Source organism: Schistocerca cancellata, chromosome 3 (genome assembly GCF_023864275.1).
Source record: "Schistocerca cancellata isolate TAMUIC-IGC-003103 chromosome 3, iqSchCanc2.1, whole genome shotgun sequence".
NCBI lineage: Eukaryota > Metazoa > Arthropoda > Insecta > Orthoptera > Acrididae > Schistocerca > Schistocerca cancellata.
This window is the reverse complement of record NC_064628.1, coordinates 294756758-295045115: the sequence shown is the minus strand read 5'-3', so window position 1 is coordinate 295045115 and position 288358 is coordinate 294756758. Positions and strand designations below refer to the sequence as shown.

The window sequence follows — 288358 nt, the reverse complement described above, 5'->3', positions numbered from 1 at the left end:
TGTTTGTTGTCCTTCTTTTTTTGTGAAATATGAATGGGAGGAAGCAGGATATGGGTTGACTCTCAGAATTTCAACAGCAAATCACATTATGGTGCAGGTGCCTCTCTTGTAGTGTCTGTCACTGGACCTGGCTGAGCATCTCCATCGCATATCCGCATTTACTAAATAAACCTCTAACAATGTGTACTGCTCTGCTTTGAATCTTATCTATTTCCTGTGCCAATTCGAGCTGATACTGATCCCACACTGACAAGCAATGTTAAAGTATTTGATAAACCAAGATTTTGTAAGCAACCTCTTTTTGTGGAAGGATTACAGTTTCTGGGGTTTCTTCCAGGTAATTTGTGTGGCATCTGCATTACTTGCAATTTGTTCTATGTTGGTCATTCCACTTTAAATTTTTCTGTACACATACTCATAGATATTTTATGGATGTGACTGCTTCCAGTGAGGGTTTTGCAATAGCGTAATAGTAGGGTGTAGGTACCAACATGACGTCACATAACAATCTGCTCTGAAGGTCACGCTGTAACATGATACCCAGCCTTGTAGTCAAATGCATGTGGTATGTTCAAGGCCATGATGTAAACTGACACCTATCATGGGTCAAGACAGGACTCTTTTCCACTGCTTATGCTTGTGGGTCAGTTGTATGACACAAAAATGATGGGAAAATGAAGATCACCCACCCACTGTGCCGGTTCTTAGACCAAAATTGAGATCAATCTCCCCTCATTGATTCAGCCCAATAGGAAGACTTAAAAAGGGCAGAGAAATAGATTACCCCCTCTTCTCCTTCTCTCTCTAGGCCAATTACGTGAGTCTTGTCAGTTGATGTCTGTACGGCCATGAAAGGATCATAACACGAAGAATGAGCAGCAAACTTAGACTGCTTAAAAATGGCAGTAAATATTATTGTAATTCATGAAGATAAGTTACCTATGACTTTTTGACATTACGGTGTGTGCCTAAAAGTTGTGGGAAATTCAAATGGGTGTGTTGTCCTGTTGGCCAAATTCCTATAGTTTAATGATGTCCTGGCATTTTGTGTAAGCACTTCAATATATGGCCATCTTCCACTACTATTCACTATTTTGTGGTAATACGTTACATTTTTGACTGATTGCAGCCCCCCCCCCCCCCCCCCCCCACTCCCAGTATTACAGATAAACATTTTTCAAAATTGTCAACCAAAGACCACATGTAAAACTTGTAATTTTAACAATTACCACACTGCATTATTTAAACAAATAAACTATTGATAGATACCAAGACTGAGTTTTACTGTAAGAATCTTACCCCCTACATTACTAGTGTGTTAAAAACAATGACATCACTAATGGGATGTCTTAGAGCAGGTAGAAACTGTAAGAGTACAGTAGACTTGTAAATAACGGCAGGAAAATCCGAGTGGTAGTATTATTTCTACAGACAAGTATTTTGTGTTAAATATTACACCTTAAACAGTGTCCCCCGTTTATGCAGTTACCACCACCACCACTGGCATTGGATAAGAATGGTAGAGGAATGCACATTATTTAAAACGAACAATAAATATCTTCCATTATCCATTCAGTAAGTGCACGCAGCCTGTGCACTGTCTGTGTGCATCATTCTGAGCCACCTCAGAATTGCTGCTGAGGTCACTTCCCCCTGCTAAAATGCTAGTTATGCTACTGGAGTGCAAATAAGATGGAGAATGGCCATTCTTTGGCACACTGGCAAAGTGAATGTGAGACTTCCAACTGCTGAACACCCACCCATCTGATACATAACACCACTGGGGGGATAAGTCCTCTGGGGTGCCCTCTGTCACAGTAGCCATCAGCCTTCAAAAATCACCTACACATGATAGGTAACACCCAGCAAGCTGTAACCTGCAGAGCCACAGTGTTCACATGTCATCACCCACAGGTTGTGTGGTATATATCCACAATTTTGTATTTTGCAGGTTGTTGTTGGAGTCGACCAAAACAGTTACTGCTCACACATCTTAAATATGATACCAGGTGTTAACAGAAAGCATTGATTTGTGTTCAGTCATGCAAAAGTATTTTATGTGGTCATTCAGTATTCATTTAATTGGTGTATGTTAACAGGAACATTAAAAATGTGAAGACTAACCAGCTCTCCTACATAGCAAAGCACTAATCTGTTCATCTCAGCTTCCCAATTGGATCTTCCTTACACAGTGCCTCCTTACATGTATTCATCATATATAACCTTCGCATTTCTTATTATAACATCTTACAATGCTCCACTCTTTTTAATAGAATACTTTCTTGTAGTTACTTGGTTGTCACACATGTCAACATCCTGTATGAAATTTTGATGCATTCTTGGTTATTGGTGAGTTGAGGTGTACCAAATACAGAAAGAGAAGTGCTGTATATCTCAGAGACAATAGTTTCTTAATGGCAAGAACATTTGTGGGAGGCACAGCAATATTTATCCAGAGCAATGATCAAATAAGCCTTCCTGCAGCACCTTTGATAATAAATGCTAGTTTTCTCTTTCTATCGCTTGTTGTCATACTCGTATAGAATAACTGCTATTATTACCATGACATATTTTGCAGAGGCTAGTCATACAATTTCACATGACTCTAGGAATGGACATCCAACTACTTAGCAGTGTAATGAGACAAAAGGCACTTGTAGATCACCATACATAAGAGCCTTTTTAGGGCTTTTTTTCTTTTGAAAAGGTAGCAATAAGAAGGCAAATATGTGGTTACAAAAACTTTATTAATTTTTGTACATGTATTTACACACAGAAAACAACTCTTTTTATGTTTGCTTGGTGTAGTTTTAATAATGCTTACCTTCATTTTTTTTGCTTATAATTTAAAAGTACATCCTTATCATCTTTCTCCAACAACTAAATTGACAGATAAAAAGCAGATATATTGTTGAATTCTAATATGTATCTAACTTTTTTCCTGCAGAATCTCTTTCATACCTTCACCAATTATCTGTATTCCTTCTTGCAATTCTTCTAGCCAAGAGCATTCACACGATGTTGATTTTTGCCACTTATTTCCTGTATAGTACTATTTTGAAAACATTCATTGTCTTCATTGGCTTATGTTGGCAGCTCTTCTGTTCCACGAACTTGTCAAATTTCTGCATAAAACTTTAAGTTTGCAACTTTCCCTAATGAATCCCAAAATGTAGTTATTCCATCAGTTCTTAACTTTGCAAAAGGTTTTCGGGTGCAAGATGCACAGTGTCCAGGCACAGTGTCCAGTCTGACACATTTAGAAACAATGTAAACATTCTTCTTAAGCTCATTCAAATAGGAGCGCATGTTTATAGAGAAATTTTTCATATATCCTTTAATATAATAAACGTCCACTGATTTCTGTGAGCACTTCAACATATGATTATATTCCATTGTCATTTACTGTAAATGTTGATATTTTGTAAAGCCCACATACATCCAGAAACACACAGTGTTTGTAGTGAACCTTGCCTGCACATTTGCTATCAGTAGCATCTTATTTTTACAATAACAGTTTGTGCTTCTCCATTGGAGCAAGTGCCTCTGCCACTCTCTCTCTCTCTCTCTCTCTCTCTCTCTCACACACACACATACACAGAACTGTCGCAGACATGACTGCTGTCTCTCAGCAGCCGACACACACAGTGGTTTTTTGTGTGTGTGTGTGTGTGTGTGTGTGTGTGTGTGTGTGGTTTTTTTTTTTATATAATTCAGAGGGAGGCCAAAAGCTTCCTTGTTTAATGACCTTTTTGTTGTACCTATCTGTGACTCAACATTTCTACTGCATGGTGAGTAGCAATCTACCCTTTTCATAATATTTAATATAACACTTATTTATAATACTTATGTCATCTTTGTTGGGGTCTGTATTAAAAACCTCCACATAGTTTACAGGCAAATAATTAGAACTTTAGTCACACAGAACAGAGTTGATAAACTTTTCTCTGTCTTGATTATCTGGATAATGTACATCTACATTAGTCAAATTTTTTTGTGTTCTTGTTAACCAGTAGCCTAATTGCAGAATGACAATAGTGCTACATATATACTTGAAAGGAGCCAGTCCTAATTCAGCAGTATCCATGTTTTCGATGGTATTGTGGACAACAAAGTCATGGATTAGAAAAATATATGTTGCTCCAGTTTTAATAATAAGGCACGTACATATAATACTTGTCATCTAAGGTGAAAGTCATTTACATGAAGCTTTCACAATAGTCCAGGTGTATGACTCATTGAACCATGGACCTTGCCGTTGGTGGGGAGCCTTGCGTGCCTCAGCGATACAGATGGCTGTACCGTAGGTGCAACCACAATGGAGGGGTATCTGTTGAGAGGCCAGACAAACGTGTGGTTTCTGAAGAGGGGCAGCAGCCTTTTCAGTAGTTGCAGAGGCAACAGTCTAGATGATTGACTGATCTGGCCTTGCAACACTAACCAAAACGGCCTTGCTCTGCTGGTACTGCGAACGGCTGAAAGCAAGGGAAAACTACAGCCGTAATTTTTCCTAAGGGCATGCAGCTTTACTGTATGGTTAAATGATGATGGCGTCCTCTTGGGTAAAATATTCCGTAGGTAAAATAGTCCCCCATTTGGATCTCCGGGTGGGGACTACTCAAGAGGATGTCGTTATCAGGAGAAAGAAAACTGGCGTTCTACGGATCAGAGTGTGGAATGTCAGATCCCTTAATCGGGCAGGTAGGTTAGAAAATTTAAAAAGGGAAATGGATAGGTTAAAATTAGATACAGTGGGAATTAGTGAAGTTCGGTGGCAGGAGGAACAAGGCTTTTGGTTAGGTGAATACAGGGTTATAAATACAAAATCAAATAGTGGTTATGCCGGAGTAGGTTTAATAATGAATAAAAAATAGGAGTGTGGGTACGCTACTACAAACAGCATAGTGAACGTATTATAGTGGCCAAGATAGACACGAAGCCCATGCCTACTACAATAGTACAAGTTAATATGCCAACTAGCTCTGCAGATGATGAAGAAATTGATGAAATGTATGATGAGATAAAAGAAATTATTCAGGTAGTGAAGGGAGATGAAAATTTAATAGTCATGGGTGACTGGAATTCGAGAGTAGGAAAAGGGAGAGAAGGGAACATAGTAGGTGAATCTGGATTGGGGGGGAGGGGGGGGGGGGGGGGTGGGAGGGGAGAAGAGAAAGAGGAAGCCGCCTGCTAGAATTTTGTACAGAGCATAACTTATAGCTAACACTTGGTTCAAGAATCATGAAAGAAGGTTATATACATGTAAGAACCCTGGAGATACTAAAAGGTTTCAGATAGATTATACACTCCTGGAAATTGAAATAAGAACACCGTGAATTCATTGTCCCAGGAAGGGGAAACTTTATTGACACATTCCTGGGGTCAGATACATCACATGATCACACTGACAGAACCACAGGCACATAGACACAGGCAACAGAGCATGCACAATGTCGGCACTAGTACAGTGTATATCCACCTTTCGCAGCAATGCAGGCTGCTATTCTCCCATGGAGACGATCGTAGAGATGCTGGATGTAGTCCTGTGGAATGGCTTGCCATGCCATTTCCACCTGGTGCCTCAGTTGGACCAGCGTTCGTGCTGGACGTGCAGACCGCGTGAGACGACGCTTCATCCAGTCCCAAACATGCTCAATGGGGGACAGATCCGGAGATCTTGCTGGCCAGGGTAGTTGACTTACACCTTCTTGAGCACGTTGGGTGGCACGGGATACATGCGGACGTGCATTGTCCTGTTGGAACAGCAAGTTCCCTTGCCAGTCTAGGAATGGTAGAACGATGGGTTCGATGACAGTTTGGATGTACCGTGCACTATTCAGTGTCCCCTCGACGATCACCAGTGGTGTACGGCCAGTGTAGGAGATCGCTCCCCACACCATGATGCCGGGTGTTGGCCCTGTGTGCCTCGGTCGTATGCAGTCCTGATTGTGGCGCTCACCTGCACGGCGCCAAACACGCATACGACCATCATTGGCACCAAGGCAGAAGCGACTCTCATCGCTGAAGACGACACGTCTCCATTCGTCCCTCCATTCACGCCTGTCGCGACACCACTGGAGGCGGGCTGCACAATGTTGGGGCGTGAGCGGAAGACGGGCTAACGGTGTGCGGGACCGTAGCCCAGCTTCATGGAGACGGTTGCGAATGGTCCTGGAGGCGGGCTGCACAATGTTGGGGCGTGAGCGGAAGACGGGCTAACGGTGTGCGGGACCGTAGCCCAGCTTCATGGAGACGGTTGCGAATGGTCCTCGCCGATACCCCAGGAGCAACAGCGTCCCTAATTTGCTGGGAAGTGGCGGTGCGGTCCCCTACGGCACTGCATAGGATCCTACGGTCTTGGCGTGCATCCATGCGTCGCTGCGGTCCGGTCCCAGGTCGACGGGCACGTGCACCTTCCGCCGACCACTGGCGACAACATCGATGTACTGTGGAGACCTCATGCCCCACGTGTTGAGCAATTCGCCGGTACGTCCACCCGGCCTCCCGCATGCCCACTATACGCCCTCGCTCAAAGTCCGTCAACTGCACATACGGTTCACGTCCACGCTGTCGCGGCATGCTACCAGTGTTACAGACTGCGATGGAGCTCCGTATGCCACGGCAAACTGGCTGACACTGACGGCGGCGGTGCACAAATGCTGCGCAGCTAGCGCCATTCGACGGCCCACACCACAGTTCCTGGTGTGTCCGCTGTGCCGTGCGTGTGATCATTGCTTGTACAGCCCTCTCGCAGTGTCCGGAGCAAGTATGGTGGGTCTGACACACCGGTGTCAATGTGTTCTTTTTTCCATTTCCAGGAGTGTATAATGGTAAGACACAGATTTAGGAACCAGGTTTTTAATTGTAAGACATTTCCAGGGGCAGATGTGGACTCTGACCACAATCTATTGGTTATGAACTGTAGATTAAAACTGAAGAAACTACAAAAAGGCGGGAATTTAAGGAGATGGGACCTGGATAAACTGAAAGAACCAGAGGTTGTACAGAGTTTCAGGGACAGCATAAGGGAACAAGTGACAGGAATGGGGGAAAGAAATACAGTATAAGAAGAATGGGTAGCTCTGAGGGATGAAGTAGTGAAGGCAGCAGAGGATCAAGATGGTAAAAAGACGAGGGCTAGTAGAAATCCCTGGGTAACAGAAGAAATATTGAATTTAATTGATGAAAGGAGAAAATATAAAAATGCAGTAAGGGAAACAGGCAAAAAGGAATACAAACGCCTCAAAAATGAGTTCGACAGGAAGTGCAAAATGGCTAAGCAGGGATGGCTAGAGGACAAATGTAAGGATGTAGAGGCTTACCTCACTAGGGGCAAGATAGATACTGCCTACAGGAAAATTAAAAAGACCTTTGGAGAAAAGAGGGCCACTTGTATGAATATCAAGAGCTCAGATGGAAACCCAGTTCTAAGCAAAGAAGGGAAAGCAGAAAGGTGGAAGGAGTATATAGAGGGTCTATACAAGGGCGATGTACTTGAGGACAATATTATGGAAATGGAAGAGGATGTAGATAAAGATGAAATGAGAGATACAATACTGCGTGAAGAGTTTGACAGAGCACTGATAGACCTGAGTCAAAACAAGGCTCCGGGAGTAGACAACATTCCGTTGGAACTACTGATGGCCTTGGGAGAGCCAGTCCTGACAAAACTCTACCATCTGGTGAGCAAGATGTATGAGACAGGCGAAATACCCTCAGACTTCAAGAAGAATATAATAATTCCAATCCCAAAAAAAGCGGGTGTTGACAGATCAAAAATTACCGAACTATCAGTTTAATAAGTCACAGCTGCAAAATACTAACGCGAATTCTTTACAGACGAATGGAAAAACTGGTAGAAGCCGACCTCGGCGAAGATCAGTTTGGATTCCGCAGAAATGTTGGAACACGTGAGGCAATACTGACCCTACAACTTATCTTCGAAAATAGATTAAGGATAGGCAAACCTACATTTCTAGCATTTGTAGACTTAGAGAAAGCTTTAGACAATTTTGACTGGAATACTATCTTTCAAATTCTAAACATGGCAAGAGTAAAATACAGGGAGCGAAAGGCTATTTACAATTTGTGCAGAGACCAGATGGAAGTTATAAGAGTCGAGAGGCATGAAAGGGAAGCAGTGGTTGGGAAGGGAGTGAGATAGGGTTGTAGCCTCTCCCCAATGTTATTCAATCTGTATATTGAGCAAGCAGTAAAGGAAACAAAAGAAAAATTCGGAGTAGGTATTAAAGTCCATGTAGAAGAAATAAAAACATTGAGGTTCGCCGATGACATTGTAATTCTGTCAGAGACAGCAAAGGACTTGGAAGAGCAGTTGAACGGAATGGACAGTGTCTTGAAAGGAGGATATAAGATGAACATCAACAAAAGCAAAACGAGGATAATGGAATGTAGTCAAATTAGGTCAGGTGATACTGAGGGAATTAGATTAGGAAATGAGACACTTAAAGTAGTAAAGGAGTTTTGCTATTTGGGGAGCAAAATAACTGATGATGGTTCAAAGTAGAGAGGATATCAAATGTAGACTGGCAATGGCAAGGAAAGCATTTCTGAAGAAAAGAAATTTGTTAACATCGGGTATAGATTTGAGTGTCAGGAAGTCGTTTCTGAAAGTATTTATACGGAGTGTAGCCATGTATGGAAGTGAAACATGGAAACATAATGAGGAGGTATTGAATAGAATTGGGAAGAAGAGGAGTTTGTGGCACAACTTGACAAGAAGAAGGGACCAGTTGGTAGGACATGTTCTGAGGCATCAAGGGATCACAATTTAGCATTGGAGGGCAGCGTGGAGGGTAAAAATCGTAGAGGGAGACCAAGAGATGAATACACTAAGCAGCTTCAGAAGGATGTAGGTTGCAGATGAAGAAGCTTGCACAGGATAGAGTAGCATGGAGAGCTGCATCAAACCAGTCTCAGGACTGAAGACAACAACAACAACAACAACAACAACAACAACAACAGAGCACCTATTCAATGTTGAGCAGTTCCGCTCTGTACCAAGAGTGTATATGTTTGTTAAATAAAGCACTGCAATTATTGTTAAACATTAAATCGTGGTATCCTGACTGGTGCTCATCATTTCAACATGGGTGGCTGGGGCAAGTTAGGGGCAGCATCAAGACCCACTGCATAGCAGTGTGCTTTTGTGGGTGCAAGTACGAGTGATCTGTTATGTTGGTATTTGTGCCGACCATGTTGGAGACATCTCCACATTACCGTATTTACTCGAATCTAAGCCGCACTTTTTTCCGGTTTTCGTAATCCAAAAAACAGCCTGCGGCTTAGAATCGAGTGCAAAGCAAGCGGAAGTTATGAAAAATGTTGGTACATGCCGCCACAAGTAACTTCTGTCGTCGAATATATGTAGCGCTACGCAGCATGCTCTGTAGGCACAAAGATAAATACTGGCGCCAAAACCTCTGCGTCAGTAAATAAATTAAAAAAAAAGTTGAAGACGAGCTTTTTTCCTCCGCCGCGAGTTTCGACCACTGCATTTTCATACATTATCCAACGAAGTAAATACAAATTCCGTATTGTTCATCTTCGAATGTAGCACAATTTCAGTGTACTACGAAAATCTGACTGGCAAGACTGTTTGGGATGTTTGTCAATATGGCCAACTCTACGTTCTGAATTTTTTCCTATGTGTGAGAAGAGATGGTTGCTAATAGGAACCTGATGAAATTTGAATCACATACAGTATTCTCTTCACCATAAGAATAATACGAATATAATCATTTTGCCATGTATTCTTTCGTGTTTGCTGCTATCTCATTTAAATCCTGTCTGCCAAATAAACTACGAAACTAGAGTGAGACAACAGCAAACGCGGAAGAATATACGTATCGTGTCATGTTTATATTCGTATTATTCTTATGCCTAATAGTGATACAGTCAGAAATGAAGCACAGCAAGTGACTAGATTTTTAAATCTAAGATGACTCTAATTTCTGTGCAGAATTTGATGTAATAAAGAAGCGGCCGCAAAGCTTTTCAAACGGAGAAAAATTTTCGCCCAACTCTCGTTCAGAACATGTTCTATCATACGCAATCTATTATTTGATTCTTGTTGATCATTATCAAAGAAAGCAGCAGTGTAAGTAACAACAAATAGCAGTCTCTTGCCATTGTTTCGCTAATGAGACGATTCCTCTCTTTTTTTTTAATTGTACGCGGCGGTAGCGCGCACAAAAGCAAGCCATGCCGCGAGCCGCGACAGGCCATAAACACGCACTATCAGAATGCGACAAACAATGCATGACACAGTGCAGTAATGCATTTTCAGCTTAAGAGTGACGCAAACACCTATAACAAAGAAAACGGCACTTATCAGATCAATCAGATCAAAGCAAAATAAGCAATCGATTCAAACCAGACGAAGCACGTGAAAAAGGAAGGGCACCCGTATAAATACGGACGGAGCGCCTGACGCATAGCAATAGCTACGTGGTAAAGCTTAACTGCTAAGCTTACGACTCGAACCAAACTACTGTAGCTGTATCGTCATTCATTCGACCTAAATTGTGTCTCATATTACAATGGACCAACTTTGTTTCGATTTGAAGGTGCGGCCTACAACTTTTCTCTCCCCTTGAATTTCGAGTCTCAAATTTCAGGTGCGGCTTAGATTCGGGAATTTTTTTTTCCTTTATTTCGAGTCTCATTTTTCAGGTGCGGCTTAGATTCGAGTGCGGCTTAGATTTGAGTGCGGCTTAGATTCGAGTAAATACGGTATTTGCTATCTCTGAGGAACTGACCTCAGAATCTGTGAATGTGTATCTCTCATGCAATATAAACCATGCAAAATACCCAAAATACTAACTCATATTATAAGTCACTCATGTCCAAAGTACCATGTAAAGTGATCTGTGTACAGTAAACACCATCAATTCCATTATTTCTGTTTAAACACAAAAGTGCAATAACTCTACTCAAAAATCAGTCAATTTTATGTTGAACTGTGTCATTTTAATGTCAAAAGCAGTGGATTTTCCACCACTGGTTTACTGCCAGAGAGAACAACAATAAAAAAAGCCTATAATCATTATAACTGACTTAAAATTAGGAAAGTACTGAGCAATAATATTAATTCTAATTGAAGCCATGGAGATTAATGTAAACAAAATGTGTACAGTCATCACAATGTAGCTATTTAGGGAGATGGTAATCTGTTATTTGTACACATTAATTTGAATCTGTTGCAGTATTTCAATTGAGGTAAGCTAATTTTTGCTTTATAATCTAGGACTTTGCCACCTGAACTATAACTTCTGCACATCTTTATAGCTCGTAAGGATGTGTTTTATCTCTCCACTGGCTGGTAGTAGCCTAAGAGGAAAGTGATTCCATTGTGTTTATCAGTACCAAGGTTTGTTTTTCACTCATCAACCACATTGTCCATATTTTTTGTAATTTCAGTATTTTTCCTGGGTTCTGCATGTACATGTTGAAGAATATTTGTGGTGGACCGGCCTCCAAATTTTACCCTGGACATAACATGGGTAGATACACCTCTGAACACTATTCTGGATGTAACAGATTCTGGATGTAATGCATCCACATCCACCTCTGCACTGTATCTGGACTTAACACTGATGGAACCACATCCAACACTATTCAGGTTGTAATGAGTGGATCCACCTCTGGACACTATCCTGGACATTACATGAGTGGATCCACCCATTCTTCTCATGTAGCCATTGGAGAATTCAACACATTCAGTTGTGCTAGGTGTTTACAGTAGGATGAAGTCAGTTCCATCAGCGTATATAATAAACATTAGGTAGATGATCTATAATAAACTGTTGGTAGCTGTGGTTGATCACTGTTCTGAACTGTATTTTCATCAGTTAGATACACCTTAAGCTACATTTTTACAACACCTAACATCAGCACTCAATCATAGTCCATGTGTGCTTTAGTGTATATAAGGGTTGACTTTGGCAGTCAGCATTGCGCATTGATGGATGGAAGGCTTTTTTTTTTTTGGGCGGAAATTTGGAAGAACAGGAAGAAGTGATCTTGTGTAGAGACTTTGTAGAATCTCCGGCTTGGTGCGGAAATCTGAATCACTGTTGGATGGTGAAAAAACCTTTTAGGGTAAGCAATGAGAGCATAAAGATTCCTGCACAGTTACGCATAGAATATGGAAAAAATGTGCAAATTATTTACAAATATGTAATGTATGGAAAAATATGGTTGATGAGTGAATAATGAAACTTGATATTGATTACTGCGCTGTAGTCGCTTTCCTCTTAGGCCACTACCCACCTGTGGAGAGGTAAAATGCAGTTGTAAGGAATATAAAGATGTATGACCATTATAGCTCAGCTGATACTGTGCTAGATTATAAAGCAAAAAGTAGGTTACCTCCATTACAATATCACAATGGAGATTCAAATGAATTCATACAAAAAATAACCCCCACCCCTCCCCCCATTAGCTAGGTTGTAATACCAAATGACCAGATGACCAGACATATTTTAATAAATTCATCTCCATGACTTAGACTAGCAACAAATACTACACTGCTCAGTGTTTGTGTGATTTTAAGTCAGTTATCATAAATTTAGAAATTTGTTTCCTTTGTTCTCAGTGGTTGAAAATTCACTGCTTCCAACATGAAAATGTGAGATTTGGGAGGAGAGTGGCATACATGCATAAAAGTCATTTATTTGATGCTGTTTACTATATGCATATTAGTTTACATGATACTTGGGGCATGATGGACATAGAAGATAAGTTGGTGCTTTGGATATTCTGCATAGTTTACACTGTATTAGAGACACACACACTTTCAGGTGCTAAGGTGAGTTCATCAGAGATGGCCAACAACGCAGGGGTATCTACACCATGGTCCACGGGAATCCTGCCAAGGTACATCACACTTAACTGGGCGCACCCAACTTTGCCACCTTGCAGTGGGTTATGCTGCTGCGACTGACTTGCCGGTGACACTATCTAACAGCCAGTGATCACCTGTCAGCATCCCATGGTTTAATGGTTAACAATCACTACAGTGGATTATTTAAAGAAACAAGTACACTCATGTTACAAAGTGGAACTGGCTGACATTAAGATGGGTTATTAAATGGAGTGACTGCTGGGACTGTTGCAATGGCTTCACATACATGTCTATAGTCTTAGACAACCCAAGTATTATGATGTATAAGTCTCATATAATAGCTGAAGAAACACATTTGTTTCACAATCTAGTATGTTGTTCTCCACAATACCATCAAAATTATGAATATTTCCAAATTAGAATTGGCTCCTTTTGAATATAAAACATATATATACAGCACTACTGGCATTCTGCAGTTAGTCAACTGGTGTAATAAGAACACACACAAGTTTGACTGGTCTAAATGTGCACCTTCCAGATAATCAAGAAAGAGAAAAGATTATGAACTGGGCTCTGTCTGCCTATAGTTTTAATTATTTGACTGTAAACAATGGGGAAATATATGTTATGCATCTGATTCCATTGCTATGATTGAATACTATCTAATCTTTAGAAGCAAATTGCATTTCACATCATGAGGATGGAAGACAGGAGTATATATGCCTTAGACGACTCTAGTTTTAACAGAACATTTGGTATTGCAGGAGGCAGTGCCACACAGCAGCACACTACCAAAATGGGACTGGTAGCCCTGAATAATTCAACTTGTAGGATATTATATCAAAAAAGAAAGTGGTCTTACCAGCAAAGTGTAGACGATGTTTGTTAACATGAATGGCATAGATATACAAAGGACAACTAACTTTTGAATGTGATTTTAAGGGAGACAGCCAATGCTGACCATGATTTTAAGGGTGTTTTCAGGGAGATTTAGCCACAATAAATTTCAACAGCATAATTACGCCTCATTGGAATACATAACAATGAGGATATAAATGTAGTATGAAGTGTATATACTTTGCTTACTTTTACTCTGTTATGTCATATGGTATCGTATTGTGAAGTAACTCCACAAAATGAGGAAAGTTTTTAGAGTACAAAAGTATGTAATAAGACTCATTTCTGGTACAAATTCAAGAACAGCATGCTGAAACCTATTCAAATAATAACTACACCTTCTCAATATATTTATTCCTTAATGAAACAATATTATGAAAAGGAGAATTGCTACTAACCATATAGCAGAGATGCTAAGTTGCAGATTGGCACAACAAAAAGACTGTCAAAATATGGTCTTTCGACCATGGGATGGGAGATGCAACCAGGTGGGGGTTAAGGAGGAGGCTGGGATGGGGAGGGGAGGGATAGCAGGGTAGGAGTGGAGGACAATAAAGTGCTGCTAGTGGGAGCATACAAGGATGAGGTGGATAGAGGGTACAGCAACTAGGTGCAGTCAGGAGGTTAGATGGAGGACACTGGAGGGTTAGCGGGAAAGGAGAGAGATAAAAAGACTGTTGATGTGTTGGTGGAATAGAGGACTGTGTAGTACTGGAATGGGAACAGAGAAGGGGCTAGAGGCTAAGGACATAGACTAATGAAGGTTGAGGCCAGGAGGGTTACGGTAATGTAGGATATACTGCAGGGAGAGTTCCCACCTGCACATTTCAGAAAAAGTGCTATCAGTGGAAAGGATACAGATGGCACAGGCTATAGAGCAGTCCTTGAAATGAAAAATGTTGTGTTGGCCACAGTGCTCAACAATGGGATGGTCCAGCTGTTCCTTGGTCACAGTTTGTTGGTGGCTATTCATGTGGACAGACAGCTTATTGGTTATCATGCCCACATAGAATGCAGCACAGTGGTTGCAGCTTAGCTTGTACATCACACAACTGGTTTCACAGGTGGCCCTGTCTTTGACAGGATAGGTGATGCTTGTGACCAGACCAGAATAGATGGTTGTGATGGGAGGATGTGTGAGACAAGTCTTGCATCTAGGTCTATTACAGAGATATGAGCCATGAGGCAAGGGGTTGGGAGCAGGAGTCATGGATGGAACTGAGTCATGAGGGGATGGTCGGACATTGGGAGGTGGTGATTGGAGAGATAAAGCATGGGAGATCTGTTTTTGTACAAGTTTGAGAGGGTAATTTCAGTCTGTAAAGGCCTCAGTGAGACCCTTGGTCATCACTACAGGTGTGATGGCATGGATGACTAGGCTGTATGGAAGTGACTTCTCTGTGTGGAATGGCTGGCAGCTGTTGAAGTAGAGGAATTGCTGGTGGTTGGTAGGTCTGATGTGGATGAGGTACTGATGTGGCCATCTTTGAAGTGGAGATCAGCATCGAGGAAGGTGACTTGTTGGGTTGAATAGGACCAGGTGAAGCAAATGGGAGATACAGTGTTGAGGATCTAGAGGAATGTGGATAGAGTACCATCTCTCTAGGTTCAGATCATGAAGATGCAACCAGGTGAAGGGTTTGGGATTCCGGAGTTCAGGAAGGATTCATCTAGAGGGCCCATGAATAGGTTGGCATAGGATGGCAGTATGCAGGTGCCCATAGCTCTACCCCAGATTTGTTATATGTGATGCCTTCAAAGGAGAAGTAATTGTGGGTGAGAACATAGTTGGTCATGGCGATTAGTAAGAAGGTTGTAGGTTTGGAATCCACCAGGCATTGGGAAACATAGTGTTCAATAGCAGTATGGCCTTGGGCATTAGGGATGTTGTGTAAAGGGAGGTGGCATCAATAGTGATTAGCAGGGCACCATGTGGTAAAGGAACAGGAACTGTGGAGAGTCGGTGGAGGAAATGGTTGGTATCTTTTGTATAGGAGTGTAGGTTGTGGGTAATAGGCTAAAGGTGTCAGTCTATGAGAGCAGAGATTCTCTCAGTGAGGGTACAGTAACTGGCCTCAATGGGGCAGCCTGGGTGATTGGGTTTATGGTTTTTAGGAAGCATGTAGAAGGTACGAGTGCGGAGAGTTGTAGAAGTGAGGGGGGGGGGGGGGGGGGAGAGAGAGAGGGATAGGGAGAGGGAGACTTTTGGGAGAGGTCCTGAGATGGGCCCATGGATTTGAAGAGAGATTGGAGAGTCTGCTGGATTTATGGAATGGGGTCACTATGGCAGGGTTTGTAGGTGGATGGATCCGACAGCTGGAAGAGTCCTCGCATCAGGTAGTCCTTTTGATTCAAAACAGCAGTGTTGGAACCTTTATCAGCAGGTAGGATTATAAGGTTAGGGTCAGTTTTTAAGTGGTGGATTGCGGTTCTTTCCTTGGATGTAAGGTTAGTTTGCATGTTAAAGGATTTGGGGAATGATGGTGAGGCAAGGTACGGGGTTTTAGAAGTTCTGGAACGTTAGCAGTGGGGGATTTTAGGGCATTGGGGTGGCATATTTCATCAAAATATAAGAGATATTCAAGATAAAGTTAGTGAACTGCTTATACATGTTGAGTCTGAAATTATTGGTATATCAGAGCACCACTTAAATAATTTGACACTTCAGAGACTTCCTTTACCAGGATATAGATTAGCTGGCTGTTTTTCAAGGTGTTCCTTGCGGGCTGGGGGATTGGCCATATATGTAAAAAAACAGTATTTGATTTGAGTCCATAGACACATAATGGCACTGCAATGAACAGATATTTGAATGTTGTGCAGGGACAGATCAATTTAGTGAAATTAAACTTCTAATTGATGTTGTTTATAGGTCCTCTAACTCTGACTTCAAAGCATTTCTGCTCAGGCTAGAGAGGGTTCTTGATTCACTTTATAGGAAGTACCAGAAATTAGTTATATGTGACTTCAATATAAGTTTTGTATATGATGGTGCAAGAAAAAGGATGTTGGCAGAGCTAAATTCATATGATCTGATGCAGACTGTATTTTTTCCAACTAGGTAGGGAGCAGGGGAACAGTAGCTTAGCCATAGACAATATTTTTATTCATTTTTCATTACTAGATGGGCATTCTGTTAGTAAAGGGGTGAATGGCCTTTCAGACCATGATGCACAAATTTTAACACTAAAAGGCTTTTGTACTCAAATAGTTTTCACATATAATTACAAACTATATAGGAAAGTTAATCCAACAGCAATAGAGAGTTCTTTTAAACATCATCAAGGAACAAGAGTGGTAGGATGTTTATAGTGCCGATAACATAGATGACAAATATAATGCTTTCTTTAACACATTTCTCATGCTCTTTGAGAGTTGCTGCCCATTAGAACGTTCTAAATGGGGTACTAGAAGTAAAAGGCAGCCTAGGTGGCTGACTACTGGGATAAAGATATCATGTAGAACAAAGTGGGAATTCTATCAAAATGTTAGAAGTAGTCACAATCAAGCTACAGTAGCCCATTATAAACAGTACTGTAAGGTGCTTAAAAATGTTATTAGGGAGGCAGAGGATATGTAGTATGCAAACAGAATAGCTAATGCACATGATGAAATTAAAACCATATCGTCAGTTGTGAAGGAAGTGTCTGGTCAGCAGCACAAGGTTGACGACATAAGGTCAGCTCATAGTAAAAATATTTCTGTTCCTGATAAATCAAATATATGTACAATATTTAACAATCATTTTCTGGCCATTGCTGGTGAATTAAATAAAAATTTAGTTTCTATAGGGAATCATTAACTCTCTTGGTAAATGCCTTTCTGAGATTGATGTCTGAAATACTCCTCTGTGATACAGACAAGGGGGAGATTGAGTCAATAATTAAATCACTGAAGACTAAGGAATCTCACAGATATGATGGAGTGCCTAGCAGAATATTAAAATACTGTGCTGCACATGTTACCCCTGTATTTATCCATATTTGTTATTTTTCCTTTACGAATGGTCAGTTTCCTGGACGATTAAAGCACTCAGTAGTCAAGCTGCATTACAAAAATGGAGAAAGGGAAAATGTAGACAATTTTAGATGTATTTCTGTGCCATCAGTGTCTGCTAAAGTTATTGAAAAGGCTATGTATGTAAGGATAGTTCATCATTTTATATCACACAATTTGCTATCAAATGTACAGCTTGGCTTTAGAAGTCATTTAACAACCGAAAATGCTATATTCTCTTTTCTCTGTCAGGTACAGGATGGATTAAACAAAAGGTTTCAAATGCTAGGCATATATTTTGATTTAACTAAGATGTTTGATTGTGTTGATCACGAAATATTGCACCAGATGTTGGACCATTACAGAACTGGTTCACCTCTTACTTTAGCAACAGACAGCAAAACGTCATTATTCACAATGTTGAGAATGGCTGTGATGTGGAGTCTGAATGGGGTTCAGTCAAGTGGAGGGTGTCCCAGAGATCAGTGTTGGGGCCACTCCTGTTCCTTATTTATATAAATGATATGCCCTCTAGTTTACGGGCTGCTCTAAAATATTTCTGTTTGTTGATGCCACTCCCTTGGTAGTAAGGGAAGTCATGTGCAACATTGGCTCAGCTTCAAATACTGCAGTACGTGATATAAGTTCATGGCTTGTAGAAAATAAACTAACACTATATCACAGTAAGACTCAGGTTTTACAGTTCCTACACACAATTCAACAAAACCTTATATTTTAATTTCACAGAATGGACTAGCGAAACTGAGCAGTTCAAATTTCTAGGTGTTCAGATAGATAGTAAACTGGCATGGAAAGCTCACATTCAGCATCTTGTTCAAAGACTTAATACTGCCATTTTTACTATTCGAACGGTATCTGAAGTGAGTGATCATTCGACGTGAAAATTAGTCTGCTTTGCTTATTTTTGTTCACTTATACCATATGGTATTATATTTTGGGGTAACTCTTCCCATTCTAAAATGATATTTTTGGCTCAGAAATGGGCAGTTTGGACAATAAGTGGTGTAAATTCACGAACCTCTTGTCGACCCCTGTTCACAAGTCTGGGTATTTTGACATTGGCCTCTCAATATATATATTCCTTACTGTCATTTCTTGTTAACAGTATTAGCTTACTCCCAAGAATAAGCAGCTTTCACTCAGTTAATACTCGGCAGAAATCAAAACAGCATTTAGATCGAACTTCCTTAACTCTTGTGCAGAAATATGTGCAGTACACCGCTGCATCCATTTTCAATAAGCTGCCACTAGAATTCAAAAATCTTAGTAGTAATCCATATGCTTTCAAATCGGAACTGAAGACTTTGTTGTATTAGTGATTGCATTTACTTAAACTTATGGCTTGACTTTTTTCAGATTCATAAACATTTTATTTTTATCTGTTATTACTTTGATGTTGTAATTTCATGTACTGACACGTTCCATAACCTTGGAGATTTGCTTCTCAGTTTGGTCCTACGGAACTTGTTGTGTAAATAAAATAAATAAAAAAATCACAGTCGGATGGAGGAGGCAGGCAGGCTTCAGCATTGGTCTTTGGTTGAATCTAATTGGTAGAGTTGGTAGCAGAAAAGTTTTTCCACTGTAGGGACTGTGAGAAGGAGGAAGGTCTTTAACAAGTCCTGCATGACTGAATTTGGGAGTGGGGCAAAATACAAGGCCTCTGCAAAGGACTGATACTTCTGCAGGGCTAAGGATCTTGGGGGAAAGATTCATGACTGTGTTTCGGGTCTATTTAGGTTCTAGACTATGTATGGTGGTGGGAGGGAGTTGGGGTGAATGGAAGGTTGGGGTAAACGTAGGTCTGCAAGGCAGGGTTTGTCAGCTATGAGGGGCTGTGAGGGAGGTTTAGAGGTTGTTGTAGAGTTGGTGGATAGTGGTAGTCCAAGGTGGGAGTAGGAAGTGAACAGGGTTCACAGTTTTTTTGAGGTGGCATTGTGCATTTTACTCTATTTCCTGGAGGGAAAGGCTTTCAATGTGTGATATGAGATCCATGAATTTGAGATTGCATAGCAGGAGAATTTTATGGATGGAAGGAGGTATGGTGACGAGGTTTGGGCCTGAATGATATATGTGGTTTTGCAGGTACAGTAAATGGGACTGTGTTCTGGCAAGGCATAAGGAAAATTTTCTGTGTTGACACAGATAGAAGGAGTAAGGATCCATGGTGGAGGATAAAAACATATCAAAATACATAAGTAACATAGAAATACATCCGAAAAAATGTGTAAAAGTACATCCAAACACGTGGAAAAAATCACAGAAGGATGAAATAGATGGAGTAAGGGCAAACAAGATGAAATCTAAGGGAGTAGGCCGATAGTGAAAGGCGAAACCAACTGAAATTGGCATGAAGTCACAATGAGATCAAAGAAAAAAATAAATAAAAAGACTGTAATGAGAGAGTGTTGTTGGTGGATAAGTGTCAAGAAAGGAGACAGCAAATGTGACTAGTTAGGTGAAGTTAGTATGTGCGAACTGGAATAGAGAACAGGAAGAGTGAGGTTAGCGGTTGGTAGGATGAGATACTAGTTCATGTGGCACAGGAACATACTCACGAAAATACGGAAGAGTGAGGCAGGAAGAGTAATCAGTTTGAAGATATTGGATTAATGACATTGGTGGGAGTAATGAGGGATGTGAGATCCTTCACAAACATTCAGCATGGTCTTGTTGCAGTCTGTTGAGCACAGCTGAGGTGGTTGATACTGTGTGGCACATAAGTAGGGCATGCAGTGCAGTTTGTAATGTGACAAGAGAAACACAGAAAAGAAGAGAAAGAAGGATGGACACTGGGGAATAGGTGTGCCTTCATCATTGGTGCTGACGTTTTTCAGTATCGGCTTCTGGCACACTGCTCAGTATTTATAGCAGAGTTCTTCACCTGTATCAGGCCACAGAGTACTTCTTGGGACACAAGGTTTTCAATTGCATCATCTGCTCAGATTCTCTCAGAGCCCTTCAAAGCCACTTTGCACTTTACACAGTCCATTGCTCAGTGCAACAGGTCCAGGAAACACAGCTTGATCTTGATGGAGCCACTGTGATGTTTATGTGGATTGCTGGTCATATCGGTTTGACAGGAAATGAGTTTGCTAGCCCACGAGTTCTTATATTCCCTCCAATGATCTCTGTTTCACTGTCTGTGAGGAGGTGGAGTCACATTGGCATCACCACTGGTCCTCCCTTCATGAGTGTAGGCTCTGGGTTATTAAGCTTCTCCCAGCAGCTCAGACGACCCCCTCTCAGCCCTCCCACAATGAAGAGGTGATTTTAACTAGGTTGCATATTGGGCACTGCCTTTTTAGCCATCGCCATTTGTTAAGTGGTGCTCCCCCACCACTTTGCGCGCATTGTGCCCAACTTTCAACTGTCCACCATTTCCTGACGGAATGCCCTTTCTTCAACCATTTACATTCCCATTTGGGTTTGCCACCTGAGCTACTGGCCATTTTAGCGGCCGACACATAGGCTGTCAACTGCGTTTCACTTTTTACCTGTTGTGCCAATATGGTGAAGGCCATTTTATTTTTAATTCAGGACCTCTGTTTCTGTATGGCGTATTTTACAGACCTTTCTCCATGTCTCTGTTTTTAGCTTTATCTTTGATTGATTGGGATTGATGTTAGTTGTTTTTAACTCCTCTCTTTGTCTTCATGTTTCACCTTTTTTACATGGTCGCATATGACCCAAGTTGTTCTTGCGCCCTAAAACAAAACAAAACAAAACAGATAAACAAACTGGGAAATAGTAATGCATTAGAAAATAGTAACGAAGAAAAACAGCAATGGGTTATGGTGAAAGGACAAATTTATCTTCCCTTCTATACACCTAAGGGGTGCATGTGCCTCAGCAGTGTGCAAGTTAAGAAAATGGCAATACATGACGGGACATGCTGGAAGAGCTGTGCGGGCTGGTTCTAACATATTAGCCCGAAAGCTAATGACTTTGGTAACATTCAAAACAAGCTAATACGTCTTAATCAAGGAGAATGTGAATTGGGTGGACCATGGGTGGCTTGCAACCTTTGTTGGGTGTCATCCAGCGGGATGGGAAAACCATTTCAATTGCGTGTTTCATGGCAAAGGGGTGCCCAAACGGCTGTGGATAGAATAGTAATAAATCAGCCTGATAATCCTGGTGCATATTGCACTTCACTGCACTATTTGCACTACACAGCATGTGGTATTCTAATTGCCGATACCGGGAGGACAAACTGGGCATCTGGCATCAGGCTTTACACGTCTGTCGTCAGTAGAAGCACCTCGAGGAGAATCAGACCAGGAAGGCAGCATGGAGAAAAAGTGGCAGCCCTCCTGTTCTAAAGCAGACCATGACAGGACAATGACAACGAGCGTGGGGTAAGAATACTGTGGTTTGCTCAAACCTCATCAAAATGCAGCTGGCAACAATGCGGGCCATGTGCCGCTGTGCGGGTGAGCTGCTGAGAGCATGGCCGGGGATGTTGCCTCGTCAGAGAGAAACAAGAGACTAGTCAAGTGATGGTTTTGCATGCCTAGCATCTGGAAAGCTTGGTCATCTAAGTTCTTCCTCTTGCAGAAGTGACCAGTGAGGGCGTTAGGGGGGCTGGTTCCCAGTCTACACAGACTGTTGTCTGCTGCTACAAGTGGAGGTGATGGAAGAAGTCACCACACAGTTCCCCCCTTTTGAGAGGAAAACATCAGTGTCAATTGCACAGTGAGGTGTTTGAAGCTGACTGCTGATGCTTGTCGCTATTGCGCTTATGCTGTGGTTTCCAGTGAGAGGAGGGGCATAGGCATGTCCTGTGCACAGCATTGGGAGTATCTTAAGTAGGATCACTGCTCCAATGGTGCAGGTGCTGGTGGTGGTGTTGGTGATGGCACACTGTTGAGAGTGATGGGCACCTGTGGAGTTGGGGCACTGTCTATGTTGGCTGGAGGATATGAAAATGGTAGTGCAGGGGCGACATCAGAGTCCCAGGCACTGGGAGGTGTGTCACTCACGTAGTTGGTTGGTGGTGGACCAAGGCAGCATTGGCTGGTGATATGTCAGACATGGCGTCAGGGGTGGCATCAGCTCGTGACACATCTGGGACAGCAGAGGGGATGGTGCTGGCCTGCGTCATATCAGGTGTGATGTTGTTGGTGCTGTGACTGGTTCCAGTGGTAGGTGGGGCAACTCTACCTTAATGGTGCTGTGTTTGATGGATGGAGGAGGTTCTAGGACATAGGCCGACTTTAACCTGCTTATAGAGACAGTTGTTGTGACCCTGTTCAGATGAATGAAGAATGTCTTGTCCCTGCATTGCAACACCAAGTGTGGGCCCAAATACTGAGGGCATAGGGGTGGTTGGTATGCATCCACCTGAATATGCCATGTGTGCATGCTGTGCGGTTACAGTGGATGAAAGTATGATGCACACCATGCCGTTGTGGAGGTGTTGGTCATAGATGGGCCATGTAGCCCTGGAGCTGCTGCACAAAACCTGGGATAGTGATGTCAGGAGGGAGTGGGGGTCATTTCTAAAAATTGCCAGGAATGGCGAGTGGCTGTCCATATACCACCTCAGCAGCTGAAGTTACCAAGCCAGTTGTGTGTGTTTTGCAGGCCTAGAAGTACCAAGGGTAGGGCAGCAGATCATTCAGAAAAATAACATGTGAGGGTGGCTTTAAGTGTGCTGTGGAACTGCTCCACCATACCGTTAGCTGCAGGATGTTAGCTGGTGGCAATGTGGAAATTGGAGCCACAGGTGGCTGCCAGAGATCGGAAAAGGACCAAGGTGAAGTGGCACCTGTGATCTGTAGTGATGTCATGTGGACAACTGAAGCAGGACAACCATATGTGAACAAAAGCTGCAGCCACAGTTTCGGCGGAAATGGTTGGGATAGGGGTGGCTTCTGGCCAGCAAGTAAATCTGTCAATAATTGTCAGAGATATCAATACCCATTGGAGGAGGATAGTGCTGACAATGTTGAGGTGAACATGCATGAACCAAAGTTTTGTGGTTTTTTTTTTTTTTGTTTTTTTTTTTGGGGGGGTGGTTTAATGGCGCTCAACTACTGAGGTCATTAGCGCCCAGTCACAATTGTTTGAGCACATAGAATCTAGTAAAACTCAAATGGGGGGGGGGGGGGGGGGGGGGGACACCAGAAAGTTCTTACAAAGAGGCAGATAAAATAAGTGAAAGAGTTAGATGTCTTTGGACAATCCAGTCAAAGTAATGAAAAGAAGAACACGAGCAGCTGCTCGAGCGTCATACATTAAAATATCCTGTAAAGTAGATGGCAGAGACAGGACAACACGAGATTGACTAAAACGGGGACACGACAATAAAACATTGCGCACTGTTAATGCATGACCACAAGGGCACTGCGGGGCTGGGTCACCAGAGAGCAGGTAGCGGTGGCTAAACCGGCAATGCCCAATCCGCAACCTGGTCAGAAGGACCTCTTCTCGCCGAGATGGTCGGGAGGAGGTTGTCCAAGCAGTTGGGAACGGTTTTACTGCCTGGAGCTTGTTTCCTTGAAGTGAGGACCAAGTATCCCACCACAAGGGCACAAGCCTCTTACAAACAACCCCACTAACATCAGATGACGGGACACAATGGGAGGCTGGCCGAGGCAGGAGGACTGCAGCCTTGGCTGCAGCATCAGCAGCCTCATTCCCAGGCACACCTACATCGCCGGGAACGCACAGAAAGCTGACAGGAGATCCACCCTCAGCGAAAGAATGGGGGGACCGCTGGATCCGTTGCACCAAGGGATGGACTGGATATGGAGCTCCAAGGCTCTGAAGAGCACTGAGTGAATCAGAGCAGAGTACATACAATGAATGGCGGTGGCGGCGGGCATGCTGAACGGCCTGATGGAGAGCAAAAAGCTCGGCTGTAAAGCTGGAACATTGATCGAGGAGCCGGTATTTAAAGGTGACGGCCCCGACGACAAAGGCACAGCCGACACAATCGTCAGTTTTGGAGCCACCAGTGTAAATAAAGGTGTGACTGCCAAGTCGTGCACGAAGTTCGACAAACCATGAGCAATACACTGCAGCCGGAGTACCCTCCTTTGGGAGCGAGCTGAGGTCAAGATAAACACGAACCGGAGCCTGGAGCCAAGGTGGTGTCGGGCTCTCACCCTCTCTGAAGGTGGTAGGGAGGAAAAAATCCAATTGTCAAAGCAGGCGACGAAAGCGGACTCCAGGGGGCAGCAGGGCAGACACATACAACCCATACTGACGGTCGAGAGAATCAGCGAAGAAGGACTGATAAGAGGGGTGGTCGGGCATTGACAACAGCCGGCAGGCATACCGACAAAGCAGTACGTCGCGCCAGTAGGTCAATGGTAATTCGGCAGCTTCAGCATAAAGACTCTCAACGGGACTAGTGTAGAAAGCTCCGGTCGCAAGACGTAACCCCCTATGGTGGATGGAGTTGAGACAGCATAAAAGGGATGGCCGAGCAGACGAGTAGACAAGGCTCCCATAATCCAGCTTTGATCGGACTATGGACTGATACAAGCAAAGAAGGACAGTGCGATCCGCTCCCCAAGATGAACCACTAAGAACTCTGAGGACATTAAGGGAACGTGTACAACGAGCAGCCAAATAAGAGACATGCGGAGACCAACAAAGTTTCCTGTCTAGTGTGAGCCCTAGAAACTTAATTGTTTCCACGAATGGGAGAACAACGGGACCGACATGTAAGGATGGCAGAAGGAACGCTTTATATCGCCAAAAGTTGATGCAAACCGTCTTCTCTTCAGAGAACCGGAAGCCATTTGCCACACTCCATGAGTATAGGCTGTCTAGACAACTCTGAAGGCAGCGCTCCAGGAGGCATGTTCGCTGGGCACTGCAGTAGATCGCGAAGTCATCGACAAAGAGAGAGCCTGAGACATTAGGTGGAATGCAATCAATAATTGGATTGATCGCTATGGCAAAAAGGGCTACGCTCAAGACGGAGCCCTAAGGCATTCCGTTCTCCTGGAGGAAGACGTCTGACAATACGGAACCCACACGTACCCTAAACTGTCGATCTGTTAAAAAGGAATCAATAAAAAGGGGCAGGCAACCGCGTAGACCCCACCTGTGCATAGTGCGGAGGATACCTCCTCTCCAACAGGTATCATAAGCCTTCTCCAAATCGAAGAACACGGCGACAGTTTAGCGCTTTCACAAAAAGTTGTTCATGATGAATGTCGACAAGGTCACAAGGTGGTCAACAGCGGAGCGGCGGTGACGAAAGCCGCATTGAACATTGGTAAGTAGCCGTCGAGATTCAAGAATCCAAACTAACCGAGCGTTAACCACGCGCTCCATCACCTTACAGACACAGCTTGTAAGAGAAATGGGGCGGTAACTAGAAGGAAGGTGTCTATCCTTCCCAGGTTTGGGTATAGGAACAATGACGGTGTCACGCCTTCAGTCCAGAAGCGATTGTAGGTACAGAGAAGGAAGCTTTTGCCTGCCAGAGAAAGGTGTGCCAGCATCTGAACGTGAATGGCATCTGGCCCCGGAGCAGAGGACCGGGACAGTGCAAGTGCACGTTCGAGTTCCCGCATAGTAAAGGGGGCATTATAATTTTCCAGATTCAGCGAGTGGAAGGAAGGTTGCCGAGCCTCTTCTGCCTCTTTCCTGGGAAGGAAGGCAGGGTGGTAATGGGCAGAGCTTGAAACCTCTGTGAAAAAGCGGCCGAAGGCGTTGGAGATAGCCACAGGATCAACAAGGACCTCATCACCTGAAGTTAGGCCAGGTACTGAGGAGTGGGCCTTAATGCCCGACAGCCGGCGCAGGCCACCCCAGACGACAGAAGAGGGAGTAAAACTGTTAAAGGAGCTGGTGAAAGAGGCCCAACAAGCTTTTTTGCTGTCTTTGATGACTCTACGGCATTGCGCTCAGAGTCGTTTGTATCCAATACAATTCGCCAACGTAGGATGGCAGCGAAAGGTGCGTAAAGCACGTCGTCAAGCATGGATAGCGTCTTGACAAGCCTCATTCCACCAGGGGACGGAAACGCGACGTGAAGAAGAGGCAGTACGAGGAATGGAACGTTCAGCAGCATTGATGATAACAGCCGTGAGGTATTCGACCTGACTGTCACAACTGAGAAAATTGTGGTCTGGAAAGGTCGCCAGGGAGGAGTAAAGTCCCCAGTCAGCTTTCGGTATGTTCCAGCTCGAAGGACGTGGGGATGGGGTGTGGTGCAGGAAACGAACGACACAGGGGAAGTGGTCGCTCGAATAGATGTCGGAAAGGACATACAACTCGAACCGACAGGCAAGAGTGGTAGAACAGATCAAGAGGTCCAAGTGGGAGTAGGTATGAGTAGAGTCCAAGAGGAAAGCCGGGGCGCCAGTATTGAGGCAGACAAGATTGAGATGGTTGAAGACATCCGCCAAGAGGGAGCCTCTCTGACAGGATGCAGGAGAGCCCCAAAGGGGATGATGGGCATTTAAGTCGCCAAACAATAAAAACGGCAGAGGAAGCTGAACAATCAGGTGCATCATGTCAGCCCGACTAACTGCGGATGACGATGGAGCGTAGACGGTACAAACAGAAAAAGTAAAGGCAGAAAGAGTAATACGGACAGCTATTGCTTGGAGTGGGGTGGTCAATGGGAGGGGATGGTAATAGACATCGTCCCAAACGAGCAACATGACCCCAGCATGAGCTGGAATACCGTCCACAGGAGGGAGGTCAGACCGCTCCAAGGTATAGCGGGTAAAAACAATACGGTCAGTTGGGCGCAACATGGTTTCCTGGAGACCAAGGACGAGCAGACAGTGCAGGCGGAGGAGCAGTTGTAATTCCTCCCGATTAGATCAAATACCTCTTATGTTCCAATGTAACAAAGCCATCGCTAGTCAGAAAAGAGGGGGAACGAAACGGGTGAAGAGCTGGTCACCTCGACGGCCGCAGAGGGCCAGGTGTCGAGGGAACAACGCTACAACCGGTGGGAGGCGGATCCTGTTCCATCGAGTCGTTGCCAGCGGCGGCCACTTTCCCAGGTTGCATAGGAGGGGCAGCATCATTCGCCAACGAGAGGCCAGCTGAGCACCTGGCAGCAGAGCATCCCGGCGAAACTGAGGACGGCCGGGAGCAGCGACTCACGGATGGAGCGTCAGACGAAACGCGCCGAGGTGGAGAGGGGGATAAAGATTTCTTCTTGGAGGCCTTCTTGGAAGGCCGATGAGGCATGGGGATGGTGGGCTGGACCTGAAGAAGGTCCTCACACGCGGGGTCCGTTTTGGAACGCCGGACCTCGGAAGCCGGGGTCCGGAACGTTTCCCCGATGAACGCCTGAGAAGAGGATCACTTCTTAGGTGGCGGAGGGGGAGGAGGAGGAAGGGTGGCCGCCGGGGCAGAGGGGGCAGGGGCTGTGAGGGAGGAGGATTTGGAAGGGAGGGATTTGGGAGGCGAAGGCGTAGACCCCGGATGGGGTGAGGAGGTGGAGGGGGGACAGGAAGGACAGGGGTGAGGATACTGTGGAAGGAGTGGACACGACTAAGGCAAACAAAGTTGTCAGTGTCATGGGATGGAGGTGGTCCTGGCCTCAGAATAAGAGAGACAATCCAAAGTTTTTAATTCTTGAATCTTCTTCTCCTTCTGATACGCGGGGCAGTCTAAAGATCTAGGCGAGTGGATGCCAGGACAATTGACGCACCGAGGTGGTGGGGTGCATGTATGTTCCTCACAAAGAGGACATCCACAATCGCCACAAAGGGGCTCAGCCTCACACCGTGACAACATGTGCCCAAAGCGCAAACACTGAAAGCAGCTCATAGGAGGCGGGACGTAAGGTTGCATGTCGCACCGGTAGCACATCACCTTTACCTTCTCCGGGAGAACGTCCCCCTCGAAGGCGAGGATAAAGGCTCTGGTGTTGATGCGATGGTCTTTGGGGCTGCGCTGAACTCGCCGGACAAAATGCACGCTTCGGCACTCCAGGTTGGCTCTGAGCTCCTCATCAGATTGCAGCAGGAGGTCCCGATGAAAAATAACCCCCTGCGTTCTATTCAGTGACAGATGCGGGACAATAGACACTGGGATGTCCCCTAGTCAGTCGCATGCCTGGAGTGCCACCGACTGTGTGGCGGAGGCGGTCTTTATAAGAACAGACCCCGAACACATTTTACTGAAAGCCTCGATTTCCCCGAAGATGTCCTCGATATGCTGGACAAAGGACATGGGCTTGGAGGTGACGAACGTCCCCCCATCGGTCTGAGAACAGACTAAATAGCGGGGGAAGTACTTCGCCAGAGAACCAGAACCAGAGACAGTACCTTTCTTTTTAAAAGACTTGGCCGCAGAGCGACCTGATACATGTTGACATTTCATCTGCGAAACGTCCGCCCCGATACCACCTACTCTGACCAGGGGCTCTCCCCACGGGCGCCACCCAGCCTCAGCAAGGGCCACCTGGCAGGATGACCGTTGCCGGGAGTCCCGATGCTCCAAGGAGACGGGCATCTACTCTTTGGCCGATGTGGGGAGGGTGCAGTTCAGGTATCGGCAGTACGATCCCTGTGTTGTCAGGGGGCTACAACCTAGAGGGTACATGACGACCCCACCACAACGGGCTGGCTACCGTGCTGGATTTCAGGTGCCATGGAAAGTCCATCATGATCGTAGGTGCAGATGGGGACGCACTATGGGTGTAACTTGTGCAACCCATCAGGCATTTAGGCCCAATTTGAGGAATAGTGGGTGTGGTTACAACGCCGTTACAATGCCGAGTGCCAAGGTCTTAGTGCACTGAGGACCAGTGATAAACCACGTAAGGCGTCCTTCCCCAAAAGGCTCGTACTTCTGTAGAATTTTGAAAAAAGGAGGTCAAACCCCAAGGGGGACCATCACATGGAAGGCCGAAACGGTTGAAACTCCTTTTAGTCGCCTCTTACGACAGGCAGGAATACCTCGGGCCTATTCTTACCCCGGACCCGCAGGGGGATTGTGTGGGGGTAAAGGTGGCTGCAGGGGAGGCAAACATACCATCTTGCCTTGGTGCACTGGCATGGGACACAGGACAGGGCCCAGTTTCTGCAGTCACTTTGGATGCCCAGCCAGATTGTGATGAAGCAAGCTGGGATATTTTGACTTTTATTTTGACTTCCCCTCTTGTTTGGCCATCTGCCTCCTTAAAATAATTTTTAAAAATTTTAACTAATTACCATTAACGTATGTGAATATAATCTGCATTTTCATAAAAGAGAAAGGTTAGCCCTCAGTTTTAAAGAATGTAACACCAGATCTAATTTTGTGCTTAGTTTTCTGTATGTAATTAATTTTCTAATTTATTTCGACTATTCATAGTTAGTATCTTTTGTTGTAGGGTGAAATCAGTAATTGTTTCTTAACTTAAATTCTATTATTGACGTATAAGGAAATATAAATTCTGTACTAATTATAAACATTTTGAAGACAAAATACTAGTAATATTAAAGTATCTGTTTAGCTCTATTCAAAAACATGTTAGCAAAGCCAGCCCTTAATTAATTCCAAAGTAATTAATAGTTTTGTCAAAGGTATTGTTTGCATAACTATATTTATTAATTTCATAATTTAAACAAATAATTCTCCCTTTCTCTTGTAGTAGAAGAAACTATTTAAAAGAACCAATTCTTCGATACGTTCAGTTAATTTAATGAGTTAAGTTTTAATTGTAATATCTGTAAATTTAACTTTGAACAGCTTGTAGTTTCAGTACCTATTATTCTAATGATATACAGGGTGTTACAAAAAGGTATGGCCAAACTTTCAGGAAACGTTCCTCACACACAAAGAAAGAAAATATGTTATGTGGACATGTGTCCGGAAATGCTTACTTTCCATGTTAGAGCTCATTTTATTACTTCTCTTCAAATCACATTAATCATGGAATGGAAACACACAGTAACAGAATGTACCAGCATGACTTCAAACACTTTGTTACAGGAAATGTTCAAAATGTCCTCCGTTAGTGAGGATACATGCATCCACCCTCCATCGCATGGAATCCCTGATGCGCTGATGCAGCCCTGGAGAATGGCGTATTGTATCACAGCCGTCCACAATACGAGCACGAAGAATCTCTACATTTGGTAGACAAGAGCTTTCAAATGCCTCCATAAATGAAAGTCAAGAGGGTTGAGGTCAGGAGAGCGTGGAGGCCTTGGAATTGGTCCGCCTCTACCAATCCATCGGTCACCGAATTTGTTGTTGAGAAGCGAACGAACACTTCGACTGAAATGTGCAGGAGCTCCATCGTGCATGAACCACATGTTGTGTTGTACTTGTAAAGGCACATGTTCTAGCAGCACAGGTAGAGTATCCCGTATGAAATCATGGCGGTGAATCGAAGAAGTACAGTACATACTGACAAAACTAAAATGAGCTCTAATGTGGAAATTAAGTGTTTCCGGACACATGTCCACATAACATCTTTTCTTTATTTGTGTGTGAGGAATGTTTCCTGAAAGTTTGGCTGTACCTTTTTGTGACACCCTGTATAAGGACCTGATTTTTGGTCATGAGACAGTCAGTCCACGGATGAATTTCAGACGAGGAACCTGTGTTGGTTAGAATGACGACAATGCATGAACTTAACAGTGAAATAAGTGTTACACAGTTAGGCCATGTGGTAAAACAGTGACAATCTCTGCTCCATACATACCTTTCTATTCTTCAAGAACTGTGAACTTTGTCACGAGGTTTTTACTGCTCATGGATATTCAATAGTAAACTATGGTAACAGTATGTGGATGTTTGCCTGAAAACTATTAATGAGGCTTACGGAAAGTTAAAACAATAGTGCACTGGTCATATTAAATGTGTATATGGGGGGTTGTGAAAAGTGAAAGTAAACATCTGTGAAACGCAAATGTGCATCTGTTGGCTACATCATTCAAAGTAGTCAGTCTTTACTTCCAAACCCCATTTTTCAGCCAGTGTAGCAATGCAGTACATCGACACTGAAGCCAACCAGTCAATGAAGAAACAAAGTAGGCAAACCCCTACATATGGTGCCCCAATATGAGGAATATTGTACTTAGCCACAATAAACAAGGCCTCACAAATTTTTGGCAGTGAACTCGACAGCAGTTTACAGTGTAGTGGTGCAACAACTAATCAACGCATGTGGCCACAGTATGACAGCAGCCAATCAGCAAGTGGGGTCTATTGAAGCAGCCACTGAGCACAGGAGCAGCCAGTCAACATGCAGGCGGACACAGCTGACTGCAGGTAAACAAGACGGCTCGCCGAGAGTCTTACAATTTGCCGCTGCCGTGCAGATGACAAACCGGATAACAACTGCAGCAGCAGCAGCAGAAGAAGAAGAGTGATTAAAGATAACGTAATTCATAGGAAAAGTCATTTCATATTAACTGATACATAGTGAGAGTCCTTAACGAAGAAGACAGTGTGACTGAGGACAAAGCTGTAGAGGTTAAGTTGTTAAATGAACAGAAGTGCATAAGTGCAACTGGTTCTATAGACGCTGTTAGTTATAAATCAGATATGAATGTACTGCTTGTTCACAAAAAGAAGAGCCAGGTCTCCCTAGTTCTGAGTCGTTAAAATTCGGTCCACTTTGGTTCAATCGTGTTTAGCGTCCGGCCGCTGCCAACCTCAGTGATGTGATACTTAACTGTACATAGCCATTGTAAAGTGACTGGTGAGCTTCACTATGTTCCTTAGTGAAGTTTTAGACTGCATTATGATTGACGAAGAGGTTCCTGGCCCATTGTGGGCAACGCCAAATACTCCATCCATTCCTCAGTAAACGGTAGCATACTATGGAGTTGAGAAAGAAAAATAATTAATAATGTCACTAAATGCTGCAAAGAAGAGAGCAAAAATAAAAAAATGCTCCACCCTCTTTCACAGCCAATAACACAAACATTTACTTATACAGGGGTGAGCGTCAGTTCTGTGAAAAGAATATGTAGATTTTCTAAAGACAACCCAGAAACTCCCAGCAAAAAAAAAAAAGGTAAATTTCAGTTCAAATTTTTCAGTTTGACATTGCTTTGAATCTGCCGTACTGTTTGTCTAAATTACTGTAGGCATTTTGTTTGTATGGTGTGAAAGAATTTCTTGTCCTCCAATAGGCATATAAAATTGAGTCTAAAGCTGTAAATTAGTCATATCTACGCAATTCGCTTTGTAGCATAGCAGTTATGGTGCTTGATTGCTGTACCAAAGGTGATGGGCACAAATCCTGTTACACCGCAATTTTTTAATATTAATAGCGAGGACTGTTATAATCATTTTAACTCAATTCAGTTAAATGTGACTGCATAGTACGACACCAGGGACCATAACCTAATACACTAACTAACACTACTCTATAAGTGTTTTAAAAAATTAGATTCTTCACCTGGAAACACTCGTTGTTACTTCTAACTACAAATTCTTACAGTCTTACTCTCTAACCCTTTTTTTAAATTCTCTTTTATTTAGGCCAAGATCTACTGGAAAAATACAGTTGGATAATTTTGACAGGACTGTTGTAAAACAAATACTCAAAGATTTTTATATGGTACAGAAGATTGCTCCCAGTCTGAGAACACTTCATCCTGTACTACAAGAAAAGATCGGCTGGATATGTAGTATTACTTCATTGCGGAATTTTTTGTTATCCATGAGATTCACATGGCAAAAAGTACAAAATAAGTGGTCTTTTCTGCTAGAGCATGGAGACGTTGTTGATTGGTGGTCACATTTCATTGTGCAAGTGAAACGTCTGAGGGAAGCAGCCACAGAAATATTCTATTTGGATGAAACATGGATCGACAGCAATATGACAGTAGGTAAATGTTGGCAGAAGAGTGATATTGTCGGCATTGTGGGTTGGGGAACGTCCTCCAAAAGACTGATTATTGGAAGCATTGGATCAAGGAAGGGATTTGTCAGGGAAGCCAAACTAAAATTGTGGGCTAAATCAACAAAAGGTGACTACCATGGTCAAGTGAATTCAGGAAATTTTGAAAGGTGGTTTTCAAGCATGGTGTTCCCAAAACTTCCTCCAAAGTCGGCAGTTGTGATGGACAATGCTCCGTACCATAACAGACATGTTGAGAAATCACCCACATGGTATGACACCAAAGTGAGGATGTTGGAATGGCTTCAAAATAGGCGTGTCATCTGTAATGAGAGCATGAGAAAGCAGGTTCTGTTTGCTTTAATACAAGAGCATAGACCTGCTAAAAAAAAAACATATGTTATTGACAAAATGGTGAAAGGGAAAGGCCACATGGTTGTATGCTTGCCTCCCTGCAATTGTGATTCGAGTGTCGTAGAACTGGCATCGGCGAAATTAAAACGGTTGCTTAGGGAGCACAACATTTCAGGGGACATGTCAAAAGTTAACCTTTTTGCGACAGCAAGTGAATCCCTTTTGTCTGTAACTGCCGATGACTGCAAAGGGTACTGCAGGAAGGTCCAACAACTAGAAGAAGAATATTGGAGGTGTGATGGTGTTGTTGAACTAGCAATAGACGATATCATTATTAACACTGCCGAAACAGACAGTAGCGATGAACATGAAGCACACACAGAGAAGAGGAGTACAATGAAAGTGATTCTGAGTGATGTATTTGAGGGTACAGTACAGCGTAACACTCACCAATAAATTTTCCAAATTTATTCCTTCTCTTTTTACTGCCACAATGTAAGTTTTTCTACTAGTTCTGTATACTGCCAAATTGTCCAAGAGAATTGTTATGAAATTAGTAGCAATAGTCAGTATCATTCAATACGAAACATTCGATTGCACTTCATAATGACCAACCATCAAAATTGCAATATTGGGTTTTACACAAATAATTTCACATATCCTGCAATCTTTTATTATGCTGCTGTCAGCTTTTGCGCTAGTATATGCGCAACATTATTGCCAGCACTGAGTAACATTAGCGCGACTTATTACACCGCCAATATGTTGTGTGCTGGTGGGTGGAGCTTACCTCCTCTATACCCTGCACCCCTCCCCCCCCCCTCCCCCTCCTCAGAATTAGCTCTTCTCTTTGTGAACAAGCAGTAACTTTGAAGGATGGGGGACATAAGTGCTATTGTAAAGAGTGAAATGAACAAAAACAGTACTGAAGTGGGTAAGATCCTTAAGGTTAAGGAGGAGGAATCTAGTAGCAAAAGTTTATGGCAAACAGAAAAGTGGAAATGATGCTAGGCATATTATAAGTAGTTTGAGTGTTTTTAATAATATAGCTATGAAAGAAGACGTTAGGAGGTTGGAAATTAGTATAAATAAAGTAGTACGTAATACTAATGAGAAATACTGAGTAGTAAATGTGTAGAGGAGAGTCAGAAACTTTGTGATTACAATAGTAGGAATGTGGAGGCTTCTGTAAACTGTGTAAAGGTGAAGGGAAAGCTGCGAGGAAATTTTGTGCTGAAAACAGGGTTAAATCTGAGAACCAAATTGATCACATTAAAAATGATTCAGAAACTGTTGTAGAAATCAAGTGTGCATTATTGGTAGAGGAAAAACTAGAGAAAGTAAATGAAAATGTAGATTCAAAATTGACTGAAATGGAGAAAAAGGTGGAAGAAGTACAAAATCTAAATCATAGTGAAAGTGAAAATGGGTCTGAATCTGACAGCAGTTGTAATGATGATAACAATGATGAATCCAGTAGTCATGAGGATGAGGTGTTTGAATTTATAATTCATAATGATGGCAACGTTTTAAGTAAAGAAAGAATAGACGAGGATAATGTTAGGCCTAATGAAGAGTTAGAGTTTGAGAATGGTACTGAGGAAAAGGACCAAGCTATCTGTCATTTGACTGTGTCTGATAATCATTTTGTTAAACAGGATGATAGTTTTTCCTGGGAGAGTAATACAAAGGATTCGTTGTATAAAGAAGATCATATGGTAAATAAAAAGGAAGTGTGGCACCCTGTAATAACAGAAAGTGTACAAGGTACACATGTTAAGTTTAAAGTGTAGTTTGACATCAGATTTTTAGTCATTACAAAGGTTTCTAGTTCCATTCATTATACAGTTGTTTTCTTTGTTTAATTCTCCCAATTACTGTTACTTCTTTTTCTCAACATTTGTCAATATTGTTTTCATGAAAATGAATAAAGACTAATTATAATAATAAGAAGACAGTTTTTACAGGTCATGTACATAAAACTGAACCTGTCGTGGTGTTTGTTGTTGTGGTCTTCAGTCCTGAGACTGGTTTGATGCAGCTCTCCATGCTACTCTATCCTGTGCAAGCTTCTTCATCTCCCAGTACCTACTGCAACCTACATCCTTCTGAATCTGTTTAGTGTCTTCATCTCTTGGTCTCCCTCTACGATTTTTACCCTCCATGCTGCCCTCCAATACTAAACTGGTGATCCCTTGATGCCTCAGAACATGTCCTACTAACCGATCCCTTCTTCTAGTCAAGTTGTGCCACAAACTTCTCTTCTCCCAAATCCTATTCAATACTTCCTCATTAGTTATGTGATCTACCCATCTAATCTTCAGCATTCTTCAGTAGCACCACATTTCGAAAGCTTCTATTCTCTTCTTGTCCAAACTATTTATCGTCCATGTTTCACTTCCGTACATGGCTACACTCCATACAAATACTTTCAGAAACGGCTTCCTGACACTTAAACCTATACTCGATGTTAACAAATTTCTCTTTTTCAGAAATGCTTTCCTTGCCATTGCCAGTCTACATTTTATATCCTCTCTACTTCGACCATCATCAGTTATTTTGCTCCCCAAATAGCAAAACTCCTTTACTACTTTAAGTGTCTCATTTCCTAATCTAATTCCCTCAGCATCACCCGACTTAATTCGGCTACATTCCATTATCCTTGTTTTGCTTTTGTTGATGTTCATCTTATATCCCCCCTTCAAGATACTATCCATTCCATTCAACTGCTCTTCCAAGTCCTTTGCTGTCTCTGACAGAATTATAATGTCATCGGCGAACACTTTGCAAAGCAAAATAATTAATTACAGTCAGGTTTAGTGATTTTAAAAGTGTCCTGTTCACGGGGGACAAAGAAGACTGCATGAAAAACAATAGGAAGTCTGTGAAACATATAATAACGAAATGGAGCAACGTTAAGCTCTAACATGATAGAACTAAGTACATACTTCAAAAGTTTTAAAACATTCCAAGAATTCAGTGACATTTGTAGTAAAGAACAGTGCGTGATCGTAGGACTTAAAAATGTTAACACTGTTACTGCAGACTTGCATTCCTTTAAGTATATTGCTCGTAATAAATCAAAAGATTTGTCTTCTGATGTTAAGGGCAGACGTCGACTATGAAGCACCAATGACTCTGGCCGAAATGTGAGCTTTGTAGAAAGGTCATTCAGCACAATGAATATGGTGATGACAAAATTAAGAAATAGACTAGTCAGGATACACTTCAAGCTTGTGTGAACGCATCAACAGAAGCGGAGGAGGAACCCAGAAAAACTTTCATTACACATTGATGGATTGAGTGATTGACTGACTGATAGATTTTTATTGTTGTAGAGACCTCAGAGGTCATCTGAGGCATTACAAAAGTCAACATTACACAGCATAAATGTTACACAAATAATTATAAAAACAAGAAAAATATTATGCAATATAAATATTACACAAATAATTACAGTACTTTCACACAAATACAAAACAGAGAAACTTCTGGTACAAATTGATATTGCATAGTAAATTTAGCCGATTACAGACTTACTCAGACATAGAAGCATATACAAACTGATCACAAAAAGTGTTGTCATACCATATTCTTTGCCTCTCTTAAAAATTCATCAGTTTCATAAATGTTGAGCCCAAGAAGAAATTCTTTTACTTTTACTTTAATTGAATATCAGAGATGAATGGAAGTTTTTCAATATTAATACCATCGCTATTTTTTTCCTATGTTGCCACCAAAATTTGAAACCTATAACATCCTCCCAGCCCCCCCCCCCTCCCGAAGCAATCAGCTGTATTCATCACTGTGTCGAAGCAAATCAAAATCCAGTTGGCCATTATCTGGTGAGAGGATAATATCACCCAAAAATATCAGAAATAAAGTATCTGTCGACATGAAATGAATGAATGAATTCCAAGAAAATTGATTTTTGGTGTTAAGTGTTCCAGTAGCACGTTATTACATCCTTTTGTACAGTCAGTACAGCTACACAATTTTATTGGTTTGCCATCTTCAACCAGATAACTAGCATGATTTTATCACAAACAGAAGTAGCTGAATGTCTAAAAAGAAGAGTTCACGTAAGCACACTGTGGATGATAAGAGAAAAAACTGCCTCATTGCTTTTAAACATATCGTAAAACTGTGTTTGTCTTCCAGCTATCTTATCTAAAGAAAGTGGGACGACTGAGTATTTGCATCGTAGATAATGCATCCATTGCACTCAGTCTTCTCATTTAAAAGATATGACTCCTCGTTTCTTTCAGCTTGGAGTTCCCAGAGCACGAACATATTGGTCACTAAATAAACTTCAGCAATGGCGAAACAGCCCCAAACTAACATTACTTACATATTCTTGTCTCATTGCACTCACTGGCATTGTAGCCTCTGTTCTTTTGTGTGTGTGTGTGTGTGTGTGTGTGTGTGTGTGTGTGTGTGTGAATACCAATGTACTTAATTCCAGTTTGTGATGATAATAATAATAATTAGAAATATCTTCATGTCAGTACTGGTGAAACGTTATGACCAGCTTTGACTATGGGGGTTTCAAGATGGTGGCTTCGAGGCAGTGCAGCAGGAGGAGGACAGTTAGCAAATTAGCAGCCTGCATGATTACGACCACCACTGCAATCTCATGTGCGCTCTTCTTTGGTTAGCACCCTGACCACAATAAGAAGCATTTCACGATATTCTTGCACTCACTCTCACTTTATGCCAAATGCCTTTAACAGTCTAGAAAGTTGTTTGTAGCGAATTCTCTGGCACAACATCAACAGCATTCTTATCTTTCGACAAAGTGTACCTTTTATTAACTCCCTATTTCTTTATAGCTGAGAGGGATTCTATTCTCGGATGCAGGCACCACGGATTACTTTCAGAAAACAGTACATGGAAGTCTGAAATTAGGAAATAATTACAAGCAACGTTCTGACATAATCTCCTTTCTGTTCAAGTTTTAAGTTAACAATCTTATCACACTTGTTATATTGTTTATTTCTTTGTAACTCTTTCAATGCACATTATCTCTAACGTGTTCCATAGTTAGAGAGATTAACTTATATACCATCAAATGGGGTACAATTGACCGGAAAGTTATAAAAGGATTTGATATTAAATAAATGCACATTGGTAATGAAAATTCTTTTATTTTAGTTATTTTATTTATTGTTAGAAAGTTCTGAATTCATGGCAATGGCTTAATGCACAGCTCCGATTGTTCCCAACCTCTATCTGAATACAAATCGTTTTCAGATGGACTGGTTTGATGCAGCTCTCCATGCTACTCTATCCTGTGCAAGCCTCTTCATCTCCCAGTACCTATTGCAACCAACCTCCATCTGAATCTGTTCAGTGTATTCATCTGTTGATCTCCCTCTATGATTTTTACCCTCCGAACTGCCCTCCAATATTAAATTTGTGATCCCTTGATGCCTCAAAATTTGTCCTTCCAACTGATCCCTTCTTCTAGTCAAATTGTGCCACAAATTTCTCTTCTCCCCAATTCTACTCAATACCTCCTCATTAGTTATGTGATCTTCCCAGCTGATCTTCAGCATCCTTCTGTAGTACCACATTTTGAAAGCTTCTATTCTCTTTTGTCTAAACTATTTATTGTCCACATTTCGCTTCCATACATGGCTACACTCCTCACAAATACTTTCAGAAAAGACTTCCTGACACTTAAATCTATACTTGATGTTAACAAATTTCTCTTCTTCAGAAACACTTTCCTTGCCATTGCCAGTCTACATTTTATATCCTCTCTACTCTGACCATCCTCAGTTATTTTGCTCCCCAAATAGCAAAACTTATTTACTACTTTAAGCGTCTCATTTCTTAATCCAATACCCTCAGCATCACCCGATTTAATTCGACTACATTCCATTATTCCATTAGAATGTATGTGTGCAAAGTATGTCATTCTCTGGCATGAACTATTGCACACACTGACTAATATTTCTAAGGCATAGCATGCTGTGCTAATTTTTTTCAAACATCCTAATATGTTCATCCCATTTTAATTGTTGATCAACATACATAACCAAAAATTTTGTGCTGGCTACACACACACTATGGTTTCATTTTGAAATTTAAGTTTTGTCATATTTGGTTTTTTCTTTATATAGAAGTTTATGATATTAGTCTTTTTCACATTAAGGGTTACTTTGTTGTTATTTGACCAGTTGTGAACTGCCCTAAGTGCCTCTTCAGCTTTTACATTTAACATTTCTGGTGTCCTGTCTGTAATTATTATATTGCTGTCATCAGCAAATAACACTGTTTCACCTTGTGTTACCCTCTGTGGGAAGTCATTAATATAAATAAGAAATAGTACTGGGCCTAACACACTCCCTTGAGGTACTCCAATGTTCAAATACTCTTCATCCGAAAGATCTTTCACTAAATAATTTGAGCTACTTGAAATGTGAGATATCTCCACCCTCTGCACTCTGCACTCTGTCCGCAAGGAAAGATCTAAACCATTTATTTACAACCCCCCTGATTCCTAGTACTTCAAGTTTACCTAGTAGTATTTCATGGTCAACTGTATCAAATGCTTTATTGAGATCTAGGAAAATGCCTCTTACTTGTTCTCCTTTATCTAGGGTTTCTAGAACTACTCTTGTAAATTTTTCTATAGCTGCTTCTGTTCCCTTTCCCGTCCTGAAACTAAACTAAACATATCTAAGACTCAAGTGATGCAGTTCAAAACCAAACAGTCAAAATGTCAGCAGATTACCATTAAGACTGTACACAACAGCCAAGATATAGAAGAAGCTGACTCAGTCAAATTCTTAGGTTTAAATATAGATAAATATTTGGGCTGGCAGGCACACATTGAATACCTGGCAAACAAAGTGAAAAGCTTTGCATTTGCAATGCTAATATTATCAACTGCAACGGACATGGACACATGAAAAGTAGCATATACAAGCTACTTTGAATCCATTATTAGGTATGGTAGTGTTTTTTGGGGTAACTCAACAAACATATTGCGGATACTAAAAATACAGAAAAAAATCATTTGAAATATGTGGACTGCAAATCACAAAGAACAATGTTGACCATTATTTAGAAAACTTAAAATATTAACTCTGTCTCCTTATACATATATGAGATTATTATATTTTTGTACACCAGACATGAATTATTTGAGGGAAACCATTTTGTCAATTCACGATACTAGAAATAAAGAATATTTTATGCTCCCCATCCACTGCCTCAGATTGTATGCCCAGGGACCTCAATACATGGGAATGAAAATTTGTAATAAATCAAAAGGGGACAAGTTGACGCAGATGAGTTTAGGTTCACTTAAAAGAAAGCTTTATGAGGTACTGACACAGAAGTGTTATTATTCAGTGGATGAATTCATGCAGGACCAACTGGAAATTTGAGCCGGAAACAATGTGTTACACATTCCAAGAAATATCCTTATAGTGTTATTATTTATTGTAGTGCTATTATTTATTAATGTAAAAATCATTGTAACTGTATTATAAATTTTTGACATGTCTCCTGTATGCAAACCAAATGGATTGCAAATGTACATCATGAGATGAATATAACACAATTCACAAGATTCAGCAACACATGACCATGGTGCTTCAAGTGATTCCACAAGAAGTGTTTGGTGACAGCTTTACAACCAATGTCAGAAGTGTGTTGTAGCTAATGGTGATTACTTTGAAGGCTGATAATGTATTTTGTTTGTAACTCTAATTTCATTTATTTCCTGAGCCCATTCACCAAACTTTTCAGATGCACCTTCTATATCTACTACTGAAGAATAAACATGGAATTTCTGGACTTTTTTAAATTGCACCTATATTATGGAGAAAATCAGTTGTGTGATTTAATGATGATAGCATTGTCTTGGACAAATATTCTGGAGGTAAAATTGTCCCTCATTTGAATGTCCGAATGAGGTATACTTGGGAGGATGGTGTCACTGGGAAAAATAAATCTGTCAGCCTTTCTGACAGAGCACAGAATGTTAGATCCATTTTTAAGGTAGACAGATTTGGGAAACTAATAGGAGAAGTGATAGGTTCAAATTGGATATAGTGTTGATCAGTGAAGTGCTTTGTCAGGAAGAGGAAGATGTCCAGTCATGTGAGTACAGGCCTACCAACATAAAATCAAAGGGGGTAATACAGAAGTAGGTCTATTAAAGGCTGAAAAATGAGAAATATGAGTGAATTACTATGAACAGCATAGTGAATGCATTATTATAGCCAAAATAGACACATTTACCTACTAGCTCTACAGGTGATGAAGGTACTGAAAAAATGTAGGATGAAGTTAGAGAAATTATTCAGTTTGTTATAGGAGATGAAACTCTAATTGTGATTTGGGGAGACGGGGGCTAGAATTTGATAAGGGGTGAACAAACACAGGGGAAAAGGAATGACAGAGGAGGCTGGGTAGTAGAATTTTGCACAGAGTAGCTATTTTGGTCTTCAGTCTGAAGACTGGTCTGATGCAGCTGTCCATGTTACTCTACCCTGTGCAATCCTCTTTGTCTTTGAATAACTACTGCAACATACATCCATTTGAACCTTGGTCTCCCTCTACAATGTCTTATAATGATTCCCCCCCCCCCCCCCCCTCCAATCTAACCTGCAGCATTCTTCTGTAGCACAACAGTCCAAAAGTTTCTGTTCTCTTGTGTGAATTGCTTATCATGCATGTTTCACTTCCATACAAAGCTACAGTCTAGGCAAATACCTTCATAAGGCTTCCTAACACTTAAAATTATATCAGATGTTAACAAATTCCTCTTCTTTAGAAATTCTTTTCTCACCATAGTATGTGCTTCAACCACCATCAGTTATTTTGCTGCCCAAATATTAAAACTTGTCTACTATTTATAGCGTCTAATTTCCTAATTTAATTCCCTCAGCATCACCTGATTTGAATCATCTTCAGTCCATGACCCTTATACAACTTTTGTTACTTCTCATCTTACACCTCTTATAACTGCACCATATTTTTATTTGGTTTCCTTTAGTACTTGTTCAATGTAAAAAAAAGGAATAGCAGTGGGAATAGTGTAAAAACATTTCTCATTCCTTCTCAACTACTGTTTTCCTTTTGTGTCCTACAACTCTTACAACTGCAGTCACATTTCTTTACAAGGCATAAATAACCTTTAGATAACTGTAAATGGGTACAATTTAATAATTGTTTAACACCTGGTTAAACGGTTTCTGACAAATTTGGCAACTCCTCCTTTCTCCAAATTTTCTCTACAGAAATAAGAAGCTAACTTGAATTCTGTAACATTTAACATATCTATACCAGTGGTCACATGATGTTCAGAGAGGCAGATTATATCAACTGCTTTGCTCAACTCTAATTCTTCAACACAAATAAGCAACTCATTAAGCTTATCCCTTAGTCCTCAGACATTCTGATGCAATAAAGATAAATAATTTTTGCACTGGCCGAATTACAACTGAAGAACCTAGTTTTCCTGTCAATTTTTGAGCATCTCTAGTTTCAATCAGAGGTTGTCTGCATAAATTGTGTATATTAAAATTTGCTTTCTGGCTGCTTGTTTTATTAATATGAATGTCATTTTAAACCTGTATCTCAACATCTTTTGTTTCTGCCTTCTCTACCCTAAAAAAACTGCTGCTCTGTCAATTGTAACCATTGGTACTTTACCACTTGTGATAGTGCCCCCCCCCCCCCCCCTTAAATTATTTGCTATTAGCCCAGACAGTTTTCCCTTCCCTTTCCCATTGAGGTGAAGGCCATGCCTAGCATAGTCCCACCTGCTAATAGAGTCAACAGGAGCCACACCGATGTGAGACCCTATATCTGATCTAAGCAGCCGTTCTATATCCCTAAATTAACTCTCCTAACAGAAGAGTTTAAATGAGGCTGTGAGGCTGGTCATGGTGCCTCAGAACAGACACAAGCCCAACACCAGTATGTCATGTTCCTGTAGCTGTCTTCACCAGGTCACTCTCAACTGAATAATTAGGGTTCTTGTATATGCTGTCGCTCACTCCACCCACTATTACCATGGTGTCTTCCTTTGTGAAGTCTTGCAAAGTGAACCTACATCCTCTATCACCTAACCCAGACTGGCACTAGGCTTAAAACAACTTGTGACCTGGTAACCTGAACCTAGTTTATCCTGCAACAGTTGGCCAACACCACTACCATGTGAAATACCTAACAACAAAACTTTCTTCTTCTTCACAACTTTTTCTGACTTCTTACTTTTCAAACACTTTCTGAAAGTTCGTTGTGTCCTGTCTACCACTATGTCTACTTGTGGCTCATCAGTTTCCAACTGTGACAACAGATCAAACCTGTTTTCCACATTCACAACAACACTGTCTGAGAAAGTACTATTTCTATTTCTTCTATAGTCTGTTGTCACTTCCCACCTCTCCCCCCCCCCCCCCCCTCCCTCCTCCCCTTGACCTTTACAGATCTTGTTTTGCTTTATCTAGGCCACCTGAAGGGCAGCAATCTTCTCCTCCTGTTTTACTATCTTCCTATCTCTACAGCAAATCCTACACAACCAATGTGGAGCAATATTGATTCTGTGACTTATCTTAGAAGACAGGTTAATGAAAGGTTAACATATGCTTATAGCACTGACTGGACTCTTTGAAACTCTGAAGGCAACAGGGATAAAATATAGGGGGCAAAAGCTTAGCTGCTACTTCTAAAGAAACCAGACAGCAGTTATAAGAATCAAAAAACATAAAGGAAAACAGTGGTTGAGATGGGAGGGAGACAAGGTTGTAGCCTATCCCAGATTTTAATCAGTCTGTGCTTTGAGCAAGCTGTGGTGGAAACCAAAGTGTAATTTGAAAAGGGCAATGAAGTCCAGGACGAAGATATACAGGGTGAATGACCAAAAACTTGCGCCATAAATACTGCAGAAATGGAAATTGCTATTGATGTGCAGTTTTCATTGAATGGGTTGGTAATGAGGGGCTCATATTGTTAACCAATAAACAGATTGTAATAATACTTAGCAAGTATATTTTTGTGCAAACATACACTTTTTTGAAAGGAACAAACCAAATTGACATTAACAAACTAAAAGTAGGATAAATTAGAATGTCAATAGAGTTTATTGCAGAATGCTAGGGCAAGTCATTTATGAGATATATTTTGAAAATATCTCACACTGGCAGTTGTTTGTGCCATTCAGCCTAGGTTGTTACTAGGTACGATGTTGTTATGTTTGCTTACAGCGAGTGTGCTTGTGCATTCCTGGACTGCATTGCAACTTGCTAGTCGGTCAGTGTGTGACAGTCCAATCAGTAGGTCATGAATGGGCAATGGGATACCAACACAGAAAAAGCTGATATGCTCATAGTGTATGGAGAGTGTAAGAAGACTGCAGTTCATTCTTGTATGATATATGGGGGCAAGCTATCCCAACAGATGTCAACCATCTTGGCAATTATTTAGGAATGTCTTCAACAAGTTATATGACAGTGGTACTGTAACACCTAAACAATGTAAGGGAAGGAAACAAGTGATGAGAGAAGAGGGGGAAATTAATATTCTTGCTGCTGTTGGAGTGGATCTGCATGTTAGCTCCCATGCAATTGCTTGAGGAAGTGGCATGGATCAGGCAATTGACCTTTGCATTCTCCATCGACATAGGTGCCATTCCTATCACATCTCTCTCCATCAAGAACTGCATAGAAATTATTTTGAGACTCATATTGAATCTTTACATGGGCATTAAGATAGGATACTCCAGGTGCATTATTTACCTTGTTTTGTGTGAAGTTACATTTACCATGGCCAGGTAAAATGCTGAAACATGCACTATTGGCCTCTTGACAATCCCCATTGGCTATGTCAGGTGGAATGTCAGCATCCATGGAGTGTAAATGTGTGGTGTGGGACAATGAACCCTCTGCTCATAGTCCTGTTTTTCCTAGTGGAACACTGAACACACACAAGTATCACAACCTCCTAGTAGACTGTCTTCCATGGATCTAGAAGACATTCCTCTGCAGACTAGGAAGCACCTGTGGTACCAACATGATTGCTTTCCAGCCCATAATGCATGAAGTACTACAGCATGTCTTCACAAATTGTTTCCAAATCATTGGATTGGAAGCAGACAACTTGCACCTTGACCAACCCATTCCCCAGATTTAATGCGTGTAGGCTTTTTTCTGCAGAGAAAGCTGAAAGACACTGTCTACAAGGACACACCAACTACACCCGATGATACGCAATGATGTATTACTGTAGTCTGCTTGAACATCTCTGAAATGCTCATAACAGATTGGAAGTGTGTATTGCCTTTGCCTGTGATCATTTTGACATAACCTGTAATGGTTATGTTACTGGTCATAATCCACATAACTAGTTTATGCACTTCAGTTGTTCTGTAGTGTGTGTTACCACAGGTATTGTACAAATGTCTTATGTGGGAACTTTTAAAAATATGATATCTTCTAAATCTAGAATCCTACAACAAACACCACTGACACTCTAATTTGCCCTACTTTTCATTTATTAATGTCAATAGGCATTGTTCCTTTTACTAAAAGTGTATGTTTGCACAAAAATGCACTTTCTAAGTATTATTATAATCTTTTTACTGGCTAATGATATAAGCCCCTGACTACCAATCCATTCTGTGAAAACCACACATCCATAGCCTTTCCATATTTGCAGTGCAAGATTTGGTGATTCACCCCGTATATTTGAGGTTCACTGATGACATTGTAATGTCAAAGATGTTAAGCATCTTCGAAGGTCAGTTGGATGAGGGCCAAAGTGGAGATGATATAAAATGCAGACTGGCAATAAAGAGAAAAGTGTTTCTGAAAATGTGAGTTTTTTTTAGTACAGAATGTGTTACGGAATATTTTTCTAAAGGTATCTGGAGTCCCTCACCCCATTTGTGAGCAGAACAGAAAAGGGAAAGGGAATGACTAATAGTGGTACAAGTTATCCTCCACCATGCACCGTATGATGGCTTGCGTACTGTGTGTGTTGTCCCTGTAGAGTGTAGCCTTGTACGGAAGTAAAATATGAATGAAATACAATTCAGATAAGAGAGAATTGAAGTTTTGCTAGGTAATGCTACACAAGAACACTGGAGATTAGATGGGTATATGGGATAACTAATGAAGTGATACCTAATCAAACTGGGGGCAAAATACATTCATCACATGAGTTGACTAAAAGAGGGAATCAATTGATAGAACACATCCTGCAGCATGGAATCACCACTTCAGCAGTGGATGGAAGAGTGGGAGGTACAATCTGTAGAGGAGAGCAAGGCCTGAGTGAGCTCAAATGGCTGCAGTTTGTAGTAGTTATGTAGAGATGAAGATGTTTGCACAGGTCTAGAATGTGGAGGAATGCATTAAACTTGTCTTTGGATTGACCAGAAGAGAAGTAAGCATCTTCAGCTTGGTATCAGTTTACCAGCCACTAATCTTGATGCAAAGACTCGGTGTAAAATGTGCAGTCATATTTGAAAAGATACAGAAAAGTACACCTGATACCCATCTTAAAGTGAGAGAGACTACAATGAAAGCAACTAAAGCATTGTGCTGCTGAAAAGTTAGTGAATATAAATGTTATCAGTTCTGAATTCTTGATTCATATGCAAATCTGGTAGCTACAGGAACATTAGAAGTAAAATATTTTGTTCGTGTTTGTGCATTTGTGGCTTACAGGTGCTTGGTGGTGAGGTTATCAGCACCCTTATGAAAATTAGTAGAACAAATATGCTTAAAATGCGTAAAATTTTGTAAAGCAAGAAAGAGTATTTCTTACATAATTATATTCCCAATCCCATACGTGGTCATCCATGCAGTTGCACTGTTTCACATTCTTTAAAATATCGCAAATATAGGCAGAGATCCTAAAACTGTCAATTAAAATGCAAGTAATACAAGAGGAAAGCTAAAATAAATATACAGGAATATGTGGCTGGCTGGTCATTTATATATTTAAAAAAAGAAAAAAAAGCATGGATGAGACAACTACCCCAACAAAACATTAAAATCTGCTCACAAAAATTTAGGGAACAAGTTGGACATTGCACAGGATCTTAAAAGTCATACCACATACATGTCCTAGGCAGATACAATAGAAGGCAAATTTGTCAGTAAATGATCTTCTGCTCTTTTTTCAGAATATAAAACACAGTATACTAAAAATTGGTGCATTGCAGTCTATATGCCACAATCACCACACATAGGATGTCTTCTCACTGGAAGAAGCAGCTATGCATCAAAGGCCTTTGTCCTATGCAAAGACACGTAAGAAGGACCTCATCTCATCTGTGTTGCTGAAATGAGGTACGCCATTGCCAAGTTGTCTACTTTGCTAAAGAACAGCTTACTGTCTGTCATTGCCATGCACACCTTTTCCCATTTACACTTGACTCTATACTTCAAGAGTAAGGTGGTTGTATGTAGGGGGATAGTACACTAAACTGTCTGATTATCACAACATGCCTCCTTGACTGCTACACCTGCCACTTCATTTCTCTTCTTTGTAGATGGAAAAAGCTATCCTTGATGTTCTGGACCACTTTCCCTGCTGCGTACAAGTGTTATACAGAGTGAAAGGCACTCAGGGAATCAGAACACATAACGAATTTAGAAATCACAACACATTTGATTTCATCCAGTGACCACAGGATCATTTATGACTCTGCATAAAACATAGTGAACTCTCAAGGTAACTGGATCTTGAGGACATGATCAGGGAAAACAAAAGATCAGTAAATGGAGTCCCCTTGTTTACCTCCCTCTGTGAATACTGCTATATGCACTCTAAGACAAAAAAATCAATGTACCATGAAGGAATTATCCAAATGGGATGGAAATTGGTAGATGTGGTGTACACGTACAGAAAAACAAACAATTACAATTTCAGAAAAATTAGATGATTTATTCAAGAGAAAGAGCTTCACAAATTAAGCAAGCCAGAACCCATTGGTCCACCTATGGCCCACCTGCAATCAGTTATTTGGCTTGGCATTGACTGATAGAGTTCCTGAATGTCTTCCTGAGAGATATTGTGGGAAATTCTGTCCAACTAAAATCTGAAGCTGGTTGGAGGGCTCTGTCCATAATGCTCCAAGTGTTCTCAATCGAGGAGAGATCTGGTGACTTTGCTGGCCCTGGCAAAAAAGGAAGACAAGCAGCAGAAACTCTTAACATGTGCAGGCAGGCATTGTCTTGCCGATATGTAAGCCCGAGATGGCTTGCCATGACAGGCAACAAAGTGGGGCATAAAATATTATTGAGGTACCACTGTGTTGTAAGGGTGCCACGGATGACAACCAAAAGCATCCTGCTATGAAAAGAAGTGGCAGCCGAGACTATCAACCCTGGTTGTCAGGTCATTGGTGGGTGACAGTCAGGTTGGAACCCCATCACTGTCCGGGGCATCTCCAGACACATCTTTGGCCTGGAATCTCATTGACTGGAGTAGAGTTGTCTTCATTGATGAGTCCAACTTCAAACTGAGCCCTGGTGGCCAGTGAAGACATGTCTGGAGATGCCTCTGACAGCAATGGGATACCAGCCTGACTGTCGCCCACAATACAGCCTAACAGCTATGAATGATGGTCAGGAGTGTCATTTCATTTCATAGCAGGAGCCTTTTGGTTGTCATCCATGGCACCATTCTTTGTTTAAATTCCAGCAAGATAATGCCCACTGTGCACAAGAAGAGTTTCTGCTGCTCGTCTTTGTGTTTGCCAAATGCTACCTTGGCCACCAAGGTCTCTCAGTAATTGAGAACACTTGAGAGTATTATGGGCAGGGCCCTCCAACCAGCTCAGGATTCTGACAGTTTAATGCACAATTGGACAGAATGTGGCACAATATCCCTCAGGAGAACATCCAACAATTCTCTCAATCAATGCCAAGCCCAGTAATTGCTTGCATACAGGTCAGAGGTGGACCAACGTGTTATTGGCCTGCCCAATTTGTGAAGGCCTTTCTCTTGAATAAATCACCCATTTTTTCTGTAACTGTAATCATTTGTATGTCTGTACTTGTGCATCACATCTACTGATTTCTGTCTCATTGGGATAATTCCTTCATGGTCCTTTTTTTGTCTTAAGAGTGTAGTGTGGTGCTCATTTAAAATGATGTAAAATATTATATTAAAAATTGATCCAGGAATGTAGCTTCTCCTGTAACACGCTAAATCTAAAATTACTTTGAGCATCTGCAGTAATCATTGCAGCTGTTGGAACCAACCCTGGATTTTGCTTGTACTTGCACCACTCCAAGTGAATCCACCAGTGTATGCACAGAGCCCAAATGGCATTATTCCTCATGGACAGATTGGGGAAGATGTTCCATACAGTATGGTACGCTGGTGAATTGGGAACAGTGAGGATCTTATTTGATTGACATACCTGAGAAGTTGCTGCCAGATGGTGAGTGGCAGTTTCCCAGCATCAGCACAGAGATTGGGTATGGTGCCAGGCCCGCCATGGCCAGCCTGATCCTCTCATTGTGAATAGCATCAATGATCTTCAGATAACGTCTCACAGACCCATATGTTGTGCATCCACAGTCTACCTGTGATCCCACAAAAGTCCTACAAAACTGGAGCAGATGCATCATGTTCACTACCCAAAGCCTGTTGCTAAGGCACATTAAGATATTAAATGTTTCTACAACTACATCTACATGATTACTCCACATTTCACAATTAAGTATCTGGTTCATCAAACCACCTTCAAGCCATTACTCTAGCATTTCACTCTCGAGCAGCATGGGAAAAAAAACAATACTTAAATCTTTCCATGTAATCTCTGGTTTCCATTATAATGATCATTTCTCCATAAAACAAAATATTTTTGCATTTGGAGGAGAAAGTTGGTGATTGAAATTTCATGAGGAAAAAACGCATTTCTTTTAATGATGGACATCCTGATTTATTTACAATAACCATGGCACACTCTCCCCCCTTTTGTGATAATACAAAACAAGCTGCCCATCTTCAAACTTTTTCAATGTCTTCAGTCAGTCCCCACACCTCGCAAAAATACTCCAGAAGAGTACACACAAGTGTAGAGTTGATATCTCTTTAGTAGATCTGTTGCTTTTTTTTCCCCCAATAAATCACAGTGTTTGGTTTGCTTTGTCCACAACACTATCTACGTTTTATGGCTATAGCAAAGAAGTTAACAACTACACAACTTCCCTGGAGAACACCATTCTCCTGCTCAAGAATATGTGACTGCACGCTGTCAACTCAGTACCTAAAATAGTGTTGTGGTAAGAAGAACTGAATGAAAATGGGTAGGTGGAAATGAAAGGCCAATTGGTAGAGCTGTCCTATAATATTGTGCCTCCAATTAGTGCTGTACACCTTGTTGTTGTTGTGGTCTTCAGTCCTGAGACTGGTTTGATGCAGCTCTCCATTTAAGCTTATCCTGTGCAAGCTTCTTAATCTCCCATTACCTACTGCAACCTACATCCTTCTGAATTTACTTAGTGTATTCACCTCTTGGTCTCCCTCTACGATTTTTACCCTCCATGCTGCCCTCCAATACTAAATTGGTGATCCCTTAATGCTTCAGAACATGTCCTACCAACTGATCCCTTCTTCTAGTCAAGTTGTGCCACAAACTTCTCTTTTCCCCAGTCCTATTCAATACCTCCTCATTAGTTATGTGATGTACCCATCTAATCTTCAGCAATCTTCTGTAGCACCACATTTCGAAAGCTTCTATTCTCTTCTTGTCCAAACTATTTATCGTCCATGTTTCACTTCCGTACGTGGCTACACTCCATACAAATACTTTCAGAAACGACTTCCTGACACTTAAATCTACACTTGATGTTAACAAATTTCTTTTCTTCAGAAACACTTTCCTTGCCGTTGCCAGTCTACATTTTATATCCTCTCTACTTCGACCATCATCAGTTATTTTGCTCCCCAAATAGCAAAACTCCTTTACTACTTTAAGTGTCTCATTTCCTAATCTAATTTCCTCAGCAACACCCGACTTAATTCAACTACATTCCATTACCCTTGTTTTGCTTTTGTTGATGTTCATCTTATATCCTCCTTTCAAGACACTACCCATTCCATTCAACTGGTCTTCCAAGTCCTTTGATGTCTCTGACAGAATTACAATGTCATCGTTGAACCTCAAAGTTTTTATTTCTTCTCCATGGATTTTAATACCTACACTGAATTTTTCTTTTGTTTCCTTCACTGCTTGCTCAATATACAGATTGAATAATATCGGGGAGAGGCTACAACCCTGTCTCACTCCCTTCCCAAACACTGCTTCCCTTTCATTTCCCTCAACTCCTATAACTGCCATCTGCTTTCTGTACAAATTGTAAATAGCCTTTCGCTCCCTGTATTTTACCCCTGCCACATTCAGAATTTGAAAGAGAGTATTCCAGTCAACATTGTCAAAAGCTTTCTCTAAGTCTACAAATGCTAGAAACATAGGTTTGCCTTTCCTTAATCTAGCTTTAAGATAAGTCGTAGGGTCAGTATTGCCTCACGTGATCGAATATTTCTACGGAATCCAAACTGATCTTCCCCGAGGTCGACTTCTACCATTTTTTCCATTCGTCTGTAAACAATTCGCATAGGTATTTTGCAGCCGTGACTTATTAAACTGATAGTTCGGTAATTTTCACATCTGTCAACACCTGCTTTCTTTGGGATTGGAATTATTATATTCTTCTTGAAGTCTGAGGGTATTTTGCCTGTCTCTTACATCTTGCTCACCAGATGGTAGATATTTGTCAGGACTGGCTCTCCCAAGGCTGTCAGTAGTTCTAATGGAATGTTGTTGTCTACTCCTGAGGCCTTGTTTCGACTTAGGACTTTCAGTGCTCTGTCAAACTCTTCACGCAGTATCATATCTCCCATTTCATCTTCATCTACATCCTCTTCCATTTCCATAATATTGTCCTCAAGTACATCGCCCTTGTATAGACCCTCTATATACTCCTTGCACCTTTCTGCTTTCCCTTCGTTGCTTAGAACTGGGTTTCCACCTGAGCTCTTGTATAAACACAAGTGGTTCTCTTTTCTCCAAAAGTCTCTTTAATTTTCCTGTAGGCAGTATCTATCTTACCCCTAGTGAGATAAGCCTCTACATCCTTACATTTGTCCTCTAGCCATCCCTGCTTAGCCATTTTGCACTTCCTGTCGATCTCATTTTTGTGACGTTTGTATTCCTTTTTGCCTGTTTCACTTACTGCATTTTTATATTTTCTCCTTTCATCAATTAAATTCAATATTTCTTCTGTTACCCAAGGATTTCTACTAGCCCTTGTCTCTTTACCTACTTGATCCTCTGCTGCCTTCACTACTTCATCCCCCCTTCTTATATTGTATTTCTTTCCCCCATTCCTGTCAGTTGTTCCCTTATGCTCTCCCTGAAACTCTGTACAACCTCTGATAAAGCCAGTATATCCAGGTCCCATCTCCTTAAATTCCCACCTTTTTGCAATTTCTTCAGTTTTAATCCACAGTTCATAACCAATAGATTGTGGTCAGAGTACACATCTGCCCCTGGAAATGTCTTACAATTTAAAACCTGGTTCCTAAATCTCTGTCTTACCATTATATAATATATCTGAAATCTGTCATTATCTCCAGGCTTCTTCCATGTATACAACCTTCTTTTATGATTCTTGAACCAACTGTTAGCTATGATTAAGTTGTGCTCTGTGCAAAATTCTACCAGGCGGCTTCCTGTCATTTCTTACCCTCAATCCATCTTCACCTACTACGTTTCCTTCTCTCCCTTTCCAGTCACCAATGACTATTAAATTTTCGTTTCCCTTCACTATCTAAATAATTTCTTTTATTTCATCATACATTTCTTCGATTTCTTCGTCATCTGCAGAGCTAGTTGGCATATAAACTTGGACTACTGTAGTAGGCATGGGCTTCGTGTCTATCTTGGCCACAATAATGCATTCACTATGCTGTTTGTTGTAGCTAACCCGTACTCTTATTTTTTTATTCATTATTAAACCTACTCCTGCATTACCACTATTTGATTTTGTATTTATAACCCTGTATTCACCTGACCAAAAGTCTTGTTCCTCCTGCCACCGAACTTCACTAATTCCCACTGTATCTAACTTTAACCTATCCATTTCAGTTTTTAAATTTTCTAACCTACCTGCCTGATTAAGGGATCTGACATTCCATGCTGCAATCTGTAGAACCCCAGTTTTCTTTCTCCTGATAACAATGTCCTCTTGAGTAGTCCCTGCCCGGAGATCCGAATGGGGAACTATTTTACCTCTGGAATATTTTACCCAAGAGGATGCCATCATCATTTAACCATACAGTAAAGCTGCATGCCCTCGGGAAAAATGACGGCTGTAGTTCCCCTTGCTTTCAGCCATTCACAGTACCAGCACAGCAAGGCCGTTTTGGTTAGTGTTGCAAGGCCAGACCAGTCAATCACCTAGACTGTTGCCTCTGCAACTACTGAAAAGGCTGCTGCCCTTCTTCAGGAACCACACGTTTGTCTGACCTCTCAACAGATACCCCTCCATTGTGGTTGTACCTATGGTACGGCTATCTGTATTGCTGAGGCACGCAAGCCTCCCCACCAACGGCAAGGTCCATGGCTCATGGGCTTGGACTGTACACCTTATTGATTTAAAAAAAAATACCCATATCTAATATTGCCCACATAGGAAAGCATGCTGAGTAGTTGCCTATAGTAGGGTGACATTGTCAACAGTGGATCGATATCTCTCAAATCCACAGTGAGAACAGCTAAAGAATTGCCTGGTCTCTAACGTCCAGACCAGATGACAGTTGACCTTGCTTTCTAAGGTTTCTTGTACACCTTGTTAATTCAACAGTCCTGTAACTATTGGGTCCTTTCCTTGTTTGAGGATAGGTATCAAAGTTGCCTCCCTCCGTAAGTTTGGAAATTGTCCTGTCTACCATATCGAATTAACACATTATAGGAGGAATTACTTTGATGCAGTTTGCAAGTTTCACAACATGCTGCATTCAATTTGGTCATCACCCAATGCAGTATCACTAGCCCCAGAAGGTGCCAAACCCAGGTAACACATGGGAGAGAACCATTGTATGACTCAGAATTGTTGGATCTGTAGTGTTACTCACCCCACTCCATGGTTGCACATTAGCAGTGGGATGCTGCATCCTGGCTGGCAGTAGCAGCAGTCATCAAAAAATTCTGCGCTATTCTCTGGCTATTGTCTGCAAGCATTACTTTCGCAGACGTGTTATAGGTATCCAATTGCACTTACCGGAAATCATCCTGATGGTTTCCTATGGAGTGGTTGTAATGGTTGCCATGAACTTTTTTTCTTGCTCACCTTGATTATGTGCTGTGGTTAGTCTATTGCTACTCTAAAGGCTGTGAGGTTTTCTGCTCACTTAAACCATTGCAAAGCTGCATGACTGACACTGTTTACTAAGCTGTGAAACAAATACTAACAAAGAGATAGAGGGGCTGGCCAGTACTTACCTCAGCTCAGTACAGCTGATAGATACACAAAAAACAGAACCGAAAATTTACGTTCCTAGCTTTTGGAATAAATGTTCCTTCATCAGGGGGAGAGAGGGGAAAGAAAGGGAAGACGGGAAAGTGGATTTAGTTACTCACAACCCAGGTTATGAAGCAACAGGGAAAGGAAAACAGGGAGGGTAGCGAGGATGGAGGCATGGTTGTCAGAGGGAAGCCAAAGATATTCTACTGTAAGTACTGTGCCAGCTTCAAACCAAAGAGGATGCATACAGAAGTAAAGAGGTATATAGTATAAAGATAAACACAGCTATGTAGGATGAAAAGATGCGTGAATGGCTAAAGAGGAAAGGGAAAGAGGAGGAGACTGAAGAGTAAGTGGGAGTGAGGTTGTTTAACGTAGGTTCAGTCCAGGGGGATGGCGGGATGAAAGGATGTGTTGGAGTGCAAGTTTCCATCTCCGCAGTTCAGAGGGACTGGTGTTGGGTGGGAGAAGCCAAATGGCACATACGGTGTAGCAGGTTCCTAGGTTCCTAGAATTATGCTGGAGGGCATGCTCCACTACTGGGTATTGGACATCTCCTAGGCGGACAGTTCGTCTGTGTCCGTTCATGCGCTCAGCCAGTTTAGTTGTTGTCATACCGATGTAAAAGGCTGTGCAGTGCAGGCATGTCAGCTGATAAATGACATGTGTAGTTTCACACGTGGCCCTGCCTTGAACTGTGTATGTTTTACCAGTAGCGGGGCTGGAGTAGGTGGTTGTGGGGGGATGCATGGGGCAGGTTTTGCAGCGGGGTCGGTTACAGGGGTAGGAACCGCTGGGTAGAGAAGGTAGTCTGGGAATATTGTAGGGTTTAACAAGGATGTTACGGAGGTTAGGGGGGCAATGAAAGGCAACTCTGGGTAGTGTGGGGAGAATTTTGTCAAGGGATGATCTCATTTCAGGGGTTGACTTGAGAAAGTCATATCCCTGGCGGAGTAATTTGTTGATGTATTCGAGGCCAGGATAATATTGGGTTACAAGGGGGATGCTTCTGTGTGGTCTGAGGGTAGGAACATTGTTGTTCGACACGGAGGAATGTATTGCTCGGGAGATCTGTTTGTGAACAAGGTCTGCAGGATAGTTGCGGGAGAGGAAAGCACTGGTCAGGTTATTGCTGTAGTTGTTGAGGGATTCGTCACTGGAGCAGATACGTTTGCCACGAATACCTAGGCTATAGGGAAGGGAGCGTTTTGATGTGGAATGGATGGCAGCTATCAAAGTGAAGGTACTGTTGTTTGTTTGTGGGTTTGATATGGACAGAGGTGTGGATGTGAGCTTCAACAAGATGAAGGTCAACATCCAGGTTTTGGAGAAGAACCAGGTGAAATTCAGATTCGAAAAGGAGTTGAGGTTATGGAGGAAATTAAGGAGTGTTTCTTCACCATGAGTCCAGACCACAAAGATGTCATCTATAAACCTATACCAGGCCAGGGGAAGCAGCTGTTGGGTCTTCAGGAAAGCCTCCTCCATGCGGCCCATTCCCACTCCTCTCCCACCTGAAACCTTTCTTGTCACCATAGATGCTACATCCCTTTACACAAACATCCCACATACCCATGGTCTCTCTGCCCTTGAGCACTACCTCTCCCAACGCCCACCCGAAGATCTTCCAAATACCTCGTTCCTTATCACACTTACCAACTTCATCCTCACCCATAATTACTTCACTTTTGAAGGCCAGACCTACAAACAAATCAGGGGAACAGCCATGGGAACCAGGATGGCTCCGTCCTATGCTAACCTCTTCATGGGCCACATGGAGGATGAAGGAACATTTATTCCGAAAGCAAGGAACGTAAATTTTCGGTTCTGTTTTTTGTGTATCTATCGGATGTACTGAGCTGAGGTAAGTACTGGCCAGCCCCTCTATCTCTTTGTTAGTATTTGTTTCACATCTTTATGTGAGATTTTCCATTAATCATTTAGATCACCTATATGGTGCACATACTTCATTGTTTTGTCCCTTTTTATTAGCTATCACTTACATCTGTCATCTAAACACTTTCTCTTCTTCAGTGTTTTATATAGGGGAAAGTGGGGGAATTACACGCATGTGGATAATCCCACGCAGGCTGATTTACGCAGTTTTCAAGCGCAAGCTGTTCTCAGTTGGTGCTACACCCTGCCGGCAGGAGTAACAACTACTATGTGGCTTATGCCAGCCATTTTCCAGTGGCATTGTTGGAGCAGTGAAGTATTGTTTATTTTTGGCGTGTCTCATGTAATTTTGGTCAGCTGTATTTTGCAAGGTAAGTGCTACTATAAGTTGCTTTAATGTAATTCTTGCATATCAACTACTACCCCTAGATGAAACCTTCAATTTAATTGTAGATTTGTCCCACTATTTGAATTAGGTGCTGAGTTATGCTTAGGTTAGTCATCGAACTTGCAGTGGGGTAATGCCACGCAGATGTTGAAGTGCGTGGTATTCCCCCTTGCAGGTTATATTTTCGATACTAACGAGTTTTTTTTTTTTTTTTTTAATTTCAAATGGGTAGATATTATAAAATAAAAACCCAGAAAGCAAAATGGACGCAAGAGGAACTTTGTAAGGCTCTTGATGCCATCAGATCTGGAAGAAAAATATGAGGAGTATCAAGAGCTTTCAGGATTCATGAAACTACTCTGCGAACGAGAATGAACGTTAAAAATACCGAGTGTCCAAAACTTGGAAGAAACCCAACATTTTCGACACAACAGGAAAATGAGATTAAGGATCATGTTATTACAATGGCCAAGCTGCTCTATGGCATTACGTGCATCCAGCTGCAAAAGATTGCATTTGAGTATGCAGAGGCTAACAACATTGCAAGCAATTTTGATAAGTCATCTAGATTATCTGGAAAGGATTGGCTAGCTCTATTTTTAAAATGAAACCCAAGTATTAGCATGGGAAAACCTGAAGCAACTAGCATTAACAGAATACAGGCATTTAATGAAGAAGAGGTTAATGCATATTTTAAAAACTTAGAACATGTCTTTGAAAAATATAAATTTAAAGAGGGGAGAGTGTTCAACGTCGATGAAACGGGCATAAATACTGTACAAAAGCCTGTGAGAATTTTGGCTCCTAAAGGCGTTAAACAAATAGGTGGGGCCACGTCTTGGGAAAGGGGGAAAAACGTGACTGTGATATGTTGTTTCAGTGCTGCTGGTACCAACATCACCCCTATGTTTATCTTCCCCACGAAGAGGATGTCATCTCTCTTAAGTAAAGGTGGACCAATTGGAGCAATATATGGTTGTTCCGTCAATGGCTGGTCCAATGAGTCATTATTTATCAAATGGATCGAACATTTTCAGAATAATGTAAAATCAACTACTGATAATCACAGCAGCCACATTTCACTTGAAATTTTTGAATTTTGTAAAAAACATTCTATTGTCATGGTAACCATACCTCCACACACTTCTCACAAGCTTCAACCACTAGATGTTACATTCATTTCTTCTTTGAAATCAGCCTTCAATCGTGAATGTGACATGTATATGAAGTCATAGGTGTATCAAAGAATTACACCATATGAGTTAGCAGAACTTTTTCATAAGGCACATATTAAGGTCACTACCATGGACAAAGGGCAGTCAGGGTTTAAGGCAGTTGGGATTTGCTCTTTCAATCCAAACAAATTTCAGCATGACAACTTACAACAATGTTAGATCTTAAGAGATGTTGTCCTTGAAGATGAAGAGGTTCCGAATGCAACAAATGGAAATGAAGTGGTTGCATCTACAAAAGAGCCACATATTCCAAAAAGGAGTCAAGAACAGATTCCTGGATCTCCAGCAGAAGATGTTCCACTTCTAGTAGGCCTAGAAGAGGTCACAACAACATCAACTAAAAGTGCATGTGTCAGGCACGTTAGCGTATTTGACATATCTCCTGTTCCAAAACAAATACAACTTCTTCCTAAGACGAAACAAGCCAAGGGAAAGCCTAAGGGAAAGTCAGTGATCCTTATAGCAACTCCAGAGAAGAATAAACTGCTAACAGAGTTATCAATAAAGAAACAGAAAGAAGCCATGAAAAAGAAAGCTGAAGGAAACAAGAAAAGAAATCTTAAGAATAAAGCAGATAAGTGGAGAAATCTGCAACTTAAAAAGGTCTCGAAGAAGAAACAGACGTTATATAAAAAGAAACACTACCAAGAAAGTGAAAGTAGCAGCGAGGATGACCTAAATCTGGACTTGCAGAACATTTGTGATGACGATGAAATGGATGATATTGATCCATTGGCGATTTCGGAAGATGTCTGTTTAGTTTGTGGAGAGTTTGGGAAAGATGGAGAACTATGGTATCGACGTATTTCTTGTAGCAGATGGAGTCATGAAGACTATAGTGGCTGGAACACTCCAAAAGTTACAAGTGCGATTTTTGCTGTATGAGAAAATGAACTCTTTTCACATCAATAAAAATGTAAAAAACAAAAATTATAAAAGATGTTTGTAGAATTACATTATTTCATTCTTAAATATACTGTTTACTATTTGTAGCAACTAATAAGCAAATAAAAATAGCAAGTATTGTACATTTTTATGGCTTGTTTGTTTTGCGTGCTATTACCCAGTACTTTGCATGTCATTACCCTCAGGGGTGGGGAATACCACGCATTTGCACTTTTTTTATTTTAATGTTCAAAATTAAGGTACTGTTTATAACTATTTACAGACGATTGGAATATGTGGAGAAATGTCCACTGTATGGTATGAACTTATTTTCGTAGGTTTTAATGACTTAACGAATGGTTCACATCGATTTTTCCTTAGGTGCATTTATTTTCCCCACTCTCGCCTACGCATAAATAAATATTTTTGTCACCAACTGTGCTAGTTTCATTTTCCACCTATTATCTTGTTCCATTTATAGTCCACTTCTTTTTTTTATTTATTGATTTATTTATTTAACATTCCATAGTTTTAACGTTCATTATTCGCTGTTTTCCAGCCAACAATCTCTTCCACACCTACCAGTATCATCCATTTCTGTCGATTTCGTGTTGCTGGTGATATTTTTGTGCCATTGGCTATCTTTCTCTGTCACAGAAAATTTTTTTTGGGACATTTCTGCGCCACCCGCGAACTTTTTTGCGGCACGCGCGATCTTTTTTTTGAGCAACGTGTGTTCTTTTCTCCTGATCTGGACATACTTGCTTGGTCTGGTCAACTTTTTCCGTTTTTTTTTAATTTTTTATTTTATTTAGTGGTCTTCCTTTGGTATTGAACATTACCAACACAATTTCTTTCTTTCTCGTCCTTCCTTCCGTGTTTTATTCCTTCTTATGATTACTATTTTAACTTTAGTTATTTAATTTCCCTACCCACCAGTTACCCACTATGTACCCTAATCCTATACCACATTATTTACATTCATTCCGGAAACATGCATTCACCGTAGCCAAACTGCAATCCCACATACTTTTCCTCCAGTCCTGCTTAACCGTTGGAATTGCCCCTAAAGGACTTACCTTAAAAGTTCCCATCTCTGGGTGCAATTCCTCCTTCCACCAGTCTCTCCTGGACTTCCAGAACCTTCAATCCTTAGCACTTACCCAACTTGTCCTGAATCTCTACACTACTTCATGTAACCACCACTCCCAACAGCTCCTATCTCTCTTCAAAGTCCTCCACCTCTCAAACCCTTGCTTGGAGAACACACTCAGGAACATCATCCTCGAAGCCAGCTGCAAACTTGAGTTCCATGCCACACACCACCTGAAAAAACTATCCACAGTGCTAGTGCAACCTAAGAAGTGGGGTCCCTCTCCCTACCCCTCACAAACACCAACCACAACAGAACCTTCAACAAACCCCACTCACAGCCAACAAACATAGCCTAGCCACCCTACTCAATCTCCCCATCCCAGCACATACCCCACACAGACCAAATCTCAACTATAACCACAGTCAAATACCACATATCACCAGTCCCAATTCAGTTCTAAACCTCTCATCCAGATCCCTCTCTCCTCCAGAGACATCTGTTCTATCAAAAGGCTTAACCTTTAGCCCCACGCCTAAATTCAACCACACTGCCCTGGTTAAAGATATACTCTCATTCACCCGGAACCTCAACTGGAAATATCCGTTCACTACCCAAACACAGCCCCCAAATACTAGACCCAGTGTTGAACCTTGTCTAGAACAGTTTCGACCGCCTTCTCAAAGGGATCCTCCTCCCCTCCCCCAAAACCATCTCTTGCAGACATTCCAGGAATTCCTCACATCCAGTGTTGCCTCCCAGTCCTTCTTGAAGAACATCCCGACAACCCCCAACATCACCCCAGCTGAATCCCGTGCCATTAAGGAGCTGAAAACACACCGCTCTATTGTCATCCTCCCGGTGGACAAAGGCTCCACAACTGTGGTACTTGACCGTGTGGAGTATGTGGCAGAAGGACTGCGTCAACTCTCCGACACCTCAACCTACAAAGCTGTTACCCAGGATCCCATTCCCTCCATCCAGACTGAGCTGCAGAAAATCCTATAAATCCAAGGACCCTCACAAGGTCTCACAACAGCTTCCATAGACTTACTCACTCCACCTGAGCCACGTATCCCTACCTTCTACCTATTACCCAAAATCCACAAAGAGAACCATCCTGGCCGTCCCATTGTAACAGGCTTCAAAGCCCCAACAGATCGTATCTCAGATCTGGTAGACCAACACCTCCAACCTATCACCCGCAGACTCCCATCCTACATCAAAGACACAAACCACTTCCTAGAACGCCTCAAATCCATTCCCTCTCCTCTCCCACCTGAAACCTTTCTTGTCACCATAGATGCTACATCCCTTTACACAAACATCCCACATGCCCATGGTCTCTCTGCCCTTGAGCACTACATCTCCCAAAGCCCATCCGAAGATCTTCCAAAAATCTCGTTCCTTATCACACTTACCAACTTCATCCTCACCCATAATTACTTCACTTTTGAAGGCCAGACCTACAAACAAATCAGGGGAACGGCCATGGGAACCAGGATGGCTCCGTCCTATGCCAACCTCTTCATGGGCCGCATGGAGGAGGCTTTCCTGAAGACCCAACAGCTGCTTCCCCTGGCCTGGTATAGGTTTATAGATGACATCTTTGTGGTCTGGACTCATGGTGAAGAAACACTCCTTAATTTCCTCCATAACCTCAACTCCTTTTCGAATCTGAATTTCACCTGGTTCTTCTCCAAAACCTGGATGTTGACCTTCATCTTGTTGAAGCTCACATCCACACCTCTGTCCATATCAAACCCACAAACAAACAACAGTACCTTCACTTTGATAGCTGCCATCCATTCCACATCAAAACGCTCCCTTCCCTATAGCCTAGGTATTCATGGCAAACGTATCTGCTCCAGTGACGAATCCCTCAACAACTACAGCAATAACCTGACCAGTGCTTTCCTCTCCCGCAACTATCCTGCAGACCTTGTCCACAAACAGATCTCCCGATCAATACATTCCTCCGTGTCCAACAACACTGTACCTACCCTCAGACCACACAGAAGCATCCCCCTTGTCACCCAATATTATCCTGGCCTCGAATACATCAACAAATTACTCCGCCAGGGATATGACTTTCTCAAGTCAACCCCTGAAATGAGATCATCCCTTGACAAAATTCTCCCCACACTACCCAGAGTTGCCTTTCGTTGCCCCCCTAACCTCCGTAACATCCTTGTTAAACCCTACAATATTCCCAGACTACCTTCTCTACCCAGCGGTTCCTACCCCTGTAACCGACCCCGCTGCAAAACCTGCCCCATGCATCCCCCCACAACCACCTACTCCAGCCCCGCTACTGGTAAAACATACACAATTCAAGGCAGGGCCACGTGTGAAACTACACACGTCATTTATCAGCTGACATGCCTGCACTGCACAGCCTTTTACATCGGTATGATAACAACTAAACTGGCTGAGCGCATGAACGGACACAGACGAACTGTCCGCCTAGGAGATGTCCAATACCCAGTAGTGGAGCATGCCCTCCAGCATAATTCTAGGAACCTGCTACACCGTATGTGCCATTTGGCTTCTCCCACCCAACACCAGTCCCTCTGAACTGCGGAGATGGAAACTTGCACTCCAACACATCCTTTCATCCCGCCATCCCCCTGGACTGAACCTATGTTAAACAACCTCACTCCCACTTACTCCTCAGTCTCCTCCTCTTTCCCTTTCCTCTTTAGCCATTCACGCATCTTTTCATCCTACATAGCTGTGTTTATCTTTATACTATATACCTCTTTACTTCTGTATGCATCCTCTTTGGTTTGAAGCTGGCACAGTACTTACAGTAGAATATCTTTGGCTTCCCTCTGACAACCATGCCTCCATCCTCGCTACCCTCCCTGTTTTCCTTTCCCTGTTGCTTCATAACCTGGGTTGTGAGTAACTAAATCCACTTTCCCGTCTTCCCTTTCTTTCCCCTCTCTCCTCCCTGATGAAGGAACATTTATTCCAAAAGCTAGGAACGTAAATTTTCGGTTCTGTTTTTTGTGTACCTATCGGCTGTATTAAGCTGAGGTAAGTACTGGCCAGCCCCTCTATCTCTTCGTTAGTATTTGTTTCACATCTTTATATGAGATTTTCCATTAGTCATTTAGATCACCTATATGGTCCACATCCTTCACATTGGCCCACCAAGATACAGGCCACCTTGTAAGAAGAGAAGTCGGTGGCACCCTGAATCACATGTGCAATGTGATCTACCTAGTTTTGGATGCCTTCCTCAGTATTCAGACACAGTCATATGGCTGAACAGCATCCAGTTTCCTCTGCTGATTATCCTTCTCAGCAGCTTCCTGTCAAGGACTCCTCCATCTGGTAAGTAGACCCAGAGTGGCATGTAGTCACTGAAATTAAGATCATCAGCTGCTTCCCAGTGAGCAGAATCTGTGAGGCCTGGAGAGCAGAAAGAGATGTCCTTGTCTGAGGATAACACAGTAGCAGTGTTGCAATGAGTGGGACTGGCTTTATTGAGGCTGCAAGCACCAGAGACATCATGTAGCTCCTTAAAACTCGGCACTAGAGTGTGGGCCCTGTAAACATTATCAGCTTGTATGTCTCCCAATAGGAGGAATGGTTGAGGAAGATGGTCTATAAATTGTACTGAATCCTTTCTCAGAAAATTATTTTGAACAACTAGTTCATGAGCCCATTCAAAGCTTAAATGGTTGCGAAAGCATACTTGATCTCTCCGAAACAAATAATACTGGACAAATAGGGAGTATCATGACAGACACAGGGATTGGCGACCACAAGGCAGTTGCTGCTAGGCTGAATACCTTAACACGCACAACCATCTAAAAGAAACGCAAAGTACATCTATTTAAAAAGCTTGAAAAAATGCTCGTAATGCCTTTTTAAGAGACTGGCTACACTCCTTCCAATCTGAACATGTAACTGTAAAAAAGATGTGGAATGATTTCAAAGAGATAGTATTGATGGCAATTGAGAGATATACACCACATAAACTAACAAGTGTTAGTACTGATCCCCCGTGGTACACAAAAAGGGTCAGATCATTGTTGCAGAAGCAACGAAAAAAGCATGCCAGATTTAAAAGAATGGAAAATGTCCAAGATTGGCAAAGTTTTGCAGGAGTTCAAAATACAGTGCATACTTCAAATCGAGATGCTTTTAATAATTTCCACAACAAAACTCTGTCTCAGAATCTAGCAGATAACACAAAAATATTCTGGTCGTACATAAAACACACCATGGCAAGTCGCAATCAATACCTTCACTGCATGATAACAATGTTGAAGTCACTGATGACAGTGCCACTAAGGCAGAGTTATGAAACACGATTTTCTGAAACTCTTTCACCAAAGAAGATGAAGTAAATATTCGTGAATTCCTATCAAGAACAACTGCCAAGATGAGAAACATAGTAGCAGATGTCCTTGGTGTAGCAAAGAAGCTTAAATCACTTAATAAAGACAAGGCTTCCGGTCTAGATAGTATACCAGGCAGGTTCCTTTCAGAGTGTGCTGATTCAATAGCTCCATATTTAGCAATCGTATACAACTGCTCACTCATAGAAACATCCATACCTAAAAGACTGAAAAATACCTTAAGTCACACCAATACCCAAAAAGGGAGATAGGAGTAATCTGCTGAATTACAGGCCCATATCATTAACATCAATTTGCAGTAGGGTTTTGGAACATATAGTGTGTTCGAACATTATAAATTACCTAGAAGAAAACTTTTTATTGACACATAATCAGCACGGATTCAGAAAATATCATTCTTGTGAAACACAACTATATCTTTATACTCAGGAAGAAATGAGTGTTACCAAAATGGGATGTCAAATTGATTCCATATTTTTAGATTTCCAGAAGGCTTTCGAAACCATTCCTCACAACTGTCTTCTAATCAAACTGTGTGCCTATGGAATATTGCCTCATTTGTGCGACTGGATTAGCGATTTCCTGTCAGAAAGGTCACAGCTCATAGTAACAGACGGGAAGTCATCAAGTAAAACACAATCAATATATCCGGCATTCCCCAAGAAAGTGTTATACGCCCTCTGTTGTTCCTGATCTATATTAATGACATAGGAGATAATCTGAGTAGCTCTGTTAGATTGGTTGCAGATGCTGCTGTCATTTACCATCTTGTAAAGTCATCAGATGACCAAAATGGACTGCAAAATGATTTAGATAAGATACCTGTATGGTGCAAAAAGTGGCAATTGACCCTGAATAAAGAAAAGTGTGAAGTTATTCACATGAGTACTAAAAGAAATCTGCTAAATTGCAATTATGGGATAAGTCACACCAATCTGAAGGTTGTAAGTTCGACTAAATGCTTAGGGATTACAATTACAAGTAACCTAAATTGGAACAATCACATAGATATTGTTGTGGGTAGAGCGACCAATTCATTGGCAGAACACTTGGAAGGTGCAACGGGTCCACTAAAGAGACTGCTTACACCACGCTTGTCCACCCTATGCTGGAGTACTGCTGTGTGGTGTGGGATTCGCATCAGATGGGACTGACAGATAACATTGAAAAAGTTCAGAGAAGGGCAGCTCATTTTGTATTATCGTGAAATAGGGGAGATAGTGCCACAGACATGATATGTGAATTGGAGTTGTAATCACTAAAACAAAGGCATTTTTCATAGCGACAGGATCTTCTCATGAAATTTCAATCACCAATTTTGTCCTCCAATTGCAACAACATTCTGTAGCACCAACCTACATAGGGAGAAATGATCATCACAATAAAATAAGAGGAATCAGGGCCACACAGAAAAATTTAAGTGCTCATTTTTCCCGCACACCATTCAAGAGTGGAATGGTAGAGTGACAGCTTTAAGGTGAGAATGAGATTTTCACACCGCAACAGATTGTGTGCTGATACGAAACTTCCTGGCAGATTAAAACTGTGTGCCAGACCGAGACTCAAACTCGGAACCATTGCCTTTCATGGGCAAGTGCTCTACCATCTGAGCTACACAAGCACGACTCATACCCCGTCCTCACAGCTTTACTTCTGCCAGTATCTCATCTCCTACCTTCCAAACTTTACAGAAGCTCTCCTGCAAACCTTGCAGAACTAGTACTCCTGGAAGAAAGGATATTGTAGAGCCATGGCTTAGCTACAGCCTGGGGGATGTTTCCAGAATGAGATTTTCACTCTGTAGTGAAGCTGTGAGGATGGGGCCCGAGTTGTGCTTCGGTAGCTCAGATGGTAGAGCACTACCCTGTGAAAGGCAAGGGTCCCGAGTTCGAGTCTCGGTCTAGCACACAGTTTTAATCAGCCAGGAAGTTTCATCTTTAAGGTGGTTCATTGAACCCTCTGCCAGGCACTTAATTGTGAATAGCAGAGTAATCGTGTAGATGTAGATGTATAAGATTTGTGAGATCATATAGAGCATATAGTGATCTTTCGACCAATGTTGGTTCAAACTGCAACTAGGGATACAGCAAAGGAGTGGCATGTGCTGTTTACAAATACAATATCCCGCCCTTGCCACTTTCTCCAGTCAGGTCGCCCTTCCAGTAGAGGGTATAGCCTCACAGCACAGAGGAGTCAGTGAAACATTTTGTCCTCAAGATTTATGTGAATATATTTTGCACAAATATTGAAGCTGATATATACAGTGTAGTCCATTGGTGTTGATTCATGCTTCTAAAATAAAAACAGGCAAATAAACAGAAAGCTAAAGTCAGGTAGTAAGGGTGGGGGGGGTGGGGTGGGGGGGTGGGGGGGGGGGGGGAGAGGGGAGGGGAGGGAGAGTGGGGGGGGGAGGGAGAGAGAGAGAGAGAGAGAGAGAGAGAGAGAGAGAGAGAGAGAGAGAGAGAGAGAGAGAGAGAGAGAGAGAGAGAGAACCTGTGCTGTGAGTTTTGTTTCCGAAATGGTGCTCATTTTCTTTTGGAAACCACTATCTTGGATACAACTCAATTTTCAAATGGAAAGTCATATGACTCACCAAACAGACAAACAAGAAAATCAATGGTGACTTTCATTTGAATATAGGTTTAGTGACTCTCAAGGTATGGCTCAAGTTTCTTCTTTACGGTTGGCCTGGAAGCAGGTGATATTAACACAAGCTGAACACACTGAGATGCTCCAACTATTAGGAGAGAGGAGTATCTTTGTTATCACAGATGGTTTCAACGACTGTAACCCAGACAAACCACTCATAACCCACACTGTGGTGGTGAAACTGCTTGCAAAATTCCGTAAATCTGGCTCTGTCACAGACGAACCAAAAAATGGATGATCAAAAATGACTGGATGAAGCAACATCAACCATTGTTCTGGCATCATTCAGTAAGGAGTCCAGAGTGCAGTACTCCTCACATCTTGCAGGAAAGTGAGTCAGTTATACAACAATAATGGTAATTTTGGCCTTACATAAATGGCACCCTTACAAAATGCAGATGTTACACTATCTCACCATGAACGATCCAGTCTGCAGGAAGGGTGACACACAAGCTGACAAAAAAATGTTGTTTCCCCTGTGACACACTATGTATGTAGCTAATTTCTATGTAAATGGAGACACAAATGAACACCATCACAGATGCTGGTCAGAAATCGAACCTCATTAGATGAATCCATTAAAAGGAGTTGGTACATCAAACGTGATGGTTTGGCATGGAATATGGGATTCTTCTCTTGTTAGGTCTTCTTCATTCAAGGTAACTTAACAGCAGTCTGTTGTCTGCAGCTATTAGATGAAAATGTGCTGCCGCCGCTGTTGTCTGAAGATGTGACATTTCCATTTTGCTTTTAGCACAATGGTGCCACAACTCATTATGAGCTAGCTGTCCAGGCTTACATGGATAACTAGTTTTCCTGGATGTAAGTCCATTAAATTTTTATCTGTGGGGTATGTTAAGACAACTGTGCATGCAGTGACATCAGAAACCTTATGCACCTCAGGGAGCACACTCTCGAAGCTTGTGCTCACATTCTGGTACTCACATTGTTTAAAGTGCATGAGTAATTATATAACAAGCACCTTACAATGTGCTAGGCAACACCCCAACATCCTGGTTCTGTACATAACTTGAGAATGATGTAAGGTACACTCAAATGAAAGACATTTATTTTGCTCATAAAATTCTCATCTGTTTGACACATAACATGACCTCCTTCAATAATAAAAAATAAAATAAAATAAAAAAGTGTCTCCATCACAATTTTTACTAATTTTTTGAAAATCACTTTCACCAAGTATAGGCTATTTTCATATCTAAAAACTCATTGCAGCAACTGTTGACAATGCACAATAATAGCTGCAATGAGTTTTTAGATCTAGAGATGGCCTATACTGGCTGAAACCAGTTATAAAAGAATAACAGAAGTTGTGACACAGATTGTATTATTCACATACTCAGAACATACAGATCACTGTGGTGTCTCCACAATAGTACAATGCAAACTTTTTCTAGTGATAATTACAAGTTGCATTTCAGATTCTAGCTTCCAGAATAGCCGCAATGTGGTAATATAGCACCACAGGCTCCATCACCCCTCACCATCCCACACTACTTGATTTTAAATTTCTGTTTAGCCATTTGTTTTTGTTTTAGAAGGGTAATCGAAGATGGAGGTAACTTATCGAAACAGTTAACAACTGCACAGGGAATTAGACAACATCTACCTACAAGACATCGTCACCTATGGCATACATATCAACAGACTAATAAAACTGAAGTTATGGCATTCAAGGGAAAATTACCTATCAGATCTAAAATTGTAGTAAATAATGTAGTAGTGGAACAGGTAACCTACTTTCACTATCTCAGCTGTAACAAGGAATTAAATTTCAACAATGAAATTGACAACAAGATCCTAAAATTTAATGCATTTTGTGAAGGGGCAAAAAACACACTATGTTGTATGGATCTGAAACCTGGGTTCACAGACAAAAGGATATAAGCAGGGATCCAGGCTGCAGAAATGAGATTTCTCTGCAGTATTAAAGAGTGCACTAGAGAAAATCAGTTCAGCAATGAAGACATTAGGAATGAATTACAAGTTGATGCAATGAACAAGAAATAGACCTATATAAAAACAGATGGTGGGAACATGCAGACAGAATACCTCAAAGTATACTTTCAAAATTAATTCTTGACTACAAACCATGAGGGAAAAGACAAAGGGGAGGCCATGGAAGAGATGGCTAGACCTTGTTGACCAGAACAGGTGAAATCACCTAATCCATGAAGGGAGAAGAAGATATATTGCATTCTTCAAGAACCCTTCCAGCAACTATTACCGCTAAGTGCTTATACAATATGATGTGCTCAAGAAGTTAATCACTAACCATTTATTCAGTTACTACAGGATCATTTCTCATTGTTACAGCATTATCTTACATTTATTCATATTTAAAGAGAACTTTTGGTCATTACAGCCAATCCCCTTAAGATTGTCCTGATGGTACTTTCCTGTACACAACAGTATCATCAGCAAGTGATCTTATAGTACTGCTAATCCAGTCTGATAAATCACTTATGGATACTGAACAATGGAAACTGCAGGTTGGAATATCAATAATGTTAGCAAAAAGGATAGATTGCTACTCATAGCAAAGACGACATGTAAAGTTGCAGGCACGCACAATGGACTGACTTTTACATATTTAGCTTATAGTCAAAGCCTTCTTCAGAAAAGAAAAAATAACACATGCACATTCACAAAAGCAAGCCCACATCATACACACATGATCACCATCACCGGCACCTCAGATCAGAATGCAATTGTCACACTGAGCGGCAATCTGGAGTGGGGCAGAAATGGAGGAGGGATAGTAGAGCATGGGTGGGGGAGGGGAAGGTGCTGTCTGGCAGAGGTGAGGGGACTAAAGGGAGGTATGACAAGACTGCCATGTGCAGTGTCAAGAGGCTGTGGGGAAGGTAAGTGTGGAACAGAAAAGGAGAGGAACAGCATAGAGGAAGATGGGTAACTGCATTGGCAGAGGGTGGCACACAATGACAGTGAGGGACATGATTAGGGAGAAAGTAATAGGACAGGAGGGATGGAAAGTGTTGGGTGGAGGGTGTGGGGTTAGTAGGTTACTGTAAACCAAGGTCAGATTTGGGAGCAGAGAACGGGTGTAAGCGTAACTCCCATCTGTGCAGTTCAGAAAAGTGCTGGTCGAGGAGAGAATCCAGATATCCCCTGTTGTGAAGCAGCCACCAAAATCAAGCAATTTATGTTCAGCTGCATGTTGAGCCACAGGGTGGGATACCATGCTCTCGGCCACAGTTTGTCAGTGACCACTCATTCTGGTAGACAGTAGTTGGTACCTGTACCAGCATAAAGAGCTCTGCAATGATTCCAGCAGAGCTGATATGTGACATGACTTCTTTCACAGGTGGCCTAGCCTCTGATGGGGTAAGATAAGCAGGTGACAGGACTGTAACAGGAAGTGCTGTTTGGTTAAATTGGGCAGGTCTTACACCTGGGTCTTCCATAAGGACATGATCCCTGTGACAGGGGTTGGGATTGGGAGTGGCATAGGGATGGACTAGGATGCTGTGGAGGTTGGGTGGGTGGCACTTCTTTGCAGCTGTTTCTTGGGGGTGGTGGGAGGATTGGGGGTGTATGGGGATATGGCACAGGAAATCTGTTTGCGGACTAGGTCTGGGGGGTAGTGCCTATCTGTGAAGGCCTTTGTGAGATCTTCAGTATACTGACCAAGGAAGTTCTTGTCAATGCAGATACACCATTCCCTGGTGGTCAAGCCATATGGGATGTTTTAGGTGTGTAAGGGATGGCAGCCATCAAAATGCAGGTACTGTTGGTGATTGGCGGGCTTAATGTGGACAGAGGTGTAGATGGATCCATCACAGGGGAGGTGGTCAATGCCCAGGAAGGTGGTACGCTGTGTTGACAAGGATCAGGTGAAATGAATGGCAGAGAAGGTGTTGAGGCTGTGAATGAAAGAGGATAGGATGTCTTGGCCCTGAATTCACATCACAAAGATATCATCAATGTACATGAACCAGACCAGGGGTTTGGAGTTCTGGGAGGCTAGAAAGGTTTAGCCTAAATTTCCCACAAGTTTGGCATAGAAGGGTGTTATGCAGGTTACCATGGCTGCACCACAGATTTGTTTGTTTATCTTTCCTTCAAAGGAGAACTAGTTATGGATATTGAGAACATTAGAGATCTTATTACACTTCCTTGTGCTACACCAGATGTTGCAATTGTTTCTGCGGAACATTTATCTTTCTATACAGAATACTGCATATTTGCGAAGATATTCCAGAAGATGACATCCTGGCTAATAGTGATGTAGTATGATGTCCAATATTGTTCTAAAATTGGAAATGGAGACTCTGCCTTTTCTTTTGCATCTGTTGTTTGAAAATTATCATGTATGAATAAAACAAATGTATCAGGTGGCTGCATTATTTCTTGATTTCTGAAAAGCATTTAACTCAGTACTACACCAACTTTTATAAAGAGAAATATGATTACATGAGGCATCCAACAAAATTTTTGACTGGATCGAGTGTTTCTTGAAGGTAAAGACTCGGCATGTTATCACAGATGGGAAGTCATCAGAAGAAGGTGAAGAAACTTCAGGAATTCCCCTAGGAAGTGCTGGGTAGCTAACTGTTCACTTTGTATATTACGGAGTGAGTGAACAATGATAACAGCAACATCAGACTTTTTGCAAAAAATGTAGTTCTCTATACAGGAAGAACTATATGGAAAAAAGCTGCACAGAAGAATGGCATATTATTGAAGTAGAGAACACTCTGAAGTGCTGGAGTTGCAATAACATATAAAGGTAGCAAACAATGCACATCAGATTATAAACTGCACAGATGTAAGTATACAAATCTGCTGGAGAAGAAACTGGCTTGTTTTGTGCATATTCCATTCACCATGAATGAAGATGGATAACTTTTTTTGGAATTTTAGGTATTATGAGGCAGAATTTGAAATTTAATTATAGGATATCAATGAAAATAATCAAATCTTGAAAATATAAAGTTACTGGATAGATGTAAAATCTACTCATCTAGCAGCAGCAGGAGGAAACACATAGAAAGGTATTCAAGTTTTCAAGATTTCGGAGACTGTGGCTCCTTCTGGCAGAAGGGTTGAAGAGAAAGGACTCGTGAAGTTTAGGGAAAGGGATAGAGTTTGGAAAGTCACCCAGAACCCTGGGTCATGGGAGTCTTACCAGACAGGAGGAGAAGGACAGTCTGATTGATGGGGACTGCACCAGATGAGATTTGAAAATCTGAGAGCTTAAAGCTGGAAGATTGGGTAATATGCAAGACAGAGATTACTGCCAAAACATCATACATGAGATAATAAGATTGGAAAGCTAATTGCATTGTATGTGATAGAAGTGTGAAGGGGGCGGGGGGGTTAATGGACAGTTCAGGAAATGAAAGATACAGAAAATTAAAAGGGAGTGAAGAAAGGAACAGTTACTGTGAAGAAATGCTATGTGCAAAGAAATTAATGAAAATTAAGGCCAGGTGGGTGGTGAGAATGAACGACATGTTGTAGTGCCTATTCCACCAAATGTGCCATCTAGATTCTTCCCCCAGACACCAGTTTTTCAGAACTCCGCAGGTGGAAAGTGGCACTATAACATGTCCTTGGTTCTTGCCACCCATATTACCTTAATTTACGTTAATTTCTCCAGTCTCAGCATTTCTTCACAGTAACTCTTTTCTTCACTCCCTTTTAGTTTTCTATATCTTTTATTTTATGACTTGGGTATCCCCCCCCCTCTCTCACATACAACACACTCAGCTTTCCTCTCTCATTAACTCATGCATGATATTTTGACAGTAATCTCTGTCTTGCGTATTACCATATCCTCCACCTCTAAACTCCCAGGTTTTCAAATCTCATCCAGTGCATTACCCACCAATCAGTTTTTCCTTCTCATCCCATCCAGTAAGTTTCCCCTGACCAGGGTTCTGGGCAACTCTTCTGAATTCTACCTACTGTCCTAAATCTCACCAGTCCTTTTCCTTTGCCCCTCTTCCTCCCCTTCAAACCCTCTGCCTGAAGATGGAGACAGTGGCTCCAAAAGCTGGCAGACTTAAATACCTCACCCATATGCGTGTGCATGCATGTGCGCACATGCAAACATTCTACTGTGAACAAGGAAATTAACATCTTGCCATGTCCAAGGAAGTCTACATTCTGGTGTCTGTGTGGTTGTGTGTGCTACTGCTAGAAAAACAGCTAGCACTTTTTGATAGCTAGTGAGAGTGCTATTTTCTGTTGTGTGTTTCCATGCTCCACGGATTGATTCACTACTATTGGTGAGTGAAAACAGAGAGAAAATAGTTGCATGAGAAACTTGCATTATATTTTACACAGGGTAGCCAAACAGTTTAAGTACACAGACAAGAAAGACGCATGGTGTAAACCTAAGATCCCACTTGGAAATCTAAATAGGTTTTAAGTGTTACTGAAATTGGGAAACTGCATGGATATGTTTGTAGATAAAAGCATAGAACAAAGCTGGGGGAACTTTTTGTGTAACTATAGCATGTCAGGAGATACACAATAAGCCAAGTACAATTTGGATGACGGCAGAAATTATGAAAGCCAGAGACAAAGTGAAAGGAAGATTTAATTACTGGAATGCTAAAAGTCACACTACAGATGGGTCTACAGAGGCATGACAAAAACTGTCAGGATATGTAGAGCAAAAGAGAACCATTATACACATTAAATTGCAATTTCTTTTACGGTTTCTGAAACCATTTACTCCCAGAGTAATACAAACAGAAAAAGTCAAATGTATCATAGAGTTTTAACACAGAGAGAACAGAATTAAGTGATCCATGGAAACAGTGTGAGAATTTAAATTAGTGATGTATAGTTTTTAGTGGAGTGATTGATCAAAGAAACTCTTCTAGTAGCAAATAAGAGGAATAGGTCCGTAAACGCACAATAATTTTTTTGCACTAATGGAAGTGGGTAGGGTTACACCAAGAAGTACTAATCCAGTATTTATCAATCATTGTGGAGTTGTTCATCACATAATTGATATTAAATGACTTAACTTTCAGTCCCTTGAGGACTGATGTCTGTCATCATCAGTAGGAGGTGTGACTGCTGCAGACACAATTACACTCTTGTATTCACTGTGATACGGAAGCAAACAGCCTCCAAATGTCATCCTGAGGAACTCATTGATATTCTTGAAATGGATACTGTATCAGTTCACACAGATTGCTGGCTGTAGGCCCTGATTTCCCCCCACCCCCACCCCCATACTTACTTGAAACAGGGCTTGACGGACCGAATATCTCTTGACAAATTAATACTTAAATAAATGGACTTTTTCCTTTTGTGCTAAACTACCTTTAAATATTACCTATTACATAAGGTGTGTACATTTTCTACTCCAACAGTTCACATAAAACTAAATGCCAGAATTAGTAATTGCATAAGAAGAAAGTACTCCAAGAAACAACAGTTGTTTTGTGGTGTACATCATTTTTCACCCTAAATAAAAATTTTTTCCCTCAAAAACTATCTGTTGCATTACACGAAGGTGTCACCATTGTTGCACACTTATGTTCTAAACTTATGGTATCATGTTTTAGTATATGAAGTGAAATCTTTAAAAGTCCGTTAACAGGCTAATTTCATTTTTGATGTGTGGTTGTTTTCTTATAAATGATATAAATTTAAATTTTCAGTAAACAGATGAAAATTTTAATATTATGCTGCCTTGTTCTATTTTACTGTTTTGTCAACTGATCCTTCTAGTGCATCATCATCTCTCCAACAGTGTCACTCTTGTAAACTGGAATACTGGCATGTGCACAAAAAGTTTCAATATAATTTATTTGGATGGCAATACTATAAGGAAAATAAAACATTAGCATAAAGACTTATTTTAAACAATACTTTAATACTTTAAATATCACTTCCAGTGAATTTCACATAAATATTTTAGCACCCAGATTATTTCTGGATCAACATTTTTCTTTTTTACATTTGATCAAATATTAAAACATTTCTTATTCAATAGTTACCGTACTCAAGGGAATAACTTACAGTGATACTTAAAACAGTAGACTGGTGTGATCTTGGCTTAAGGCAAAACTGTTTAGACAAAGAATGCTGCAAAATATATCACAGTTATCTATGCAAAATATGTCAAACAAGCCAGGAATCTAAAGATTTGAAATTTATATAAAAGCAATTTGATATAAAGACTATAGATCACAGCTGCCTTTGTGAGATATTTTTCCAGTCACCTGAACTAGAAAATTGTGAGCACAGGGCCAGAATTATTACAAAGAAATTGAGTATCATCATTACTCTGTCAAACCTCATGAAATTCATTTTGAAAACTTGTGCCTTCTTATTCTGTCAAACAACACAAATTTCATTATGGAACCTTGCACAAAAAACTAAATGGTGAGGTTTGAATTTCTGCAGTATAGACAAAGAGGCTTTCGCAGGTTTAAAGTTGCACATGATTAACAATTCACATCTATTTACTATAAATACAAAGTCTCTCTTCATAAAAAAATAATTGTAGTTTCACATTAAAATGATCACATAAATGTCTGTCCAGACTGATGAAAATCTTTGCAGTTTCAACATTTTACAAAACGAAAATGCTGCAGACACTGCCACTTTATGGAAACGAAAATGATTCTCATGGGAATGTCACAGTTCATTTCATCTGTGCTTTCTGTAGTGATATCACATGCCTTGACTTCTGAACCAGCAGCTTCAGCTCCATACATCTGAAGAGTATCTTTTCTGGTTCTCCATCTTCTTCACATAGGCCATAGCTTCTGACTCTGACATGTTTCCTTTTTCCATGACAACTTTCACAACAATGTCATGCACATCGCGTGCCATATTCTTTGCATCTCTGTAAATGACAAAAAGAAATGCCTGTAATCACTTTTTATAACAAATTTATACCCGTATTCTCAAAATATAATGTTCAGGATTACCTACCCACAAACATATAAGTGCCCATTGTTTTCTCCAATGATACTCCAGATTTCATCTTTGTTCTTCTGTAGTAGGTGGGTAACATAGACTTTCTCTGCTTGGTCTCTTGAGAATGCAACATACATCTGCGAACAGTTAATCAAAATTGAGCAACCTGACTGATTCAATTTGCTCAGCACTATACCCACAATTAATGCAGTATAAAACCCCCTGTGGTCAAACTATGATCCATACCTTAAGTGAACCATCATTGACATACTGTTCCAGTTCATCTTGATAGATAAAATCTTCAGATTTCTTACGACAGCCAAAATACAGTATAGTGTCACCAACTGGCTTCCCTGTAAAATAATCCAAATATCAATATTCTGTGTTAAAAAAAGTTAATATGAGTAATAGTAAGTTGCACATGGTGAACCTGAAGCACACATTCTGACAAATGGGAATCTGTTTCAATATCAAAATCAAATATTCTCTTTTGAAAAGCTGCAGGAGACAAGCACACAGGCGTACCAGGTGGGATGGCTGCAAAGCAAAGGTACTCTATGTCCTGTATTAGAACATGAAAGATAATGCAGCCACAATAATACCAATATTTTACATTCTCCATAGGTGTGGTTCTTAATGCCTAACGACTCCTTTTATCAATTTTTCTCATGCCAATATTACGAGAAGTTATCGTGCCCAGTTGCCGATTACCAGCCTGTGTGACAATGTGCTAGGGTGAATCCAAACCTCTCTATATTGCATCTTGAAGTATTGAAATGCAACACTTAAGGGTGAGTCAACCCATGATTTGCTCATCGATGCAAGTTTTGAAATTTTACTGGTAATCTTTCATGTAACCTCACACATCATGAAAGACTGGAATTCCCATTTTGGACACCTCAACTTCAGTATTCATAGTATCTGTGTGTGTACTGCTTTCCTGTCAGCACTATATGTGAACATCAATGCTTTTATTTATCACCATCTAGTTCAACTTCTATACCACATAAGCTACCATTCTAGCAAAAGCAACTTTCAGTAGTTATTAATTGCAGGTTAACCATAGCAGATAAACAAAAATATCAACAATAACAGGTAAGTGGCTCTACCTTCTTTTTTTGAAAGATGCCGTTCTTGAATAAACCCACGGAAAGGTGCCAGACCTGTCCCTGGACCAATCATTATAATGGGTGTCTGAGTTCTTGTTGGCAGCCTGCAAAGAAATACAGACATGAATAATTCTTTCAGATCAATACAGACATGAATGAAAAACTTAATGATTTCAGTAGCCAAGAGACTGAAAAGCTTCTGAGTTCTCTGGGGCTAAAGACCAATGAAACAACTCTACAGAATCCGTGACTGATAAACTGTTATGGTTTGTTCCATCAAATTTAAACTGTGAATGACAGAGCTCCATCTCACTAGGAAGCAACAGTTTTAGCAATAATTCCTGCAGACTCATTTTATAGTTAATATTCACTCAGTATGAGAAATGAGGGGCTGGTGGAAATTAGCACTTGACAAAATTTTATATTTTTTCCAAATAAATGGAAAAACTAGCTTTTAGAGAAGAATTTATAATCAGATTAATTGATTGCTTGCTTCATTCATTCATTCATTCATTCCATAAATCTCATCATCAAAGGAAGCCTTAAGGATCTGGAGTGACTGACAATATGCATTAAAATAATATTAAAATGTCCTGGGAGGAATACAGACAAGACGAGGATTAAAAGTAACTACTCACTGTACCCCTTAAGCATTGAGTTGACAATAGGGACATTATAAAATCATAACTAAGTTTTCAGAACACACAAAACAAGTTAATAACACACACACACACACACACACACACACACACACACACACGTATTTGCTTCATTTTATTGATTAGAAAGATGGAAAAGTTACAACTTTAATATGAACACATGTGTTAACCAGAAGAAGGGGGGGAAAAAAAAACCCACACGAGTCCAAATATTCTGATAAATTTCTGTATCTAAATCTATACACCATGTCCACCTTAGAGTGTGTGGTGTGGTGGATGGTGTTACTGGTACCATATCGTCCCCCCTCCTCCCCAACCTTCCTTTCCTTGTTTTATTTGTGAATGATAATGGGAAGAACAACTGCAAGTAAGATCTAATTTCTCAGATATTCTTTGTGGTTATTTCAGGAATGAAGCAAGTGGAAGTAATAGTTTCCTGATTCTTCTTGGAATGTACATTCACACAATTTCAACAGTAAATCTCTGTGATGCATGATGCCCCTCTTGCAGTGAAGTTTGTGGAGCACCTCCATAACACTCATCCAGATCAAAAGAGTATGTATTAAATGTCACTCATCGTTGATCTTCTCTATCTGTTCTATTAATTCAGCCTGGTAAGGGTCTCAGTCTGATGAGCAATACTCAAGAATTACCAGAGGTTTAAAGGTTCTTTTATTTAGAATATTACTGGTTTCAGGTTCCTATACGCCCATCTTCAGGTGGTGTAACTTCATGCTGTGACCCCGAGCATCACGGTGGATAAGTACAGGATGTGGTGAATTACCAGCGTGCGCAGAGCACGTTCACTGGCAATACACTATGTTCTGTACTTGTCCACCATGGCACCTGGGGTCACAGCACTAAGTTATAACACCTGAAGATGGACGTATAAGAGCCTGAAACTGGTCGTGTTCTAAATAATAGAACCTTACAACTGCAGCAGTATTTTCAACCTCTGGTACAATGCTCAGTTGTGGATATTCCTCCGACAGGGTTGTTTGTACTCAAGAATTAGTCTACAAATATTTTGTAAGTCACTTTCTCCACTGAACCTCAGCCTGACCCTCTGCTTTTCCTACAGCTAGGAGTTGTTCCACTCCAGGTCACTCGATCATTAGTCCTAGGTATTTTATGGCTGTTACTTTTCTCTCAGTGATTTATAGTTAATAGCATAATTGAAAAGCAATGGATCTCTTTGCTTATTTAACATTCAGTGCCAAAAAGCAAATCCTTGCTTTTGTTGTCTATCCTCTGCAGGTCATCCTGCATTTCTCTCTGCAATCTTCCATTATTTCAATGTTCTTTCCTGTCAAATTCTGTCTTCTAGGAAGTCATTAATTCAGTTACAAATTTCAGCCAGTAATGACTTAAACTTTTATTTTGTTCACTACATTGCAGTGTGTAATTGTACCGAGTGCATTCTGGAAGTTTAGGATGATGAAATTAACTTGGCTGTTGTTACACATCATCTTCTGGTGCTCATGGAGGAACAGAGTCAGCCGAGTTTCACATGATATCTATTTGTAGAATCCATAATTATTTTAATGGTGTCTTGTCCCACTCATCACTAATAGGGTGCCTATGGGATGCAGTGTTCTCGGAATGCTATACAACAATTCAGTCAAATAACATTAGGAGTTTTATTCCCAGAAAGCAAATTGACAATACTTAACTTGACTATAGCCAATGTTGCTAGAGAGCCGGCATCAAAACAATACAGTCTGATAGTGAAGCACTAAACACACTGCAGGCTTGGGCTGATCTAGGCAGCCGAGGCTAGCAGGAGCTGCGGATATATTCACTTGCTGCAGGGGGCGTGCCTGGTGCGGCACCATCCGATTATGCGCACCATTGGCTGTCCTTTTTTCATCACCTTCTCTGCTCTTGCATGCCACCTCTTCATTCCGGTGTTTGTGTCTACGCCGGAACAATTTTTATGGAGGTAAATGAAATGATCGTGTGGCATTGATGGCTGGGAGGCCCCAACTAGGGAAGTTTGGCCAACGAGTTGCAAGTCTTATTTCAGGTGATGCCACATTGGGTGACTTGCGTGTTGGTAACAATGAAGTGATGATGTGGACAACAACACCCAGTCCACAAGCAGAGAAAATCTCCAACCTGGCCAGGAATCAAACCCACTGCATGGCAGGCAGACCCATTACCACTCAGCTAAGCAGGCAGAATTTATAGAGGTGATTATTGTTTTCTATAAAGGTCAATGCCTTAGCATAAAAAAGTTCTAACAACTATTCTTGAAAGTTGAATTACCTTCAGTTTTTTTTCCAATCAGTTGGTACCCTTGATATTTGCCAGCAACCTGTTAATGGCTTTTGAACCAGAACATAAAACTCCATTCAAAGTAGTGGGCAGGAATGCGAAGTCTACAGAAGCATTCTTAATTTAAGCATGGTGGCTGTTAATTTTACAATTAATGTTAAATTCACTAGCTAACCATTAATTACAAATATCATTAGGAGGTAAATACAGTGTATCCATTTATGTGATGACCGTGTGCATGGGGTTGTGTTCATCATGCACCGGAACCACATAGCCTGGTCGAATGGGTTCCATGTCTCCCTCTCAATACTGCACTGCGAACCCCTTCAGCCTGCAGTAAAACAAACATCATGGGTGTAACAGTGAAGTCTATGAATGCAGCAATGGGAAGACCAAATTGTTCCATTCCACAATGAGTGTTCATTTACAATCTGTATGCATGTACGGAGTTCAGTCTTACTGTCCAGAGATTGTTTGAACAGAGATTGCCAGGTGTTTGAAATACGAGTTGTGATGCAATTCACAAATTAATGAATAAACTTTATGATATGGGAAGTTTTCATGACAAGAAGTGTAAATGACATCGTACAGTGGTCACAGAAGTTAATCTTTATGACATTGCATAATGCCTGGAAAATTGCATTATTAAGTCTCTCAGATGTCTTTCATAGCAAATCCAAATTTCTTACACATCTGTTCCAAGAACAACTAAGTTACTTGGGCTAAGGCCATATAAAGTAACATCAGTGCAAGTACTTAAACCTGGTGATTCTGTGCACAGGGTTATATCTTGCGAATGTGTGTTGAAACAAGTGCATGATGGTGAAATGGATCCTCACCTCTTCTGTTTTCAGACAAGGCTTGGTTCCATATACAAGAGTATGTCAATTTTCAAAACTCTCAGAATTGGAGCACTGACAGACCTATTCCACTGAAGCACTTCATGATCAAAAAATAGGATTGTGGTGTGCAGTTAGTGCTGACAGAATAATAGGTCCAGTTTTTTTAATAACACAGTTAAAAGTGAAAAATAAGTGCAAAAGATTTTGCAACAACTTTTAATTAAATAAGTGCAAGAGTATGAAGCTTTGCATTTTTTCCGTAGGTTTTGACAAGGGCTCATACAGCCAATTTGAACATAATTCACTATGTGTTCCATGCCAGAGTCATTAGCAACAATATCTGGCCCAAGCGTATTCCCAATTCAACTCTGTGTGTTTTCCATTTGAGGGGGCACTAAAGGATAAAGTGCACACAACAAATCCACAGACGTTACAGAAACTCAACAATAAGATCTGCAAGTCAATTAATTCTATTTCTCAAAGAGAATTACATTGTGTGATGAATAATTTCTTGAGTAGATATCAGAAATGTGATGAAAACTATGGCACGCAGTTCCAGGACCTCCTTGTATGACATGGGTGAGTACAAAATTTATTTGCATATATTTTTAATTTAGTACTGCAGTAGCAGTGAGGCAACACAGCGTCTCATTCACAGGGCAAAAGTGCCCTTCTGCCTGCTATCTACTGTGCTGTACATGCACTCAACACATAAATGGAACACCCTGTATACTGGCACATGATTGTAAGAACCCCAAAGTCCCTGAAATGCATCTGCCAGATCTTTATTTGATTTACATTGCACACGTACTGCAGACTACTGTATGGTAATAATTTTTGACCTCTGTTACACTGCCTCAAAATATAATGCCATTGGACATTTCCGAGTCAAAGTATGCAAAGTACAATAGCAATCCCATCCCCAAGTTAACACAATGTGAGATATTTGCAAGTACAAATCAGGTAGAATTGAGCTTTTTGACTAACTTATCCAGGCACTGGAATAATGTCAGTTCACTGTAGAAAAATATAATACGCACAATCTGCTTTCCTTAGATAGTCAGAAATATTTGTTTAGTTCAGTTACAAACAGGAGAGACTTCAAACAGAAGAACAAAATCACATACAAAGAGCCCAACCGCATAACAAATGAGGATTGATATGGCTGTAACATTAATACAAAATAAGCCAGAAAGTAATTAAGAAAGATTACAGTTTAACTTCCTACTGACAACAAGGTCATCAGAGACTGGGCACAATCTCTGATTGAATAAGGAAGAGGTTCTGAAATCGGCAGTGTCTTCTTCAAAGGACCTATCCCAAGGACCTATCCCTTCATCCAAATCAATTTATGAAAACTACAGAAAACCTTAATCTGGGTCAGTAGACAGTGATTTGAACCCCAATTTGAACACTATTCCCCCTGAAAGTGACCATCAGCTAAATCACTGTGTCACCTTGACTGGGTTTTCTGAATATATTTATTGTCTATGCCATCATTAACTAGTATAGCTTTTCTTTAAAAGAGGCAAAGTAATGAGCAAAATTGGAAAATAAAAACTAAGTGTATGTGAAAGGATCAACTGCTGCAGATGCATATTGCCAATAATAATAAGAACACTGAATCTAGACGCTACTTGGCGAAGTTTTATCTTTTGGCTACCAATTTGTAAATCGGTATTTTACCCCTTCCCCAGTTTATGTCTTACATCAGCTCTCCCTTTGTGTTCTATATATGGAGTACAGTGCAGTAAGATGGTTACCATGTAGCCAGAAAAACCAATACCATGTAGCCAGAAAAACCAATATACTTATCTCAAGTCGTCTCAGTTGTTGCTGAAGAATGTTCAGTCATAAGGTTAAAGGAGAATTTTGTTTTCTATGTCTGCGATTTCCTATGTAAACTTATCTCTTTGCTGCAGTTATAAAGTAACTATTTACATTCAAAAGAAGACTACAAGGTGAGATACTGAAGTGAAATGTGAATATTTTAGTTAATTGTGTGATTGCTTATTCCCACAGAACAATTTCAGCTGCCTTGACAATCAAGCAGCAGCAGTAACAGAAGTTAGTTGGAATGTTTTACAGATAAATTTAACCCAAATCACATTCAAGCACAAGTCCTCATGTTAATTTTTATTTAACCAGTTACGAGACCTAAAACAAGAGATGTAACTACATCATTAAGCAGTGAACAGGCATCCAGTTGCTTTGGAACAGATTAAAAAAGAACCATACAATGCTAATTTCACTAGAGCCAGATTAAGCATTTGCACTATTACCTGAACTGTGATCTTCTAATGTAGATTGGAGTAGTGGGCGTAAAATCTTCTTTTGGTTGCTTCTTCTTCAGCCAACTTGTTGCAACACCCTTGTTGTGGCGGCCAGTAGGTGTCGTATAATCCACCAACACTGCTGTCACATGCACTGAATTTGGATACACCTAGAAGAGCACACAGTAGTTATTAATATCATAATGAACTAGCAGGAATGTGATACAAATAAAGAATTAAATTATGATTACATGAAGCTGCAAGTGTATGAAATAAATGAAAAATAGTTTTATCCGTGGTCAGACTTGTTAACTTATTGGTAATTGGATACATACTTCCTGTGATGTACTTGCACATATTAATTTTTCAATTGTACAATGTATCTTTCTCTAGAAATCAGTTTTACTTTAACTCACATCTTCCTTCTTTTATCACTTTCATATGCTTCATTTGCCAGAGGATATTTTTATATTATTACACTCCTGGAAATGGAAAAAAGAACACATTGACACCAGTGTGTCAGAACCACCATACTTGCTCCGGACACTGCGAGAGGGCTGTACAAGCAATGATCACACGCACGGCACAGCGGACACACCAGGAACCGCGGTGTTGGCCGTCGAATGGCGCTAGCTGCGCAGCATTTGTGCACCGCCGCCGTCAGTGTCAGCCAGTTTGCCGTGGCATACGGAGCTCCATCGCAGTCTTTAACACTGGTAGCATGCCGCGACAGCGTGGACGTGAACCGTATGTGCAGTTGACGGACTTTGAGCGAGGGCGTATAGTGGGCATGCGGGAGGCCGGGTGGACGTACCACCGAATTGCTCAACACGTGGGGCGTGAGGTCTCCACAGTACATCGATGTTGTCGCCAGTGGTCGGCGGAAGGTGCACGTGCTCGTCGACCTGGAACCGGACCGCAGCGACGCACGGATGCACGCCAAGACCGTAGGATCCTACGCAGTACCGTAGGGGACCGCACCGCCACTTCCCAGCAAATTAGGGACACTGTTGCTCCTGGGGTATCGGCGAGGACCATTCACAACCGTCTCCATGAAGCTGGGCTACGGTCCCGCACACCGTTAGGCCGTCTTCCGCTCACGCCCCAACATCGTGCAGCCCGCCTCCAATGGTGTCGCGACAGGCGTGAATGGAGGGACGAATGGAGACGTGTCGTCTTCAGCGATGAGAGTCGCTTCTGCCTTGATGCCAATGATGGTCGTATGCGTGTTTGGCGCCGTGCAGGTGAGCGCCACAATCAGGACTGCATACGACCGAGGCACACAGGGCCAACACCCGGCATCATGGTGTGGGGAGCGATCTCCTACACTGGCCGTACACCACTGGTGATCGTCGAGGGGACACTGAATAGTGCACGGTACATCCAAACCGTCATCGAACCCATCGTTCTAGCATTCCTAGACCGGCAAGGGAACTTGCTGTTCCAACAGGACAATGCACGTCCGCATGTATCCCGTGCCACCCAACGTGCTCTAGAAGGTGTAAGTCAACTACCCTGGCCAGCAAGATCTCCAGATCTGTCCCCCATTGAGCATGTTTGGGACTGGATGAAGCGTCGTCTCACGCGGTCTGCATGTCCAGCACGAACGCTGGTCCAACTGATGCGCCAGGTGGAAATGGCATGGCAAGCCGTTCCACAGGACTACATCCAGCATCTCTACGATCGTCTCCATGGGAGAATAGCAGCCTGCATTGCTGCGAAAGGTGGATATACACTGTACTAGTGCCGACATTGTGCATGCTCTATTGCCTGTGTCTATGTGCCTGTGGTTCTGTCAGTGTGATCATGTGATGTATCTGACCCCAGGAATGTGTCAAAGTTTCCCCTTCCTGGGACAATGAATTCACGGTGTTCTTATTTCAATTTCCAGGGGTGTATCATACACATTAAATTCCTAATAAAACACACTGAACAACCAAGAAGTGTTACTGATTTTTGATTGTTGAGAACATAATTCATCAGCAATCAATGTTAATTCCAAGTGTTTCAGTTAACCTAAATAGTCTGCATAAATAGAAGGTCAAATATTTTACAAATTGCTTTTTCTAAAAGTAAGGAATAAAATATATTAGAGAAATATTTGATGTATCTTATTCGTTTTACACGATTCAAAGGCATTGTCAAGTTTGAAATAACTTTAGGCTCTGAAGACACCAAGGTAGCAAAGGGTTGCATCCCCAGATGTGTATTTGGAGGTCTGATAGATCCAGATCCTTGAGACAGTCAACAGCATGTATCCCAAATGGCTTGGTCACATGGGGCCGACTCCTGAACAGCCATTCAAAGGCAGGTTGGACCACTGCTCTAAATGACAATGACTGAGGTGATGCTGAGATTTTCAATGCCTGTTGAGCCAAAAGAATACAGTGCCAAATCCAGAGTGATGGTTCACAAGCCTCTGCACACAGACTCTAAACTGGGCTGGTCCGAAAGGCTCCAGCCGATATACGAATGCTCTCATGGTGGATAGCGTCTAACGTCTTGAGGTAGGAAATATGAGTTGACGTATAGACCACGTTGCCATAATCTAAATGTGATCGACCAAATGCCCTATAAAACTGTAGGAGGCGGGACCTGTCAGCTCCCCATGTTTTTCCGCTAAGCCCATTTCAAAATATTCAATTACTTTAAGCCCTTTGTATATAGGTCTTTCAGGTGTGGGAGCAGGGTTAACTGGGAGTCAAATAATAAACCCAAAAAGCACACAGTTTCTTAAAAACTTAAAATATTGTTCCCCACTGTGAGCACTGGTTGGTTAAAACTTCAACGAGCACAGTTAAAATTGACATATGTAGTCTTCTCTGGTGAGAACCTAAAACCAGTTGTCCTGGCCCAGGTTTCCAGCCTTCTAATGGTCAGCTGAAGCTGCCTCATCATCATTGTAAGATCAGAGGAAGAGTAGAAGATTGTAAAGTCATCTACAAACAAAGAGCATTTGACAGGGCTTCTGACTGCGGAGGAAATTCCATTGATAGTGATGGCAAACAATGTGACACCGAGTACACTGCCTCGGGGGATCCCATTGTCTGGAACATAGCAGTCAGACAAGGCATCGCCAAAGCAATATTGAAAACACCAGTCCTCAAGAAAGGATTGGATAAGAAGTGGCAGGCGACCATGTAGTCCCCTTTCACGAAGTTGGCAAAGGTTGTAGTACCTCCAGGTAGTGTCTTATACTTTTTCATGGTCAAAAAAAAACACAAACCAAATGGTTTCAGCATAAGTAGGAACCCTGTATCACAATCTCCAGTAGAACTAAGTTGTCAAGGGTGGAACAGTAGCGCCTGAAACCGTACTGGGAGCAGCTCAGGTGATTTCAGGATTCAAGCATCCAGATGAAGTGGCAGTCAACCATATGATCAAGGGCCACACTCTGGTAACTGTTTGGAGCAATTCAGTCCTTTCCCGATTTCCAGAATGGAATTAATATTGCCTCCTTCCAAGTTTTGGGGTACTGTCCATCAAACCTGATCTGATTGAAACAAGAGAGGAGCTGTCCTTTCACTTCAGAGCACAGATGACGAAGCATGGCATAATGAATCTCACCAGGTCCTGGAACAGTGTCTCTGGCTGCAGGCAGAGCTGATTCCAGTTCCCACATGGAAAATGGAAGCTTGTAGACTTCCTCATTGTGTGAGACGAAATGCGAGTTCCCTCATCTCTGCAGTCCTATGGAACACCTGAAAAGCAGGAGCTTGTATGGATGATGTAGTGCCAGCAAAAAAGTGTTCGGCTAAGATCTGAGCCATATCTTCTGGCACATCCACCAAGAAGGCTGTAAGGGGATGTGCACTGTCCTTGCCTGAAATCCACCTTATTGATTCTCAAACTTGCTCAGTGGAAGTGGATCGATTAATGGAAGTCCTTCTAGGAAGCCCTCTTCCATTCTCATACAGATTTGAAAACCTGAAGGTTTTTCTGAAGTTGGATGGAGTTTGAAGTTCCGCAGAGCTGTTTGTCTGGCTCTGATTGCCAATCGACAGTTATCATTCACAAAGGTACAGGCCATCATCTGAGATGGTTACTAGACTGGGGGTGGACTCTGTGGCAGCCCACTGGATCTCACAAGTGATATGGGTCACCATCTTCTCTGCACAATCCTTTTGTTCAAAAATAGCCACTTCCCACTGAACTGAGTCTGCAGTAGCTGGGAAACAAAAACAAAGGTCAATGGCTGAAAAAGACACTGTAGCTGTGGAAAAGTGTGTCATCTGACCCGAGGTCAGAAGGCACATATGAGTCGCTGTTTCAGCTAGAAGTGTTCCATTACAAAGTCGTCTGACACTTTTTAGGGACCCAGCAATACTTTCCAATGCTTTGTGAATATAGAAAGGGGAGACCATCTCAAAGATTTCCCCTGTTCTCTTCATTACAATGAAAGTGTTATGGCACACTAATGCTCTTTTATATAATTCTGCAACTTCTTTTTGGGAGGATTGAACAACTGAGCTCTCTTTGATGAGTGGGTGTAGGTACTACCTGAGAATACACCCATCCCATCAGTAGTAGTAGTAGTTTGATGGGACCATTCCATAGGGATCTCATGAGATGCTAGGAAAACAACCCTTGACCAAGGCAGAGCCCTGCATGACTGAGCAATCTTTATACAACTTGGGGGATGGCACGCACACCTTGATGCTGAGGGGTTTCTTATAGATGTGTGTACCTTCCTTGCGGTCCAGGCAGTGAAGCAAATCCACGTTCTCCAAAGCACACAACATTCCACCACTGCACCACACAGTGGTTGCTGAAGCATGCCTGGAGTTTATGGTAACAGAGGACTGATGGCGTTTACCAGTCCAGAGCTCAGGAACCTGGGGTCACCAAGCCCAAAACCAGCAACCAAATGCTGAGACCCTGGGGGGTACTGACACCTTGTTTGCTTTCCTAGCATCTTCTGTTCCCAAAAAGTCTTACATTTAATATATGATTGAAAGGAAGCCGTTTTGGCACTTTAATATCACAACAATGTATCATTTTATGTACAAAATAGCTAGGCCTTGAAGAGATGAACTTTTTGACACTTCATTTTCATAGCCAGCAGCAATTGTTTGTGAAATATTTAAATGTTCCCTAAAACCACCAAGTTTTTCTTAACTACCTGATTACTTTCAAGTAACTAAATATTTCTTTGCAAAACTAGACTGGTCAGTTTCATATCCTATTTGTTTATTTCCCACTCTTTGTTTGTAAATGAAAATTTGGACAAAAACCCATTGTGTAATTTATAGACTCATGTGTCTGCACTAAAACATTTGGTATTTTATCATTTATGAAATGTGACACTTTATATAGCCACACAGTTCTGGATGTGAAGGGATGGAATTTGGTGTGCCACAAATGACCTGTCCCCAAATTTTGTGCAGTTATTTATTTAGTTTCATGCAGCATAATTACTATGATGAATAATGAAAAGAGATTCAGCCCTCTGAGTAAAGATATCAATCTGTAAAATGTGAAAGTATCAAATTTTGTCAATGATCAGGCAGTAATATAATACCAAAACTACTTCAGTTTTTCCTTTTATGGCAGACTTACAGAAATGTCAGCGTGTGAGCATTTTGTCATTCTTATGTAGCCTTAGCCTTGAACATCTGAAGTTATGCACCCACAGTGTTGAATGCAACTGGGCATTGTTGACACATTCTTAGCTTTGTCACTGACTAAGCACTAGCAGTCCAGGTCAGAGTAAGCCAGGCAAGTCTACGTAAGTACCATGGTGTTACTATTAAGTACAAAGTATGGTTTAAATATTCTGATAACAGTGTAGAAACACGTGATGTATTTTAGGTAAGTGTATTCTAGTATGATTTGACGTATAGAAAGTGACTGATTGTAGGAGAAATATGCACTGAAGCACCAAAAAAACTGGTATAGGCATGCATATTCAAATACAGAGATATCCAAACAGGCAGAATATGGAGCTGCAGTCGGCAATCCCTATACAAGACAACGAGTGTATGGCACAGTTGTTAGATCAGTTACTGCAGCTACAATGGAAGGTTATCACGATTTAAGTGAGTTTCAATGTGGTGTTACAGTCGGCACACGAGTGATTGGACACAGCATCTCCGAGGTAGTGATGAAGTGGGGATCAACATGACAGAAGTGTAATCTTTCAGCACATTGCTGCAGATTTTAAAGCTGGGCCATCAACAAGTGTCAGCGTGCAAACCATTCAATGAAACGTCATCGATATGGGCTTTTGGAGCCAAAGGCCCACTCGTGTACCCTTGATAACTGCATGACGAAAAGCTTTATGCCTCGCCTGGGCCCATCAACACCGACATTGGACTGTTGATGACTGGAAACATGTTTCCTGGTTGGACGAGTCTCGTTTCAAATTGTATTGAGCAGATAGACACATACGGGTATGGAGACAATCTTATGAAGCCATGGACCCTGCATGTCAGCAGGGGATTTTTCAAGCTGGAGGAGGCTCTGTAATGGTCTCAGGCGTGTGCAGTTTGAGTGATATGGGACACATGACATGCCTAAATATGACTGACAGGTGACATGTATGTACGCATCCTTTCTGATCACCTGCAACCATTCATGCCCATTGTGCCTCCGACTGACTTGGGCAATTCCAGCAGAACAATACAAAACCCCATTGTCCACTGGCTACCAAACTTCCCAGACATGAACATTATTGAGCATATCTGGCATGCCTTGTAATGTGCTGTTCAGAAGAGATCTGCACCCCCTCATACTCCTACACATTTATGGACCGACTGCAGGATTCATGGGGTCAGTTCCCTCCAACATTACTTCAGACATTGGTTTAGTAGAGTCCACGCCACGTCATGTTGCAGCACCTCTGCGTGCTTATGGGGGCCCTACATCAATTAGGCAGGTGTACCAGTTTCTTTGGCTCTTCAGTGTATATGCACTCTTACTATACAGCCAGACCAACAATAGCATAAACTCTTAAATATTTTTGTAACATAAACAGACAAACAAACTAAAATTTATGTCTATTCAACCATGTCAGGACTGACTGAAATATAATAGGATTTCAATAATCGAACTTGGAACCTCACTCCAATAATGGTCTGCCAATGGTCACCACACTTCTAAATATATTGATGTACCAGCAGCCAAGCCAAAGTGTAGCTAAACAATTTGGGAGGAGCACTTTCAGAATATAATGCAAGTATGCCCATAAATTGCAGAATACTATTTAGCACACTTTCCATACAAGTAGTGTAGTGAAACTGCAGGTGTTGTGCAGAAGTGGAATGGCCCGTGGCTTAACTGTAAACTATTGCAAAGATGCACGACTTTGATGAACCAGTCTCATCCTCCAGAGACTGTGTACACCCATGCACTTTATTTATAATGCACCACACACAAGTTTTAGGTGCACAGTCCAGCTGCCAAATAATACTTTACTACCATACCAAAAAGGATAGGGAACTTAACACTCCATGTTCAGAAGCAGTTAATACAGTTACAAACATGACATGTTGGGTGAATGATACAGAGTGGTAAAAATGGATGAGAAGGAAGAAAACTAGATGTAGTACAATGTTCGATCAGGCAAAACCCAAAAGACAACTGCAGTGGAAGAACTGTGCTCGCAAATTTGATTTACCTACATTTTACAAGGAATGATTGAAGAATGAGTAAATCAAGAAATAGGAGAGAGTGGAATGAGAGTCTTGTTAACCACAATTGACAAAAAGATAGAAACAACATAAAGCTGAACACATAAGGAAAGTATGGAACGCATCATGTGACTGAATAAGAAACAGCTGCAATATTAGACTATCAGGATGAGCTGCCACAAGTTGTTTGAAACTTGTGATTGATTCCTTTGCATTTTGGCATTATTTCAACCACATCAGTACTTATATCAAAAGGAAGAGAGTGTTATTCTGGGGTTCTAAGGATGTCTCATGGACAATTCAGAATTTATCAATATTATGCAGGTATAATAAATAATCTCCTAGTCAAATGTTCATTCCACAGGATACAGTGTATTGAAATTAGTGATTAAGGAGCTAAAACTTTATCCAGATCAGGACTGTAACATGAATTTTTCTACTCTTCACTGCTAGTAGTGTTCTACCTGAATTTTGATCTTAACTAAAGATACAGTTTGAACACACCATTAAGATTCAACTGCATCTTTATTACAAGAGTATGTAAATATAGCTCATGTACCTTTGGAGATGATGAAATGGAGTAGTATCTCGCCTGCAGGCGGGGAAGCAGTTCACACAAGTGATCAAGAGCGGGTTTGCAAGAGGGCAGATCTTCCAGTATATGAACAATGTTACGGTTGTCTTTAATTATCCATTGATTGTACAATGACTTTCCTTCAGGAGATGTGCTTGACATTAGCTTCAGTTTCTCTTGTTCCTGAAAAAGAAGAAAATTTATTTTAAATATCTGATAATTAACTGAAAGACTTCCACTAGCAGTCAAAAGTAAACTTAATACAGTTAACAGGTTCTCTTACATGCAAGATAAAAGAGCACAGACACCATAAGACAATAAAGATGTTTACCTTTATGAAATATTGTTGAGTGTCATCGTTACAAGTGCCAGTTTAGAAGTGTATTGCACAATAGAACAACATATATAGATCTCACAGCATTTGTCTAATCTTAATGGTCACTCATTGTTCATTACGTTCCCTCATGATCATGACAGTACAGTTTTGAGAAGTGGAGTATTTCAAACAAAGACTGAGTTACAGTGCAGTTTGTAAATGAAGCATCAGACTCCTATCATTATACAGTGATACACCAATTTCACGCATTTGTATAGTTCATAAAGTAAATACAACAACCACATAATGTTCCTTCTGGTTAAATTCATTTCTGTCAACATCGATTGCATCAATAAAATCACCCAAGAATCTTAAAATTTTTTACCTCCTTAATTTATGAAAAAGTTATGTATACTCTGGACTTTTTTCTGGGATTTTTTTAAATTTGTTGTTGGGCTAGGAAGCACATCTTCAAATACAGATTTACTCTGATGAGTTTACTGCAAGAAACTAATATACTAAACAGTCAATGCAGAACTAGAAGGTATTGCGGTCAAGATAATGCATATTTATTCTGGAAGGGTGTTCAAATCCATGTCCTGTCTCCCTGATTTAGGTTTCTCATTGTTTCTACAAAATTCTGCCAGTGAATTCTGTGACGATTTCTTCAACAAGGTCACAAGAGATTTTCTTTCTCATTCTTGTCCCTTGTTGTACTTCACCTCTAATTTGGTATACTCCTCTGACAATTGTGAGCAAGATTTCCAGCAACCATCAGAGATGGAACTTTCAATTAGACAGTTATCTCCTCAGTAGCTACGACCTTTCACCAACAGTGGTGTCATCCAACACTATTGCCTTCATCCAGTTTCTCTAAAGGCAATGTAATAATCATTATTAGAGCATCCAATGACCTTGATGTTTAAGTCCATCTTGGGTTTCTTCCTTTTAAAAAATGCCAACAAACACTTTGATTATGATTTGTATTCATCCTACAACTCAGAATAACTTAGAGGGGATTTGCATTCCTCTTAATGTAACAGCAAACAGGAAGCATAATAGCTTCTCATTTTGAAACACAATATCGATCATGTTTAATTATTTAAAGACTGAAACTATCATATATTTGTGAGACTTTAAATAAATTCTTTTCCTTCAAATATATGGGCACTGCTGAAAATACACAACATTACAAGGGTATAAGATCATGAAAAGAATTGCAGAAGTCACATAAATATATGTAAACAAAAGAAATGTAGTCTCATAATCCAGGAGGAAGAGCAGAAGGGGCAAGGGGACAGCAGTAAAACAACTGCTATATGGTCCCATGTCCTTTGTCATTTCTGTGCAAAAGATGTTTCACAGTTCCATAGAGGAGTTTGGATGCGAATCAGTCGCTTCTGTCTTCTCAAAGAGGAAATTTCCGTTACATTGTAACACATTCATTCTGTTCTTCAGACTGTCTTATCAGCTGTCTACAATATCATTCACAAGAGTTTTCAGGTGGTTTTCATGTCTTCTAGTAATTGGACAACACTGACCAATAATAGAGCCAATGTTTTGAGACCTGTTATGTGTCTGACATGTTTACCAGTGATAACTGAAGATGAAAATTTTTCCAGTGCAATCCTATGATTTAGCAATACCAAAACACTTGAATCCAACAAATAACAGCTAATGCCCCAAAACTGTAATCAACCCATAAAAAAGCTAGATCTTTTTATAATGCTTGCTAAACAAAAGTGCTGACAGCAAGCACTGCAAAAAAAGTGTAAGAAACCACTTTCCTCCCAATTTCAGAGTGTGTTTGTTATTACGCATTTCCACCGCTCAGAATGTCAACTCAACAATTAAACAATGTTTGTGGTTTTTTCTGTACAGTATTTTGCAATGGACAAATTTTCGTCTTATCTATACTACTATTTAAAAGTAAGTGATTGTTTAATGTTGTTATCAAAAATCTTGAAAGGTTCTCTACTGATTTGTTGCAAAGTTTTTACATGATACTCAAATAGAAAGTTCTGACAGACACAGGCTACATATTTTTTAAACAACACTGTAGAGGTTCTCTGTTAAAACTAAAATGATGTGTTCTGAACATGTGAGGTATCATTTCTTTTCTCACAGTCAGTTCTAACTTCAATAGCTGGGCATTTAAACCATTAGACAAATAGTTTCTCCCATATATAGTCTTTCTTCTTATACATAACTTCAAACAAAAGTTGTATAAACAACTGAATGCTGTTTTTTCTCTTTCTTGCAGTTGGTTTTAACAGAAAACAGGAAAGTTGTTTTGTGGCATACTGGGTTATGATTAGACTGCTACTAAGGAATCTGTTCGTACAAAACTTGGAGTTACTATACATTCACATACTAAAATTATGTGAAAAACTGTTACTGAAGCTACTATTTTCACAGATCCAGCAGCATGAGAAGTCTCTCATATGCCATATACCCCTAACAACCCTAACCACTTTACCCAACTTCAATTCCCAATCAAGGTTTCATTAGCAATAATAAACAATGCTCAAGGTCAGAGAGAGGGGAGAAGGGGTGATGGATTGAGGGGGGAGGGAGAAGGAGATTAGGATGTATATGTAATTCCCATACATATTTAGCAATTGCAAAGCACAGTCAAGTTTGCTAGTAATGTATATTAATTGTAGTTGGAATTATTACATTGCATGTACCGTAAGCTGCTCGAGAGAGCTGGGGGAATAGCAAACCCACCTACTAGTGATAACCTGGACCACATAAGCTGCTGGGCACCTACACCATAAATGAGAGAATATCCCGCCTCTATCAGCAGAGGCTGTTACTATTATAATGACTGTAGTGAATTAGAAGACACTCCTTCCTCCACGGAAAATGGCCTACACAAGTTTTTATCAAATAAAGTTGTGACTAGAATTGGCAGATATATAAGGTAGTTTATGTTTATGCTAATAGGTGGGGAAATATTAAAAGGGGCATATTTTAATTCTCATCTCATATGTAGTGTCAGAGTGCAGGCGATTTAGTTCAGTGGCAACACCTAAAGAGGATTTTTGTTTTGCTTGTTTGAAAAAAATGGCAGTGCCAAATAGGCCTATACATAAATTTTGATTTAATTTTTCGTGATTAGTGAGATCAGTTTGGATATAGTGAGAAGTAATATGATAATTAGAAGCTTCAGCTCAACAAAGGTCCATTCACTGAACAAGACATCCTCTTCTGGATTACTGCTGGATGGTATGGGATCCTTACGAGATAGAACTGATGGAGGACACTGAAACATTTCAGAGAAGGATAGCACCTTTTGTATTATCGTGAAATAATAATGAGCTTATCACGAATATGGTACACTTGTTGGGATGGCAATCATTAAAACCAACGTGTTTTTCTTTGGGGTGAGATCTTTTCATGAAATTGCAATCACCAACTTTTGCCTATGAATGCTAACATATTTTGTTGGCGACCACCTACATAGGATGATACAATAACCATAATAAAATTACAGAAATTAAAGCTTTCACTGAAAGATTTAAGCTTTTGTTTTCCCCATGCTTTGTTTGAGAGTGGCTTTAAGTTCAATTAACTCTGCCAGTACTTTAGTGTGAATTGCAGAGTATTCACATAGATGTAGATGAAGTTAACTGTAGGGGACAAAAATTTAAAATCAAATAACTTCTTTAAAAACATATCTAAAAATGATGCAATGAGAGAAAAAAATTTATGATAAAAAATTGAAGGCTTTTTATATGTTTTTCTGGTGCAACAGGCTGTGCTGCAACATCTCAGTATCAAAGATAATATGAAGACAGACAGCCACACAATAAAAAAAATTATCACTACTCATCTGATAAGACATTTTCTGAAGGCATAAACAATCAAAATCTATTTGTCAGTTCATGTAAAAATCAGAATTGTTAAGAAAGTATTAATGAAGATGCATTGAAATTTGTGTACCTTGTAATAGCATCATAAAACAATTAATACATGAAGATTCTGTTGAAATAACAACACTGATCTGACTATGACTATAACTGTCCCACAGGGGTATCAGTTACCACTATGTTAAATTTGAACAGGGCTAAAATTATTTTTAGATCATGCAGAATTTTTGAAATTTGTCATCATGGCTAATTTGCACAGCCAGAAGTAAGAAAAGAAAATTAAGATTTCTGATATCTGCAAGTAGAATCAACATCCCAACCGAACTTTAAGTACCCCAGTAACCAGAGATTCAAATCTTTGAAAATGCCATACTAAGCTTTCCAATTAACTATGAGAATCACCTTCCAAAGATGTCATATGTAGAAAACACAGCAAGTAATAAGAAAATTCTAATCATAATTTCAAATTAATGTGTTACAGATATTTTAAAATAAAATTACCTCTGGATCCTTAGTATACTCTATGAGTTCCTTCAAAATGTGAGTGCGTGGATTAGAAGTGATGTCCAAGTAATGCCTCAGAGCTGTACGATATGAACAAGGACAAGGGAATGGGTGCTTCTTAGTCGATTCCTCTGTAACAGACATAAGGTACATTGTTACTATTAAATCAAGTTAGCAATAAGGAAAGACAAAAATTTGGAAAAGTTCCTTTAAGGCAATTTAAGAAGCCAGTTAAGTTTTAATAAGCTATTTTTATCATAAAGAAAGTAAGATGTCTGTAACAAGAGAGACCCTCAACTACACTGAGTAAAGATAATAAAGGGTTTCTATTCACTGGTGGGACCAGGAACAAGGATATAAAATTTTCTGACATGTAATTCATTATATTAGGCAAGCCATCAAGGTCCAAGTAAATATTGAAAAATATAATGAGAATAATAAATCTGAAACAAACAAGAAAAATTCTTTAACAATATGTAAGTTTACGTACCATCAGTATTTGTCAATGTGATCACAGTGTCCAAGTCAATATTCAACAGTTCACCTATCCTGTTCACAAGTGCTTCATCATTCATGGGATACACAGCCACATGGTCACCTGCAACAAGCACAACAAATGTCGCATAATGTTACAAAAAACATCTACTAGACACTTTAAAGAATTATTGTATATCAATTTTGAAACTGATTTTAATAACAAAGGATTGTATTACTTTTAGATAAATGAATGGGAAAATGGAGAGATGGGAGAACATAGCCAGGTTTAAAAAGAAGATCAACTAACCGATACCTTCCACATAAATTCTTTTTAAAGAAACCGAAGGATTAAGAAACATCCTGTTACCCCATTCCCACTACCTAAAATGCATTGGTGACTTGATGAATGACATTTTTCCACTTTAAGGGAGATCAGGATTTAGCTCTGCATCGACATTAAGGTCCTCAGAGACCATTTTCTCATTTAGTGGTAAATTTATCAATTAATCCTACCTTTCAAGACACTTTTGCAGTTTGTCCTGCATCTGCTTTCTTTGCTTACTGTATTATACATATCAATAGAAAATCATCATCCATAAATGCAGGTAATAAATTTGCACAGTACAGGATAAAAATGTGCAGTTTCATAATGAACCATACATAGCATGCATTTAAATGTCATCTTTAAAGGATGGAGAGACCCCAAGACTGTGTTATAATAATGTGCAACTAAGAAGTCAGCTGCGTGATGCATTCCATGTAGAATAGGCGGAGAATACCTTGCTCTGTCATGTTTACATAATGTCATACATAATTAACATTATAGTGGCTAAGTATCCTCACAATACCTAAACTAACATGAAAACCATTGCTAATAGTAGTATGTGCATCTTGCAATGCATGCTATATACAGACGTGATAGAATTTGCTATTGCCTGGAGTGTCATGCGGTACACTGCTCCTTTCTACATTGCAACATCCCACCATCTGCCTTCTCACATGCATACCATTACAGCATCATGCTGTCATCGGAAGTATAAGATAAATGTTTCTTGAAATTTGTGCATCAATACACCAGACTGCACTAGGAAAAAGTTTGAAACCTTAATAGGTATTCTGTTCATTACTAGGTATGTCCAATTGCAAGACTTCAGTTGATAATCCCATCCCAGTAAACTGCAACAATATTTTTATTAGCATCAAGTACTCTGAGTAATCTATTTGTCTGTAACAACAATTTAAAAATAAGTATAATATGAGTAATATTAAATTAAGTGCAATGAGCTTTTTTGTGTTTCCCAAATATCTTTATATCATTCAAGTGAACTGTATGAACATCACGAGTTGAGATGGTGGGCAGTAATAATCAATTAGGGGAAAGCTGGTAAGGTGGCAGACATATATAAAAGAAATCAAACTTGAAGATAACACCATGGAAAGGGAAGATGAGATTGGAGATTGATCACACTTTAAGAATCTGACAGAGCACTGAATTCTAAACAAGCCTAAACAACACCTCTAGAGTACACTACATTCACTCAGAATTACTGATATTCACAGAATAACATACCATGACAAAACTATTTCACCTGCTATCCAATATATATGGGACAGGTGAAATATCTTCAGATTTCAATAATAATAATAATAATAATAATAATAATAATAATAATAATAATTCTGGCCCGAGTGGTTGGAGTTGGCGGTCATGTGTGAATGTGGTGTGCTTGCTTATGTGAATGAATGGTGTGCGTTTCTCTTTTTTCGATGAATGCTGTGGCCAAAAGGTTATGCATAAGTGTCGTAATTATGCCTGTCTGTTACTTAGTGTGTCATCTTTGTGGTACATAAGTAGCAATCTATCTTCTTTTAGACTGCAATAATTCCTATTCCAAAGGAGACAGGTGTGAATATTATTATACCATCAGTTTAATAAGTCATCATTGCAAACTACTGTCAAATAATTTACAGAAGAATGGTAGAAGCTGACTTTGGTGAAGGTCAGTCCGGCTTCAGCAGAGATGCAGCTACATACAAGGCAATACTGACTCTACGACGTAGAAGAAAGGCAAACCTACATTTACAGCATTTGTAGAGTTAGAGAAAACTTTTGACACTGTTGACTGGAATACACTCTCTGAATTTCTGAAGGTAGCAGTGATAAAATACAAGGAGTGAAAGGTTATCTCCAACTTTTACAGCAACCAGACTGCAGTTATAAGAGTCAAAGGACATGAACTGGGAGCAATACTTGAAAAGAGAGTGAGACAGGGTTGTAGACTATCCCTGATGTTATTTAAACTGTAACCTGAGCAAGGAGAAACACAGGAAGGAAATTAATGTTCAGGGAGAAGAAATAAAACTCTCTGTGGTTTGGTGATAACATAGAGCAATTCCAGTAGTGCAAAGGATTTGGAAGAGTGGTTGAATGGGATGGATAGTGTCTTGAAATGAAATTATAAGATGAACGACAAAAGCTATACATGAGTATTGGTATGTAGTTGAAATAAATAAGGTAATGCTGAAGTAATTTAATTAAGGAATGAGACACAAAGTAGAACATGAGTTTTACTATTCAGGCAGCAAAATAACTGATGTCAGCCAATGAAGAGACGATATAAAATGCAAACAGGAAGCAGCAAGGAAAGTGTTTAAAAGAAGCTGACATTTAAAATAAATTTAAGTGTTTGGAGATCTTTCTGAAGCTATATGCCTGCAATGTAAGCTTATACATAAATGAAATGTGAACAATGGACAGTATATAGAAGAAGAAAATAGAAGTTTTTGAAAGCTTTTACTACAGAGGTACTGCTGAAGAATAGATGGCAGGATCACATAACAAGATATGCAGTTCTAAGTAGATAAATTTATAATAAAATATTCCAATTAAAGTAAATATAAATAAGAATACTGATTACGATTTTTTTTTTGTGTAACTTCAGCTGTCACATCTTCCTGCCCTGCTACAACCCAACTGTTTTTTCCTGGTATAAAGGTATTTATGAGGTTTTCCTTTCAGCTGAAGTGATTTGTTCCCCCCTCTTCCCACCCTTCCCATCCAGGTCCTGGTTACACCTTTGGCAAAATAAAAGAAGTATTCATAAAGTAATGCACATTTATCATTCAGGGAGATTTATTCGATGTAGTTAATAAAAGAAATGCCGAATGTTCACTGTACCTGAATCGTATCTCATTTTGGATCCCTCAATATCAAATTCTATATGCATGCAGGATCGATCACCAGCCTTATGAAGTTCTCTGTTGACTTTAACTGGTGCAAGAAACGGGTTCTTTGCATCATATGGGCTGAAAAATAAAAGTATTCATTTATCTCTTCATCTAATCTTAATATTTAAGTGTTGTTACTATTTTCTTACTGTCATGTACCCATTAAACATTAAAATTATTGTTCTTAACATGAAGAATCAATAATAACACTATTATTATATACGAGGGTTGGAACTTAACTATTTATTCACAACTGATACACAAAATTTACATGTTTGCATCTGTTACTGTACTTCAAAGTAGTCACCAGCATTGTGTAGAACCCATTGCCAGCAATGTGGAAGGCATAATATACCATTAGCAGAACCTGTTCTGTTGATGGTGTGAATGGAGCAGTCTACTGCCTGTTGAATCTCTGGAACAGTTCTGAAGCGAATGCCACAAAGTGCTTCCTTCATCTTCGGAATCAAATCAAAGTCACAAGGACTTGAGTCCAAAGAATATGGTGGATGGTACAGTACTTCCCAGTTCCATCAACCAAACAGAGCGGCCACAGCTTGCGCTGTATGTGCCCGCGCACTGTCTTGCAAAATGATGGGTGGGTTGTGCAGAAAGTGTCGCCACTTCTTTCGCAAAGCTGGTCGCAGGTGATGCTCCAAAAATTAACAGTAATACTGTGCACTGACGGTCTGCCGAGGAGGAACGTAATGCATTGGGATAACATCACAGTCATACATGAGAATCACCATAACTTTAGACCACTCCATTTGCACCATCAATAGAACAGGCTCTGCTAACGGTATACTATGCCTTCCACATCGCTGGCAACTGGTTCTACACAATGTTGGTGACTACTTTGAAGGACAATAACAGGTGCAAACATTTAACACTCTTGTATCAGTTGTGAATAAATAGTTGCCACTATTTAAGTTCCAACCCTTGTACTTCATTTTTAACATATTGCCATAAAAGAAGTAAAGAAGACTGATGCACCATAAAGTAAGAAAGATCACGAAAGAAACTCATCTGTGTTCATGTTATTACATGAATATGATATGCAGCTTACAGTTTGCATCAAAAGAAAGCTGAATTGTTGTTCAGACACAGGGAAAGGACAAGTCACAAAATTGCTGAGCTGGAAAGAGTGTCTTGTTTGTACATGTTCCTATTATTACCGTACAACCAAGGAAGCAATAAAGATTTTTAAAATAAAAAATTAATGTTTATGTCCTCAGAGGTTGCTCAAAATATAATTTAGCTTATAAACTGAAAGTATTGGAACATTAAGAAACCTGAAAATGAAAATCTTTTACTCACGGTCTCTGGTTTGCAAGTGAATGCAGCCGTGCTACTTCTCCTGTGTAGATCTTGTCAGGTGAAATGGAGTCGTGCTCAGTGAGTCGATATTGCCGCACACTAACATCTTCACCAGTGGACTCTATACCAAAGAATTCACAAACAGCTGGCCAAAACTGATCCTTCCATGTGATAAAATCGTCTTCAATACTGTGAGAATGAGAATAAGATAAGATGAGTAAAACAATGTTGGAAATACTTTACTTACCATAAAAATTACATGTTAAGTTGCAGACAGGCACAATTAAAAGTCACAGATGCTTGATAAATACACACTCACTCACTCACTCACTCACTCACTGACCCCCCCCCCCCCCTTTCCCTCCCTCCATGCATTTATCTCCCATGATGTACAGTAGCCACGACACCACTCAGAGAATAAAAAGACATTCCCACTCAGTTGTTGTTGTTGTGGTCTTCAGTCCTGAGACTGGTTTGATGCAGCTCTCCATGCTACTCTATCCTGTGCAAGCTTCTTCATCTCCCAGTATCTACTGCAACCTACATCCTTCTGAATCTGCTTAGTGTATTCATCTCTTGGTCTCCCTCTACGATTTTTACCCTCCACACTGCCCTCCAATGCTAAATTTGTGATCCCTTGATGCCTCAAAACATGTCCTACCAACCGATCCCTTCTTCTAGTCAAGTTGTGCCACAAACTTCTCTTCTCCCCAATCCTATTCAATACCTCCTCATTAGTTACGTGATCTACCCACCTTATCTTCAGCATTCTTCTGTAGCACCACATTTCGAAAGCTTCTATTCTCTTCTTGTCCAAACTAGTTATCGTCCATGTTTCACTTCCATACATGGCTACACTCCATACAAATACTTTCAGAAACGACTTCCTGACACTTAAATCTATACTCGATGTTAACAAAGTCCTCTTCTTGAGAAACGCTTTCCTTGCCATTGCCAGTCTACATTTTATATCCTCTCTACTTCGACCATCATCGGTTATTTTACTCCCTAAATAGCAAAACTCCTTTACTACTTTAAGTGTCTCATTTCCTAATCTAATTCCCTCAGCATCACCCGACTTAATTTGACTACATTCCATTATCCTCGTTTTGCTTTTGTTGATGTTCATCTTATATCCTCCTTTCAAGACACTGTCCATTCCGTTCAACTGCTCTTCCAAGTCCTTTGCTGTCTCTGACAGAATTACAATGTCATCGGCGAACCTCAAAGTTTTTACTTCTTCTCCATGAATTTTAATACTTAGCCATATCAATCAGACACACCTGTTTAAAGGTTCAACAGTAAAAGTATTGAAGCTCCAGGACTCATTGTTGGATGGTGATCACATTCACTACAGTATGAATAAAGGTGGCACAACACCTAAGCAACGTTCCCTTGATCTGTTGTTCTCCATAATTACATTTCAGGCAAGTCACACCAAATGGTTGTATGCAAATTACAGCAGTGAAATTTCAGGTACTGCCACTTCAGCATAATCAGGTACTAACAATGTCCACAAAATGAGGCAGCAAAGAGATAACGTCCAGTTTAAGTCAACATTATTTGTGTAAATTATTAGCTAGTCATCCTGCACCACCTCTTAAGCAAATAATGTGGAGGTTCTGCCACAGGTCCACACTCTCATGGCCACTACGTGCTTTAACAATTGCCACCAAAAGTTTGGTGCTCTGATTTGTGAGACTAAGCCTGTATTTTAACAAAGTGATTGTACTCACTTGGCATCATCGTCGCCAAGGCCCATTTCGTAGACACGTGTTGCGCCTAGGTCTTCCAGCCTCTTGTCAATGTACTTGGCCACCTCATTGTAGTGCTCGTATGTCTTATTGCCCAGCCCAAACACCTGCAACAGAAAAGCGAGTGATATAAACAACAAAAGTGCAGAAATCTCTAGGCCAGCTCAAAAAATGGTCACAGGAAGTTCACTCATACTAAATTAGAGGAAGGAAAAGTATTCAAATTTCATTGATGACAACGAGAAATGTATTTTGCATGTGTGCACAAGTGTGCAAGTGGTAGTATTTGTGCGCCTGGGCACGTGTAGCCTTGCAATAAAAAAAAAAAAAAGTTTGGTTTACATGCGGGGAAGCAATTAGTGGGGAAACTCATCAAGAAAGAAATCAGAAATGTGAAAAGAGTATGGCTCACAGGCACAAATAATTGCTTCCTTCGATTCTGACCATTAGCAATAAGCACAAAAGCAATAGTTCAACACCCTCCCCTAAGTAACAGAGCTTTTGTTTGATAAGATATGGACAATGATGTGTCAGAAAACTATGAGAGATCAGATTTCACAAGCTTTTGAGTACTAATTAATACAGAGTAACATAATATCATTCTATATACTGTAGGTATTGGACACATCTGTTGCTGTTCTCAACATGTGTATTCCATTAGGGTATGGCACCAGTTCCTTGGTCTTCTTGGCACAATATTTTGATGCATAAAACTTAGATGTCATCTAGTGTTCCCTACTGCACTAAATCACAGATAATTTGGCAATCTTTTTATATGTGCTGATTACTGATTACCACACACTGCCATTCCCTTTTGGCATTTCGAGATCCTGCAGTCACTGTTCCCAGGTGCTTCTGGACCATCCAAGGTTTTCTGCACCATGTCTAATCCCACAGGTGAAGGCTGGTGGCCAGATGAACTGTCAAGAGCTTACGCTACTATTGGAATTATGTGAGCTCACTTCTGCTCTTTCAACGATTTTATGGCATAATCCCAGCATTTGCTGAGTTCATACCCACTGTCTCACTCCTATGGATTTCTGCCAATTTGACAAACTGCAACTGGTTACACTAACCCAGAGTGCTGGCATCTGTGCCAGAGGTTTCGTTACATTTAAATATGATATGATGAAGCTCTATACCATGTTTACTGACATCTGAACTGCACGGTTGCTCCAGATGAGGGATGTGTTCATACACCATACATTGTACCTTCCTCATCCTAGTTGTTAGGTTGATGAATGATATGCTGAACTGTAATGGAATACTGTAAATTGCAACATTTCACAAGTTGAAGTGATTTTTAATATTTAAGGACATTGCTTGTTTTGTTCAATATCAAATCAACTTCCATGTCAGTTATCATTCACACAGAGGTAAGTTTGAACCTGATATTACTGAGGAGGTACTTCCTACAAGGTGCTTTCACTGCCAAAAGTGAGATGTGGAAAGCAATGGCCACCAATGCCAGCGAAAAGTAGAATGAAAAACTGTCATCAGGTCTCATAAACCAGCCCCCCGCCCCTCCCCAGTGGAGTATAGACACAACTAGAAGACCTCAAAGAGTAGCCTTATTTGGTGTCAGCTAACACCAGAAATGTTCTGTCATCAGCCCACAGAAAGAAAACAGAAAACAACCAGAATAATGGAGAAACAAGTATTACCAGCAACATCTGAAGGAACAGTCATGAGATTTAGTCCTCATCAAAACTCTAAGGTTCAGTACATGGCATTGGTTTTTCTCAGCAGTCGGTACCATTGAACAACCACCGGGTAGCACCTTATGACGGTGGTGAATTACGTTTGCAAAATATTGTGCCAAGAAACACTCAAGGAAATGGCTGCATACCAGGAAGACATCATCATTCGTAAGTGTCATGTCATGTGTCACACTTTGCAATTTAATCGGCAGGATTTTATAGCTCTCAAGGTCATCAATGACATCCTCCTGCTTTACCAGTCTTCTTCTGCAAGAATAATTCAACCATCAAGAATCAACAAAATAATTCCGTCATTTGACAGCGATTGTCTTCAGCTGCAGCTACAGTTCCTCAACAGAATATTCACACCGAGGAAGTTTCCTTGAAGTCTTGATTCAATTTCCCTCCTTTAGGAAAAGGGCCCCCACCCCTTCATCTGGTTCCATCAAATTGCCATTTTGTGAACAGTAGCGAGGGACAGTGCAACAGAAACAAAAGATTCGTGGGAAATCTGATGCACTCTCACAGAGCCGGTTCGAATAAATTTTCCACATAGCAATTTATCTTTTAGCACTAACCCCCCCCCCCCCCCTCTTTCTCGCTCGAGCGTCTCAGCTTGGCGCCCGAAGCGTCTGCTTGTTTCGATAGGACCTTAAACTGATTCGAACCCTGAACTCGCAACAAACAGAATCTTGTCCAGAATGTTTCTGGTAAAGAGGGAGTTGAAAATGTCATGGTACAAGTGTCAATCAAAGTTTTATCACGTTGAAAAACAAAAAAAATTACATTGTGTGTGGGTTTGCAGGAACATGCGTAAGGTCGTGATAAGCATAGAAATCCAAGCGCCACTGTTCCGCAGCATGGCGCTAGAGCCCAAACGAAACGGAGCACCCCATTTTGTTGAAGTGGAATATCGCGCCGTAATTCGCATCCTGAGTTTGAAGGTGAAAAACGCTGCAGAAATTCACGCCGAAATGCTGGAAGTGTATGGCAACAACGCGCCATCGTATGACACAGTGGTTAAAGTGCGTGATAAAGCCATGTAGCCAGAGTTACCAGAAGCTGCAGGTCCCGGGCTTGGGTGTAAAAAAAAACATGTCAAGATAGATATGAGTGGTATTCTACCTGCCGTCCAACGGAAATACAGCGGTGTCCAAATTTAATTAAAATGAGTACTAACAATTTTAGCTCATTTCAAAATCTGAGCGTTAGTCACATCATACATTGTGTGTCATAAGTCGACACACGACGATACTTAGAAGATGGTTCCATTGATTTCCAGTAAGAAAGTAACTAACGGACGCCGTAGTTATTTCTGTAAGTCGTTCATTACTACTAGGATATACCTGCTTTTCTTACATTACTTTTAATATGAGTCGTCTAGAGTGTTGGTTGCTTTCTTGCTGGACCTTTGTTGTACAACGTGTTGTTTAGCGGTTCCTGCGTTTCTTATGTTTTGTTGTTTCTTTCCAGATGATTGTGGAATAATAGAATATATACTACCGTTCACCAACAGTAGAAGGTATTAAGACTGTGCCGACGAAAACACGAGAAGCACTTAAGAATAAGGTGAACTTATTTGTTTTGTTTATATACGTTACAGAGTAAAAACACACAAGTAATTTCTACAGCTAACAGTGTTTGATCTGATAATAAAATGTTATCGTTGTAATTAATTTACTTCAGAATACGATAATAATGACTATCGCTTGGAATGAAACCCTAGAACGCTTCTAAGCAACTAGCGCTGCCTTTCGCTGCAGTAGTCTGATCAAGACCTCAACACGAGTTACAGCCTTTACGAACACAGATACGCCCAAGCAATGTGCTTCACATCTGAGACATTTAAGCGAAAGGCAAAGTGCTGACCATCTGTGAGATGGAATACCTCTTCAATTTAACCTTGATAGCAGAAGAGATATTGAAAAGCACTCAAATTATTGTCAGTGCTTACCCAGTCGATTTGGAAGAAAACTTAGCTGACAAACTGGGGCAGTTCGTTGAGATGCTCAAAACGGATGTGAGTGCTGCTGACAGTATGAAGCACGAGCCTCTGAAACTGCAATTTTGCAAACTTTTGATAGAAAATTCATTAGAATCTTGTTTCCCAAACGTACAAATAATCTTGCGCATTTACTTGTCTTTGATTATTGTTAAGGACAATGGAGAACGTTCTGTTTCAACAAAGCGCATTAAAAATGAGTTAACAGTCACCGTCGGACAAGAATGTCTGGACGATCTCACCTTAATGAACATGTAATGGGTTTTGCTTAGAGACATTGATTTGACTTGCGTAATCTCTAACTTTGCCCAAATCAAATCAGGAAAAGTCTTTTTTGTAAACTACTGTTTCATTTTATATCCTAAACTTTGAGTGTAAAGCAAATCAGTGGTTTCTTCGTAGCCTTTGCTACGGGCTTCCTGCTGGCTTAATTCGGCACTGAGTGGTCAAGCAAGTCCGAAGAACGACGCGGCAGTCCATCTCTCCGTGAAGAAACGGGAATCGCAAGGGAAGTGGATATCCTGGTGCTCGAAGACCGGCGTATCGTTATCCAGAAGAAGGGGGGAAAAGTGAAAAATCATTACGTTTTGAAATCTCTTACATTTTGAATATGAAAAAGGTCACAGTGTTCTGCACTGCTCACAGGAAATGCAACTGCCAGGTCAGTCCAAATGACATCTTTGGCCGCGTGATTATCATGGACAAGTAAAGAGCCTATCACGAGACGAAGGAGCACAGTAAGCGGCGATAATCCGTGGATTCGCCACTGACGAAAATGAAACAAGGCCCAAGCTCCGTCGAGAACGGAGATGCTGAGGGTTTTTTTTTTTTTTTTGTTTTTTGCGAGAAGTCAAGACAAAGCGTCAACAGAACCAGTGTTTTTGCTTCACGACACTGCCACAGTTCATTCTGCACAGAACACACATACTGCTTTCTTTGGGTTTTCAAATCCCCCCCCCCCTCCGCCCCCATCCCGGTATTATTCTGATATGGCACCTAGTGGCTTTTTCTTTCTTCATGTGAAGAAATCATTGCGTGGCAGGCATGTCCATAATGACAACGATATGCTTGTTGGGTGGAATGTTCCGTGAAAGGTCAAAATGCAGACTTCTATAACCAAGATCCCCGCCAGGTCATCCGTCGTCGGAAAATTGTGCCACACTGAATGATGGATATATAGAAATGCTCTAACACCATCACCAAGCTTCATGATCGCAGCTTAATTTTTTTTCAAAGCGATTGTTAAAACTTTATGAGTGCCCCTCGTAGAATCTGTAAACCCATCACTTTCGACTGACAGGGGTGTGCTGATACTGAAAAGAGTACGGGCGAGTCGTCAGAAGCTGTAGTCTAAGAAAAGGTAGAGAGAGATAAGCAGGTCGGGTCAGCTGCGGTCTCCGCGATGGTCAGATGTCTCCTCGGTGCGTTGCCCGAGCTGCCACCGGCTCGCGAGGTCAACGGCTGATGCTTCCTCAGATAGCACACCGGAGCGGCAGTGTGAAACTGTCTGTTTCAAAACTTCTGACGCTTATACTTTAAACGCCGCACTATTGCCTACAGTAATGTTAATGCGTGTCACGTTCATCAGTGCGCAGGTTATCTATGCCAAACGCTTAAGCGGGAAAACACCGGTAATCCCGAGGGTACACACTGCGGAGGTGAGGGGCGCCCATTATACGTTACTAACCTGAAGAAACCGTGGCGACCTTAACAACATGCACAATTTGTCATGTCTTTGCAACACTGCTTCCAAAATCGTGACGGCGACTTTTGACACTGAACGTTTTCGAAGGCTTCGCTTTTGGTTCGCACGCATGTAAGAATATGTGGAGAAGTACAATACATTCTAGCATTAGCGTTAGGATTTTAATTTGCTTCGTTTTACTAGAGCCTTTCAATAAATAAGACTTGTATAATAATATTATTCCTAATACTATTGTTAATACAGTCGTTAATGTACGTAGGAAACATCCTTTTAGGTGCTGATGTTTCTTCTGCAAGTGGGAGAAAGAAACAAGGAAAATTATATGAAAAATCTTTAAAACAGCATAGCAAGAGAGATGCTAGGGCACGCTGCAAGAAAAGGAAGAGCATCTAAAGGTTGTACAAGGAGTGAAAACTGAAAGCACCAGAATGTGATTATGTGATTGGAGAACTGATTTTTTCCTGAAAGTAGATTGGTTTTATTCAGGATTCTAAAACACCATATTACTCCCCCTTCCTTTGGCTACAAAGCACTACTTTTTAACACATCCGATCCGTTCAAGGCGACAGCCTTAAGCCATCCTACTGGGACAGCCTGTATGCCTGCACGTCGATCTCTGAGCCAACGGCTTGCTGCATCAATAACCTCCTCGTTATCCACGTAATGCTTCCCGGGGAGTGTATCCTTCCATGGGCCGAACAGATGGGAGTCGGAAGGCGCGATATCCGGGCTGCGCGGTGGACAAGGAACAACATTCCAATACAGGTTTTTGAGCTCGTCTCTATTGCGCAAACTTCTTTGAGGCCTTGCGTTGCCATGGAAAAGGATTAGTTCATTTGCGTTTATGTGGCGACGAACACGCTGAAGTACACTACTGGCCATTAAAATTGCTACACCACGAAGATGACGTGCTACAGACGCGAAATTTAACCGACAGGAAGAAGATGCTGTGATATGCAGATGATTAGCTTTTCGGATCATTCACACAAGGTTGGCGCCGGTGGCGACACCTACAAAGTGCTGACATGAGGAAAGTTTCCAACCGATCTCTCATACACAAACAGCAGTTGACCGGCGTTTCCTGGTGAAACGTTGTTGTGATGCCTCGTGTAAGGAGGAGAAATGCGTACCATCAAGTTTCCGACTTTGATAAAGGTCGGATTGTAACCTGTCGCGATTGCGGTTTATCGCGTTGCTCGAGATCCAATGACTGTCAGCAGAATATGGAATCGTTGGGTTAAGGAGGGTAATACGGAACGCCGTGCTGGATCCCAACGGCCTCGTCTAGCAGTCGGGATGACAGGCATCTTATCCGCATGGCTGTAACGGATCGTGCAGCCACGTCTCGATCCCTGAGTCAACAGATGGGGACATTTGCAAGACAACAACCATCTGCACCAACAGTTCGACGACGTTTGAAGCAGCATCAGCTCGGAGACCATGGCTGCGGTTACCCTTGACACTGCATCACAGACAGGAGCGCCTGCGATGGTGTCCTCAACGACGAACCTGGGTGCACGAATGGCAAAATGTCTCATTTTTTCGGATGAATCCAGGTTCTGTTTACAGCATCATGATGGTCGCATCCGTGTTTGGCGACATCGCGGTGAACGCACATTGGAAGTGTGTATTCGTCATCGCCATACTGGCGTATCACCCGGCGTGATGGTATGAGGTGCCCTTGGTTACAGGTCTCTGTCACCTCTTTTTCTAGCCGAGCGGTCTAAGGCGCTGCAGTCATGGACTGTGCGGCTGGTCCCGGCGGAGGTTCGAGTCCTCCCTCGGGCATGGGTGTGTATGTTTGTCCTTAGGATCATTTAGGTTAAGTAGTGTGTTAGCTTAGGGACTGATGACCTTAGCAGTTAAGTCCCATAAGATTTCACACACATTTGATTTTTTGAACCTCTAGTTCGCATTGACGGCACTTTGAACAGTGGACGTTACATTTCAGATGTGTTACGACCCGTGGCTCTACCCCTCATTCGATCCCTGCGAAACCCTACATTTCAGCAGGATAATGCACGACCGCATGTTGCAGGTCCTGTACGGGCCTTTCTGGATACAGAAAATGTTCGACTGCTGCCCTGGCCAGCACATTCTCCAGATCTCTCACCAACTGAAAACGTCTGGTCAATGGTGGCCGAGCAACTGGCTCGTCACAATACGCCAGTCACTGCTCTTGATGAACTGTGATATCGTGTTGAAGCTGCATGGGCAGCTGTAACTGTACACGCCATTCAAGCTCTGTTTGACTCAATGTCCAGGCGTATCAAGGCCGTTATTACGGCCAGAGGTGGTTGTTCTGGGTACTGATTTCTCAGGATCTATGCACCCAAATTGCGTGAAAATGTAATCACATGTCAGTTCTAGTATAATATATGTGTCCAATGAATACCCGTTTATCATCTGCATTTCCTCTTGGTGCAGGAATTTTAATGACCAGTCGTGTAATATGTTGTCAGATTCTTCCCGGAAAGTGCTCTCTCGAAATTTTAATAGCAAACCTCTTCATGATGAACGACGTCTGTTGTAACGTCTGCCACTGGAATGTATTGAGCGTCTCGATGAAGTTCTCGCGCCGACTAAACAAGCGCGCCGCTCTTCGTTGAGTCTTCTCTGTTTCTTGTATCAGTCTTACCTGTTAAGGATCCCATATTAATGAAAAAGTACTCAAGAACTGGTCGAACAAGCACCTTATACGCCACTTCCTTGGTGGATGAGTTACATTTCCTTAAGATTGCTCCTCTCTCGGTCTGGTATCTACTTTCCCTACTATTTTTTTGTGTAGTCATTCCAGAATGTTTCAAAAAGTGCCTCATAATCTCAGTAACAAAGAAAGTCCAAATGTGAAGGATATGACACCCTGTTTTAGCACATGCCGAAAATATGTTTAAGTAAATATACATAGTGTTCAAAACAGTGTCAGATATTCCTACAGGGGGCAGTACTGGTCAAAAATGGAAGGAAAATTCCTCAAATTCCTCCGGAAATAAATATCTGCGGAGATATGGGCCATAAAATTGTGACGAGTAATATGTTGTGTTCCGGAGTCACAAGAGGTGGCATACTAAATTACCACAATTCGCACATTGTGGCAGGCGCAAATCCTCGAGAAATAGCGTAAATGAAGCATTACGATCGCTTCGTTTCAGTGTATGGGCAGGAATTGTCAGTGATGGACTAAGTCCATACACTTTACCAAACGGATTAACAGATGCTGAGTATCACCGATTTCTGCGCGATGAATTACTTGACTTCCCTATGCATCAGACCTGAATCCGTAGGTTTTCTGGCTATGGAGACCTTTAAAGGCTTGGTGTATGCCCAGCCCATCGACAATGTGCAGGCGTTCCAAGAGCATGTGAGCAATGCATGTGAGGCAAACTGAATGGAGCCATGTGTATTTCAAAGAGAGCGTCATATGTTTTTGGCGAGTAGTGTTTAGTATTCAGGACTCATAAGATGGTATACTAAATTGCCGCAATACGCACGTATAGGCAGACGCAAATTCTCGAGTAATCATGGAAGTGAGGCACCGAGGCTGAAGGATATGTCAGGATGCAGCACTACCTGTGATGTATACTACTACGTAACAGACAGATAGGAGTGAGACAATAGATTGGCCCACATATCAACCAATATTTATCTCCGGGCATATCATTATACAAACTTTTCTTCTAGTTTTGATCAATTTGCCTTCTATAGGAATAAGTGGCACTTTATTTTTACGTAAAAAAAAGTACTCTTTATAATCGAATAGGCAATAAAACTGAACCAAATCCAGTTGAACAGCAGTTTGGATTTAGACGGAAAAGAGGCAAAAGTGAAGCTATCTTAATGTTACGAAAGGTTGCTGACAAAATACTGTACTTCCGAAAACCACAATTTATTGCATTCGTTGCGCTGTAGAAAGCCTTCGGTAACGTGAACTCGTGAACAAGATGTGCTAATAAAAATTATGTCTGATAATTCCAAGGCAGACAAATAGTGTAAGCAATGCATAAAAACAGAAGAAGCATCATACACACAAATGTTGAAGTACAAGAGGGTGACATACACAAAGAAGTATGTCAGCGATTTAACTTATCAGTTTTGTTCGGCCTGTGTACTGAGAAGTGCTCTAAGGAATTTAAAAGGGATATGGAAGGAATAAGTTTGATCGAGCCACAATCAAAATGGTAATATTTGCTGACGATATACCCGTCACTGAGGAGAACAAAAAGAAATTATAAATAAGTTAGCAAAACGATGTGCTAGTAAGAACTACATACGAACATTTAAAAAAGTCTAAATATGGTATGCCGCAGCAACATAGCGCAGCAGACGGAGTTAATGATACCACTCTGACAAATAAGTACCTTCAACTACTTAGTCAAACAATCTCAGTTGGCAAAAGTTCTGCGGACATAAAGTAAAGAATTGGAAACGTAATAAGTGAGTTGTGTGGAGTGTGCCGTTGTATGACCCGGAAACCCTGATTATTGATGCATGCGACAAGAGATGTCTGGAGGCACTTGAAAAGGGTGAAACACAGCTCTTAGGCAGTAAACTTACAAGTGAAGAAATTCTTAGGATAATCGGTGGAGAAAAGATCTCTACTATCAATGGCAAGAAAAAGATGAGTTCAGTTAACTGGGCACCTTGTAACGCCAGAAATGCACATCCTCCTATTTCCATCTATTGTACTATAATTTTTTCTCCTTGCTTTGTTACCTCAAGATATGACATTTCTGTCTCTTTATACATTGTAATTGTTTTACTGTTTATATATATATTTATGCATTTATGTTTGTTTGTTTTGTGAATATTATTTGTATTTTTACGCTGGGTCTTGCCTAGGGAAAACTGCTATCGAACGATTACATCGATAGGTCGTGCGAAGAATCAAAGTGTGTAGGATCTTTGGTAGTGTAAAGTCTGTCGCGTGGAGCGCGGGCAGAGGGAGAGTCTGGCTGGAGTAGCGAGTGGAGCAGGTGTGTTGTGTGGAGCTCCCGCGAGTTGCCGCGCTTTCGGGGTTTGGCAGCATGTAATTGCGCTCGACTTGCGATGATAGTTTCTGACATGGTGTCGCGGACGGGAAGCATTAGCTGGCGCACATCAAGAGCCCGTTTCGTCTGGTGACCATGTCGAGAAGGCGCGCCAACATCCAGCTTCTGCAACAGCGACGGCCGACAATGAGTGACTGTCGCCACCTCCTCGATCGACGGCTTTAAACCTTCAATCAACCAACAAGGAAGACTGGAAGCACCTAAAGTTTTAGAACTGTATGGCAGACCTCAGCTTTCCAAACTTTTAAAATTGTTGCATCACAAAATTACAGCAATTTAGCATGAACCTTTGTTGCTCATTGTCCCAATTGCATTACCAAGCAGGGTCCCTTCCTTTTCCGGAATGAACCCGAGTGTCGTTGAAATTCAAACGCCAGCATCATTATATTTCACTGCTTTAATTTCAAAGTTCAGTTAAGGTATCCATAGCTGGCTACAATACACTAGCACAAATTAAGAGTGCGAGTTTTGTTACCGTATTTTAGCTTACCTGTGACTGCAGCTCAGCTTGGTACGTACTAAATTTTACTATTGTTAATTCAAGTTCAAAGTTAAATCTCTTATTTCTAAATTGCGTAGATTCAAGTAGCTTTTGAAATGATTGTTGAGGTAGTCCAAGACTAACCGTATTTTACTGAATTTCGATGTGCTTCAGAAAGAAAACTCACTATTAACTTCAGTCACTAAATTAACTTTCGATTTTTCGGTTTTATTAATTCTTTTGCTAAATTAAGAAGAAATTTATTACTTCTGACAAACTTTCAGTTTTCACACTACACGTGTCAACCTTCAGTTGCCACGCTTCTAGTGCAAATTATATGTGTAATAACCTTTCTTTTTCAGTTACTATAGTACTTGTCCTTAGGACTGGCGACCGTAATTTCCCCCAAATCTCAAATATCTAATTACCGCTAGTTAATTGTTAACGTAACGGCCGCACATTTACTTTCTTTATTAACTTTACTGCTATTTCAAAATTAATTTCCACCAGTTTCATTAGCATTTTTCCTTTCATTTAGATGTAACCCTTTCCTCCCTCTTTACCGACAGATTAACTTCGGTGACGATTGCTTTTCCCAAATTTCCATTAGGTACACGCGGTTTAATTTTTCACTGTCATTAAGGTCGATAAGTGAGGGGGAGGTTACAACCTCTACCGACACAATGCAAGAAATGATTCAATGCAAGAGGGGGAAAAAGAAGATCTAGATTGCAGTATTCGACAAAGATCAGATACGATGATTAGTAAGTCCGTACGAGGTAATAAAGAGACAAAAAATGAACATGATGGAACGAAAAAGAACAACTGCTGTCTGGCAACCAGTCTTCGGATTGAGAATTAAGAGGAGCCGAGCGACGTGCAGGTTTCGTAACTATAGACAGAAGGCGCTGTTTCTGATGTCAAAGGCGTGAAGCCGCATGGATAACGACTCGTGCTCCGCTGCCCTATGGCTGCTGTGCGATTAACATCCAAAAAGATGCTCATCGACTTGTAAACGACAGTGTTATGCGCCAGGCCAAGAGCATGCAAGGGAGACCTGAATAGGCTATGAGCTTTCAGGGTACGGTTCGGTATTTAACGACTGCACGCGTTACCTGATGAGGGTACAGCTCTTGTTACTCATCAAGGGACACAAAAGTTCGAAAGATGTTTTTAAAAATTATTCTTAACAAAACATTGGCCTAATGGGTCTGTAACTGAGGACAAACTGTGGCTCTTTTTATCGGTGTCAAGCATTTTCGTTTGTGCGACACAGCAAGCGCACAGAACTTATTAAACTGGGTAGTGAACTTTTTTGTTTCTAGGGCCCGCAGTGAACAAAATATTTTGTAGTGACATAATTAGGATAATGACACACCGTTTAGACTGCTCTTTTGATGAGTTTTGTTTCGTAAATCACAATGAGATCATTTCGGCACATTGCCATCGGCAGGTGTCCTTTAAATACATTAATAGGTGATAGAATATCAAGACTAACCTGTAACTATGATCGTAAAGGCATTATATATCCGATTGACGTTTTTACCTTACGGGCAATATCGATGCCTCTACACGCCGTCTTTCTTGAAATTTGTATTTAGATCTTACTTGGACGTACGACGTAGACGTACTGTTCTATCTGATTTTCAGATATAGATTACTAAGTTTTTGTGCGTTACTTTCCTTCTTGCACCTTGGTTGATACGGCATCAGCGATATCACATGTTTACATAGTTACCGCTGTCCGCCCCAGTAGCTGAGTGGTCAGCGTGACGGATTGCCGTCCTCCGGGCCCGGGTTCGATTCCCGGCTGGGTCGGAGATTTTCTCCGCTCAGGGACTGGGTGTTGTGTTCATCATCATTTCATCCCCATCCGGCGTGCGGGTCGCCCAATGTGGCGCCGAATGTAATAAGACCTGCGCCAAGGCGGCCGGACCTGCCCCGCGAGGGGCCTCCCGGCCAATGACGCCAAACGCTCATTTCCATAGTTACCGCTCCAAGTAGGTGATGTTACGTTTTGATTATTTTCTTAAGTTTGTTTCGGATTACGTTTGATACCTGAAACTTCGTCTGGTCTGTGTTGAGATTATTATGTTATATTTTTACTTAATGAAACAAGGCCCCGGGAATAGACAACATTCCATTACAAATACTGACAGCCTTAGGAGAAATGGTTCAAATGGCTCTGAGCACTATGGGACTTAATATCTGTGGTCATCAGTCACCTAGAACTTAGAACTACTTAAACCTAACTAACCTAAGGACATCACACACATCCATGCCCGAGGCAGGATTCGAACCTGCGACCGCAGCGGTCACGCGGTTCCAGACTGTAGCGCCTAGAACCGCTCGGCCACACCGGCCGGCCCCTCTGGAGAGCCAGGCCTCACAAAACTCTACCATCTAGTGAGCAAGATGTATGAGACAGGCGAAATACCCTCAGACTTCAAGAAGAATACAATAATTCCAATCCCAAGGAAAACAGGTGTTGACAGATGTGAAAATTACTCAACTACCAGTTTAATAAGCCACGGCTACAAAATACACTACTGGCCATTAAAATTGCTACACCAAGAAGAAATGCAGATGATAAATGGGTATTCGTTGGACAAATATATTATACCAGAACTGACATGTGATTACATTTTCACGCAATCTGGGTGCATAGATCCTGTGAAATCAGTACCCAGAACAACCACCACTGGCCGTAATAACGGCCTTGATTCGCCTGGGCATTGAGTCAAACAGAACTTGGATGGCGTGTACAGGTACAGCTGCCCATGCAGCTTCAACACGATACCAAAGTTCATCAAGAGTAGTCACTGGCGTATTGTGGCGAGGCAGTTGCTCGGTCACCATTGACCAGACGATTTCAGTTGGTGAGAAATCTGGAGAATGTGCTGGCCAGGGCAGCAGTCGAACATTTTCTGTATCCAGAAAGGCCCGTACAGGACCTGCAACATGCGGTCGTTCATTATCCTGCTGAAATGTACGGTTTCGTAGGGATCGAATGAAGGGTAGAGCCACGGGTCGTAACACATCTGAAATGTAACGTCCACTGTTCAAAGTGCCGTCAGTGCGAACAAGCGGTGACCGAGACGTGTAACCAATGGCACCCCATACCATCACGCCGGGTGACACGCCAGTATGGCGATGACGGATACACGCTTCCAACGTGCGTTCACCGCGATGTCGCCAAACACGGATGCGACAATCATGATGCTGTAAACAGAACCTGAATGCATCCGAAAAAATGACGTTTTGCCATTCGTGCACCCAGGTTCGTCATTGAGTACACCATCGCAGGCGCTCGTGTCTGTGATGCAGCGTCAAGGGTAATCGCAGCCATGATCCCAGAGCTGATAGTCCATGCTGCTGCAAACGTCGTCGAACTGTTCGTGCAGGCTGTTGTTTTCTTCCAAATGTCCCCATCTGTTGACTCAGGGATCGAGACGTGGCTGGACGATCCGTTACAGCCGTGCGGATAAGATGCCTGTCATCTCGACTGCTAGTGATACGAGGCCGTTGGGATCCAGCACAGCGTTCCGTATTACCCTCCTGAACCCACCGATTCCATATTCTGCTAACAGTCATTGGATCTCGACCAATGCGAGCAGCAATGTCGCGATACGATAAACCGCAATCGCGACAGGCCACAATCAAACTTTATCAAAGTCGGAAACGTGATGGTACGCATTTCTCCTCCTTACACGAGGCATCACAACAACGTTTCACCAGACAACGCCGGTCAACTGCTGTTTGTGTAGGAGAAATCGGTTGGAAACTTTCCTCATGTCAGCACTTTGTAGGTGTCGCCACCGGCGCCAACCTTATGTGAATGCTCTGAAACACTAATAAATGCATATCACAGCATCTCCTTTCTGTCGGTTAAATTTCGCGTCTGTAGCACGTCATCTTCGTGGTGTAGCAATTTTAATGGCCAGTAGTGTAGTAACACAAATTCTTTACAGACGAATGGAAAAACTGGTAGAAGCCGACCTCAGGGAACATCAGTTTGATTCCGTAGAAATGTTGGAACACGTGAGGCAATACTGACCCTACAACTTATCTTAAAAGCTGCATTAAGGAAAGGCAAACCTACGTTTCTAGCATTTGTAGACGTAGAGAAAGCTTTTGACAATGTTGACTGGAATATTCTCTTTCAAATTCTGAAGGTGGCAGGGGTAAAATACAGGGAGCGAAAGACTATTTACAGTTTGTACAGAAACCAGATGACAGAGCCGAGGGGCATGAAAGGGAAGCAGTGGTTGGGAAGGGAGTGAGAGAGTTGTAGCCTATGCCCTATGTTATTCAATCTGTATATTGAGCAAGCAGTGAAGGAAACAAAAGAAAAATTTGGAGTAGGAATTAAAATCCATGGAGAAGGAATAAAAACCTTGAGGTTCGCCGATGACACTGTAATTCTGTTAGAGACAACAAAGGACCTGGAAGAGCAGCTGAACGGAATGGACAGTGTCTTGAAAGGAGGATATAAGATGAACATCAACAAAAGCAAAACGAGGATAATGGAGTGTAGTCGACTTAAATCGGGTGATGCTGCGGGAATTAGATTAGGAGATGAGACACTTAAAGTAGTAAAGGAGTTTTGCTATTTGGGGAGCAGAATAACTGATGATGGTCGAAGTAGTGAGGATATAAAATGTAGACTGGCAATGGCAAGGAAAGCGTTTCTGAAGAAGAGAAATTTGTAAACATCCAGTATTGATTTAAGTGTCAGGAAGTCGTTTCTGAAAGTATTTGTATGGAGTGTAGCATGTATGGAAGTGAAACATGGACGATAAATAGTTTGGACAAGAAGAGAATAGAAGCTTTCGAAATGTGGTGTTACAGAAGAATGCTGAAGATTAGATGGGTAGATCACATAACTAATGAGGAGGTATTGAATAGAATTCGAGAGGAGAGAGATTTGTGGCACAACTTGATTAGAAGAAGGAATCGGTTGGTAGGGCGTATTCTGAGACAACAAGGGATCACCAATTTAGTATTGGTGGAGGGTAAAAATCGTAGGAAGAGACCAAGAGATGAATACACTAAACAGATTCAGTAGGATGTAGGTTGCAGTAGGTACTGGGAGATGAAGCTTGCACAGGATAGAGTAGCATGGAGAGCTGCTTCAAACCAGTCTCTGGACTGAAGACGACGACAACAACAACAAAATTATTATTTGCTTTCTTTTCATCGTTGTCATATACTGATACATAGCACTACCGTCTAATGCGACACTACACACACACACACACACACACACACACACACACACACACACACACACACACACACACTTAGATTGAAAGCTACCAACAGTCGTGAAGAAAAAACGTATTTTCAACCAATATGTGCTTCTCCCGGCTGACAGCACAAACAATTTAATTTTTCTCACAGTGATATATTGGATTTTCATGAATCCTTGCAATATAGCCTGCTCGACTGTTGGCGGATATTGTTAAGGTTGGTTAATGGATTCTTCCATCGCTGCTCGGTGGGATAGTTTCATACTTATTCGCAGCACGACACAAATTTACGGAATGTTTACAGTACTGATTTATTTCGCTACTTGGTTTTCAGGTTACAATGCAGTCGTTAAGCGATGTCTAGCTGTCTATGGCCTTTTAAAACAAAAGCCAGTTCGCGAAGTAAATCTGTACTGTTTAATTTCCACAGTTTGTGTTTTTTATTGATAAAAAATAATGGTCGGAAGTTTGTACACACCCAAAGGTATGCAAAGCGCCCACTCGTTCAGAGCAATAAAGCAATATTACTTATCCAAAAACCGTACAAGGTGTCCCTTCCAAACCTTCCACAGTTCAGACGCCCTTGAAGAAAACAATAGATATGAGAATGAAACTGCACCATATGCCAGAGCATCTCAAGGGATTTATATTTCCATGCCAAACGTGCAACTCCTGTCGCCAGAATGCAGCACGATCACGTAAAATGAAAATGGCGATTCACAGTAGCGCCCGCAAGCAGTAGTACGGTTTGCAGGAACTAAATAGCCGATTATTGTGCAAAGAAACCGTCGCAGGTGATGTAGATGTGAGTTACCGGATCTGAAAACGACTAAGGAATTGTACTTTCTGGCAATTTGAACTGTTCTGAAATGTTACAGTGTTTCAGAAGACACAGTGGAGGACATCAGACAAGCTTTTCTCAGAAGCCCACCAAAGTCAATTCTGCAGGCATGTAGCCATCTTAACGTACCTCAAGTAACATCGCACTGTGTAGTATGTTAACACCAGCGTATGCTCACTAACTGCAAATTCTGGAGCATCTGATGCCGAACGACAAACCACGCCTACAACAGTTTGCTACGGATATACTGCGGCGTACTGACATGAGTGCCAGGTTTCTGCAAAGATGTTTATTCTCAGATGAGGCAACCTTTGGTGTTTCAGGAAAGGATAATGGGCATAATGTACGGATTTAGGGGGTCGCAACATCCGCACGCAGTTATTGACCATGTTCGTAATTGCTCTAGACTGGACATCTTGTGCGGGATACTGCACGACATGATTGCTGAACCGTTCTTTGAAGAAAACACAGTGAATGGGTCATTGTATTTGGGCATGTTGGAGCAGTTTGTATACCCTCAGATACAAGATTTGGCAACGCAACATCTCCTTTCAACAAAATGGGGCTCCGCCACATTGGTGAACGGCTCTTCGCAAGTTCCTGAATACAAAATTTCCCAATCGCCGGATCGCACGCGAAGGACTATTTGTCTGGCCACCACATTTCCCCCAACATAAGCCGCTGGATTTCTACTTGTGAGGGATTCGTGAAGTAACGTATGTATGCGACCAAAGTGGATGCTATTCCTATGTTAAGATGTAGTATTACTGATGCGATTGCAACAGTGACAGAGGACATGTTACGAATAACATGGCAAGAAATTGAATAGACTATATTCTTCGTGCTACAAATGGTTCACGTGCAGTGGTGTACTGATGATTATTTAATAAATTATTTGGAAAGCTCTAGCATATGGTGCCATTTCATTATCATACCTACCGTTTTTTTCCGGGCCTTTGAAATACGGAAGGGTTGAAAGGGTCCTCTGTTATTTGTTGGCTACATTCGAATCTCTGTCTTCCCCTACAGTTTCTTTTACCTCTACAATTCCCTCTAGTAACGTGAAAGCTATTTCTTGACGTCTTTACTGATGTCCTAATAGACTGCCCCTCCTCCCAGTCCGTGTTTACTACACATTCTTTTTCTCGCCGTTTCTGAGGAGAATCTCGTCATTTCTTATAAGCCCACATCTGAACCGATACCATTTTCTTCTGTTCTGCTTTTCCCCACAGTGCGCGATTCAGTTCTGTACAAAGCTGTACTCTCCAGGCCGTTCTCTCACAGAAATTTATTCCTACGTATGCTGCTAGTTGATTTCTTTGAGGGAGGGTCGACCTATTTGTCTCAGCTAGTTTGCTTCTCATATATGTGTTTACTCGTGTGTAAAGCCCAAAAACAAACAGAATAAAACAAGGGCTAAGTGAGGGTAGGGAAAAATGTGTCCAGTTATTAATCTATCAAGAGACATCCTGCTATACCATTTGACTTAAGTTCATGAAATCAGACTGCGCAGGGTGTAGTGAGTTATGTGCAATCGCTGGTGGGAAACAACTTTCCACTCCGGTAGCGAGAACTGTCAGTTGAGAATAGTGTGAACAATTGCGGCGCTGTCACATGGCGCTTTGTCATCCATAAAAATTTCATCGTTGTTTGCGAACACGAAGTCCATGAATTGTTGCAAATGATCTCCAAGTAGCCGAACACAACCATTTCCAGGCAATGATCGCATCAGTTGGATAAGAGGATCCATTCCATTCCATGTAAACACGGCCCACATCATTATGGAGCCAGTACCAGCTTGCACAGTGCCTTGTTGACAACTTGGGTCCATTACTTCGTGGAGTCTGCACCACACTAACCCATCATCAGCTCTTGCCAATCGAAATAGGGACTCATCTGACCTGGTCACGGTTTTCCAGTCGTCTAGAGTCCAACCAACATGGTCACGTGCCCAGGAGAGGCGCAGCAGGCAATGTCGTGCTGTTAGCAAAGGCACTCGCGTCGGTCGTCTGATGCCATAGTCCATTAACGCCAAATTTTGGCGTATTGTCATAACGGATACGCTCGTCGTAAGTCCCACATTGATATCTGCGGTTATTTCACGCAGTGTTGCGTGTCTGTTAACTGACAACTCTAAGCAAACGCCCCTCCTCTCAGTTGTTAAGTTAGGGCCGTCGGCCGCTGCGTTGCCTGTGGCGGGCGATAATGTTTGAAATTTTGTATTCTCGGTACACTGTTGTCACCGTGGATCTCAGAATACTGAATTCCCTAACGATTGGAATTACGTGAAGTCCTGTGGCGTTTGCTCTGTGGAGTGATTTCAGTTCCTTTTCTATCCCACGATCTCTAATTTAGACATGTGATTTTGACATTCGTGCGGCTATTAAAAAAAATCAAATGTGTGTGAACTCCAAAGCGACCAAACTGCAGAGGTCATCGGTCCCTAGACTTACACACTACTGAAACTAACTTATGCTAAGAACAACACACACACACCCATGCCCGAGGGAGGACTCTAAACTCCGGCGGGAGGGGCCACGCAGTCCGTGACATGGAGCCTCATACCGCGCGGCCACTCCGGACTATTTAAAGGAGAAACTACAGTATCATTTCGCTAAGCCAAACAGTTTTGGAAAAAACTGTTAGTATTTTGACCTTCTGTGTCATCCTCTGTTTCGATGCCATTACAGTCACTGAATGCCTAGACAGATTGCTTCGATCTGTTTACTGATATAACATAAGACCAATTATCGTTCAGTATTTTCCGAATACCGGTTCACTAAGTTTAGTCAACAGGGTTGAGCTATATGTAAACAAACAGAAATCTTCCGAATAATCTACATGAAACTGCAGTAAAAAATTTATTAAAAAAAAACTGTCTGATAAACTAGCGTCGTACGTAAGACCCACTACTTATCATATGACAGCTTGTCTCGGTTGTGCGTCATCACATTGACACATTTCATAACAGCGTGTTTACAAGAAATGTCATGCTACATTCGGCAAATGAACTGACCACAACTGTTGATATTACGTATTTCAGATTTCAACCGTGACGCAGAATACTACTTTTACATGAAATAATGATAATTTGCATGCAACCGGAGGTTTTACCCTGTCACTATAAATTCAATAACCAGTACCTTCTAGCAATGGTGAAGTGTTCAAATGTGTGAATTTCTGAGCGACCAAACTGCAGAGGTCATCGGTCTCTAGACTTACACACTACTTAAACTAACTTATGGTAAGAACAACACACGGCGCCTCAAACCACGCGGCCAAAACGTGCGGCAGCAATGTTGACCTGGAGGCTGTGCAGAGAATACTACGTTCTGCAGAGTGCGAGAAGTCCACAGAGTACGTTTTACCCCCTTAGAGGTTTTAGTTGCTGTGATTAAATTAAGTGAAGAGCCGATTACAGTTTCACTGCATACAAATACAGCACTGACTTGCATTCATGCGAACAGCTTTCACCGTGCACTATGATTCGTCTACAATGACGTCAGCCTCACACCTTCGCACGTGCGCTTTTCTAGCGAGCCAGCGGATGTGTTGGCGAGCCAGAGCAACAACACGTCATTAAGCACCTGAAGATGATGAGCAGCTGTCTCGTTGATATATTGTGCAGCTTTCACAACAGTATCCGATGTGACGCCCGTGAACCAATGAGGCAACAAATTTAAATGCAATCGGAAACTTACTGAAAGTAGGTATAAGAAGCGACGGTCTTGGTTCCCTCCTCCCAATTCCTAGACAAATCTACATCTTCGTTGGCACTCCACAAGCTACAGTGCGGTGTTTGGCCTCCTCAAAAAAGATAGCTTCAGAGTTTTCAAAGTATATCGTTGGGTTTGTGTCGCACCTCATGAACACAACACCTAGAGAGGCAGTCGCATCAATAGTTCTTGAAAATAACTATACGATACGTTAATTTTTTCACTATTCTCTCCACCGTTTTACAAGGAAAACTTTCTTTCTGGTTCGATAGCTAATAAGAAATAACGAAAGACTCATTAAGCGAGGAGAACACAAAATAAGACAGGAGCAGAGGAAAGGGCTTTCCTGGCCAAAAGATGTCTGTTGGCGTGAAACATCCGCCTTAATCTGAGAAATGCATTTCTGAGAATGTACGTTTAGAGAAGAGCACTCTACGGAAGTGAATGATGAACTGTGGAGAAAGCGGAGGAGAGGAGAATAGAAGAATTCGGGATGTAGTGCTACACAAGAATGTTGAAAATTGAGTGATCTGCCAAGATAATAAATGAAGATGTGTGCAGAATCGTTAAGGAGAGAAAAATATACAAAACGATGAGAAGAAGAAGGGACAGGATGGTAGGATAGTGTTAAGACTTCAGGAACAACTTCCACGGTACTTGTGGAAGCTGCAGAGGATAAAAACCGTAGGGGAATTCAGAGATTGGCATATATCCGACAAACAATTGAGGACGTAGGGTCCAAGTGCTACTGTGAGATGATGAGGTTGGCACAAGGAAGGAATTTGTGGCGGGCTGCTTCAACGAATCAGAAGACTGATACAAATACTACTGAACACGTATCTTCCCGGAAAGAGCAGTTGCTGAACTGCAATGTATTGTGTTTATTAATTTTTTTTATTTGCTATTACTTTAGCGGTCGTAGCTCTATTTTCAAGCGGTCATTTCTCTAATCAGTCACCCTCAAGCTGGATAGTGGCATCGACACTGACAACAGCAGGGCTAAAAACTGAGCTTTTGACAGGATGCTGATTACAAGAACGCCGGCTTGAGAATATGGCAACGACCGCTAGCAAAGAAATAAAAATAATGCACTGCAGCTACGGAACTGCTATTTTCGAAAAGATACGACGGTTGTTACGGTTACAGCGATTTTTTTTCGCATAAAAGGGATATATGCAGGGCACGTAGGAAAGGAAAGAAAAGAAAAGAAAAAAAACACTAAGAGGAGAAGAAATGAAGGTGGTGTGTGTGACGAGCACTTACCGCGTAGTTGAGGCCGCTGAGGTCGGGGTCTCCGTTCTGCAGCCACTCGTAGAACTCCATGGCGTTGTCCGTGGGGTCGCCCTCGCCGTACGTAGCCATGCAGAACACAGCCAGGGAGTTGGGGATGTCCTTGAGGCTCGTCAGCTCTTCCTGCAAGCAGGACGGGCTCATTTAGCCCAAGACTGGCTGACTGAACTAATTCGTTCAATTAGGAGACGCTTCGTGCGCAGACAATTGAGGAACACATGATTTGTAAATTGCCACGTATCAGCCATTAAGACTGTCAATCGCACTAATATTAAACGTCAGCCCCCTACATAGCACATCCCACTTACTAATGATTCATCTATATTAACTATCAATATACATAATTAAGTTTGTACGGAACCCTCAAAGCTCGAGTCCTACTCGCATTTGGCCAATTTTGTTGTAGTTAGAGCGACCAGTCTTAACGGAAACACTACCACAATACATTTATTTTATTAGGTAGTTAAGTTATAAATTAATTTAAAAAAACCTTCCCTCCCGATTTTCTGAGTGTCCCTGAGGTGAGAGAGAGACTGGAATTACATACCTCCATACGATCGGTATAGGTGTAAATTGTTAAATTAAAATCAACGCCTTTTCAAGTTTTAATTATTGGAGGTCACAAGATGGCAGTGACCGTTAGACACATTCGTTGGTCTGAAGAAAGGCGACAGGAGTGCAGGGATACCTTACTGGGAGGTTGTTGGCATTCAGGACCAACAACGTAATGGCAACCCACAGATCTGGGGCGTTCCCTCAGAACTCGCTGTTAAGACGAACACAGCTTCTTGAAGGAACGGCAGTTTAGGATGGCAACAGAAAATCCGCCGTTTCCTTGCTGCGACCGACTTTTTAAATGGGCTCCAGCAGGATCACTCTGCCACACTCGTGTTTGTATGCAGCAGCAGACAACACTCAGCGTCCGCGTAGCCGCGTGTCCATCACGGAGGACCTCGTACTGGCGCCATGTGGTTGTAACAGTCGTAGGAGAGCCTTTGAAACAGAGTATGAAGTTTAATATTCGCGAGACGTAAATGATGCACTTGACTCACGCGATCGGAACACAACATCCGGCCACCGTCTGAATAACACAGCGAGATGCTACGTCCTACAGACTATAATAAATCACCGTCCTCTTTACACTACCATTTTTTATATAGAGAGAGGCGATACCATGTATACTATCGATTCTTGCACAGGTTAAAATTATCTCAGCTGTTTCATTAAAAGAATTCGTATGATTTTGTATAAGATGTATTATATTTCAGACTAAAATGTATAAAAAGAAATTAATGTGTTACAGTCGATATGTATAAACCGTTAAAACTACTCTTCAAAAAATGTTTGAAATTACGAAATTTCTGGTATACTTAAAATTCATATTATTAATTCCACAATCTAAATCCAATTATTAAATTTATTTCTGAATTTATTTATAAAATAATGATATAATTTTATGATTCTTCTTTCGTAAACAAAATTTGTAAACTCTTTTGCTTTGTAAACACTCTGGAATAATGTGAGTAGCGCAGAATGTAAGAAGTGGTGGGCATGCCTGTGATGGTGGTACTAAGTTTGTCACTAACAATGTAATTGTTTTTTATTGAAATGTGGAAACTGTAAAAACGGTATGATGTTGAAAGATGTAACAAAGAATAAAATTCAAGAATAACACAGGCAAATTTTCATTAGTTATTTAGTCATCAAGAACCTACAAAATCGAAATTTCAGCTGCAAGAATGTACTGCTGGACAAGACTTTGACCCATCGGAAACAACAAACAGATAATGAAGATAAGTAAAAAATTATTCCTTTGTATGTCTTACGCCTCTCTAAGCTTCCAAAATTTGTGCACAGAATGAGAATTTTAATAGTAATGTATGGGAGAGTAAGGCCAATGTCGCTACTCATTGCTAGTATTTCTCTCCCCCTCGTCTCAGCCCTAAAATGGCTGCCTTTATATCGTTTTGTAGCTTTTAGTTCTAATTGATGCTTCATCACCTGATGTCTGATACCAGTGCACTCTTCCTTCTCTATTTCAGTGCTTAATTTTCGTTTTCCAGTATGTTTTCAAATCTTAAATGCACAATACATTTTCGATGATTAGGCAAATTTGGACTCCTCCCATTATTATGATTGTGGTGCGGCCCTTTCGGTTCACCTACTTCTGCATGATAACCTTTGGTTAGTCGATGTTCAAACTGACTGCTTGATTTACGCCTGGAAGTAGCATCGAGTCAGACGCTTTCAAGGCCACACATTACGTCATCACATCCTTTGGGTAGCAGGCGACGTGCACCGTAACAAGTGAAACTGGGAATGTTTCTGCAGAACACTGCTTACTCCAACTACAAGAATGATCTGAAGATAGCAACAATGTCCAAAACCAATAATTTTGAGATAATAAAACAGCAATCGACAGACTGAACATGACTGTATTTTGCAGAAGTAAGGATCACGAATCACTTCCTCCTGACAAATATGTCCTGTTTTTCTTATGTATTTCTTATTACGGTACGCCATGAGAGAAATTTGAGCCTAATTAGACGGAAACTTAATCAAATACGTTTCTACAAACCAGCACAATATTTCACACTGAAGTTGGTGTCGGCTCATCGTCACACATTCGCACTTATTTCTAAACGACTGCCGGGCGGTTCTAGGCGCTACGGTCTGGAACCGCGCGACCGCTACGGTCGCAGGTTCGAATCCTGCCTCGGGCATGGATGTGTGTGATGTCCTTAGGTTAGTTAGGTTTAAGTAGTTCTAAGTTCCACGGGACTGATGACCTCAGATGTTAAGTCCCATAGTGCTCAGAGCCATGTGAACTTTTCAACACGCCCTGATATAATGGTGGCAATAGATGGTTGTGCAGTCTGCAGGAAATACCCGTTCTCTAATCCTTCTCAATTGTGTTTTGTGCAATGAAAGCCTTCTTGCCGTAAGTGATTCATATTCTGAGTTCGCGTAGAACTTCCGAAATGTTCGCGTGCTGATGGAACCTACCGGGTACTAATCTACCAGCACACCTCTGAATTGTTTCGATGTCTTCCATTAACCTGGTCTCGCGTATATCTCGAACACTCGGGCAGCACTCGAAAATCGGTCCCACAGGTGTTCTGTGCGCGGTCTCCTTTATAGGTGGGGCACAACGTTTCCAAAACCGTTCCGGTAAACTGAAGACGACCATTCGCCTCCCCTGCAACGGATCTTACGTGCTCGTTCCATTTCATCTCGCTTTGCAACGTAACGCCTGGTATTTAATCGAGCCGAGTGTGCCAAGCTGCGCAGCACTAACGCCGCACGGTAGCATTAGATGCTTCTTTTTTCCTAGTAGTCAGCATTAACCTACATTTCTTAATTGTTCATTTGTATTTTATGCTATCGGTCACTTCTATTTGTTTTGTGTTTAACATAACGCAACGCGTTTCGAGCACGTTCTGCCCATCTTCAGGCGTTTATGCAGACAGAAAATTCTTACTTGAAAAGGAGTTGACAAAGTTAACATGGAACATTTTGTTTACTGTTCTTTGCTGGAGGGGCTGTTGTGGTATTTGGACGGAGGGCGGACATTGTCCGGCCAAAAATTGATATACACTGATGTCTTCTGCTTGAGTGGGTTGTGTCTTGTTGTTTATTATGATTGAAACAACACCGGTTTTGGCATCCAAAGCTTCCTTTTTTCATCCTTCGCACACTGGCGGAACTGTTGTGTAACAAACTTTGTACCATTTATTTTGCCACTTCTTTTGACGAAATTGCGTCAAAAAAACTGTGATAAAATAAATATTACAAAGGATAACGTAACACAATAGCGTAACTACGTAAAAAACAGTGAAAAAGTGAATTGTGCGAGTTTAATGTTACGTAATATTTCCGCCAGAGTACCAAGAATGAAAAACGAAGCTTTGGGACGCCAAAACGGCTGTGGTGTCAATCGTAACAAACCACCTAGCGAGGTGGCGCAGTGATGTGCACACTGGACTCTTATTGGGAAGGACGACGGTTCAATCCCGCGTCCGGCCATCCTGATTTAGGTTTTCCGCGATTTCCCTAAATCGCTCCAGGCAAATGCCGGGATGGTTCCTTTGAAAGGGGACGGCCGACTTCCTTCCCCGTCCTTCCCTAATCCGATGAGACCGATGACCTCGCTGTCTGGTCTCGTCCCCCAAAACAAACCAACTCTGTAAGAAACAACGAGAGACAGCCCACAAAAGCAGAACACATCACTGAACATCAATTTCTCCCCAACCACTGCGCCCCCCCCCCCCCCCCGCCCTTTCCTGCCAAAAACCGCAACAGCGCATTCAGCAACCAACAGTGAACAAAAAGTTCTATATTAACTCACAAGGGGAGGCCACGACGTTTGGAACGCGGATTTACTGCAAACTTCGTACAATCGCAGTACTCCACGAGGACAACAAAATGTGTAAGCAGTAGCGCGTTCTTCTCAAGCGCTATTGAGAAAATTGCAAGATAATTTCGGTCGTCAAACATATACCTGTGAGTGGCCATTTTTACCATGAAGCGCCGGCAGCCGAGTGGTTAGCGTTCAAGCCCTGTAACCCCTGGTCGCTGGATCTAGTCCCGCTCGTCAGTTTTTTTTATTTCTAACAAAGTCATTTTCTCTACTATTTATATTACAATTGATGTAATGGGAAAATATGTGTAATTGGAACTTTTATTAAATTTACAATGTTATTTGGCAGTCTACAAATTTTCATTATCACAAATAATATAATATTCATAACTACCGACTATTAAACGGCCAAACGCATGAAGTGATACTGAAAATGTATGCTTATGCGTGATTTGAGAAATCACTTATACCCGAAAGGACCCGAAACGACTTGTTACCTCCAAGTTTTGACCGGCACAGACGGCTTTCGAAAGATGTACAATTAATCGTCGCTTTCGACAATACGGGTACAAGTTGCGGGATGGTATTTTTCGTAAAAACATGAAAAACAAAGTTTAACGGCACCAGCTGCATTGAATAAATGCTTGTTTCCGCACACGCGAGGTCTTTTGAGGTTTTCCGTGGAAAAACAAACCTCTTAACATTTTCAAAAACCTCTCTTTCAGCCGATAATTTGGAAGTAAACCATGCATAACGCAGCAATTTCCTTAAATATAGGTGCTGATAGTTTGTCAAGCAGTATCGAGTGCATTTTAATAGCGTCTTCAAGAGAAGCAATTTCTCGTTCTCTTTCGATTAAATACGAACAATTTTGAAGACACTGACAAGCACACGTTTTCAGTATCACTTTATGCGTTTGGTCGTTTACTAGTCGGTAGTTATGAATATTATATTATTTGTGATAATAAAAATTTGTAGACTGCCAAATAACATTGTAAATTTAATGAAGTTCATTCGATTACACGTATTTTTCCCATTACATCAATTGTTCAAATGGTTCAAAATGGCTCTAAGCACTATGGGACTTAACATCTGAGGTCATCAGTCCACTAGACCTAGAACTACTTAAACCTAACTAACCTAAGGACATCATACACATCCATGCCCGAGGCAGAATTCGACCCTGCGACCGTAGTAGCAGCGCGGTTCCGGACTGAAGCACCTAGAACCGCTCGACCACAACGGCCGGCACATCAATTGCAATATAGATAGTAAAGAAAATGACTGTATTAGAAATAAAAAATAAAAAAACTGACGAGCGGGACTCGATCTAGCAACCCAGCGATCACAGAGCTTGAACACTAACCACTCGGCTGCCGGCGCTTCATGGTAAAAATGGCCACGCGCAGGTAAATACTTGACGAACGAAATTATCTTGCGATTTTCTAAATAAAGCTTGAGAAGTACGCGCTACTGGTTACACATTTTGTTGTCCTAATGAAGTACTAAGAGTGTACGAAGTTTGCAATAAATCCGCGTTCCAAACGTCGTTCCCTCCCCTTGTCCGGTTAAGTCAATTTACTTTTAAATAATAGTTTTCTGTATGCATAAGGGCCAGAAGACGGACAGAACATGCTCAAAATGCGTCGCGTTATGTTAAATTATACTTAATAAAAGTGATTGGTAGCAGAAAATACAATTAACTATGCCACACAATCACGGTTCGGAAACATAGCCACAATTAACTTACTTTTTTTCCTTTCAAATTTGGCGAAACTTGTCATTCGTGGCACCAAACCACCCTGTATCTTCTTACAGTCACCCATCGATGACAGCTTCCCACACACTTCCGGGTGTACTTCGAGTCTAGGGGAAACACAAAAACAGCTGTAAATTTCTTGGAATGTTTCAAATTCATGCCACTGCGCGTTATTTCCGTTGTCCGCGCTGCCGTTAGGTGGCATTTTCGTGCGTACTTTGTATTCGGTAGTCACAGGCGTTTAACGTGAGAGCCACGGCGCGGGCCGGGCTACGTCATTGTTGACGGCGCCCGTGTCCAGGTCGAATGGCGGGCGCTGTTGGCCACTGGAGAGGCGAGGCTATTCCGGGAGTGGAGGAAGGTCAGGCAGAGCCCCGTCGTACTGGCGCAACATCCTCTCCGCGCCGCGGTCCCACGCGCTGCGTCGGGTTAGCGCCGTCCTCGCCACGAGCCGCTAGCGTGTCCCTGGACGTGTTTGTGTCGACTCTACGCTGGGGGCGACATCATCATGACAGCGAATCTGCGAGGCGAGCTGACGCTGCTGATTGGGAGACATTATCTCATCACGCGCTGCCTGCAGCACGGGCTGGCACCTAATGGCCGTGAGTCCGCTTTTGCCGGCCTCTGTCTGCGGGCCACGACGCCACGTCTCCGCACAATGGCGGTTATCGCTGAAACAACTGGTTTTCGGTTAAATCTTTTTTTCAATGCCAGTTTAACCAAACTGTAGAAACCATCATATACACACACACACACACAATCATATATACACACACACACACAATCATATATACACACACACACAATCATATATACACACACACACACAATCATATATACACACACACACACACAATCATATACACACACACACACAATCATATATACACACACACACACACACACACACACACACACAAAATCATATACACACACACACACACACACAAAATCATATACACACACACACACAAAATCATATACACACACACACAAAATCATATACACACACACACAAAATCATATACACACACACACAAAATCATATACACACACACACACAATCATATACACACACACACACAATCATATACACACACACACACAATCATATACACACACACACACAATCATATACACACACACACACAATCATATACACACACACACACTATCATATACACACACACACACACACACTATCATATACACACACACACACACTATCATATACACACACACACACACTATCATATACACACACACACACACTATCATATACACACACACACACACACTATCATATACACACACACACACTATCATATACACACACACACACACACACTATCATATACACACACACACACACACACTATCATATACACACACACACACACACACTATCATATACACATACACACACACACACACACACACACACACACACACACTATCATATACACACACACACACACACACACACACACACACTATCATATACACACACACACACACACACACACACACACACACACACACACACACACACACACACACACTATCATATACACACACACACACACACACACACACACTATCATATACACACACACACACACACACACACACACACACACACACTATCATATACACACACACACACACACACACACACACACTATCATATACACACACACACACACACACACACACACACACACACACACACTATCATATATACACACACACACTATCATATATACACACACACACTATCATATACACACACACACACTATCATATACACACACACACACTATCATATACACACACACACACTATCATATATATACACACACACACACTATCATATATACACACACACACACACTATCATATATACACACACACACTATCATATATACACACACACACTATCATATATACACACACACACTATCATATATACACACACACACACTATCATATATACACACACACACACTATCATATATACACACACACACTATCATATATACACACACTAACATATACACACACACTAACATATACACACACACTAACATATACACACACACTAACATATACACACACACTAACATATACACACACACTAACATATACACACACACTAACATATACACACACACTAACATATACACACACACTAACATATACACACACACTAACATATACACACACACTAACATATACACACACTAACATATACACACACTAACATATACACACACTAACAACGACCGGCTTGCATGGCGTAACGCGCAGCGCGCTAACTTGCCGCCCAGCGACGTTAGCTACTACTGGTTCGAATCCACGCGGCAGGATAACAAGAGTAGGCTGGTACACAGAGTAGCAAAAGTGTGGTTTTTAGGCGGTTTCCCACATTCGTTTAGGCAAATGCTGCGCTGATCTACATCCATACTCCGCAAGCCACCTGACGCTGTGTGGCGGAGGGTACCTTGAGTACCTCTATCGGTTTTCCCTTCTATTCCAGTGTCGTATTGTTCGTGGAAAGGAAGATTGTCGGTATGCCTCTGTATGGGCTCTAATCTCTCTGATTTTATTCTCATGGGCTCTTCGCGAGATATATGTAGGAGGGAGCAATATACTGCTTGACTCCTCGGTGAAGGTATGTTCTCGAAACTTCAACAAAAGCCCGTACCGAGCTATTGAGCGTCTCTCCTGCAGAGTCTTCCACTGGAATTTATCTATCATCTTCGTAACGCTTTCGCGATTATTAAATGATCCTGTAACGAAGCGAGCTGCTCTCCGTTGGATCTCTTCTATCTCTTCTACCAACCCTATTTGGGGCGGATCCCACACTGTTTAGCAGTATTCAAGCAGTGGGCGAACAAGCGTACTGTAACCTACTTCCTTTGTTTTCGGATTGAATTTCCTTAGGATTCTTCCAATGAATCTCAGTCTGGCATCTGCTTTACCGACGATCAACTTTATATGATGATTCCATTTTAAATCACTCCTAATGCCTACTCCCAGATAATTTATGGAATTAACTGCTTCCAGTTGCTGACCTGCTATATTGTAGCTAAATGGTAAAGGATCTTTCTTTCTATGTATTCGCAGCACACACTTGTCTACATTGAGATTCAATTGCCATTCCCTGCACCATGCGTCAATTCGCTGCAGATCCTCCTGCATTTCAGTACAGTTTTCCATTGTTACAACCTCTCGATACACCACAGCATCATCTGCAAAAAGCCTCAGTGAACTTCCGATGGCATCCACAAGGTCATTTATGTATATTGTGAATAGCAACGGTCCTACGAGACACCCCTGCGGCACACCTGAAATCACTTACTTCGGAAGACTTCTCTCCATTGAGAATGACATGCTGCGTTCTGTTAACTAGGAACTCTTCAATCCAATCACACAATTGGTCTGATAGTCCATATGCTCTTACTTTGTTCATTAAATGACTGTGGGGAACTGTATCGAACGCCTTGCGGTAGTCAAGAAACACGGCATCTACCTGTGAACCCGTGTCTATGGCCACCTGAGTCTCGTGGACGAGCTGGGTTTCACACGATCGTCTTTTTCGAAACCCATGCTGATTCCTACAGAGTAGATTTCTAGTCTTCAGAAAAGTCATTATACTCGAACATAATACGTGTTCCAAAATTCTACAACTGATCGACGATAGAGATATAGGTCTATAGTTCTGCACATCTTTCCGACGTCCCTTCTTGAAAACGGGGATGACCTGTGCCCTTTTCCAATCCTTTGGAACGCTACGCTCTTCTAGAGACTTACGGCACACCGCTGCAAGAAGGGGGGCAAGTTCCCTCGCGTACTCTGTGTAAAATCGAACTGGTATCCCATCAGGTCCAGCGGCCTTTCCTCTTTTGAGCGATTTTAATTGTTTCTCTATCCCTCTGTCGTCCATTTCGATATCTACCATTTTGTCATCTGTGCGACAATCTAGAGAAGGAACTACAGTCCCCACATTACCATCCGCAAACAATTAAAATACACAGAACGAAGTTTCCACGATTCACAGAGTACCTTAATGACTGTGACGTAACGGAAAGCATCCAGCCACAAAATTAAAACATAAAATCCATTAAATCCCGAAAAAGCCGACTCCATACTAGACGGGATAAACTCTAGGGAAAGGAACCAAGAAAAAGACGCATTAGCGGTGTGGGTTTTTCTATTGCCTTACGTGAAATGATTGTCGGTCTTAGGGCTAGTTATTAGTTCTTTGAACAAGGTTGAGGGGTATTGTTCACCTATCTGTCAGAAGTTACGATTTCGTAGAACTGTGGAAGAGGGCACATTTCAAGCTCCACGCCGCGCGGAATTAGCCGAGCGGTCTCAGGCGCTGCAGTCATGGACTGTGCGGCTGGTCCCGGCGGATGTTCGAGTCCTCCCTCGGGCATGAGTGTGTGTGTTCGTACTTAGGATAGTTTAGGTTAAGTACTGTGTAAGCTTAGGGACTGAGGACCTTAGTAAGTCCCATAAGACTTCACACACATTTGAACTTTTTTTTGTTAAAACTGCTCAAAATAACCGGTTTATGAAATAACCTCCGTCTGCTAGGCCACGAGTAACCTACCGGGACCATCAGACCGCCGTGTCATTCTCAGGGGGCACGCGGATAGGAGGGACGTGGGGTCAGCTCACCGCTCTTCCAGTCGTTATGATGCTATTCTTGACCGAAGCCGCTACTATTCGGTCGAGTAGCTCCTCAATTGGCATCACGAGGCTGAGTGCACCCCGAAAAATGGCAACAGAGCATGGCGGCCTGGATGGTCACCCATCCAAGTAACGACCACGCCCGACAGCGCTGAACTTCGGTGATCTCACGGGAACCGGTGTATCCACTGCGGCAAGGCCGTTGTCACTTATGAAATAACCTATTTTCAGTTTTTACGTGCTGCTATTTGAAAGTAGAAATCTAAAAAAAGAACAAGGATTGAAAAATTTTGTCTCTCTCAGTTTCAAAACATAAGGAACGAAATTATTAAATTAAATAGGTAAATGAAAGAAAACTTAGTCCGTCCACTGTTCGCCACTCTTCTCGAAAGGTGATATGGGGACGACTACAATAAAAAAAAATTACCAGTGTTCTATTGATTCCAATTCTGCTCAAAAATCAAGTTGTAATCGCGGGTTGGACATTACGAATAGTCAGTGCTAAAGGGTAAAAACTGAGATTGAAGAACTATTTTTCATGTTAATTTGTCCGTTTTGAAAGGCTACAAGGAGATAAAAGGCGTGTTACGTAGACACAGGCACACGATCAGCTGTTTTCTGTTTTTATTGTAAACCACGAATGAACTGCTAAGTTTTTAAGTTTTCTCTTCATATTATGTCCAGTTTTTGTGACCCATCCCGTTCTCAATCGCGGAAAGCAAATGACCTGGTATCGCACTTCGTAAAATACTTCCCAACTAGGGTTGGTGCCATTCTGTAATACAACTGACGTCCGACGACAGTGAGCAACTACCACATGGACCAGATGGGGCAAGTTTGGCTCAATGCTTGCACGCGAGTACCGTTTAAGGGTATACGGAATGAGTTTTTCGATGAAAAAATAGATTTTTGGGTAAATGCATTTTCGAAAAATTTAGACTCTCCCGTTTAATACCATGTATAAAATATTTGGATGACGTGAATAGAACTATTTTAAATAATTTTTTAAAATAAATTCGACACACTATGTTCCGCACCTTGTATATGAGACGCGAAATATACCTGATGTAGACAGACTTGCCAGAGATATAATTGAGCACAAGAGAGTTAGCTTTTCTGTTGACTACACTGCTAGACAGTTGACAATAGATTCTGCACCATTTGTATTGTTTCCTTTGTGAGTACATGCATGTCATTGTTGTGAAAGTCGTATGTGGAGAAGTCATTGAGTTTTCTTTCCTTCAACATGCCAAGACCTAGTCTGAAGGTACTTCGAAAGCGTGTACATTGGCGCAAGAAAGTAAAGTGTACTAAAAATTCGTCTGATTCATCTTCATCAGTATCTGATGTCCCAGTAGCGACTAACCTCAACACTGGTAGGGATACATTGAGTGATGCTGCTGCCACTACACCGGAAAGTGCTTCAAGAAGAAAACTAGCTGGAATTGAAGAAGAATACAAGAAACTGAATGCTGGGACTACAAAATATGAGGCACTTAATGTCTCTTTATTATCACACATTTTGGAGAACGTGCTGCAAACAATGTGGAAAATGTGGTGTTTCATTGAAAACAAACTTACATGTAGGACTTGCTTGTGAATTAGAGTTGATGTGCAGTTATTGCAAACACAGTTTTCTTCAATTCCTCACATGTTACTGCAGATACAGGTAAACTATACGATATAAACATTAGACTGGTTTATGGATTACGGTGTATAGGAAAGGGCAGGGCTGCAGGTGCCATGTTGTGTGGTGTGATGAACCTCCGTCCTCCACCTTGAAAATTTAACAAACACATAATTGCAATAGGCTCTGCTGTAGAAGATGTGGCACAGGAAAACATGAAAGATGCTGTTGAGGATGCAGTTGTTGAAAATAATAATAGCAGAGACTTGTCCATAGCTTTTGATGGAAGCTGGCAGAAGAGGTGCCCCACATCTCTGAATGGTGTAGTAACAGCTACAAGTGTGGACACTGATAAGGTAGTTGATGTGGCAATACTTTCCAAGCATTGCAGACGTAAGGAGAAAATGAAAAATAAACATGAAGAGGAGTGCATGGCAAATTACTATGGGTCAAATGGTGGTATGGAAGTTGCTGGTGTAAGAAGTATTTATCAACGCTCAGTAAAATGGTACAACGTTAGATACATAAATTATCTTGGAGATGGTGACTCAAAGGCTTTCAAAGAAATTGAGGAACCGAGGCCCTATGGTAACGATGTGAAAATTTCCAAACTGGAGTTTGTTGGCCATGTTCAGAAATGGACGGGATCAAGACTTCGACGGCTCAAGGCTAGCATGAAAGGCAAGTAATTGAACGATGGAAAAACTTTAGATGGGAAAAATAGACTGACAGATGCTACAATTGATCATATTCAGAAGTGCTATGGTCTAGCAATAGGACAGAATACAGCAGATGCAGAATTAATGAGAAGAGCAGTCTGGGCTCTGTTTTTTCATACAGCTTCAAACAATGAGAATCCCCAACATGGGCTATGTCCAAAAGGAGACGATAGTTGGTGCAAGTACAACAGAGGCAAGGTAACTAAGAAACAATACAATCACCCTCATCACCTGCCACCTGCCATAATGGATGAAATAAAACCAATATTCCGAAACCTCGCAGATATTAGTCTACTAAAGAAATGTCTTCATGGCCGGACTCAAAATCCAAATGAGTGTGTGAACCATGTGATATGGAATAGACTACCTAAAACTGTGTTTGTGAGTATAAACACACTTTCACATTGGCGTTTATGATGCTGTTTCATCATTCAATCAGGGCAATATAAGAAAGTTCTGCAGAAGTTTGGGCTCTGTGTAGGACTACGAACTGCCGCAGCTATGCTTTGTTTGGACAAGGAACGGCTCAGCTCTTCAGATAATGCCATAAAAGTACAGGGCTATTACAAATGATTGAAGCGATTTGATAAATTCACTGTAGCTCCATTCATTGACATATGGTCACGACACACTACAGATACGTAGAAAAACTCAAAGTTTTGTTCGGCTGAAGCCGCACTTCAGGTTTCTGCCGTCAGAGCGCTCGAGAGCGCAGTGAGACAAAACGGCGACAGGAGCCGAGAAAGCGTATGTCGTGCTTGAAATGCACTCACATCAGTCAGTCATAACAGTGCAACGACACTTCAGGACGAAGTTCAACAAAGATCCACCAACTGCTAACTCCATTCGCCGATGGTATGCGCAGTTTAAAGCTTCTGGATGCCTCTGTAAGGGGAAATCAACGGGTCGGCCTGCAGTGAGCGAAGAAACGGTTGAACGCGTGCGGGCAAGTTTCACGCGTAGCCCGCGGAAAATTGGCTCATGCCAGAACTGGAGACCGACAGCGCCGACTTCATCTTTCAACAGGATGGTGCTCCACCGCACTTCCATCATGATGTTCGGCATTTCTTAAACAGGAGATTGGAAAACCGATGGATCGGTCGTGGTGGAGATCATGATCAGCAATTCATGTCATGGCCTCCACGCTCTCCCGACTTAACCCCATGCGATTTCTTTCTGTGGGGTTATGTGAAAGATTCAGTGTTTAAACCTCCTCTACCAAGAAACGTGCCAGAACTGCGAGCTCGCATCAACGATGCTTTCGAACTCATTGATGGGGACTTGCTGCGCCGAGTGTGGGAGGAACTTTACTATCGGCTTGATGTCTGCCGAATCACTAAAGGGGCACATATCGAACATTTGTGAATGCCTAAAAAAACTGAGTTTTTGTATGTGTGTGCAAAGCATTTTGAAAATATCTCAAATAATAAAGTTATTATAGAGCTGTGAAATCGCTTCAATTATTTGTAATAACCCTGTATATTCAAAGATGGCTAGACAGCATAGCAGAGCCATCAAGAGGAAGCTGTTGGACGATTCTGATGATACAAGCTATGGAGCAGGCTTGTACTGAAGTAAAAACTTTGAAGCTAATTTCCCGTAACTTTAGTTTTTTGTGTATAAGGTACATTTTCTCAGGGCCTATTTATAGTAGAAAGATGAAATTTTCTGTAGTTGTTCCTTAAGACCTAATATATCTGAATTAAAAGATATGTGGAATTATTTTGTATTAATGGATGTAAATTTTGAAATACTTGTTAAAATGTATAATTTTTTCTAAATTAATAATTCAGCATAAAAGCAGAACATATCTCTGCGTTCTGTGAAAGAGTACCATCCAAATAACAAATGAGAAAATGTTCCTAACTTTTAGCTCAATTTAACATTGTAAGCATAGGGCGTTCCGTACACCCTTAATAGACAACACTACATGTTAACAAGTTCATTACTGTCTCAGCAGTGCCACAACAGTTCTTATGCCACGTGTTCGTCGCCCGTTTCTGTCGGCATTGTTATTAAAATAGCACTGATCGCTTTTCTCATTTTCTATTACAACGCAATATTTGAAACCGATGCAAATTTTACAAATAAAAATTACTCCTTTTTCAAGAAATAAAATAAATGAGAACAAGCAAATATCGAAAAATACTGGTTATTCAGAACTAAAATACTGGTATCGATTTTAACCACTCTGTTTTTCTCAGCCCTAACACACGAGCGCGAGTCTACGTTAACTGAATATGAACACGTTACTTAAACATACAGTAAGCATTAAAGTGGTAAAGAACGGCGTGTGACAGAGGGTGCTTTGTGCATCAAAGTCCTCCTCCCCCCCTCCCCTCCCCCCGCTACCCGGGCCCCTTCTGTTCCAGTCGCAAACAGTCCGCGGGAAGGTCTGCTTACAACCTTTCAGGTGAGCTCTAATATCTCTAATCTTATTATCAATTTCTTTTCGCAGTCTCTGTGTACGAAGAAGCAATATTTTTTCTATTTAGTCCAGTTTCTACAACAATATTTTACACCAACCATTTAATTTTGGTCTGTGATAACCGGAGCGCAAACAAATTGTCAATCACATCGCGCCACATACACTCCTGGAAATTGAAATAAGAACACCGTGAATTCATTGTCCCAGGAAGGGGAAACTTTATTGACACATTCCTGGGGTCAGATATATCACATGATCACACTGACAGAACCACAGGCACATAGACACAGGCAACAGAGCATGCACAATGTCGGCACTAGTACAGTGTATATCCACCTTTCGCAGCAATGCAGGCTGCTATTCTCCCATGGAGACGATCGTAGAGATGCTGGATGTAGTCCTGTGGAACGGCTTGCCATGCCATTTCCACCTGGCGCCTCAGTTGGACCAGCGTTCGTGCTGGACGTGCAGACCGCGTGAGACGACGCTTCATCCAGTCCCAAACATGCTCAATGGGGGACAGATCCGGAGATCTTGCTGGCCAGGGTAGTTGACTTACACCTTCTAGAGCACGTTGGGTGGCACGGGATACATGCGGACGTGCATTGTCCTGTTAGAACAGCAAGTTCCCTTGCCGGTCTAGGAATGGTAGAACGATGGGTTCGATGACGGTTTGGATGTACCGTGCACTATTCAGTGTCCCCTCGACGATCACCAGTGGTGTACGGCCAGTGTAGGAGATCGCTCCCCACACCATGATGCCGGGTGTTGGCCCTGTGTGCCTCGGTCGTATGCAGTCCTGATTGTGGCGCTCACCTGCACGGCGCCAAACACGCATACGACCATCATTGGCACCAAGGCAGAAGCGACTCTCATCGCTGAAGACGACACGTCTCCATTCGTCCCTCCAACCACGCCTGTCGCGACACCACTGGAGGCGGGCTGCACGATGTTGGGGCGTGAGCGGAAGACGGCCTAACGGTGTGCGGGACCGTAGCCCAGCTTCATGGAGACGGTTGCGAATGGTCCTCGCCGATACCCCAGGAGCAACAGTGTCCCTAATTTGCTGGGAAGTGGCGGTGCGGTCCCCTACGGCACTGCGTAGGATCCTACGGTCTTGGCGTGCATCCGTGCGTCGCTGCGGTCCGGTCCCAGGTCGACGGGCACGTGCACCTTCCGCCGACCACTGGCGACAACATCGATGTACTGTGGAGACCTCACGCCCCACGTGTTGAGCAATTCGGCGGTACGTCCACCCGGCCTCCTGCATGCCCACTATACGCCCTCGCTCAAAGTCCGTCAACTGCACATACGGTTCACGTCCACGCTGTCGCGGCATGCTACCAGTGTTAAAGACTGCGATGGAGCTCCGTATGGCACGGCAAACTGGCTGACACTGACGGCAGCGGTGCACAAATGCTGCGCAGCTAGCGCCATTCGACGGCCAACACCGCGGTTCCTGGTGTGTCCGCTGTGCCGTGCGTGTGATCATTGCTTGTACAGCCCTCTCGCAGTGTCCGGAGCAAGTATGGTGGGTCTGACACACCTGTGTCAATGTGTTCTTTTTTCCATTTCCAGGAGTGTATGTAAATATGGTACAGTAAGAAAGTAATAAGTATTATTAGTTATAAGATTCGCCTGTTATCCGAGACACGGTTTTTTCATATAGACCGAAACACGTTTCAGTACCTCTGTGCCGTCCTCAGTGGGTTTTCTTTATTTCAAAACGGAAAATTTGAATGTTTTAAGTGATAATTAAGCTACGAAAATTAATCCTAAAACAGTTTTGTTGCCATTACCTTAATTTTACATTATGGGATTAAGCAGGACCCTCTCTACATTATCGTGTATTGGTAGCTTTGTCATCTGCAACTAAATTTTTTGATTCGCGAGTTAAGTCATCACTTTATATACAAAAGTAATCCTGTTGTACTAAGATATTTGCAGACTATATTTGCAATTACTTACAAATCTTTTTTTTCATCTGTATTCTCTTGCGCAGTTGTGAAGCACACCCAAACACTACAAGCCGGCCGCGGTGGTCTAGCGGTTCTGGCGCTGCAGTCCGGAACCGCGGGACTGCTACGGTCGCAGGTTCGAATCCTGCCTCGGGCATGGGTGTGTGTGATGTCCTTAGGTTAGTTAGGTTTAACTAGTTCTAAGTTCTAGGGGACTTATGACCTAAGATGTTGAGTCCCATAGTGCTCAGAGCCATTTTCCAAACACTACAAATGTTTGTCCGAACCTAGTTTGTAAATAGCTCCGATCAAACTCCGACAAAAAATAGTATAAATTGTGTTTCTCTCTCTCTCTCTCTCTCTCTCTCTCTCTCTCTCTCTCTCTCTCTCTCTCTCTGTTTGTGTGCGTGTTTGTGTGCGTGTTTGTGTGCGTGTTTGTGTGCGTGTTTGTGTGCGTGTTTGTGTGCGTGTTTGTGTGCGTGTTTGTGTGCGTGTTTGTGTGCGTGTTTGTGTGCGTGTTTGTGTGCGTGTTTGTGTGCGTGTTTGTGTGCGTGTTTGTGTGCGTGTTTGTGTGCGTGTTTGTGTGTGTGTTTGTGTGCGTGTTTGTGTGCGTGTTTGTGTGCGTGTTTGTGTGCGTGTTTGTGTGCGTGTTTGTGTGCGTGTTTGTGTGCGTGTTTGTGTGCGTGTTTGTGTGCGTGTTTGTGTGCGTGTTTGTGTGCGTGTTTGTGTGCGTGTTTGTGTGCGTGTTTGTGTGCGTGTTTGTGTGCGTGTTTGTGTGCGTGTTTGTGTGCGTGTTTGTGTGCGTGTTTGTGTGCGTGTTTGTGTGCGTGTTTGTGTGCGTGTTTGTGTGCGTGTTTGTGTGTGTTTGTTGAAAAGGCATGTTGATCCTGTACGCCTTAGCAGACTGAAGAGCTGCAACGTCTCGTATGTGGTGTTTACATTTGCACATAAAACGACGACAACTAAGCTTTTTCCTTATTGCTTTCTGACTGTACCATATTTACAAGTGTTGCCTCGATGTAATTGAAAATATTGTCTTCGAGTTGGTCATCCTAGAGCAAACTTAATTATCCAGTTTAAGATATTGCACTTGATAGCTGGAATAAATATCTAAAAAAAATATTTCTGGATTAGTATAAATTTTACTGCGAACATCTCCTCCCCCCCTCCCCCTCACGATTCGTGAGGAAGAAATATGAAGCTGACTGTAAAATGAACTTACGCTTTGGGAATTTTAAGACTACATCACACCGTAGTTTACCGTGCCTCTGTCGTGACTGCCACAGGAGTTGGAGAGCATTTCTGTGGCGCTTTCGTCTTTATTACACTAAACTCTTAACAAAACGCGCTGCTGTACTTTGAGTCTTCCCTATTTAAAAAAAAAAAAAAAATGGTTCAAATGGCTCTGAGCACCATGGGACTTAACTTCTGAGGTCATCAGTCCCCTAGAACTTCTGAAACCTAACTAACCTAAGGACATCACACACATCCATGCCCGAGGCAGGATTCGAACCTGCGACCGTAGCAGTCGCGCGGTTCCAGACTGTACCGCCTAGAACCGCTCGGCCACCTCGGCCGGCTTCCCTATTTACTCCACGAATCACACATCGTAAGTTTTCCAGACTGAGGATAAATATTCAAGTACCGGTACATCGAAGATTTTTTTTAAACCCCTTCGAAGGCGGAATACGCTTTCTAAGAATTCTCCCTATGGATCTTAGTCTGATATCTGCCTTCCCTCTGTTAATTTTATGCGATCGTTCCACTTTTCATCACTCCGTAGGGTTGCTCCTATATATTTAATGGCTGTGGCTCGGTCCAGACATTAAACGGCAGTCCTGCAACAGACGAAAAACGGATTCTTCCGCCATTTTAGGCTTACTGCCACTACAATTTTATGGCGTTGCGACTTGTCTACATACAACAGAATCGCTTTAGAAAAGAACTATAGAGCTTCCAACGTTATCCAGTAGGCGATCTGTGTATGTTGTGATCAGTGATGGTTCTAGAACACTCACGTGATGTACGGACGAAGCTACTTTTACTTCTTAAGATTTCTCTGCGTTAAGAACTACGTATGCAACGGTACTCGGGCTCTTTCGCTACCTATTTTTACACGTGGCTCATCTGCAGAGGGGGTTGGTAGTGAACGGTAGCATTTGCGTCCCTAATACTGAGTCATATATTGGCTAGCCTTTGAACAGCAGTGAATTGAATACACAATTGTCTCTACCACAACCTTGCGAAAATGAGGTACACTATACAAGTTCAGATTGAAACTTATTTATTTAAGAAAGAAACCTAACTTTGTGGCCATGCATTTTTAAGTGCACAAATAAATCCGATCTGAATAAATAATAATCGGTGCAATTCGTACACATGGTTTGTTGTCTCGCACCTGCACACTTTCACGTTGTTCCTTCACAGTTTATTCGCATCCACTGGCGTCCATGCTTACAGTTCGGCACTTTGCCGCTCCGAGCTTACCACCACAACGGACTAAGACCCGATTTTCCCGCTCATATCCCCAGTCCTGAGTCTGATCACGTGACACTACATTAATCAAAATAGTTCCTAAACATGGGCACAATTCGTTTACAATTTTATAAGATTTAAATACTTAAACCTAAATACATTACATAATTTTACACACATTTATCACCACATAATTTTATAATTCGTTGCAATTAAACAAAACACTATGCAACAGAACTACAAACGCTCATCAAAACAAAACAAGTACATTCATGTCCATTTTGCATTACCTTATTTTCACTCTCAATTTAATACATAATTTTATTCTTAAGCACGGAAAATTAAAATCAGTACTAATTTATGACATGCTATCAGATTACATAATTAGGAATAACTTTATGTTTTGGCACAGCTTCACCCCTCTCCCTTCATTTTACGACGTCTTTGCACGAAATATGAGACACACAAATACTTGTCTGGCACTACGAAGATCGAAACTGAATGGTGTCTTTATAATAAAATAACGACTTACTTTGCAGTTGTTATAAACATCTTCATAACTTAATTCTACTATGAAATGTTTTGATTGAAGTGCACCAGCCCAACATATTATTTCTGCTGCTGTGCTTTAAATTTAAATTACAAACTACTTGGAAGAGCTCCATATTATCCCCCGTTACCTTACACGTAGAGTATTCTGTTCGTTGTGAATTCTTCAATACACTCACAAAGTTAGTCTGACAATCTACACACTCTTATTTTGTTCACTCCACATTCGTTTACGTCTCGGCATTATCTTAGGTACTGCTAATGACTAAGACACTAATTCTGTTTTCAAACATAACATCTGTAAACGTAAAAAATGTGTTAGGTCACGAAAGACGGCATGTCCTTGAACCAATTGTCCCTGTGTCTCGTTCAAAACTTATACTATAATCTAGTCTGACATCTAAAATTGGTTTGTAGATTGTCTGATCCCATCCGATATGAACTACTCTAAAGCCAGGGGGTGGTCAAGGTATTTATTTTATTTCGTTACTGCTTTTACCACCTAAACACACCCTACAGTCTCTCAGCAATACACCATTTTATCACAATCCGTTCTCCGTCTCCGGCGAACAACGACCTCTAAGATCACGCGTCGATTCCACAACAAGCGTCGACCTTGTACTAGTTTATTACCCGTCATAATGCCAAGGAAGATCTTTAAACATTGTCACTGAGCCGTTCGAGAAACGACTCTCGTTATCGATTCCAGAGAAGTGTCGCTGCAAGGGCTGTTGCGGCTGAGTATTCTCTTCGGACGACGAAGAGGTGGACGTAGGGCGGGGTCGCCAGTCAGCAGTCACTCAGCCGGTGAACGAGAAGCACGGAGTGAAGCCTCTGTGCGCCGCGAGAAAACAGGAGTACTTTACGTAGTGACATGCATCCAGCGCCGAGCTGGTTGGCTGGCTAGCTAGCTCCGTACACAGCAGAGAGAGAGAGAGAGAGAGAGAGAGAGAGAGAGAGAGAGAGAGAGAGAGAGAGAGAGAGAGAGAGAGCTCTCTACATAGTCTGGGCACAGAGGACGTCGCGCTGGTGCAAGCTATGCATGTTACCTTCCGATAAGGCAGTAATTATGTAGAAATGACAGTTACATGCTAGCATGGGTATCAGCTGTGGTTGCCAATGGAATTAGCCTACGGAAAGTGGCGGAGTGGAATTTGTTTGCTACAGTACGATTAAAATTACGCCGGCCACTGTGGCCGAGCGGTTCTAGGCGCTTCGGTCCGGAACCGCGCTGCTGCTACGCTCGCAGATTCGAATCCTGCCTCGGGCATGGATGTGTTTAATGTCCTTAGGTGAATTAGGTTTAAGTAGTTCTAAGTCTAGGAGATTCATGACCTCAGATGTTAAGTCCCATAGTGCTCAGAGCCATTTGATTAAAATTACTTGACGGTTTGCGTCTGTCACTTGCCGGTAAAGTGTTGCCACAGCAGCTACCGGTTACCGCTCGGTTTTGGGTGACACAAAAATACGTGGGATCACTTCGCAAATGCTGTTAATGTGTAACTCTGAGCAATGATGGAAGTGGCAGCGGCGAGGTATGACGGAAGTGCGGGATGCTCTGTCGACCGCTGATTTTCAGTCACCAATGACTGAACTGCGGCAGCCGACGCGTTCCGTAGCCTAAGCTAACCACAACCTCGTGATGTGCAATATATCCGAGAAAACGGTGGCCAACAATCTGCAGCAGAACCTAAATCACGATCGCTATGTTCACGGCGATTAGAGCTAGCCTTTACGAGAAAATTCAAGGCAGAAGAAAATTAGATTCAACGCTAAAAGCGAACTGTAATTTCTCGCTATCATTTGATTACCTGAAACTAGCCCCATGCTGGCTACACGAGCTGCCCGTTACCAACTGCTGAGCAGTCCTCGTTGGCACTTGACTGCATAATTACAGACGACACAGGCAGCTTAAAAAAAAAGATAGATTATGCTACGTCACAGCGCTGGGAAGTTGTTTTTACAACTATGGTGAGCCAGTCGCAACGATGAATTGTAGCCTTAAAAAGTCTGGTTCAGGCAATGTCGTGCCACTTTTATCTATCGTAAGCCGATCTCTGTGATTTGAACTGTGTAAGTGGCGCTTAATGGCGTCTTATGCAAGTATCCAGTAGTGTTGGGTCAACGCTGTGTATGAAACGTGTTTATTTCATTAGCATCGTTCGTTTGTTTTGTTTTAGGTCGCCAAAACAACTGAGGCCATAAGCGCCAATCATTAGCATCGCGCGCGCGCGCGTGTGTGTGTGTGTGTGTGTGTGTGTGTGTGTGTGTGTGTGTGGTTACTATGTTTGATGAAATACGAAATAAAAATGCCAGACCCACGATTTGGGATCCAAAGACATTAAGAAAGAATGCCGGACAAGGACTTTGAAGCGAACTGCTAATCGTTGTGGTAGTTTGGCAATGGCGAGCGGTTCGCGAGTGACGTTGAGCGCTCATGAAGTGTCAACTACCAAGTAATTTTAATCGGACTACTGTTGGTGGCGCTAAACTGCATTTCAGTGACTGGTAAATGCTATTCATCATGTTGATTACTGCAGCGGGAGAGTGTTATATTGTGCCCGATCAGCTTATGGACGTCTTTATTCTTGAATCATTCGCTTTCTTCACGGCTTTCTTTTTCTTAGTTGTGGCCCCGGGCAGGATGGTGCCGTCTTTGGTCACGTATGAAGTTGCCTCCTAGAATAAAACAGTATCTTCAAGCTGTTCAGTTTAGTGTATTTGTGTGTAGTATAAGTTCTGTGGTGTCTGGCTTTACTAAAAATAAAGCTTCTTCCTCGTCCCCCTTTGCTTGTGAATTAGTAATAAGGTTAATGTTTAGTACTGGGTTACATGTGCCGCTACTGTGTGCCTTTTAGGTAGTGTTAAAGAGTGTAATATTTTATCAAAATCATCATTTAAAGTGTTTTTCATATTCAGCTTGCTGGTGGCGCCGATTACCTTTTTTTTAAGTTATCATTTGTTTTTAAATATTCAGTGTCCTGTATGGGGATACAGGCTCTCTCGGCGAATTATTCTCGGGTTTCCAGCCAGTTCAAGGCGTCGTTCTGCGGCAACGTTTCAACAAGTTTCCGGGTTTACGTCCACATCGTATCTTTATGGACGTTGGATCTCAAGTTCCTCTGCCTCTTCCGCAACGGATGGGACATGGCAGAGGGGCATGCGATCCACCGTATATAAAGAGAACCTCGAAATTCAGGCAACATATTACATCCTCCTACATATATATCCCCAAATGACCACAATGATAAAGGTAAGAGAAATTAGAATTCAGGTGGAGGATAACCGATAATAGTTCTCCGCACACACTGTTCGCAAATGAAACAGGAAAAATGAGGGAGTGTGGGAGAGAGGGAGAATGAATAGTAGTGGTATCGTAGGTACCCTCCACTATACACCCTTACGTGGCTTGCAGAGAACAAGTGTAACGTTTTTGAAATCCCACACTGTATTATCATCAGACGTAACAAGTGCAGCAACATACAATCAACGAGACATGAGCTGCAGCAAAATACAAACATTCAACGTAATAAACATAAGAAAAAATCTCAACCTTTCACGAACCAAACAAATAACACAAATCCCCACAAACAGCGTACTTGTTAATGTTCTACTAGACGCTCCAAAATTGTCACGAATTATTTACAGAAGAATGGTACAGATCTCAGTTTGGGATGTGACGAAATTCAGTAACACACGAAGCCTTACTGACCCTTCCACTTACAAGATAGATTAAGGAAAGACAAATAACGTTTATAGTATTTGTAGATTTAGAGAATGCTTTCGACAATGTTTGCTGGGACACACTGACATTTTAAAGGTAGTGGGGATAAAATACAGGGAATAAAACGTTATTCACATCTTGGGCAAAAATTGGACTGCAGTTGTAAGAGTTTAAGGACATGAAAGAGAAGCTGTAGATGAGAATGAAGTAAGACAGGTTTGTAGCCTCCCCCCCCCCCCCACCTCCACCCGTATTATTTAATCTGTACATTGAGCAATCATTAAAGGAAAACAAGGCGAAATCCAGAAATATAATTAAAATTGAGGGAGAAAAAAAAGCTTTATCCAAAGACACTGTGATTCTGGAAGAGACGGCAAAGGACTTGACAGAGAAGATGAATGGAATAGACAGTGTATTGAAAAGAAGTTATGAGATTTACATCAACGAAAGTGAAACAAAGGTAACTTGAACGTAATCTAATTCAATCAGGCGGAGCTGAGGGAATTAGATTAGGATGTGACACACTAAAAGAAGAACACGAGTTTAACTACTTGGACAGCAATATGACTGGTGGTAGGAAAGAGCAATATATTTATATGTATCTTTTCTAAAGGTATTTGTATGAAATGCAGCCTTATAAGGAAGTGAAACGTAGACGATAGGCTATTGAGGAAAGAAAAGAAGATTTTAAAATGTGGTGCTACAGAAGAATGTAGAAAATTATAGATGGTTAGATGGAATAATCAATAAGGTGGTAGTGAATCGAACTGGCGGGCACAAATTGTCTAAATGCAGGGATCACTCGGTAGGACACATCCTGAAGCACCAGGGAACATCAATTTGGAAATGGAAAGAAGTGTGTGTGTGTGTGTGTGTGTGTGTGTGTGTGTGTGTCACGAAAATGGAACAGCAGAATTTAGGGCAATGTTATGCAATCAAGTTTTGTATTAAACTCGGGGAATCCGCGATTATGACCTTTGAAAAGTTGAAATAGGCATATGGGGAACATTCCTTATCAAGAGCACAAGTTTATCGCTAGCACAAATCATTTTTGGAAGGTCGAGAACACGCTGAAGATGAACCACGCTCAGAGAGACGTTCGACTTCGAAAACCGACTATAACGAAGAACGGGTGCGTGCTCTTGTGAGATCAGACAGACGTTTAAGAATTAGCATAACAGGTGACCTGTTAAACACTTTCAGCAAGCATCAAATTTTGGCCGAAGATTTGCAATTTGCACATGCGAAAGGTTTGTGCCAAAATGATGCCAAACAAATCTCACAACTGAGCAGAAGGGCAATCGAAGAAACGTGTGCGATGAACTTCTTGAGAGTATTGCCAATGACCACGAATGGTTCAATCGTGCGATCACAGGTAAGATGAATCCTTGATTTTTCAGAACAATCGCGAGACAAAGCGGCAAAGTGAGGAGTGGCGCACTGGGATATCTCCTCGACCAAAAAAATCTCCAATGAGTAAATCAAGGATCAAAACAATTCTGATTTCCTTTTTTCCACAGCAGTGGTATCGTACATTACGAATTTGTTACTCCAGGACAAATTGTCAACGAAATGTTTTTCACAGATTTCCTTGAGCGTCTCAGGAAAAGGGCGAATCGAATGAGACTGAACATTGCAGACAAGTGGATGTTGTATCATGACAACGTCTCATGTCACACAGCCACTTTCGCACGGTCTCCTCCCCCCCCCCCCCCCACCTCTAAAGTCATTCCTGCTGTTCTACAGCCCCCCCCCCCCCCTATTCACCTGTGAGTCCTTGTGACTCTTCTTTTCCCAAAAGCGAAATATGCCTTAAAAGAACGTCATTTTGGGGCTCTGGAGAACACTGGGCTCTGGAGAACATTCAAAAGAATGTGACCGCCATGTTGAAGGACCCAGCGGTTTAAGCGCTTCAGGCAACTACCAAGAGTGGGAACAACGACTCTGCTGATGTACAGCTCCCGAAGGGAATTACTTTGAAGGAGACAACGTTGTTGTTTCAAAAAATAAAAACTTTGCTAGAAAAGAAAATCAGTTCCATTACTGACACCCCTTGTATTCGGAAGTGAAGGTAGATTAATGTGTGGAGCTGCAGCAAACCAGTCTTGGGGCTGAAGATCACAACACTAGACGCTCAAGGTTTCATTGCTAGAGAGCATAGGCCACACTTCACGACCGCGGAGAACGCGGAACGGAACAATTAGGCCAGTTGGACAAGGGCACGACATGACATCAGCCGATAAATTTATCTGCTGAATCATTCCAGCATACGGGCGAGATGGCTGAGCCGCTAGGGAAACCTAGAAAAGCGTGAACCGCTCCGAACTGGTAGAAATTTGAACACCTGTCCTTCAGAAAATGAGTGTGGTTCTAGAAAACTGCCTGTCTTCCCTACGTTCCCATTTTTAACTAATTTAAATCTATGGTGGATACGTATTTCTGTTTACTCGCAGGCAGATGGGCTGCTCTCGCATACGACTTTTATGTCAGTATGGTCTAATGTCTCCAGATACTGTGTTACAACCACTCTGTTTAATATATTATTTAACTACTGCCCAAGAAATTACACACATACGCTAAACGTACTGAACTCAACAACAAACACTGTCCGAACAGGCTTTGAAGGCCCAACAGTACGACCGGCCGCCGTGTCCTCCTCAGCCTTTAGGCGTCACTGGATGTGTATATGGAGGGGCTTGTGGTCAGGACACCGCTCTCCCGGCCGTATGTCAGTTTTCATGCCGCAACTTCTCAATGAAGTATCTCCTCAATTGGCCTCACAAGGGCTGAGTGCACCCCACTTGCCAACAGCACTCGGTAGCACCGCACAGTGACACATCCAAGTACTAGCCGAGCCCGACAGCACTTAACTCTGGTGATCAGACAGGAGCCGATGTTACCACTGCGACAAGACCGCTGGTTGCATATTTTGAACTCAGTCATTCTTATTTGAAAGAAAAAGCCACCGTAAGGTGGCCTACAGAATACAGCTCTAGACGTAGAAAACGTTTTAAAATCATCAGTTATTCAGTACATTACGGCATATTATTTGGAAACCTTCGCAGAATGAAGATATCTAACGCTACCACTGATCAGCCTTAACTTCTCGTAATAGAACACACACACACACACACACACACACACACACACACACACACACACACACACACACACACACACACACACGAGCAGAAGCTGTGACTCTTTCTCACGGGTATTCTAACCACATTACGCAGTCACGTACGACGCGGAACGAAACCACGATGGGATGATTTGAAGCATAATCCATTAATCGTCAGGTACGCGCATTAGAAAACACCAAGCAATTACACTTTACTTTGTTCGCTAAGGCTGTAAGCAATCGGAAAATTAAGTGTTAACACCTACTGAAAACATTCGGAATTTTCTTCCCTTCATGTGTATATTGCTTTAACGAAGTAATACGGTAGAGGTATGGGTAACCGTCAATTTGGTGATTCCCTGACTTCCAAACAGCCAGCTGGAAAAAAAAAGTAACGACAAAATTTGATCTGAAACTTCCTGATTACGGTTCTTTCATTTATGTAGGTGACAGCAGCTAGTGCTGCATACTTCCAATTTGTTTGGATTACCGAAAGCTGAGCACTTTTTTTCTGCAGGTGTTGCTGCAGCTTAAAATAATTTGAGTGGCTTTGACTTCCCTTCACAGTCACTAGTAAACACCTTTAAATGCAATTTGCGAGTTCTCTCTCTCTCTCTCTCTCTCTCTCTCTCTCTCTCCCCGTAACTGTATTTTTAAATAGAAAAATCGATACATTAAAGTCTACCACTACCTACTCTCTACTTAGAAATTCAGTTACGGAGTAAAAATGAGCTGCGAGCGGAAATAATTTAAAATCGTTTTCATTACTTTCATTATCTGCGAGCACCTTTAACTCTCATGGGAGTACGTCAATTATTTTTATGGCTGCACACTTTGCTCCTTTCTTTCCAAGAGTAAGGTTAAATTATAGTCAGTGGAGGCAATTTTTGTTCCTAGTGTTACATTTATAAATGCTACAGTTATTTTCGGATTGCGCCTTATTAATCCTAACAAACTTCATAAGAAGAATGGTTCAAATGGCTCTGAGCACTATGGGACTTACCATTTGAGCTCATCAGTTCCCTAGAGCTTAGAACCACTTAAACCTAACTAACCTAAGGACATCACACACATCCATGTCCGAGGCATAATTCGAACCTGCGACCGTAGCGGTCGCGCGGTTCCACACTGTAGCGCCTAGAACAGTTCTGTCACATCGGCCGGCTACAACCGTTCGCTCGACGGAAGATCCGTACACAAAGACTGGAAAGTTGCACAGGTCACATCAATATTCAAGAAAGGTAGGAGTAATCCACTAAATTACAGGCTCATATCGTTAACGCCAATATGCAGCAGGATTTTGGAACATATATTGTGTTCGAACATTATGAATTACCTCGAAGAAAACTGTCTATTTACACAGAGTCAACATGGGTTTAGAAAACATCGTTCCTGTGAAACACAACTAGCTCTTTATTCACATGAAGTGTTGAGTGCTATTGACAAGGGATTTCACGTAGATTCCGTATTTCTGGATTTCCGGAAGGCTTTTGACACTGTACCACACAAGCGGCTCGTAGTGAAATTGCTTGCTTCTGGAATATCGTCTCAATTATTTCAGTGATTTCCTGTCTGAGGGGTCACAGTTCGTAGTAACTGACGGAAAGTCGTAGAGTCAAACAGAAGCGATATCTGGCGTTCCCCAAGGTAGTTTTATAGACCCTTTGCTGTTTCTTATCTGTATAAACGATTTGGGAGACAATTTGAGAAGCGGTCTTCGGTTGTTTGCAGACGACGCTGTAGTTTATCGACTAATCAAGTCATCAGAAGATCAAAACAAACTGCAAAACGATTCAGAAAAGATATCTGAATGGTGCGAAAAGTGGCAGTTGACCCTAAATAACGAAAAGTGTGAGGTCTTTCACATGAGTGCTAAAAGGAACTCAAACTTCGGTTACGTAATAAATCAGTCAATCTAAAAGCCGTCAATTCAACTAAATACCTAGGTATTACAATTACGAACAACTTAAACTGGAAGGAACACAGAAAATGTTGTGGGTAAAGCTAACCAAAGATTGCGTTTTATTGGAAGGACACTTAGATAATGTAACAGACCTACTAAGAGGACTGCCTACACTACGCTTGTCCGTAATCTTTAAGGATACTGCTGCGCGGTGTGGGATCCTTACCAGATAGGACTGACGGAGTACACCGAAAAAGTTCAAAGAAGGGCAGCACGTTTTGCATTATCCCGAAATATGGGAGAGAGTGTCACAGAAATTATGCAGGATTTGGACTGGACATCATTAAAAGAAAAACGTTTTACGTTGCGACGAAATTCCAATCATCAACTTTCTCTTCCGAATGCGAAAATATTTTGTTGACATCGAGGAACGATCACCACGATAAAATAAGGGAAATCAGAGCTCGTACGGAAAGATATAGGTTTTCATTCTTTCCGCGCGCTATACGTGATTGGAATAATAGAGAATTGTGAAGGTGGTTCTATGAACCCTCTGCCAGGCACATAAATGTGATTTGCAGAGTATCCATGTAGATGTAGAACAGAAATTATACGAAGAGACAATGTTGCTGAACGTAAGTATTTGAGAACTTTTGCAAATATGTGGTTTCGACTTCCAAGTTCTGGTCATATAGACAAAAAGAAAGTTTGAAAGATCAATTGTACTCTGAGATGACTAAAGTCATGGGATGGCGATATGACCATATACATGTTAGGCTAGTACAGCGTGCACTTGGTTTAATAGGGCAGTGCATTGGTGGAGCTGTCATTCGTACTGATGTGAGAAGGTTTCTGACTCCAATTGGGCCGCACGACGTGAATTAACAGATTTTGAACGCAGAATGGTAGTTGGAGCTAGATGCATCGGGCGTCCCATTTCGGAAATCGTTAGAGAATTCAGGATTTCGAGATCCAAGAGTGTACGAGAATACCAAATTTGAGGCATCCCCTTTCACAACGAAGAACGCAGTGGCCGACGGCCTTCATTTAACAACAGAGGTCAGCGGCGTTTGAGTAGAGTTGTCAGTGCTAACAGACAAGCAACAATGCGTTAATTCAATGTGGGGCGTAAGAAGAACATGTCGGCTAGGATGGCGCGGCGAAATTTGGCGTTAATAGGCTAGCAGACGACCAAAGCGAGTGCCTTTGCCAACAGCACGACATCGCCTGCAGCGCCTGGTCTTATCAGTTGGATCCCACACGACTGGAAAAACTGTGGTCAGGTCAGATGAGTCCCGATTTCGGTTGGCAAGAGCAGATGGTAGGATTCGAGTGTGGCGCAGACGCCACGAAGTTATGGACCCAGGTTGTCAAAAAGGCACTGTACAGGCTGGTAGTGGCTCCACAATGATGTCGGTTGTGTTTACATGGAACAGACTGGATTATTGACTGTAAATGGTTATGTTTGGGATCTGGAGACCATTTGCAGCCATTGATGGACTTCATGTTCCTAAACAACCATGGAATTTTTATGGATGAGAATGCGCCATATCACTGGGCCACAATTATTTGCGATTGATTCGAAGAAACATTCTGGGCAATTCAAGTGAATGATTTGGTCATCGAGATCGCCCGACATAAATCCCACCGAACATTTATGGGACATAATCGAGAGGTAAGTTCAGGCCCAACATCCTGCACCGGTTACACTTTCGCAATTATGTACAGCTATACAGGCAGGATGACTCAATATTTTTGCAGGGGACATCCAACGACTTGAGTCCATGCCACGTCGGGGTACTGCACTATGCAGGGCAAAAGGAGGTCCGACACGATATTAAGAGGCATCCCATGAGTTTTGTCACCTTACTGTATGTAATTTCCTTTCTCTCGTACTTTATTGTTAGTTATTGATCCTACATCCTGTAGCGATGTAACTGCAAGTGGATGGCTTTAGTTCTCTGTCATCCCATATTTCTATTGTATCTTTACAAGTAATGGAAGCCAAGTGTTCCTATAAGCATGGCCACATGTTTTACGCCCTGTCGTTAGAGCGAGATGCTGCGGTGTTACACCTCGCCAGCCGAGCACTACAGCTAACCAATGGAACATAATGAAGATTATGGAAGGCTGTGCCTCGACGCTACTTGCAGCTGTTACTCAAGTAGTCACTCTTAACACTGGCTATTCGGTGCTAGTAATGGAAATTTACAAAACAGGAAGGGCAGTACCAGTACCAGTCCAGATTGCACTCTTTCATTGCGGTATCTTCTGCGTTAAGGTTTACAAGGCAATAGAAAACGAATCTTAAGCACTCAGATCGGGAGGACAGAGTGGATTAGTGTGCAGTACACACTTTATCATACATCAGTTAAAATAAAAATAACAAAAATGTAACCAATGAAGTCCCTGTAAGGTAGAGACGAGTGAGAGAGACAAATGCTAACAATGAGGAGATACTACATTGCAGCATGATGGCGCATTACCTAGCCTGGGAGTGATGTGCCGACAGTGACTTGCAGTTGTCTGAGAGGTCAACTGTGATTGACACGTGTCGACTGCTCCGGGGCACCGACAAAAAGACTGACAGTGAGTGACCCTACTGGATGGCGTTTAGAAAACTAGGCCCAAGCAAGAAAACAGCAGGCTGTCAGGGCTGTTGTTTTATATTGCCACTGTGAACAGCCCTTCCTACACAAAGTTGTTTCTCACCAGCGCGTTCTGAGACAACTCTCTACATCCTTTGCTTTGCCATTACCTAGCAGGTCTTAACCGCTAACTACCTCCCACGAGTACGAGGTGTGGCTATAAAGTAAAAGGGACTGATGAGGTTATAAAGTAAGTACACATGCACGACCAATATCTGTGAAGCGTGACGGCTTTTCTGTCGAATGCGGAATCTCTGGTGTCTGTAGACATATCAGCGTGGCCGTTGGCTTCGTTTGTGTCGCAGCTGTTATTTTATTTTGCCGAAAAATTGACAAGTATAATAACGGAGTAACGATTGTCTTGCAACTTTCACATGAAACTTGGAAAAAACCGCTACTGAAACCTGTCTTTTACTAAAATGAAGTATATGGTGAAGACAGTATCACATACGCTAGTTTCTCAGTGGCTCAAGCGGTTTCAAGATGGCCGAGAGGACATTTGTGGTAAGGGCCTACGGGACGAAACTGCTGACGCCATTGGTCCCTAGACTTACACTACTTAATGCAACTTAATGCAACTTCGGGGGGGGGGGGGGGGGGGGGGGGGGTGAGAGCCGCGCGAACCGTGCAATGCGCCCCTAGACCGCGCGGCCGGAGGAGTCATTTAAGGTGACTCACGCCCAGGGCGCCCTCCAACATCAAAAACGGATTAAAACATCGAAAAAGAAGGTAATATTCGATCTGACCGTCAGTTGAGTATTCGATCGATTGCTGAAACCGTAGGAACTCACGAAGGCTGCGTAAGGCAAATTTTACAAAAACGGTTCAAATGGCTCTGAGCACTATGGGAACATCTAAGGTCATCAGTCCCCTAGAACTTAGAACTACTTAAACCTAACTAACCTAGGGACATCACACACATCCATACCAGAGGTAGAATTCGAACCTGCGATCGTAGCGGTCGCGCGGTACCAGACTGAAGCGCCTAGAACCGCTCTGCCACACCGGCCGGCGCAAATTTTACATGATCTGCTTAACATGAGAAATGTGTGAGAAAACTGGTGCCGAAAATACTCATTTTCGAACAAAAAGAACCCGTGAAAATGTTTGTAGTGACACTTTGAATACCAGTGAAAATGATTCTTATTTCTTGGACACAGTGATAAAATGTGACGAAACCACAAAGTTAGCACCAATCCGCGCACTTGAAAAGCCCAGCTTCACAGAGCGAAGAAAGCGCGAATGAGCACATCAAGATACAAAGCGATTAGGATTTTTTTTTCGGTATTCATGGAACGGTATATTTTCACTGGGTTCCTGAATGTCGAACTATTAATGACGTAACTACCTTGACGTTCCTGCTCACTCCGTGAGGAAATAAGAACAAATTGGCCGGGTGCGAGTAGGACCTGCCCACTAAGGATTCCGTACAAACTTAATTATGTACGTAGACAATTCGAGAAATTCTACCATTTTCGCCTTTTATCAAGATTGATACTGGTGAGATACTGGTCCCACGTATTCCAAGATTTTCGAGAATATTTTAATGTCGATAATATAAATGTGATGAAGTTATGCATGAGACAAGTGACCATCATTACAATAATCAGGAGTTCTCCATTCAGGCTGACTGGGTCGCAATGGTAAAAGTCAAAAATCAGGCAAGCATGGTTTGTTTCACATACAACTTGGAACGCCTGATCTTCATACAGTAATTGCTCCTGGATATCTGATGACGGATTAATTCCGAGACGCGTCATATGAGCGATAAAGTCATTCCTTGCCTGATGTTTGACTTAATATGGCAACCCAGTCAATGTGAACGTAGAACTACTCATTGTTTCAATTTCAAGTTTGACGTTGGATAACTAATGATAAAATAAATACTTTTTCGTGTAATGTAATTACAAATTAACAATTTTCTGCCATTACTCGTACTGCGACACTTCTTTCTTACCAAATTTCATGATTCTAGGTCAATGAGATATACTGTATAGGCTTTGATGAGTGAGTTTAGGAGTATTAAACTATGTGACATAAAAGGCCGAGGCATTTGGTTGCATTGACTTAGCAGCTAAGGGTCTATAGATCGTAGTATGTTACAAATTTCAACTTGACACGTCTATCTGTTCCTGAGAAAAAAAGGGGTCTTAACAGACGGACTAACAATGAGTCAGATAAGAAATGACAAAATTTCGTGTCGCACAGCTACAAATTTACAGCTTCTGGATTTTTTTCCTTTTGTTGTATTGTGAAACATTCCTTCTTGCCAGATTTGACGATTCTTGGCCAATGAGAAGTACGTTATAGGTTTTCATGAATGACTTTGCGAGTATTAAAATATGTGACAAATGGCCGTATTTTTGATTGCATTTACTTAGAAGCTTACATTTATAACGTAGTCAAAGGACCGTTTACCTCAGTATGCGACATAAATTTGAATTTAACACATCTAACGGTTCCTGAGAAGAGTTTTTAACAATCGGACGGACAGACACAGACAAGAAAGCGATCTCTTAAGGGTTCCGTTTTTACCGATTGAGGTACGGAACGACAACGCACCGGCTCTTACCGCATTATCTGTTAAGATTTCTCGCGAAGTGAAACATCAGTGTCAGACCATCCACCTTATTCGCCTGAAGTAGCACCCTGTGACTTACATAGTCCCCAAGGTCAAATCTGCATTAAAGGAAAGAGATTTCAGTCCATTGAAGCGGTACGCGTCATCAAGCAGCTCACACAGAATGACTTCGAGCACTGCTACCATCAATCCAAAATTCACGTAAGGGAGTATACTGAGGGTGATAATAATTAAATGTGTTTTTTTTAAGAAAATGTTTTACAGCAACGGTCCCGTTATTTTATACCCACACTTCGTCTATGGTGTCCTCCTTCAAAAGGAGGAGCTTCTCTAATAGTCACTGCTATCTAGGTGACCACCAATAATTACAGGTCAAAGGCGGGACCTAAATTACTCCTGCACAGAGGGAATGAAGTTCAGTAATTTCCGTACGACTCTCGTCTCGAAGCCGCGCGGGGTAGCCGTTAGCGTAAGTTAGTTTAAGTTAGATTAAGTAGTGTGTAAGCCTAGGGACCTATGACCTCAGCAGTCTGGTCCCATAGAACTTACCACAAATTTCCAATTTCTCGTCTCGAGATGGGGCGGGGGAGGAGGGGTTACGGCAGGGGAGGGGGAACAACACAGAAAATATGGAGGCAGGTTTTTTAATTTTAAATTATAGCTTAATTCTCTAATAAGAAAGATGTCGTGCCAGCCACTGACCATGTCGCATTCCTCCGGGTCCGCCACCATGCCCTTGAGGCGGTAGCGCGCTCCCTCCTTGGCGAGCCGGCCGGCGAACTCCTCTGCAGTGCCCGTCTGGCTGCCATAGAACACCACCAGGCTGCGACCCGACGTCTTCAGCTTCTGGATGAACGACTGGTCGGACGCGGGCGCCGTCATTGCCGTTGGTCTGCAACCACCGAGGCAAGTCACCTCTCCTTCCTACCGCTCACAGAACATATTGTCAAAATACATGGACGGAAAAAAGTCGCAACACCAAAAAAAATAATGTACATTAAGGAAATTTCGAATACGTTTGTCTAGGTAACATAATTAATTGATAACACTGCAAGCTCACAGGATAATGTGAGCACGAGATAAACGATTGCAAATGTGATATGATAGTACATTAATAAGCTGTGTAATCGCCAGAATGTTGAATGAAAAACAGACGCGGGTGTCAGTTTGTGGGATGGAGTTCCATGCCTGTTGCGCTTGGTCTGTCAATACTGGGACGATCAATGCTGTTTGTGGATGACGCTCAAGTTTCCGTCCGATGATGACCCATATGTGACTGACTGGAGGCAGTTCAGGTGATGGAGCAGGCCAATGCAACGTGTCGACACACTGTAGAGCACGTTGAGTTACAACTGCGCTATGTGAGCGAGCGTTGTTGTGTTGGAAACCACCTCCTGGAATGCTGATCACAAATGACAGCACAACAGGTCGAATCACCAGATCGACGTACAGATTTGCAATCAGGGTGCGTGGGATAACCACAAGAGAGTGCTCCTGCTGTCATACCAAACAGCACACCAGGTGTAAGTCCAGAGTCGCTTGCATGCAGACAGGTTGGTCGTAGGCCCTAAAGTGGTCTCCTCCTAACCATCACTGGCACCGAGGCAGAACCAGCTTCCATAAGAAATCACAACAGACCTCCACCGTACCCTCCAATGAGCTCTTCCTTGACATGACTGAATTCGCAAATGGGGTCCGTGGAATGCACGTTATAGGGCGCCTGGCACGGAGCTGCTCTTGAAATGACGGATTTGGAACAGTTCGTTCTGTCGCTGTGGTGACAAATACTGCTCCGATTGCTGCTGCAGATGCAGTAAAATGCGGCAGAGCTATACGCCGAACACGGTGGTCTTCCCACCCGATACTGCCACGTAGCTGTCCGGGGACTGGTCTTCTTTTGACCGTACATTCCCCTGGCCACCGCTGCCGGCAATCATGTACTGTGGCTACATTCCTGGAAAAACATCAGCTCACCATGCCCAATCCCAAAGGTAACGAACGCTGACGACCGTTGCAGAGTCTATTAAAAAACCTGATTTTCATCCTCATAGCGCCACTCTTGTGCTACTGGCGTGAAATTTAAATAGATACCTTCAGACGTAGAAGCACATCTACCATCTTTTCGTTTACGTCGCGCAAGTTCCTCTTGCTGCGATCGTTTTTCCAACAGTGAAGTTGCACCTTCTCCTCCATTCTTTCCCAGGAAAATTTTATTTCTGATTCCGTAACTGATGAAGTATATTATTGGAAACATAAGGCCCAAGGCTAAACGTCATTGTCTTTATTTATATTTCATCCTTTGTGACTAGTAAAGAGTGACTCTCAGCATAAAGATACAAATTTTGACAAATTACATTGTAACAGCATTATAATACGAATACTTTGTGGGAAAATGTCGTACAGCATTGTTGGCTGGGAGACCTGGAAGGGCAGGTTCAGTAGCCTAATTTGTAAGGTTTATCTATCCTTCGTGCACAATGGCACCTTCCTTCGCGAAGATGAAAAGTGTGTTGAAGTGTGCCGTACGTGGTAAATGGAGGCAACTAATGGGTGTGTGTAGAATGATGTCATGTGTTGAATGATGATGATGTGAGAAGGGAGTGGGTGAAAACTTGTGCCAGCATGTAGCCTACTCCTCTCTAACAGCACCAAGGATGCAGCGCAGCTTAACGTCCCCATCCGACGGACGGACCATCTCACTTCATGAGATACCGCGGAGAAAGACATTGGTGCAAAGTTTAGTGTTCAGGAACTTGATGCCAACACCCCTCATCCCCTTTGCCATAAAGAAAGTGTAAGCAACCAACAGCACGTGGCGCACGCGGTCGATTACCCATCCAAGCACTGGCCACATGCAACATCTCTGACCTCTGTGACCTTACGGGAGCCGGTGTACAGGTGTTCCACGAGGCAAGGCCGTTGGCATTTGATTTACGTAACAAAAAGAGCTTAATCACTACATAGGTATAATGTAGTTTACATGATAAATAATTACGTAATCTGCAAGCTAATAATAGAATTTCGTCATAGGAGTAATATAGATACAACACGCTCTCAGGAAGAAAGTGCAAAGAGGTAACAATAATTATAAACCATAAAGTTCTCCTTTGACCAGCAAACGTTAGTTAAAATATTATTTAGATTATGTGGTTTACAGCTTATGTTCCGTCTGTGCAGTTTCACTCCCTTCGAGTCCATGACTACTGTCTAAGGTTTCTACACTACTCTTTGAAGAAAGTGAAACACCAAGATCGAGAGATGTGTTCACAATAAAATTTATTCCACCGATTGGAGACATGACACTACACAAATGATTAGGATTATGGATCTGTACATGCGGTATGATGACGAAAATCAATATATAGGAGCGCCACCTCGTGCTGCAATCAGAGCCGCTAGACATGGTATGAATCAAAGAGCGCCTGAATATGCTACTGACCACGCGGTTTGTAGGCGCGTCCACGAAGCATCAACTGTGGATGCAGGAGGATCTAAACGGACAAGTTGCTGACCGACTGTATCCGAGACATGTTCGATGGGCGAAATGTTAGACAAACGGGCAAACCAGAAAAGCTGTGGTGCCCGCAATTCTTCGAAGAAAGCTTGCGCATTCCTCGCCAAATGTGGCTAGGTATTGTCCTGCTGAAATACGGCATGTGCAACCGTCTGCAGGAGGGGCAGTGTCTCGGGCTGTAAAATCTCCCTGATGCAGCGGTAGCTGTCCAGACAGCCCTCACGACTTAGTAGGCGAGGTCACACATCATAGGCAACGGCGCCCCAAACCATCATACTTGGCGTTTGTCCGCATGCCGCTCAACAATACAGTTTGCCTGACTGCGTTCACCGCTGCCGCGTCGAATGGGTATGCGGCCATCATTGTACACTACTGGCCATAAAAATTGCTACACCAAGAAGAAAAGCAGATGATAAACGGGTATTCATTGGACAAATATATTATACTACAACGGACTTGTGATTACATTATCACGCAATTTGGGTGCATAGATCCTGAGAAATCAATACCCAGAACAACCACCTCTGGCCGTAATAACGGCCTTGATACGCCTGGGCATTGAGTCAAACAGAGCTTGGATGGCGTGTACAGGTACAGCTGCCCATGCAGCTTCAACACGATACCACCGTTCATCAAGATTAGTGACTGGCGTATTGTGAAGAGCTAGTTGCTCGGCCACCATTGACCAGACGTTTTCAATCGGTGAGAGATCTGGAGAATGTGCTGGCCAGGGCAGCAGTCGAACATTGTCTGTATCCAGAAAGGCCCGTACAGGACCTGCAACATGCGATCGTGCATTATCCTGCTGAAATGTAACGTCCGCTGTTCAAAGTTCCGTCAATGCGAACAAGAGGTGACCGAGACGTGTAACCAATGGCACCTCATACCATCACGCCAGGTGATATGCCAGTATGGCGATGACGAATACACGCTTCCAATGTGCGTTCATCGCGATGTCACCAAACACGGATGCGACCATCATGATACTGTATACAGAACCTGGATTCATCCGAAAAAAAAAATGACGTTTTGTAAATCGTGCATCCAGGTTCGTCGTTGAGTACACCATCGCAGGCGCAGGCGCTTCTGTCTGTGATGCAGCGTCAAGGGTAACCGCAGTCATGGTCTCCGAGCTGATAGTCCATGCTGCTGCAAACGACGTCCAACTGTTTGTGCAGATGGTTGTTGTCTTGCAAACGTCCCCATCTGTTGACTCAGGGTTCGAGACGTGGCTGCACGATCCGTTACAGCCATGCGGATAAGATGCTTGTCATCTCGACTGCTAGTGATTCCAGGCCGTTGGGATCCAGCACGGCGTTCCGTATTACCCTCCTGAACCCACCGATTCTATATTCTGCTAACAGTCATTGGATCTCGACCAACGCGAGCAGTAATGTTGCGAAACGATAAACCGCAATCGCGATAGTCTATAATCCGACCTTTATCAAAGTCGGAAACGTGATGGTAAGCATTTCTCCTCCTTACACGAGGCATCACAACAACGTTTCACCAGGCGACGACGGGCAACTGCTATTTGTGTATGAGAAATCGGTTTGAAACTCTCCTCATGTCAGCACGTTGTATGTGTCGCCACCGGCGCCATCCTTGTGTGAATGCTCTGAAAAGCTAATCATTTGCATGTCACAGTATCTTCTTCCTGTCAAATTTCGCGTCTGTAGCAAGTCATCTTCATGGTGTAGCAATTTTAATGGCCAGTAGTGTAGGACAAGCTGAAGCTGGACTCGTCCGAAAACAGTACATTTTGCCACTCAGCGCGTTAGTGTTAGCGTTCACGTCCACATTGTAGTCAGAGGCACAGGTGGGTGCTGGTCGATGGAAGCTGCCGCAATGTCATGCGTTTGCCTAGGACCGCGCGCAGAAGACTGCGTCAAACCGTCGACGCAGAAATGCCCACACCCAACGTTGCGCCTATACTGTAGGCGATGCTGTTCCGTCCGTTACAGTGTGCCATCCAGTACACTGTCGCTACGTTTACATCCGACGCCTCTTTCGGGAGCTGGAAACAATTTCGGAAAGAGTTTTTCGCTGTCGTGTTTACTTGTTAAGGCCTGAAGCGGATTTGATAGCCTATTCAAATACGGCGTCTGTAAATCTGCTGTTCCATTTTTTTTTTTGTGGTTTTAGGGCGCATTTTTGTGGTCATTAGCGCCCTGACGACGTTAAGAATGCACCGCGAGGCACAAGTTTAAAACAACAACTAAAAGGGAAAACACGATAAAAGACAGACTGACAGGCATAGGATTAAAAAACAGCATCATCAAATGTCCTTAGAGAGGTTTGTCAAATTGATAAAACAAAGAACACGAGCAGCTGCTCGTGGGTCATCCGCTAAAATGGCATCGAAAGTACTTGGCAGGTTAAGATGTAGGCGCAGTGTGTTAAAATCTGGACAGGACATTAAAATGTGTCGAACCGTCAGCAAGTGCCCACATGGGCAGAACGGCGCCGGCGCAGCCGTCAGCAGATGGCGATGGCTGAACCGGCAGTGCCCAATTCTTAACCGGGCCAAAACTACCTCCTCCCGCCGAGAAGGGCGTGAGGAGGACGTCCAAGCCACGGGAAGAGGTTTCAAGGCCCGAAGCTTGTTGTCTGTAAGTGCAGCCCAATCGGCATGCCACAGCGATAAAATGCGTCGACAAATGACCCTGCTAAAATCGGACGAAGGGACACAACAAGAAGCTGTCCGAGGCTGGAGGACCGCAGCCTTGGCCGCGGCATCTGCAGCTTCGTTCCCAGGGATACCGACATGGCCAGGAACCCACATAAAGCTAACCGGAGAACCGACGTCCACCAGCTGCTGAAGAGAGCGTTGGATCCGGTGTACGAAAGGGTGAACCGGGTACGGATCACTGAGGCTCTGGATGGCGCTCAGGGAATCCGAGCAGATGACATAAGCAGAATGTCGGTGGCGGCAGATGTAAAGAACAGCCTGGAAGAGGGCAAAGAGCTCAGCTGTGAAGACCGAACAATGGCCATGGAGCCGGTATTTGAAACTTTGTGCCCCGACAATAAAGGAACACCCGACCCCGTCATTGGTCTTAGAGCCATCTGTATAAATGAAAGTCATGTTGATGAACTTCGAACGAAGTTCCAAAAAACGGGAGTGGTAGACCGAACCGGGGGTAACCTCTTTTGGGAGCGAGCTGAGGTCAAGGTGAACGCGGACCTGAGCCTGGAGCCAAGGTGGTGTGTGGCTCTCGCCCACTCTAAAGGTTGCAGGGAGTGAAAAATTAAGGTGCTGAAGGAGGCGACGAAAGCGAACTCCAGGGGGTAGCAGGGCAGAGACATACAACCAGTATTGAAGGTCGAGAGAGTCGTCAAAAAAGGAACGATAAGACGGATGGTCGGGCATTGACAGTAGCCGACAGGCATACCGACAAAGCAGTATATCGCGCCGGTAGGTGAGTGGCAATTCGCCAGCGTCAGCATGAAGACTCTCTACGGGACTAGTATAAAATGCTCCGATCGCAAGTCGTAAACCCCGATGTTGTATGGAGTTGAGGCGGCGTAAGATGGATGGCCGTGCAGAGGAGTATACGAAGCTCCCATAATCCAGCTTGGAGCGGACGATCGACCGATATAGACGAAGTAGGACGGTTCGATCCGCTCCCCACGACATACCACTGAGAACACGGAGGACATTTAAAGAACGGGTACAACGGGCGGCCAAATATGACACATGTGGAGACCAGCTAAGTTTCCTGTCAAATGTAAGGCCTAAAAATTTGGTTGTCTCCACGATTGGGAGAGCAACGGGACCGAGTCGTAAGGACGGTGGGAGAAACTCTTTGTAGCGCCAGAAGTTAATACAGACCGTCTTCTCGGCAGAAAAACGGAAGCCATTGGCGACACTCCAGGAGTAAAGACGGTCAAGAGAACGCTGGAGACAGCGCTCCAGGACACGTGTACACTGCGCGCTGCAATAGATGGTAAAATCGTCCACGAAAACGGAGCCTGATACATCAGCTGGGAGGCAATCCATTATTGGATTGATCGCGATGGCGAAGAGAGCGACGCTCAAAACTGAGCCCTGTGGCACCCCATTCTCCTGGCGAAAGGTGTCGGACAGGACAGAACCCACACGTACCCTGAACTGTCGATCCATTAAAAAGGAATGAATAAAAAGAGGGAGGCGACCGCGAAGGCCCCATGTATGCATGGTGCGGAGAATGCCCGCCCTCCAACAGGTGTCGTAAGCCTTCTCCAAATCAAAGAACACAGCCGCGGTCGGGCGCTTCCGCAAGAAGTTATTCATAATGAAGGTCGACAAGGTAACCAGATGGTCAACAGCAGAGCGGCGCCTACGAAATCCACATTGTACATTGGTAAGTAGGCGTCGAGACTCGAGCAGCCAAACCAATCGAGAGTTAACCATTCGCTCCATCACTTTACAGACACAGCTGGTAAGCGAGATAGGTCGATAACTGGAAGGCAAGTGCTTGTCCTTCCCCGGGTTAGGAATCGGGATAACAATCGACTCGCGCCAGCATGCGGGAACATGTCCCTCAATCCAGATGCGATTGTATGTACGAAGAAGAAAACCTTTACCCGCAGGAGAAAGGTTCTTCAGCATCTGAATATGAATAGAATCAGGCCCTGGAGCAGAGGACCGTGATCGGCCAAGTGCGTTTTCGAGTTCCCGCATGGTGAATGGGGCATTATAACTTTCACAATTCGAGGAGCGGAAGTTAGGTGGCCTAGCCTCCTCTGCCTGTTTGCGGGGGAGGAAGGCAGGGTGATAATGAGCGGAGCTCGAAACCTCTGCGAAAAAGCGGCCGAAGGCATTGGAGACAGCCGCAGGGGCCACAAGGACGTCATTCGCGACCTTCAAGCCAGAAACTGGTGAGTGGACCTTAGTGCCAGATAGCCGGCGCAGGCTACCCCACACAACAGAAGAAGGAGTAAAACTGTTGAAGGTGCTTGTGAAAGCAGCCCAGCTGGCTTTCTTGCTTTCTTTAATAATACGACGACACTGAGCACGTAATCGTTTATAATTAATACAATTCGCCACTGTAGGGTGGCGTTTAAATGTGCGTAAAGCACGTCGACGAACACGTAAAGCGTCTCTACATGCTGCGGTCCACCAGGGGACCGGTACGCGACGTGGAGAAGAAGTAGGGTGAGGGATGGAATATGCAGCAGCAGCGAGAATGACTTCCGTGAGGTGTGCGACCTGACGATCGCAGCTTGTGAAGGTTTGATCCTGAAAGGTCGCCCTGTAAGAGAAGAGCCCCCAGTCTGCCTTGGAGTTGGTCCAACTAGAGGAGCACGGAGAGGGGGTATGCTGCAGGAGATGGATAACACACGGGAAGTGGTCGCTCGAATATGTATCAGAAAGCGCATACCACTCAAACCGGCGTGCAAGTTGGGGAGTACATATAGAGAGGTCTAAATGGGAATAGGCGTGAGATGTGTCCGAAAGAAAAGTAGGGGCACCAGTATTGAGGCAGACAAGATTGAGCTGGTTGAAAAGGTCTGCTAGCAAGGAGCCTCGCGGGCAGGATGCTGGAGAGCCCCAAAGGGGATGGTGGGCATTGAAGTCTCCAGTTAACAAAAATGGTGCAGGTAGCTGAGCAATAAGTTGCATCATGTCTGCCCTGGTAACGGCAGATGACGATGGAGTGTAAACGGTACAAAAGGAAAACGTAAAAGTGGGGAGAGTAATGCGGATGGCAACTGCCTGCAGGCCGGTGTGCAACGTGATGGGATCGTAGTAAATATCATCCCGGACCAGCAACATAACCCCTCCATGAGCTGGGATACCTACCACAGGGGGTAGGTCAAAACGCACAGAGGTGTAGTGTGCCAAGGCAATTTGATCGCATGGGCGGAGCTTCGTTTCCTGGAGGGCTACAACGAGCGGACGGTGCAAGCGGAGCAGCAACTTCAAGTCCTCTCGGTTGGAGCGAATGCTGCGAATATTCCAGTGAATAAGTGCCATCGTAAGAAAAGGAAGATGAAAGAAGGGGTCACCTCGAAGGCCGCTGAGGGCCTGGCTTCGAGCGAGCACTGCCGCCGCTATCAGTAGGCGGACAGTCATCGTCCATTGGGTCTATAGGTTCATCGGCCATCTCGGGAGGATGGCCGGGAGGAGGAGCTTCCTCCGCCGGTGAACGGCCAGATGTTCGGCTACCAGCGGTGCGGCCAGGCGAAACGGATGACGGCCTGGGGCGGCAACCGCTGGGTGGCGCAGGAGAAGAAATGCGCCGTGGCGGAGAAGGAGAACTGTGCTTCCTATGAGCCTTTTTGGAAGGACGATTGGTGGAAGTACCGGTCGAAGGCTGGGAGGTCGAGGTACGTAGGAAGTCTGCACGGGATGGTTCCTTCTTGAAGGCCCGTGCATCTGACTTCGGGGTCTTCGTCTTAGCAGAAGCTGATGAAGGGGCTGGTGTCTGTGGGGTGATGGGAGGAAGAGGAGACGTCGACCGCGCGATCTTAGCACTGGCCGAACGGACGACCGTGGTGCTGAAGGTCAGATCGCATGTCTGGGTTGCTACCTCCCTGGTAGTCCGAGGAGAGGCGAGGACTGTACTGTATTTCCCCGCTGGGAGCAGCGCGGGCTTCCTACTAGCCAATAGCTTGCGAGCAGCCGAGGTGGACACTTTCTCTTTGACCCAAATTTCTTGGATACAGCGTTCTTCCTTATAGACAGGAGAGTCGCGGGAGGATGCGGCATGGTCACCCTGACAGTTCACACAACGAGGAGACGGAGGTGGACAGTCACCCTCATGGGCATCCCTGCCACAAGTGACAAATTTAGCCGCATTGGAACAAGACTGTCGAGTGTGATTGAAACGCTGACACTGGTAGCAGCGCGTAGGTGTCGGGACATAAGGGCGAACAGAAATAACCTCGTAGCCCGCCTTGATGCGCGATGGCAGCTTAACACTATCGAAGGTCAAGAAAAGTGTCCGGGTCGGTACAAGGTCATTGTTGACCTTTTTCATGACCCTATGGACAGCCGTCACGCCCTGCTCAGCGAGGAAAGATTGAATCTCCTCGTCAGTCAATCCGTCGAGGGAGCTAGTATAGACTACACCACGAGACGAATTCAAAGTTCGGTGGGCCTCCACCCGGACAGGGAACGTGTACAGGAGTGTGGCCCGAAGAAGTTTTTGTGCCTGAAAGGCACTCTCAGTTTCTAGTAATAAGGTACCGTTACGCAACCTGGTACAAGATTTGACAGATCCGGCTATGGCATCTACGCCCTTCTGGATAACGAAAGGGTTGACAGAGGAAAAATCCTTTCCGTCCTCAGATCGAGAAACGACGAGGAACTGTGGGGCAGGCGGTAGGACTTTTGTCACTGGTGGCTGGTCACGTTTCCGTTTTTGGGCAGAAGTCGAGAGAGATGGAGTAGAATCCATTGCGGAGGAATCCCCCATGATTGCCAGCGTCTCCGATGGCGCGCTCCTTCCTTGTGGGGACCCTCTCAGAGGGCACTCCCGCCTTAGGTGAATGTTTACACCTCAGGTCACACCTCCCGAGAAACAGACGGAGGGACCAATCGGCATGGTCAGAAGGTATCAGCTCAGGCAATCACCCCTCCCCGGGCCTGGCCTTTACCAGGGGGTACGCGCGTGCCTTACATGTCTACCCAGGGCGGGGACTTACGCGTTACCCCGTCACCGGCTACGCGTGTGAACGCGTGGGTCGGCCTTCAGGCACGCACAGGGAGGAAGAAAGAAGAGGAAAAAGAAGAGAGAGAGGGAAAAAGAGGACAGACTGTCTCAAACGCCGAGGCGGAGACCAGAGAAGGCAAGGAGAAGAAGGCAATGAGAAGGCAAGGAGAAGAAGGCAATGAGAAGGCAAGGAGAAGTCAAGGGAAAGAGTAAGGAAGACAGTGAGGTGGAGAAGAGCAAAGAAAGGAACCAACAAAAGGAAGGAAGAAAGAAACGAGAAGTGAAAAACCAAAAAGACCACAATTATAGGTCGTGGAACCGTCCGTCTCCGGACGCAGGCGCTAACTACCCCCTTGAGGGGGATGGACTCCTTTTATTCGCCTCTTATGACAGGCAGGAATACCTCGGGCCTATTCTAATCCCCGGACCCGCAGGGGGGCTGCTGTTCCAGTTTCCGATGTAGTCGGCACAAGTGCTATCTCTCTTCGGTTAAATATTAGAAGTAGCTTCATGCTCGGTGTAATATTTCTACTTCTCCTTCACATTGCAAGATGTCACTACGTCTATACTAGCTGAATTTTTTAAAAAATAAGTCGTTAACTAGCAGCCCAAGCGCGCTTCAAAAACAGTTGTGCTTTTACGCGGTAGCGAAAAGCGATTGTGGAAGAGGAAAACCGGCAGCAAGAAACGGATTTCCAGACTATTTTGGAGGGTTTACAGGACCAACCAAAACCGGTATTGGAAACTCAATGTACGTAATCCGGTTTTTGGAGCCCATGTAAACGTCAGTGCTGTGTATGGCTCTCTTGCCGCCTCTGGTTCCACATACGCCTCACTATTGAAGCAGAATGCCCTGTGCGAGCTGCAGTGTTACGGAACGACAGACCGCCTCCCTGACATCAACCATTCTGCCACGTTCGAATGCATTCACATGCCGATGTTCCACCCTGTGATGGCGAGGATCGGCTGAGCTTGCATAACACTGACCTCTGGTCACAGAAAGAGGACCCTGTTGAACCTACATGCACGACACCTCTCTGCCATTTAAATCACTTCTTCCGTTGTTCTACACGTCATCTTATCGTGGCGTGTTGCAATCATTACTCCTGAGCGTTTCACTTTTTACAAATAGTAGTGTAGTTTTTTTTTGGTATTCAACGAAGGTTATTTGAGCTCTCTTTTATTCGATATGTCACACTTCTATTTGAAAAATATCCAGTGTACAAATATGAAGTCTTCAATGGTACGTTACCCGAAAGAGATTCTGATAACAAGCAAAGTGATCTTTGGTTGTCAGTAACATTGTTCAAATGGTTCAAATGGCTCTCAGCACTATGGGACTTAACATCTGAGGTCATCAGTCCCCTAGAACTTAGAACTACTTAAACCTAACTAACCTAAGGACATCACACACATCCATGCCCCAGGCAGGATTCGAACCTGCGACCGTAGCGGTCGCGCGGTGCCAGAATGAAGTGCCTAGAACCGCTCGGCCACACGGCCGGCAGTAGCATTGTCATTGCCATTGAAAAATAAGTGAAAGTCAGGTGTTTGTCACGCTGTTGAGCGGTATGAAAATAAATGGCTGGTCACAGAAATAGACACACAGAGAGAGTTGCTTTTCGAAGATACGATTTTATAAAGATTAAGTTGAGAAGTGTAAAGATATTCTGGCGATGTTGTTGCTGAATTGCGTGCTCGCGCGTAATTTACCACGAGTTTGAGAAAGAGAAATATTTAGCATGATTTTTGTCTTTATCGGTTCGGGCCAGTTAGTTTGATGGATTGTTGAGACGTGATTAAACAAAGTTATCTACTTACACAGCTAGGACTCAAGAGTTATAGATTTACTCTTACAGTGCAGTATTACATTGGCGCGTACATCATTTAGTTTACGGGATTTTAACCAATCAGTTTGCGTACATAAATTTATTGGGCATTATCACGGGAGAATTTTGAATAGTTCTTTCAAATTTTTACTCTGCCGGGCTTTGTGAGTTGGAATTGCAAGACACGCACTGTGATGTCACGCCCTGTAGCACTTGACTGCACTGCACAGTACCGTATTTCACAGCACAGTTTCTTTAATATACAGATTTAGATTTTTTATTTATTTTTAGTAGAAGTTAACTGTAACACAATTATATTGTTTCTGATTGATTTGGCACCTCTTTATCAGATAGCGTTTACACAAGTACACCACTTGCATTGTTCAGGCACACACTGGAACACAGACATACGGTAGTACAGAATACCAAACGTGTTTACACACACCACAACTACAGTACAGTAATAAAACAGAACCGTTGTTGTTGTCTTCAGTCCAAAGACTTTACTTCTCCACTACTGTTGATCCCTTGATGTCTCAGACTGTGTCCTATCAACCCCTTCTTTTAGTCAGATCCTCCCAGAAATTTCTTTTCTCTCCACTTCTATTTAGTACCTTCTCATTAGTTACATGATCTACAGATCTAATTTATTTATTTATTTACTTAACCTGGCAAGATTAGGGCCATCAGACCCTCTCTTACATCTAGCCAGGCATTCTACTTATTTTACATGCATATGTTTTAGTACGCATGTTAAACTACATCTAGTACAAAAAGTGAAATAAACAATTAAAATGGCACACCTGGAAAATTTATTCGTAGATCATAAGTACTGTTATAATTAGACATTATTGAAGAGACAGATTTTAGATAGGAGTGCTAGCAGCAGGGAGTATGAGGGGGACTGATGGTGAAGGGAGGAGAATAGAGACATGATGAAACATAATTAAGGAAATATAAAGGAAAAGAAGATTGCGTGGCTAATAGAGATAGATGAAGAGGAAGGCATCTCAGGAGCAAGATAGGAGACGCTAGCTTTGCTATTCGCCAGAGGAGAGGATTGGCCTTGTATATTAATTTTGTGGAGAACGTTATGAAGATGATAGTAGGAAATGCTTCAACTTCTTCTTAAAAGCAGCAGGGGATTGAATTTTGCGCAAGGTAAGGGGCAGTTTGTTCCAGAGGCGGACCAAGGTACAGGGGTGCTTGCGCGACGAGGAGTCGGTGAAGTAGACAGAGTGTGGTAGTCACGCAGTTTGTCGGGCCGCAGCCACCCTAGCTGGGAGCATGAAGCACTAACATGATCATATCGGCCAATGTTGTAAGTGAAACGCACACAGGCATTCATGGTTAGTTCTAGCCGTCTTTTGTTTTCACTACTCATGCCTTGTTGAATTACATCACAATAGTGGAGGTTCGGTAGAACGAGTGCTTGCACGAGCTGGCGTTTCAAGTCCTGTGGAAATATGTTCCGAAACTTTTTGAGAGCATAGAGACAAGCAGACGTCTTCTGGCACACTGCGACTGTATTCCCCGCCCAGTTGAGATGCTCATCCAAAGTTACACCCAAGTTCTTAACTGTTTTCTGATATGGTATTGGAGTACCGTCGAGAAGAATAGGAGGCAGCCGTTCGCGGAAATCTGAACTTATTAATTTCTGATGGGCTATTAAGATTACTTGCGTCTTTTTTTGCATTTAGTTTAAGCCCCAGGTTTTTCGCCCATGTCACTACTGAAGACAGATCATCATTCATCTGAGCAATTGCAGTGTTTACATCTTCAGGTCTAACGCTTAGGTAGAGCTGGAGGTCGTCGGCATAGAAATGATATTTACAGGAGGACAGAACCGACGAAATATCGTTGACATATAAAGAAAACAAAAGTGGTCCTAAGACTGATCCTTATGGCACTCCCGAGGAAACATGTTTCCAGGAAGATTTTCATTTACGCAGACAACACATTGCTGTCTATCTTAAGTAGCTTTCAAACCATCTCATTGCACTATCTGAGAAATTAAGCTGTTGCATTTTTCTGAGCAATGTATCAAAGTTAAGTGTCAAAAGCTTTACTGAAGTCCAGTAGCGTCAATATTGTTGCCTTTCGGTTGTCGATGGCATATTTCAGGTCATCAGTTACTTTAATTAGAGCAGCGTTTGTGCTGTGATGTTTACGGAAACCGGATTGAAATTTGTCATATAGGCTGAATTCATGCAGGTGTTCAGTGATTTGATCATGAACAATATATTCAAGTGCTTTGGAAACAGCAGGCAGTATGCTAATTGGTCGGTAATCACTATGCAGTTGCGGGTTTTCTATTTTTGGGATGGGTCGAATTATGCTTCTTTTCCATGCCGTGGGGTATATTCCGTTCACGAGGGAAAAATTAAATATGTCAGTTAAGACAGGTACTAAGATATCGGCAACATTCTTAATGATGGTTATACTGATACTGTCATTGCCTATTGCATCAGAAGAGATTCTCATTATTGCTTTTCTTGCCGTATTTATTGTTACATGTTTTAGATGGAAGGTATCGTTGTTAGTTATCCTGTTTGGGGATTCTTGTGGACGGTAATTATCAGCTGTGTGGGTATTCAGAGGTGCAGAGAAGAATTCATTTAATTCGTTAGCTGAGAAATGGAAAGTAGTTTCCGATTTTGCCTTTCCGACCCCCAAGCTACGGAGATTCTTCCATAGAGTCATGGGCGTCAGATCGCTGCATACAAGGGAGCGAGCGTGCCTGATTTTAGCATTGCGAATGCATTGTTTCACTCTGTTCCGTAGCTTTCTATATTCTTCGAAACGCTCGGCTTTCGGATCTGCCTTGAAACGCCTGTGGGCAGCATCCGTATTATTCATCATTTGACGTAACTCAGCGGTGAGCCATGGAGCAGGAGATTTTCTTACACGGATTGTGCGTACAGGTATATGTTTGTCATAGAGGGCAGTGAGTTTATCAATAAGTTCATTAATTTTGCCGTCGATTGTAGGTTCTCTGGTTATTTGATGCCATGAGATTTCTGAGCAATCGGCTGTTACAGCGTCAAGGTCAATACGTTTCATGTTCCTACAAGTTATGTAACGCGATTTGATCCTTGGGGGCTGCACAGAGTAGGCCACGAATATTACATCATGTGCTAGGAGGCCAGGGGCCGATGTTTGACCAACATCTCTTACTTTGTCAGTCTGTTTCGTTGCGATCACGTCTATAAGAGTATGACTGTGCGCCGTATGGTGTGTAGGTTTTAATGGAAGACTGTTCATGCTATTGCAACTAAACAATCTTCTTAGGTTTATTGCGGAGCGAGTGTCTCTTAGCAGGTCTATGTTCAAGTCACCCATTACGATGACATGTTCGTATTGACACTGAAGTGAATGTAATTCAGACTGAAAGGAACTCATTGAGCTTATTTTTGGCGGCTTGTACACGACGCCAGTCAAGAACTTACGACTTTGTATATTTATTTCAATGAACATGAATTCAGCCTCTTTCATCAGCAGGGTTTTACGTACATAAGACTTTTGCTATCAGATCTGTTCGTATATACGCACCGACCCCGCCACCTCGCTTTTTTTATCTGTCTGCCCTAAGAAATGTGTACCCTGGGAAATGAATAGATGCAGAGGATGTGTGTGGCTTTAACGGCAACACATTTCAAAAGTTTCCATTGTCTTGTCTAAACTGTTTATTGTCGATGTTTCACTTCCATATATGCCTAAACTCCACATAAAAACATTCAGAAAAGAATTTCTAACACTTAAATCTATATTCGATGTTAAGAAATTTCTCTTCTTCAGAAACGCACGGTTACAACTGTTTTATTTCTATAAGTATATATAGCTATATCCTTAGTGATAATTTCACTATTTGTAAACTAAAATGTACTTTATGTCCCATCGTCTATTACACACATTAATGGCGGTAAAATACTGTTATAATTTAGCAGAATTTGTATCTTTATGCTGAGACTCACTATTTATGCATTACTTTTATGCAGGAGCGTTCGAGACTGTGTCTGCCACTCCGAAGTGTTCGCACAACGAATGATATATAAACGATCAAAATAAAAATAAAGGTGGTTGTCGAACTGATGTTTCCAGAGAAAACACAGGCCAAGACAATGATTTCTCACCCTGCAGCAAATCACGCGTATGAAACCTACCTAACTGGTATTATGTTGGAGAGTATTTTCTTTTTATTAGCTTAAACTTGCTGACAAACCCGACGTTATTAATGACAGCACCGTCACATTTCTGACAAGGATGGGGCAAGAAATAGAATGTAACGTTTTTGATAGAATAAAAATCCGATCCAGTTGCCAGTAACTTCTTTTTTATTGTGGGACCAGTTTCCAAGCCTAATGCTTCATCTCCAGGTGTCGCCAAATAATTAGGGAAAAACAAACGTGTGGCAGCCGGCCCAGTCAGTTATAAGGGGTCACGCCCACGGCTAACAAACGCGTGGGAGCGTAGGATCTACAGCCCTTCTCGACAGCCAAAACATCAGTCCTTCAAACTTATTTCACATCCAAAGAGCACGTTTCTGATATGGCTTCCTAAACAAAATTTTAACTACAAAGTTCCTCTACAATCTCAAGAAGCTAGTAACAGGAATTTTAAAACACACTATACAGGGTGACTATTGATGAAACCGACAAAATGCAGGGACAGAGTCCTGACTTGAAATGCAGGAGAAAAGGTCCTGTCAACACGTGTCCGGAATTGGATGGCGTGCGTGCAAAGACAACATATCGTCCTGCAACACAGTACAGAGCTACATCGCATCCATGTCACAACAGCTATTCAAAGTGGTCTCCATGGAATGCAGTGCACGCGTTCACACATCGCATCATCGATTGCAACGTTCCTGTCCCTCTCCGAATAGCGTCAGAGGCGCCGTGAGCACGCCGTTGAAGGGTCTGCACACCAGCAACTGGTTCAGCACGCACAACGCTTTTTCAAATGCCCGCAGCGGAAAAAACTCGAGGGGGTTTAAGTACGGTGATCTAGCAAGACACGCTACAGAGCCTCCATGTCCCATCCAACGTCCGCGGAAGATTTTGAAGTGCTGGCGAACTGTAATGCGGAAGCGGGGTGGTACTACGTCGTTAAGAACATTCTCCAGCAGCCGAGGCAGAGTTTTCCGCAGGAAGTCCAGGTACGCTCGTTCCTCCCTCGAGGCGTTGTGGAATAATAAGCGGCCAAGTATGTGGTCGACAAGAACCCCTGCCTACACATTGACGCTGAACCGATGCTGATGAGACGCATCAGCCATTCCCTGAGGAGCGTCTGAACCCCAGATTGATGATTCCAGTTCTGGTAAAGGTTGCTTTCTGACTAAAGAGGACTGATGACTTAAATCCTATAATTGTGATGGTATGGCGCAAAAACCATTGACAAATCCTTCCCGTAGAGAGAAATTCGCTCCTGGTAATCCTTACGCTCATTGCATATGATAGGGATACTAGCAGGTGTCATACAGGATACACATAATCTTACTTTGGCTTACACCATGTTGACGGGCCACTTGCCTGTAGCTTGTGCAGGGGGTTCGTCACATTAGCCTCCAAATCCAGTGTACGCAAAGTCCGCCGCCTCCCTGCTCGTTAGTCTGTCTGAAAGAACCTATGATCACACAAATCCCCGAAAAGTGCTTGAAATGTGTGATGTGGTTGGGTCTGTGAGGGTACTTGTTTTGGTACAGCCGTGCTGCCGTTTCCATCTGCTTGGCCGTACAGAAACACCACCTCGGCGTGTTCCAGAAATTAACACTGGGCCATTCTGCTGCTTACAGTATGTTGCGTCAATCATACAGCCTTACAACACAAAAAGCACACACGACACGAGGAACTCTCATTCCTCAGCGCCATCTACCGTGGCAACGATGCATTTCCAGACATGTTCATAGGACCTTTTTTCTCCATTTCCAGCCAGGTATCCGATCTTGAAGTTTGACGGTTTTATTAATGTTCTGTTGTTTAAACTAAAAATGCACATAATTTTATGATCATTTAACAAAAATGTTCACATTGCAAAATAAATAAAAACTAATATAAGAATATGCAGCCTACCGTTGCAGGTTAACTTGATCGTTTACCTAGGTTTCAACGTTAGTAATAACGTCGTCTTCAGAACTTGCAGCAAGTTAATATTATAATACGCTAGTAAATTATATTAGATATAGTCATCCTACAGGATGCAACGTATAGTACTTACATAAATTATTATTTTAATGTTTGCCTAAAACAAGCCATGTCCTAAGTCAACTTTATAAAACTTGATGATTAACCATAAGGTTTTGTCACTTCTATTAAACCAACTGTAGAAATTCACTTTAAGCCCGTTGTATGGGCCTCGTCGTGTGACGAGAGACTGCGGGCCGCGAGTGCTTCGCGGTCTGCCTCACAGATGGCGGCGCGCATGCGCGAGACGTATAGAGTCAAACTCTTATTACGCACGCGTCAGATAACCTTTTTGCTATGAATTAATTTTATATTTTACTATTTTAAGTTAATTACAGTATCCAACATGACTACGTTTTACATTCTACTACAAAGCTTTCTAAACTGACCAACAAGGAAAGGATCTATTATTACAGAAACTGTGAGGTCACATGCATTATGAATTATTGTAAGCCTAGTATGGGTTGGAAGCCTTCGAAGTATGCCCTATTTTTTAGATACAGTTGATCGTTCATTGAATTGCTTCTATCTGTAATTAGGTGTGCATAAATTTGTAGTTCCTCAAGCGTGTAGAGTCTATATCCCTTAACTTCATGATGTAGTAGCTCTATGTCACGTAAAGGTTTAGGTGCATGAGCCATTTGCATCAGATGTTCCGCAAAGGCTGACCTGTAACTGTAGGCTGTATATTCTTACATAAACAATCAGTTGCTGTCGCTGCATAAAAATGTTAAAAATTAATAAAAACTAAAACCCGCTGATGATGGTACAGTGGTGCCGAAACATATTTGGGTACTGAGAAAAACGGTGTTTTGCATAACTGGCGGACCTCACATCCAAAAATTATTAATGTTCCCTCTGTATACACTGAGGACCAGTGCCTGTCGTGGCGTGTACTCACTGTATGGTGTAGGACTTTGTGGAGAAGGCGGCCAGCTGGGCCTCCTTCTTGGCCTTGCGGCTGCGCAGGTACCAGACGGCGAGCCCCAGCAGCGCCGCCAGCAGCAGGATGTCGACGGCGCCGAGCAGCGGCTCCTCCTCCACCGGCTGCGCACCCAACTCGTTGCCTCCGGCCTCTGCTTCCATCCTGCAACACCCGCACACACGGACACGTCAATAACGATGGCGACCAAGGGGCGGCACTGTATATTATACCGCAATATGCAATCAAAGTTAAATACAGAAATTTGCATCGAAAATAATCTTTGCCTACTACTACACTACTGACCATTAAAATTGCTACACCAAGAAGAAATGCAGATGATAAACGAGTCTTCATTGAATAAATATATTATACTAGAACTGACGTGATTACATTTTCACGCAATTTGGGTGCATAGATCCTGAGAAATCGGTACCCAGAACAACCACCTCTGGTCGTAATAACGGCCTTAATACGCCTGGGCATTGAGTCAAACAGATCTTGGATGGCGCGTACAGGTACAGCTACCCATGCAGCTTCAACACGATACCGCAGTTCATCAAGAGTAGTGACTGGCATATTGTGACGAGCAAGTTTCTCGGCCACCATTGACAAGACGTTTTCAGTTGGTGAGAGATCTGGAGAATGTGCTGGCCAGGGCAGCAGTCGAACATGTTTTGTATCCAGAAAGGCCCGTACAGGACCTGCAACATGCGGCCGTGCATTATCCTGCTGAAATGTAGGGTTTCGCAGGGATCGAATGAAGGGTAGAGCCACGAGTCTTAACACATCTGAAATGTAACGTCCACTGTTCAAAGTGGCGTCACTGCGAACAAGAGGTGACCGAGACGTGTAACCAATGGCACCCCATACCATCACGCCGGGTGATACGCCAGTATGGCGATGACGAATACACGCTTCCAATGTGCGTTCACCGCGATGTCGCCACCATCGCAGGCGCTCCTGTCTGTGATGCAGCGTCAAGGGTAACCGCAGCCGTGGTCTCAGAGTTTATAGTCCATGCTGCTGCAAACGTCGTCGAACTGTTCGTGCAGATGGTTGTTGTCTTGCAAACGTCCCCATCTGTTGACTCACAGATCGAGAAGTGGCTGCACGATCCGTTACAGGCATGCGGATAAAATTACCTGTCATCTCGACTGCTAGTGATACGAGGCCGTTGGGATCCAGCACGGCGTTCCGTATTACCCTCCTGAACCCACCGATTCCATATTCTGCTAACAGTCATTGGGTCTCGACCAACGCGAGCAGCAATGTCGCGATACGATAAATCGCAATCGCGGTAGGCTACAAACCGACCTTTATCAAAGTTGGAAACGTGATGGTACGCATCTCTCCTCCTTACACGAGGCATCACAACAACGTTTCACCAGGCAACGCCGATCAACTGCTGTTTGTGTATGAGAAATCGGCTGGAAACTTCCTTCATGTCAGCATGTTGTAGGTGTCACCACCGGTGCCAACCTTGTGTGAATGCTCTGAAAAGCTAATCATTTGCGTATTACAGCAACTTCTTCCTGTCGGTTAAATTTAGCGTCTGTAGCACGTCATCTTCGTGGTGTAGCAATTTTAATGGCCAGTATTGTAAATGCAACCACATGGTGTAACGTGGACCAACAGAAAAAAATAGTTCCCGACTTTTCCTGGTTAAAAATACAGTTGAAAATATACCTTTTCCAGAGTCAAAATACACTACTGGAGTGTTTTGCTGCCTACGTAGCAGAATTCCTTAACTCGGTTTACTCCACGATCCCCGACGCTAACTTTTAGTTTCTCGCGTTGTCAATTCTGCTCCTTTTTATTACTTTCATCTTTCCCTACTATTCTGTACCCTTTAGACTCTTCATTCCGTTCAACATATCCTGCAATTCTCCTTCACATTCATTCACTGAGATAACAATGGCGTCAGCGAATCTTATCGTTGATATCCGTTCACTCTGAATTTTAATCCTACTCTTGAACCTTTCGTTTATTTCCGTCATTGGCTCTTCGATGTACAGACTGAACAGTAAGGGCGAAAGACTACATCCGCGTCTTAATCCCTTTCTAGTCAGAGCATTTCGTTCTTAGCCTTCCAGTCTTATTGTTCCCTCTCGGTTAGGAAGTCTGTAATGTTTAAATAGGGACCTGTAGCCGCAATGCTGTATGAGGCAGAGGTATTCGAGGGTTTCGAAGAGATTAATTTAGCTCCAAGCGGGCAGATAGATCAGCAGTAGGGCCTATACGTCAAATGCTATATCATAAATCAAAAGCCTATGCAGACATTTTACTTGTGAGTCAGAACGAGAATGGGCTGAGAAATATGGCAGAAGGCGTCATGGTAGAGGCGACGAAACTGGGTTTACAGATCAATGAAAACTAGACTGAATAACTACTGGTATCACGCACTGAGTAAGACCAGGTCACGCTTTCACACAGACTGGCATGTGCCACTTAATCCTCCAAAATACACTAGGTTCGACGCTATCACACACAAGACTAAACTCAAACACAAGACTAAACACAAGACTAAACTCAAGACATCCTCCTCATCATTTTACCCGTTTTCTACGACGTAGTAACATGGAAAGCGAGGCCCACAAGAAAAACAGACCGCGGCACATACGTCACAGCACGTGACACTGCAGATCTTACTAGTGCTAGCAGCCGTCTACAGTAGGAGCGAGTAACTACTCCAGACGAAACTTCCTGGCAGATTAAAACTGTGTGCCGGACCGAGACTCCAACTCGGGACCTTTGCCTTTCGACTCCAACTCGGGACCTTTGCCTTTCGTGGGCAAGGTTCGCAGAAGAGCTTCTGTAAAGTTTGGAATGTAAGAGACGAGATATTGGCAGAAGTAAAGCTGTAAGGATGGGGCGTGAGTCGTGCTTGGGTAGCTCAGATGGTAGAGCACTTGCCCGCGAAAGGCAAATGTCCCGAGTTCGAGTCTCGGTCCGGCAGGTCTGCCAGGAAGTTTCATATCAGCGCACACTCCGCTGCAGAGTGAAAATCTCATTCTACTCGAGACGAGTTTAACAATTCTTAACTGAGTGTTTACATGCATGCAAGCTCTTATTAGCACACAAAGTGACACGACAAATGGGTATCTTTTCACTGATATTTTGATTTCTCGTGGGCCCTGCACGGAACGGAGTGTTCGCGATGTATGGCGGAAAAGGCGACTGTTGTGACGTCACATGCTCGTTGCGGGGTGGGGTGGGGGGTCGTAATTCTCAAGGGCCCCGACGGACAGCCAGTAAGGAAGAGAGCAAACGTGTTGTCTTCTTTGTATTACGATCCAGCAGCTGACAAGACGACGAGTGGCGTGACGGGAAGTCAGAGGATCATAAATGCATTGAGAAACAAGAGACTCCAGCACATTAGCGTAAGGAGAGAGTAAGCGAGAACGCAAGGCCTGGAGATTTGGCGGGACAGCTATAAAAACCGCTCCTCCTTGACAGAGCGAGAATACGTAGGGGGGAATGGTTCAAATATGACTCCAACAAGTTGGGCATTTTAAGATACCTTCACGATAATTAAGGTGCCGGTATTTACTTAGCTTTTAACCTCCAAATACTTCTCTACAAAACAGTACACACACCTTGCCACCGACGTATGGGTGTGGCTCGTAATGTCGACAGAAGTAATATTTTAAGAATGTATCAAACTATGGAAACAATACGACTAGTACACAAAGGAAAAGAGTTATTGTGCAGTTAATTCTATTATTTACGAGGATATGGAATGATCTGTTTTGTTCTGGTACTCAATATTTATTAGTGGTACTTCAGAGAGATTGTTGAAACCTACAGCGCACGGGCGGCTCCAGCGATTTTGCCTCTCCTTGCAGAATTTTCAAGCGCCCCCTCCCCCACCACCGGTCTGCCCGCTCCTTCCGTCTTAAGACATTATCAGTCTTTCTCACAATGTCATTCAGGCGGCAAGCGCTCTATCGACTGAGCAACGCAAGGACGACTAACACTCCTGAAGAAAGGCTATTACGTAATACGCCTTAGCCACTGTCTGGGGGATGTTCCCAGAAATAAATTTTCACTTTGCAGCGGTATATGAGCTGATACGATACTTCTTGGCAGATTAAACAAAAAAAAAAAAAAACAGGCTGTGGCTAAACCATGCCTCCGCAACACCCTTTCTTCCAGGAGTACCAGCCTTGGAAGTTTCGCAGAAGAGCTTCTGTGAAGTTTGTAAGGTAGGAGACGAGGTACTGGCGGAATTGAAGCTGTGAGGACGTGTTGTGAGTCGTCCTTGAGTAGCTCAATCGGCAGAGCTCTTGTCTGCGAAGGGCAAAGTTCCCGAGTTCGAGTCTCACTCTGGTGCACAGTTTTAATCTGCCAGGAAGTTTCAAAGAAGAAAATATTATTTGGAGGACCGTGGCAAGAAGAGGAGCAATGTAAGTGGTATTAATGGCAGATCCAAAGGCGAGGTAATGTTTTTCTCAGCGATACTCTTATGAGTATTTACGGAATTGTTAGGCCCGTATACGCTGACATTTACCTTTGCTTCTTCATTATAAGGTTTTTCGCTTCTGTAGGGGCTTTCAAGCTAACGTACGTATTGGCAGCACTGCCAGGGGCAATCCTTGCTGTTTTGAAACACGCAAGCAAGGTGACCAACAATAGCGTTTCCTTTGTCATGTGTCACCATACCGTAGACAATATTGGTATTTCCAGCTTATTCTCACACTTCTTCATTTATACAAAACTTTCATTTTCTTGTTTAATTCGTCCTTGTGGAACTACATTAAAACTTAGTATTTGCCCCCCCCCCCCTGGACGGTAGCACGGTGCACCCTCCCCAAACCCCCAGGCGGCTCTGCTGCAGCGAAATTTCTCGCTAAATAAGGTGGGAAATGTGTAATTTGAAGGCCAAAACTCCGGGAGTAGTAAAAAGTTTCACTCCCATTTGTTTACAAAACAATGGAGGTTAAACGTCTACTTTTCTTCAGTTATTATTGCTTTTCCCGTTTTGAGCTTACTGCAGTTTAATTAAAGAGAATTTGATATCAGATGAGTTTCGCTTTTATTTATAAAGCATCTTCCGTGGTTATTCTGCAAACTTGATCCATATGCTTGTACATTTTTGGTTTGTTTTAAATTAAAAAGAGCGATTTGTTTATGAAGTTGGAGAGAAAATTACTTACAGTGTTTCTTTACTTATTCTCCAAACCATTGCTTCTACTTTCCTTGTTAGCAGTAGAAGTCTTTCGACATTTATCATTATACCAAGTACATATGTGAAACCAAGTCTTTCGACATCAACCGCTGCTAACAAAGAGGGAAAACGCAGTGGTTTGTAGAATATGTAAAGAAACACCGACGTAATCTGCACTGAAACTTTATACATAAAACGCTGTTTTTAATCTGAAAGAACCAAAAATGTACAAACATATGTATCAAATTCGCATAACCACGGAAGGTGCTTTATAAATAAGAGCGAAACGCGCCTGGTGTAAAATTCTTTAACTGCTGTAAGCGCAAGACGGAAAAACCAGTAACAACTGATATTAACAGCTGCAAACAAACGTATTCTCTCTCTCTCTCTCTCTCTCTCTCTCTCTCTCTCTCTCTCTCTCTCTCTCTCGTTTGAATCTTCGGGTTGTTGTTGTATCTTTGACAGTAGTTAACAATAACGAAACAAACATCCATCAGAATTAGCCAGTTTTATTTCTCGCGACACGAAACACACGAACATGTTTCGGGATTTGGTATTTCCACAGTGAAGGTTAGTTTTCGTGCGTCATGCCTTACCTCTCGGCGCGCCGGCGAGCGCATGCCGTCGCTTTACGGCGGAGGCAAAGTGGTGTTTTTCTAGAAATTAAGGACAGAGCTCTCCGGTAGAGAAACCTTGTATGCTGCTGGCTAATAAGGCGACTAGCTATTGCGCAAGCGCCAAGAACTTACTTCTGGCGGCTGTTTTTTGTGAAATGGGAAAACGAGTTCTTTCTTTCGTGATGATCGTAGATTTTGTAAGTTCGCATGAGTACAGAACTTGAGTAATTAAAGTAAGTTCAGCTTAGGCAGCACACTCAAAGGTAAACTTTAGATTAGCAATTATGGAGGTGAATTAACCCAGGAATTCGTGGATTTAGGACAACTGAAAACTACAGATGGAAGAACCGTGAAGAAGACAGGAGCATAAATAATTTGTTTTTTGAAAACTGCCGCATTTTGAAGTAATTTCACAATGTGACTGACACACAAGATTTATAGCCATTTCTGAACCTCGGTGGCTGGCGTTAACTGCGAAGACAACAGAAAAAACTCGATTGCTCTGACGACCAATGCAGAGAAGTGCGTGAAGAAAAAAGATATGGAGGGACATTACTAATACGTGCGTAACATAAGCAGAATTTGGGGGTAGTATTGCGAATGTTATGAAGTCGAAAGAGAAATTGTGCGGTCGTACAGCCGTGGACGAGTATCCGTCTTTAGTCAAGATGTGGCCACACTGTCCGTGGTCTGCGAAGGACACCTTACATGGCATTGGTATTAAGTGAGTTTTCTAAATCGATAAACCTTAAACAGGATTCTAGAGTCTGACTAAAACCCACTTCATTTTATTTGTAGATTTCTTTTGCTAGGATGCAGTGAAAGATCTCCACTAAACGTCAACTAACAGCGAAGAGGGCTCTCAGAACGCAGAGGCAGACAGATTTTGCTAATTTGATTTATTTGCACTCGCTTCATACTCTCCGCCATTCTGGTCACACGCCGGTCAATGGGGACCGACCGACCGCCTTGTCATCCACTGCCAATGGCGTCATTTGGATACGGTATGGAGGCGCGTGGGATCAGCACACAGCTCCATCGGCCGTTGCTCGCTTTCTGGATCTTGTAGCTGCTGTTTCTCATTCAAGTAGATCCTCATTTGGCAGGACGAGGCTGAACAGACCCCGTTCAGGTCCTCCCTCTAAGGAGGAATTTCTGGCAGTACCGGGAGTTGAACCCGGTCCTCCGTATGACAGTCTGCCACGCTGACCACACTGCTACCGAGGCGGACTAGAGAACGCAGCTGATCAGTTATTTTCCGTTTTTCTGGATTTCCTACTACCCTGTATACTGATTAGAGAGATAACCGTAAAGAGTATTTCCTCAGAGCCTCTGAATGTTAACTAACGATTCTTCACAAATGAAGGTCAGAGTGTGATTTTGTACGGCGGTCATCAAAAAGCTTAAGGTTTTCGTGTTCAAACTCTAATTATAAATCTACCAAGCATTCATTACATATTCAAGGTACTACCGAACGTGAAAAAATTTATTAAAAATAAATAAATAATGGTTCTAGAACCGACCTCAGATTTATCACAGTACGCACGTATTTCAATGCACGGAAGAAGAGTTAACTGTTATTCTTGTGTGTGTTCGGTGAAATAAGTCACGGTGAAGAATATGTTCTAATGCCATCGTTGTCCAATGAGTGTGATGGGCACATTTCAACGAAACACCGTGTTACGTTCTTCAATGTAAGTTAGATACGCTACCTTCTTTGCCCAACACGCCATAGATATTTCAAACCTTCATCCTGCCAGATTTTCTGACCATTTTGACAATACTATTGACAGTATAGAAACAAACACAAAAATGCCAAGGATTTTAGTTTTCTACAAGATAAATAAAGGAAGGCAATACACATGTCTTGAGAAGCAGACGTTTTGTAAGAGTTGGCACAAAAATGTTAAACTAATTGTATCAAATTAGTTATACCTTCGGTCTACACACACACACACACACACACACACACACACACACACACACACACACACACACACACACACAGAGAGAGAGAGAGAGAGAGAGAGAGAGAGAGAGAAACTATGTTAACAGGTAGTGAGACATGTTTTTCGCTGTTGGATACAGTGCTACTCCTAATCCTCTCCTCCTCTTGTGTGTTACGAACAGCTATTGGAAGTTCACTATTTGTGTTTGGGACAGTGAATAGCAAACTGATGTAAATATGGAAAAATTAATCTTAATGCAGTTGAGTAAGAAAAACAATCTTTTAACATTAATGGTGTGCCGCTTAACACAGTCACGTCGTAACGGTGGAAAGCAACATAAAATGAAACAAGCGTGTAGGGCCGGTTGTAGGGTTGGCGAATTGTAGACTTCGATTTGTTGGGAAAATCGAAGGAAAGTGTAGGTCATCTATAAAGAAGACAGCAAACTAAACACTTGTTCGACTTATTCTTTAATACTTCAAGAGTGTTTGGAAACCAATCAGGTACCTTTAAGAAAGACACCGAAGCAGTTCGGAGGAGTGCTGCAAAATTTGTTACCGACAGGTCCAACCAACAACCAGATACCACGGAGATGTTTCGCGACCACCAATGGGTTCCCCGGTAGCGAAGGTATTGTCCTTTTCAAAAAACACTCATGACAAAGTTTGGAGATACCAGCATTTACAACAGAGTACAGAACGGAACGATCTTACTGCCACCAGTGTTTATCTCGCGTACGGACTGCAAGAGCCGATAAGAGTAATCAGGGCTAATGCCGAAGCGTATATGTATATATGTGTGAGTCACTTTTTCCTCCCTCCATTTGATAGTGGTAGAGGAGGGGGACAGACAAGCAATGGTGCGAGATACGCTCGCTCATTCGCCGTATCGTCACTTGCGAGAAGTATGTGTTTGTATGTAGACTTGTTTCCCGAATTAAAAGAACTTAAATACACTACTGGCCATTAAAATTGTTACACTAAGAAGAAACTCAGATGATAAACGGGTATTCATTGGACAAATATATTATACTAGAACTGACATGTGATTACATTTTCACGCAAATTGGTTGCATAGATCCTGAGAAATCAGTACCCAGAACAACCACCTCTGGCCATAATAATGGCCTTGATACGCCTGGGCATTGAGTCAAACAGAACTTGGATGGCGTGTACAGGTACAGCTGCCCATGCAGCTTCAACGCGACACCAAAGTTCATCAAGAGTAGTGACTGGCGTATTGTGGCGAGCCAGTTGCTCGGTCACCATTGACCAGACGATTTCAGTTGCTGAGAGATCTGGAGAATGTGCTGGCCAGGGCAGCAGTCGAACATTTTCTGTATCCAGAAAGGCCCGTACAGGACCTGCAACATGCGGTCGTGCATTATCCCGCTGAAATGTAGGGTTTCGCAGGGATCGAATGAAGGGTAGAGCCACGGGTCATAACACATCTGAAATGTAACGTCCAATATTCAAAGTGGCGTCACTGCGAACAAGAGGTGACCGAGACGTGTAACCAATGGCACCCCATACCATCACGCCGGGTGATACGCAAGTATGGCGATGACGAATACACGCTTCTAACGTGCGTTCACCGCGATGGCGCCAAACACGGATACGACAGTCATGGTGCTGTAAACAACCTGGATTCATCCGAGGAAATGACGTTTTGCGATTAGTGCACCCGGGTTCGTCGTTGAGTACACCATCGCACGCGCTCCTGTCTATTATGCAGCCTCAAGGGTAACCGCAGCTATGGTCTCCGAGCTGATAGTCCATGTTGCTGCAAACGTCGTCGAACTGTTGGTGCAGATGGTGGTTGTCTTGCAAACGTCCCCATCTGTTGACTCAGGGATCGAGACGTGGCTGCACGATCCGTTACAGCCATGTGGATAAAATGCCTGTCATCTCGACTGCTAGTGATTCCAGGCCGTTGGGATCCAGCACGGCGTTCCGTATTACCCTCCTGAACCCACCGATTCTATATTCTGCTAACAGTCATTGGATCTCGACCAACGCGAGCAGTAATGTTGCGATACGATAAACCGCAATCGCGATAGGCTACAATCCGACCTTTATCAAAGTCGGAAACGTGATGGTAGGCTTTTTTCCTCCTTACACGAGCCATCAAAACAACGTTTCACCAGACAACGCCGGTCAACTGCTGTTTGTGTATGAGAAATCGGTTGGAAGCTTTCCTCCTGTCAGCACGTTGTAGGTGTCGCCACCGGAGCCAACCTTGTGTGAATGCTCTGAAAAGCTAATCATTTGAAATCAGAGCATCTTCTTCCTGTCTTAAATTTCGCGTCTGTAGCACGTCATCTTCGTGGTGTAGCAATTTTAATGGCCAGTAGTGTATGAATCCAGAGGCGGGACCGCGGACCGCACGATCCGTTATAGAGCCAGTTACACTCAAAGGAGAAAAAGATCGACGTAGCACAAAGGAACGACCCGAATGGGATGGAAGTTGGTAAATGTGATGTACTTTTACAGACAAACGAATGATTTTAGTTTCAGAAAAATGGATCATTTATTCAAGAGATGGAGCTTCACAAATTGAGCAAGTCGATAATGCATTGGTCCACCTCTGGCCCTTATGCAAGCAGTTATTCGGCTTGGCATTGACTGACAGAGTTACTGGATGTCCTCCTGAGGGATTCTGCCCAATGTGCGTCGCCAGAATTCCGAGCTAGTTGGAGGGCTCTAACCATAATGCTTCAAACGTTCTCCACTGGGGAGATATCCGGCGTTCTTGCTGGCCAAGTAAGGTTTGGCAAGCACAAGACAAGCAGTAGAAACTCTCGCCACGTGCAGTTCGTCATTATCTTGCCGAAACGTAAGCCCAGGATGGCTTTCCATGAAGGGCAACAAAACGGGGCGTAGAATAACGTCGACGCACAGCTGTGCTGTAAGCGTGCCAAGGATGGCAACCAAAGGAGTCTTGCTATGAAAAGAAATGGCACCACAGACCATCACTCCTGGCTGCCGAGTCGTATAGCGGGTAACAGGCTGGTACCCCACTGCTGTCCGGGGCGTCTCCATACACGTCGTCACTGACAATTCTACTCCAATGAATGCAATTCCAGGCCGATGACGTGGTTTTTATTTCTGAGTGCGTTTTATTTGTACTCATAGCTACTTATTGCTAGTTTTACTTTATACATAAACATAAGCGACAGATCAAAGATGGTTCAAATGGCGCTGAGCACTATGGGACTTAACAGTTGTGGTCATCAGTCCCCTAGAACTTAGAACTACTTAAACCTAACTAACCTAAGGACATCACACACATTCATGCCCGAGGCAGGATTCGAACCTGCGACCGTAGCGGTCGCGCGGTTCCAGGCTGTAGCGCCTAGAACCGTTCGGCCACCCCGGCCGGCAGCGACAGATGTTTCGTTGAATGACAGGCTTCTAAACAAATTTAACTCAAATGTTTAATCGGACCTTTCTTTAAATTGCGCGAAATTAGTAACATTGTTAAGGTTTTTGCGAATACTAAAGCTCGGAAAGCAGATTTTCTGTAAACATTTTTATTTCTCTTAAAAGTGAGTAACTAATTACAAGTTTAATGTTTGTGTGCTAATAATTAAGATTTTGCAAAACGTGTTCTTCTAACTCCTAAAACAAAAATTCTGAATAAATTTTTTAATCCAACCTAAGTTCGACATCAGAAGTGAGCACTAAGATAGTGCTCGCAACCCTCCAGTGGTAGAAAGGCTGCATGAAACTTTGAAAGAAAGGTGACGTTCTCACGCAATCCTGTTGGGTAAATCAAGAGAACAGGAATTCGAGGAAAATTGTGCACTAGTTGCGTTGCTTTTCCCATATAATTTGTGTACCGAGGTATATAGGCACTTTCCCTGAGCCCCTGCGTGAATAAATAGGGGTTGAAAATGTCTAATACTGCTAAAAAGTACGCTCTGTCTTGTTGCTTGGTGGCTTGCGGAATACGGGCGTAAGTGAAGAAGAAAATATTTGGAAACAAAAGCAACGCTCACAGGTGTTTAAGAATTCAAAAGATTAAGTAACACCTTGCGTAAGTGTGCAATTTCTGTGCAGGTCTGACGCTACGCTTTCATCAACACTTTTCAAGCGATGCACGTTCGTCAAGTTAATTCCGCACACGTGCTCTTCACAAGGATGAGCGAGTCGTCGAGCGTCCGGGCGCGTGTAATACGAATGCATTCTTTGTAGCAACACAACTTTCACGGCAGTGGTACTGGTACCTTTCCAGACGTGTTCCTTCCTACTGTACATCAGCATACCCGGAACTGTATCCCGGGTAATGTTCTGTTGCAGTAATCGAGCGGTAGGTGTTTTAAAAGAAAAATGAAATGTGAGGATTATAAAGGTCGTACGACAGAAAACACTGAACATATACGTATGTACCAAAAAAATTAGGTTTCCACGTGATTTAGATGCTATTACTGAAACATTCAAAAAGTGTGCCGTCGATTCCGGTTACCACTGAAAGCATATGTCACTGATACGTTTCCGGTTGCGCACGAATTTTTTAGTAAGCGCTCCACAACTGAGAAATCGTAAATCTAAGGACGAGGTCTAAAGCACAACGCGAAGGCCAATATTATAAACACGCACATATTCAACAAGTCAGGAAGGTAAGCAAGTGAACATCATGTCCATTATTTACATTATCGTCGGTAAGGTGCATGCTTTTAACACAAGGGACCATGAGTTTATGCTTCCAACATATACTTAGGCCCCTACTGCACAGAGGTAGGGGAATTTTTTTACAATACATTAACATATATTTCAACAACCGTAAAAAAGAATTTTTTTCAGTCACCAGTCGTCTGACTGGTTTCATGCGGCTCGCCAAGAATTCCTTTCTTGTGACAACCTCTTCATCTCAAGGGTAGTAATTGCAACCTGCGTACTCTATTTGCTGGATGTATTCCAAATGTCTGTCTTCCTCTATAGCTTTTACTTCCAAAAGCTCCCTCTAGTACCATGGAAGTTATTTCCTGATGTCTTAACAGAAGTCTTACCATCTTGTTCCTTCTTCTTGTCAGAGTTCTCCGTATATTCCTTTCCTCGACGATACTACAAAGAACTTCCCGATTGCTTACCTGATCAGTTCATCTAATTTTCAATATTCTTCTGTAGCGCTACACCTCATACACGTTGATTCTCTTCTCCTCTTTGCTCCGTCCATCACTGGTTATTTTTCCGCCTAGGTAGCAGAATTCCGTAACTTCATCTACTTCGTGACCACAAATCCTGATGCTAATATTCTCGCAGTTCTCGTTCTTGTTACTTCTCATCACTCTCGTCTTTCTTCAATTCACTCTCTCTGGTGCCTTTACCTTTCCTAAAGCCAAACTGATCCTCATCCAACACATCCTCAATTTTCTTTTCCATTTTTCTGTATATTTTTCTTGACATCAACTTGGATTACGAGTTGTTAAGCTGAATGTGCGATAATTTTCGCTGTTGCCAGCTGTTTTAACATTCGGAACTGTTGTAAGGTATTTTCTCTGGAAGTGAGATGCTATATCGCCAGACTCATACATTCTACACACCAACGTGAATAGTCGTCTTGTTGCCACTTCCCCAATGACTTTAGAAAGCCTTATGGACTGTTGTTCTGCTTTATTTGATCTTAAGTCTTCCAAAGCTCTTAAATTCTGATTCTAATACTCGATCCCCTATCTCCTCTATATTTTAGACACAAAAATTCGTAGCCTGGCTTCTTGAACGGACCGTGAAGGTAAAAAGTCTTGCGTAATCACGTTTTGAGAATGCGGAAAATGCGAGAGAAAATTTCAGTTTGTTTTCTCGGAAGCCTTCATCTGCTTTTACGTACGAATTTCTATGCCCTGCTGTAGAATTCTCTTCCCTGTGACTAATCTTCAACGCATCGTCGGTTTAACGGCAGTAAACAATTTGACGACTGTCACGAAAGGCTCGTGGAAGCCGCTACAATTTTTTATTACAGATGAGCAAAAATTTTCCCAGACAGCAACAGATCACAATGTGTCCACATCAAGGAGATCACTGGCTAATCGGTTCATTATCTGTAATGATACTTGGCTAAACATAATTTCCTTTGTTCTTCATAAATAGCGCTTATATTTCGGCGATTTCACATAGAATGTACATTGAAGAAAAAACATGTGTTGTGAAGACTAGTGCTCTTTCCAGCCCGTGAAAGATACTGTAGGTCTGTGCAAAGCAGGTGTGCCTAAGAAATAACTTGAATTGCTGTGCAGCTTGGTACATGTCAGTCGGATCATGAGGAAGACTGCTGTGTGTAACATTCAAGGTACACACGTTTACAACAGCCCAACAAATCTGATTGCGGAACACTGCCTCTATATTGCTAATATCATGGAATTTGTGAACACGAGTTTTTTAGCGTCCGCTTCCGACGACTGGGGCAGCATTATAAGCTAATCAGTTGAAATTAAATTAGTGTGTAGATTATTTAAGAGGGTCGGAGGGGATGGGGACGGATCTGCTCGTGTGCTCTTTCTCTAGTGAAATAGAATAGGGAAGAAGTCAGTACCGCTCCGTCTATAGCCACGTATTTCGGCGGTAGAGATGGCAGGCCGAGTCGCTGGTGTCCAGTATGTGTAGCAGACCATTCTGCAAGGAATCTCATACTGACTGTTCCTGCGCAACTCCGCACACCGCGAATTTACATTGCAGAGCACCGGCAGCTTAGACTGCGGTCCACGCCTTGAAAATGACTTGTGGGTTACTTGTTCAAATATCGGTGGTTTTTGACGAGTTCATTCGGCCACTGTTTTATTCTCAAGTTGCTAGCTTTCAATTTGGATAAAAAATGGGGTTGGGAGCGGGTGTTGAGCTTCTAGTCTGCTATTAAATTCCACCAGGATTAGAAACCCAACTTATAAAAATAGAGAACTGAAGCCGACAACTTTAACGTGGTGTCTGCTCGTCATTCCGACCAACTGATAGGTCGAGGAAATCAACGAAACCAACGCACAGTGGAAGGTCAGTATGTTTTGTTCCAAGCCTGGCTCTTAGATAACGATGAAGTCCGACGTATGGCAGTTCGACTGTATTTGCTGACTCGCAAACATGTCGATAATGTTATCTCAATGAAATGTGCGTTCTGGAGGACGATGTAGTTTTACGATTACCACAGTGTCTCAATCACATCATACTATTTACGAGATGCCTCGTTTGACAGTACCATTCCTCTATATGTCTAAATCTTTCATCACCATTTGGCTACATGAAAATGAGGATTGCGCTCGGGGTCGATTACCGCGGGTTGTAGGGTTTCCTCTGACTTTTAACGTGACTGTTGTTTCAGCGGCTGGGCTTCGAGTTTCATGTACGCGGGAACCTGCAGATCGACTCACTTGATTGGCTCTTTCTTGTGTCAGTGGAAAACAGGTCCCTAATATTTCGAGCTGCAATTTCTAGTTATGTCTGAAGTAATTCTCGAGCTGCTCATCGCTTGACCGAGACACGAGGTATACGATTATCGACATGCTGTACTGTAAGTGGACCGGACACTCTTCTGCACTTGAAACGGTACATTACTGAACTGCAATCGAGAATGAGGCTGAATGGATCATATAATGGCATCGAAAGGGAGCATTTGGGGAGATTTTTGTAGCTTACGGTATGAAGTGTCTCATAAATGCAGCCGATATAGCCATTCTGGTATATTTAAATGAAAATGTCGGTGCAACCTCAATCTCTGAATGTGTGGCATAAATATGAGAAGCAGTATTGATATATGATAATGACCTGTCTTAACTAACAGTGTGAGAATAGCATAAAAGAGTAAAAAATCTACATTTTTTACCTTCGAAGAACACTAAGTTACGAGGTATGATCAAAAAGTAACGGGAATTTGTTTTTCTTGAAATATCTTTATTTATTGATCATCAACTTTGGCCCCTTCAAAGTAATGCCCCTCACATATAATACACTTGTGTCAGCGTTTTTTTCCGATCTTGGAAGCTCTTCTGGAACTCACTTTTCAGTATGATGTTCAGCTACTTCAGTGACTATTTTTATCACATCAATGGTGGCAAAACGACGTCGTATCATGGTTCTCTGCAGCCTCGGGAATAGAAAGAAGTCACAGGAGGCTATGTCTGGCGGATACGATGGATGAGGAAATTTAACTTTTTTTTTGCCAAAAAAATCACGAACAGGCATGGAGGTGTGAGCGGGAGCATTATCGTTAAGCAAAATCCACGAATGGTTTTGCCACAATTCTAGTCGTTTTCATTGGACTACTTTGCGCATGCGGCCCATAGTTTCCAAGTACTACCCCTTACTGACCATACGACGGTAAGGTATGTCCCATTCTAATCGAAGAAAACAGTGAGAACAACCTTCACATGTGATCGAACCTGTCTAACTGCTTTCAGTCTTCGCTCTTCAGGTAGTTTCCATTACGGCTATTGGGCCTTTGTTTCGATGTCACACCCGTATACCCATGTTTAGTCACCTGTTACGACCTTCTTTAGAAGTTCTGAATAGCTGTCGACTTCGTTCAGCAACTCCTGAGCGATGTCTGTGCGGCGTCGTTTTTCGTCGAAATTCAACAATTTTGGAACAAACTTTACTGCTACAAGTGTCATGCCCAATACATACGAAAAAAATTGCTTGGCATGAGCTAAAGGATATACAGACATCATCGGCAACCTCTCCAATGGTGATTCGGCGATTTTCTAGAACTATTTTCTTTACTTCTTACACACGGCCGTCAGTAATTGATGTACTAAGGTGTGCAGGGCAGTCCTCGTCTTCAATCTCTTCTTGGGCCTCTTTGAAAACTATAGCGCTCATAAAAAGTTGTTTTACTCATAGTAGATTCGCCAAAAGCCACAGTCAGCATTTCGAATGCGGTGTCTTGTTTATTTCATTTTTCAAGCCAAATTTATTGCAAATTCTTTGATCCATGTTCGTTGTAATTAAAAATTCGTGGAGAACTCGAAAACACGTATAATCTTTTCTACTGTCAACAATAAACTAAATATTCAAAACAGGTGAAAATGCAAACATAGCTAGAACATGTGTACAGACAAGGTAAAAGGAAAGGTTTGATAATCGTATGTACAATGCCTCAAAATTAAATTTTACGTTGCCTTTGAGCACCCCTGGTATACCGATAACAAATATTACATCCAACTTTTAAAGCTTCCTTCCGGTTCACACTCATCATCATCATCATCATCATCATCATCATCATCATCATCATCATCATCATCATCATCATCATCATCATCATCATCATCATCATCATCTAAGACTGATTAGGCCTTTCAGCGTTCAGTCTGGAGCATAGCCCCCCTTATACAGTTCCTCCATGATCCCCTATTCAGTGCTAACATTGGTGCCTCTTCTGATGTTAAACCTATTACTTCAAAATCATTCTTAACCGAATCCAGGTACCTTCTCCTCGGTCTGCCCCGACTCCTCCTACCCTCTACTGCTGAATTCATGAGTCTCTTGGGTAACCTTGCTTCTCCCATGCGTGTAACATGACCCCACCATCTAAGCCTGTTCGCCCTGACTGCTACATCTATAGAGTTCATTCCTAGTCTTTCTTTGATTTCCTCATTGTGGACACCCTCCTGCCATTGCTCCCATCTACTAGTACCTGCAATCATCCTAGCTACTTTCATACCCTCAACCTTGTTGATAAGGTAACCTGAATCCACCTAGCTTTCGCTCCCATACAACAAAGTTGGTCGAAAGATTGAACGTTGCACGGATAACTTAGTCTTGGTACTGACTTCCTTCTTGCAGAAGAGAGTAGATCGTAGCTGAGCGCTCACTGCATTAGCTTTGCTACACCTTGCTTCCAGTTCTTTCACTATGTTGCCATCCTGTGAGAATATGCATCCTAAGTACTTGAAACCGTCCACCTGTTCTAACTTTGTTCCTCCTATTTGGCACTCAATCCGTTTATATTTCTTTCCCACTGACATTACTTTCGTTTTGGAGATGCTAATCTTCATACCATAGTCCTTACATTTCTGATCTAGCTCTGAAATATTACTTTGCAAACTTTCAATCGAATCTGCCATCACAACTAAGTCATCCGCATATGCAAGACTGCTTATTTTGTGTTCACATATCTTAATCTCACCCAGCCAGTCTATTGTTTTCAACATATGATCCATAAATAATATGAACAACAGTGGAGACAGGTTGCAGCCTTGTCTCACCCCTGAAACTACTCTGAACCATGAACTCAATTTACCGTCAACTCTAACTGCTGCCTGACTATCCCTGTGAAGACCTTTAATTGCTTGCAAAAGTTTGCCTCCTATTCCATAATCTTGTAGAACAGACAATAACTTCCTCCTAGGAACCCGGTCATATGCCTTTTCTAGATCTATAAAGCATAGATACAATTCCCTGTTCCACTCATAACACTTCTCCATTATTTGCCGTAAGCTAAAGATCTGGTCCTGACAACCTCTAAGAGGCCTAAACCCACACTGATTTTCATCCAATTGGTCCTTAACTAATGCTCGCACTTTCCTTTCAACAATACCTGAGAAGATTTTACCCACAACGCTGATTAAAGAGATACCTCTGTAGTTGTTACAATCTTTTCTGTTTCCATGTTTAAAGATTGGTGTGATTACTGCTTTTGTCCAGTCTGATGGAACCTGTCCCAACTCCCAGGCCATTTCAATTATCCTGTGTAGCCATTTGAGACCCGACATTCCACTGTATTTGATGAGTTCCGACTTAATTTCATCCACCCCAGCCGCTTTATTGCACTGCAATCTATTGACCATTTTTTCCACTTCCTCAAATGTGATCCTATTTCCATCATCATTCCTATCCCATTCTACCTCGAAATCTGAAACATTACTGATCGCATTTTCACTTACATTGAGCAACTCTTCAAAATATTCCCTCCATCTGCCCAAGGCATCCACAGGATTCACCAGCAGTTTTCCTGACCTGTCCAAAATACTTGTCATTTCCTTCTTACCTCCCTTTCGAAGACTGCTAATTACATTCCAGAACGGTTTTCCAGCAGCTTGACCCATAGTCTCCAACCTGTTTCCGAAGTCTTCCCACGATTTCTTCTTGGATGCTGCTATTATCTGTTTGGTTTTGTTTCTTTGTTCAACATAACTTTCTCTGTCTACCTGGGTTCTCGTATGTAGCCATTTTTGATACGCCTTCTTTTTCCTTTTACAGGCTGCCTTGACTGTATCATTCCACCAAGCTGTTTGCTTCATCCTACTTTTACACACTACTGTTCCAAGACATTCTTTAGCCACTTCTAGTACTGTGTCCCTGTACCTTGTCCATTCCTTTTCCAATGACTGTAATTGACTACATTCAACTAACTGGTACCTTTCCGAGATCGCTGTTATGTACTTGTGCCTGATTTCCTTATCCTGAAGTTTCTCCTCTCTTATTCTCCTACATATGGACCTGACCTCCTGCACATTCGGCCTCACAATCCCAATTTCACTGCAGATTAAATAATGATCAGTGTCATCAAAGAATCCCCTGAATACACGTGTGTCCCTCACAGCCTTCCTGATCTGTTATTATATAGTCAATGACAGATCTGGTTCTCTGCCTTCCCAAGTATACCGGTGAATGTTCTTATGTTTAAAAAACGAGTTTGTGATTACTAAGCCCATACTGGCACAGAAATCCAAGAGTTGTTTCCCGTTCGTGTTGGCCTCCATATCCTCTCCAAATTTACCCATAACCTTTCCGTACCCTTCTGTTCGATTTTCAATCCTGGCGTTAAAATCACCCATGAGCAGAACACTGTCCTTGTCCTTTACTCTAACAACAACATCACTGAGTGCCTCATAAAAACTATCCATCTTTTCTTGATCTGTCCCTTCACAATGCGAATATACCGACACAATCCTAATTTTCTTGCTAGAGACTGTCAAATCTATCCACATCAGTCGTTCGTTTACATACCTTATTGCAACTACGCTGGGTTCCATTTCTTTCCTGATGTAAAGCCCTACACCCCATTGTGCTATTCCTGCTTTGACTCCTGACAGGTAGACCTTGTATTCTCCCACTTCCTCTTCTTTCTCACCCCTTACCCGAAAGTCACTAACAGCTAAAACGTCCAGCCCCATCTTACTTGCAGCCTCTGCCAGCTCTACCTTCTTCCCAGAGTAGCCCCCATTGATATTAATAGCTCCCCATCTCATTACCGTTTGTTTGCCAAGTCGTATCTTAGGAGTCCCTGGTTTGTCAGTTAGAGGTGGGACTCCGTCACCTCCAAAGGTCCGAGGCATTTTGCTCTGATTGTTGCCAGCATCATATTTAAAGCACCAGGGAAGCAGGTTGCTAGCCTTACTTGCCCCGAGTCCCATTGGGTTTTACCCCTAACGGCTGAGGGACTAACCGGTGGATTTGGTAGTCTTTGCCGTATGAGCACAAAGGTGACCACGACTCAGAATATGTCCGAGATGCCCAGCCTTATTCCAAAGTAACTGGTATCCAGACTGTCGGGACCACTTACTTGGCCACTCATACGTAGCCCGTGGTTCATGAACTAGGACATGACTACAGGAACCCACACCATGAACCACCCGGTTCACACTATTTGAGGAAATCCTCACGTTTCAGTGAGTGGAGTGGGAAGGAGCTCCATCTTGTAATGACATGGTGACATACGTCGGCCTCAGCCGCTGATTAGCAACATGGAAACCGAAATCCTGGGAAAGCAGGGCAGTTAGCGAATGACCAGCTAGCAGCGGAAGCTGAAATTGCAAGCATGCTGACGTAATTGCGAACGAACAGTCGCTGTACACGAATCTGGCGTGTAATTGCCAGCCTGCCGACCCTGGCGGTGACCCTGCATGACGCAGCAACGCGTTGCCAACGGAGCTGCAGATGCCTGCGTTGCTACTCGAAGTCTCGCAGACTCACGCGACGGCTGCCAGTTTTCAGCTTCTCAAGAGTGACATTAAGAGTTTCTGAAATGAAAGATTCGAACAGAGCTTTCTTCGACTTCTGACCACATCTCAGAACAGTGGTTCCCCAGCTGCGGATAATTACCCCCGAGGGGTAAAATGTAATTTTCTGAGGGGTAAAAACAAAATAATTATCAATATTTTGTTCGCCTGTAACACACCGAGGAGACAAAAGTCATGGGACACCTCATAACATCGTGTCGGACCGCCTTTTACCCACGATAGTGCAGCAGCTTTAAGTGGCATGGACTCAACAAGTCGTTGGAAATCCCCTGCAGAAATACTGACCCATGCTGCTTCCATACGAGGGGCGTTTGAAAAGTCCGTGCAAAGTCCGAGAGATGGCACCACCGGCGCGTATCGAGGTCGTGTTTAGTTAGTAGCATCTTTGGAAAGGAGGCACACCAAGCTTCGGCCATATTGGTCTATTTCTTTGCGTTTGGCATTCGCGTGAAACAAGGAAGTCGAGTGATTGTCAAAAAATGAACGAAAAAGAATTTCGTGTGGTGATTAAACATTACTTTATGAAAGGCAAAACGCCTCAGAAGACTAAAGAGAAGCTTGATAAACATTACGGAGACTCTGCACCTTCGATTAGAACAGTTTATAAGTGGTTTCAAAATTTTCGGAGTGGTCATATGGGCACAAGTGATGCTGAACGTTCTGGACGCCCTGTGGAGGTTACGACTCCCGAAATCATTGATAAAATGCATGGCATGGTGATGGATGACAGTAGAGTTAAGGTGCATGAGATTGCTAGTGCTGTGGACATCTCGAATAAACGGGTACATAATATTTTTCATAAACATTGGGACATGAGAAAGCTATCCGCAAGATGGGTTCCGAGATTGCTCAAGCTTTACCAAAAACGGAATCCTGTGAAGTGTTGCAAGGATGGTTTGCAGCTGTTCAGGAAGAATCCGCAGGACTTTAAGCGTCGTTTCGTCACTGTGGATGAAACATAGATACATTAATTACTATACTCCTGAGACCAAACAACAATCTAAACAATGGGTTACCTAGGGAGAATCTGCACCAAAAAAGTCTAAGACCATTCCTTCGGCCGGAAAGGTTATGGCGACTGTCTTTTGGGATTCGCAAAGGATATCCTCATCGACTATCTGGAAAAGGGTAAAACTATTACAGGTGAATGTTATTCATGGTTATTGGACCGTTTGAAAACCGAGCTGCAAGAAAAACGCTGGCGATTGGACTGCAAAAAAGTCATTTTCCATCACGACAATGCACCAGCACACCTCAGCAGTTGTGGTCGCAAAATTAATGGAAACAGGATTCAAACTCGTTTCACATCCCCCCTATTCTCCAGACTTGGCTCCCTCGGACTACTACTTGTTCCCCAATTTGAAGAAATGGCTGGCGGGATAAAGATTTTATTGAAACGAGGAAGTGACTGCAGCAACTAACAGCTATTTTGCAGACTTGGTCAATTTCTACTATTCGGAAGAGATCAACAAATTAGAACAGCGTTGGACGAAGTGTATAAGTCTAAAAGGAGACTATGTCGAAAAATAAAAAAGGTTTACCCCAAACACGTAAGTTGCTTTTATTTTTGTACGGACTTTTCAAACGCCCCTCGTAACTGTACGTAACTGCAAAAGCGTTGCCGTTGCGGGATTCTATGCACGAACTGGCCTCCCGATTATGCCGCGTAAGTGTTCGGTGAGATTCATGTTGGGCGATCTGGGTGGCAAAACCAATCGCCAGAACTGTCTAGAGTGTTCTTCAAACCAATCGCGAACAACTGTGACATGGCGCATTATCATCCATAAAAATTCTATTGTTGTTTGGGTAGATGAAGTCCACGAATAACTGTAAATGTTCTCGAAGTAGCCGAACATAACCATTTCTAGTCAGTGACCAGAGGACCCAGTCCATTCCATGTGACCACAGCCACACCATTATGAGCCACCACCAGCTTGCGCAGTGCCGCGGTGACAAATTGGGTCCATCGCTTTGAGTGGTCTGCACCACACTCGAACCCTACCATCAGTTCTTACCAACTAAAATCGGGACTAATCTGACCAGGCCAACAGTCTAGGGTCCAACCGGTATGGTCACGAGGCCAGAAGCGCCGCTACAGGCTGTGTCGTGCTGTTAATAAAGGCACTCGCATTTGTCGTCTGCTGCCATAGCACATTAACAACAAATTTCGCCGCACTGTCCTAACGAATACGTTCTTCGTTCGTCCCACATTGATTTCTGCGGTTATTTCGCGCAATGTCGCCTGCCTGTTAGCACACTCTACGCAAACGCCGCTGCTCTCGGTTTTTAAGTGAAGGCTCTCGGCCACTGCGTTAACCGAGGTGAGGGGTAATGCCTAAAATTTGGCATTAGACTGTGGATCTCGAAATACTGCACTCCCTAACTATTTCCGAAATTGAGTGTCCCATGTGTCTAGCTCCAAGTACTGTTCCGCGTTTTAACTATGTCGGTTCCCGTCGGGTGGTCTTAATCAGACCGGAAACTTTTTCACATGGATCACTTGAGTACAAATAGCTCCACCAATGTACTTGCCTTTCATACACTGTTACACGATACTATCGCCAACTGTGTATCTGCATATCGCTATCCGATGAATTTTGTCACATCACTGTACTGATTACAAAAGTTAACAGTAATTACATTTTTTCAAATACTAGCCGTTACGTGTGACGCAGTGTGGTGGAGATTACAGCTTGTAAAACCCATGTATGACTATCACCCACCTCACACAGTGAACTAACTACACATAAGTTGTACTTTGTACCGTGCGTCTAAGACAGTGAAATTGAGACACACACATCACATATGCTTAAATACCTGAAGCAAATTCCCTCTACCAGTTGTAAGAATTTCAGGAATGGACCATAAATTCCTTCATTATTCATGTTGCAACAATAAAAGAACTAAGTGACAGCACAACTCAACAGTAAGTGCGCAATGACTTCTACACTGCGGTAAGGCCTCACTGAACTAATAATAATAATAATAATAATAATAATAATAATAATTTGCGGCAGCTGTCAGATACAAAGCATTGGTAGCCTGAAGTCATCTAATTACTGCCTGTTCAGAAGCAAGGACTCCAGCAATCAAGTGATTTACAAACAGCGTGCCTAAGTATGGAGTAAACATTTTAATTTACTTTATTTTAAACGCAGGTGGAGACAGTCAAGAAAATATGGCTTGCGAGACGAGTGGCATACAGTGAACATGTTTTGTAACAAGCGTCTACCCTCAGTGCGGATAGCTCACTTTCATTTCTGAGGTGTAGTAGATAACACTTTGCAATGTACTGGGGATTACTTCATCGTTCCGTAAGAAAAGCTTTTCACAAATGAGCAGTACGAACTGTCAATTGACTCATTACTTCGCCGTTTAATAAAGCACCTACAAAAATTAAATATAATTTACCTTTTGCAATTTTAAAATGAAAGTATTTTCAAAGAATAGTCTTCCTCTTTCTAAAGTTTTGTTAGGCTCTAGTGTTGATCATGCTGGGGGTAGAGTAGAGGGGAGGGGGTGGATTACTATGTAATATCTGATTGAGCTCAGGGGTAATGGTCTCAGAAAGATTGGAAACTACTCTCGTAGAACCTGTGCCAAGCGCGATGCACATGATAGCTGCTGGAATATCACTATCCATTAACACTTGCACGGCCTAAGAATACCACACCTCTCGGGCAGATCCACCTACTACATGCGGTTCGAATTTCACGTTAGACTGTCGCAAAGTGGCGTCCAACTGATACACTTTCCGCCAGCAGTTGACACACACGATATTCATAATGAAGACGAGAAAAATCATTGTGACCGGGAAGTGCCATGGGGTAACGCTGAACGCCTTTTACACGAAGGAACAGATGCTGATTCAACGGGAGTTTCACGGGGCCACGACATCCTCCTAAGAACCATTTACTTACATGAAATGCAGTTATACAGGGTGTTACAAAAAGGTACGGCCAAACTTTCAGGAAACATTCCTCATACACAAATAAAGAAAACATGTTATGTGGACATGTGTCCGGAAACGCTTGATTTCCATATTAGAGCTCATTTTCCATATTCTTCCACCTACGCTCAATGGAGCACCTTATCATGATTTCATATGGGATACTCTACCTGTGCTGCTAGACCATGTGCCTTTACAAGTACGATACAACGTGTGGTTCATGCACGATGGAACTCTTGGACATTTCAGTCGAAGTGTTCGTACGCTTCTCAACAACAGATTTGGTGACCGATGGATTGGTAGAGGCGGACCAATTCCATGGCCTCCACGCTCTCCTGACCTCAACCCTCTTGACTCATTTATGGGGGGATTTGAAAGCTCTAGTCTACGCAACCCCGGTACCAAATGTAGAGACTCTTCGTGCTCGTATTGTGGACGGCTGTGATACAATACGCCATTCTCCAGGGCTGCATCAGCGCATCAGGGATTCCATGCGACTGAGGGTGGATGCATGTATCCTCGCTAACGGAGGACATTTTGAACATTTCCTGTAACAAAGTGTTTGAAGTCACGCTGGTACGTTCTGTTGCTGTGTGTTTATATTCCATGATTAATGTGATTTGAAGAGAAGCAATAAAATGAGCTCTAACATGGAAAGTAAGCGTTTCCGGACACATGTCCACATAACATATTTTCTTTATTTGTGTGTGAGGAATGTTTCCTGAAAGTTTGGCCGTACCTTTTTGTAACACCATGTTTATCTAGGTGCTGGTTTTGCTAAATTGTAGCGGACAGTGAACGTCAATAAAACCGACAAACTGCAGGGGCGGATTCCTGACTGGAAATGGGGGAAAAAGTTCCTGTGAAAACCTTTCCTGAAATGCATCGTTGCCACGGTAGATGGCGCTGACGAATGAAAATTCCTCCGACCACGCGCCGTGTTTTTCTTGGGTGTTGCATGCTGTGTGATGTACGCAGCAGAATGGTCCGGTATTCGCGTCGGGAACAAGACGAGATGGTGTTTGTGTACAACCAACCAGATGGAAACGGTCGAGAGGCAGCAAGGCTATACCAAAAAAAGTAGCCTCACAGGCACCAACTACATCACACAACATTTCAAGACCTTTTAGGGCGTTTGCATGACCATGGCTCCTTTCAGACAGACGAACGTGGAGAGAGGTGGCGGATTGTGCGAACAACAGATTTGGAGGACTAGGTTCTACAGGATATTTAGACGAACCATAGTACAAACTCCAGGCATGTGGCCCGCCAATATGGTCCAACCCAAAGTAAGATTATATTTATCCTGCATTTCGACCGCTTCTATCCCTATCACCTGCAACGAGTGCAAGGATTTTCTGTCATCAGTTTTCTTTACAGATGAGGCAACCTTTAACAGAACAGGCATCATCAATTTGCATAATCGTCAAAAAATGGTTCAAATGGCTCTGAGTACTACGGGACTTAACTTCTGAGGTCATCAGTCCCCTAGAACTTAGAACTACTGAAACCTAACTAACCTAAGGACATCACACACATCCATGCCCGAGGCAGGTTTCGAACCTGCGACCGTAGCGGTCGTGCGGTTCCAGACTGAAGCGCCTAGAACCGCTCGGTCACATAATCGTCACCTGTGGGCTATTGACTATCCTCGGGGAATGAGTGAGGCGTCTCATCAGCAGCAATATGTGGGCAGGAATTCTGGCGACCACATACTTGGACCGGTTATTATTCCATAACGCCTCGACGGATGAACGTGCCTGGATTTCCTGCGGAATACTCTGCCTAGGCTGTTTCAGAATGTGCCTTTGGCAATATGACAGGTTATGTGGTTTCTGCATGACGGAGCACCACCCCTCTCCCCCATCACAGTTCGCCAACACCTCAACATCCTCCCCGGATGTTGGATAGGACGTGGAGTCTCCGTGGCGTGGCCTCCTAGATTACCCCCTGGATTTTTATCTCTGGGGCATCTGAAAAAGCGTTGTGCGTGCTGATCCAGTTGCTGATGTACAGACCCTTCAAAAGCGCGTTCACGCTCTAATGTGATTCGAAGAGGGGCACGAACGTTCGAAAGAGTGCGGCAATCTATGATGCCCTGTGTGAACGCGTGCGCTGCACTCCATGGAGACCGTTTTGAATAGCTGTTGTGACATGGATGCGATGCAGCTCTCTACTGTGTTCCAGGACGATATGTTGTCGTTGCATGCACACCGTTATTTTCCGAACACATGTTCATAGGACTTTTTTCTTCAATTTCCAGTACGGAATTCGTTCCTCTAGTTTGTCGGTGTTATTAACGTCCATCTTCTATATTAGTTGCCGAAAGTCGTCTCTTTGAGAACAACTTAGCATGAAAATTAACGGTCTCGGTAATGGCATGGAATTCCACTTTTTAGAAGGTGCCCCGTGAGCTAACCCACGTTAATGGGCTTGCAGCGTGAATAACTAAAGGAAACATTTCAGCCAGCTGAAAGTACCCGTAAATAGGCGGACAGTACCTGTTGCCGTCAGTGACAAATGCGACATATTCCTGAATACAAGGAAGCTGAGTAAGATCACTTTTCCCGAAAGTAGGCGGAAAAAACCGAAACAAATTCCCAAGTACAGGCTGTCGTAGGCAGTCCGTAGACGTGTATTCAGTGTTAGCGCTATGTGAAATGGTGATAATGGTGAGGGCACACTGATTATATCGTGTAAATTAAGACGTTGCTGAAGTTGTGTCAGTCTGTTGCTCTTACAGGTCTTCAGTCAATTGTATGACACGTGAATCACTAAAATTTTCTTTCCCAAACTGAGCTTGTGCTTCGTTTCTAATGAGCTCATAGTCTGTAGTAAATTGAACCCAAATGTGACACCTTTTCTTCTTCTTCTTCTTCTTCTTCATCTTCATCTTCATCTTCATCATCATCATCATCATCTATTTATTTATTTATTTATTTTACTGTCTTCATTAGACCACTCTTATTTAGTTGAACAAAGGTTAATACAGGTTGCTGTTATTCAATAATGCAATTCAGTTCAATACTAATTCAATAAGACAATTCATTAGGGCGGTCGTTATACAAGGGTTATTATAGTTTATTATTGTAAGAAGGGTGTTTTGCTCTTCTGTCTATCCAACACTTCATTCTTTCAAATATTTTCTTCTTTCTTAATCCTTTTTACTTTCGGAAGGAGTATGTCTCTCATTTAACCCTTCTCTCGGCGGTCTTCGTATTCTAATCGGTAGCATTACCGGCTACTGACAGAGAACCCAAGTTCAGTTCCTGGGAAGCTCTTGGACACGCTCCGCTCAGTCTCATCTAGCTCACTAAGAACCTGTTTGAATGCATAAGAAACGTTATTTCGACACATACCGAACACAAGAAACGTGATTTCGACACACACCGAACACGTGGAGACAGGCTGAAGGTGTTTGCCTAGTGCGTGTGAGCCACATAAAAACTCGGGCGTTCCCAGAATGACGTAACTGAAATCCAAATCCGTACGTCTTATCTACGAGTATTACTGTACCACGTCATATATTCTGAAATCACTATATTTCGCTGATATTTGACTGAAATGTTATCTATGTACGAGAGTTTGAAACGGTTTAAAACGGTTCACGCCCTGTATCCCGATCTCAGTATATTTCCGTTAAGTCGTTGTTCCAGAGGACGCCTCAGGTACTCTTAAGGTTTCCGAATTTTATCTTTACATTCAGAAATACAACCATACAGCATATATTCTTCTACCAGACATCTGCACTGCAAAACTATGCGCCTGACGTATTATACCACTGGTGTGGCGGTAGTCGCCGGAGGGGGAATAAAATGGAAACACTTTCACCCAGTAATGACTTACGAAGCGTATGGCTGGTAACTGAAGAGCAAATCCTTAGAGTTGACTGTTAATGTAGGAAAGGTTGCGAATTATTCCTCATACTAACACTAGACAGTATTGCTATTGCTGAAGATCGAGATGAAACTATATTAACCAAATACACACATCAAAAAGAATTTTGCATCATCCCGGTTCCCAGAACTCCTCAAAATAGACGTTGGCTGCGTATATTTGATCACAGACACAGTCCCTTTGACTGTTCAGAGATGTCACTAATCCCACCCAAAGATTAAAACAACCATGCATGAGCAGCGTCTATTACATGGAGGAGGTCCGACGGCTGATGAGTTCCAGTCATTCCACCAGAAAGGAGGTACACGGCTCATGTTGTCTGTAGCTCAACCATGCCTAAACGGTCAATACCGCCGTTCGACTGCGTCCGCAGTGTTACTTTGTGCCAGGAAGGGCTCTCAACAAGGGAAGTGTCCAGGCGTCTCTGAGTGAAGCAAAGCGATGTTGTTTGGACATGGAGAAGATACTGAGAGACAGGAACTGTCTATGACATGCCTCGCTCAGGCCACCCAAGGGCTACTACTGCAGTGGATGACCGCTACCTACGGATTATGGCTCGGAGGAACACTGGCAGCAACGCCACCATCTTGAACAATGCTTTCCGGGCAGCCACAAGACATCGTGTTAAGACTCAAACTGTGCGCAGTAGGCGCAACTTCACTCCCGAGGCCCATGGCGAGGTCCATCTTTGCAACCATGATACCATGCGCGCGGCACAGGTGGGCCCAACAACATGCTGAATGTACCGCTCAGAATTGGCATCACGTTTTCTTCACCAATGAGTATCGCATATGCCTTCAACCAGAAAATCGTCGGAGACGTGTTTGGAGGCAACCCGGCCAGGCTGAACGCCTTAGACACGCTGTCCAGCGAATGGAGCACGGTGGAGGTTCCCTGCTGTTTTGGGATGGCATTATGTGGGACCGAAGTATGCCGCTGGTGGTCATGAAAGGCGCCATAACGGCTGTACAATACGTGAATGCCATCCTCCGACCGATAGTGCAACCATATCGGCAGCATATTGGCAAGACTTTCGTCTTCATGGACGACAATTCGCGTCTCCATCGTAAACATCTTGTGAATGACTTACTTCAGCATGTTCTCCAGACATGCCTGGGATAAATTGAAAAGGTCTGTTTATGGACGACGTGAACCACCAACCACTCTGAGGAATCCACGCCGAATCGCCGTTAAGGAGTGGGACAATCTTGACCAACAGTGCCTTAATGAACTCGTGGATAGTATGCCACGACGAATACAGGCATGCATCAATGCAAGAGGACGTGCTACTGGGTATCAGAGGTTCCGGTGTGTAGAGCAATCTGGACCACCAACTCTGAAGGTCTCACTGTATGGTGGTACAACATGCAATGTGCGGTTTTCATGAGCAATAAAAAGGGTGGAAATGATGTTTTTGTTGATCACTATTCCAATTTTCTGTACAGGTTCCGGAACTTTCGGAACCAAAGTGATGCAAAACTTTGTTGATATGTGTATATATGTGGTGTTCGAAAGAACAGACAGTATTTTGATCCAGCAGCCACTATGAGTTAAGACACAAAGGAAGTACAGACATTGGCGGCAAGTGGTCAGTGATTGATATCGCTGGGGAAGGTGAAAATTTGTGCTGAGCTGGGATTCGAACCCGGGTCTCCTGCTCCATAGGAAGTTGCTCTGACCGCTGAGTCGTCGGGACACAGTGGTGGCCCCATGTGCACGGACTAGCCTAGCACGCCTGCCGTCTGACTCCAATTATCCACACACTGATAATATAGTGCCCCTTGCTCGTTATCTTCGTACAGTCAAGGTTACAGCTACTGACCTCTTCAGTGTGGATGCAAGCCGGGCTCGAACTCTTACTGGAGTCGGCGAAATGCCGCGAGTAATGATGGCAATGGACAAGAGGCACTACATTAGTAGTGTGAGACTAAGTTGTGAATTTGGGTCTGACGGGAAGCGTGCTAGGGTAGTCCGTGCAGTTGGGATGACCACTGTGTCCGGATGGGTCAGTGGTCAGAGCATCTGCCTAAACAGCATGAGATCCGGGTTCGAATCCTAATCTGGCACAAATTTTAAACTTTCCCCATTGGTTTCAATCGATGTCCGCTTGAGTCCAATGTTTGCAATTCCTTTGTGGCTTTTTTATATCAGTCATACTTATCTGCTTCACTTTTCACAATGTTCGAGCTTCTGTAATAATCTCATAATATTATGAGTGATTACAGCTGTGGTTCTAAGTATTTCTACTAAGACGTTACCATCAATTGTCATGCTGCTTTTGATTTCCGCTCAATACCGGTTTTTAGATACAGCTTCAAGTTATTGAGAGAATATGCAAATAGAGAAAGTTTTTAACACTACCATAATGGTCAACTAAACAGCCTTGCTTCCAAACGCAATGAGCAATCATCAAAAGCAATGTCCAATGTGATGAATTTTCTGTTCACTGTCAGACTTAAATAAGAATCCTTGGAAGAACTATCACGCAGTTCTCGCGAGAGAGAACCCGTATTGGAAGAAGACAGCCACCAATGTATATCTCGCGTTAGGTTATGAGAGATTAGCCCATGTGCAGAAGCAGAAGCACTTTTCCCTACACCAAAGGCGAATGGAATAGAAAAGATAATCGCTAACATTTGCACGAAGTACCTCCCAATATATACCGTGCACTTGCTTCCGGAGTGCGTCTTCAGATGTAGGCGATATATGACTTTTCTAAAACTGTGTGCGTTATACTCTATATCAAAAAATAGAAAGCTTCCAGGAAGATAATAAAATAGGAAACTTTCAGGAAATGGTTCTTAGCGCCTATATGAAATCAGAGGAACTAAATGAATGGACGGAGAAATTCTGAAGACTTGCAATTACAAGAACGCTTGACAAGTTCTTCTGCTACCGTAAGTATCAGATAAATTACCTCTGCGTTTAAAGAAGAACGATGACATTTATTCAACTTTGTCGTGTACCCATACTGTCTCTTGAATAAACATACCTCGCAGAAGTGGAAAATTTCGCGTCATCCCCTGCGCAGGAAGCCTCTCGTCCCGTGTTGACAAAGGAAAGCTCCATAGAGAGTTTTAAAGTCGACGGCAAGGTCCATGACGCGTTAATAAGCTGGCTAGACGGGCAAGAGTTACCTGCTGCTGGTATTATTACTGAAAAACACTTGCTTCTAGCCTTGGAGGCTAGAGACTTCCACGCGTTGTTTAAATGTGGAGGTGTTTTATTATTAAGTCTCAGACGTAAATCTAAAGAAAACTGTTTGGAATGGCTGCTGCAGAGTTGTCTTATATTCTAGTACATCCTTTTGTAACACCGAGTAATGGCATGAACCAAAGGAAGTACGAGCTTGTAAGAAATCTTTAGCACTATTTACTCAAGTGAACACTCCTTCGATTCCTAAATGTGAACAGGCCTCTAGAACACACACACACACACACACACACACACACACACACACACACACACACACACACACACACTGGATAGAAGCCGAGCTATCCAGCCACGCCTACGACCCGCCCTCACAGCATTATTACACTTTGCGGTGTGTGGCGGAGAGAGCTTTATGTACCACCGTCATTTCCTGTTCTCCTCGCGAGCAGTTCGCGGGAAGAACGACTCCCGGTGCGATTCGATGTAGGCTCGAATCTCTCCTAATTTTACCTTCATGGTCTTTCCGCGAGATACAAGCAGGATGATACAACATATTGGTTGCTCTTATAGGAACGAACGCTCGCGGAACTTAAACAACAAACACAAAGTGTTGCAGGACTCCTCTCTTGCAGTGTCTGCCAACGTAGTTGGTTGGCCATCTCTGTGACACTTCCGTGCTTACTAAGTGAACCTGTAACGAAACGTGCTGTCCTCCTCTGGTTCTTCTACTTCCTCTGCCAGTCCTACCTAGTACGGATCCCAGATTGACGAGCACTATTCCAATACCGCTGTCCCACTTGTGAGGGGGCGCCGTAAATAGTCTATGGATAGCTCATTCGGTACCGATAGAGCAATTGGTCCCCAGAAGGCAAAGGTTCCGGATTCGAAATCTAGTCCAGTTAACAAAATGGTTCAAATGGCTCTGAGCACTATGGGACTTAACTTCTGAGGTCATCATCAGTCCCCTAGAACTTAGAACTACTTAAACCTAACTACACATAAGGACGTCACACACATCCATGCCCGAGGCAGGATTCGAACCTGCGACCGCAGCGGTCGCGCGGTTCCAGACTGTAGCGCCTAGAACCACTCTGCCACCCTGACCGGCAGTCCAGCTCACAATTTTTAATCTACCAAGAAGTTTTAAACCAGCGCACACACCACTGTACAGTGAAAATTAATTCTTGAAAAATTACAGATGTGTAAAAGGTGGCATTAAATATATACAGTTCTTACCAGTGTTCAGACTACTGTGGTAAAGTTTGAGCTGCAGAACTCTTCAACGAGCCATTGCCATTTTTTTTACATGCGTCAACGTAAACCAATAATAAACGAACGACTACTACCGCATTAGTACCGTAGGTCTCAACTTAGAAGACAGTTGTAAAGTATTTCCCGTTGAACGTATTACCATAATGGCTGCAGCGTCACACAAACACCACTCCGTTAATTCTACTGGGATCAGCTGTCAACAGTGTTTGAGGCTTTCTTAAACTGTATTTCACAAAATCCTGGGGCGTTCTTAAAGAGTGATTGTCTTAGAATAGAAAAGAGCGGAGGCTTCCGTGAGTTTAAACATTATTGGTCAGCCTACGACAAACAATGGTTCAGTATTAATACCTAGATGGGGGGGGGGGGGAGAGGGAGGGAGGTAGAGGTAGAGAGAGAGAGAGAGAGAGAGAGAGAGAGAGAGAGAGAGAGAGAGAGAGAGATTCTGTGCATAACCTTAGCTTCAATACTGAGGTGACAAAAGTCTTGGGATACCTCCTGATATGGTGTCAGGCCTCATTTTGCCCGAAATAGTGCTGCAACTCTACATGGAATGGTCTCAAAAAACCGCTGGAAGCCGCCTTTAGGAATATTGAGCCATGCTGCCTCTACAGACGTCCATAAATGCGAAAGTGTTGCTGGTGCAGGATTTTGTACACGGACTGACCTTGCGATTATGTCACATAAATGTTCGACGGGATTCATGTCGGGCGATCTGGGTGGCCAAACCCTTCGCAAGAACTGTCTAGAACGTTCTTCAAACAAATCGCGAACAATTGTGGCCCGGTGACATGGCGCATTGTCATCCATAAAAATTCCATCGGTGTTTGGTAACATGTCCATGAATGGCTGCAATAGTCTCCAAATAGCCGATCATAACCATTTCCGGGTAATGATTGGTTCAATTGGACCAGAGGACCCAGTCCATTCTGCATAAACACAGGCCACACCATCATGGGGTCACCACCAACCTATACAATGTCATTTTGACACTGGGGTCCATGGCTTCGCGGGGGTCTGCCCCCCGCTCGAACCCTACCATCAGCTCTTACCAACTGAAATCGGGACTCTCCTGACCTGGTCACGGTTTTCCAGTCGTCTAGGGTCCAACCAGTATGGTCACGATCTCAGAAGAGACGCGGCAGGCAAAGGCGTGCTGTTAATATACTAGACTAGTTTTAAGACTCATCATTATTGTAAGTTGTTTTTCTGGTATACTCGTTTCTGCTCATTTCTTGATGAAATCTGTACTTGTTTGCTCACAGGGGCCGGATTTTCCCACTACTCGTAATAGTTTTTTTTTTTTTTTTTTTTTTTTTTTTTTTTTTACGGATACGCTTCTGTGAGCAGTACACAGATCCACAGTGAGTCTTTCGCAGGGAAAGAAGTGATTCGGTTTTACGCTATCATCACGCGGATAGATCTGACGAAGGTCATCTTCGTGGTGACTTATCAGTATGTATTAGACACACCGGATCCTCTGAATGTTGAAGGAAGAAAAACTGTTCAGTGTTTAACGTCCCGTCGTCATTATTATAAGTCGTGTGCGCACTAGTTCAAATTGGGGAAGGGTGAGAAAGAAATAGGCTCTTTCAAAGGAACCGACCAGACAGTTGGGTTAAGCTATAGGGAAATCATGTGGAACATATTATCTGGATGGCTGGACGGGATGTGAAACTCCGTGCTCCCGAATACGAGTCCAGTTTCTCACATTTGTGCCACCTCGCTCGGTCCCGTAAATGATGTTTCGCAGCGCCACAGCTAGGAATTACATGATATTCTTCCACGTTCTCTATTAATCCATTGAATGTTTATCGTCGTCGTTTCGCTTTTGGAGGGTACTGCCTTAATCAAATATGATAGAACAGGTTTCCTCGGTACAGGCAATGTATGGAGAATTACTGTAACATTATGCGACCGATCTTCTTGTCTCAACTGACTACTCGACAGATTCTTTTGCACGTCAGCACGAAAATTGCGCTTGTTGAGAGAGCTTCCGTGCTGTGCAGATGGGCACCTGAACGGTGAATGTGAGATTATGAGGGGGCTATACTTTTTAGGAAAAAATCTAAATAAACCGGGAGGTCATAATTTAAGCGCAGCTACTCACAGGTTCGTTGTGGGCTGTGATTATCGTATGAGAGCGAAATTTAGTGGATATTGTAATGCGTTAATGCGGAAACAATTTACGCTGGGAAAATATTAGTTCCAATTTTAGCCACCAGATGGAAATCTGGTACTGTGAATGCAAGAAAGACGTATAGAAATGTTTCCATGTGTAATGTATTAGGTACGTGACTAACAGAAAAGGCCAGACAAGTGAGAAAGGCATAATGTTGATATTATTAACCGCCGCTTACACAATTTGTTCAATCTGGGCAGCGGAGACGAGATGTTGTACATGCCAGATTTGCAATTTGTGGCCAAAATGTGAACTAATTTTTTTCCAGCGTAAATCGAGTCCGCATTAACGCATTAGAATATATACCAAATTGAGATGCCATACGATAATTGCAGCCCACAGTGGAGCTCTGTGGTAGTTATACTTTAATTCTAACCACCCAGTAGTAGCAAAATATAGGAAGAAGCAATAATAATAAAATTTATTAACTAAGAAAGCAAAATTCAAAGTGGATGTTCTTCTCAAAGTTCGGGTGGTAAATTCTTTACATGCCTGTGAAGTGAAAGAACATGAAAAGTGTCGTCCAAACAGTTCCAAATATATACATTTATTTGCTCTAGAAAATACAAACTTGTAAACGCATCAAACATTATCTAGAATGCTGTATTCTCTGTAGCTTGTTTTCTTGCTAAGTGCCATATAACATCGAAAATTACTTTTCTCGTCAAACAACTGACTTTTTCGATGTTTAAATAACTTTTATTTAAAAACTTAACTATTTACGTTCTTATTTATGCATAACGCAGGCTTTTTCTATGTAAAAAATGAATTCCTTTCTGCTTCAGATATTTCGACTTTTATGACAATACTAGTAGGAAATATACCACGACCTCGTAGAACCATTCCAGTGTGTCACGAAAACAAAGCAAACACAGAGGTTAAGTAGATGTGAAAGTACAAAATCTATTTCTATAATAGCAGTGAGCTCGACAAGAATAGGTTAACTTCCGAAGTTAGCAGCTGTCGCAATAGCCCTCATAAATTTCCGAGTATGCTGCGCATGCTCAGAAATTTATAACTCCACACTCGGCATAGTCCGTAGATTGCTGACGCCATAGACACACTCGCGGGGTGGTTGGCAACTGATTTTCCCGCAGGCACGAAAGGCGCCCGCACTTACGAATAGTCGATTGCGACCAGACCGTCGCTCGAGTAAAACGAACTCATAATCAGCTGCAGCAGAGGAGTGTTGTCTTATACAAAAGTTGCTCGGATGAAATCCAAGGTCGGATGAAATCCAAGGTTATGTAAGAACGGTAGCTGGAAATGGGAATGCTGGACTTTGGTTTATTGAACAGATTTGAGGACAGTGTGGTGCAACTGTGAAGGAGGCCGTGTATAGAACGCTGGTGCGGCCCATTCTTGAGTAGTGCTCGAGTGTTTGGGATGCACACCATATCGGATTAAGACAAGATATTGAAGCAATTTGGAAGATTGCTGAGGGATTTGTTATGGGTAGATTCGATCATCACCCGAGTGCTACGCAGATACTTCGTAAATTCAAATGAGAATCTCTGGAAAGCAGACAATATTCTTTCCGCAGAACACTATTCAGAAAACTTAGAGGACCGGCATTTGAAGCTAGTTGCAGAACGATCCTACACAGTGCTGGTAAGGAACACGGACATAAGAGAACTTAGGTCTCATACGCAGGCGTACAGATAGTCTTTTTCCTCGCTGTATCTGTATGTGGAACAATAAAGGAATGGCTAGTAGTGGTGCAAAGTACCCTCCATCACGCAACATACTGTGCCTTGCGAAGTATGTAAGTTGATATAAATACAGCAATAAGATTAGGTCTGTATTCGGATCGTGATGATCCAAGAAACTTTACTTTGCGACAAAAGACGTCCACAGGGGCCCCGCTTTATCTCAGTGAGGAACGAGAGCACTATCTCTGCCCAAGACCAGCATACACTCCAAACATCTTTCTCAGCACTTTTCTAGTTATTCAGTAAGCAGCAGCTCATTACTTCGGGCTACAAACCCAAAATATCAGGGTCGTTTTCCAGTGGGTCCTAGGATTTGTTTTTCCACTATTTACGGATTGTTTCATTCTGGCAACGATTTGTGAATGAGGAAAACATTGAGATGAATCCACATTTAAGTGTAAGTCCCCGTTACAACTGGCTGGTTGAGTCACTTCGAACACAGGAGGCCGGAGAAATCAACGGCTTACGACCTTCAACAGAACTATGCCGCCAAGTAAAATGCTGTACTCTTTAGACCAACCTGCTGATAGAGGACCTTCGACAATTTCTGAGGCGTGCAACAAGGACCAAGTTTCATTCTGCTACAAATCATAAGTACGTACACGTTCGAGATTTAATAATATTAGTTCGTCTCCACACGGAAAGAAAACGTAGAAGGTAGCACTACAGGTTTCTGGGAAATATTCGCTATCTTGAAAACTGAGCGGGCGCAGCTTACCGTAACGTCTTTCAGTCAGTTAAAGATATATTACTTTCCGTGGTGGTTCTTCGGTACACGCTCGCTGGAGTTTTCCAGGAAGGCGTCAGTCGAATTTTGCCACTTACGTAACCTAAGATGGAGCCTTCTTCCACAGCTGAATTTCATATCCCAACGGACTGTTGCTCCCAGATATCTCTCTGTCTTGGCTTACTCCATTGTTTCTTTAAAGTCAGCACCGCCATTAGACTTGTTTATTTGCAGTGTTACATTTACACGATCATGATTTCGGCTTCAAAGTGCCATTATCAAGTGTTTTAAGTGTTATACAGTGCCTAAGACTGCATCCTGTCGTATTTAAAATAGACTATTAGTCACATTGTTTAAGGGTCGATATTTCTGGTAAAGCCTACTGCTTTGTTTTATCACTGAGTATACCATCTTAACTCATATGGTATATTCAGTGATAAAACAAAGCAGTAGGCTTTACCAGAAATATCGACCCCTAGACAATGTGTCTAATAGTGTTTTTTAAGTACGACAGTATGCCATCTTAGGCACTATAACACTTAAAACACTTGATAATGGCACTTTGAAGCCGAAACCATGATCGTGTAATTGTAACACTGCAAATAAACAATAGTCTAATGGCAGTACTGACTTAAAAGAAATATATTACGACCATGGCCCCGCATTATGAAAAAGTTATTAGTGGTGAAAAGCAAGCCATTGACTGACTGGAGGAAGACTGTTGCTGCTGGATCTGACGTATGCTAGTGACATCGCGCAAGGACGAGAGGTACCAAGTTGTGTGAATTCGTTTTCACCTCATTTCGCCTTATCGTCATCGTCTCCAAGCGAAATCATTAGAGGAACTGGAAGAAAGGACATCTTTTAATATCCAAGTTCGTACTGAAAAGAAATGGTCAGGTAGCATCACAAAGACGATGGTCGCGGAATGAGAATGTAGGCAATTCCGTCAGCCACCTACTGAAGTGGTGCCGCCACTTCCGTTTCCCTTCGGTTCACAGTTATCCCCTCCTCCCCTCCCCTCCCCCCCCCCCCCACACACACACCCCACCTCCTGTCCCATGGGACAACGGAGTGCTGAGACCCTTTAAGACCTCCCTTCGGGGCGCTGTGTGGCAACATCCCCTTAGAGGAGCATTTCACAGAACTGTCATTCACAATCGGGAAAACCCAACGGGAGGTCTGTTTCCGTGAAAAATCGCGTGGGTTCGTCCCGTCTCCAGCTGTCGTGGTGGTAAGGTGGCACGTTCCCACGATACGAAGAAATAAATTGCACCAGTCCGATGAAACGACGTTTCCTTCCGTTGTGGTTTAACGAAGATTCTTCTACAGTTTGCTCACAACTTTCCGCAAAAATGAGATACTGACTATGTTCACTTAAAGGTACGGAACGAGGAATCACAGATGTTAGTACACTAAATTCATATGCGGGAACAAGGCAGTTCAATACCCCGTCGGCCATTTAGATTTGGTTTTTCCGCGGTTTCCTTAAATTGCTGGAATGGTTCCTTTGGAAAGGACATGCCTGATTCCCTCCCCTGTGCTTCCCTCACCCCAAGCTACTGCTCTGTCTCATATGACCGTATCGTTAATGGAACTTTAAACCCTAATTTTTCTTCCTGAAGGAGAGGGTGCTCCATGTGTGGACGAAGCCTTTGAATTCGAAACTCCATTACAGAATGGAGTTTCTCACCCATCGACACAGTTACGTGACACACCGCCGTGTTACACGCTACAATTCGGAGCCCTCAGCCGGCAGAGGGCTGCAGACATGTAGAAACGAAGAATACAGATGTAGATTCCAGAATGAGATTTTCTGCAGCGGAGTGCGCAGATTAAAACTGTGCGCACCGACCGAGACTCGAACTCGGGACCTTTGCCTTTCACGGGCAAGTGCTCTACCATCTGAGCTACCGAAGCACGACTCACGCCCGGTCCTCACAGCTTTACTTCTGCCAGTATCTCGTCTCCTACCTTCCAAACTTTACAGAAGCTCTCCAGCTAACCTTGCAGAACTAGCACTCCTGAAAGAAAGGATACTGCGGAGACATGGCTTAGCCACAGCCTGGGGGATGTTTCCAGAATGAGATGTGAGGACAGTTTTAATCTGCCAGGAAGTTTCATATCAGCGCACACTCCGCTGCAGAGTGAAAATTCATTCTGGAAACATCCCCAGGCTGTGGCTAAGCCATGTCTCCGCAGTATCCTTTCTTTCAGGAGTGCTAGTTCTGCAAGGTTCGCAGGAGAGCTTCTGTAAAGTTTGGAAGGTAGGAGACGAGATACTGGCAGAAGTAAAGCTGTGAGGACCGGGCGTGAGTCGTGCTTGGGTAGCTCAGATGGTACAGCACTTGCCCGCGAAAGGCTAAGGTCCCGAGTTCGAGTCTCGGTCGGTGCACACAGTTTTAATCTGCCAGGAAGTTTCAGATGTAGATTGTTAACAGCGTCTGCTTTATTTAAAACGCTTAAAGAATTTTCCACGTGAAAAATTCGGACGCCCTCGTTCATAGTTTTAAAGTATGGAGGAATAACGGACGGACAACTCCTAAAAAAGCACAGAACTATTTTTACTGGGTTTTCGTGCATATACAAACTAAATGTATCACCAAAAACGGTAGAACTGGCATTCTCGAGTGCAAGAAAATTTGCTCCCATCAGCACGCCGCGTTTTTCTTATTGTACGTCACGGATCCCAATTAAGTCGCCGTGCGCCTCTGCTATTCCACGAACTGTGCTGCGTTCCCGTTATCTCGTCGAGCCAAGTCGCTTCTTCAGATACGGTGCTGTATCTTTCTCGTGACCTTCTCCTCGGCATTTACGGTCATTACATCTGCGCACTTTTCTGTCCCTATAGCTCTAATAAACTAAAGAGCAATAGTTTTCAGACAGCCCATGAACGCAACCATTCGATGAAACTTTTGGTTCGACTTGAAAGAACAGCTCATCTTTTTTATGACAGACATTAGCCTAAAACCTCCAGCATCAAGTTCTACATCTGCATCTACATCTACATTTATACTCCGCAAGCCACCCAACGGTGTGTGGCGGAGGGCACTGCATTACCTCCCTTTCCTGTTCCACTCGCGTATGCTTCGCGGGAAGAACGACTGCCGGAAAGCCTCCGTGCGCGCTCGAATCTCTCTGATTTTACATTCGTGATCTCCTCGGGAGGTATAAGTAGGCGGAAGCAATATATTCGATACGTCATCCAGAAACGCACCCTCTCGATACCTGGACAGCAAACTACTATGCGATGCAGAGCGCCTCTCTTGCAGAGTCTGCCACTTGAGTTTGCTAAACATCTCCGTAACGCTATCACGCTTACCAAATAACCCTGTGACGAAACGCGGCACTCTTCTTCTCCTCTATCTCCTCCGTCAACCCGATCTGGTACGGATCCCACACTGATGAGCAATACTCAAGTATAGGTCGAACGAATGTTTTGTAAGCCATCTCCTTTGTTGATGGACTACATTTTCTAAGGACTCTCCCAATGAATCTCAACCTGGCACCCGCCTTACCAACAATTAATTTTATATGATCATTACACTTCAAATCGTTCCGTACGCATACTTCCAGATATTCTACAGAAGTAACTGCTACCAGTGTTTGTCCCGCTATCATATAATCATACAATAAAGGGTCCTTCTTTCTATGTATTCGCAATACATTACATTTGTCTATGTTAAGGGTCAGTTGCCACTCCCTGCACCAAGTGCCTACCCGCTGCAGATCTTCCTGCATTTCGCTACAATTTTCTAATGCTGCAAATTCTCTGTATACTACAGCATCATCCGCGAAAAGCCGCATGGAACTTCTGACACTATCTACCAGGTCATTTATACATACTGTGAAAAGCAATGGTCCCGTAACACTCCCCTGTGGCACGCCAGAGGCTTGTTTAACGTCTGTAGACGTCTCTCCATTGAGAAGAACATGCTGTGTTCTGTTTGCTAAAAACTGTTCAATCCAGCCACACAGCTGGTCCGATATTCCGTAGGCTCTTACTTTGGTTATCAGGCGACAGTGCGAAACTGTATCGAACGCCTTCCAGAAGTCAAGAAAAATAGCATCTACCTGGGAGCCTGTATCTAATATTTTCTGGGTCTCATGAACAAATAAAGCGAGTTGGGTCTCTCACGATCGCTGTTTCCGGAATCCATGTTGATTCCTACAGAGTAGATTCTGGGTTTCCAGAAATAACATGATACGCGAGCAAAAAACATGTTCTAAAATTCTACAACAGATCGATATCAGAGATATAGGCCTATAGCCAATTTCAATTGCGCCATCGTCGCCCCGAGAGTACCACCATATTTTAATACCTCAGCTTTATCACACGAGAGAGGAAGCAACTGGAGCTTTGGTAATTCGAAAGGAAATGATCAGCGATAAGTAGAAAGTAAGTGCGATAGGTATTTTCAGCAGGTGGCTCTTTTTGTGAGTGTCTGCAGGAGCTCTCAGACAAGCTAGGCAGAGGGCCTTGCGGAAATTCCTGCCGGCTTAGCGAACCCCGGCAAATTAACACGATAACGGCTAGCCTGGAGAACCGACTTACCATAGCATGCCAAAACCGCTGCCAAAGGAGAATCTCAGCGTCGACACGGCCTAAATACGGGGACTGTCAGAGGAGACTATGGACAGCAAAATGTAGGCGATATTTAGTAGCAAATCGGAGGCACTCAATCGGGTTGTTTTGCAATAGTGAGAGGGAAGCAGTTGATGTTCAAGAACGGAAAGAGAGAGAGAGAGAGAGAGAGAGAGAGAGAGAGATGGACAGACGACGGGACACGTGATGTGCGCTGGTGATGGTGAGAGAACGATGACGTGGTGCACGAGTGCAGCTTTGTGATCAACCGTCCGTCTGACACAAAAGGAAGATACTGAACCACTTCATACGTATTAGACGAGTCTGGTTGATCGGAAAATATGCACGCCGCACAGAAAAATTAGTCACGCTATGGTGACTTCACTCTAATGCCGTGCAGACTCTAATCTTGATATGGCCTCGATTCCTTGAGGAAGAGCGTCCACAAGTTCCTTCGTTTACGCCGTGTAAGGATGAAGACGCACTATGATTAGATCCCATAGAAATACCAAAATGTGGGAACGATGACCGCTGCCTTTCAGCCACTGTTCCAATACGTTCCGCAAATTTTCTGTGGATTAAGATGGGGTAGTTTAGCGGGCCAGTTGCAGTTCGACAGCACGCCTTAGCCTTCATCAAACTAGCAACGTATGCATGCAGAATTGTAAACATGGCTGTTGTCAGATTTACAGAAGGGAGTGTCCTCAGCATACTCACCGTGAAGATGTAGAAGTAACGGCAGTCCCGTTATCGATAATGTTGACACACATCCTGCTTCATGTTCACGGTATTCTGCATGAGCCGTGCGAAGCGATTCTGGTAGTTTGAGTGTGAGGTTTTGGTTACTTCTTCCTTTTCAGTTCTTGATGCGATTTCCATAGGAACTTTTATCCCTTAACACAAATTTCTTTATTTATAACTGAGAAGTCAAATACCGAGTTTCATAGCTGTAGCATTAATAATGTTTTAATGTAACGAAATATTTCAGTAAAAATTGTCATCCCCAATTCTATCCCGTTAGTGGCTGAATCACCAAAATTTCTAACCGAGAAGCCAAATACCAATTTTCACACATGCAGCTCTAAAAATGCTTTATTGGCTCTTTAATAATGATTTATATTCAAAAAGAAACTTTCATCCACTATTACACGCCCTTATGGGGTTGAATTTCTTAAAATGCTGAAAGACGTATTTATTATTTTTGTCTGAAAAACCAAAAACCAATTTTCGTAGTGCTACCATAAAGATTACCTTATAGCGACATATTTTCAGAATACCTTTCACCCCCTATTTCATCTAAGGGTGGAAGTTCGAAAAACTTCCTTCTTAAACGATGTCCACAATATAAGATCAATTTCTTCTCCAGATTTCAAGTTTCTTTCCTTAGCAGTTGGGACTGGACCGTGATGAGTCAATCTGTCAGGACATTTCCTTCTATACTGAGTGTCCTAGAATGTTGCAACGAACTTCGAGGGGTTGTAGAAGGTGTCTTGAGGACGAAATCGATAATAGGAACCTGTGTCCGGAAAACTCATCCAACTACGCTACGGTGCGTCTAACTCACAGGCGCCGGCGCCTGCCCTTAGGCAGCAAACACGACTTTGTTCGCTGACAGACTGTAGGTGGAAGGTCTCGCAATGTTGGTCGTTACTCGGTGATCACGAGTGACTGCAGCGACCGCCAATGGAGAAAATGGAGACAGCTGCTGCGTCGACAAGACTTGCGTCCTCTGAAGCGAAGCTCTTTTGCCTTAGTGGATGAAGGTTTCCATCTGCAGTTTATTTTCCTCCTGTACACCGAAAACCATTGGAGATTTTAGAGGGTTCCAGGAGAAAACTGCGGATGGAAACCCATGTCCGAAAACGTCAGTCCACCGATGAACAGAGCATCACAATAATATGAGGAAGTGTTTCTACGCAACAGGTAGCTATATCTTCTCCATTGGTAATCGCAACAATCAGTCGTGACCCTTTAATAAAAAACGACATAGCGAGGCTTTCTGCTTATGGTCTGGTCCGTCAGCGAACGAAGTCAAAGTTTTCTGCCGAAGGGTGGCGTAGTGGCAGGCATGGGAACCCGTGACTTCGACGAGCTCTAGCGTCGTTGAATGTTGTTTCCTGACATGGGTTCCTGTCCCTTATTTTTTACTTGGAGGCACCCTCTACAATCCCTCTTTCTGAACATCTTGTACGTAGAGATTGTGAGCAATTACCTTTTGTGAGGTAGCAGAGTCCAAACGACAACTGCATGTCTTTCCCTTCGCAATGTTTGCTTGTAAATTGTTCAAAATTAACCTGTATTCACTTTCACCAGCAGTTCCTTTGACACAGATTGTCATCGACAAGGCGTGACATTTGTCTGCGGTCCCTGTCTATTAGCTTTGTTGGTAGCTGTGATTTTTAAAGACACCAAACTGTGTGGTCATCGGTCCCTTGTTCCACTGAACCAAGTCCATGGGATAAAACGGAAAACAGTACAACAGTACACACCACAGGAATTCTAGACGGACGCAGAAAACACGAAGCTGAACACACCGGAGACAACAGAAGACAAGAAAAGCACAGACACGCAAGAAACAGGCAGAAGAGCTTAAAACAGGAGAGCAGATGTCCTGGGCTGGCCGATCACAAGGATAAAAAAAGGATGAGCCAGCCACTCTCCGACACATTAAAATCTCTAACCTAAAAGAACTAGGGTAGAAAGCACAGGGAGACAAGGGACAGGAACCAAAACTTAAACCGAAGAATAAAACCAGCGTCATGTAGAAAACTTAAAACCAAGTTAGCCGTGGAGGCATCGTCTCCTAAAATCGAAGGAAGTGCGTCAGGAAGATCAAAATTCCGTGGATAGTCCAACAAAATGTGGACCACTGTCAGACGGGAACCGCAGCGACGACATGGTGGGGCCTCACGACGCAGAAGATAGCCATGCGTCAGCCAAGTGAGGCCGATGCGAAGGCGGCAGAGGACCACAGAGTCCCTGCGGGAAGCCCACAGAGAAGACTTTCACCCATGTGTGCTCTCCTTGATGGCGGATCTTTTTACTACTACCGTTCTTACGGCGAGTTACATGCCTGGGAGCGGATAACTATTCATTGTAGACAAGTTGGACAGTCTCCGTTGATGCACAAACAAATCGGGTAGCTTCACTCATGGTGGGGTAATAGGAACGTCAAAACGCGATACTCCTTTCTGCCATTATTTCACGTCAACGTGGACCCATCTTACTGCGCTGGTTCCATACAGTCAACTGGTACGTTAACATTACTTCTCTCCCATGACTTCTGACAGCGGTGATGGATTGCATGAACGCCTGTACCAGCTTTGTACTGTCTACAGCTCTCCCTAGTTACCAGTCAGCTCTTTTATGGGGAGGGTGACTAATATTTCGTCTTGTGAGTTTACTGAGGCATTGCCGCATAGGGAGGGATGAGAGGGCTGAATGGTGCAGATTTCGATAGCAGCGTGGAGAGATGCAACTTTTAAAAAATAAGTTTCTAGTGTTGCACCGGCGCTGTTAAGCGAGGCGAAATCGTGCTCATATTTTGTTAAGAGGACAAGCAGTCCAGTTGTTATAAAGTACCGGTAAGTGAACGTAATTTTGGAGTTTTGTTTCTAGTGATTTGTTACCGTAGTTTTGATTAGTCTATTCTTTTAGTTGCTTTAAGCGTTTTTCTACGAGGGTCGTTCAATACGTAATGCCCCACATTTTTTTTTATCATAACATATTTATTCTTAAGAGCCAGAATTTGGTGACAATATACATCGACATGGCTTGTCCATGTCCTATTTTTCTACGTAGTCTCCATCGCGTTCCATGGTCGTAAGTCAACGTTCAGGTAGAGCTTGAATTCCCTGCTGGTAAAAATTCTTGTCCTGTAGGGGTAACCATGTTTTCACTGCATTACTGACACACTCGTCATCTTCAAAGTCTGTTCCCTGTAGATAATATTTAAGCGGCCCAAAGAGATAGAAGTCCGAAGGTGCCAGGTCTGGGCTTTAGGGTGGATGAGTCAATGTTGTCCAACCCAATTTGGCGGGTTCTCAGACTTGGGTGTGAGCGTGCATTATCGTGTTGGAGCAAGATTTCTGTTGGATTCTTGTCCGATCTAACACGTCGGAAACGGTTCTTGAGTTTATTCAGAGTCTTCAGGTATGCCTCTGAATTGATGGTTGACCCTTTTGGCATCTCATTCACGAGAACGACGCCATCACGATCCCAGAAGACTGTCACCATGACTTTTCCGGCAGAGGGGGTTGTCTTCAATTTCTACTTTGTGGTAAATGAGGATTATGCCACTCCCTGAACTGCCTTTTTGTTTCCGGCGCAATGTGGTGCACCCAGCTTTCGTCCCCCGTAACGATCTGTGACAGAAAAGCCTCTCCGTCGGTCTCAAAACGCTCCCACAATTTAGATGAAATGGCCTTTCTTTGAATCTTGTGGTCCGCTGTGAGCATTAGTGGAACCCATCGGGAGCACCTCTTTGAATATCCGAGTCTCTATCATTGCAGGAGCACTGCCAATGCTGACCGACAACTGTAGAGCCAATCGTAGAGTTGTGATGCGCCGGTCGGCGCGAACAATGACACCCGCACGATTCAGCTTGTATGTAGCAGTGGCTGTGAGGACGTCCCAAGCGTCGCTGATCATGGAGCTCTGTTTGTGCATTTCCTGAGGCTGTAACTTTCTTTACTCATCGCCCAACTGTACTCCTATCAGCTGCAGCATCACCATACACTGCACACAAACTTTTATGGATGTTTTAACACTGTTTGTTTTTCTGCACACAAGAATTAATTGCAGTACGCTGCTTGTCGTACGTAGACGCCATTTTGACGCCGTACTAAGGATCTGCCATCTGCCAGAACGGTTCGAAACTTCCACCGGCGCACAGAACAAACATAAAATGTTAAGCACCAACAATGACGTTTGTCTATGTGTACTAATGGCTTTTTACAAATTTTTTGAGCATTACTTATCGAACGACCCTCGTACGTTATCTAGTGGCCGAGCTGGTCTAATTTATTACCTCTCTGCATTTCGTCGATCTAACTAGGCGCAGATGTTCCAGACTGCAGTAGTCAGACGGCCTGAAAAAGTGCAGGATGTTTGGAAAAGAATGACCCGATTAGAAAACCCCATATTTATTGATGGAAACTTACTACAAAACAAGGGATGAATCGCAAAATACTCAAAAAATCTTAAACTTTTAGCTTAGCTATTAACAAATGCTCTGTTTGTCCACCAATATGAGAGCGAACAACATGTAGACGATGGCTAAATTCGTAATAAACTTTACACTTTGTGTCTGCTTTTACACACGGTATGGTGGTGTTATTCCGTTCTTCACTTCTATATCACGAGGTAAAACGGAGATGAAGACACATTCCCTCACATATCCCCACAATAAAAAAAAACCCCATGGGGTCATGTCTGGCGACCTTGGAGACTAAGTAGCTCGGTATGGGCTTTTATTGAAGTTTCGAGAACATACCTTCACCGAGGAGTCAAGCAGTATATTGCTCCCTCCAACGTATACCTCGCGAAGAGACCATGAGGATAAAATCAGAGAGATTAGAGCCCACACAGAGGCATACCGACAATCCTCCTTTCCACGAACAATACGAGACTGTAATAGAAAGGAGAACCGATAGAGATACTCAAGGTACCCTCCGCCACACACAGTCAGGTGGCTTGCGGAGTATGGATGTAGATGTAGAAGATTGCAGGCGGGCAGTGTCTAGGGTGCGCTTTATTCAGCGTTGAGGCAGAGTCTCATTGAGAAACTGACGTACGTTGTTCCGCCCTTGTGGTGGAGCTTCATCCTGTTGGAAAATGAAGTCATCGGAGTCCTCCTGAAGTTGTGAAAAAAGCCAGTTCCACAGTATTTGAAGAGAGCTCAACGCTAAATAGGGCGCGTGGGGCCCCGATATACTGCCCTGCATTCATGACCTCCCAAATCGCCAGATACGACCCCATGCGATTTTTCCTTGTGGGGATATGTGAAAGAAATTATGTTCGCCTCCCCTTTACGTCGTGACATAGAAGAAGCGAAGAAAAGAATAACAGCTGCCATTACTTCTGTAAAAGCAGATGAATTTAACTATCATCTGGTTGTTATTCGTGCTGCTGCTGCTGCTGCTGCTGGACACGTAGAGCATCTGTAATAGCGTAACTAAAACTTTAAGATTTTGTGAGTATTTTGCAATTCATACCTTGTTTGTCATACGTTTTTATCAATGAATGTGAAGTTCTTGATGTCAAGTCATTATATTTGAAACACCCTGTAAATTAGGTTGGTGGTCCTGTTTCGTGTGAGCTTAAATGTAGACCGAGACTGACGAATATCATATAGAATCAGTGAGACTGACTGGCTGATTCAGGGGATGGGACCAAACAGAGGTCATCGGTCCCACAGGATTAGGGAACGATGGGGAAAGAGGGCGGCCGCGCTTTTTCAAAAGAACCATCCCGGCATTTGCCTGAAGTGATTTACGGAAATCACGGAAAACCTAAATCAGGATGACCGGACTCGGGTTTGAACCGAATCTATGAGGTATGCAGACAGCCGAACAGCAGGTGGGTATTTTGTTTGCCGAGTTTTTAATTAGTGTCTTCTGGAGCGTCGCTTTCATCAGTCGGTACCGTCGTCTCAGCAAGGAGGGGATGGCGTACACAGCAACACATTTTGTGGGTCTCTTACTCAACTTAGCGTAATTGGAGGTTAACGTTGCAAGGTTCGGAAACTTGTTCCAGTCACGTAGCACGGACCGGTTCGAGAAAATTTTTCCACACAAACTCCAACCCCCCCCCCCCCCCCCTTTCTCGTCAAACACTGTCACTTCTGTCGGTTTTCGCTACAAATCGTGATACACATTGTATACAAATCTTTCACTACGGTGCCCATGGCGCCCCAAGCGGTGGCTTTGGGCTTTAACCAGCACGGCATGTAGTGGAAAAACTCCGTGACACGTTTGTATTGCAGGTAATCGCGCAAAAACTTGCCTGTTTGTGCCAGCTGCATAGCTGCTTTTCGCTAGAGCGCTCAGTTTCTTTCCCGAGATTTTCAAAACAACATCAAAACTTTGACGTGGGCTTTAATTTTCATATTATCAGTCGTACTCGTTTGTTTCGTGACATGATCACTTTATTAACTACAAAAACTAAATGATTAACCACGCAACAAAATAACAAATCAATAGCTGTAAAAGTAACTGAGTGCAGCGACAAATTATCCCCACGGAAACAGACAAGAGGTTTACTTTCCATCACCGGTTGGGCTTCAACAGAGTAAATAGTTTGCAAAGCGGCCTAACAGAGTTCACAGCTGGGTCCATTGCACTTACGCAACGGTCTTAGGCACTACTATAAATTCTCACATCCGTGAAATGTACAGTACGTTTTGTCTGTCCACTGGGTAGCTCGTTGGCAGTATTTGCCACTTTCATTAGCCAGCGAACACGTATAAATTAAGCAACTGGTGATTTCTAAACGATTTTGCCACCGTATTTACTCTCTTCGCATCACTCAGTCCCTAATGTTTATAAATTATCCAAGTCTGATCTTTACGAAACGCGACTGCCACCAGAAAAGTACATGTGCTCAGTCCTTGAAGGACGAAATATCGCAAACAAATTTGTAGAAGGAACTGTGAATCAATAAAAACGGGATGAAAATGCAGAGCTTAAGAAACTAAATAAAAATCGTCTCTTAATGGAAACCGAAAACTTCAATGGAAGTAGCGAGCGAAATACTACGAGTAAATAAAATACTATCTATGACAAAATACATATGTAGGGCGACTGAATCATAGAAACACTGAAAAAAAAACATGTAAAAAAAGGCACCCCAAATTATTTTCTGATGTCAGTTACTGTACTTAAAAGAATGCAGATTTCGGCTACAGATAAAGTTCACTTTGGGAAAGCAAGAAAAAAGGGAACATTTGAAACCTGTAGTTCAAATGGGCAGAAAATATCAAATGAAGACACGTTGACAAGAACTGAAGAAGAAATCAGTTGGGAGATAACAGCAAGAATGTAGATTGTTGATGCATAAACGCACAGTGCAAAGAGCATCCTGGTGGAGAGAAGGGGAGGGGAGCTTTAAGGATTGCAAAATGTTGTGAAGATTAATAAGGTGATGACGCAGCAGATACTGAGAAATAATTATACTGGCACCGAAAACGTCAGCTCTATGTAAGGAACACCAATAAAATCAACTTACAAAACGTTCTCTTAATTTCATTTGTTAATCACTATAGTTTAGGAGACCGAACGCAGTGCTCGACAGGCAATAAGTTCTCCAGTACACACCTTTGCTGTTGTGTTTTACATGAAGGATGAGCATATGGATTTATATTCCACTGGCCCGTAGGGAGATGGGAAATAATTATACTAAGAGAGAGAAGTGATTAACAATTCCTCTAGCTCCAGGCGCCAAATCTAATAATTCGTAAGGGCTCGAGGTGAATAACTGCTGCCTGAACGATAACAGTCCACAATATGAATTGGTAGATCAGCGTTATCTACCACAACAACCACGACACGAATGCTAGCCCAAAAATATGGGTACATTGACATTATAACGGCGCAGCGAAATGAGATGTAGGCCTCTCGCTTATTCGTTCAATTCTCGTGGCACACTACCCTTAGTAAGCTACTACTGTACGTCTTTTCGCTATCAGCTCAACGCCTGTCACATGAGTGAGGGGTGGGGTGAGAAAGGACATGGCAACCGTAACTGACGTGGCTGCATTGAGAGGCGAAGAGAAGCTGGTTGTCCTGACGTAACTTGACACGGTAGCCTGTGGGCCACGACCGCGGCACAGAACCTGTCCCTCCTGGTGTAGAACTGGCTCGCCTTCCAGTAGTTTCCACGTTTCCAGATGAGCAAACGCTCGGGCGCGCAGGTACCACCACGTTGCGTAACAATTTAGGCAGCTGCAAGACTGGCGGGAGCTAAAACGTACCGATCGCAATGTAAACCATCTTCTGGCGCAACCTTTACAGCCTCCCACAATGGCTTCAGTCCAGTTGCTAATGATTAAATATACTTGCCGTATAATACCGGGTGAGATCCTTCGTTAGTTGTCAGCTAACGATTTAATTCCTGCCTGCCCTTGCAGCTCTGTGCTCCGTATTTCGATGGAAACTGACTTTAGGAGGAGGAAAACACTCCGTGTAAGTCATAATTTATTACGAGTAATGATGAGACTTACTGTCATACTCCAAAAGACATTTAAGATCCTGGAATCGGCAGCCAGCCACCACTGGCCCTTCTGCTACTAATTTATCGAACGGAAAGGCCAGCCACAATCTGAGAGTGTCCATGACTAGTTTATTTTTAATGAGTGAGTGCAAAACTTCGCAACTACAAAGCTTCTCACTTTGTCAGCTTCACAGTCACGCTATACTGCAGCTGAAACGCATGGCTGTGTGAAGCAATTCAATCTTTTGCTACAGATTGTGCGTTTTACAGCATCCCGAAGTGGAGCTACACGTAGAATCCAGATGCAATTTGAACAACATAACTGTCAGACAGTCAGATCAATTTTTTTAATCAAATGAAACTGTATGGTTCGAGAGGCCTTTTCAAGTCTCGAACATCTATGATGTGTGTATGCAGGCTCAAGTGACGATTGAACATTTGTACCAATGCTGGGATTCGATCCCAGGTCTCTTGCTCACTAGGCAGCGCGGTAACCACTACGCCACCGTGGCCTTGCACAACTGCACAGACTACCCTAGCACGCATCCCTCCTATCATTTCATTCGTCGATTCAGTCTGCTTGTATAAGTCATAGTTGCTTGAGACTTGAAAATGCCTCGAAGCATATAGGTTCATTTGATTGAAGCACCTATGCCTGGGTTTCAGGCAGGATCCCCCATTTCTTTCTAAGTTGAGGTGCTGTTTCAGTGCAGTTGGAGAGCCTCTGCAATGCTGTTGACGTTCAGGAGTAATACCAAGTGGGCTGAACGGGAATTGGAATTTGGATTGAGGAAGGCCTGCTAGGGTAGTCCGTGCAGTTCTGCGAGACGACTGTGCCAGGGTGTCTTAGTCGTTACCGCATCTATCAAGTGAGCAGGAGACCTGGGTTCGAATCCAGGCCTTGGTACAAATTTTCATTCGTTGCTTCAGTCTGCGTATGTAGTTCAGTTTTATTTAAAGAGATTCAAATGCTTTATTTTAGGTCTTTTTGCTCATCTGATGCTTGATTCTGTAACAACGACCACAGTTACTTTTCAGCAGCAACCACTGCAGTTTAACATCCAGCCTTTCCCATACTTCTCCATTCATTACGCTCTTCAGTTATACGCGTCCATTTCGTTATTACGTATTTCCTAACAATCTTTTAATCCTAGTGACGTGAGTCAAAACTATTTTAATAAAGTGTGCTTGTATTAGAATCGATTCCCCCACCAGCATCATCTTCGTCATATCAATAATAAATAAATCCTGCAAAATAATCACCGCAATTATTTTCTCAACTTACGATTCGCAATGTTTAATTTTCTTGGTTTAAATATTTGCAGAAAGCGATCTTTTTATTTTAATCGTAGCTTTGGGGACTTTCAGAAACTGTACAAGAACAAAATTTTCATTATTTGTTCCACAGCTCAAAGCTGTGTTTCAGTCGTAATATCCAGATCGTCCCTGTTTGTTTTAGGAACGGTACAGCATTATGAAAGTTTTCTAGCCCACTTCATGACGCTAATGATGTTACATACGCACAATTACCACAACGTAACGACCACTGACGCATTTTCGTATTGGTTCATATTAACTGTCACGCGAAGCAGCAGTAATTCTTTACGTTACGCGTTCTACAACACCTGCCCATGATGTCGTTGGTAGATGAAAACGTACGTCAATACAACGTTACTGTAAATGATCGAAGCGATTTCATAAATTCACTATAGTTACATTGACATATTGTCCAAAATGCAGCACTCATACAGAAAAACGCAAAAAATTTTGTACTGTTGCCATGCGCTGATGCGCAGTTTAAACACTTCGGGATGCCTCTGCAGTGAATGAAAAAACGTTTGACCGCTTGCGGGCGAGTTTCGCACATAGCCCACAGAAGTCGACCAACAGAGCAAGCAGAGAGCTGAACATATCACACCGACCGTTTGGGAGATCTTAAGGAACCGACTGGAGCTGAAGCCCTTCCGCTTGCAATTGCTACAAGCCCCGACTACCGATTACACAGTCAGACGCTTTGAATTTTTAGCACCGTTGCAACAGCTTACGGAAGAGGATGGGCTTTGTGAGAAACTTATGACGAAGCAAGACCTTTTTGTGAATGGGCACGACGTCCCAATCTGAGAGACAGAGCGTCATAACGCTATTGTGCAGCAAATTCGAGATTCACCAAAAGTTAATGTACATGAAATGTATTCGAAGTTCCAAATATGAACAACCATAACCTGTGTAATAGAATGACGACAGTGAAAATTTGTGCCGGACCGGGACTCTAACTCTGATTTCTCGCTTATCGCGAGCGGTCGCCTTACCATTTTCTTTTATTTTTTTCTCTTTTTTTCCATTTTGTTCGGTATTGTTCGTTGCGTTTTGTCTGGGCGGACGTCACAAGACATCCGTTCAGGTTGATCGTTGATTCCTTTACTCAGTTTCTTTTATTACAGAGGGCGAGCAGCCCTCTGACCGAACATGCTGAGCTACCGCGCCGGCTCATTTGGCTACCCGATCACGATTCACCGTCAGACCCAAACTTCCATATGTCATCAACCATCTATCTGCAACCTGTACTTGTACGTCCTTTGCCGGCCACTGTGGGCGAGCGGTTCTGGGCGCTTGTCTGGAACCGCGCTGCTCCTACGGTCCTAGGGTCGCAGGTTCGAATCCTGCCTCGGGTATGGATGTGTGTGAGGTCCTTAGGTTAGTTCGGTTTAAGTAGTTCTAAATCTAGCGGACTGATGACCTAAGATGTTAAGTCCCATAGTGCTCAGAGCCATTTGAACCATTTTTATATACTTTACGTATATTCCCGTACAGGGGAGACATTTTAAAGTAGTTTGCCACGTGTCGGCGTATAACTACTATATTGCAGTGCCTGGGCACTGAAGTTGCTTGCTCTGGCACTGCAATATCTTATTTATCCGCCGACACCGAACAAGAGAGCTTCAAATAAAATGTCTCTCCTGTGCGAGAATACACATAACGGATATACGAATACAGGTTGTAGACGCGTTGTTGACGACATATGGAAGTTCGTATATGTATTTTGATAGCCAAATGATAAGACGACCGATCGCGATAAGCGGGAAATCAGGGTTCAAGTCTTGGTCCGGCACAAATTTTCAATGTCGTCATTCCATTATACAATTGATGGTTGCCCATATTCGCAACTCTGAATACATTTCTGTATTTCATAACAGCTGTGGACGTCACAGTGCCCGTTCCTCCAGGCATGCATGCATCTCCAGAGGAACTTTGCATCGTAATTCGGAATAACAAAGGCAATGCAGTATCGTAAAAGTTTGTTGTGTTCTGTGCAGTCTCACAGTTTACGGACGCATTTTCTTCTGCATAAAGACCGTTGGAGGACACCTGTATCTGGACACGTTGGAAAATTGGCTCATGCCACGACTTTCGTCGTGAATTTTCGAACAGGAAATTGAGAAACCGATGGGTCGGCCATGTTGGGGATGATGATCAGTAATTCATGTCATGGCCTCCGCGCTAGCCTGCTCCACTATTTTCTTTTTTTTGTGGGGTTGTGTGAAAGGTTCAGGGTTTATGCCCCTCTACCAACAAACCTCCAGAACTCCGAGCTCGTATGAACAGAGCCTTTGAAGAGAGTGATAGGAACATGCAGCGCCGAACTTGGGAAGAATTTAGAATTTGATTATCGACTTAATATTTGCAGAATCATTAGGAGGGGGGGGGGGGAGGATATGGAAAACTTTCATATGAAAAAAAACTGAGTTTTTCTATGTGCAAGAATACGTCAAATGATATAGCAACAGCAAATCTGGAAAATCGCTTCAATCATTTATAATAACCTTGTATATAGGTCACACAATTCCAGCAGCCTCTCGAAAACTCCGTGTGACTGTCAGAAACCTCAGCCGTAGGGAGGAGGGGCGAATTCCAGAGATCAATAATCATAAAAACCTAACTCACAGCTTCAGTGGTGCCAACTGTATTAAGTTTGAAGAAGGCCTATGTTGAATAGGAGTACAGCCATCTACGTTGCTTGGGCAAAAAATGTGTTTCCATTGAGCCGGCTAACTCGTTTCCATTTTTCCAAGGTGCAAAATAAAACAAACAGGAGCATACCATTATTTCAGTAAGATAAGATACAATAGAAGAAGAGATGAAATACATCAAAGAGTTAAGCGCCAAATTAATGTTTATGAAAAGAGGAAAAATGTTTTGTTCAAAACAAATATTTAAGTCAGGAGAAAACTAGTTAATAGTTGCATCTGTAAGAGCACTTGAGTGTGAAATGTAGACCTAAAGCAAAAACTAAATGAAATTTTCTTGAAGCGTTTGAGGTATGGTGTTGGAGGTGTTAGCTATATATAAAAGGGACGGACGGAACCAGAAAAAAAAAAAAAAAGAAAGAGGTCTTTCAACGAATTAGTGAGGAAATTATATCAGAGAATACAATTGAACGGTGACGACATGAGTGGTCACATTTTGCGCCACAATCGGTTCTTTGTAAACATTCTAGAAGGAATAATACAAGGAACGAAAGCACGATGAAAGCATTGATTGACATGTTTACAACACCCATAAATATCCTTGGACATTTCTGTTTTATGGCCATTTGTGCGTGGCCTAAACATGTTTCTGTACCTAATTCTTCGTCACCTAATGCTGGAAACGTCCTCGGAGGCTGTAAAGAGGTAGTTAGCTAATTTTTTGAGCATAAACACGCCAATAGCAATAAAACAAATCACCTAGGATGGGAATACCGGACGCGATAAATCAGACTGCATGATCAAACCATAAATAATACGGGGCTCAATAAGAGTACCGAAATGAAGGAGTTCTGTAATAGATTCAGATGGAAAGCTACTAGCCAATCGAAAGATTGAGGATGATGAAGACGGCGAAATCGCGATTCTCCTCCGTCCACTGCAGTAATAATTGAAAATGTATAATAATTGAAAATGTAATTCAGTACAAAGAAAAAACCAGCCGAAGTTGCAAAATTTCACCTTTTCTTTTTTATTCACTCGATGGCTAGTTTCGGACCGGTACCCATTTTCAAATTATGTATTCGCTATAACTTCAATTGCACATTTTTGACACGATTTTTGCATTTTCTGGAATACCATTTTGACTGTGGTACGATGATTTGAAAATAGGTCGCGGCCCCAAACTGGTCATCGAGTGAATAAAAAGTGAAATTTGCAACTTCAGTTGGTTTTTCGTTGTACTGATTAACAGAAGTTGCTGACCTACAATTATTACAGTATGCTGGAAGTTTGAAAGTGTAATTTCTCAACGAGACTACACACAGTGGTTCATCATCTGAAAACAGTAATCTGCAAAAACGTATAGTAAATGAGCGCTGCGCTCCAGAATGCATGTGCCTTCTAGCTTTAAGCTCCACTGTCAGTCACTACACAGCTTCCAGCTTTTCTGATTTACTGGGGAGACAAACATCTGACACTTACGTTGTTCAGTGAGGCACAGACGTCAAAGTCCGTGTTACTAGACCGGAACCGCAGGGCTATCGCATTCTGATTTTTGGCAAGAACGTTAACTCGCTGCACAGAGTGGATAAAATTATTTTTCCGACTGTTCTGCAGTTGTTATTAACACCTGTCGTACAACATCATGTAACCTTCGCGGAGCTATTCATTCTCTAAACAGAGGAGCGGGCCTAATGCTCCCGCTTACATATGTATATCAAGGCTCTCATTTCCGCTGTCCGAGTGTTGATGTAGAGTCCAGTAGAAGTACAGGTGTGGTGACAGAGGGCGGATCGCCTGCAAAAACAACAGTCACTCGTACTGGGGAAACGTCAGGAAAACAGCCAAATGTCACCCGCAAGTCCCAAGAACGAGTCAATGAATGGGCTGTAGCTTCAGTAAGTACTAATTCTCTGCCCGACGACGAATGTGACTTTGATTGGTGAACCCACAAACTGTTCAAGAAAATGAAAATGTGGAAGTCACATCTCACAAGAGAACCTTACACACTAGTCTTCTTCGATTTTGAAGATCAGAGGCCAGACAACAGTTTCCTAAAGCAGTACAATGCACTTAAAGAAATGAGACGAAATGCCAAAGTTTAATAAAGATGTTGCACTGCTACTAATCAAAACGATCACAATAGAACTTGGCTGCTGAAATCCAAACAGAGAAGACTGCACTAGAGAAATAGTCAATCATAACAGCTTTTAACACCGTCGATCTTCACCCAGACCGAGACCTCCACAAGTAGCGACCTGTCAGAATAAAACACCGTATCAGATTATGTTCTACTACGAGCTTGTACAATTCCGACGGACGGGTTGCGTAACGCTAACAGCACGAGTCAAGCGCTCTGACATGACCTTGTCAAACCAGCGATGCAGAGATATCAGCGCTTCTCTTACTGGAATTTTACGCTATGAGGGCTTCCTTTAAACACTTTTAAAGCTTCGAGACGAATAAGAAAGTAATCTAAATCTCTATCCATTAACTTCGCTATGCACACATAAATGAAAGTTACCAGTCACTGCCGGCCACTGTGGTCGAGCGGTTCTAAGCGCTTCAGTCGGGAACCACGCGGCTGCTACGGTCGCCGGTTCGAATCCTGCCTCGGGCATGGAGGTGTGTAATGTCCTTAGGTTAGTTAGGTTTCTGTTGTTCTAAGTCTAGGGGAGTGATCACCTCAGATGTTAAGTCCTATAGTGTTTAGACCCATTTAAACGTATCAGTCACTACTTTGACATTTCTACTCATAACATAGGTTTTTCGTAGATGAACAAAGATTCACCATTCCTGATTTAGGAGTTCACCAATTTCTCCTAAATCAGTCCACTGAAGTGTTCGATTGTCCCAAGAAGTGGTATAGCCTATTTTCAGTCCTACCCTTATCCACTCCTGTGTTTCCTCCCTGACTGCGGTATTTGCATTATACCTCATACTAAACTGAAAAGAAAAAAACTTTGCAGTTATTCAGGCGTCAGTTTTATTCTGATCACTTTCTAGACAGTAAAAGTTCCTAAGCAAGCACGTTGTTGACAAAAGCAACGACTCCAAAGGGCAAACAAAAGCTAGCAATCCAGAAGTAGAAGTTAGGAATCCACGAAAACTTAAATGATATCACATCTAGGGAGGCTACGTAGATATATTAAAATAGTTAATATATTACACCATACGAACCGAGACCCAGGCCCCATGTTACTTGAGACCAACGCCACCTTACACCCAGGTGGCGTTGCTTCGACCTCAGATACAGTCAGACCACTTCCACACTAGTCTGAAGTGTTGAAATATAAAACTACGTCACATAGTGGGTACCTGAAGCATATGGCTCTGAACACTATGGGACTTAACATCTGAGGTCATCAGTCCCCACGACTTAGAACTACTTAAACCTAACTAACCTAAGGACATCACACACATCCATGCACGAGGCAGGATTCGAACCTGCGACCGTAGCAGCAGCGCGGTTCCAGACTGATGCGCCTAGAACCGCTCGGCCATAGAGGTCGGCCCTGACGGGTTACGCCTGATTTCATGCAGCCCACCAAACTGTGATGCGTTTCTTTCTTCATCACAATTTTTGGCCGCACACTGCAGCTGCAAAAAAGCCGCTCGTGCACCGTTTCCGATGGGAAATGTTTCATCAACCCCTTCCATACGGCCCTCTTCGCTCGGTTGATCCGCTGGCCATGAAAACAGCATTTTGACACAAAAGAGCTGCAGGCCAGCGTAGGGAATTGGCGGAGGGCTCTAGCGGTAGTTTGTAAGATGAGAGCATTGGAAAGCTGGTACCACGATACGGAAAATGTTGGTGGGTTGATTGATTTAGGGGAAGGGACCAAACCGCGAGGTCATCGGTTGCATCGGATTAGGGAAGGATTGGGAAGGGAGGCGGCTATGCCCTCTCGAAGGAACCATCCCAGAATTTGCCTGAAGCGATCTAGGGAAATCACGGAAACTCTAAATCAGAATGGCCGGACGTGGGTATGAACCGTCGTCCTCCCGCATGCGAGTCCAGCGAGCTAACCACTACACCACCTCACTCCGTTCGGAAAATGCCGAAAGTCGGCGTGGCTACTATGTAGAGAAGTAGTTGTAGGTATAACTGAATGTTCTATTTTCAATTTTCGCCGTGGTTTCCATTTAGCTACCGATCGGAGGGTGAAAAAAAAAATAGCTCTCGAAGATAAAGGTCTGATAATGAACCAAAGTCTGGAAATGTACCGTTTGGACGTAAACTATGCTTGAAGACCATAACGCTTTCAAATGTCCCGCTTTACGGTACGTAAAATAATAGCAGAGCTGCAGAACGCTTGTTATCATATCGGGCCGCCTCAGTGCATCATCACATACGGCTGCGAGAAACGGGTGCGTTCACGACTACTGACTGTGGTGCCCCACAGACGCGCAGTTTGTTCAACAAACAGCGGCGCAGCTCCTGTGAAGCACACAAAATACCTTCACGGTACCTTCTACAGCCCCTAACAGCCTGCAACAGGAATTGTGAAACACCCTGTACATGTACATATCGAGTGCTGTAATGAAAACAATATGGAACAATTTTTCTTCTCGGGATAGTGCAACATCAGAAAATTTTCCAATAGTTCCTTTGGTTCGGTAACATGAAAATCGGATCTAAATGAAGTGTCACCAAATCCAGCAGCGCTGAAGGTTGCCAGAGATTCGGGTCAAGGGAGGCGGCCGCTATGAGTTGGGAGTACATCAAAACTCGAGCCGCTCCTGGTCAAAGTACGAGCAAACTGAGCGATAGCCTTTGGCTTTTGCGCTGTATCGAGTTTCCAAAGCTACAAAAGCTGCCGCAATTCACCACTGTCTCAACCATCCCGCAGAGTTTCAGTGCTCGCCGGCGATGATAACTGAACCAAGTGCAATGTACTACATTCACTACGACAGGATTTAATCTCGCCTGCAAAATGTGCCCATGAAAAAACAACTACTTATCGTCCTATCTATGCTAACCTGGACTAAAAGATTACACATGCAACTCTTCAGGTACATCATGAATTACGATTTCTCTCTCCTCTCTAACACTGTGGTATTGCTGTCTGGTATATGCTACACTGACAGAAGGAACAAGACTGCTCCCATATCTGAAGTTTTTTTTTACGCCATCATTGCGTTACCACCAGCCTTCATAATACAAAGCAAACTGTAGTTTCCTAAAGAAGGAAAAGAAATGAATCTGTATTCATGAATATGTCATTATCAGTAGGAACCAGTATGATATTTTAATGAAATATACTGACGCAAAAAAAAAAAAAAAAAAAAAAAAAAAAAATCGCAGCACCAAGGATATAACCGAAAGTTGGTAGGAAAGATGAGGTCTATTCAAATTTCGCGCCAGTTGTGTAAGAGTGGCGCTAGAAACGCCACTACGAGAATGTAAATCAGGTTTGCTTTAAGTATATGCTTATTCAAGAAAATCTTTAAGGCGACAAAGACGTCATTATCAACACCCCGCTAGTTTAAACGAGGTCGTGTAATAGAGTTACGACAGGCTGTGTTTTCTTCCCGCGATACTGCAGAAAGACTTGGAAGTGGTGTAGTCACTGTATTGATTGCAAGCAACGGTGGTCACAAGAATGTACAGTTCAAGAAGACAGGAACGAGAACTCCGAGCCAGACGTCCAGTAACATCCATTCAACTGACCCCAAACCACCACCATTTGCGACTTCAGTGGTGTTAAGCGAGAGCTCACTGCAGGTCAGTCACGAGGTATGTTGCTTTTTCTGATGAAAGTTGGTGCCAGTGACGGCTGTATGTTGTTTAGGCCCGTACTGCACTATCATATTTCTTTGTCAAAGTTGATACGTCAAATATTACTGTCAAAGAAATTTGGTGCTGCAATAGGGAATTTTGTGAAATATCGCCTTTCGTCAAAGAAATGTGATCAAATCTAGGGCCTCGCCGTAGACTTGATCACAAAAGTCAGTAGTCTTCTGTTCACATCAGTGTGAAATGTAACCGCTTTGAGTGCTCGCATCGTTACAGCTATCTGACGTCTGTGTCTTTGTAAATAAGGCTGCAAAGTTTAGATGGTGTGTTCCTTCGTCTCTTTATAGCGGCTTTGCTTCGACAGGGGTGGGAGGCACAGTGCATGCAGTTAATCGTGTACTGGCGGGATATCCTGTAGGTGACTTCAAGATTTCAACTCCACAATCAGTTACAGCCACACAATTCTACTTCGGGAAACACCAAGGCAGCTTTTCAGCAAGCCGCAATAGAAGACGACACACACTAAAATAAAATAAAAATTTCTATGCTCTCCATTCTAGTTTGTCTATTTTTGAACTCTAGAGGCCAAACAAGGTAAAAAGTGCTTCATCTGTTTAGCACATTTTCATTAATTTTGTAACATTTGGAACATTAATTCTATTAATTAAATTTTAAAAAATAGTTCTTAATGCCCATATAGTGCACTAAACGTTTATTTATCTTCAGATACTCCTACTTCAGTGCTTTATAAATCACTTCACACGTGTCTCTATTTTGGATAAATTGAGTGCTGTATAGTAAGTTAGAGTACCTGTCTTCTCCACATATAGCATTACTCAAGTGAGTATTCTTATTTGTAATATCAGGAGCCACTTTATTGAGCAAATACTGAAATGCACTCTCTCCATTCGTGAGTTGTTTATATAAGACTTTACGTCCTCCACTTGCAGCTCTCGTAACAAGTTTTGCTGAAGAGTGTTTCCTTTTTTTCCGCCGCTTCTCTTCCAGATGAATACACAATGCAATTGTTGTACAAGCAACTGCAGCGCATAGTAGCCAGTTATTGTTGCCCGCCATCTTTACTTTGACGAAAAATACGGTGACAGTGTAATGCCCCTTTTTAGCGCCACGTCAAAAATCTTTTGATAAAGATCTTTGGTAAAGAAATTTGACGAATATTTGATCATATTTCTTTGTCAAAGAAATATGATAATGTAAAACCGGCCGTAGGATGAGGCCAGTTGGCAACCTGCAACCAACCTGCCGCCAAGCAAAGAACCCGGGTTCGATTCTGGCACTGCTAAGGATTTTTCCAGGTGCAGGGAGCACTCAGCTTCGTCATGCCGACAGATCTACTTGACCGAACAGTAGCGGCTCCACGGTCTAGGCGATCTCCAAAACGGCCAGCACAGTGGCGTGCTGTCCACATGCCCCTCCGTACCGCTTCCGCATGAAACCGCAAGGCCGAGCATATCACGGCAGCCAGTCGACATCTCTTGGGCCTGTACGGCCTGGAGAGGAGCTCTCTATTTGCGTTGTAATTTATTCACTCTTCTTTCCTGCTACGGCTGCACAAAAGTATAAATAGTAGAATCCAAGGACTGTTTTAACACATTTGATACCTAACACGAGCATTCAGCAATCTATTAAGACATTTCCTGCCGAATACAGTGACCAAAGATTCTGCTCCGTTGTTGGTGTCTAGTTTTCAAGGTTTTGTTTCTCAAATTATTGTGTAGTGTGGTCGGTGGTTAATTGTTTCATAATAAACCGAAAGCGATAAAAATTTTTAAGAAAATGAAACTTTCTGTATGCAGTGACTAACATAAATACCGATACAGGCGCCATCATATCCATCTCACACTTATTCATCTCTTTTACAAATGGAATCATTTAAGCTAAATCCCTTCTCTTTTCTCCAGACAACCTAGGTTCACAGTGTAGAGTTTCCAGCTGCACTTTAACATGTCACTTCAATTCTTCAACTGCATTGGGATTTGACAGAACTTACAGTACCCCTAGCCGTTCAACAGTCATTGTGCTTTTGAAATATGCACATTGGTGGACTTCGTAATTTTTCAGCGGCTGACAAAGTCGTAAAAATCCCTTTCTTGCGTAACAGTAACCGTGAATGGTGTTGCGCGCGTAAATTCAATGATGAGACTAACAATCTTTCGGAACGTCACACAGAATTGGTCTCTTTCGTTTGACAATGTGGGTAGAATCACGATCGCAAGACAAAAGCATGTCCTTTCACCAACAAGTTGTGTTCTGTTTCCGTACAGTTACCCTTTTCTGTTAGGTAAGTAAAGTAGTGAACTATAACCTCATAATCAGAATGACTATTTTTGTCGAAACTAAATTCCTTTCAATGATGAATTAAACGCATTAAAATACTTTAACCCTACTTACGTAGATTCCAAGGTTTGACAGTCAAGATCTACCTGGTGCTTGTGGGCTCTTGAGCTGGAACTAAAATATTGTCTTTTCGAGAATATACCTTTTCTTCGTTGCCTAGTTTCTTCTTTCACTCTGAGCTCTACCTTCACCTCTCTTCCTCCGTTATGGTGCAGTTTTCCTTTCCATTTTGCATTACTGTGTATTATTTACAAATAATAATTACTTTAAGAATGCCCTACTGTTACAAGCAAACCACAGAGCAATTCATTTGTAAGCAATTCATACAAGTGCACGCCAAGGCACTAAGAGTGTTGTCACATGACTCATCATTTGAACGTCGATGTTGGTCTTAGACACGAATGTCATCTTCAGACTGCTTCATACACTGTTTCCCGTTGTTCTGGCTTGTCTGACTATGACTGTGGCCTTGGCATTTACGCGGAATTTCACCAGTAACTCACGTTTTCCTTTTCTGGCGCTTGACCAGTTTATTTACTTACATGCCACAATTCTGGCATAGGGTGCAAAGAACTTGGAAGATCATCTGAACGGGATTTATATTGTCTTGAAATGTTGCAAGATGAAATTCAGCAAAGCTATTGGAATGTAGTCTAATTAAATCAGGTGAAGCTGATTAGTAAAAGACGTTGAAAATAGTAGAACAGTTATATTTGCGCAGCAAAAGTAACTGATTGCAGAAGCGAACAACTAACATAGCAAAGAGAGCTTTCTGAAACAGAGAAATGAGGTGCCATGAAAAGTTAAGTGTTACGAAGTCTTTTCTCAAAATGTTTGCCTTGAGCATAGCATCACATGGACGCGAAACATTGACGACAGACGATGCACAAAAGAGAAGTATGGAAGTTCTTGCAATGTGATGAAGATTAGATCGGTAGATAGGATAGCCAATGATGTGGCAATGGACCGAGTCGCGGAGGAAAGAACTTGATGTGACAAGGTGTTAGGACAGATCCAGAGGCATCAATGAATAGTTAATTTAATAATGGATGGGCGCAGGCGCGCGCGCTTGCAATCCGCATGCTTATCGAGCGGGGGTGGAGAGAAAAATCACAGGGGAGCCAACGCAGGGCTACAGCAAGGAGGTTCGAAAGGCTGTAAGCTGCAGTAGTTACGCACAGATGAAGAGCCTCGCCACCCTAGACCAGCCTGGACAGCTGAATCAAACCACTCTTCGGTGTGAAGTTTATGACGGAGACAGTTGTGGCTGTTGTCTTCAAAGGAGAGTCAACACACGTATGCAATCGTTCGATCCACGGGTCACATCTCAACCGTTATTCGTGATGCTGCAGAAATGGCTCTGAGCACTATGGGACTTAACATCTTAGGTCATCAGTCGACTAGAACTTAGAACTACTTAAACCTAACTAACCTAAGGACATCACACACATCCATGCCCGAGGCAGGATTCGAACCTGCGACCGTAGCGGTCACGCGGTTCCAGAATGAAGCGCCTAGAACCGTACGGCCACACCGGCCGGCGAGGCTGCAGAACACCTCCATAATTTTTTGCCTTCCGTCAGAACACAATAACATGTGTACAGAGTACTGCTCGTCCAATGCCACTGGGTAGATCGAGTTATATGCAGTTCGTCATAGCGTGGCGACACAGTTCAACACAACGCACACTAACACACGGTAGCAAGTAGTTGCTTATTAGTATTAACAGCTTACTCTATATCGAGGTCCCATATCTTTGTGTCACGTAAAACGCAGTATCTCCTATTAATGAAACACACACACAGAACGTAATAATAATACGTCGAGGAAATACCAAGATCGCAGGTCGCCCTCCCAAGTTTTTTTTACTAATTACCTCAAGCGAACTCCACTGGGATGCACTATTACCATTATTTGCAAGTCAGTCTGTTACCGGTGAAAAATGACTGTTCAGAAATTGGCCGATTGATTGGTTTAGAATGAACGTCTAAAGAAACAGTACTACGGAAAGAATTGGAAATTGCACTAGAAGGTTTTTGTTGGTTGCTGCTTTTTTCCCCTGATTTATATGAACGGGCAGAAGGAAGACGAAAAGATGCTGTTTCAATTGTGGAATGCCAGTTTGTGAGGCAAATAAAAAAGGCCAACTTTTTATTTCCAGCAGACAGAAAATAAGAAGGTAAGTACTGATGTACTTTTACCTGAACATGTTATTAAAACATGTAATTCATTGTATAGCTGCACGTATTTGCTTTCCAAATGAAACAGTTTAACATGCAGAATCTGATCGCGTTGGTATGTAAATGGAGAACTGGGGTAGGTGCACTGAAAGATAACAGGTGCGCACCCTGTAGAAAAGAAGCAGACGTGAAGAAAATGGCAAGGAATGAAAAGAAACACCAGAGTGGACCCGAGAAAAAGACTGGCAAAGCTGTGAAGAAGTAAGGAGGTTCCACAGTGCCTCGGAAGGGGTGCGACTGGGCGCCATGGGAGAGGCCGCAATATGCACGCACGCAAGCCGTCTGGGCCGAACCGGTGCACCTGCAGCCAACCGCGTTGCCGACCTTGAGCGCACAACCTCGCGCGGAGCGCAGTTCAGTAGCTGACAACCGTTGTTGGCCGACGGACACTTCGGCTGCAAATGCCACCTAAAGGATACACTGAAATGAGATTAAGGCATGGCACTGCTAGCCAGAAGTCGCAAGTTTTTTCAGCTGATTCCAGATTACGCAACTTAGGTATCGATGAGATGATGATGGCGACAACACAATACCCAGTCACCGAGCGGAAAAAGTCCCCGGTCCGGCAAGGAATCAAACCCGGGCCCGCTGCATGGCAGGCGCAATGACCACTCAGCTAAGAGACGGACAAAGGATACGCTGATGAGCTGAAGCGTAAGCTTTCTTGGCGTAATATTTCTTGGGTAGTGTCGCCGGGTTTGCTGCCGCATCCTAAAATCAACGTGACTCCGCTGGAAACTAGGGATGGGAAAAAAAAAATCATCGGTTCACTTGACTGTTGAAAAACAACCGACTCATTCGGTTGTAGTTTTGCGTATCGGTTAAATTAATTAATCATTCATTCATTCATTCGAGCGAAACTAGTCTGTGGGAGCAACCGAATGAAAACAGTCGGCGCAGTCTGGAGCGTTGAGTTCTGAACTGAAACATTCGATCGTTTTGCCACTGTTAAATCATTATTGTTGACTAAGCTCTGTTATCGCCTGTCGTCGCTGTTATCGCCGATATCTGCTTTTTACCGAGTGCCAATAAGTATCTATTAATTCAATTTTTGGTCCGTAACCTTCTTAACAGTGAACTTTGTGGATCAGAATTCTGAGCGCTCAGTGGCGCGGGCATGAAAGAAATCATAAGACTGGATGAAAAGCGATCAAGATAAATTCAATGGAGACAAATATTGCTAGCAGAATAAGAAAAAACATCCAGGAAGTAATAATAAATGCATAAAAACTGTGTTGCCAAACCACTGAAAAAATTTTATCTTATAAGCTTTCTGTTCACTTCACCTCAACAGTTACGGAAATAAAATTAGCGGTGACGGATGCAAACTAGATGGAAGGAGACAGAGGTTTGATAAATTTGAGTAAATAGTTATTTTAATGTATTTAAATGTAAATTTATAATGTAGCACCTGTTATTAACTTTTTAAACCAACTAAACATACACATTCAATGCCAAAAATTCGTATTTATTTAAATACATAAATTTTGAAAACACTTCAGTTTTGGAAATATACTCTTATTCGTCTCACGTTGATGTAAAATCGGTATTAATCTCAGAAAACGTTGGCAATCCTAGTATAACCGTAAAGGCTGAGAAAGAATGTAAATGAAACCACTCTAACCCACACACAGATTGAAACTATCACACAGGTGACATGGCCGCGGAGACTAGTTTCATTCGGTTGTTTAAATCGAGTGAAAAAATCGACTGAACGAAAAAACAATCGTCTGGTCAATCGGTTGTTAAAACCAACCGGTTGTCCCATCATTAATGAAAACTGACTGACGGTATGTGCGCCGTTCATCATAGGCTCTGCTTGTAGCGCCTGCGTCTGAAAAATCGGCAGTAGCGGAACATTGCATAAATGAGGGACGAGGCACTGATAGTTCTCCGGTACGTCCGGTTTCTGGGACAGGGTTTATAAGGAGGCACTTTAAGTTAGGCTGGAGAGACAACTTTATTAATCGAGACAAGGATTTTCTTCTTAGATGGAGATGGAACCATGTGCTACCTCGCACCAAAATATGTTCTTCGGTGCTCTGGCCAGAGTCTTGAGTGCGATACATCGTTGACGCCGGTGTTCAACTGCGGCGGCGCAATCACCTCAGGCTTTAAGCCATCACATGTGGTGGAGACATACACGCCGTGAATGATACGGGAACCTACATAAAATTGCTACACCACCAAGATGACTGGCTACAGACGCGAAATTTCACCGACAGGAAGATGATGCTGTGATATGTAAATGATTAGCTTTTCAGAGCATTCACACAAGGTTGGCGCCGGTGGCGACACCTACAACGTGCTGACATGAGGAAAGTTTCCAAACGATTTCTCATACACAAACAGCAGTTGACCGGCGTTGCCTGGTGAAACGTTGCTGTGATGCCTCGTGTAAGGAGAAGAAATGCGTACCATCACGTTTCCGACTTTGATAAAGATCGGATTGTAGCCTATCGCGATTGCGGTTTATCGTATCGCGACATTGCTGCTCGTGTTGTTAGCAGAATATGGAATCGGTGGGTTCAGGAGGATAATACGGAACGCCGTGCTGCATCCCAACGGCCTCATATCACTAGCAGTCGAGATGACGCATCTTATCCGCATAGCTGTAACAGATCGTGCAGCCACATCTCGATCCCTGAGTCAACAGATGGGGACGTTTGCAAGACAACAACCATCTGCACGAACAGTTCGACGACGTTTGCAGCAACATGGACTATCATCTCTGAGACCATGACTGCGGTTACCCTTGACGCTGCATCACAGACAGGAGCGCCTGCGATGGTGTACTCAACGCTGAACCTGGCAAACGTCATTTTTTCGGATGAATCCAGGTTCTGTTTCCAGCATCATCATGATCTCATCCGTGTTCGGCGACATAGCGGTGAACGCACATTGGAAGCGTGTATTCGTCATCGACATACTGACGTAGCACCCGGCGTGATGGTATGGGGTGCCATTGATTACACGTCCCGGTAACCTCTTGTTCACATTGACGGCACTTTGAACAGTGGACGCTACATTTCAGATTTGTTACGACCCGTGGTTTTACCCTTCATTCGATCCCTGTGAAACCCTACATTTCAGCAGGATAATGCACGACCGCATGTTGCAGGTCCTGTACGGGCCTTTCTGGATACAGAAAATGTTCGACTGTTGCCCTGGCCAGCACATTCTCCACATCTCTCACGAACTGAAAACTTCTGGTCAATGGTGGCCGAGCAACTGGCCCGTCACAATACGCCAGTCACTACTCTTGATGAACTGTGGTATCGTGTTGAAGCTGCATGGGCACCTGTACCTGTACACGCCATCCAAGCTCTGTTTGACTCAATGCCCAGGCGTATCAAGGCCGTTATTACGGCCAGACGTGGTTGTTCTGGGTAAAAAATTCTACTTTCTGGAAGTTGTGGTCAAGGTAAATCTGACGTGGCCGTTCTGAATCATATAATGCTGTCATAAACGCACGAAGTGCAAAACGCACAAGAAATTGGCTGCATGGGGTTTTCACCTATCTATGAGTGTTACCGCCTACCGCCTTCCTCTACAGATTCGATGTAAATAAGTATAATTTGATATGGAAATACTTACAAGAAGCTGATATACAGATTTAAATTTTGTACTACAAGTTCAATTGGATCAAACAATCTTATGGAGACAGCCAGTTTAGAATAATGCGCTGTACCTGTTGCGTTACCTATTATCGGTTTACCAACAGTGATAGAAAAGGTGTGCCAAAGCATACATTGCTAGAGCGAGGGTTTAGCTTTCGACATAATTGGAGTGATTAAAAAAGGGGGATCATAATAATTGCTACAAAGCATGATATGAGCGAAGCGTGTAGTCGTTAAAGACATGTTTGCCTTGTAAGCATCTGCAATTTCAGTGTAGATCACAAAGATTGTCATCTTATCAATGTCTAATTACCAAACAATGCGGACTTTCCGACTTCTGATAGAGGGAGCTGCATATGGGGCAAAAACCATATTACAGATGTGTCGAGGCAAATCGGATATGTCATTAGCGAGCGCAAGTAACGTTGTGTAAGCTGTCGCACGTTTATTTCAAGTGCTTTAACATAAAAGCAGAGCATAACATAAAATAGCATACAAACGCAACATTTAGATTTGACGATATTTTCCTGTTGAAAAGACGACGGCTTGATGCCTTTGGAGTTGTCTGATTTTATTCCGTAGTATCATATATGCTACTGTCTGTGGGCTGAGGATGGGACTGTACCGTTGGGCCTTCCAAGGCCTGCTCGGGCGGAGTTATACATCCCTGTGAACGTAATACTGGCGCATATGAAGACAATGCATGCTAATACAAGTCTGATTCAACATAAACGAATATGTCGCAAATTCCCTGAGGGTTTAATAGAATTTCAACCATCGAAAGGACTTTTAATATTACTGTTGTGCAACAGTGTTCTCGTAGTAGTACAATAATCATGCTCAAATTTGATTAGTTTTATACGTAATGAAATGGAATATTAATAGTATCCGAATTCAAATTATTTCAGAAACTTATGATTATACATTTGGAGTAAAAGCCAGCAACGCAATTCTTTTTTCGACTACTTTCCTGGAGGTTCACGTTGTTTTTATTTATATTCAGTGGCCGGTTTCGGTTATGTAACGATCTTCAGGCAAAAATGTCTGGTTTCCTTCATATATGAATTTATACCTTATACTATTTATCAGGCAGTTGTCTAAAGCAAACAAGTTGCAACTAGGGCTATATTAATTCCTTAGACGCTGTGTCCGCATACCGTTTAACGTTGAGCGATGTACACTTAACTGGCCATGCTATATGATCTACGATAAAAGTAATTTATCGATTGTTATTTTTTACGTGTTTTCCTTATACTTTGTTAGTGGTAAACGTCTACAACAACATTAACAGAGAGACTGATGACGCACTGCTTGAACAAATCAAAAAGAAAATTAATGTAAGCCGCAACAGTAAAAACTCCTTTGCATCGTCAAGTGGATGCTTCCCTAGCTGCTGTCACATATCTACTTCTTTGTAAAGACTTATTTCAGAAATACGGTAAATCATCCTTAGCTGTTCCTGATGAATCCATCAAATTCAGCAGAGGCAGGTGTGTGTAAATAACAAGTTACTGTCTCGCTCCTATCTGTGCAATAATTCAAATTTTACCTGATGCAAATTTTGACACGTGACACTCCCTGTCTGAAAGTTCGTCTAAAGTTTCAGGTTGACATATATGGTGCCAGTATAGATGAAAAATTGTTTTTGTTGTATTGTTACATGCGTCCCCGTAACTGAAGTCGCGAGTTTTCCCAAAAACAGGAAACAATGATGGAAACATCGAAAAAGAACAGAATATAGCCATGGACGATCAACGATTGAAAGTTTACGAGATAGTTGACATCATTGGCGTATCAGAAGGAAATAAAACTGAACAATTTACACGAACACTCAATATCGAGAAAGTTTTGTGCAAGATGGGTGGCGCATTTGTTCAATCGAAATGCATAAAATAATTTCGCATTAATTTTTTAGCTGTTTTAAAAGTACCTGTTTCGTAGTCTTAACTAGTTATGGTGCATGAGAGACGTGGACTGTCTTCTGGTATGAGAAAGAAATCTTTCCTATTGATTAGCTCATAAAAGGATAAGTCGATAACTTGTGAATATTATGCTAGTTGTATGAGCTAGCTGGCGGAACAAAGACAGGCTTGTATTACAAAAAGAAGAAACTCATCAGGACCTTTAACTTTTCCACAAAGATGCTTTGGCGCTGGATAATTTTCCGTGGAAGAATATACATAATGGAAAACCGTTAGACAGTCTTTTGACCTAACAGGGGAGTACGTCAAACATACTTTTTTGAGACAGAACTAGTCTCACTTCCAAACGGACAATGTTGCACTTAGCGTTTGTATGGCCAATCAGGTCAACCCAAATGAGCTAGTCTTCAGGTTGGAGGATGGCTACGGCGTCTCACGTCCAAAGAACATTACCTACTAAAATAGGGTGATATTTAAACCGATTTTCACAATGACTGCTCTCCATTGCTTTGTGTATATCATCTTTTCAAAGTCGAGACACTTTCGTGACAACCTAATAACCAAACCAAGCTTACCAAAGCTCTCACATGGTCACGTAACAAAGCGATGCAGGTGGTGTTGCATGTAATGAGCGGTCAGTAAGTTAGCGTGTCAAATCTTATCACATCGAAAGTACAAGGTGCTGCTCTTTTGAAATCTCACGCGGACTCTTGATATTCTCCTCCTTCAATACTACTTACAAGCGACCTTACGCGACTAATTGCCTCCAAAAGATAGAAGATAATTATCCTCAGCTATCAGTTTCGGTTATCATGCTGTGATAATGAACTAGTCTGTGGCAGTCTGATTTACGAATACGCAGTATCTAAATCAGAATGTCTGATACGGATGATTAAGTCTAACTTATTTTAGTCCAGAAACGTGGCAAAGTCAATTGTGTTTTCAATGAAATTGCGAGTTTATATGCATAGATACTTTCATGCTATAGCTCGAGTAATTGCAGTCATTTCACTTCACTTCACTTCACTTCCTTCTCTCTCTCTCTCTCTCTCTCTCTCTCTCTCTCTCTCTCTCTCTCTCTCTCTCTCTCCCCCCCCCCCCCCTCCCTACGTTGCGGTCATTTCGCGAGACGTATGTGGAGGAAGCAATACGTTGCCGAACTCTTCGTGGAACGTACTCTAAGATTTTCAATAATAAACATCTACATGAAGCACAACGCCTCTCTTGTAGTGGCTGTCACCGAAGTTTGTTGTAGATCTTTGTAACGCTCTCGCGCCGACTAACCGATCACGTGACGAAACGCGTCGTTCTTCGCTGGATCTTCTCTACGTCGTCCGTCAATCAACCAGGTAACGGTCCCAGTAATACTGAAGAATCAGTCGGACAAGAATTTTGTGAGCTACTTCTTTGACGGATGAATCAAATTTCCTTAAGATTCTTGGTACGAGTCTCGGCCTGGCTTTTCCTACTATTTGTTTTATGTAGCCATTCCCATTTAGGTCGACCCGAATGGTTATTCCTGGGTATTTCGTGGTAGTTCTTGTTTCCAGTGATTTGTCACCAATAGTGTAATCGTGTACAGTAGACTATTTCTTCGCCACTTCATTCACGATACGTAACATTTATTTTCTCTCTGGGTCAACTGGAAGTCCCTCCATCAATGATCAGTTCTTTGCTGACCATCCTGCAGTTTGCTGCCATCTTCTGGCGTTGTCACTTTCTTATAGACAACCACATTGTCTGCGAAGAACGATGTGAAGCTTTCCACGTTATCCACTAGATCAGGCATCGGCAACCTGTGGTGACCCGCACGCCTGATTCACATACAAGTACTTAAGCCCGCAGGCTGGCTCGTCGCGTGACATGGCAACAGCGTTCCTAAGGTCAAAACCGTGGCGCTCGCGACATTGATGTCTATGGAGTAACGTACCGATACGAATTGCACCCATTTTCCGATACGACACGACAACAAATTGGGTCTCAAAACACGCGTTTCTGATGGTACATTCGTATTATGTTCACCTCATCTTCATATGTTTACATTTAACATCTTTAAAATATTGTTTCTTTACTATTGCCACGGAAATTTTTAAGACAGCTATTGTACAACATCGTAAGTGAAGGAACAATGTTCACGAAGAGTATATACATGTAAACATTTGAAATGGGATGCCAGGCATCCTGACGGTTGTAGCTTACTCACTATAAATTATCTTCAGTTTCAACAACTGTTCTAATACGTCCACAATGGACAAGAATTATTTACTAACGTTGATACGAAAAAGAATAGAAAAATGAAATACGACAGGCGGTCCCAGTCCCCAAGTGATTAGAGGTAACCGCGATTTTTGGCCACTGAGAGGTCATTAGAGTGTTTGAAATTTAATATCCACAAACAGTATTGGCATGCATTTTAAAGTATTTGTCGAATAATAGTTCGGACGACTGGGAACAACAGAATGATGAACATCCGAAACTGTGTCACGGACGAAGTACAATATGAGCTCCTGTATCTATTTCCTATGAATTTCTTCCGCTGGCCTGACAAACAGATCACGAAACGGTTACATCCCGGGGCCGCCTGCTGCCTACCCGTACACTAGGTCATTTATATCTATATCGTATACAGTAGCTGATCTGTCACAGCTCCTAGAGATACTCCTGAAATTACATCAGCCTAATTTGTTCCGTTGAGAGCGACGTGTTCAGTCCTATCTGCAATGGAGTTCTGAATCCAGTCACAAATCTGGTCATACACTCGGCAGGCGCTCTATTTTTATTTTTCCCTATTCGGCTGTATGCGAGCTAGTGTGTGTGTGTGTGTGTGTGTGTGTGTGTGTGTGAGAGAGAGAGAGAGAGAGAGAGAGAGAAAGAGAAAGAGAAAGAGAAAGAGAGAGAGAGAGAGAGAGAGAGTTTCAGCCTTTTTTCACATCCATCCATAATAAAAATGGAAATGATCGTATGGCATTGTTGGCCGGGAGGCCCCATTCGGGGGAGTTCGGCTGCCGTATTGCAAGTCCTTTTGAGTTGACGCCACTTCGGCGACTTGCGAGTCAATGATGATGCACACACAACACCCAGTCCCCTGCCGAGAATCGAACCCGTGCCCCCTGTGTACCGCTGCGCTAGATTCTGCACAGCGTTGGGTTACCACTCAATTGTCATCTGCAAGACACAGCTGCTTCGAGCTCTTTCACCACCAGCTGTTTCAACGCTCTGCCTCAGTTGGCCCTGACCTTCGTGTTCACTGGCCATTTCATTAGCATTACACAAGTTTGTTAACAATATTGTAATCTAGTGACATTTTATAGCATTCTCACACCAAAATGGGTTGTCCACCGACACACGCGAAGAGCATTTAGCATTTACTGCAAAGTTCGGAGTAAAACAGATCTCTGTCGCCAACACAAACTGGCAGAATTCTGTTGTTTATTTATAAGTCAGTGAGTAATTTTCACAACCCATAATCTCACTCATTTTCAAGTTTTGTTAACTCAACAATATTTTTGTGGTATTTATTATCAAGACGTGTTTCGGCAGCATGCTGCATCATCAGGTGCATTTACAGTTACTTTTACTTAGTCTTGCGTGTGCCAAATTTTTCAGTCGAATTCAGACATCAGATTACAATAGAGACATGCTGCGAATTTCTTGTTTACTTCACAAATTCTCGTCATCTGACTCAACCAACACAGTGCTTCCTCCAAGGGATAGCCGGCCGTTGTGGCCAAGCGGTTCTAGGCGCTTCAGTTCGGAACCGCGCTGCTGCTACGGTCGCAGGTTCGAATCCTGCCTCGGGCATGGATGTGTGTGATGTCCTTAGGTTAGTTAGGTTTAAGTAGTTCTAAGTTCTAGAGGACTGATGACTTCTGATGTTAAGTCCCATAGTGCTCAGAGCTATTTGAACCTCCAAGGCATATCTCGCGAAAAGGCCGTGAAGGTAAAAACGAGACAGATTCGAGCTCACATGGAGGATTACCAGCAATCTTTCTTCCCGCGAAACCTTCTCAACTGGGAACGAAAAGGGAAAATGGCAGTGGTAAACGGTACTCACCACCACATAACACACGAGAAAGCAAGTTAATATTGCATTGTCATCCCGTTCCAAGCTATGTTTAAAATTTAAAGACTAACTCACTGCAAGTTAGTTTAAAATCAATTGCAAAATTTTTACCGAGCAGACAGACAAGCAAACAATGTCAAGAAATCTTAGTAAAAACAGCTGTCTGGCTCTACGACGTCATTGGCAATTTGTTTTTATCGACCGCTGATTGCATATTATTTTAGTCTTACTGCAATTGATTTTATGGTCTCTTTAAAATTAATTCTAATAAATCCTTCCGTCTATCGTTTTATTTCATCCACACTATGGAGCCAAATGCATAATAAACGTCAGCAGAATGAAAGATACAGATGTGATCCATTAACACGGTTTTTTCCTTAGTTTTTTTCATTTTATGAATCCCACACTTGCTCTACGGTAGCTGGAAATAATTATAATAAGGAATCTCCTTATCTATCCGAAATTTCCCACAATGTTGCTGAAGTGAGATGATATATACAGTCTTCAGAAAATTAACGCTAAAGGAATGAATTTCTTTGTTCTTAGTAGTCGTCGGTACAGATTTTATTGTAATTTGAGCCTCAGGTTTTCTCAAAATCTATTAATACCGAGCCAAAGTGGTAATAAATACTCGCAACACCGTTCCGTAATTTCGTTTTAGACTTGCAAATTGTTGATAGCGCTGTATACTCTTCTATAACCATCTTTTTCCCTTGGTGGATTAAATCCAACTTCTCTCTGAACATTAGGCTATGGGTGATTCTTAGTGGATATCTACTGCGCTATGGAGTAGAGGCTGATGTGTCGATACTTTGTTTTTTTTTCCTATTGTCTTTCTTACGAAGTAAAACAGTTGTTGCATAGTTCAAGTTGGATAGTTCTACAAAATTCTTTTTATCTCTCTGCATTTCCGGAAATGATAGGCAGGACACATGTTTCATGTTAAAATGTTTCCAGCTGGCCAGATATTACAACTCCTTTTTTATAGTTTTGTCACTTCCAGCAGTATTGTGACACTGTCCTTTCAAAAATATTCCATGCAGCGCTTAATTTTCCCACGTTTAAGCCCGCAGATGGGAGTGTTGATTCCCGGAACGCTGAAATGTTAGCTCAGTAAATGCACGATACGGCCCTCGTTATCAGCACTTATCGCCACCTGACCATGGCCAATGGCCAGAGTGATACGCTATCTACACTTCGGTGCTTGCATTCTATTGTCCAGCCGATATCTGTGTGATGGACCACTTAATATCCTTGACGCATCCTACACCTTACCTCTTACGTTGCGTCTGAGCGTAAAAGCAAGCATTCAACAAAATTTTAACTAAACAGTTATTGGTGACACCACGATAAAAAGAAGAAAGGTTTTTAACAGAGCCCGAATTGCTGCATGGTTGATTGCATTTTTGGTCATTTGGGGAGTAAAGTAAATCCGTATTTCGAAGATTTCATCGACATAACGGCATGAATTTAGTCATTTATAATGCGTATTACATTATTTTTCTCGCCTCAGTAATATAATGCAATGAGTTTCATAGCAGCACCTTTTATTGGTGTTTTTTTCGTATGAATTACGACAAAAATTACGACGAAAGTACAGAAAATGAGTAATTTTGCGAATTTTGTTGCACTTCGTAGTGAGCTCAAGCGCCCTCGTTCGGCTCAGTAGACTTCGGTAAAAGTCAATATACTTCAATGCCAGTAAATTTAAATAAAGCAAGGTCCTACTGTACAGTGATGCAGCCTGCATATGATGAAGGCCGGTAAGGAATTAAAATATTATATCCTAACCTACAATGAAATGACGAAAGTCATGGGATACCTTCTAATATAGTGTCCGATCCCTCTTTGCCCGGTGTAGTGCAGCAACTGGGCGAGTCACGGGCAAAATAATTCGAAGTTCCTTACAGAAATATTGTGCGAAGCTGCCTCTATAGCGGCCCATAATTGTGAAAGTATTGCCAGTGCACGATTTTCTGCACGAACGTCCCTCCCGATTATGGCCTATAAATATTCGATGGGATTCATGTCGGGCGATCTGAGTGGTCAAACCATCCGCTCGAACTGTCCAGAATGTTCTTCAAAATCAAAAGCGAATAACTGTGCTCCGGCATGGCGCATTATCATGCATAAAAATTCCATCGTTGTTTGGAAACATGATGTCTATGAATGGTTGCAAATGGCCTTCACGTAGCTGAACATAACCATTTCCAGTCCGATCGGTTCAGTTGGACCAGAGGACACAATACATTCCATGTAAACACAGGCCCCACCGTTATGGAGCCACCATCCGTTTGCACAGTGCCTTGTTGGCAACTTATGTCCATGGCTCCGTGTGGTTTGCGCCACACACTAACCCTGATCTCACCTCTTACCAACTGAAATCGGTACTCATCTGACCTGGACACAGTATTCCAGTCGTCTAGAGCCCAACCAGTATGGTCACGAGCCCAAAAGGGGTTGCAGACGATGTCGTGCTTTCAGCAAAGGCATTCGCATCGATCTTCTGCTGCCACAGCCCATTAACGCCAAATTTCGACGCACTGTTCTTACACATACGTTCGTCGTACGTCCGACATCTGTTTCTGAGGTTATTTCACGCACTGTTGCTTGTGTGTTAGTGCTGTCAACTCTACAACGCAAACGCCGCTGCTCTCGTTAAATGAAGTCCGCCGGCCTCTGCATCTTTCTCTGGGGGTGATGGGGGGGGGGGGGGGGAGGGGTCGTAGACACTTTCGAAACCATTAGTGCGGATTGCATTAAACACGGCCGGCCGAAGTGGCCGAGCGGTTCTAGGCGCTACAGTCTGGAACCGCGCGACCGCTACGGTCGCAGGTTCGAATCCTGCCTCGGGTATGGATGTGTGTGATGTCCTTAGGTTAGTTAGGTTTAAGTAGTTCTAAGTTATAGGGGACTGATGACCTCGGCAGTTTAGTCCCATAGTGCTCAGAGCCATTTGAACCATTAAACACGAAGAAGTGGCAGTCAAGAAAAGCACATTTGAAGCGAGACCTAATTTACATAAAATAAAATTTTGCGCACAGTTGAAAGCCACAGGTTGGTGGCATATCTTCATTACTGAAGAGGTTGAGAAATCTATGTAGTCATCCTACGGAGAAGGGATTGTTGCAGCAAAGAATCGGATCAAATCCCGATTCTGAGTTTATGAAGCCGAAAACAACTATTTTCTGGCTAAAATATAAAAGACTTTCAACCTGATCGGATTGTCTGAAATTCCTTCACTAAAGAACTCACGTGTTACGACTAGTGACAGAAAGGTCATTTTCTGTGTGAGAAAATATCTGCCTGATACACGGATGAGCCTAAGTGAAGAAAGTCTGGAGAAATTAGTTGTGTACTGTTTTAGAAGAAAATATTAACAAACACTGAAATGAATTTTGATGCCGCATATTCTTATTGTTTTGGTTCGCCATTTTACATGTTTAATGATAATGATACTGCATGAACGCATGCATGTTTCACGATCTGATAGCGCCTGACATTCCGGGCTCTACTTATTACGGTTTACTGTACCACTGAGGGCGTCGTCATTAGAGCCCGAGCACAAGCGTTGACTGGGTTAGGACAGCGAAGGAAATGCGAAAGGGGCGTCTCCTTTTCAAAGAAACCCTATTCTTCAGTCTGATAATCTATATGGTGGTGACCATAGCACCGAAATGTTTCGTAAAGTTTCTGTAGTTTCTTAATGTAATTTTCAACATGCAACCATGTGGTCGCGCGTGCGAATCTTCCTGCGTGCCGTTTTTACAGGTGGCTCGAATGAGCTACACGCCTCTTAATTTCAAGGTTTGCTGTCTTCCGTACAGTTACTTGGGTGCGCACAAGAGCACAATACAGTATGAGCAGTCGAGTTACAGACCCGAATGACGATGACCTCGATGTGCCACGCTGGCTGCGTGGAGTGATGCAGCGGTTTAACTCACAACTGGTACTAACGTCAACGTGGCAGGGACACGCTCGTTTCCGGCGCTTGTTTAGCTCGCCGTAACAATAGACTAACGATTTAAAAGTCCGCGTACGTACAATGAATATGCAAGCGATTCCAACATAATGAGGATGCGACTATTGTTTCCCGTAGCGTAATAGCGCTACTTCGTTACTTCGGAAGTGTAGGAATCGAACTGGCCAAAAACGAACTGTTAGTTTATCTCTCAAGTGTAGGTATTAATTAGAAACTCAGCGATACAAGAGACAATTACCTCGAGCCATTTCGCACGTTGACGTGGAATTGTCGAAGGCGGAAGTTCATTTTTGCACTACAAGATAAGGTCATCCTCATCGTCATTCACTGACTCTGAAAACATACACTATCGAGGAAAAAAAACCGCAGCACCACAGAATAATTAGCGTCGTGTAATGAAATTTCGAGAATACATTTTTCTAGGTACCATTAAAGTGGGTAATATTGCCATATCACAGGTTCATGTAAGCGTGAGATTAGCAACTGCAATTGTGAAATGCTGATACATCTACATCCACATGGATACTTTGCAAATCACATTTAAGTGCCTGGCAGAGGGTTCATCGAAGCACCTTCACAATTCTCCATTATTCCAATCTCGTTTAGTGCGCAGAGAGAAAAAACACCTGTATCTTTCCGTACGAGCTCTGATTTTCCTTATTTTATCATGGTGATCGTTTCTTCCTATGTAGGTCGGCGTCAGCAAAATATTTTCGCATTCGCAGAAGAAAGTTGCTGATTGGAATTTCGTGAGAAGATACCGTCGCAACGCAAAACGCATACGTTTTGACGATGTTCACCCCAAATCCTGTATCATTTCAGTGAGATGTTTTTTTATTTCGAGATAATGTAAAACGTGCTGTCCTCTTAACTTTTTGGATGCACTCCGGCAGTCCTATCTGGTAAGGGTCCCACACGCGCAGCAGTATTCTAAAAAGAGGACGGACAAGCGTAGTATAGGCAACCCCTTAGTAGATCTGTTACATTTTCTAATGTCCTACCAATAAAATGCAGTCTTCCGTTGGCCTTCCCCAAAACATTTTCTGTGTGTTCCTTCCCATTTAAGTTGTTCGTAATTGAAATTCCTAGGTATTTAGTTGAATTTACGGCCTTTAGATTTGACTGATTTATCGTGTAACCTGAGTTTAACGGATAAATTAAATGGTAAATTAATAACCTGTGTAACCGGCAAAATATTGAATGACAGCATCCAGACATGAATGAATTGTGTTGTACAAGTGCCGGACGTCAGTTCGTTGGTCGAGTTCCTTGCGTGTTGCACTTGCTCGGTCAATACGGGGACGGTTAATGCTGGTTATGGATGACGCTGGTGTTGTCCGATGATGTCCCATAAGTGCTCGACTGGAGACAGATCTGGTGATCGAGCAAGCCAAGGCAACATGTCGACACACTGTAGAGCATGTTGGGTTACAACAGCGGAATGTGGGCGAGCGTTATTCTGTTGAAAAACACCCCCTGGAATGCTGTTCGTGAGTGGCAGCACAGCAGGTTGAATCACCTGACAGACGACAATTTTGCAGTCGAGGCGCGTGGGATAACCACGAGAGTATTCCTACTGTCAGACGAAATCGCATCCCAGACCATTACTCCAGCTGTAGGTTGAATGTGACTAGCAAGCAGAAAGGTTTGTTGCAGGCCCTCAATTGGCTTCCTCCTAACCAACTCAAGGCCATCACTGGCACTGAGGCAGAACCAGTTTTTACCAGAAACCACAACAGACCACCAGCCTGCCCTCCAATGAGCTCTTGCTTGACACCACTGAAGTCGCAAATGGAGGCGGTTTGAGGCCTGCGGAATGCACGTTACAGGGCGTCTGGCTCAAAGCTGGCCTTTAAGTAACCGACTTAACAGTTCTTTGTGTCTCTGTGGTGCCAGCTGCTGCTCAAATTGCTGCTGCAGATGCAGCACGATGAGCCAGAACAATACTCCGACCACGATCGTTTTCCTTTCCCTCTTGCCAACGCCAACTGGCCATCCGAAGCCCGGTCTTCTGGCGACAATACATTCCCGCAATCACCGCTGCCAGCAATCACATACAGTAGCCTTATTATACGACTTCAACCAAACTCTATGATGTGTTGTTACTGCCGTCTTCGTCGCTTAAAGGCATTCTTGACTAAAATCACCACGTCCGATCCCAAAGGTAATTAACGCTGACGGCCGTTACAGCGTGTATTTAAAGCAAATCTGATTTGCATCCTGACTGTGGCGTTACTAGCGCCACTCTTACGCAACTGGCGCGACATTTGAATAGACAACTTTCAGATGTAAAAACATGCCTACAAACTTTCGTTTATGTCGCATAACTACTCCTTGGTGCTGCAATTTTTTTTACCACCAGTGCATATACCAGTATCACCATCACTTGTTTCACGATTGACAATTGTTTGCTACACCATGCTCCAAATGCCATATGCTGACGTAATGATTCAGAAGTATTTCGTCTCTCTGCTAGTTTGGGTTTCCAGCTTCCGCTACATTCTCAGACAAGAACGTAGAAAAAAAAAGTAGAGGGGGCGGGGGAGGTAATATAGAAATTCAGTGAGGTACGAACGACGTCCAAGTAATTCCAAAGTGTGCTGCTTCCCTCCTTTAAACAACGCGAGGTTTTTTTTTTTTGGAGATTGTGAAGGAACTTAAATGAGGACTGATGGTAAACGAAAGCAGATTACATTTCAGCAGCCCCCTGTAAAAAAAAATGTCACTGGGAATCTGTACACACTACGAAAGTATTCCACTATATCCATTTCATATTTCGTAAAGGACGTGAGGGCAGAGTGGGGGAGGGGCGGCGGCGATCAAAAGGTTTGCGTTTGAGGGCGTTGCTGCAGCGTATACGCAATGTAGAGCGACTCCGATGCGGGTATGTAAGTAGCGACATATGGGCAAGAGATCAGTGTGCTACTCCTGTCTGTCAGACTTGCGTGCGGTAAATGTGGAAAACATGAAGTACAGCCATCAATCTGAGAACGATGAATGTTTACGGAGCAGCATGTCTGTGGAAAACCACAGCTCAGGAATGGTGAGCCACGATTGGTATCACGTTCTCTTCGCCGATGAGTGGCGCATATGCCTTTAACCAGACAATCGTCGGAGACGTGTTTGGAGGCAACCTGGTCAGGCTGAACGCCTTAAACACACTGTCCAGCGAGTGCAGCAAGGTGGAGGTCCCCTGATGATTTTGGGTGGTATCATGTGGGGCCGACGTTAGCCACTGGTGGTCATGGAAGGCGCCGTGTTGGTCGCGATTCGACACAAGACGCCCCAAAATCGCAAATGTCGTAACGCAGAAGTTACGCAAACTCAAGTGGGCGACACTCGAGCACCCGCCATTTGGTCCCCATCTCTCCACATGCGATTATCATGCTGTCGGTCCCTTAAAAAAGGGTCTTGAAGGGTCGACGATTCCTACCGCACGAGGATGTGCAGATGGCAGTTAACGGAATTATTTACACAAGAGGAAACGTGTTTTACCAAACAGGTATCCTCATCAACCCAGTGCGTCGGTGAGATGTTTATCTCAATACTCACGGCGATTTTGCCCGATTGGCACACCGATCCTGGTCTGTACGGCCTTCGATTGGAAACTTCTTGATCGCCCCTTGTATGAAGGAAGGAAAGCTATTCTGTGTTACTTCATTCGTGAATGGTACTAAGCACGCACTGCCTCACAAACATATAAGCCGAAGTGGTATAATATAATCTCATGAAATAATTATAATAATAATAGCCGTTAATGGCTCTGAGCACTATGGGACTTAACATCTGAGATCATCAGTCCCCTAGAACTTAGCACTACTTAAACCTAACTAACCTAAGGACATCACACACATCCATGCCCGAGGCAGGATTCGAAACTGCGACCGTAGCTGTCGCGCGGTTCCAGACCGAAGCGCCTAGAACCCCTCGGCCACAACGGCCGGCAATAGACGTTAATGGTGGTGGCTTTTGTGAGAACAATGTCAATACTGATAACTCACAGATGTGTAAAAATTCTGTCGAATAACTGTTACAGTAAGTAGGCAAAGATCGTCTTTGTGTCGAATTAAGTGTACCGATAACTTACGTATTTCAGCTCCCTGCCAATTAAATTCCATTTAAGCAGCCAGGTAAGCTGTACGTCACATACAACTGCATGAATTTCATTTTTTTGACAGTGTCGACAAGTGAGAAGCTAATGACATTTTTATTTCAAAATCTAGTGTATTTATTTAAATAACAGCAGCAAAATGATTTAAGTGGCTGGTTTCGAGCATTTGAGGCCATCCTGAGATCCCGATTCGTTGGCTACGCTGCGACACGTTACAATCGTCGCTCTAATTAACAACTGTGACATGCCGTAGAGTCACCAACCAACCGGGATCTCAAGATGCTCTTTAATGGCAGAAAATAGCCATCATGGCCTGTATCATTTCGTGACCCTAAACGAAAACAATTTAACGTACTGTGCATAAACAGAAGATCCTCCTATAAATGTATGATTACTGGAAGCAGTCACAATCATCTACGTATCCTTACAGCGTGCACGGAAGGGTGTTTATGGACAATTTGCCTCCATTTGCTGTATCTTGACACACTTCTGTTGATATTGTTTCCCAGTTTTCTCTTAGAGTCCTCAGACCTTCCTTAATACGATCTAGTCATCTACAGGGTTATTACAAATGATTGAAGCGATTTCACAGCTCTACAATAACTTTATTATTTCAGATATTTTCACAATGCTTTGCACACACATACAAAAACTCAAAAAGCTTTTTTAGGCATTCACAAATGTTCGATATGTACCCCTTTAGTGATTCGGCAGACATCAAGCCGATAATAAAGTTCCTCCCACACTCGGCGCAGCATGTCCCCGTCAATGAGTTCGAAAGCATCGTTGATGCGAGCTCGCAGTTCTGGCACGTTTCTTGGTAGAGGAGGTTTAAACACTGAATCTTTCACATAACCCCACAGAAAGAAATCGCATGGGGTTAAGTCGGGAGAGCGTGGAGGCCATGACATGAATTGCTGATCATGGTCTCCACCACGACCGATCCATCGGTTTTCCAATCTCCTGTTTAAGAAATGCCGAACATCATGATGGAAGTGCGGTGGAGCACCATCCTGTTGAAAGATGAAGTCGGCGCTGTCGGTCTCCAGTTGTGGCATGAGCCAATTTTTCAGCATGTCCAGATAAACGTGTCCTGTAACGTTTTTTTCGCGGAAGAAAAAGGGGCCGTAAACTTTAAACTGTGAGATTGCACCAAACACGTTAACTTTTGGTGAATTGAGAATTTGCTGCACGAATGCGTGAGGGTTCTCTACCGCCCAGATTCGCACATTGTGTCTGTTCACTTCACCATTAAGAAAAAATGTTGCTTCATCACTGAAAACAAGTTTCGCACTGAACGCATCCTCTTCCATGAGCTGTTGCAACCGCGTCGAAAATTCAAAGCGTTTGACTGTCATCGGGTGTCAAGGCTCGTAGCAATTGTAAATGGTAAGGCTTCTGCTTTAGCCTTTTCCATAAGATTTTCCAAACCGTCGGCTGTGGTACGTTTAGCTCCCTGCTTGCTTTATTCGTCGACTTCCGCGGGCTACGCGTGAAACTTGCCCGCACGCGTTCAACCGTTTCTTCGCTCACTGCAGGCCGACCCGTTGATTTCCCCTTACAGAGGCATCCAGAAGCTTTAAACTGCGCATACCATCGCCGAATGGAGTTAGCAGTTGGTGGATCTTTGTTGAACTTCGTCCTGAAGTGTCGTTGCACTGTTATGACTGACTGATGTGAGTGCATTTCAAGCACGACATACGCTTTCTCGGCTCCTGTCGCCATTTTGTCTCACTGCGCTCTCGAGCGCTCTGGCAGCAGAAACCTAAAGTGCGGCTTCAGCCGAACAAAACTGAGTTTTTCTACGTATCTGTAATGTGTCGTGACCATATGTCAATGAATGGAGCTACAGTGAATTTATGAAATCGCTTCAATCATTTGTAATAGCCCTGATTTCTGCATCGTCCTATACGAGGTGTGTGAGAAAAGTAATGAGACTTATTTTTTATCTGCCAAAGTTTTTATTTATTTTTTCAAACAAAATAGTGTTTCTTTATTAGTAGTTCCGTTCAGCAGCTAATCACTGGCGGGGTCGTCGTTCACAGTCTTGGTAGCAGCGTTGAAATGCTTCAGTCGGTAGGACCTTTAACATGTTTGTCACATTCGCTTGAATGTTCTCCAGAGTCCCAAAATGACGTCCTTTTAAGACATTTTCAATTTCGGGAAAAGAAAAAGACACAAGGACTCAGGTTAGGTGACTAGAGGGGCTGTGGAACAACAGGAATGTCTTTTGAGGTAAAAAATTACGTGACTGAATTGGCCACGTGACATGGGGCGCTGTCGTGATGAAGCATCCACTTGCCTGCAATATCCGGTCTCACCCGATTCACCCTTTTCCTGAGCCTTTTAAGTACATCATTTTGTCTCACCCATCACCCTTACTGTTAAGCGTCGGCCTGATGCCACAAGAGCACGCACGCATTCGGCGTTTTCGTCGGTTTTCAAGTCAAAGATCTCCCTGAGAGAGGGGTTCATTTTCAACGTGTTCATGGCCTTTCAAAACAGATCTGTACCAGCGAAAAACTTGTGCTCTCGATGACGAATGTTCGCCATAGACCTATTTAAACTTTCCAAAAGTTACACTCGCGGATTCCCTGAATTTAACACAAAAATTGATGGCATAACGTTGCTGTAAAGTCCGCTGTTCCAGTTTCCAAACACAAAACAAAAAGACAACTTCACTGCTGACTTTCTCAAAAACCACGTGATGTTTGTACATAGCTTAAACTCTGACTGAGCATCCGGAAAGCATGACGAACATCGGTCTATACAAGAACAACACAGCGTTGTCAGGTCTCTCACAGTGTTGTTAGAATCACAACTTTTCTCATAAACATCGTTCAGTATTTTCCCCTGCACATTCATATGCAAGTATTGTTTTGACAGACAGTTACCCTTCATTCTGTTCACATGTCCAAACCCCTTGAGCCGTGCAGTACTCAGTCTCTCAGTCACTGACAGATCCACTTGCATTTCTCCTCTGATGTCTTACTTCCTAATTTTATCTCTTCTAATCATCTTGTGGTGCAGTTCTTGTTGCCTCCGTGCTTGCTAAGAAAATGGGATGAGAAGTTCCGCCTTATGCAAGACACCTTTTTCCTTTTGTTTCGCCCATACATGTTTCAGCACTTTTGTGCTATCATCAGTGGGTTCTATTTTTATTTTTAACTTACATTATGTTATTGTCCTCTTGTTTTGGTAGCTGTTATGCTACACAATATACAACATATCATACACTCTTGGAAATGGAAAAAAGAACACATTGACACCGGTGTGTCAGACCCACCATACTTGCTCCGGACACTGCGAGAGGGCTGTACAAGCAATGATCACACGCACGGCACAGCGGACACACCAGGAACCGCGGTGTTGGCCGTCGAATGGCGCTAGCTGCGCAGCATTTGTGCACCGCCGCCGTCAGTGTCAGCCAGTTTGCCGTGGCATACGGAGCTCCATCGCAGTCTTTAACACTGGTAGCATGCCGCGACAGCGTGGACGTGAACCGTATGTGCAGTTGACGGACTTTGAGCGAGGGCGTATAGTGGGCATGCGGGAGGCCGGGTGGACGTACCGCCGAATTGCTCAACACGTGGGGCGTGAGGTCTCCACAGTACATCGATGTTGTCGCCAGTGGTCGGCGGAAGGTGCACGTGCCCGTCGACCTGGGACCGGACCGCAGCGACGCACGGATGCACGCCAAGACCGTAGGATCCTACGCAGTGCCGTAGGGGACCGCACCGCCACTTCCTAGCAAATTAGGGACACTGTTGCTCCTGGGGTATCGGCGAGGACCATTCGCAACCGTCTCCATGAAGCTGGGCTACGGTCCCGCACACCGTTAGGCCGTCTTCCGCTCACGCCCCAACGTCGTGCAGCCCGCCTCCAGTGGTGTCGCGACAGGCGTGAATGGAGGGACGAATGGAGACGTGTCGTCTTCAGCGATGAGAGTCGCTTCTGCCTTGGTGCCAATGATGGTCGTATGCGTGTTTGGCGCCGTGCAGGTGAGCGCCACAATCAGGACTGCATACGACCGAGGCACACAGGGCCAATACCCGGCATCATGGTGTGGGGAGCGATCTCCTACACTGGCCGTACACAACTGGTGATCGTCGAGGGGACACTGAATAGTGCACGGTACATCCAAACCGTCATCGAACCCATTGTTCTACCATTCCTAGACCGGCAAGGGAACTTGCTGTTCCAACAGGACAATGCACGTCCGCATGTATCCCGTGCCACCCAACGTGCTCTAGAAGGTGTAAGTCAACTACCCTGGCCAGCAAGATCTCCGGATCTGTCCCCCATTGAGCATGTTTGGGACTGGGTGAAGCGTCGTCTCACGCGGTCTGCACGTCCAGCACGAACGCTGGTCCAACTGAGGCGCCAGGTGGAAATGGCATGGCAAGCCGTTCCACAGGACTACATCCAGCATCTCTACGATCGTCTCCATGGGAGAATAGCAGCCTGCATTGCTGCGAAAGGTGGATATACACTGTACTAGTGCCGACATTGTGCATGCTCTGTTGCCTGTGTCTATGTGCCTGTGGTTCTGTCAGTGTGATCATGTGATGTATCTGACCCCAGGAATGTGTCAAAGTTTCCCCTTCCTGGGACAATGAATTCACGGTGTTCTTATTTCAATTTCCAGGAGTGTAGTTTTGAAGTTGTGGTACGTTTTCCTGTTTTGTTGGGGAAGTAAATAGGCTTCACGTAATGGCAGTGAAAACTCCGCCTATGTTTTGAGTAATCGAAAAACTGCATTGCCACGCGAACACAGGCAAAAGAAGTAAGCCTATTTACTTCGCCAACAAAACAGGAAAACGTACCACAACTTCAAAACTATGACATGTTGTATATTGTGTAGCATAACAGCTACCAGAACAAGAGGACAACAACATAATGTAAGTTAAAAATAAAAATAGAACCCACTGATGATAGCACAAAAGTGCTGAAACATGTATGGGCGAAACAAAAGAAAAAAAGGTGTCTTGCATAAGGCGGAACTTCTCATCCCATTTGTCTCTTCTAGTCTTCTGCAAAGCTCATCGCAGAAACTTCATTGCACATGCTTGTAGCTTGCTCAAATCTGCCTTTCTAATTACACAGAATTCGAAGCTATATTTAAATCTTCAAGAGGTATAGAAACGTGGTCTGTTTGGCTCTCACACGAACCCCTTTGTCCCATCAAAGTTACGTTGTTGATGAAAAAAAAAAATCAGATCAATTTCTTACTCTGTTTTGTAACTATAGTCTGGCAGTTCCATTCCTTGATATTGAACTTTTCAGGAAACTGAAAGCTTCCACGCATTCAGTTTTCTCCCTATATAGCATCAGATAGCCTTGGGCAAATGTCCTGCTCAAAATCACTGCTACAGTTTTGCCTTGCTTACTGTCAGCTGGTACTCAAACTCTGAGTTCCAGTCATCTAATCTTCCCTGCAGTTCTGTTTCTCACCAAATAGTTTATCATCAGCCATGTCTAAAGCACTGAGATCACAATATTCTCTCTCTCTCTCTCTCTCTCTCTCTCTCTATTTCGATTATAATCACATCCGTGAGTGCAATAAAAATAATGGGGTAAGTGCACTACACAGTTGCACTCCTCTCTATGTTCTGAAACAGTCCGATATGCCATTACCCACCAATACACAGCTTTTGCAGCCTTTATGTAGCATTTGCGCCTTCCTTCCTTATTAGGGAGTTTGGAATCACTAGTTTTTCACTGTCAGATCTTCACTTTGGCACACTGTCATACACTTTTTCCAAATTCCATAACACGATGTTATTTTGCCATTTTCCCAATACTTTTCAATCAACTGTCTTATTGCAAATATGTGGTCTGTTGATCTTCTGCTGGAATGTGTCATACCTATCAAATAGCTGAGGAGTGTGCGTACGGAGCTCTATAAAATTGAATGACGAGAAGCTTATCAAAGGAAAGGCGTATGTCATACAGTTTCATTGGAAAACCCCTTCGGAAGTTTCGTCCACTCCTTACGAAACAGTCGTTCGATCATTATTTGAGCATTTCTCGTCATTCTGGTCGCCTCAGCAGATAGAACTTACAGAGGAAATAGAAGATTCAAAGAGGAGCATCGCATTCCGTCACAGGTTCATTTAGTAGGCGCGAAACCTTGGTGGAGATGCTCATCCAACTCCTGTGGCAGACGTTACAAAAGAGGCGTTGTGCATCACGGAGTGGTTACCTGTTCAAATTCCGAGAGCATAAGTTTCTAGAATAGAATCAATAGATTGCTTCATTCTAGGCGTATCTCGCGTGAAAATCACGCAGGTAAAATTAGAGATATTCGAGCTCACATGGAGACATAACAACAACAGTTCTCCCTGGAGACCATTCGCGCGGTTGGAACAGGAAAGCGGGGGAGCGACAGTAGTACACGAAGTACCCTCTGCCATCGTAAGGTAGATCCACCTGGACTGCGACAAGTGCCTTACATTTTTTGCGATGTGCTGAAGGAGAGGATGTGAACGCAGCAATTCCGCACGTTTAACGGATGTTTATGGTTGAGAATAGTTTGCGCCAGCTACAACCAGAGACCTTCCCCATGAACCATGGACCTTGCCGTTGGTGGGAAGGCTTACGTGCCTCAGCGATACAGATGGCCGTACCGTAGGTGCAACCACGACGGAGGGGTATCTGTTGAGAGGCCAGACAAACGTGTGGTTCCTGAAGAGGGGCAGCAGCCTTTTCAGTAGTTGCAGGGGCAACAGTCTGGAATATTGACTGACTTGGCCTTGCAACGTTAACCAAAACGGCCTTGCTGTGCTGGTACTGCGAACGGCTGAAAGGAAGGGGAAATAACGGCCGTAATTTTTCCCGAGGCATGCAGCTTTACTGTATGGTTAAATGATGATGGCGTCCTCTTGGGTAAAATAGTCCGGAGGTAAAATAGTCCCCCCATTCGGATCTCCGGGCGGGGACTACAAGAGGACGTCGTTATCATGAAAAAGAAAACTGGCGTTCTACGGATCGGAGCGTGGAATGTCAGATCCCTTAACCGGGCAGGTAGATTAGAAAATTTGAAAAGGGAAATGGATAGGTTAAAGTTAGATATAGTGGGAATTAGTGAAGTTCGGTGGCAGGAGGAACAAGACTTCCAGTCAGGTGACTACAGGGTTATAAATACAAAGTCAAATAGTGGTAATGCAGGAGTAGGTTTAATAATGAATAAAAAAAATAGGAGTGCGGGTAAGCTACTACAAACAGCATAGTTAACGCATCATTGCGGCCAAGATAGACACGAAGCCCACGCCTACTACAGTAGTACAAGTTTATATGCCAACAAGCTCTGCAGATGAAGAAATTGATGAAATGTATGGTGAGATAAAAGAAATTATTCAGGTAGTGAAGGGAGACGAAAATTTAATAGTCATGGGTGACTGGAATTAGAGTGTAGGAAAAGAGAGAGAAGGAAACGTAGTAGGTGAATATGGATTGGGGCTAAGAAATGAAAGAGGAAGCCGCCTGGTAGAATTTTGCACAGAGCACAACTCAATCATAGCTAACACTTGGTTCAAGAATCATGAAAGAAGGTTGTATACATGGAAGACTCCTGGAGATACTAGAAGGTGTCAGATAGGTTATATAATGGTAAGACAGAGATTTAGGAACCAGGTTTTAAATTGTAAGACATTTCCAGGGGCAGATGTGTACTCTGACCACAATCTATTGGTTATGAACTGTAGATTAAAACTGAAGAAACTGCAAAAAGGTGGGAATTTAAGGAGATGGGACCTGGATAAACTGAAAGAACCAGAGGTTGTACAGAGTTTCGGGGAGAGCATAAGGGAACAATTGACAGGAATGGGGGAAAGAAGTACAGTAGAAGAAGAATGGGTAGCTCTGATGGATGAAGTCGTGAAGGCAGCAGAGGATCAAGTAGGTAAAAAGACGAGGGCTAGTAGAACTCCTTGGATAACAGAAGAAATATTGAATTTAATTGATGAAAGGAGAAAATTTAAAAATGCAGTAAATGAAGCAGGCAAAAAGGAATACAAACGTCTCAAAAATGAGATCGACAGGAAGTGCAAAATGGCTAAGCAAGGATGGCTAGAGGGCAAATGTAAGGATGTACATGCTTATCTCACTAGAGGTAAGATAGATACTGCCTACAGGAAAATTAAAGAGACCTTTGGAGATAAGAGAACCACTTGTATGAACATCAAGAGCTCAGATGAAAACCCAGTTTTAAGCAAAGAATGGAAAGCAGAGAGGTGGAAGGATTATATGGAAGGTCTATACAAGGGCGATGTACTTGAGGACAATATTATGGAAATGGAGGAGGATGTAGATGAAGATGAAATGGGAGATACGATACTGCGTGAAGAGTTTGACAGAGCACTGAAAGACCTGAGTCGAAACAAGGCCCCAGGAGTAGACAACATTCCATTAGAACTACTGATGGCCTTGGGAGAGCCAGTCCTGACAAAACTCTACCATCTGGTGAGCAAGATGTATGAGACAGGCGAAATACCCTCAGACTTCAAGAAGAATATAATAATTCCAATCCCAAAGAAGGCAGGTGATGACAGATGTGAAAATTACCGAACTATCAGTTTAATAAGTCACAGCTGCAAAATACTAACGCGAATTCTTTACAGACGAATGAAAAAACTGGTAGAAGCCGACCACGGGGAAGATTAGTTTGGATTCCGTAGAAATATTGGAACACGTGAGGCAATACTGACCTTACGACTTATCTTAGAAGAAAGATTACGGAAAGGCAAACCCACGTTTCTAGCATTTGTAGACTTAGAGAACGCTTTTGACAATGTTGACTGGAATACTCTCTTTCAAATTCTAAAGGTGGCAGGGGTAAAATGTTGTTGTTGTTGTTGTTGTTGTTGTTGTTGTTGTTGTCTTCAGTCCTGAGACTGGTTTGATGCAGCTCTCCATGCTACCCTATCCTGTGCAAGCTTCTTTATCTCCCAGTACTTACTGCAACCCACATCCTTCTGAATCTGCTTAGTGTATTCATCTCTTGCTCTCCCTCTACGATTTTTACCCTCCACGCTGCCCTCCAATGCTGAATTTGTGATTCCTTGATGCCTCAGAACATGTCCTACTAACCGGTCCCTTCTTTTTGTCAAGTTGTGCCACATACTCCTTTTCTCCCCAGTTCTATTCAATACTTCATCATTAGTTATGTGATCTACCCATCTAATCTTCAGCATTCTTCTGTAGCACCACATTTCGAAAGCTTCTATTCTCTTCTTGTCCAAACTATTTATCGTCCATATTTCATGTGGTAAAATACAGGGAGCGAAAGGCTATTTACAATTTGTACTGAAACCAGATGGCAGTTATAAGAGTCGAAGGACATGAAAGGGAAGCAGTAGTTGGGAAGGGAGTGAGACAGGGTTGTAGCCTATCCCCGATGTTATTCAATCTGTATATTGAGCAAGCAGTAAAGGAAACAAAAGAAAAATTCGGAGTAGGTATTAAAATCCATGGAGAAGAAATAAAAACTTTGAGGTTCAACGTTGACATTGTAATTCTATCAGAGACAGCAAAGGACTTGGAAGAGCTGTTGAACGGAATGGACAGTGTCTTGAAAGAAGGATATAAGATGAACATCAACAAAAGCAAAACAAGGATAATGGAATGTAGTCGAATTAAGTCGGGTGATGCTGAAGGAATTAGATTAGGAAATGAGACACTTAAAGTAGTAAAGGAGTTTTGCTATTTTGGGAGCAAAATAACTGATGATGGTCGAAGTAGAGAGGATATAAAATGTAGACTGGCGTTGGCAAGGAAGTCGTTTCTGAAAGTATTTGTATGGAGTGTAGCCATGTATGGAAGTGAAACATGGACGATAAATAGTTTGGACAAGAAGAGAATAGAAGCTTTCGAAATGTGGTGCTACAGAAGAATGCTAAAGATTAGATGGGTGGATCACATAACTAATGAAGTATTGAATAGGATTGGGGAGAAGTTAATGGCAAAACTTGACGAAAAGAAGGGACCGGTTAGTAGGACATGTTCTGAGGCATCAAGGGATCACCAATTTAGTATTGGAGGGCAGCGTGGAGGGTAAAAATCGAAGGGGGAGACCAAGAGATGAATACACTAAGCAGATTCAGAAGGATGTAGGTTGCAGTAGGTACTGGGAGATGAAGAAGCTTGCACAGGATAGGGTAGCATGGAGAGCTGCATCAAACCAGTCTCAGGACTGAAGACCACAACAACCAGAGGGCCGTGTCATGCTGATTCGATAGGTTGTCCTGGCGAGATAGTCGCCGCACCTCACGTGGTTGGAGTGCAGTATCCAAGCCATTCTCATCAAGCACTCGCTTTACTAGCAGCTTCCTACTGAAGGTGGTACTCCCAGTAGACTTAATCCGCCTCCTTCTAAACCAATGGATCGATTTCAAACAAACTTGGTACATATATGACTTATTGCATGGAAATCAGCTCTGGGGGGGAGGGGGGGAGGAGGAGGAACGACTCATCTATCAAAGGGGTGGGGGTGAAAAAGCAGCGTAGCCCACGACGTCCAAGTACCCATACTTCTGTCATCCAGTATTTGAGAATGAGAGCACTTAAGAGATCGCAAAGAACTTTACACACAATTTCAAACACTTACAAAACTTTTTCTCGCTGACGACCCCAACAAAATGAAAGGAAAAACGTTTAAGACTTATTAAATTTTCGCTGTACATGGAATAAAACTGCCGCATGAGCATGACGTTTTGATTTATTGCTTCTTTACTACGAATTTTATTCGCAACACGTTTCACAGACAGTATCCACGTATGTTGCTGAATGCACCTCCAAAAATGTATCATTGTACGACACACAGTTCAGGAGATATGATGTCAAATAGTGAGATGCATGAAAACTGTCGCATCATGAACGATCTTTTAACGTATTAATTCTGTGAAACTTCGTGGCAGATTAAAAGTGTGTGCCGGACCGAGACTCGAACTCCGTCCGGCACACAGTTTTAATCTGTCACGAAGTTTCATATCAGCGCGCACTCCGCCGCAGAGTGAAAACCTCATTCTGTACTTTTAAGTCTATCCACAACACATTTCACAGACATTAGGCAGATATACCACTGGATGTACCTGCAGAATTGTATCACGGTACAGCACATAGTTCAGCAGATACGAAGTCATAAGTTTTGAGCTGCGTCAGATGCAGGTGAAACATGTGCACAAATGCGTTGAAATATATTAAATGCCGGCTGTTGCCTTTTGCTTCACTCGCATATCAGTGGTTTTGTTATGATGACTGACAGTGAGTAAGTAAGCAAGTAATTTTTCGAGATGTCTGCATACATACTGGTTTAGAGACGTATGAAATGTACGCAGAGCCGGCATGTAGGTACATAATGAATGTGTGTATTATTTTGCTGTATGTCGAATCTGAAAGCATTATATTTTCTAATTACATTTAAGAAAGGCCTCGTTTCATTACATTCGTGCAGAAGTAGAGTTATAGGAGTTCCTTTGGCTCGCCTAGTACTGGATGTGAGGTTTTGCCACCAAATCAGCACACACCAACCACTTCTTCCTTCCATTTCAATCCATTATAACGTCTACATTTTTTATCCTTCCCTTAGATAACTACTTTATGATTAACATAATCAGTTAATAGATGCTAGTGAAATGCAGCCTGACAAGGGCCTCCGACGTTCCACATGTAACCGCACAGCTCTTTTTAGGTCTTCACGTGTTTCGGGAGCTGTAAGAGACGCGCCTGACCCTCAGCGTCTAAAATGCGACCGCTTGTGACTGTTCTAATGTGCTGGCCGGTGTGGCCGTGCGGTTCTAGGCGCTTCAGTCTGGAACCGCGTGACCGCTACGGTCGCAGGTTCGAATCCTGCCTGGGGCATGGATGTGTGTGATGTCCTTAGGTTAGTTAGGTTGAAGTAGTTCTAAGTTCTAGGGGACTGATGACCTCAGCAGTTAAGTCCCATAGTGCTCAGAGCCATTTGAACCATTTGTTCTAATGTCTGTGCAACCCTTAAAGCACCTGACGTTCCGGATCTAAGTTCCGGCAGACATGAGATTGTTCTGAGGTTTACAGGATCCGAGTAACATTCGCAGCTTGAGTTCTCTTGAAACCATGCTCTCAATCACACTTACGTTTGCAAGGCTCACAGTAATAGTTTTAAATACAGTTCTCTGACTCACCGTCTTATTTTATTGTTGTATCTGCAGTAAAACTCTCCAGCAATGCGAAGTGGTGTAACAACTCAACATCATAAACAACGCTCTCAGTTTTTCACTGCTGCTGAATAATCTACGAAAACTATGAGTCGCCGACCATCGCGCCAGCGTCATCTGCCTTTTACTCATGTACACCATATTTGAAAATGTGAATAATACCCAAAAAGATACAACTTTATAAAGTGACCAAGCTCTTCCTCACTGTTCAAATTATTTTTGTACCAAATTTAATCGGAATCGGTTTAGCGGTAGAGTCGTGAAAATGTAACAGTTACTTTCGCATTTATAATTTAATATGGATGTATGTATTGGCATGGATTAAATACGTTGATGATTACATAAGCATTGTACTCTAGCTGTTACCCATTGCTGCGCTCGCGAATCAGTAAAATCGAGATGAAGTGTGCGTACGGCTTTATTGGCCAGGCGATACCGGTTGGGATGTTTGAGAGAAAAGAGAAAAGAGAGAGAGAGAGAGAAAAGGACCGGGAAGGGCTCGAGTCCGGCAACGCGTGAAGACAAACAGTAACGCTAACGACATGACCACAACCTGTTCGCACGTGTTTGACCGAAACGTGGAAGTTAAGAGACACACATGACGCTCAGCCGTTAATACGTGACGGCCTTGTGAGTGGTGATAGTATGAAAGTATCGGTTAAACACGTAGAGGATTGTATAAGCATTACATTGAATCGTATTACGTAGAACACAACCAATAAAAGTATCTTCACAAATATGATAAAGTTCAAAAGTCAAATAGTAAATACTAAATACTTTTTCAATGAGCAATTTTTGTTCCATATTTTGCGTTATATTCTTCAAATCCTCAGCGTTCACGCTATTTCCCTACCAAATTTTATCGAAAACAGTTCAGTGCTTTTGTCGTGAAAGCGTAAAAATACAGAGCTACTTTCACATGTATGAAGACGCGAAATACGCTTGACATGTGCGTAGGCGGGCAAAGCCATGGATAAAAAGCTCATCCTAAATGCCTGATCAATTTTAAGCGAATTTGGCAAACATATTAGTTACAATTAGAAAAGAAATACTGTGGGGGTAAGAACTACCAGCCTCCTATTGGGGTTAGAGTAATAACGTGGAGACATTCGGGGCAGGAGGAGATGGATAGACAGTGAGAGTGAAGGAGGAGATGAGCATAGATACGGGGCGGGAAGAGAAGGTCAGATTGGTGGTGGTGGAGGAGGCGGACGGGGGGGGGGGAGGGGGGAGGACGTGGACTAATAGAACATTGGAATAAATACACACCCGGGCAACGCCAGGTATACAGCTAGTTCATGAATAAAGCTCTGCTGTAGGATGAGGCTCCGGACATTCGTATTTAACGACAAAGCCTTAGTAGCTGGGCGTCTGACACCAGAGGTCCTGTACAGTTCAGTGAGCTTATTGGCGGACGTGACCAGGAGCCGCATGCCTCACCCTGGGGCTGTCAATCGGGTTCAACGCAGCGGCCGGACGAGCAGAGCGGATATTTCCGCAGACGCGTGCATCCCGTGTTTCGGGTGTGCAGCGTTGCCACGCCTGCTAGCCAGTGGCCAGAAGCCAATGGTCAGCAGCCACCGGCCAGCGATGTCCAGGCGGGCGTCCGCGGCGGCGACACCTCGCTTGACTGCCCTCGGCGTAACTGGCTGCCTCCCTCGTACTCTGGGCACGACGCCCAACCACTGCCGGCGTTGCAGACTCGAGCAAACACATTCTGAGCTACGTAGCGTACTGCTTTTGTTTCGTTTCGAACTGTGGTTATGTCGTACCGAGAAAATTTTCCCAAGACACCTGGACTCGCATTCTGGAAGAGCGGACTTTGAATTCCAGTCCAACAACACTGACTGACTTTTCCGTGGTTTTCCCCGACCCTCCACGAGGATGCTGGAATGGAATAGTGTGCTCAAGCGTGTGGAATGCACAGCAGGTTCACTAAAAGCGATCAAGCGGTCTATAATGCGAAGGACAGCGCAAATGATTAAAGGGTTGAGTCACGGTGTGTTCGGAGGAATGTTAAAACGTCGACTGGCAGGCAAATACTCAGGAAAACATGTTGAGAAAATTCCAAGGAACTGCTTTCAGAGTGGAATCCACAAATAATCTTCAGATGCCCACAGACTATTTCAATAGCGAACGAAAAAGTAAATTACTTGTCCAACGTTCCATCCGTGAGGGAAACTAAAAAAATCCTAATATATGACAATGAGAAGTACCGTCTACAATGCACTTAAATATATATTGTGTGTACGCGCAGAAGCCAATTTACGTCTTCAAGTTATCGTTTTGTGTACTCGTTTGAGAATAGTTAAAAATCACCCCTCAAATCCGTATCTGACAACTCTACATAGCATCAGTTCTGAAGTTTGACGCAGTTCTCCATTGTATCCTCACTAGCACGAAGTCAGTGTTTCTTGAGTGTGTCATGAGGAACAGTTTCTCTGTCACCAACTAAAACAAACACGTGCTGTAATGAAACTTCCTGGCAGATTAAAACTGTGTACCGGACCGAGACTCGAACTCGGGACCTCTGCCTTTTGCGGGCAAGTGCTCTACCAACTGAGATACCCAAGCACGACTCACGCCCCGTTCTCACAGCCTTAATTCCGCCAGTACCTCGTCTCCTACCTTCAAAACTTCACAGAAGCTCTCCTGCGAACCTTGCAACACTAGCACTCCTGGAAGAAAGAATATTGCGGAAACATGGCTTAGCCACAGCCTTGGGGATGTTTCTAGAACGAAATTCTCACTCTGAAGCGGAGTGTGCGCTGATATGAAACTTCCTGGCAGATTAAAACTGTGTGCTGGAGCACATTCGAAAGTGGAGCGGGGGGGGGGGGGGGGGGGCAAGGGGCGGCAAGTGCACCTCTTGCTCCCCACCCATCCTCTTGCGGACACCTATGCACTCAATAATGCAATAAAAAGTTAGTGCGACACACAATGGAACAAGCAATACCCCAATCAAAAACAAAATGAGTGTGACAGTAAAAATGAACAATGCAAAACAGAAATAACAACAAAATCTTTAAATTGTGCTTCGCAGCTTCGATAGCTGTACTACATGTGGTTGTGTACTAGATGACGCCGTGCCATGTAATAGGCCCACTTGCTTCCAGTGTTTTACTTACATACTTTGAGCATATTGTAATCATGGGCAGGTGGTTTATTCTACTCTGACCTGTAAAATGTGTCAGATGGTATTCGTCAGTCGATGATAGTCGCAGCAGGATGTTTTGCTACATATTTGACGATTTATTTAAAAAACTGTTTTTCTTACAACAGAAATAAGACTTTGGTTCAGAGTTTTAAAACAGCCCAACCCAGATTGAATCTAGCAGGAGAATTGCCTCGGAATAAATACGTTTTACTGAGTGTGCAAGTTCCTCCTGTTCCTCGGCGAAAAGGACTTCCGCTGGTCAAAACCTGGTGGACTTAATGGAAAAAACTACTACAAGAATGAAATGTTGGATTAGGTACAGAGGGTCGGTTACCTACATTGCCACACGCTAGCTACTCATGTAATCAATGCGCAGTACAGGTGGAAAGTCGACAAATAAAGCAGAATCGGAAGCGGAAGTGTCTCCTATGGAAGTAGGATGAAATGTGAAGTGAAAGTGCTGATACAGGTCGCCGCCTCAAGTTGTCTATCAGAAAATAGGGAAAGCTACACACAAGCACCTCAGCTAACTACATTCATAGGACAGACAGATTAACTCTGTTGGCATGTTTGCGGCTACTGAACGGTCGAAACTTCGGAAAGCTCATATGTATTGATAAGCCTACCTACATGTTGGTACACCTCCTGTACAAAGTACAAATACTTCTACATATGGGACATACTTCAAGTAGACCATGACAAGCAGTCTTCTTACTACGGGGAAATTTCAGCGATATCCATCGCAACGCCCGAAAGTCTCAGCAATATATTAATATAATAAATATTTATATAGATAAATACATATAAATATTTATATAGAACTGGTTAAAGCAGCACCGTCAAAACTCTGAGATATTGGCAGTGATTTTTGACAAATGCCTTAGAGGTGACGAAGCCCCAAAGGAGTGGAAAAAGGCAACAATTACGTCAATATTTAAGAAGGGTAACAGGAGGAATTGTGCAACTATCGTGGTATTAGTGTGAGTCTATGGCCGTATCCTAAAAAGGAGGATAGAAGAAGAAATAACTGAATCTGAAGAACAAAATGGATTCAGATCTGGTCGCTCCTGTACTGATGGAGTATTTACCCTCAAAAACCTAGTGGAGAAAAGGACAGCAAGGGGCCTTACAACCCACCTTGTCTTTGTAGGCCTCCAGAAAGCTTATTACACAGTTCCACAGAACAAGATATGGTCAAGTCTAATTGATAATGGTGTGTCACCGAGCTATGTGAAAGCTGTCAGACTCTTCTACCAAGGTTGTACGGCAACGGTTAAAGCGAGAAATCAGAGAAATCAACTATCTCAAGAGTTTGAGGTGACAAATGGAATACGCCAGGGATGCACACTTGCCCCTACACTCTAAGATCTACCTAGAGGAGACACTAAAATCATGGAAAAGAAAATGCGGAGGAATGGGTGTCCCTATAGACGACGAGATCTTGTTCACTATGTTTTGCTGACGACCAAGTGTTAGTAACTGGAGATGAGGAAGATGCAAATTACATGCTCCGCAAATTAAAAGAAGAATATGAAAAATGGGATCTTGTCAAACGTATCTAAAACAGAATATCTGAAAGTGGGAGAAAATACTGTTAACGACTTACAGCTCGGTTCTGATTCTGTCATAATTTTAAGTACTTGGGAGTGACACCGTCATCCAATGGTAGAAGTATTGATGATGTAAACAATAAAATAGGCCAGGGCAAGCGAGCCATAAAACAACTAAATGGTATTCTCTGGAACAAAAACAACGCGCTGAACAAAACATACCATCTACCACACAATTATTGAAAGTATCACAACATATGGTGCAGAGTTGTGGGAACTAACTCAGAGGCAGAAAGATCGCCTGCTGGCTGTCGAGATGGATTTCTGGAGACGGAGTTGTGGATACTCCAGACTTGACCATAATAGACATGATAGGATCAGAGAGGTTATGAATGTCAAAAGCACAATCCTAGACTACATAGAAAGGAAGGGCCTACTCTGGTATGGTCACTTGCAGCGTATGCCAGTCACAAGATGGCCAAAACGGGTATGGCAATGGACTCCACATCAAAGAAGAAAGCGCGGTAGACCTGCGAGATGCTGGAAAGACAACGTCAGCGAAGCAATGGCGGCGAGAGGTCTTAATGAAGGAGACTGGAATGACCGTGAACGATGGAAATTGGGATGCGAGAGGCGGCGGCAGCCGTAGAAACCTCGCTCATATAAAATAAAAATAAATATTAACAGCCAGCAAACATTGCAGATAATGTTTAATATTTTCGTTCAGCTTCGCCTAACAAGGGAAACCACAGACCACGTGTGGTAGTACCTTTCATTCCTCCCACAACATGGCTCAATTCCATGGCCGGTCTGAAGTGATCTTGCTTGCTACTATTTTTCGCTCTAACTCAACTCACTACTGCTCAGCTGAGTTGAATTTATGGCTGTGAGTGTCACCACTCACACGTCTCAATCCACCACTACGGTTCTCGCATATGACTACGAGCATATCCCTACTCTCAAGGGCTATTGGAGATTTTTTCGTCAACGTTCATGTTACAGAGGAGGAGCTCGGCGACTGTACGTGGGTTAAGCAACAAATGCAGAGTTTCGGCAGTCTAATGTTGATCCTACGATAGTTTCTGGCTCTAACATATAAACTCTCAAAAGCTTAACGGCATTTACATTCCACATTGTCTAGTTGGTGGTAAATGTGACGACTCGGTGGACACTACTACGCCTCTCTCAGTCGTTCTTAATGATCGCGAAATGCCACGAAAGTAGCAAAATCGCTTATCGAACGAATGCGTTATCACATAGGCTGTTTACAAGGTTGCTTGTATATGTGACCGATATTTTTTTTTCGTGATGAGGCCTTCTCATTAATGGGAAGCGCCGGATGGTTGTGATGTTTCAGTGTAATCACTAATGAATGGCCACAAAGCGTCACTTTCACTTTCTGTCAGTGATCCAATTTGTGCCTCAGTGTTGCAGCGAAGAAGCTCTTCTTAATGCGTCTGTGTCACTGGAAGGGAGAGGCACATGACCCTGACTGTGCGCCGCCGTGTCACCTTGAACGCGGGACCTCTGCGTTCTGATAGCTGCGAGCCCAGCACGTGCTAAGGCACAAGATTCCGCGTAACGCTCGACCAGACGTCACTTGGTGATGACTGGCATAACTAAACGCTGCTCACAAGTATAGGCATGCAGCCGCAAATAGAGAGCTGTCCGACTTGCAACGAACACCTAAAGAGGATTAAGTTCTGTTTCACTTAAACTAGTACCCCTGTCGTCTGCTCAGAAGTATTTTTTGGAACACAAGATTTATCACTCAACGACGAGGAGAGGAGGAAAGAGGAAATAAGTTCGACATTCTTAATGCAAAACAGCATTGCCAGTGGTGAAAGCCATTCATAGTGTAAGCTACAACGAACTGGCAGAATGAAGCCTAGAACATGTTCCCATTAGTGCTTAGTAGCTCTGTAAGTAGTAAAACACAGTTCGAGTCCCGGCCCGATGAAATATTTCAAGCGTCAAAGAAGTTCCAGTTAAGCTTTCCGCTTCTCCTCTTACCCACCAAAACTGTATAACTTCACTCTCTCGTACACACTGATGAATGCAGTTTTATTTCTTTACCTAATATTTGAAAATTACACAACATTCATAAGCATTTGACTTTGATTTCGTACACGCGCTTTGTATATTACACGATTCCCACCTAATTTACGGGGCTTTTCCCAATAGTTTTACGGGCAGACACTTCATAGGTCCCTCATGAGACATTCGGACATTACAGCGCAGGATTGTCTTCTCTTGCACTCACTCTATGAAGATAAGAGGATAATAATGGGTACATAGTCACTCAATAAATAAGGAATACCTTCCACGCTGCCTCAAAAGCAGTAATGACATGATTGGTAGAAACAGAAACAAATTTACTGACTGACTACAGCACATCAGAATTCGACAACAATCATTTTAAGAATAGAGGTATTCGACGCGGTAGCTATTTCGTAAAATATAAGACTTGTCCCTACTGTACAGTTCAAAACTTCCTTGTAAGGGAGAGGTAAAACATGCTATTCCTATTAAGTGAATGAAATGTCCCCCAATACCCAGCTTCCAATGTACAGAGCTAACATAGCAACTCAATGTCTCGCTTACGCAAGACAAATGGCATTACATCAAAGTGTCACGTTAAGCATGAGCACTTCTAAGGTTTGAGTTGCCCCAGGCAGTTATAAAACATTTTATAATAAACTGAAATATTCTACATATGTTGAGATGTTGTTTCTTTCTCAAGACTAGTAATAATATGAAAACAATGACATGAGGAACAAAAGCTGCCGAAGGTAGTCGTTTGAGCACTTCAGTATAATTGTTTATTCTTCAACACGCACACAGAAAAAAAATTGGACCACTGTACTTTATTTATTGACTCCTATTCATATGATTCACCTGTATGGGAGTTATTCTATTTGTTGTTTGCGAGCGAGTCCATTTTATTTCGAGGACCTACTTAATAATTCTTTGTAATACATTTTTAACAGTTTCTTCTGTCGATTCCTCTCTGACGGCATTAAATACCATGCAAAATTACTAACTCTGCTCGATGTATGTTAAGTAGGTCATTCACATTACAGGCTATCTCGTGAAAATCAAATGACACTGCACAATAGGGGCCAAAAGAATCAGGCTGTGCAGAAGACTGGAGTTTGCTCCGTCTGGCCATCCGATTTAGGTTGTCTACGCTATTCCTAAATAATTTCAAGCAAAAACCATGATGATTCCTTCATCAGAGGCACGGCCAACCACCTGTCCTATCCTCCTAAAAACATACTTGTTTACTCTATATGTGTATTTTGATTATTATGATGAAAAATTCTAGGTCTTTGTGAGATGAACTTTGGATGAATAAATAAATCAAATATACAGTACAAACAGTTATCACTGGACTCAAAATCGCCCCTCCACGATTTTTAAAATTTTCTGCCCATCCAGCATTACTTGTACCGGTACTCAGTACAAACACGTTGTTTGTAAAAGCATGAATTCTACAAAGCTTACCTAGAGTATCCCGATGCACACAATCAAACGCCTTTGGCAGATCGGGTAAAAAGCAACTAACGATAATGACAACGATGACGGTGAAATGCCACCATCAAAAAGAATGACGTCTGTATCTCCTTGCTCATCTCCGCGCAATTGCCTTCTTAGCGGGGATGTATGAAACAGCTTGGTCCCCGTATGGTCGACATTCAGTGACATACCGATTTGCAGTCTGTCTGATACACGAATATTGTCGAACATCCTGACTATAGCTGCATCCAACTGTTAATATAAGATTAGAATGAATATCTCCTTGGACTGGTAACTCGAGTTGTATGTTGATCTCTGATTGTTGTTTGCTTATACAAACTGTTTAAGTCCGCCGAGACCAGACTATTTTGTTTGACAATTTAGAGCTTATTATGTAAAACTTTCCTTCGGAATTTTATCTCAGCACAATGTACACTGCCTTGGTACTTTGCTGTAGCAGATTAGAACGATCCTTAATTACTGCTTATTTCTCCCATGTGAGATGTACGTATCAAAAACCGAAGTCACTAGAGCAGATTTACGTCTGTCAGAGGGCAGTCCAGTGGAATTGCCCGAACACAGCAAACACCAACTCTATTAAGTGCTCCGAAACTGTAGGGGGAAACCGACAAGAAAAATGGCAAACTGCTTTTCTTGAAAATAGCTTTGCTCAAAGTAGTCCATCCACTTTCACTTTCAACTCGCTGTCTGGCTGTTGTACAAATCTTCCAAGAACAGTTAATAAACTAATACAAAATAGATTCCGGCAAAAATTAAATTCGGGACGCAGTTATAGATTAAGTCAAGGGCAAACCTTACGCGGGCAGACATGACGCGCGGAAAGTGAAAGATGGGACCAGGGATAACGTAAGTAACAAGCAAGCGACTAGGCCAGTTCCAAAAGTAATCATTACTCGTAAACAAGCAAGTAAATGTTTCCACGTGAATTTTTTTCCTAATGCCAAAGAGACGCTTTGAAAAACTACGATTCAGCATACAAACATTTGTACGTTCTGTGGGACAATGTCTACGGGTTCCAGTGACTATGCTGTTGACAAATGTTCTCCAGCAGTGCCGTAGTCTATTTTCTTTTCTCAATTTAATACAAAATATTTGCGCTGTTCGGCTGGTAGCTAGACAAGCTCTCGATTACGTAACATGTTACCTGTTTCTCGAATGGTCTTCGTCACCTACTTAAAAAAAGTTGCCAGCGCAAAGGTGTACCGATCTTCAGGGAACTGAGGGATTCAACGATTCAACCGTTCACTATGAAAATTTCGGTTTTTGTAGCAAAAAATTATATTGACGTGAGAAAGCCTTTAATTCTGACCCCAGCTTACTTTCATATTATTTCGTAGCCCTGTGGAATAACAGTAACTATAAGTTAGTATCCTGCTTTCTCCACGGGGAGAAAGTACCGAACATGGACTGACGCCAGACTGAATTCTCTCGCGTACAACAGCAAGTGGTACGTCGGCGTCTTTCTACATTTCAAACTTCGTGATCTACCTCTTTTCTTGCTACAAATGTTGATGTATCTAAGTCGCAACCGGTACAACAGTACAAAGATACCAAGTTTTCGCTCACATTATAATACAAAGCATCTGCAAATTTTAAGACAAACATATACAGGAATTTAATAGATTCATGTCAAAAAACTTTTATGCTGACAAATATATCGCCTTGTTTCCTACTACACTTCACACTTTTTATCATTTACATACACATAGGAAGAAAAACTGTTCTTTTCAGGGCTATAATAAACGTCAAGTGCTTAATGTATGGAACAGGATGATTGCTCTTCGAAGAACTATCAACGTACATTAGCGTTATTTGTTAGGTTATGTTTGCACATATTGTTACAATTCAATACCCTTAAACCTTCCGTAACTGTATATTACAAATACATTACCTAAGATGATGTTTGCTCTTCAGTATCAAAGATGTTCCCCACGTCCGGAGAGTGCAATCTTGATATGCTAATGTTACGTCGTTGACTTTTGTTTGACTTCACTACCGTCCGGAATTTACGGGCAAGAGAGAAATAACAAAGAATTTACTAACAGTCCCTCCACACGTAAACACGCACTAGTTAAGCCGCACAACTCCACAACTTCCACCACCAACAACCTACAGATATCGGCACTGAAATGCCTCTCCGCTATCAACGACTTTGCTTTTGCTTGCAACAGCTGGCCTGCAGGCGGAGCTCGACGGCAGTGCCTCACACGGCCGCTCGAGGAACTACGGTAGCACCTACGTCATCCAAGAAAATTAGCGCCGAGTTCGAAGTTCACGCGGATAACTACGCTTACGCTTTATGCAAATTCATCCCTATCTCAACGAGTGCGGTCTCTTCGCACACCACTGGACATGCCGTTGTTGAAACACAGTAAGTGTAAATGTCAAATGAAAGAAAATGAAACTGCCTAACCAAACACAATGTAACAACGGGTTTTATAATTTGTAGCTGCTCGTTGGCAACACTGATAACAGAAAGATCGTTGAAATTCGCAAGCGCCGCTAAATTCGATATTTTAGTGACAAAAAAGTTTATTTTTAGTGCATCTGTAGGTGTAGTTTTAGCATATGCTTCTTTACAGTTAAAAATATTTAACCCCTAATGTCTGAACACATTTCTTCAGGGACTAAAAAATAAATAAATAAATAAATATGTCGCTCTAGAAACACCCGAAACACTTAGGACATGGCAGCTCACTTCAGAAGCGTTGGTAGCTTCTTGTAGAATTTGCACCCACCGTCGCTGGCGCTCGAAAACAGTCAATCTTACACTTACTAACCGCACTGGTGTGATGCGTATTCGCGACGCCCGGCGTTACGGGGTTAAAAACATAATATTTAGCTAAATAAGTGATATTTGTATATTACATACACGCATTTCTTCTGTAAAATTGGCCAATTGTTTACATTAAATTAGCAACCAAATCTCGCGTAATCGCTGTTTATCGTTGAACATCTGTGTCGACTAACAAAAATATCTTCCCAGTGAATAAATGTGGAAACTACCGCTGAGGAGTGAGAGAGACTGTCTACAGTTTTTGCATGTTGGATATTGTGAAGCAACCATCTTGCATGGCGATGTGACTAGACGTTGATCCTGTAATAATTGCTCTTATCGCTCCGCGATTACGGAGAAGAAGCATCTGATTTTAAAAGTCATAGCTGATCTGGCAGCGTTAAGAACAGAATTAGAACAGCTGAGAGCTGCACTTAGCAGCAGTAAGCTTAACTACAGGGTAGATAATTGGACTGTGGTCAGATCTGTTAAATAAGGCACGTGGTTTGAGAAAAGATGCAAGTCTGCTTAAACTCAGATTAGACGTTTCCATCAGCTTCACTGCTCTGGAGACTGTCGACAAAAGTGTAAAGACAACCCAAGACGTTGAGAAACACTGTCGAAACAGGAAAAAAAACGCAAGTTAAAGCTATTAGTAGCCATAAGTTTCAAAAGACCAAGAAGCAGGTTTTTCCTGGAAAGCAAGAAAATGTCCAAGTAAGTAAGAAATGCCCAACCTGGACAGGAATTACAAGGTGTAAGTAGGCTGTTTATGTTTTCTTATTGGCAACGTTACGTAGTGCTCTATATGAAAATCACTGGCTGTGCTGTGTGCAGTCTGTGACTAGTTTGCATTGTTGTCTGCCATTGTAGTGTTGGGCAGCGGCAGCTGGATGTGAACAGCGCGTAGCGTTGCGCAATTGGAGGTGAGCCGCCAGCAGTGGTGGATGTGGGAAGAGAAATGGCGGAGTTTTGATATTTGTAAGAATGGATGTTATGAACTGATATATATATTATGACTATTAAGGTAAATACAATGTTTGTTCTCTATTAAAATCTTTCATTTGCTAACTATGCCTACTAGTAGTTAGTGCCTTCCGTAGTTTCAATCTTTTATGTAGCTGGCAGTAGTGGTGCTCGCTGTATTGCAGTAGTTCGAGTAATGAAGATTTTTGTGAGGTAAGTGATTTGTGAAAGGTATAGGTTAATGTTGGTATTTTTAAAAGCATTGCAGGACTTAGTGATGACATCTGTTATTTAAGTTCCATGGGGAAATATCTTAACAAAGAAAATAATTTAGCTATTATTAGAGGCGTTGGGGATAGCCTGAAACACATGTGTGTGATAAGATTCTCCTCTCACACGGTCG

General features: G+C 42.7%; 1 protein-coding gene and 1 non-coding gene across 2 annotated transcripts; both read right to left on the bottom strand.

Moving 5' to 3' along the window:
• Positions 1 to 75816: 75816 nt before the first annotated feature.
• Positions 75817 to 286383, bottom strand: LOC126174994 (NADPH--cytochrome P450 reductase). Its single transcript, XM_049921477.1, has 15 exons — positions 286105 to 286383; positions 180382 to 180567; positions 161015 to 161204; positions 125733 to 125882; positions 103707 to 103831; positions 101971 to 102159; positions 100604 to 100731; positions 97439 to 97546; positions 96946 to 97079; positions 92239 to 92436; positions 84058 to 84218; positions 77998 to 78101; positions 77135 to 77241; positions 76904 to 77025; positions 75817 to 76814 (listed from the first exon to the last, which is right to left on the bottom strand). Exons 2-15 carry the CDS (start codon positions 180564 to 180566, stop codon positions 76670 to 76672), a joined length of 2046 nt encoding a protein of 681 aa, XP_049777434.1. The 5' UTR covers position 180567; positions 286105 to 286383; the 3' UTR covers positions 75817 to 76669.
• Positions 219823 to 219896, bottom strand: Trnas-uga (transfer RNA serine (anticodon UGA)). The gene has a single exon. It is a non-coding gene; the product is annotated as a tRNA-Ser (tRNA).
• Positions 286384 to 288358: the final 1975 nt, after the last annotated feature.

Bases quoted from the DNA above. Each gene is read 5' to 3' on its own strand.
- LOC126174994 (XM_049921477.1), bottom strand. From the start codon at position 180,566: ATGGAAGCAGAGGCCGGAGGCAACGAGTTGGGTGCGCAGCCGGTGGAG. The intron at 97,080-97,438 runs GTACGTAAACTT...TGTCTGTTACAG, and splicing joins CACATTGACAAATACTGATG to AGGAATCGACTAAGAAGCAC. The intron at 76,815-76,903 runs GTAGGTAATCCT...TGTCATTTACAG, and splicing joins GGGCACTTATATGTTTGTGG to AGATGCAAAGAATATGGCAC.